The sequence below is a fragment of the Cheilinus undulatus genome, linkage group 6 (assembly GCF_018320785.1).
Source record: "Cheilinus undulatus linkage group 6, ASM1832078v1, whole genome shotgun sequence".
NCBI lineage: Eukaryota > Metazoa > Chordata > Actinopteri > Labriformes > Labridae > Cheilinus > Cheilinus undulatus.
In genome coordinates this window covers 40,377,068-40,665,425 of record NC_054870.1, presented here as the reverse complement: position 1 = coordinate 40,665,425, position 288,358 = coordinate 40,377,068, and the positions used below count along the sequence as shown (strand labels likewise).

The following is a 288,358-nucleotide window of genomic DNA, read 5'->3' as shown; positions in this document are numbered from 1 at the left end:
GCAAAAACCCTCCGGTATGACATCCAAAGCTAAGCTAACTCAATGCTAAACACATTACGTCTGTCAAGCTCTTTTATTCTGTGCTCCTATGCTTAGACATAAATTGAGTATGCCATCAAAGGCTTGTTTTAAGGGAAGAATGGGTTTAATAGCACTTGAATTTGGATTGAAAAGCATCATCTCTTTTAATTCTGTAATATCGTGATATAATACCATTACCGTCAAAGGCAAGAAAAATAATGTGATATGATTTTTAGGCTATATGCCCAGGCCTGGTCATCTGTTATAATGTTATAATGTTGTCTGTGTCTGTGTGCTTGTGCACTCATTGCAATACAAAGCCAATGTAGTCCAGTATTTTCAGCACCCTTGGTGTCAGCTGTTGCCTCGCTCACAGCGCTCTCTGGTAAAAACAGTTGAACTTTAAAATCAAGAAGGCACGGAATTTCTGATGATGGCAGAAAGGAAACCAATCTGACTCTTTTTAAAGTTGAAGTTTCCTAGTCTGCAGCTGCTGCCTATGTCAGGACAGGATTCCTTTAGATTATTTTCTTGATTTTTAGTGAAATTTTCTCTGAAAAAAAAGGAAAAATGAAGGACTCTGAGCTATTTAAAACAACATAACATATACTAACAAGAAAAGTCAACTTTAAGAACCTAACAATTATACAATAAATGCCAGTGAGGAGCGTTCTGAGGTTGTGGGTGCTGCCAGTGCTAACAGCTGGCTGTGGACACAGTTCCTTATTGATTTAACTTTTTGCACAAGTGGAGAACATTTGTAATATTCTTGTCAGAGAGGAGCATGAGTGACAAGTACAAATAACCTGGTGGTTTTTATACAATGTTATTAACTGGTCAACATAAAAAACCTGATGTCAGGGCTACTTCTTTTCTCAGTCAAACAATAAAAAAAGTCAGTCAGTCTCCTTAATACAGAGCAAAATTATTAAAGAACACAGTGATAAGAGGGACCATACAGGAAAAAAAGGCATTTCGTGATAAGTGGATGAAAGCGTGTTGGCTGTCAGAGTGACATGTTTCACCCTGGCATTAGAAAGATGTGCTGCCTGCATGCTGCTCTCCTGTCACTTCCTCCTCACCTTTAGCCACTCCTCTGTGACCCTGTTTGACCACACAGAAGCCCTCCATCAGCGGGGTCAGAGCTTCTCTTTAACCCTCTCTGCTGCTTCGTTGTTTAAACGACATGTGGCGGTGCGTCAATGTCCTTCACAGGCTCCATGTGACCCTGACATCATGGGTCATCCTTTCTTGGCCTACAGAGTTCACAGAGAGGATCAATGATTAAAACAGGTGATCTGAATATTGGATTCTCTAATTCAAAAGCACAGGAGAGGGAAGACATGTAAAAAGAAAAATGGTACATGGAAATGGAGTAAAAGATCAATTTTAGTGATTGGTGGGAGGTCAACAGTGAGGTCAGGGGGATTTTATAGAGCAGAGTGTGATATGTAAAGTGGTAATTTTGAGGTTTTGGTGAATATGAAGTGTGAGATCCCTAGAGTCTCATTGTAGCGGGGGTCATTAGTCTAAATGGCAGCAGGGCAATGAGTCAAGCATGAAATATCCGTTTATACTTAACGATACACAGCAGCAAACGCTGGAGCTGAACGTCCTTAATGTAAACAGCTGGATAAATATGAAGGAGCATGATCGTATTAATGTTTAAACACAAGTGCAATGATGATAATTGTTTCATTTTAACACTTGGAATATAAAGTTTGTTTGTGAAAGCTGCCAGGGTCAGACGTCCTAACCTGGAGTAAGAATAACAAAAAAAAAAAAAAAAAACATGAAATGAGTCTGTGGTGCTAAACTCCTAACCTCTTAATCTTCAGAGCAGAAATGTCAGCGCCTGATTAGAGCAGCTCTGCTTTTCATCCACAAAAACGATCATGATTTCCCCCAAAGGGCTGCTGCAGTTGCATATTTCGTCATCCCTATAATCCACCTGTACTGAATGAGGAATTCTCACTGTTCCCGAAACCCCACCCCAAAGGCAGTTTTCCGAGGTGCATGAACACCTGATGACTTTATGGTTTGCCCTCTTTTTAACCTGCTCCATCCAGAGTCAGGGTCAGAGGTTTGTACGTGATTTAGCAGAGCCGTTAACCTCGTGCATCTGCTCCAAAACACGTCAACCTGACTCAGAGCTAAAGGAGCTATAAACATTCCTAAAGGCTAACAGGTATAAAATGCCTGAAATTCTACTTAAAGCTAATGTTACAGCTGTGTTAAAGCTCCTGTGAGGAGTTTTCACCTGGTTATGAAACACGCTCAAATTATTACTGATGCCTCAAAATGACCTACAAAAGTAACAAGACCTTCAGTGACAAAACGGATCATTTCTATGAAGTTAGTTTCAGTGTCTTTAATCTCTGCAGAGGGGTAGGTGTCAGTCAAAGGGAGTAACAACACACAGCAGAAACAGCCTCTGCTGACCTTTTCCACTATGATTCACAAGATATGTTTGACTGCTAAAAGACACCAGGATGAGATCTTTCGTCATAAAAGATACCTTACAAAGGACAAGAACAGCAGAAACAAAAGCAGCACTTTGTCCACGAGGGATGCCAAAATAAACATAAAGTGAAAATTCCTCACCTGCAGGAGCTTGAAGAAGCACAAGAGAAAGTCAGAGATTGTTATTTGTCTCCATTCATAGCTTTCACACGCTCACTGTGAACTACACCCTGATGGGCAACAATGGCTTTACTGGTAAAACAGGACCTGTTTGTAGTGTTGTGCTGTTCTGTAGTCCATGGTGTTGTTGCGGATGGCTGCTTTGTGTTCTGATATGAGTGCTATGTGGGGACGTTTTGTCTGAACAATATAAACCATACTGCAGGGACATTTGATCATGTAGATAACATGTGTGGCACTGCAGTTTATGATGATGATGATGTTGAGAGTTTACAACCTTATCATCAGCGTATTAAATGTAGAGCATTGCTATTATCAAATATCTTACTTGTAAAAACCAGCTTGACCATCAAAGAAATGCATAGAACTACATGAAAATATGATTTACATGCATCAGGCTGACAACAGTTTGACAAAAGGAAACCCCTCTTCTGTTGTTTCCTTCAGTAAACTGCATCAACATCATCAAATCAAATCCTGGGTGGGTAACATGACTCAATCTCAGTACTCAGTCATGACAGAACTGATTCCTCAGGAGAGTACTTCTCTGACGTCTGAAAGGTCAGTTCGCTCTATTCAATCTCCACATACCACACTCAGAGAAATATTTGTGAATTAGCTGACCGCTGCTGCCTGACACTGCACCTTGTCCAGATTTCACGGTCACTTTATCTGATGGAGGTCGCTCTGTGATATATCCTCACAGCTCTGACCTTTAGCACGGCGGCCTCTGGAGACCGCACACAATCTGAGAGTGAATGATCCAAACATGATGTTGGTACAGCACAAGTCATGACTCAACGCTGTCAGTCTTCTGAGTACTGTACCACTGCAAAAGATCTGATTTTCATAATGCAATAGAGAACATGCCTGATACACAAGAAATCATGATACAAACATGACAAATGGAGCATAACAATACCGACCTTACAGCCAATAAAACAAGTAAGGGGGGGCTAAACAACTCCCACTTTCACTAATGACAATTATGCTCCATATACTCTCTCTCTAACTCTATCCACTGTCCTATCTTTACAATAAAGGCATAAAAAATGGCAAAAATAGGCCTAGTTATTTAGAAATCTCTGGGATTATGGCACAGTTAATTACAGGATTATTGTAGGGTTGCCTGTTATTAGCTGACCAAACAATAAAACACTGCATAAGAATGCTAATCTGTAACCTAAAATCTGAACTAAAATAAAACCTAAATCTTAGTATTTTCATCAGGCCCATTATCTTTGTAAAACACTCTGTCTAAACTGTAATGCATCCCCCCGCCACTAGCAGCCACTGTAGCTCCAGTTAATGGCTACTGCTATGGTGCTCTTTAACTCATATGAAAATAACAATGAACTGATAGCATTTTGTAGGAACAGTGCTGTTTAACTCAATTTTGATCCAGGACATGGGGAGCATTTGTATGCTAGCTATGTCAGGTCATACTCTTAAATAACCGAAGCACTGAGTGATGACATTCAACACAAAATTGTTCCCTAAGGACTGTAACTAGATTAAAGCACTCCAGTAATTCATAACATAAAGAACTTATGCACAGTGATGTAAAAAAAACTGTTTGGACCTTCCTGATTTCTGTCTTCTTTTTTGCATATTTGTCCCACTTAAATTGCTCAAATCATTGAAAAAATGTTAATTTCAGAAAAAGATAACCTGTGTAAATAAAAAATGCACTTTTTAAATGATGACTTCATCCATTAAAGTAAAAAAAAAAAAACATCCAAACCTATCTGGCCCAAAGTGAAAAAGTAACCTCACACCCTTAAATCATGAATTAACTGTGAGAACCATCATTTATGGAAAGTTGAATTTCATTAGCCACACCTAGGCCAGGTTACTGCCAGTACTGCTGAATCAAGAATCACTTAAACAGAACCTGTCTGACAAAGTGAAGTAGGCTAAAAGATCTCAAAAAGCAACACCTCATTCTGTGATATAAAAAATCAAGAAGAGATTAAAAACAAAGTCACTGACATGTATCGGTCAGGAAAGGGTTACAGAGCCATTTCTAAGGTGTTTGGACTCCAGCAAACCCCAGCGAGAGCCATTATCCACAAATGTAGAAAACTTGGAACAGTAATAAACCTTTCCAGGAGTGGCTGGCCTAACAAATTCAATCACCAACCAATGACTCACCCAGAAAGTGACAATATCCAAAGACCCGCAGGCCTCACTTTTTCCAGTTAAGGTCAGTGTTCATGACTCAACAATAAAAAAAGGAAATGTTCAAACATGGCATCCATGGGAGAGTTCCAAGGCGGAAACCACTGCTGAGCAAAAAGAATACAAAGGCTCATCTCACATTTGCCATAAAATATCTTGATGTTCCCCAAGACTTTGGGAACATTTTTTGTGGACTGATGGGACAAAAGATTGTGGAAAAGTAACACAGCATTTAATAAAATAACATCATACCAACAGTCAAACATGATGGTGGTAGTAGACTGATTGTCTCAGGCTGTTTTTCCTGCTTCAGGACCTGGACATTTTACTGTAATTGATGGAACCATGAATTCTGCTCTCTGTGCCAGAAAGTCCTGAAGGAGAATGTCTAACCATCAGTTTGTGACCTCAAGCTTAAGCACACTTGGGTTATGCAGCAGGACAATGATCTGAAACAGCAATTCCACCTCTGAATGGCTTAAAAAAAATGAAGGTTTTGGAGTGGCCTAGTAAAAGTCTGGACTTAAATCTGATTGATTAAGTGTGACAAATACACACACACACACACACACACACACACACACACAAAAAAAAAAGGAAATCAGGAGGGACTTAATACTTTTCATAGCACCGTAAACTTAAGAATGGCATTTATAATTTAATAATTCATACACTCTGAAGTATTCTAACATCCACTATGCTACTGTGTGTTTTATTAACCCCAGGAAGACTTTGTTCAGGTATTTTTTATGATCTAAATAGGAAGAACTGCAGTTTTTGTATCTTTGTTTCTAAATACAGCTGCAGGGTTGTGAATAAACCTTTCCTTTGGACCTTTTGGCTGGTTCAAGAAAGCAAACACACATCCTGACATACACAGAGCCCTCCCCTTTATTCTTTACACACGTCAACATGTGCCAGACCTGTGCTAACTGATGCAGAGGTCATGGTTTCCCTTGTAAAAACACACATGCTAACTGGCTCATGCATCATAGTGTTTGTCACACGTAGCGAAAAAAAACAAAGCGATGATTGTTATCAGTTTTAATCAAGTTTTTAAGTGTCTGACCTTTACTTGTACAAAAAACTACAGTATATCTAGATCATAACAGAAACAACTGATAAAAACCTGATTAAAATAATTTACTCCTCCCTGTATTACGTCATTGTCATGAACAGAGGTCTGCTTTGTTGAAGACTGAACTGTTTTTTTTTTTTTTTTTAAGCAGAATTAAAGTATATTTTGTCTTGAATGTACGTCACTATATAATTGCAGCTGGCATTTACCTGGTCTTGCACTGATAAGTGAAAAACAACACTGGATGGAAACCATAAAGCCTTTTAAATGTCTAAGCTGCTCCTGGTTTGTTCTCTATGCCCTGAGCTAATATTTTCACCCCTGTTGTCTGTATAAATCTGCACGCCTGATGTAGGCTGTCGCCCACGCTTGACAGAGACCAAACACAAAGAAAGAGGCAAACAGTTCTCTTTTATGTGAAAAAGGGCAGAATTGCTTCACAAATTGACTCTGTGTTTGACATGTTTCCCTCAGGAGCCTCAAAAATGAGCCTGACCACAGTCTAAACACAAGCCAGACAGATAAACCTGCAGAGAACATCTCTCACTCTCACAAAGACACAGAAATGCTGAATCTCACACAGTGGTTTCACACATACACAAAACCCCTGAAAACTTTACAGAGGTTTGTGGATGAGCTGCATATGTGGATGAAAATGGACGCTTTTCAGCCGGACTCATCAGTGACTAGTGGGAACAACATGCATGTGGTTAAGCAGATTTAAACGCTCTTGTACTAGTTACTATGTTCTTTATCAGGCATTTTTGTGTCTACGAGTTCTTCAAACAACACGTAACATTGGTAAGGGCAAACAAAGGCAAACTGTCATCAAAGCATCACATGGAATGAGACCTCATAGAACGGATGAAAAAATACATATATTCTACAAAATAAAGGCATAACTACAAGTTAGTAGCACAAGGAATCCATGGAAATGTGTTGCTTTAAAAAGTACCATGACTTGCAGAGTTAATTCAAGACAGTGATTCCTCTTTTTGTTGGAAATAGACTCTCAATTGTAGCTTTGTGTTCATAAAATTGATTTGTGCTGACAGTGATGTGTTTTCAATCTAAAAGGCATTTCTGTCTTAACAGCAAATCAGTGGATGCAAATAAATAATATTCAGAATTAAATTGCAAAAAGAGACAGTTTTAAACCTTATCATCTGTTTTATATTTGGTCTTTCTATGACTGTAATCGTGTGTGCCCTTTCTTGGCTGACCGCTGAGGTCAGCCCTACACATGGCAATGGCCGTTTTCGAATTGGCCTACTGCATACTCCTGCCAAACGCAGTATGCAGTATGAAATGCGCACTGCGTACTGCATTCGACAGTAGTATGCAGTATGACTGCCAGTCGGACATTATTGTGTAGTATGCTTGGCCCGGTTTAGCTGGTTTCCAGTATACAGAAGTACGTCATACCCTGGTCAGTTGCAAATGATGCTACAGTGTTTTCCATCCATTTACGTACAGAAAAAAGTGCTCTTCATTTTGGTGCCATGTTGCCTTTTTTGTGTCTTTAAAACAACAAAAAGTGAAAAAAAGAAATCCATTACTAAGAATGGCTCCTGTCATTCATAAAACACTGTCTCACACTGGTTTGCTGCATGTGACTGCAGAGTATGTTTGCTCCAGCTCCCACCATCACAGCTTTCATATGATGCATGTTGGGTGTGTCTCACTGCTGTCACAGCCCTGTCTTTCTTAACAAGTTTGACCCCAAAAAGCCACCCTACAAGCTGGGAAAAATCAGAACAAAAGCATTAAGAACCATCAGAAGAAGAACCATACTAGCTTTATCTTCTAACATATTCTAACAATGTGGAAACAGAAAGCTCCAGCAACCATAAAAATACACTGCAAACATATTCCACTTATGTGGAATTGCATATTATCTACTAAAACAAACTTATTCCAAGAGTGCACCCATGACTGATGCTGTGTTCCATTTACTTTAGAAATTGGATGTTGGAGCTGGTGTGACGTCACACTGAGATGAATATGTTGCACTTGCTATGTGCTCATAACTCAGGATAGTGAAGTTGCTCCGAGTTCCCAGAAGGAATTCCAAGTTCAGGGCACAAGTTGGTGACCCATAATTGGACCTCCTGAGATCCAAGGTAAAATCGGATGCATTGTAATCCAGGAGGTCACAAAAGACATCTCCAAGATTTTGAATTTAAAAAAAAAACATCAGGAAGTGGCAAATACTTTTTCACAGCACTGTACATCAAAGCAGTGGTTCTCAACCTTGGGGTCAGGACCCCCTTGGGGGTCACGAGACACTGAGAGGGGGTCCCCAGATTCCCATAAAAAAAAAAAAAAACAGAATATTTTAAAAATTACAATATTACCACTTTACACCAATCCTAACCCATTTTCATCAATTTTCCCATCAATTTTAACAATTTTTTTTCCATTTAACACCTACTTTTGCTAATTTTAAACCCCTCCATCAATTTTTTGACTGTTTTTGACTGTTTTTGCTACTTCTGGACCAGTTCTTGCCATTTCAGCCTAATGTGGCCTTTTTAACCACTTTTTACACCCAGTTTTTCCCATTTTACCCACATTTCACTTTTTGCTATGCCCATTTGCTAGTTTAACCAATTTCTGCCAATATCTACCTATTTTCTCTTTCTCAGATGACACTTTTCTGCTATCAATTCTTCATCCTATTTCACCAAATTTCTACGCATTTTTGCCAATTTAAAGCCATTTTAGCCACTTTTTAACTCCCTTTTACCACTTTTTTTCCACTTCAACCCATTTTTGCCATTGATATTTCATGCCACTTTTATGTAATTTTTGGCACTTTCTAACCCATTTCTGCTACTCTTAAAATCCAATTTCACCACTTTTTCCACCTTTTTTGCCATTATTAATCCATTGAGCAATTTTTAACCCATTTTAATTCTTTTTTTATCAACAGAAGGGAAATTTACATTTTCAAGAAGGCTATTTACTACACAAATTATTAAAAATATTTTCTTCTTTGATAAGAGTGGCTATTTTATCAGGTTAAATATATAATATGGTTATCACAGCTGAACTTTATAATGAAACATGTTTTTGTTGACCCCCATGGACCCCGAGTTTGGCTTGGCGCCAGAAAGCTCTCCCTTTTAACCCCCCTTATGGATGGCCTTGTCTGCACATGACTATTCTTGTGCATGGTCGTGTTCAACCACCTTCAGGTACAGTGGGGGTTCCGGGTTTCTGGCAACTTTATTTTGGGGGTCACAGACTGAAAAGGTTGAGAACCCCTGCATTAAAGAACGTAGAATTATTTAAAAAGCCTTTGGGAAAACAGCCTGTTTTTCTAAGTAGGGACTTAAAAAATAATCACAGTGACGTGTGTGTTTGCTGTAAACTAACACTGTCGCTTCATGTAGTCACTCCGATGTTTCTTTCTCTTTCCATAAATCATGCAGGAGGAGCGAGCAGCAGCCCTGGGCCGTGGTTGCGGGCCCCAAGTGTGATCCCAGAGGCCCTGAACTGCTGCACGTGTGTGAAAGCGGCGTTTTACAGCATCACTCCGACAAGGACATGTTGGATTATGTCGGCATAAAAAGGCCTGAGGCTGAGTTTACAAGTCATAACTGTGTGAGTGGGGCGTTTAGTGTGTTTGTAAAGGGGGGGGTGGAGGGTGCAGGAAACCAGCCTAATCCATCAGGATCAGTCCATTAAGCTCCAGACAGATTCAATTAAAGGAAAAAATAATTGCATGTGCCACAATAACAAAAACAACACTGCTTAGGCACATAACCACCCACAGCCAGCAAATATCTAACACCAGGCAAAGCTGAAGCTTCGTCACTGTTTTTTCTCCTCACATTTCTTCCTGCGGTGGGGTCCGGCGTGGTGATTGGGATTTCACGCATGAAAATGTAAAGCCGGTCTCCTCAACAGAAAACAAATGCTGCTCTCTGCGCCTGTTAAGTGTTGAAAATATCTTCCTCAACCCGAAATGAAGCAGAATGTTAATAGGTTTCAAATTAACATTGTTTAGCTGTCTAAATACTTGGCAAGTCTTTGGACGCTGCCCTGACCAGCTGAGCAAATATGAGCGATTGACCCACAGGGAGTATAGATTTCATTTCATACAATAAGAGCCCTGGGTGGACAAAGACAGACAAGTAATGCAGAAATAAAATATGTGAAGGGGATACCTCATACATCAACACAGACACTGCCAAGTAGAGTCCTAACCACAGATATGGAACCAGTAGAAGCTCTCTAATCTCTTCCAGAGCCATCATGAAATCATTTCTGTTTATTTTGGAGCGAGATAAGAGAGATGTAGATATGGTAATGAAGCTTTAATGTCAGTAGATCTTGGATATACTGATAACAGCATCTTTTTAATGGAGATCAGGAGCGCCGGATGATGACTGCTCAATGATGCTTCACTGAAAATCCTTTAAGTAATAATTCAATAGTTTGCAAAATAAGCTTGTAGCCAGGAGTCTGATGAAAAGATTGAAACCATCCTAAGTCTGCACACAGTTAGCTTAGCTGCATAAAGAGAGGAAACTTACAGTACATTCTCTTTACATTAGGCATATAAAACGGCACATTTTCACATTTCTTAAATAAACAAACAAGATAATGTGCTTACTTATGATTTAGAGGAGCTGATGGAGAAAACTGTAACCTTAAAGCCAATCCAGGCTAATAGATTCTGTCGTTTCTGTTTTTTCTAAACAAGATTTACATGAATATTTCAAGGACGCTTTGCAGAATTGGGAATAAGTAAATGTTAAAATGCCGCCATCATTTTTTTACTCTCAGTCACAAGACAAATCTGATTCAGTTTCACAATCATCATTGAATTCTGAAAGCAGAAGATGCATTGTGATTTGTTCAGTGTGACATATCACAAGATCAATTTAGCAATGCCATAAGCTGAATGCAGGTATTTTTTAAAGGCATAATTGTTGGGGCTTTTTATGCCTTTGTTCATAGAGGAGGACAATGGATAGAGTTGGAAACCAGGATAGAGAGTGGGGAAGAGACATGCAGGAAAGTAGCCACAGGCCAGACTCGATCCTGGGTCGCCCGTGTACTTGGGGCAGCTTTAAACATAGTCCACTATTGACAAACGGTTCAATACACTCAGTTCACTCACACATTGTTACTACATTTTTCTAGTTTCCAAATATGTTTTAAAGCAAAGCTATGCCATCCTGGAAATGATAAGAGAAGGCACGATAACATCTAATATTTGAATCATAAATCTGTTCACATTCACCAATCAGAGCGCCAAGCTTTGTTAATCTTGGCTGGATTATACAAACCAGATTGGTTCTAAATTAAAAAAAGGCCTTCTGGAGGAATTCCTAAAACTAACTTAATTTCCCTGCATTTTGCTTAAAAATCCTCAGAGGTTTAGTCAACAAACAATGCAGCCAGTTTCCTCTCATTCAGTCACGCAGAGAGTCATAGACTCAGCCCTGCTCAACACTGCATTATCACTCTTTATCTCCCTTCACCAATTACTGCTGCTGAAAGTGTTAAAATGTGACTTAAATAAAGGAAAGCTCTTTCTCTGCCCTTTCCCTCATCTTATCAGCTTTATACGACTGCTCAAGACAGAACCTCAAAGCTCAGACATTTCCCAGAAGCCCCCTGTGGGTCCTGAGGTCCGGACAGGAAAGGCTGACAGCAGGTGGCCAATCAGAGGTTACCTGGCTCTGCTTCAGGCCGGCCTGAGAACGAGACACGTCTTATCAAAATCACAGCACGACAAGGAGCTGCTAACCCAGCTCGGCTGATAACAGAGATTCAGAACGAGACAAGGAAGAGAAGGAGGAAGGAAAACGGGTGAAGGAACTGTAAAATATGGAGAGGAAGAGACACATCAAAGAGGAAGATGAGCAAAGAGGAATTTTATATCTGGGTGTTAAATTCATCATTTAATTATTAGCTGCTAACAATGAAAGAACAGTGCTTTCAAGTGAATCTGGTTTCATCAAAGATGTCTAGTCAGCAGCCATTGTTTCCTGGTAAATCTAACATTTAGAGCCCTGCTGAGATTGTTGAGGATGTCTGGAATGTAGACAGTTTAAATGGTTTACTGCAAGACTCCTGTAGTAAATCCTCAACATCATCCCTGACTCATGCTATTACAGCGTAATGAAGATTTATACTAAGGCTGCTTGTCCTCGTAGCTCTATGGCTGACTCTTTCACCAGTGTGTAAATCTCAAAAACATCACACATTTCAGGCTTATATCATTGTCAGGTAATAAAAGAAGAATCAGCTTCTGCCATTTGACTGTTCTTGAGTGTGATGATCTGTAAAATAAGTCACACAAGAAGGTAAGACACAGTTTTAGTGATACATAATACTAGAATTTGAAAATTTATTACAAGACGGGTAAACATAAGCATATTCATCACTATTTGATACCCTGGCAATTAAAATGTAAGTATATGGTTCTCAGTATTTGATCATTCCTTGTTTTAATGAGCAAACACTGCAAGCAAACGTCTTTGTAAAAATTAGACCATGCCCTCTCTTTTAGTTGTGGTGGTAATGGGTTAAAGTTTAAATGTGCCTTTTTTTAAGATTATTTTTGGGGCTTTTTTTTGCCTTTATTTGGATAAGACAGCCAAGGAGAGACAGGAACTACAGGGAAAAGACATGCGCCTCTGTGTATGGGTGCCTGATTTACCCAATAAGTTAAACTGGAAAACTTGAAGATGTGTCTTTTTTTAACGCCCCAGTACCTTTCAACAGTAAATATTATTAAAATTACAGAGATTTTATAGTCTAAAAAAATGACATAAAAAAATCTCATTTCATTTGATTTTAATTTATCAAGTTCAAAACATTCCTAAATTACTATCTTGTTATTGTCTAGGCTTTCTGACTTGGTTGGGTGCTGAATATTAAAATAGACAGTGTGTCTTGGTCTCCTTCTGTCGAACAGAAGTGAAGCCAAAATACTCTTGTCACAAGTAGGCATACTGCATTAATGACCTTATTTAGAGCAGAGGCATGCAGAAAGGAGCTGGTTAGTCTAACCCCAGTACTGTTACCACACAGAGCTTAGACTGGACCCAAAAAATACCAGAACAAGTGGATGTTCTGTCTGAGCCCAGCCTGGCCTGCCCCATTACCAGTATGGGCCTAAACCCAATTTAAACCTGACATTTTGTGATAAGTTGGCTGTCATACTGAGTTTAGAAACTAGAGTGATTTTCATAGCAAAAATCTGTTCAGATGAGTTTGGGATGAACATAGCACTGAAGCATATGTTACAGAGGTGGTCTATTTGTTTATGATTTAAAAAGAGAGCAGGGACAGTGAGGATGGGACATTAATGTGAACTGGATGTGCAAAGCTTTATGGAGAACATCAGTCTGTTAGACTAGGCTACAGTCCTCACTGCTCTTAATAATAATAATAATGATAATAATAACTTTATTTGTATAGCACCTTTTAAAACAGAGGTTTACAAAGTGCTTTAACATGAAACAGAATTACAATTAAGACAAAGCATTAAAACACAAGGAAAGAACAAAACAGGAAGGACAGTGCCTGATTTGAGCCTAACCCAGCCTGGGAATACCCGTACAGTATATTGGTGGCATCAAGCACAGCCAACTCCTTTTATAAAAAGGTATCCAAGACTTTGTAACATTTGTAACTAAGCTAAGTCAACGTTCTCTTTACTTTATTCCTCAGTAGCCAGATGTTAACAAGGTACCAATCATTACCTAAATTTTTACAGCCACAAGAATAAGATAATAAGGAAGTTATTCCATGCTTTAAATTTACACAAAAGTGTTAATCCAGAAAATATGGTGATCTCCAGTTCTGCATAATCATCACATCATAAAAGCAGGAATGGTTGATGTCAGCTGGGCTGTTATTAAGTGTTCTTGCCAAGAAAGCTTGCTAAAAAAGGGAAAATGGGGCTAAAGAGCAGAGATTAGCTGCACTGATTGGCCTCATTCTGCTTGTTCTCTTTAATGGGATTCAAGTGAAAGCGTCAGTAGCTGAATAGAGTCCACACAACCACAGACGGACAAACATACAGTCCCAGTCAAAGCCAAGGCTCACATTTCAACAGCCCGGCCGACATCTGAACGGCAGATTATTACAGCTTCTTGACCATTATACTCCACCTGAATAGTCTTGATTCCTCGTTAATGGCGTCTGTGCATTTGTAAAGCAAGGAAGTGAAAAAAATGCTGGATAGAAGAAAAGAGAGAACCTTATTCCAAATTCACCTCCTGAAACCTTTTCAGAGCCCAGACACAAAGATGCTTTTGTGCAGAGAGTTCAGGGTTAACAGAGGCCTGTAGGGTTCAGTGGACTGCCAAACTGGGACTCTCCATGGATTCACACACGAAAGGACACAAAAAGCTTACAATAATATCAAATGTATAAATCTTTGTTTAAAAAGATGATTTCTGGAGTGATTTCTGCATAGAGAAGTGCTATTATAATGCCAAAGTAGTGGAGAATTAAAAACAATCTGAGTTCCTTTGGAGTTTTATCAGAACTTGGCAACATTTTTTTGTTAAAAGAAGAACAAAGAACGGCAGTGAGTTATTTTCTTTTCAAAAACGACAAAAGTCGTGGACTGACATGTCTACAGTCACCATGGTTCACGTTATTCCTCGGTAGCTCCATTTGGCTTCCTCGGTCACGTGTTTTGTTGATCTGTTGGCCCTTAAGGATGTGACAGACAGAACGTTCATCCAACCACACTCCGAGTTTTTTCAAATCCTCTGCCCTTTCCCAAATGCTTAGTATTGAAGGTTTTCCAGATGGATGTGTGAAACAAATCCATGTGGCATGTCAGGTTAATTGATCTCCTCTACTCTGTTTAAATCTGTTTACCCATGGGGAAAAATCCCTTTTTCATAAAGTACAGTAATCCTACTCAAAAATATGTGTAGAATTTCTGATGTACAGGTCCTAAACAGCTTTAACGTACTAACCCTCCTTATTTTTTATTCCTAACCAGCATTCTATGCTTCTCCCATCTGACGTTCATGCATCAGCCGCATCACATGACTGCAAACAACCAATAGGACAGGAATAAAAAAAGATGAAGGGTGGCACATAGACCTCATCAAAAAATCATTCAATGACCAATTACATTAAGTGGCACAACAAATCATGAGTCTTTCTTAAGCTCTAGCGTTGCTGCCAACGCAAATTCTGGGACTGCTTCCAGCACAAACTGGAAGTGCCTTTTTTTAAAGCATTTCTCCCTCATGATGAGAAATTCATGAATGAACATTTTCTGTCTAGTCTGTACTCATCATACTGTGCTATTGTTTTGGTTGAGAGCCCCCTGGTGGTGAATTTTGCATATTTTTTAGACTGAAGCTTGTGTCATATTTTTCCCTATCTTAAACATAACAATGTTATATTCAAGATGGGCTGCACAGTGTTTTTTTTTTTGTTTGTTTTCTAAAGAATTAGATAACTGGAAATCAAAGGGTAAAAGGTGATAGAAAACATTCTGAGGGTTATGCTAAAAAGAAATAAAGAGAAAAGTAAATCCTCTTTGATTACTTTAGCACCCTAAAGGCAAACTATAACTGATCAACATCTGTTTCTAAACTGTTAATATTATATCTGTATTTTTGTAGATGTAAAACCTCTGATATTGTAGAATCGTCTTTTACTCAGCCATGCAATCTGCCTTCTCATGTTTGTGGCCAACTGGCTCTTCAACCAACCAGTAGCTGCAGCCTTTAATCATGAGGAGAAGTTGTTTATTTCATTCCTCTAACTTCATGTCTTTGGTCAAAAGTGCATTAAAAGATTTTGCTCCCTCATTTTGGTCTGAGCTCTAAATTCTCTCTAAACTAGATTAATAAAAACAGGATTAAGGAATATCTGAACCATGAATGTTCATGTTTTAATGTTGAACTCGGCTTATTTACTATTTGATCAAATTTCTGTTTGTTACAGTCTCTTTCATTTTTAATGCAAGACTTATCATGTCCTGGCCTGGACTCCATTGTGAAAGGGTTTTTTTTTTTTTTGCTTCTCAACGGGAAAATACAAATAAAGCCTAAATTTAAAATAATAAATACAATGGGCTTTTAATGTGTTTTGTTTCTACACTTGCCTTTAAATATTGTTTTCCAAATAATTTCCATCCCCACACACTCAAAAACATGTTTAAGTTTTTATTTTTTTTATTCTTTTAGTTCATTTTGTGGTAGGAAAAATCTGGGATGGGGAATTATAACTAACAAATGGAAAGAACCATGACTAAATGGATTGGACGTGCGACAAATAAAAAACGATTTTTAAACTTTGGACCTAGATGACGGCTCTGATCTCTCTCCCTCTCCCTTTCTGCCTGCACGACTCTAAAATATGTGTTGATTTTAGGCTAACAATGACTGAGGCAGTGCCAAGTTGAGACTATTGATCAAATAATATGTGCAGTTGTTGAACAACAGAAGCAGAGAAAATCTGACAATAAATAATGCAGTCTCTACAGAAGGACACTGAAGCAGGAGAAAGTTGGCCTACAGTGAGGCTAAAGACAGAAACAGAGGGGAAAGGAGGCTAGATTAAAATGTGCATACTCTCAAACAATTTCCAATTTAGCCTGAACCAAAATCAACATCATGATTCTTAATTAGATTAGGATAAAAAATGATATTCCTGACTTCATTTTCATGCTCACATTGGCTTCATCAGTACAGAAAAAACAACAGACATGAGCACGCGAAGTTCAAAGTACTGAACCGTACAGTGTCTACTGTGGACACCTTCCAGGTTCTAGGATCCACAATCTCCTAGGACCTGAGATGGACCTCTCACATAGACTGTCTGAAAAAAGGCCCAGCGCAGGTTGTATGACCTCTGGATCTTCAGGAACCCTGAAATCCATGAACTGCTTTCTGTAAAGGAAAACATTAGCATTACTTACTGAAATTTCTACAACTATCCCTCAGTTCTTTCAAGTCAGAGGAAAAACACGGAAGTGTGGAGTTGTCGAAAGACAAAAGTGTAGAGAAGATGGATGAGATGGGAGAGGAGGTAAACTGGTGAATGAGCTGGGAAATGCTTTCACCACTATTCTGGTCGTGCTTCTTTCCTGTGAGAAAAACATCCCATCACTGCTTTTGGCAAAATGGAGAGCAGAATATGAAACATATAAAACTCCAATATGAAGCACACTGCTGTGGGTTTGGAGAGCCACATTAAAAAAATTGACAATTTTTCATGACATTTTAATCCTCTGATGTATGAGACTAATAGATCTCAGTTCCGACCACCAGACAGAAAAAACTGTTTATCTCTCTGTTTTTATTTTTAAGATGTTTGAACTTCATTTTGTGCTACAGTTGAAACAAACAGACCACAAATGAGAGTTTATGGTTTCTGTTCAGGATGCATAATATTGAGTTTTGGTAGATATCCAATATGCCAATATTTCCAAACTCATTTCAGCAGATACTAAAATCAATACTAATAAATAAACAATTTCTGGAAATCATACAGAACATCAAGACTCTCCTATTCCAGGATTGAGCTGTTTTTTCCTATTGTGACAGTCTGTTTGTTTTAGAAACAAACATAAAACAAGAAAAACAACATTTGATAGTATAACAGATTTCAAATATAAGAATTCAATGATGAAAAAGTAAAAAAAGATCATTTGGATTGTATTTACATTTAATCAGACATGCCAGATAGACTGTTATATACATCCATTGCATGGGATATATTTTAAAGTGTTTGGGATGTGCAGGACTTTCAAGCATTCAAGCATTTTTGAGCATTCCATCAGTCACATTCTGGGCCAACCAGAGCAACAAGACAAAGTGAAGTAGTAGGCGTGGGCATCTCCAGTAATATGAGCTTAATTGGCTGGCGCTTCCATAGTTTATGGAAGTGGAGCTCGTTGGTGGATAAAACTCATGCTGAGGTCAGTTGGGAGAATTGCAAAAGCAACTTCCTTGCCAAGAGAAGCATGGAGTGTGACTAGTTGCTCTTGTTTACCTAAAGACATGTGGCCCATTTCTATTAAACTGCCACTATACTATTCCTACATCACAGCTAACCACTACACCAGCAGCCATTGTGTCTACCAACATACACCTGGAACTACTGCAAACTCATACCAAACCAGGTCAGGAGAAATGTCAAAACATATTTTCGGTCATGAAAAGCTTTTAGTGATGTTCTTATCTTTTTATTTAATAAAGAATTGTGTCCCAGTTCTGATAAAACTGCCATTATACCAGAGCTACATCTGACCTCCAATTTCCACAAACAGCAACCGCAGCGCGATCTGCTGGCGAATCGTACTGCGGAGCTCATCACTCCCTCTCTAGTCTATCAGAGCAGTTCCACAACCGCTGCTCCAGTCTGGCAACAGCGCGTCCCTGGAGTGCCACTTCACTCTGCTTTGCTTGAGATACGCTGTAGGCCTATTTTCAGCGCCGGCCGCTGCCAAACTGTGTCAATTCCTGTCGATCAGAAAGCTCCAAACACACGCGGAGAATATCCAGTTCTCTCAAAGTACAACACAATGCACGGACTCTTGCTCCTGTTTGCAAATCATCACTATATAACATTATGTCTAATCCTGTAGCAAGAGCAAAGGGTCACCGAGAGGTCAGTTGGTCACAGAGCTACAATGGCACCATTGACAAGGAAAAGTTAACTTTTGAGGACATTTAGCCAAAGAATGTTACATAAAACCACAAATCCTTTGAGCAAACATTAACCTTTTAACTTTTAATGTATTCACCCAATGGCGAAGCAATAATATCATGGACTTATACCAGAAAGGATGATAAATTAACCCCATGAGGTAAAATCATCCGCTGTTCACATACTATTCCTGCCTGAACTGGCAGTTCTCTGTGATCTTTGCCCGCTGATCAGAGCTCCAGACATACTTTCAGTGGGCAAGGTTGCTCGCCTTGGATCGGAGTAAAACCCCTGGCGCTTCAGTGCGCAGCATAGCCATCCTATGTGGAAATTGCTGGTGAGCTTAACGCTACACCAACAACAGCCATTGCTGTTAGCTTCCAGTACAACAAAACCCTGCTGACACTGCTTGGCCAGGCCCATTTCCAGACCTGGCATTTTTTTTTTTCACACTGGAGCTTTGCAAGATGGATCTGCTTGATGATTTAGGCCTACATGGACTCTGGCCAATCCATCTGCTTTGCAAGGTTCATTATGTATAAAATGTATTTTAACAGTAAAGTCAAAACCAAGCTTTATCTGCATTATTGAGAGCTAAAAACAGCCCAATTATAATTCTTCATTGGATAAAATGAGGCCCTTTTTGAGCCAGCTTACACTGAACTATTTCAATGTATTCTCCTAATTAAATAACAGGTTTATAGGACATAAACATAATCATAACAAAGTGCTTGAAATAACAAAAAAAAAAATCCTCTCAAGTGTAAAAATCAAACTAGCTGTTGCCCAGAGTTATACTTCAGTCTTTAGAAACTATTGTAAAGTTTAAGAAATAAGGATAAAAAAAATACAAAACTTCAGTTAAAGCATGTGTGCTGGTTCAGAAAAAAGCTCTACAAATTTATTTGTGCATTCTGATCATATTTCTAGCCAATATACTGACTATATATAAAGGCAGAAAGTTTTATACATGCTGATGGCCATGGCTTTCATGGCAGTAATGTTGTGCATCCCTAGTTTCTGTGACAGTTCATTACAGTGTAATGTTAGATCTGCAAATACAAGCGGATCTCTGACTCTGGTGTGTCAGCAAGGACAGACATGCTGGGAATAAATGTGTGTGTGTGTGTGTCATGTTAAAGGTTTACAACCTTTAAGGCAGTAAAGTGCTGGTCATTGCTGCTCAAGTGTTCAGGCCTCATGTGGAGAAAGTTGAAAGAGCACTTGTGATTGACTTCTTAAAAGACCACCCATAATGAGATGTCTTATATTTACCGTAATGGCTCCAATATAAGATAGGCCTGATTTTAAAAAGACCTTTTTGTCACATAGTTTTGGATGTTTAGATAAAGAAGGAGATAAATGTAGGCCTACTGTCATTAAATTACACCATAAATGTGCTCCTTGCTTTTGTGAAGGAAAGATATTTTTGAATAGTTTCTGCTTGGCAGGATTTTATTTCCTCCATGGCATAATTAAATAGTTATATGAGCTGCTGGAAACTCTTTAATGTCAGACTGAACTGATTAAAAAATATTAAAGCTAATCTTCTCAAGACACACCATGAAGATCCTCAGTGGCCAAGCAGCATTAAGATTACAAACATCCCATAATGCAACACAATCTGTTGGACCGCCTAGATCTCTCTCCATTCAGAAAAGATCTGATGTTGGGGAATTTTCCTTTGTTTTTTCACTTTTTCCAGAACATGTGACTTACATTCTTATATTTGAGGCATCATGGGTAATTTATCTAAGTCCGTGTCTGTGTGGACCAAATCCGTTCCTCTGTTGAGTATTAACTTTCTGTAAACTACCCAGAAAATGTAAGCAGCTTATCTGTAGCAGCTTTAGGCCTTTTCAAACAAAATTATATTATGTCTATTGATGATAATAGAATTATGTTATTTAGATAAACAAATCCAGTATGGTTACAGTGCTGCTGATAACACTAAGAGACATAATGTAAACTACGATAGTGAGGATAAAGGCCTTAGTAAACAATGAAGTGCTCAAACTAAATGCTAAGTATGCTAGTGTAATAAGATTTACTTATTGGTAAATAGAGGATAATAAGAGTGTCTGTGGGTTTTTCATATATATGGTCATGAATCAAATGGTCAAATAAACATTTTGGTTTCATTTCTGCCCACAGACCACCCTGACGATCACAGAGTTATGTTAATCATTCTTCAATCCAACATGAATGTCTTAAAAATGATCATGGTCAGCAATAATGGAGTTGAAAAATGTCTTACTACAAATTCTTCTTTTGAAATAACGTTCAAAAGTAGTTCCAAGGTAGACTATTTGACAAAGTTCATTCAATTTTATGTTTAGACTTCAAAAGAAATTCTTAGTCTGTCACAAGATTGATCACTTATTTAGTCAAGGCTACTTTTAAAACAGTATCTCATTTTTATAAGATGAAAACTATTGTAGAAGTGGGCAGTAGGGTTGTATGCTCAATACTTCGATGTTTTTATTATCCCATATTTGAAAACAATACCGTCTCCACTACCTTATTGATAAATAGTATCAAAAAGTACCAAAGTAAAAACAAAAACTTTTAGAAGTAAGGTGCACTGGAAGTTTCAAAAAAGAAAGTCAAATTTTGATTAATCTGACCACAGAACAGTTCTCCATTTCCCCTCAGTCCATTTTAGACGAGCTTTGGCCCAGAGGAGATGGCAGCATTTCTGGATCATGTTCACACATTACTTCTTCTTTGCATGATGCGAACTGACAGTCTGTTGAAAGACAATGAATTCCGGAAGTGTTCCTGAGCCCATGCAGTGATTTCCAGTACAGAATCATGCCTGTTTATAATGCCGTGCCATCTGAGGGCCGGAAGATCATGAACATTTAATATTGACCTTTGGCATTGTCCCTTGCGCACACTTGAGATTTCTCCAGGTTCTCTGATGCCTTGTCCACACAGAGACAAAAAGATATATTTCCGTTTCATTTTGAAAACCTTTTCGGTAAACATGGAATCGTTTCAGGAAATGTCCGCATACAGAACCACTAAAAATGACTGAAAACACTGTAGTATATATGCTAAGCCTGTAAGTGGTGCTGTAGCACTGCCATGGAAATGCACCAAAAAGGGAGAAGAAGATTACGGAGCATGTGAATAACCCTTTTGCGCTGTACACAGATACAAGAAGAAGAAGATGGTTTATGCTCATGACCATTTGTTGTTCTCGGTGGTGGTAAAGGAGAATCGGATTTTGCTGTAAAAGCCATAATAAGCTCTGTAGCTTCTGCAGCACGAACACAACCCTGTAATCCGCCATTGTTGTTCCGTTTCGAGAAAGATGAGGTTGGCTGTCCACATGGCGACGAGATGGTAGGCCTCCCAAAACACTGTTTCCATGTGGATGAAACGCCGATATGACACGTGTATACTCCTGAATTCATCTCCGTGCGGAAGGGGCCTGAATCTTGTCAAGAAATTATTAACTGTAGATGGTTGGAGGTCTTTGCATTTTTACATTGAGGACCACTTTCTGAAATTGTCGCACAATTTTTTGACAGTTTTTCACAGACTGGAGAACCTCTGCCAATCTTTACTTCTGAGAGCTTCTGCCTCTCTAAAAGGCTCCTTTTATACCCAGTCATGTTACTGACCTGACGCTAATTAACTTAATTAGTTACAAAATGCTCCTCGAGCTGTTTTTTTATTAGTACCACTTACGTTGCTGGCCTTTTGTTGGCCTATCCCAACTTTTTCTGAGATGTGTTGCTGCCATTGAATTCAGAATGAGCATAGATTTTTCAAGAAGTTGTAAAAGTGTCAGTGTAAACATCTGATAATTTGTTTTATGTTCTATTGTGAATTAAATAAAGGAATTAAGAATTGTAAACCAGTGCACTCTGTGTTTTTACATTTTAAACAGCACCCCAACTTTTTTGGAAGTGGTGTTGTAAAAATGGGGACAGTATTGTTCTAAGTCACATGGTATGACAAAATCTTAATTTCAAAAGTTTACAAGCGTACTTGGTTCCATAAATGTCAACCTCCTGGTGGCACCACAGCGGGTGGGGGAAATCTCAAAGTCATAATTTCAGTTTTGCACCAATGTGGTTCACCAACCTACAGACCAATGCTGCCGTCCAGTGCAGCGTTCATGATATAAACAAATACTGAAAAAAAGGCTCACAGTTGAGCACTGAGAGGAAAAATTAAGACTTCTTCATTCAGACAGTTTTGCCTCACTGATGAAGATACCAACATGCTTTACAGCAGGTGAGGCCTGCAGCTCCCCTGCATAGATCACTTCATTCTCACACACATATTTTACACCAGTGAATGGCGTGAATCCCACAGTGGAGACACCAATCAGATCAGAAGCTGATGTTGAATTATGGCAACCTCAGTTTGAAGGAGGAATGTGCTGAGGATGAATTTAGAGCAGGACAGGTCTCAGCTTGGTCTAAGCTCTCAGAAGGACTCCTCTCTCTCTTTCTCTGCTTCACCTCCACGCTGAGCTCTCTTAATGAAGACCAGAGGCTGGTTACAGTCACTAATCAAAGCCAGCTCTAGAAACAGACCTTTAGCTGGCTGCTCATTTCTCTCCCTCACCTCTCCTTTCTTTGTCTTTCCTCTAAATCATCTGTCCTCTCTCCTCACCTGTCACTGACTCTGCTTCCTGTTTTTGTCCCCTCCTCTGACAATCTTCTCTTTCACTTCCCATGTTCATTTTTCACCCTCTCTGCTCCTTGTTGGAACATCGATGACGTACGTATGTTGTTAATGTCGAGCTTGGAATAGGCCTCAAGGATCACATGGCCCATTAGAGGAGAGGAGGTAAAGGCAAATAACTGCAGGCCAACAAACCACCATGTCAACACACGTCGTACACCCTCATATAAACATGATCTCACTTCACATTTCTGTTTCCATTCTACAAATACAGATATTTTTGCTCCAAGAATCCATTTAATATCATACATCTATTTTCATTTTATGTATTGTGTCAATATTAATGAGTTCAAAGAGTCAATACCAAACACAGAATTATACTCTATCTGTAGACAAGTTTAATTCTGTAATGGGGTTTAAAGGCCTTATTTTGTCTTGTTAGTCTACAGAATATTTTCTTCAAGTCTTAGGGATCATCAGAAGGTTTTTATTTTGTCTAATGTGAGTCCAGCCTTTGTTTTCTTTATGGTCAGCAGTGATTTTGGCCTTGAAACTCTCCCATGGATGCCATGTTTGCCCAGTCTCTTTCTTATTGTTGAACATTGAACATAAACACTTAACTGAGTCCAGTGAGACCTGCAGGTCTCTGGATGTTGTTCTGGGATCTTTTGTCACCTCAGTGGATGAGTCATCAGTACACTCTTTAAGTATTTTTTTATTGGGCTGGCCACTCCTGGAAAGGTTCATCACTTTTCCAAGTTTTCTCCATTTGTGGATAATGGCTCTCACTGTAGTTTGCTGGAGTCCCAAAGCCTTAGAAATGGCTTTGTAACCTTTCCAGACTGATGGATGTCAATGACTTTTTTTCTCATCTCTTCTGGAATATCTTGAGATCGTATGGTGTGTTTTTCAAGATCTTTTAACCTACTTCACTTTGATAGACTGGTTCTATTTAAGGGATTTCTTGATTCAACAGGTCTGGCAGTAATCAGGCCTAGGTGTGGATAATGAAACTGAACTCATTCTTCCAAAAAACATGGCTAGTCACAGTGTAATTCATGATTTAACAAGGGGGAGATTACTTATTCACAAAGGGCCAAGTTTTCTCTGTTTGTGTATAATGGCTCTCACTTGATCAAGTGAGGCCTGAATGTCTTTGGATGTTGTTCTGAGTTCTTTTGTCATCTCCTGGATGAGTCATCGATGTGCCTTGAGTAATTATGGTAGGCCAGCCACTCCTGAGAGGGTTCATTGATGTTCTGAGTTTTCTCCATTTGTGGATAATGGCTCTCACTGTAGTTTGATGGAGTCCCAAAACCTTAGAAATGGCTTCGTAGCCCTTTCCAGACTGATAGAAGTTGATGACTTTGTTTCTCAGCTGTTTTTTAATTCCTTCAGATTGCAGCATGATGTGTTGCTTTTTGAGATCTTCTGGCCTACTTCACTTTGTCAGACAGCCTCTGTTTAAGGTTTTTTTTTTTTTAATTCATCAAGTCTGGCAGTAATCGGGCCTGGGTGTGGATAATGACACTGAAAATTGGCTAAAAAGTGTGGTTAATCACAATTCATGATGTAACAAGGGAGGCATTTCTTCTTCACATAGGGCCAAGTAGGTTTTGTTGGCTATTTCTCTTAATAAATGACGTCATCATTTTAAAACTGCATTTTGTATTTACTCAGATTATCCTTGTCTACTGTGTCTACTTTCTCTCTAAGTGTGCTTTCTTTTGTAAACTGCTATGAGTTTGCAAGTGAACTGGGAACGTCTTTTTTAGGGCAGCAGCTTCCAACCTTTCTCCTATGAGCCTCAGGTAAATCATGTATATTATGCTGAATCATGAGTGTTTTCGTCTTGTTAGTTTTTGGTCCATGTGCTTTTTTTTTTAAGTGTTCATGTAAATGACTTCAACTAAAAATGTCACGAAGAAACATTTTCCATCACTGCTGTGATTATTTCTTCTCATTTTTCAGGGGCGTTGCAAAAACATAAATTTGTTTCTGTGTATTTGTGTGTTTGCAAGTGTATCTGTGATATGTCTGTCTGTGAGTCAGTTTATGTGCATGCTGATCCGTACCCATAATCCCTTTCATGTCCATTTATTCTGTCATGAAAAATAACCTTCTATGTCCCAGCAGGGCAATCACTTCAAAGGCTCACTGCAGGATGAATAGCATGTAACCATATCTCGTATTTGTCCATGTGAAAGGGGACAAGATACTCTGTCTTCGCTCCTCTCCTGGTGCTGTTTCCTCGCTCTGATTAATAGACTTTTGATTGCAGCTGCAGGCTTGTGCACACACACATGGAGCTGCATGCTTGCCTGCTATAAAAACCTGCTAAGTTACAAAGAGAGCACGTAAAAGTGACAGTCACATTAAGCTGCTCTATCATTCTGACTGACAGCTGTAGCTTTAACTCTCTCTTTAAACTCTCTTTAGGTGTTTTATGTAATGACCGGGGCACGTTAAAGCAGTAAAGAGACAGCAGCTGCGGTGTTACGGCTCAGTGAGGACTGAGAATAGAAAGACATGGGGGGTGGTCCTAAGAGAGGGGGGTGGTAAAGGGAAAGGGCAAAAGATGTGGATTAAATGGGGGAGAGGGTGTTCTTTACAATTACATCATGAGACCAGGTTAACAAATCAATCTGGTAATGTTTTTACTTAGAAATTTTACAAAAAATGTGTGTGCACAAACAGACCTCTTTCAGCAAAAATGTACTCTGACTTTGTTTCTGCCAATGCCCCCTGTCAAATTTCTACATCATGCCGCCATCGAAGGAAATTAAAGAAAAGACCAGAACAAAGTCATTGACATCAATTGGTCTGGAAAGGGTTACAAAGCCATTTCTAGGGCTTTGGAACTCCAGCCAACCATGTGGAAAGCCATTATCCACAAATGGAGAAAACTTGAAACAGTGATGAACCTTTCCAGGAGCGGCTGTCCTACTAAAATGACTCCAAGAGTGCATCAACAATTCATCCAAGAGGACACAATAGGACCCAGAGCAACATCCAGAGACCTGCAGGCCTCACTTGACCAACGTGACAGCCATATCCACAAATGGAGAAAACTTGGAACAGTGATGAACCTTCCCAGGAGTGGCCAACCCACCAAAATTACTCAAAGAGTGCATCAACAACTGATCCAGGAGGTGACATAAAAACCTAGAAAAACATCTAAAGACCTTCAGGCCTCACTTGACCACAGTAAGCCCCATTATCCACAAAAAGAAAAGTTGGAACAGTGGCAAGCCTACCAAGGAGTGCCCAGCCCATCAAAATTACTCTAGGAGCGCATTACATCAGAAAAGTGTGATTCTTGACTCCGCAGAACACTGCTCCACAGTCCAGTGTCAGTGTGCTTTACACCACTCCATCTGACGCTTGGCATTGGACTTGGGGATGTGAGGCTTGAATGTAGCTGCTTGACCATGAACACCTTCAATAAAGTTCCCGCTGCACAGTTTTTGTACTTAAATTAATGCAAGTAGATGTTTGGAACTCTTCAGCTATGGCATTGGCAGAGCGTTAGTGGCTTTTATGCATCATGCTCCTCAGCAGTTGTTGACCCCACTCTGTGATTTTAAATGGTCCCCCGCTTTGTCACTTTGTTGCTGTTGTTCCTAAATGCTTCCACTTTCTAATAATATCACATACAGTTGAAGGGGTGAAATTTCACGAACCGTCTTACTACAAAGGTGGCATCCATCACAGTAACATTCTTGAAGTCTCTGAGCTCTTCAGTACAACCTATTTTGTATCACAAATGTTTGCACTTGGAGACTGCATAGCTAGGTTCTTGATTTTATACACCTGTGGAAACGGGTCTGAAAGAAACACCTGAATTCAATAATTAACAGATGTGGCCAAATAATGTCTTCCATATAGTGTATTTTGGGGCTAGTTTGTTCATTTTTTTTTTTCAATAGTTTATTTGTGAAAAAGCCTTAGGAGTCAATTTGGCGAATTCATGAAGCAAGGACTAAAATCTGTAATAGCTTTGGTTTTAAGTCCATCCATGATTGACGGTCTGCCGGTTTGGCTGGATTTTCAGCACATAAAAGGGGAAATACATTTCTTTTTTAGGAAAATATCATGTCTCTTGACATTCTCGTTAGCATTTATGAGTTTTTGATGTCATGTCCAAAATGCAAATGTATCTCTTGAGAATACTGAACCTCAAAAAAGGCCTTCTTCTACAGGCACAGTGAAACAAGAATACAGCTTAATTTGAATGACTGAGTGCTTTGTATCCAGGAACAGTGCATGTATGATTTTTCTTGCATTTCTAAATATTTACTTTTGATCATCTTTCCAAATAGAAGGAGCCAAGATACCATTTTATTTTTGGGAAACACTGAGGGAACAAAGCTGTGGTTAGGGAACAAAAGAGTATGGGTTCAGCTGCACGTGCGGAACTATTTGTACGCTTGAAATAATATTATCAGGAATAATTGTAGACCAGTCTGTCTGATGCTGCTATTACTAATAATGACTTGCATTGAAAGACATGTTCTTATATCTCCAGAAGTCATCAAACTATGTTGAATGAAGTTTCTATTAAATGCTATTTCTTTCAAGCAGCGGGGTCGGCTTTCACTTTAAACTCTGATTTATGTGTGAGTGGCTCTCAGCTGTGTCTGGCACTCATTCACCTGTTGCAGCGTCTCTCTAAAGCAAAATGTGTCCACATACTAGCTCGATGACAGACGCCATCACTGCAGCGAATAACACTTGTGTTGTTTGACACACATGAGTGAATGAATAATGAAATATTAACAAGCTCCATGTGTCTTTAATGGCTTTTTTATCGCGCAAATGGATCAGGTTTTAAAGACAGGCCAAAAACATCAACTGTGTGAGGACGCTTTGACTAATGTTGGAGCCAAAGGGGCTAAAAAAGAAATCGGAAAATGAAAAGAGGGATAAATGGAGAAGAGGGGTATTGTGTGTCGCTGCTTTTGTCATAGATTAAACATGCGGTCGGGCCTGAAGCCTAAGGCATACTGTTTGTGTTGTGGTTTTCAGTTTCAGTGACAAAATAAACTGCAGGAGCTCTTGCTTGTGAGAAAAAGTGTGTTTGCATCTGTGTATCTGTCCTGGTGTTTAGTGTGTGTTTATGTATGGTTGCAAAGTAAGAGAGCACACTCGTGGAGAGACGCGGGTATAAACACAGGTCCACGGTTCACTGAATATACTGCTTTTAAGGATTGAGAAAGCATAATAAAAGTAACAGAGCCATCATAAAGGAGCAGAACCAAACCAATATGCTGCAGTGAAGACTAAATTTAAGACATTTGGGTTCAAATTTAATGACTTTTATTTCTAAACGTTGTCTGGGTGACTCATGTTCCTTAGTGACCCACTGAAAGAGCTTCTCCTGAGGAATCCTGCACTAAAAATTCAAGATGATATACCAAGATAGAATTCCTCTGATTCATAAAAAAAAAAAAACACAACTACATGACAACACTACATCATGACTCCTGACTTCAAAAAGCAGATTTAGCCAAACCTTCATGTGTCTCTGAGCTACTCCTCACCTCCTCCTGGGCAACATCACAGAAAAGCAGCTGAAGCATTTTTGTTCCCGTGCTCAGACAGCGCCAGGTGTGAAACTCTTGAGGATCCACCGACAACCTCAGCAGCTCCTGAAGTCCAACACCAGCTGTGTGTTTCATGTGGCCTCATCGTGGCATAAAAACACAGCTGAAACCATAAAAAAATAGCACAACTGACATTAAAATCTGACTTTATGGTGAAGTATATAGTGGATATTGTTCAAAAGAACCTGGGAAGGCTTTGTTTTATTGACTGTATCTCCAGGATGTTCAGACTGTAAAAACTCCCTATGCTGGTTTTTATTATTGAAACTCCAGCTCAAGCCTTTTGCCTGCAGTTAAAACTTGTGTTTCTGTACCACACAAGAATAAAAACATGATTATGAGTCATGTGTGATTTTTAAAGATGATTAAACTTTATGTGATGACAAGAAAAAGTTTTAGGCGGCTAAGAAACCCATTTGAGGGACAAAACAGTAAATCAAAACATGACATGGATTATTTCTTTTTTAAATCAGAAAAAAAGAGAAGAAAACAAGGCGGGGAGCGAGGACACTTAGTAGGCAGAGGCTGAACATGCAATGGGTTGTTTTGTACTTGATTGTAATAAGGTTGTAAGCAAGGTTTTGACACGTATGGGTTATATATAGTGCTTTGCTTTCAGTTATTTTCAGCATATGTGTAAAAATTTCTTTATTTTACTTATTTATTTAAATTCTAGTTTCCAAATGTGCATGTGCACACCACAGTGCAGCTCTTCTGCTCTTCCTCTGAAAGTTGCCTGATCTTATTCCAGTAATATTTAGCCGTACATTTCATGCATAACACAACTTACAATTTGACCACCAGGAGGAGGGTTGTTGTTGATGCATAACAATCAAAAATGAATAGAGTGTAGAATAATTTTCACAGCATCAACTGCATAAAAGCTGTTAAAAGTAATAGGAGAAGTTCATGTGAGGTTAACAGCATGTATAAGACATGAAAAAAACATCACATGCAGAACATGATGTTCAGGACATTGCATCTTTTTTGTAGGAATTTTGGAAATAAAAACTAATTGTGCATTTTCATTGCTGCAGCCATACAGCACCCTTATATTTTCCTTCAGAAATGTCTGCAAATTTGAACACCTTAGACTAGACTTTGCTTATCCTGCATAAATGCACCACACCAAACACTGACGTCAGGGGGTAATTCACAAATTACCAGATGTCCCTAGGTAATACTTATCCCTTTGGGAATAGGGCACAAGAAACGTTTCATAAATAAAAGAAGGAAAAAAGGTCAGAGGTTTAATGTGGGATTCAATTATGTATGGACCTTTTAAATAAGTGTATAACCCAGGATTAAATTATGTGGATGCCTGTTTTAGAATCATTTTGCAAACAGTGGTTCCTTTAGGTTTGTTAGCTTTAGCTAAAGCTAACATAACTATATTAGCTTAGTTGTAAACACTATGTAAGACAATGTAGCTCATAAGCTTTAGCTTTAGCAAATGAGTTTCAGCAAGTGTAGAAAGTGATAACAGAGCTATGTAGCTATGTAGGTAACATAGCTACATAGCTCAGTTAGCAATGTTAGTGTATGAAAATGTAGCATAAGCTAATGTAGCCAAGATAGCATCTTTAGCTTAGCTTTTTTTATTACAACAAAAATATAGGTTTATGACAGTTTCAAAACTGTAAGAGGTGTGTAGTCTTCAGCTACATTACCTATGTAGCTAAGGTAGCTAACATGACGAATGTAGCTCAACTAGCTTTAGCCTTAGAATATTTCATGGAGGACAACCTTTTTCTGTAAGCAGACTTTTAACTAACGTTGAACCTTGAAGCAGATGAGCGACAGCAGCAGAAGACCATGCTGGATGCCACTCTTGTCATCTAAGATCAGGAAAACAGGAGTTTCCCCTTGTGGGACTAATAAAGGAATATCTTATCTTGAAAAAGGCTCCCCAGGGCGCAGGTGGCTTAGTGGTTTAAGGCGCGCCCCATGTACATGGTCGGCCTGGGTTCAAATCCGGCCTGTGACACTTTCCAGCATGTCTCTCCCCAGCTCTCTCATCTCTGTGTCCAGTTCCATCCACTGTCCTCTGCTGTCAACAAAAGCAGGAGAAGCCCCCCCCCCCAAAAAAAAACTTTTAAAAAAAGAAAAAGAAAATGGATCTCCAAAATGTGACAATACAAGCTGAGAAAAAGGGTTGAATGGCAGGGACAGAATTTGGAACCAACATGAAAGCCTAACATTCAACCACCCTGTCCATGTCTACAGTGGCTCCTGCGATGTGATTGGCTGATTTGCCATTTGTGTTACCGAGCAGCTGAACAGTTATACCTTGTGAAACGTTCTTGCTAAAGAAAAGAAAGCTAATCTTCACACACATTTTTCATCCAACTGTTCAGCTTTAAAACTTTCCATGCTGCAAAAATACCACTACACCCAGTCTTAAGGTTGTCATTTTTTGATTCTTTGATACAATCTGTTTCAAGTCAACACATTCTCCATTATATCATTACATCAAAAAGAACCAAAGCTTGTAAAAAACCTTCAGATCTTCAGTCATATTTCTAACGCAAAGCAGGCACATGAGAAAGAGAGAGAGCAGAGGTGGTCATTTCAGACTAACAGGTCAGTTCAGTTATGAGCAATATCATCATTATCTGAATTGTATAAATACTTTTCTGTTTTTAAGAACAAAAATGCTGCCAGTATATCCATGCAATTCACTTTTGATGGTCTATTTACTTTTGACAGTGTGCAAGCGTTACCTTGGGCGATGTTATATCAATAGATCATATCTGAGCAAAATTTAGATTTTGAAAAATGAAAATGTAGATTTTTCCTTTAATGCTTCATAATCATACCAGCTGACAAGAATCCTCCTTATTTATCAGTCTAATAAAGCTGCAAAATTTCCAGTCTCCTTGATTTTTCATCTAAAGTAGATCTGTAAAAAGTGAGCCTGATGCTGATGCCTTTGCTGGCAAGAAAGGTACCAGCAATGCCAAAAATGTTAAGCTTCTATGAAAAATGTCTGAACAGTTGGAAACGAAACTCGACTGACTGAATGAATGGACAATGTCCATGTTTTCCTCATGTTTTGCAGTAACGTCTGGCAGACATCCTCTGCATTCTGCTCTGTTTGGAGCGTTAAAATACACTGCACACTATTAACAAGGCAGCTCTCCTGAAACTACACAGTGCACTTTATCCCAAAACGGCAATTCCAGTTAATTTCCTCCAAACATTATTGTAAAAATTAAAACTTTTTTTTTTAGTTATTTCTTCTTCAGCCATCATTTTTGTAAAGCAGGAAAGAAATTACAATTGTAAATTAGGCTTGTACTGAAAAAAAAAATTAGCTAATCTTTAGGTGATATCCCCCCAGCTCTAATTATGCTTACAATTTTTACCAGGTAAAAGCAGGAATTTTGCCAATACAGGGTGTTTTTCTTTGTTGCTGGGTAAAAACAGGGATCAACATAATTTGTTTTATAAGTATCATATAAAAGTTTAAATTTGGGTTTTCTGACAACCCTCACTAGTCTTTGCTCTGTGAGATTACATGATGAGAAATGAGATCATGCCAGCTTTTATGTTGGTCCTACCTAGATAATCATTTAAATAACATCTCTTTTAGAGATGATGATTTGAAATGTTGGAGAATATATGACCCATGTCTGCTTCTGTGCATGATATAACCACATTTTCAAATAGGATTTAGGTCAGAACTCCTGTAGTCTGAGCTTTTAGGAAACAATAACTGAATACGGTGTCTCTGCCTTGTAAAAAAATAAAAAAGAAGTGCCATGTTATTTGGCCTGTATAAGAAGAGACAATATGAGGAACAAAATGCCCCTTTTTTTCTTCCAGGTTTAAAGAATCTTGAAACCTGCATGCGTTTCTAAAGCCATTGTCCAGCACATTGTTCCTCCTCTGATTCACCATCTCTGGCTCAAGACTTTGTTGGCAGGTCATTGAGGTGGTCCATATGTCAGTGTGAAGGCTCAGAGCTCGTGACTCTCTGGAGGATGTAGAGGAAAGAAGACAAAAGGCCGAGCCAGCAGGCCCTCAGCCTCTCAGAGCCTCAATGCAGCGGCAGCAGATCTCCCACTGGGACCAGTTCCCTGTACGTTTTTAAACCAGTCTGATCTATGGAAACTGGTCTCTTCCACATAATACGTTCAGTCATCCATACTGCAGCCTCCTGGGTCACATGGTCTCTTTTTAAAGGTGAATAGTAGTTAAGGAATGTTTGACCGTCTATTAGCATGTGACAGATTCAGCTCATCAGTGACTGCATGTAGAGTCATGCAGTGTCAGCTTCAAAATGTCTCTATAGAGGGCTTCATAAAAATTGTTTAATTAAAGTGTTATTAGGATTTGGCTGTTAGGATTTCTCTGAAAGCAGCAGACTTTAACCATACATCTTTATGTGTGAAGCCTGATTTATACATCTGCATTGAATCAAACCACAGTCATGCTGTACAGTGGCAGTTTCCAGTTCCACCACATTCTCCGTTTGTTTGTGTACAGGAAACCATGGCAGCTGAAACCGAGTGCATTATGTTGGAGCCATTGAGAAAAACTGAGCTGCAGTTGACGATGCATTACTGGAGAGAAGAATAGAGAAGAGATATCAGAGGAGATGGAAGTTATGGCACTGGATAACTTGAGGCCGAGGACGGGGGGATTTTTCCAGAGGTACTGGAAATGTGAAGGGAGGATATGTGATGCTACCCAACGGACCAATCACAACACTTGTGGTCTTTGTTGTTTCAACATTTCTGAGGAAGGAAGCTGCTGGCTTTGTGTGTAGGCTCCTGTTTAGGTACAGGGCCATACAAGCCTACAGCATAACTACAGCAGAGATTCAATGCAGAGGTACAGATCAAACTTTAGAGGATAATATATGATTGAGAGAGCAGAAAATAACCCACAAAATATTGTAGGAAAAATATGTCAAAACAGGGTCTGACATGATTTTTCAATGTAAATCTTGAAGAATAAAATGTTTTTCTCCTTGTCCAGTTTTCTCTTTTATTGCCATTTTTTCTTCCTATTTTAACCTATAGCATATACAAATTTAAGAGACATTTTTCTTTTTTAAAATATATATCCATTTGGGCTTTTAATGGCTTTATTTTAGGGAGGAGGGCAGTGGATAGAGTCAGAAATAAGGGTGAGAGTGTACAGGCGAGGTATGTGGGAAAGAGGCCACAGGCCGGACCTGAACCCGTTCTCAAGCTTCTCCTGCTACACAAAGTCTACCAATCATACACAGAAGCCCTCAAATGAAATGCATAAAAATATTTTCTTTAATAATTCTGTTTTTCTGTGATAACATGAACATTTTGATAGTTTTCTTGCAATCTTTTCTTGATGCAGAATGTTTTTTTTCCATTTGAAAGAGGTCAGTTCTGTCAGTTTCTTGAGATCTCAAGAAATCAGCTTGTTACCTGTTGTTATTTTGAGATAATGAAATAAATGAGTCAAGATCTCAAGCAAGCATTAAAAGTTAACAATAAAATGTGAAAGTCAGTTGGTTGATAAGTTGGTCAATCAACATCTCAACACAAGGATCCAGGATTTGGTTTGTACTGAATTGAAACTGTGTGTGCACTGCTCCTCCCTCTCTCACAGCCTGTACCACCGCTCCCTGTTTTTTCATAGGTCAGTTAATACTTTTAATTAAGTCCCTTTATCACTAAAACACACATATAAATGTTAATATGTTAATGTCTGTCACAGACAGTTTAGTAGAGGAGAGAGACATGTCTCTAGGGCCCCTCACGTCTTATTCTCAGTTCACAGCAGGAAATATATGCTGCATGCTGTCTGGGCAATATTTATGTTTGTAAATGTATTTATTTATTTATCTACTTTAATTTAAAAAACAATTTACCTTGTTTCTTCATATTTTCCTCTTCATACTAGCTTTAATATTTCTTTTAGACATAATTTTTGACTTAAACTCTTTGTGTGGGCTAAAACAAGTGGACCCTGTTAAATGTTATCATAATAAGATAAGAAAAACAGTTTTCTGAAGTTATTATGTATAATTCTAAATGGTTATTGGGATCACAGAAATCAAATGAATATAGGGAGGTGCATGCTGGTTGTATTTGAGTCAATCATTATTACAGTATTCATAACTAAGACTGTGCAGTTACTTAACATTCAGATTAAATCACAATTTTGAAATCACAGAAGGTACAATTTTTCTTTACCCCAAAAATTTGTGTAAAAATGCAGTTCAACCCTACTTCAAGTACTTTAAATTCTACTTCTTTTTTGTTTATGGTTTTTATCATAGAAATTGAGATGACAAAGAAACAACTTTTTCAAAGTTATTCAGCCCTATTCATGATACTAAAGATACTTTTTTAACTGTCAGAGATCAGGGACCCCCACCTTCCTGTGAGGAGGAAAAAGCGCACAATATTGCACAAAGTATCATGTAACTTGCATTTTAGGTAGTTTTAATAACTTTTACTTGCATATAATCACAGATATCACTTAATAACAACATTTGTATTTAAATTTGAACTCATTTTAACAACATTTTTTAAAATAATAGATAAAATCTATGATTTTTAATTGGTGAAATTTCTCTTTGTTTGTGGAAAGCATCCAGCGACCCCGATTCACTGTCTCGTGACCCCCCCTTTGGGAACCTCTGATCTAGACTAGGAGGCTGCAATCAGGGCGCTGTCACTGATTAGGCTGATCAAGGGGTAACATGCAGTTTTTTCCTCCTCAGCGACCAGTGGGTAGGTCAGTGCATGGGTGTAATTTCAGTCAAGCACCTTTTTCATGGGTTACAGGTCTAGTATGCAAGTTTACTTTGGCTAATTGACAAAGTTAAAGAAAACAGAGACAAACTGAACAAAAAAACAGAGCTGGACATAGTTTGAGAACAAATGTTCTTGAGATTTTTTATGTTCTTAAAGGAAAAAACTCTCAAGGACACCTGCTCTGCCTTCAGAGCTTCAGAGAACAACCTGAGCTGTGATTTATGCGCTGCCATCAAAAAAGCACTTACCATGTTCTTTGAGTGTACAGTATGAAATGAGTGTGCAGAGAAAAGCAGAAGGACCCCTGGAGAGAGACAGACCTCCCAAATCAGAGAGACGGACAGATGGTATGCAGAACACGGCACCACAACTCAGACAAATGCACCGGCCCTGCACAGGTAGCACCTCTCAACCGGATCACTTTAAATCAACTTCAAAACTCAGGAAATGCACATTTATTCAATGCAAGCAGTTTAAAGCCAGTGGAAAGCCATATTTACTTTAAGATACAGCACCTTTTCATACAGATCTACTGTAACAGCACCATGACGAAGCTCGGCCACATGACTGCCTTTTAACTATTACACAAAACCATACAGCAGCGTTATATCGCTGCTCTGCTGATTTTTTTAAGGGTTACAGGCTTGGGAAAGCAACAGAGAAATGATGGGCAAACAACAGCCTGCAATACACACCTGCACACACTCAGACAGAGCAGTAACCTCTGGTGTTTAAAATGTTTTATCTCACCATTAAGAAACAAATCAGAATGAATTTTTTCCAGACATAAAGGATTCACCCCTCTCGTTTAAACTCAGATGACTCCCGCATTATGACAGGGAATGCTTGTCAAAAGCACACTAGCGCAGATGTCAGACATGTCTGGCCACACCTCAACAGCACAGAGAAATGACCCACACAGCAAAATAAGACGTTTTTCTGGCTGACCACTGGGGCCAACCCTACACATGGGTCTGTATGTGACTGCCTGACTGACTGAGAGACTGCACTTTCAGAGCCCTACAGAGTTGTGTCAGCGAAGGAGAAGCAAGTATCTAATGGTGGTTCATGGAGCATGGTGGACCTCCACTGACGCCATTCTGTTGCTATGGGCGGGGTTTAGTTGTACGAGCCAATTGCAATGGCTGACTCCAGTGCTGTGGTTAGCTTGGATGTAGCTTCAACATAGCAGCAGTTTTATCAGAACTGAACCACATTTCTGTATGAAATAAAAATTAGGTTTTCATTCTGCTTCGGCGTTGGTTTGCGATCATAACGGTTGGGGTCTGCTGGTGTATCCAATGGCTGCTGCCGCGGTAGCGTTTAGCTTGGATGTAGCTGTAAGAAAGCAGCAGTTTAATTAGAACTGGACCACATTTTCCTTTGAAACAAGAATTAAGAGTCACATCGAAGGCTTGTCTTGGCAGAGAAGATGTTTTTGCACGTCTCCTAACTAGTCTTGGCATAAATTTATTTACAGAAGAACTCCATAATTCACAACTACAGCAGCAGTAGCCTGTCTGCTCAGCAGAAGCACATGTGTAGAACCTTACCTTGTCTTTTCCCTCTGATTGGCTGTCATGAATGTGACGGAACGATCCTCCAACCATGTTTCGAGATTTTTTTTTTTAAATTCCTGCATCCCAAATGCTTTCCCAAATGAATGTGCAAAAAATCCACGCAGTAGTTATATGGAACAGTCAGTCAGGCATTTCAACAGACATCCCTGACAGCTGTGATCACACATATACTAGGTTTAAAGCTAGTCTTGTTATCTTTAAGATGAAGGTAATTGTCTGTTCATGTCTGTTTGGCATGGTGGATGGTGAAGTAGTGACTCTTGGATGTTGGAGACACCTGTTTAGCCCTCTTCAGGTATAATAGGACTAACTGAATGAAACATCAGTGAACAGGGGTTCCCATTTGACAACCCTGACAAAGTGTTGGCATTTTGCTGCCCATCAATCTTCATGGTTGATTTTTTAGGGGCCAAGATTAAGGGCATAAGTGGGTTTGGGGATTTCTTCACTGAGCTCTTATCTTTTCTGTAGGGCACAAGTATATTGGATTTACTTCAAATTCTCTTTCAAGGTTCTTTTTTTATCTCTCAGATCTTTTTGAGAATCTGAAGTGTAACATCATATTTGTATTTGTACAACTACAAGCCAAATTTGATGATGTATCAGTGTCACAATCTGAGCTGTAAACATTCTTAGGACTTTTTCTTTCAATGGTAAGACAAAAGTGTTTTATTAGAGCTGATGCAGATGGCCAAACAAAGAGAGAATAAAACAACTGAGCAAGAACATCAGCAGCCAGATCTGCTTATTCAACATATACTGCTACATACTATTCCCCTCTTTATGAGAGAGTAAATCTCCCTGATTGTGACAGAAATGTTGAAACACATGAATGTGCTCTCCAATGACATGACACAGACTGCTCTGTTTACAGCTGTCGTGTGTTTAAGCATGGCTTTGGGACAAATTACTTTCAGTCGTACTGCATGGTGCTTGTGCACTGTGTACATTTCTTGTTTAAGCAGACTCACACAGGTCAGGGAGGAGATAGAGTGTAAAGTGTTAATGTGTGAGCAGGATGGTGAGCTGTTGTGATCAGAGCACTTTGATGTGAAAGCCTCTGAAGTCACATTTCACCTCAGTCTGAGAGAAACAAGCACAAATACTTCAGCTTTCACTCTGTGCTCTCTCCTCCCTGCCTGCTCTGCCTTTCTCTTTCTTGGTTTCACACAGAAACACACACATACACAGACACACACTTGCCTGGTGTAAGCCTTTGTAGCCTGTGAGAGAAGTCAATATGTGTCCTTTCAGCTGTCAGCTGATTCTGCACCAAGTGTCCTCTCCTGTCTGTCTGTCTCCATGGAGTCATCTCCAGCCATGTCCACACATGCTCTCCTGAAAATTTCAACAACATTTTTAGGACAGGCTGCCGCTGAAGTCTTACTGAAATGCTTCTTCACACATGTTCCTCAAAGCAGGAGATTTACCCTGCTGACAGGGATGGGAGGGGTATATGACTTAAACACATTGTGTGGACAAAACTATTCAGTCGCCTGACCATTACACCAGCAGGGACTGTAATGACATTGTTTTCAAATACATGTACTTTAATATGAAGTTGGCCCCTTTTTAGCTGCTTTGACAGCCTCCACTATTCTCGGAAGGCTTTCCACAAGATTTTGGAGTGTTTCTGTGGGAATTTGTGCCCATTAATTCTGTAGAGCATTTATGCGGTCAGGCACTGATGATGGAAGAGAAGGCCTGGCTCATAATCTCCACCCCATTTCCTCTCAAAGGTGCTGGATGGGGTTAAGGTCAGTTTAAGTGAAATAAGGCCAAATATCAAAGCATGATATTAATCTGCGAAGAGGAACGAAGACTGGCGGCACTAGCTTTAAATGTTAGCCACGCTGTAGAGAGCGCAGGCCCACATCATACCCGCTGACACAAGAACCCTGTGAGGAATTTAAAGATTTTTCTCCTCGTTAAACTAGCCAGTTAAACACAATTTAAATGAGCATTTAGCTGAATGGGGAAATAGATGTCTGAGAACATCCATAGACAATGGGTCTGTTTCAAACACCTGAATTTAATACAAACAGATGTTGCCAAAGAATTTTTTCATATAGTTTAGCATTTGTAACAAAAGCACTGAATGGACTAATGCTAACACTAGCAAATGCTGGTGTTAAGGTTTAAAATGTAACTATTCATTGGTGACTTTTAACTGAATGTAATGTTGAGGACAGAAAGAATACTTGCAAACACCACTGTGTAGTCTAATAAGAATATTTTGACTTTTTTTATGAAGAATCCTAGCAAAGATGTATTTGTGTGGACGGCTACAAGACATTGAGGCTTTTGCACGCTAAGATCACTGCCTGTGTATTCAGGGGACATCTCTTTCTGTTTGCTTTTCATGAGTTTCTCAGTTTGTGAGTGAGGCAGTTTAAATCATTGGACAGAGTCACTGGCATTTGTGTTAAGTAGGCTTCTTTTATTTTGTTACTTTCTCTTATTACTTTATCTCCCTAATACACCTAGAACGTAATTATCCACTAAAATGCATGGTTGCCTAACCAAGGAGGACAGAAATTGCATTGGTTTAGTATTGTACAGTCTATGGTCACATGCCAGTCCTACCTAATTATTGTGTATTTCCTAAATATTTCCTGCTGTAGTGTCACATCAGCTCACCCCTACCTCACTAAAGATTTACTATGAGGCTGGTGGGAAAAAGTTTGCATAAATTGAAGTGGAAAAATACAGCTGTTCACAATCTCTGATACATCTCACCATGAAGCATACAGGAAGCTTTTCAGTGATATTGTGCATGTGTGAATATTGCTTAGAGCACCATTAAAAAAAAAAAAAACTATTTGCAGTGTACATAGCAAAAATTTCTCTGATGGAAAATTTAAGAAACAAACCGATTATCAAATTTCTAAGTATATTGGGCTAAAGAAAAAAAACAGAATTCATCCATCACTTACCATTCAGGCTTGATGCAGCAAATTAAAAGCATCAAAACTCTGTTCCCTTTTTGATCAACCTTTTTCTCCTCCCTCATTTCATGATAAAGCTGGCTGTCAGCAGGTGGTTTGCTTTCCCACAGCTCTGCAATGAAAGGATATGTCTCCAATAAATGCACAAACAAGAACAGAAAATACAAAACCAACCACTTCTGCACATTATTCATGTTGCCCTGTGATGCTGGAGAACACATCCTCAGTCCATGTAAACACAAGCTTTTGTTTTCTGCAGAGTAAATGATTGCAGAATATATTTATACTGTGGGATTATATTTAGTCCAGTTGTGTCCATCTGGCTTAAACAACTGTAAAAGTATCTGAGGTATGAAAACATCATAGTAACAAAGTTTGTGATCAGTGAAAACACAAGCCTCATTTATATGTGCAAACACTGAAAGTAGACATTTATATATACAATCAACTCAGAGAAATACGTTGCCGAGTTTTCTCTGGAAGGAGATGAAGGACAAACTGACTTCACATCTGCATCCTGTTAAATATGCTAATAATTCCACAACAGTGAGGCTGTGCACGTGCAGACACTCACATCCACTAACATTTGAATGCTTTAGCAGGCTGTAGAAAGATAACTGTTTAGAGATTCACTTAACCAGAGAGGAGTTTCACTCTCCTCCAAACTAAAGCTGGAACATGTGTATGTTTTCTCTGTATCCCTTGTGTCTATTTATTCAAACCATAACAGAATACTTAACACTCATGTGAACCCTCTCCAGTTACACCTTTAATGAATTTGGGCCAATGAAGTCTCAGAAAAGACAAACCATGACTAAAAACAAACACGTGCACACAAGCATCTCCTGTTTCTTTTCATAGCCCTGGCAATAACCAGAGCCGAGTCAGGCAGAGGATACGTAGGCCTGGAGGGCACCTCTGTGTGTCTTAATAGGCTGAGATAAATGTTTTTTTAAATAAATAAAAAGCAAATTAGACTCCTGTGAAATTTTCTAACCATGCCAAAATACCCCACATGACACAGGTCGACTTAAAAACAACACATTTTACGCTATTCTGTTCAGACGCATGAATTAGTGGAAATTGAGTGTGTGAAGTAAGGGTCTAGTAATTATATTTTCTGGGTGAGCTGCATGTGTGAATGCAATCAATTGAATTTTTCACCATTACTTTACTTGGATTTATTCTAGCCAGCTCTTAGAAATAACTGCAAATCATAATTATGCTTAATCAACTGGTCTGAAGTTAATAAAACACTCGAGAAACGCTCAGAGTTGAGCACTGTTTATTTTAGATGGGACCAGACTGGCAGTGGGTAAATGATATTGGTTCACAGACTTTATCTAACTTTAGCAATACTGGTACTGCTGGCCATTGATCCTGTTTGCCTGTTAATGTCCTCATCCCTCAAAGTTCTTCAGTTATATGTCAGAATAACCTGGCACAGCCTACATACAACTTTTTCCCATTTTCCACAAACCCAATTCAAAAAAGTTGGGACACTGTGTAAAATATAAAAAATAAAAACAGAATGTAATGATCTTTTAAATTTCATAAACCCAGAAAGAAAATTAACAACATATCAGATATTGAAACTGAGACCATTATCACTTCATGTAAAATATTAGCTCATTTTGAATATGATGGCAGCTACACATCTATAGGGACAGGGCCACATTTACCATTTTTTAGAGCTCCCTCTTCTTTTAACAACAGTCTGAAAACATCTGGAAAGTGAGGACACTGGCTGCTGGAGTTTTGGGATATATCATTTTTGTCTGATATAGGATTAGAATAATACAAATATTTTAATATGAAAGGCCTTCCCTGAAAGAGAAATTGTCTAGATGGAAGCATATGTTGCTCTTAAACCTCCATCTACTTTCCAGCGCTGATAGTGCCTTTCAGATGTGTGAGCTGCTCACATCATAGGCACTGATGCAACCCCATAACATCAGAGATGCAGGCATTTAGACTGTGCACTGGTAACAAGGTGGATGGTCTCTCTCCTCTTTAGTCCGTAGAACACAAGATTCGTGTTTCCAAAACAAATTTCAAAGGTTTTCGATCTGACCACAGAACAGTTCTCCATTTTGCTTCAGTCCATTTTAAATGATCTTTGGCCCAGAGAAGAAGGTGATGTCTGTATGATATTCACATATTGGCTTCTTCTTTGCATGACACAGCTTTAATTGCATTTGTGGATGCCACAGTGAACTGTGATGATGGACAACAATTTCTGGAAACGCTCCTGTAGCTGTTTTTCATGAGTACCACTCACTTCTCCAGCCTTTCGTAGCCCCATCACTCCTTTTCTTAGATGTGGTGATGCCATCAAATTCAAAATGAGCTAATATTTTTTCATGAAAGGTAAAAATGTCTCAGTTTCAATATCTTGTATGTTATGCTCTGTTGTGGAAAAAATGTGGGCTTATGTGATTTGCTAATTCTTGCATTCTGTTTTTATCTATATTTTACACAGCACCCCAACTTTTTGGAATTGGAGTTGTAGATCAAAATAGTAACAAACTGTATTGTTCGTACAAAATGCTATCGTTTACCTTTGGATTGAAGAGCATCATGGCAGTAATCACTAACATGAGCTACAGTGGCTTCTAGTGGTGGGTGCTTGTTACAGTTCAGACAGAGCATTTGACCAGGCCTGAATCATTAAAACATCAGGAATGAGGCAAACTGACTGGTTATTCTGATGATGTCTACCTAGGGACTGGGCGTTTCATTGTTTGGACTGCTATTAATGGGTGCATCCCTTGAATACAGCAGGAAATATTTGGGAAAACTCACTGTGAGCCAGGAGGAGGAGGTGGTGACACATATCCTGCAATCATCACTGGAGCAATCTTTGGGCACATACTGAAGCAGCTTCATCCCCTTTCCCACTTTCCTGCTTGCAAATCTGTTTTGTTTTTTTGGTTTGTTTTTGTTTTGTTTTGTTTTTGTTTTTGTTTTTGTTCATGCTTCAGTACATCTAATTGATAGCACTGATGCAATGAAAAAAATGGCATCACTGCATTGATGCACGCTGCTTGTCTGCTTTTTGGTCAGCCCTTTTCATTAGTGCCTCCAGAGACCTCAGCCCCATCTGATAGGGAAAATCTCCCACTGAGAGGGAAAGGTGTGAATAAGCAACTCAGGGGCAGCCTCTCGGAAACTTTCTGGAAATTTCAGGAGTGCTTGAATGAAAACAGCTTCAACAAGATAACTGGACATTTTCTTAAATTACATGTAAAGCTTCTTAGATTTTTGTGAAAATTTCTGATCATGCTGAAATATTGCTTATGACAGAGTAAGTAACTATATAGCATAGATAACTTAATTGTATCAATACACTACGAAAGAGAAGCCAGATTCATATACAAAGCACTCCTGAGGGTTTTGGGTAAGCTGCAAGTGTGAGGCCAAGCAGACAAAATCTTCACTCCAACTTTACCCAAAACTATTCCTGCCAGTCCAGGTAAAGTTTCCACCTGAAATGGGGATGACCCAATGTGAGAGGACAGAGCAAAATATTCTGTAAAATCCACGGTGAGCGAGTGGGTGGGTAAGGGTATAACCTTTACATCCTGTGAACATCGTAACCATCAGTCTCCATGCACGCCGAAAAACTGCTTAATCCTCATTTCTGTTCTTTTCCTCTCATTTCTTGATACTGTGAAAAGCTTGTATCACAGATTTAAAGGCAAAAATAGTCATTGCATCAAACTTTATCTGCAACGTACTTTTTACGTCATGTCCTGTTTTGCTCTGGTTTTTATTGACATTTATCAGGAGTGTTTTTGTGAAAAAAGACTCTAAACTTAAAACAGGCAGAAATCTGTGATATACAATCTTCCCTGTTTCTTTTTATGGCACAGTGGTGTGTCTTGAGGGCAGTTTAGGTGTGCTCTGGGAATTTTTACAACCATATGTTATTACAGCAAGTATACAATAACGTGAGCTATGGTAACATAAGTTAAGGAGGCTATTTTCTATAAATATGAACAAGGTGAGCCTTCAGATTTTGGCTTGATATGAGGTGTGCTTAGGGCAAATAAAGCATGAACACCACTGCTCTACGGAGACTAAAAGATACTCTGTAATTCCCCTGCATTACACCACTGCTTATGACAAAGAATTAACTTAAAACGCTGTGATAAAAAGAAACGATGATAAGAAGAAAGAAGCAGAAGAAATAAAGGAAATAAAGAAATGGAGGAAGATTTTAAAAATAAATAACTACCTGATTAGATTCTTGTGATCTTTTGCCCCTTTTGTAATATTTCATAAGACTCAAAACGACTGATAAACCACTCGAAGTGTTTTTTTAATAAACATTTTAAGAAGGTGTGTGTGGTCATCTCTGTTGGTCTCAGTTCGTGATTAGGTGATTCGAATCAATTCACCTGAGATAATCCCAATAAAACAGGAAATACACGGAAAATAAGAGCAAGAAAACCGACAGTGGTGAAAATTCATTGAAGATGCCTAAAATGGTCTTTTCTTCGTTTCGAGCGTAGTCTCCATTGTATTTTACCTATTTGTTCAAAGTTTTAGAGATGTCATCACAAGATAAGCTTGACAAACAACGCTACTCGCTCGTTATCGGTTTTACTGCGAGCCCTTACCGGAAGTCTCGTGCGTTGTTCTTGCTGGTTTGACGTCAGTGCGTAATTTAACACTCCAGCCCTGTCTGGTGTGTCACAGCTCCTGTGGACTTTACTCTGAGCAGCATCAAACCTCGGACAGTCAAACCTCAGGATGGATGTGAAGCTGCTGACGGTCGTGGCTGCGCTCACGGTGCTGCTCATTCACGCGCCTCCATCACAAGGTACAGATAGATATTCAATGTGTTTGGCGCATTTTGGCTGGTTTAGTTTCGTTGTTTTTTCCTGCATTAATTTAAAAAAAGTGTAATAGAGAGTCGCTTTATGATATTAGAATGAGATTAATCTTAATACTTTTTAAGGATAACAGAAAAAACATCTAAATTATTGGAGAATTGGATTTGTCTGGTTACGCGTAAAATGGTGAAGGTAGGATTTTCCAGTTTTGTTTCCTTTTTCACAACTTGAAGTGCTACATAAACACAGTGTTTGCAAACTCTAAAGATAACTGTTTCAAGTGTTTGATAACCAAACTGTCATGAATGAGTTTGTAAAATCTCAATGTTAGTTAAAAAATCAATATGCAAATTCATTCAAATGCAAAAAAAAATCTAGTTGAAAAGGCTACAAAAGATCATCTAAGTCTTAGGCTTTATTCATTTAGTATTTTCTTTAAACAAACGCTCGTTTATCTTTATGTATGAGCTCCATCGTGAGTGTGGAAAAAGATTTTCCTCCGTGCGTAAAGCAGCAGGCAGCACATATGGCTCCCTGCGATAAGAGTCGTCTCTCCTCTCCGTGTGTATTTGTTCTGCTCTTTGTTTTCATTTAATCATCCTCACATGAAGCTTTAAGACAAAACCACAGCTAGTCTACGCGGCGACTTCAGGCACCCAACATGAAGGTGTTGTTCTCTTTCTCATGTTAATATCATGTGTTAAAATAATTAGCATAGAGTTTAATCCATGGCGGTACTTCTCACCATCTGTTTCTTTATTTTGGTGACAATAAGCTAGCATACTGTCAAGAAATACAGATCACACTTTATTCTTTTAATTTAATCATAAACGCACGTGACGCTGATTCATTTTTTTGATTAAAGTTGATCGCTTAAACCCCGAATTTTGTCTTACAGGATTCAAGAAAAAAAAAGGCTCGTGCTGTTTTTTTTTTGTTTGTTTTTTTGTTTTTTTGTTTTTACAATAATCAAGCGTGAAAATCTGGGTGTTGGAAACCTTTTAAGCTGAGGTCGTAACGGAAAGTATTTCACATCCATCAAGACTTTGTAAGGACCACATAGTCCAGAGCTGTGGGACTAAAGGAGCCCTGTGATTGTGGGTTCAGAAGCTTTAAAATAAATAGGCTCTATACCACTACTATACTCTGTAGGATCATAAACTACTAACCCTGTCCATAAAAAGTCAAGAAATGTAATTTTATGTCCTCGTTGGCCCCTGTAACCCTGCAGAACATAAATGGGTACAGGCTGAGGTTGTCAAAATTTCTAATGCTTCTGTATTATTTGATGCAACATGTTTTTAAAGGAGACCCTTTCCATTATTTCAATGAAAATAATATTTAAAAAGGCAGCAGCTTAAAAGATTAATTAATTAATTAATTAATTAATTATCTTTCTACATTAATTTTATTAGTCCTTTAATAATGGAAGTAAATGCTCACATGCTGTCTAAATCAGTGGTTCTCAACTGGTGGGTCAGGACCCAAAAGTGGGCCATGGAGCTTTTTTCCAGTGGGTTGTGGAGGTGTGCCTCGAAAGAACTGTAGCATAAGTCAAAATACCTTTAAACATTTTGTTTTAGTGTTTTCTATGATAACAGTTACATTCTGGTTGTTTTCTCGGAGGAAAGCAGAACTGATATTATTTTAATATTTCAAATTCTTCAAATCTCTAGAAAACAACCAAAATTTACTCCTGAACACGGGACATGGATTAAATACAATTAATGTATGCATGTCAGTTTATGATTTCTATATCTTTTTGTTGAGTCTCGGTTTGTTCCAAATAAGATTTAGAGAAATTAAATATTCCACGTTAGATATATTTGATTTGTGAAAAAATGTCTGCAACTTGTGTCGTGAATGCTCATTTAGCTGGTGGTGGGTCCTCAGGCTAGACCAGTTGAGAGCCATTGGTCTAAATTACAAATCTGCTTCAAAACAGACACCTTGTCAGCATACTTGTGTTTCACTATTGTTGTTAATATGCTTAAACAGGTTTCTGTTTTGTTGGAGTATAAAAATCTGTTAAATAATTGACAACCCTATTTTAAGATAACAGGTGGATTAAAGAATGACTCCCCATAGTAACAATAAATATAAAAATTCATATATCCTGAATTTGGCTGATATGGATGTATAAATGTAGCCCAGACCTAAACTTCAGTCCCTAAAACACTTTACAGTTGAAAGAATGAAGATGAACAAAGAAAAAGACTTCAGCTGACGTTGGTCTGATGCTCCAGTCTAAAACTCTAAACTTATTTAGACATATGGCCAAAAGTCACAGCTAATATATCAGTAGATATATCAGTAGTAAATCAGCAGAAATGTTTAAATCTGCCGTTACAGATATTTAACATCTAAAGCCATATACCACTATATGCCTATACTATGATTCCTAAGCAAACAAGATGTAATTTGTGTACTAGCTGCATTTTTTCCTCACTTCTTAAATTTCTTCATGCTTAATTTTGGACTGGCAAAGTACCAGAGCTTTAAAGATTGGCATAATGCTAGTACAATAAAAAATATTGACTACCTGAAGTACTTTGGGTTTGCCGTGCTTAGTCCATCTGGTGACGGGCTGGTTGCTTGGGTAAAAAAGGAAGAGTAATGCAAAAATGTATGTTTAAAAAAAGCAAAGTCTCCAATCATCCTTTAAGAAAGCAACCCAAGGCACACTGTAGGTTTTGTATGTAATTAAAGCATCTTTATTTTACATGGCAAAAGAAGTGTTAAAAGTAGCTCACACATTGTGACCTATTCTGGTCTTTGATATTGAATGCCTGACTTTATACCACAACTACAGAAGTAGAAGACCTTGGCACCCTAAATAAGGTCATTTCTTGTTTTTAGCAGTGAAAAATTGCAGGCAAACTCTTGCATACTCTACTCTAAATTATACTAGGCACAATGCAAAATGCAAAAGTTTGCCAGTGAGTTTTGCTTGATTTATTCCTCTCATAAACCCCTGTTTAATAAAAAAGATGTCTTGATTTCAGTGTTTATGCACTTTTACACTCTTGGTCATTTGAATAACTGAAATAGTGTAGTTTTTAGTGTTGTGGTGTCTAAAAAGTATCAGTGTTGAAATCTGTTTGTCTGCAGACAGAATACATCAAGCACTGTCTCAGATTATCATCTTTCTTTTAATCTATCTTTGCTTTAATTCTTAAAACCTTTTTTTTGCAGTAAAAGCTGAAACTGATGATCACTGCTTTACATGATGTTTAAAAGGTTTATCTATAATGCTAGCCTGTCTAAAATGGAACTTTTAAAACACATATAAGTCGGACTAACACATCTACTGTGGATAAATGTGTAGATAATCTAATCTCTTCTCTCATAGCAAAGCCTATCAGTCTGGTGGAGAGATGCTACTGTCGCTCCACGGTCAACAGCCTCCCAAGATCCTACATCCGAGAGCTCCGGTTCATCCACACGCCAAACTGCCCCTTCCAAGTCATGTGAGTCTCGTCATTAAAGCTGTCGGCGCACACAGACACATAGAACTGCGTGTTTTCCTCTCAGCCCTTGTTTACTTAAAGAGGTTTCCTCCTGGTAGGACATTTCTCACCATCAATCTCAGAGAGGGGACAGGTCAGAGAAAAGAGCTGTGCACGCATGTTCACAGACACACGCCCCTCTGTCACTCATTTTACACAGACGTGAGGCTTGTAAAGAAGACGTTTCTACCACAGACGGACTGACACATCTACAGGAAGGGCTCAGATGGAGAAAACTGAATGGAAAAGAGAAATAGAAATGGGATAAAGCTTTGAATTTAGCCCGATGAATGCAGATGTAGTTGGTTTTCAAACTAAATGGTTCTAGTCTGCTTTTCATGTAGGGCTTACTGCTCATACTGATATCTTTTATCATTGCACCTCAGATTTATTTCAAAAGTTAGTTGGTAGCAGTAGATTGGAAAGGTTAGGAAACAGTTTAATGTTGAGTAAACAACAAGATCTGGCAGGTTTAAAATACATAAACAAATCAGTGGGAAAGAAGAAGTGGTTTAGTGGTGATTAGAGGAAGCACAAGGGCCAAACCAGGCCTGATACCCCACACTGAGACATATGATCCACTCTAGACCCGCTCTGTAAATACCCACACGGTTGTGTTGCATTTAACCTGCAATCTCATATTCCAGGATTCAACTCCAATTTTGTCTTTTTAAAAATTTATATTAAGTTGGAAGTTAAATTAAAGGCAAAACACTGGAATTAAAGCAGTGTGATATGTGAGATGAACAATTGCCATGATACCAGAATTTCAAACTTCAATACAGTAGAAATCAAACCATGTCGACACTCATTTGATACTATAGCAACAAAAATAAAAGTCTAGGCATACCTATGGGTTAAGTTACTGTTTGTACGTTTTGTTTTGGGGTTTTTTCCAGACTTTTTTGGCTTTATTTGGAGAGGACAGGGCAGTGGATAGTGTAGGAAATGAGGCACAGAGTGAGCAATGACATGGGCCAGGTTGGACATGAATCAGGGCCCCCTGCTTGGACGACTAGCTTCCCTATATGGCATGCAACTTAACCGCTGGGCTGAGCATGGTACCCAATATTTAGTTCCTTAATACCAAGAATTGGTGTCAAATGAATGCACATTGTCTAAACTTCCCAAACACATTAGCAAAGCCACCAAAATGGTGCTAATATATTTGTGCAGTTTAGTCAGTGTCTCCAGCTGTCCCCCAAAATAAAATATTTACTACAGTACTCACTACAGTGGACAGTGGAAGTGCCAGTGCTGACATTAGACTATGCATTTTAAATATTAATTATCAAGTCAAAATGAGTGCATTTAGCATGTTAAAAACAACCTCACGTGAATTATGCCTCAGTTGTATTTCAGAGCCATAAAAGTAAACAAAAGCAACAGCATTGAATCAGTCTTTTCTTACAAATGTCAGTGACTCTGTCCAACAAAGTGAGTCACCTTGAGGGTTCTGACAGAGAAACTTGTAAAGACCAGACTGATCTTGAAGCATAGAATGGCCTTGCTGTCTATGTAGCTGTACACATAAACGCCTCTTTCTTTAAAATGTCAAAACAGGAGGTATGGCTATTAAATAATGAGACAGTCCTTATGAGAATAAAACCATGTGGTTCACAGTTACACCGAGTGTCATTTATCAGAGGTTGGGTATTCATGCACGACTGTAAGTTTCCAATAAGTGACATCTTTAGTGAGATACTGACTGAAGTGCACGTGTTTTTGCCAAGGTGTCTGAAAATGATTCGCTTAAAAGTAAAGCAACACAGCTTGAAATTTTTGGTGTAATTGAACAAAACAGCAGCTTAATCTTTGCGTATAAATGGAGGTGTATGGGGAACACTGCATGTCGTGTCTTTGAATGGCACTAAAGCCTTAGTGAAGGCAGAGAGGATGTCCGAGACGATGAACGTCCCAGGCACCTATGCCGATAAAAAAAAAACTTCTGAAAACATTAAACAAATTGAACAAATCAATGGAAATGATCAAGGATTCAGTATAAGAATGATAGCAGAAATGGTCTCCACTGATAATGAGACAGTTTGGCAAATGTTGCATTAAAATTTTAGCATGACAAAAGTGTGTGCCAAAGTTGTCCCAAAACTTCTGACTCCTGATTGAAAGAAAAAACACAAACCCATTGGTGGAGACATTTGGAACAAAAAAAAAAACATACATTTTTAGAAACTCACTCAACTTTTGAGCCAATCATTTCACAACTTTGCAAAAACATGTGAACTTCAATCAGTAGCTAGCAGTGAACTTAAAAACGTCACTTATTGTAAACTCAGAGCAGTTGTGTGTGAATACCAAACCTTTACAGTGTTTGCTAGTGTTAGCATTAACCCATTCAGTGCTTTGGTTATAAACATACATTTCATAAAATAATTTACAGGCATATAATATTAACACTACAAGCTTTCTAAACTTTCCATGTACAAAATGTGCACTACACAGATTAATGTGGATTTTTGTAGAGAGGAATATTCATTTAGCACAAGCACCCAGTCAGCAACATGTCCCTTTTTGACCATCCAGGTTGGAACGGTTACAGGCATTTGGACTGATATGCCACATGCAAAAGGTTCTCAGATATTTTCAAGTATTTAATCTCAAACATTTCCCATAATCCATCTGATAAGACATGTGAATTTAAACAGACCAATGATGCTTCCTCCTCCTCTTACTCTGGCTCATGGCAGCTGTTGGTTAAAAGTACGATCAAAGCTCTTTTTTTTGGTGCATTTGATACTTTTGCCCATTAAAGTAAAACGTATTAGCTCATTTTAAAACTAATAAATTTGGGCTGCTGATTGCCTTGTGGTTAGATTGTACTCAGTGTATGGAAGCTAGGCTTCCAAGATGGTTCCAAGGTTCATGTCTGGCCTGTGGTCCCTTTCGCTCATGTCCCTGTCTCCCTGATTTTCCTGATTGACCAAAGTGTTGTAAAAGTGAAAGGTGGCTACTATTAAAATTTCCTGCTTAAGAGTCAAACCTACATGTCAGTGTTAATTCAGTCTTTTAAATAACAAAACTGATAAATTTACATAATCCATCCTTTTTTCTCGAGCGACTGATCTCTTATTTCACACCTCAGTGGGAAATTCCTGCTCCTTCATCTATTAATATTATGTTTTTTCTTGTTGTAATGTGTTCTATTATTTTTCTTACCTTAACCCTCTCTGAAGGTTTAATTTGTTGTCTGTGCCTTGCACCATCTTAATGTGATTGCTGAGAATCTTAAAATGTAATTTTTTTAAAGGATATTTGGTACTTACTAATCTCTTTTTCCTGCACAGTGCCAAACTGAAGACAAACAAAGAGGTGTGTGTGAACCCCGAGATCCGGTGGCTGCAGCAATATCTGAAGAACGCCATCAACAAGTACGTTAAAACAAACTTTTGTTATTCATGGCCTGCTTTCAACCTGAAACGGATAAGTGGTTGGGTGCACTGTTTAACACTTCCACTCTTTAGTCATGTAGAGGGAAGAATGTAAAAAAACAAATGAGCATTATGACATCTGTCAGTGGTCCATTGTCAAGGTGACAGCTCTTAACTGCCCAGTTTGTAATGGAACTAAATTTTCTGACGTGCTGGGACACGACCGAGTGGGAGGACAGACTGATTCCAGTTTCACCCACAAACTGTGGGTTTTATGTGCGACATAACAAAAAAAATTCATACCAGATCTAATCTAGTCTTTCTTGAGTGTGGTTAAAAGTTCATCCCTTGTCATCACTATAATTGCAACACCTACACCACACCTGAATAAATACTGAAAATTTGCAGTAACTTGATAAGAATTTCTTTCTCACTGGTAACTTAGAGCAGTGGTTCTCAGCTGATGGGTTGGGGCCCAAAAGTGGGCCGTGGGGCCGTTTTCAATTCATCTGTAGTTTTAGCCAGTTCTGTGTTATTATAGAGCTAAAGTCCCCCTGCCTGAATAAAAAAAAAACAATCACCAGAAGGAAATAGATAAAAGATGTGCCATACTAAAACGTGTCAGCTGTACATCACTGTAACTTTATCTAACACTAAAATGAAAGTCTGGCTGACTACAAAACTATCACAAAATGTGAAAGACATGGTGGCATGGTTGGTTTAAACAACTATAAAAGGAGATCCTGGGTCAAAACCAAGCAGTGGCTCTTGAATTTCTTTCAAGATTAATAAAATCATGTTGTGTCGTAACTAAAGTAGCAGTTGTGTAACTTTGACTGTGGTTTAAATCAAGTCGGAACCGTGGGTGATGAAATTTGATGCCACTGCAGAAGTGAAAAAACTCTGCTGTTCCTTGAGTGTCCACTAAAGAATGGCAGTAAAAGTCCCTGAAGTCCTATTTTAATCCATACTAAGACTGTTTTTGTCAGAGGGCTCTGGCTGCAGACTAAAGCTCTCAGATGCCAACCACTTCTGTTAGATGTTGCATCTGTCAGAACGCAAGTGACGTTATTTTCAAATCAACTTTATTCATGAACAAAGTCTGGCAGTTAGATTCATGAAATAACAAGACTAAGCAACATTTTATGAATAAAACAGAAAAAAGGTCTAATCAGGAATTCAGTTCCGAATAGACCAGTTTAAGAATACTTACAAAAACAGTGGCTAGCTTTACCTTTATTAGCTTAACCTTAAGCTAACCTAAGTTCACTTGCTACATAGTTAACTTTACTTATATCTATGAACATGACTATGTAAGGCAATGTAGCTATGTTAGCTTTAACTCTAGCAATGTTAGCTTTAGCCAGTGTAGCTAGTGCCAACATAGCTATGTAGGTAGCATAGCTAGGTAGCTAGCATAGCTTTTTTCGCTTAAGCAAACATAGCATAAGCTGAAGTAATGTGGTCAGCTTTAGCTATATTTGCTACAAAGACACTTTATGTGAATAAAGTATGGGTCTATGAGATTTGGCTACGTTACCTACTTAGCTTACATAGCTCACACAGAAATTGTAGAGTAGTTAGCTTTAGCTGTGTCCAAGTGTTTTCATGGAAGACAAGGTTTTAGATACTAGGTTTTGCAGGTCAGATTTTTGACTTTTTATTTTTGGTATCCTACCCCTACCTTAACCTTAACGCTAAAAGCTTTAGCGTGTACTTCCCACCTAACAGAGGCTGTGTCTCACAAGAGGGGGCATCAGAGAGCTGTGGTCGATATTGATACCAATGTCTAAACTTTTTAATGCTCATTTTAATCTCCATAAGACTTTATTAGACTGTAATAAGACTGATCTGAATTTTGCTTTGCAGCAGACATCTACAGTTATGTTAATGAAATGGAGATTGCTAAAGGTAGGGCTGTTCTGTGACACAGTTGATAAAACAAATGTTGAATACACCAATGCAGAGATACAAAGGTCAAGGAGATGAATCCCAATTGTACCAAAATATACTCACTTAAAGTCAGTACCAATATCAGTTGTCTCCTTCCTGCCCTGAAGACACTCTGAAAATGTCTCAATAAAGTTTATAGAAGTGATCAAGTGTCCACCCTGAATGCTGTAAAGATAATATTTCAAGAGGATGAAGCCCCCCTATAGAGGTCAGATGAAACAAGCATGCTGTGGTGGAGTCTGAAGAGGAGTTTAGAGATGCAAAAAGCAACTTCCTGAGGACACTGATATCTCCTCTTTTCTCCTGATACACAAACTTAAACCTCTCTCACTGAACCCCCTGCAGTCAGATTGTCTCTCTCTGTCTGGGTGAGCGTGGAGCTCATGACGTGTCGAGGTGTCAGCGGCCCTCTGCATAACAAAACAGCCCATGGAGAGGGTAGACTTTGTTCACTCACAGTACATCTGCCCTAAAGAGGTTCCAACTACACATACAGTGAGAATAAAAGTGGGGACAAACTTATCCAGAAAGTGAGTGAAGGGTCCCAGCACTTCTGCCTGGTAAACAAATCCTCATTCAACTTTCTACCAGTTTAATTTTGTCTGTACTTGCACATACTTGTAGTTCATACAGCTGTGCATGTCAAATGTTCAATAACCGCTTCAAATTAACCTTCTGCAAAATTAAATCTTTAGATCTACAGTTTCTGAAAGTAATTTCTTCCAGCAAAGTTTACAAAGAGCTTTCATTCTAATGAAGAACCGTCAGACAAAGCCAAGTCTCTAACAGGCTAAATTAAGGCCGAGTAGTCAGCAAAACTTGAAAGCAAGTTAAATATAACTTCAATCTGCCAAAATGTTAAAAGCCTGATTACAGGTCAACAAACTTTTGGTCCAATAATCTTGAAGCAGCTGCTTTTGTTTGGGAGTCCAAGATCTCTATAAAATCCAAAATTTGGCACCTACTATTTGTATTCCTGGCATTAGTTCATAGCAAAAAACAGTCATTATTTCCAGAACCGTGTCTGTTGGTTACATTTTCACAGCTCAGTGTTTTCCCACATAAACATGATATACTTACTGTTTTTGTTTCCTCAATACATGCAAAAGAAACACATTTAACACATGCACTCCTGAAAATTTCCAATCAGGCTGACCCTTAAATCTCCTCTATTGCTTATTCATTCATTCAGTTTACCATGTTGCACAAGAGGAGTGGGGTGTTCTCACAAGGGAAGGTGCTGCGGAAATCCAAGTTGGCAGACACTGCAACAAAATTCAACAATATATTTATGGTGCTTTCACATTTGCTCAAAATTTCTGAAAATGCCCTAAAACATTCAGGGTGTGTTGATTGTGTGAATGCAAGCAGGTGGATTTTTCACCCTGACTTCATATGGATTGCTGCTTGTAAAATGTCAGTGAGCTGATGTGAGCAGTAACAGCAAGACACTGCAGTTACAGGTAGAACTTACATAAAGCCAGAAATTGTCAACATATTATTTAGACCGGTGCAAAACAATAAAAAATAACTCGCAATATATCACCATAAATGCTGTGACAACAGTTTTAAAATACACAGGTATAACAGGTGGCAGCAGATGCTACACTGCATGATGCAGCACATGCCTCATTGCTCACACCAAAACACAGGTGGTACTCCCTCTGGTAACGTGGATCATAGTGTCTATCTACTGCCAGCAAGACTAAAAGCAAAAATACTGGATTATTCTAGGTTTCTTTTCCATAAAGGCAGGAGATGGACATGATTATACAAGCTGTGCAATAAACAAGGTAAAATACTGCAGTAACACCAATTTTCACTGTCCCATGGCTAACCAGGCTAATTAGCTGTTAGCAACAACAGCTAGTCTGTTGTCCCAATCCCAACCATCATTGAGTGACACTGTAAAGTCCATTTTTCCCTCAACTTCTAAACAAGATTGGGATATCATATGCTTTATCCGAACAGCAGTGCTGATATCAAAGGCTTCAGATAACTGACTAAGGAGTGTAAGTAATGCTCCTGCACTCACAGGAACACAGTGCCGACATTTTATACAGATGTAAAGCAAAAAATCATTCAGGTGGGCTTATATTAAATTGAAACCAGAATGTTATATAATGTATGTAAACAATAAACTCAGGAAGATCTCAGGGATTGCCTGTGTGAATAATCAAAGCCTCTGATATCGTCATTTTGTCCTCACACTTTTTTTGTCCTCAAAAACTCACATCAAATTTTCTCTTCTCTTCCAGGATGAAGAAATCCAAACAAGCCCACTAAAAGCCCCTGCAGACATCCTCCTGAGCCATCACACATATGTTACATGTAATATGAGATCATCTGGTTTGTTGTACAGCACTTACCCGGCCCTTTGCATGGAATAAACCCACGACTGCTCATCGCGAACACATCCACCAGCTCTGTCTGCGTCTCCTGCGTCACCCCTACCACTTATCAATGCTATTAGTGAGAAGTGCAATTATATATGTGTTTTCTAATAGTTATGTATATACTCTTTTTTTTGTCAATGGACTTCAACAGTAAAGAGCTATTTTTGGAGATTTCCTTGCCTCTTTAGCTTCTGTCGTTTAGGGAAAAAAATGGATGGATCCTAAAGGACATACACGTCACCTAGTCAAATTTTACAGATTCCTGCGGACCACTGAGCCAGGAGATTTTAATAACATATCCTAAACATGGCATCTGCTTATCCTCACTGTCTCTGATTGAAATTGTACAAAATGACTTAGAACAATGTATAGGTTCTCATTTAAAACAGAGGGATTGCTAAGGTTTGCCAAGTTGTATTAAACGTCTCACGTTAATTGGCAGCATGGAATTTCATGAGTGCCAGAAACCCCCAGACCGAATAATAAGATGTATAAAAGATCCCTGTAAAAATGGCAATTACAATGGTTTTGTGATGGAAGTTAGGATGCCAAAAGAGCAGAGCATTTCCTGAGTTGTTTTGTGGTTGTGATTACTCCACTCTGTTACACAAAAAGGTTTTTTTTATGTTGGGGTAAAGTTGAACATCTGGATAGAAAACTGGTCGAAGAAATGTCATAAAATAGAGCTGCGTCACTCTGGAGGGAAAATCATGACACCGTCTGATTGATTATGGATTCTGAATGAAATATCTTATTATTAAGAACGTCCATTTCAAAGAAGGGTGTACAGAAATGTAGGTAACAGTTACCACATCAGTAGTTAAATCACTATGTTGTAGTCTGGCCACATTTATATGACAATGATTTCAGATCAAAATGGCAACTTTTGATGCAATTTGGCTTTTTTTTTTTTTTGCCAGAAACCGTGATTTAGGTGCCTGACAATGAAGTTTTGAAAAAGTGCCAGCATTTTGCCATCATGTAAGCTGGTAGTAGAGAGTACCCTGTGAAAACAGAGATCTTTGGCTCATGTATTAAAGTTCCAGTGAATAGCCATGTCTTATATTTGTGCTGCTCACTCCAAGTAGACATTTTCTTCAACTTTACTCACTGTGTAGACTGTGTAAGTAGCTTTTGTGTGTTTACACCTTACCTCTCTGTACAAGGAAGACTATGAGAGCACGTCCATATTGTTTCATTACAAAACTGCATCACCAAACTATGCGTCCGACAGGTATATTGCAACATTTTCAGCAGTTTTTGCAGATTTGTGTGCATAGTCGTCTTTTTTTGAAATGAAAAGTACATTTTCAGTAGATCGTTGTCATGTAAAAGTGACCTTTTATGGCAAAAGAAAAAGAAGTACCGTATTTGTCAAGATACATGTAGATCAATGGGACTACCTACAACTGTCATGCAGATAGCAATGCACTTTATAACAGATGTATTCATGTTTTAACAACTAAATTTACTATAACTCACTAAGTCTGATCATTAAATTCTGTCTTTTATCTTTATTTTTATGTAACCATGCTGTTTTCATTCTGTTCCTCATTGATGATTGAATGTGTAGCTGCATTTACCTGTTAAAACTGGGGAGACATCTATTCATTTTATTACCCCTGTCATATGTTAAAGTAATATTATACAAATGTTTTATTTTTGTACTCCTATATGCATTTATATATTAAATCTTAACATTAAAATGAAGGACTTGTACTCACACTGGAGTCACCCTGCCAGCGTTTTATTCTCAAACAGATGAGGGGAGTCTATAAAATGTTACGGTTATCATTTCATGATTGTGTTGCAAGCCTTCCTACAATAACACACACACTTGCAGCTATACTTAAAGCTCAGATAGAGTACTCTTTAATTTTTTTACAGCCCCAATTCCAAAAAAGTTGGGGCACTGTTTCAAATGTAAATAAAAAGCAGAATTAAATGAAAATCTCACAAATTAATATTTTATTTACAATAGAACATAAATAATACATCAGATGTTTAAACTGAGACATTTTACCATTTCATGAATATATTAGCTCATTTTGAATTTGATGACAGCAATACAAAAAAGTAGGGACAGGGCAACAAAAGGCTGGAAAAGTACATGTGCTAATGAAAAATATCTGGAGGAACATTTTGCAACTACATCAGTTAATCGACAAAAGTTCAGTAACATGACTGGGTATAAAATAAGTATTATAGAGAGATGGAGGGTCTTAGAAGTAAAGATGGACAGACGCTCACAGATCTGTAAAAAACTACACCTAAACAGTGTGGAACAATTTCACAAAAATGTTCCTCAACATAAAATTGCTAAGACTTTGAATATCTCACAGTACATAATATTATCAAAAGATCCAGAGAATCTGGAGATATCTCTGAGCACGAGGGACAAAGCTAAAGGTCGTTACTGTATGCTCATGATCTTCAGGCCCTCATGTGTCACTGCATTAAAAACAGGCATGATTCTGTACTGGATATCACTGCATGAGTTCAGAAATACTCGAAGAAATCACTGTCAACACAGTGTGCCATTAATGCCAACGCCATCATACCAACAACTGCAAGTTGAAGCTGTATCATGCAAAGACCAAGTCATGTGTGAACACCATCCAGAAATGCCACATCTTACCTTGGCCAAAGCTCATTTAAGATAGACTCAGGGCAAACGGAAAACTGTTCTGTGGTCAGATGAATTAAAAATTTAAATCCTTTTAGGAAAACATGGATGATGTGCGCTTTGGACCAAAGGGAGAAGGACCATCCAGCTTGTTATCAGAGCACAGTTCAAAAAGCTGCATCTCTGATGGTATAGGGTTGCATTAGTGCTTATGACATGGTCAGCTTATACATGTGGAAAGGCACTATCAATACTGAAAAGTGAAAAGAGGTTATAGAGCAACACATATGCTTCCCAATGTCTCTTTCAGATAAGGCCTTTCATATTTCAGCAAGACAATGCTAAACCACATACCACATCCATCACAACAGCATGGCTTCACAGTAGAAGAGTCTAAACTGGCCTGCCTGCATTCCAGACTTTTCATCAACAGAAAACCTTTGAGGCATCATAAAACAAACAAAAAGAATCCAACCATGAAGATCCAGGGCTGACATCAGACAAGAATAGGACAACATTCCTCTCCCCAAACTTCAGCAACTGGTGTCCTCACTTCTCAGATGTTTACAATCTGTTGTTAAAGGGGCTATATGTAAGTTTTCTGCTTTCACACTTCCCATTTTTGACTATTGGTGCCCGCTTTATCCTGATATGAAGAACGAGGCTCTTTATTTTTTCCTTGGTTGCCTGTATAAGCCTGTTGAGTCATTTATCTGTAAAGAACTCGGGCCAAGTTTTCCGCGAAATCTCAGCGGGTGTGACGTCGAGCTCTACATAGTACACACACCCCCTGCTCTGTTTATACCTGGCTACAGTGTGTAGAATGGAAAGAAATGGCAATGGATAAGGCTGCTTGCGTGAGTAAACAACTGGCTAGCGCAAGCCAGACATCCACACAAACTCAGTGTAAACATAAAATACCAAGATAGTTTTATCTGCTGAAGCCCGTCAAGCTAAATGAGAGCTTGACTGACGCAGGGGGAAATCGAGGATAAATATCGGTGGAGCATTTGGGAAACGGAGGGAGCTTCACTCTGTGCTTGGGATAAATACCAATCAGAGATGGCTGTCTTTCTATAGGGGGCATGACTCTGAACAATGACATACAATGTAGGGTTTTATGTTTTATACAAAGATGCTCATTTAGTGTTTTATTGTGTTACTTCACTTACCTCCTCTGTATACATGGTGCCAGTAAATCACCTTGGTCTGCGTGTGCATCAACTGGTAAACTGGAAGCTCATTCATGCGCAAGGAGTGCGCCATCATGGACAAGTAACACAATACTGTTGTAGTTTGCTTAATGACCAACGGTGTCTCTACACTGATTTTTTTTTCTAAAAGTTACATAATAGCCCCTTAAAAAGAAGAGGGGATGTTACATAATGGTAAATATGACCCCGTCCCTTTTTATAAGATGTGTTACTGCCATCAAATTCAAAATGAGTTAATATTTCTGTGGGTTTATGAGATTTACAAATCATTGCTTTTTTTTGGAATAGTGGTTGTACTTGGTGCAACACAAGCTTTACCCTGGCCAACTCACAGCTGCTGTAATCTTCCTGTACTGAAATGTCAGAGGGTAACTCTCCTTTCAGACTTTGATGTGAGAACATGTGTTTAGCTTTACTCGACAACCATCCTGCCTCTTATTTAACTATTAACTCAACAAGCGGCCATTAGGAAAAGATTAGGGCTAAAAGGGATGAACTTTCAACTTCCCTTTAAGGCCATGAAGTGAGGCGGAGCACAGTAGAGTATGTGATGAGAGGGGCTTGCTGATTGAAACATCAGGGAGCCCCTACAAAAGGGGCCATTGTGCTACGTTGTCATTAACTTTGAAGTCATTTTTTAAAAGTGGAATAAAGCAGAGTCAGCAGCAATATTATCAGGGATTAAGACACTGATTTAGTCACACTTTAACCCTCTGAAAAACTGGGAATTAATCAAATACTGATAGTCTTAAGATGATATCAGTCCAGGAATCTGCCTGCAGCAACAAGTATTTCCTCCTTGCTATGTGAAGATTGTAAGATTAATTCGATCAGTCATACAGCAGACAGATTTTTGTTCCCCTGTGTTATTAGTACTCAGGGTAGGGCAATTAATCTTCATTTAATTGTTATCATGACATGAACATTAGCAACAAACACAAGTGGAGTGTGAATTTATCACATTTAGAAAGAAAATGTATTTTATGTACACAAACCATGCTTTCTCACCCAGTAGGCTAAATTTATCTTTTGGATTAAAGCCTGGGTATGATTGCAATGCTTTCATACCATTTTGATTAAGCTGGATGTAGCTCAAGTTAGCTACCAGCTAGAGTCACATTAACTGGTACAATTTCATAGGTTTTTCATGACATCACAGATTTACGGACACCTGGTGAGCAAGCAAACCTTCCATCAGCTGTTGCTACAGAGAGAATACTACTCTAAGATGCCACATTTTAACTAGTTCTATACGTCAAAAAATAACCTGTTTGATTGGATGCACTAAGCAACAGGTAGATAAACCCAGGTGTGAAAGACTAGACGAGGACTAGCCAAAAATAGATGTTTGAGGACTAAAACTGACTAAAAGCAAGTTAAATTTTTGTCAAGATGACTAAAACTCGACTAAAATCTAGTTTTGTTTTCATCAGACATCCAAAATCCATGATATTTCTCCACTGTGGGTAAATCTGTCAAAATATGTAATGACAGATTTAACATTTTTGCTCTTACAGTGGGTGGTGCACATTAAGATGATGAACAAAACACACCACACACTTACAGATTCTATTCACTCTCAACCAGTCTCCACTCTCGTAACTCCAAATCTCACCTGGTAAAATGCTACTTTAGTGTAAACAATCTAAATGTGGCTTGCTATTGGCTGCTTGCTGCATCCATTGCAGTAGCAATGTCCCTCCCTTGACAGTTTGATTGTGGTATTTTTTACAGGACCTGCTTTATAAACTAGTGGTGTTGAAAATAATAACTTCCACAATGCATCACAATGCAAATGTGGATAATTCTGCAGAAGCAGCTCATAATCATTGATGCAGACGGACACTGCTTGTGTATTTTGGACCTACTGTAATTATTAATATGACGACTGTTCCCTCAAAAGGGGTGTCTTACAATGCATTTCAATGGTAGTGTGTTTGAATGGTGCAGCTTATCTTTACAATAGGGGGGTGGAAAAGGATGGGTTGCTCCCTCTAGGTGGGGAAAGAGTCTTTACCCCAGGCAAAGGAGTTCAAGTATCTCAGGGTCTTGTTCATTAATGAGGGTAGGACTGTGGCATTGATGTGCGGATTGCTGCAGCATCAGCAGTCTTGCAGACATTGTACTGGACTGTTGTAGTGAAGAGGGAGCTAAGCTGGAAGGCAAAGCATTCAATCCACGGTCGATCTTTGTTCCAACCCTCACCCATTGACATGAACTTTGGGTAATGACCGAAAGAATAAAATCACATACAACACAAGCAGTCAAATTGAGATTCCTCAGGAGGGCAGCTGGGCTCAGCCTTGGAGATAGGATAAGGAGCTCCTTCATGCCAACGGGAGCCAGTTGAGGTGGTTCGGGCGTCTGATCAGGATGCCTCCTGGTTGCATTCCTGTGGAGGTCTTCCGGGTACCTACAACTGGGAGGAGACCTCAGGGCAGATCCAGAACTCACTGGAGGGATTACATATCCCATCTAGTCTGGGAGCGCCTGGGAATCCTTCAGGAGGAACGGAAAAAGTTGATGGGAAGAAGGATGTCTGGGTTGACTTACTCCACCTGCTGCCACTGCAACCAGACCTCAGATAAGCAGAAGAAGATGGATGGATGAATCTTACTTTATGGCTCATATTTACTATCGTCACCATGGCTGTTTGTTATGCTTCCTCCTTGGGTCAGCTTGCTTACTGATTGGCTCTTATTCTGTTCCAACTAACAATCCTGCTCATGTTTGCTCAGCTATACTTGGTGTTAACCCCACGAAACAGAATTTCTGATTTTAAATATTGAATAGGTTTATATGATCTCAGATCAGCGCAGAAAGGGAAAAACACTGCTAACACACCGAACACAGCAGGAAATCTGTTAAGATAAACTTTTGAACCATCCCATAATCAGGCCTTTGCTGACTTTACAAAGAGGGGGGAAATCTAACCGAATATTGGCATGATTATCATGTAGTATGGCTTTTGCTAATCAAGACTCTATGCTATGCCTTGGTGATGACAAATTTCTTGCCCTTGACCTCCCAAACTGCTACATTAATGATTAAACTGCATCCAAAACACAGTATGGTAGCTTAGTTTTCATGTGGTTGTCAGGCTATGTTACCATGCGGATTAAAGAGGAGGTCAATTAAAAAGCTCATGCTGAAGCTCCATGTTGTTTATAAGGGTGGCTGTTACTTTCCTAAATGCTTTTTGCCCTCCAGGACACATTTTATTATTTGGACTAAGGAGGGACCTGTTGCAAACACAAATATTGTGTTAAGTATAAAAAATGGCAAATACTGTAGACATAACTTAGTTACAGCTTTTACACACTTTTTATACATTGAATTTCATACTGTTAACACAATATCAAACAATATCATCACACATCACATGTTTTTTCTCAGACTGTGCTGGTATAACAGAGTAAACATAATTTTTTAACACATTTGTTCTCAAAAATATTTGAGTTAGGTGTAGTGGTTGCTATATGCCTACGTATATGGCTACAATATCTGTGGGGGTCTGGTATGATCTGACTAATATGTCATTTAATAGAAAACAGTTGTTTCTAATAGCCTATAATTCATTGTTTTCTTTGGATCTGTGCCAACAACCAGCAGTTAAGCCTTGTACGTGGAGAGGCTGGTGCCATGAAGACTGAGATGAAGTGATGTATAAGAGATGTAAATGTTTAACTGTATGTTTTATATGCACATTAGATTTACCACCAAATAGGGAAAGAATGGAATAAAAATGTGCAACATGTATGAAAACATCACACACTGCTTGTAAAACTAGGTAATTCTTATAAAATGTGTTACGTCGGAGAAACAAACAAGCTAATGCAAACATATAAAGAGGATTTTAAGCAAAGTCTCCATTAAACAAGAGGCCATGGAGAGTTAATGAGACGTGTTAAAGCACTGCTGCATCTACACATCAGGTTTACTGATGTGTAACTGAACAACATGATTAAATGATTTATTGGCAGATCTAGACGACTGATCTTCATCAGTGTTGTGTTGGTATTAGAGCTGAGCTGGGCACTGAGCCTAAACAAACACAGCCCAGAGCTGCTCACCATGACGTGTTTCACTTATTTATCACCAAAGCTGACAGACAGACAAACACACAGATGTAATCAGCTGTGACTCACCACTACTTAGGTGGTTAAGAAAATCCCTTCAAGAGAAACTATTCAGTAGGGGTGTTCAACGTGGCAAATTCCCTGTTGGTTCATCTGAGATGTAAACTCTAACCAGTCTACCAAAACAGTCAGGATTGAACAGAATCTAACATGGCAGAACACTGTGAAAACATATTTCTACAAAATACTGTCATTTAAATAAAGATATGTAATGTAAAATAAGCAAACCCAAAAATATTCACCCCCTTCAAGTCAGTATTTAGCAGATGCACCTTTGGCTGCAATCACAGCACTGCTTCTGTGTGGAAAGGTCTCACATCTGGACTGCAATTTTACTCCATTCTACTTTGCAAATCTGCTCAGTCTCTGTCAGGTTGCACAAGGATCAGGCATGAACAAGTCCAGCCACAAATTCTCTATCAGATTGAGGTCTGGGCTTTGACTCGGCCACTCCAGAATATTCACACCTTGTTGTCTTTAAACCATTTCTGTCCAGCTTTCACTGTATGCTTCAGGTTATTGTGTTGCTGGAAAATAAACCTTCTCCCAAGCCGTAGTTCTCTTGCAGACTAAATAATCCTCCAGGATTTTCCAATACATTTTCTTTTCACCTTTTACCTATACAAGTCTTTCAGGGCCTGCTGCTGAGAAGCATCCCCAAAGCATGATGCTGCCACCACCGTTTCACAGTGGGGATGGTGTGTTTGTGGTGATGTGCAATGTTTGGAGTCTTCTAAATATAGTGTCTTGTCTGATGGCCAAAAAACACTATTTTGGTCTCATTAGACCAAAGAACTTTCTCCAACTTGAACGTGGGGTCTCCGACACGCCTTTTAGCAAACTATTGCGGAGATTTTATTTGAGTTTTCTTAAACAGTGGCTTTCTCTTTGCCATTCTCCCATAAAGCTTTGACTGGTGAAGAACCCAGGCAACAGTTGTTGTATTCAGAGTCTCTCACATCTCAGCTGCTGAAGCTTGTACCTTCTTCAGAGTGGTCTGATGGCCTCTCTCACTAGTCTCCTTCTTGCACAGTCACCCAGGTTGTGTGGACGGCCTGATCTAAGCTGACTTACATGTGCCATATTCCTTCCATTTTGTGATGATGGAGTTAACTGGATACCAGGGGATGTTCAGTGCCTTGGATTTTTTTTTACTTATATTTTTCTATAACCTTTCCTCTGAGTTGCTTGGAGTGTTCTTTTGTCTTCATGTTGCAATGGTAGCCAGGAACTCTGATTAACCAGTGACTGGACCTTCCAGACACAGATCTGGTTTATAAATCAGTAAAAGGGTAAAACACCCAAGGGGATAAATACTTTTTATGAACACTGTGTGAACAACTGACTGAAGTTTTTATAACCTATTGAATTTCTTTTTGCTCATAATATTGATAAAATTACAGTTTTCCTGTTGGAACCACATGTTTTGTATTATTTAAAACCTGGCCTACAGGGGTATGACAAGATATAAAGATGAAAACCGTTTTCTAGTAAACAAGGTAAATGGTGAAATATTCCTAAGAACAAAGGACAAAGAGGTGACTCAGTACCTTAGTATGAGTGGTCCGGTCAGCATTGTGCTGATTTACACAAAGGAGAAGGAATGTACAAGACAGGAGACGACATATGAAATCCATATCCAGCATTGCCTCCAGAATCCTGTTGGGGTTTTTAGTTCAACCACAATGTCAGAGAAAAACCGACACCTTGACAGATGAGTGAAGATCTGTCACGTGAAAAGCAAAGAATGACACAGAAATAAGGGACGCAAGGAGTGCATGTGTTGATTTGACTTACAGGACATGTTCCCTCCATCTACAGCTATAAGGGCTCCCAGATGTGCAGCCTATGAAACTGCTCTTAGTGGTTATTCATCATGAAGAGCTGAGCGTGGAAATATAACATTTTAGCTTGTGTGTATGTGTTTGAGTGTGATAGGGTAACAGGGGTCAGAGAAAGCCACTTCAAGAAGGTCCTAGTTAAGACTGTTCGCCCTGGTCAGACGGGTTTGAAATAAAAAACTACAAGCTGGTAAAGTCAACTTAGGGTCAGACTTAATGTTTGTGTGTATTACGTGTGTGTTTTCAGTAAATGTATAAATCCATGTGTGATGTCACTTCCTAACTCGACTCGGAGACCATTAACTTTACTTCAGCTCTTTACCTCCAGCTATGTTGGCAGCTGAACACAGCGAGCTAAAGGCCCCTTGAGTTTGTCACCGCTGAAATGTCAGGGGATCGGGAAAATTACCCCGTGGAGCGTATTAGGCGGTCAAATAGGCAGACACTTCTTTTTCATTGTGGTTCAGCCGTGGATGAATGAAGTGCTGGGACACAATAATAATCTCTCAGGCGGAAATGAAAACTCAGATACTCAGCAGCTGTGGTTTTAAAAATGTGAATGGTTTTATCCATCTGGCTTAAGATGTGAGTGCACCAAAATCTGATGTTCTCCAGTTCCTTGTTAACTAAGGGTCTCATTAGAGACTCACTGAAAGGGACTAAACACATCTCATGGTAGATATTAGGAGTGGGACTAAGAATCAATGCAGCAATATATCTTCTTACATACAATACATCAATATTATGTTTTTTTTTTAAGTGATAGCACTTAAAACCGATTTCTCTTCCAGTTTGACTTACCCTGTTGCACTTAATGGTTTCTCACAGTGCTGTTTAAAACATAAAATAAGGATAATCTGGATGTTTATTTTCCAAAGAAGAATTTAACAGGGAGATAAATGAATAAGAAGACAACAGCAGGGTGTGTCTCATGTGTTGTATAATACTGTAACATATCCCATCCAGTCCTGTCTGATCTCCTATCACGTTGCATTGTATCGTAACACATTGTTATCACATCAAATCATGTCTAACTGTACTGTATCTTATATGTATGAATGTACCCATATCATATCATATCATCTTGTACCATCAACTACATTTGTACAAGGGCCAGCCTATGTCTATGCAGACACTGTGAGGGCCGGTGCGTTAACTGAACTAAATAAAATACATTATTTATAGAAAAATTATTTAGGTAACATTTTTGTCTAAAAAAATTGTACTTTCTTTGACGTACCTTATTATTAGCTTTTAGCAGTGAACTCAGTCCCATTTTACACAGTTAAATCCCTATACTGCAGCAACCAAAAAAACCTGTTAAATTTACACAGAAATCTGCTGCTTTAATCAAGAATGGATTTATGAGTAAGTTCATGCATCTTATTTGCTAATAATGGTTAATCATAGCTGATTTTTTGTAAAACTGATCAAATATTAAGCCAATCTTTAAAAAATGTTTAAATCTCACTCATTTATGGAGTTACTTAAATATCTGTAGGGATTAAAAAAGGAAAAAAGAAAAGAAAATATTCCCTAAATATAGCAAAACATTTTTTCCTCAGCACATTTTCTAAATCGATAATAAATTGAGCTTCTGGGAGCTTGATGGGAAGCTGTGGGGGACCTGATGTGGCCCCTGGGCCTCCAGTTGATGATCAGTGTCATATGATGTTGTATCATAGCGCATCATATCACATCATATTGTATCACATCATATCACATCGTATCATTTTGTATCATATTGCATCATATTGCATCACATCTTGTCCTATTGTATAGTCATACAGTAATGTATAGTACCATATCATATTGTGTCTTATTGTTTTGTATTGTTTCATATCATCAATGCATTGTATTGCATTGTTTAGTATTGTATCATATTGTCTTGTATCGTATCATATCACATCCTATTGTCTCGTGTTGTATCATATTTTATCTTTTCCTACTGAATTGTATCATATCTTATTAAATCCTATTCTATTGTATCTTTTCATATTGTATTGTAACATTTTGTATTGCTCCACATCATACCATATCGAATTCTATAGTATTGTATCATATTGTATTTTATAGCATTATATCAATTGTATTGTTTCTTTTCCCATTTTATCAAATCATATCATTCCCTGAGTTACCCTATGACTCCTACCACTAGTAGATAAATATGTGAGGTATTTCTAACATTTTGAAGATTACCTTTTGGGCTTGTAATACCTTCACACACCGAGTTGAGGTCACAGTCAAACCTGGGCTGCCCACTCTGTGAACCACAGTCTCTATAAGGAGTGTGCAACCAAACCACCAGGCAAACTGTTACCCTGATGTAGACTTTGTTAACCTACAAATGACAGAACTTGTGAGCTGAATGCTAGCTTTGAAATGTTTGGCATTGTTAAAGTCAGATAGGGAACCATATCTGGAAAGGAGTGAGGGTTGTGTTAAAGCTATGATATCAAAGATGTCCGATCTATTCTTAATTCTAAAGTAGAAATAAAAATAAGATTCTCTATGTGGTAAGAAATGCATCAATATCAATAGCAACCTCACCAAAATGTAAGATACTTGAGTGGATGAACAACTGACACCTTGATGATGAAACCCTCCTCTGCTAGGCCTTTCAGGATAACTCCTCTATTTTGTATTTTTAACTTCACATAAAAGGAAGTTTTGTGATCACATTTAACCTTCCCAGAAAACCCCTTAGCATTCTTTGTTTCACCTCCTTTAACTATTAGCTGAGAGCACAGGGTCAGCTCCTGCAGGGCAGACACTTGTCTGTCATATGGGAATGATCTTTGGTTTTTCTGAGTGAGGTTAAAGGCTTGAATTCCTTTGCATCCACATGAAGACTCTGAACAGAACAGGAACAGACCAGAAAACAAAAAAGAAAGCTGCATAATGTGAGATTAATGATCAGAAACTCAAATACTTCAGGCTTCAAGGGGCAAAATTGGAAATATACACAACCCAAATTACAAAAAAGCTGGGGCACTGTGTAACACTTAAATATAGACAGAATGCAATGATTTGCAAACATACATACAAGATAAAACGTATCAGATGTTGAGACATTTCCCATTTCAAAAAAATATAAGCAAATTTTGAATGTTAGCTCAAACTGACGTCTGGATGGGAGCATATGTTGCTCTAAAACCTCTATATACTTTTCAGTATTGATAGTGCCTTTCCAGATGTGTAAACTGCCCTCACTATAGGCACCAATGCAACCCCATACCATCAGAGATTCAGGTTTTTGAACTGTGCTCTGATAACAAGCTGGATGTTCCCTCTCTCTTAAGTCTCTGTGATTTCCAAAAAGAATTTCCAAATTTGATTCATCTGACCACAGAACAGTTTTCCATTTTGCTTCAGTCTATTTCAAAGGAGTTTTGGCCCAGGTAAGATGGTGCCATTTGTGGATGTGTTCACACCAGACTTGGTCTTTGCATGATACAGCTTCAACTTGTAATTGTTGATGGCACGGCAAACTGTGTTGACAGTGATTTCTGGAAGTGCTCCTGGGCTGATGCATTGATTTCTAGTACAGAGTCATGCCTGTTTTTAATGCAGTGCCACCTGAGGGCCTGAAGATCACGAGCATCCAATATTGACCCTTGCACACAGAGATTTCTCCAGAGTCCCTGGGTCTTTCGATAATATTATATGTACCATAGACGGTGGGATACTGGAAGTCTTTTGTAATCTTATATTAAGCAACATTTTTCTTAAAATTGCTCCAGATTTTTAGTTGCATTTTTTCAAAGATTGGTAAACCTCTGCCCATCTTTATTTCTGAGACAATGAGACAATATTTTTCATTAAATGGTAAAATGTCTAAGAGTTGACATCTGACATGTTGTTTATGTGCTATTGTTGATAAAATGTGGGTTTAAGAGATTTGCAAATCATTGTGTTCAGTTTTTATTTACACTTCACACAGTGCCCCAACTTTTTTGGAATTGGGATCGTATATTCTGGATAGTCTACTTTGTGTATAAGTAAAAAAAAGCAATGTGCCTCTATCTAAATTTACACACTACTGTCCAAAAACTGCCAATCATCACACTCCTAGATCTGTAAAGAGGATGAAATGTTTCCCTGAACTCTTGGACATTCTTCAGACATGATCTCAGCTAAGCTAACATGCATGCCTGATGTAATATATTCGACATTATTTATCCGTTTATCTCCAATAAAAAGCTGTCAGTCATATTTTTCTTCTGTCAGATAGGATACCCATGAGTATTGGTTCATATTTCTCATCAGAGTGGACATCCAGATGTTTCCTAGCCTTATGCACGCAGAGAATAAACTAACTTCACTCATAATATGTTATACCTGCACAATGTTTCTGTGTGTGTTTAACCAAGCCCTCTTCTGTTCTTATTTACCCCCCTTGTCCTGGACCAGGCCATTGGCCACGGGTATCGTGTGCCCCGAAATCACACCCCCATGTGAAACATTAGTGGAGTCATAGCTGTTGTGGTATCAGATGACCTGTTGCACATTTCCACATGAGCACACTGTGTCTCTAAAAAAATTTCATGTAATGTTCTGTAAATGACTTGTTGATTGTGTGAGGGGGAGGAGGGGGTATAGATTGTGTTGTTGATTGCCTTAACACTGCCAGTGACCCACCAGAACATTAATCATAATTATGACAAAATTACTCAGCTGAATGTCTATGAAGGGTTGCGCCGGATGTTGAAAGTGACCAACATAGCAGTGTGTAATAACAGCGGCATGTTTGTGTCTGTTTGAGATAAATGGGGGCCTAATAGAGGGGCCCATATGAGCAGTTATAATAGCCCTCCTGCAGCTTTTCCACTTTTCATGTGCTAATATTGCCGAGGTTATGAGTCCCAACACCATCTATCTTCACACAGATGCTTAGGGGACCTTCCAACATGCAATAATACCAGCTATGGTGCACATTCCTTTGGTGTGATTCTGTTTTTAAATTCGAGAATAACTGTGGTGGACTCATGTGTATGAGGCACAAAGGAGTCAAACACTCAGGGGACGGTTTGAGGGGCCCAGAGACGCTGAAACACTCCCTTCATCTCCATTCCTTTCAGGACTATCACCCGCGCCCTAATTGGTTCATATATCCATGAATCCTCCATGAATGACGACTTTAATGTCCTCCCATATGCAGCTCTGAATGCTATGTGACACTCAAAGAGAAGAGCGTTAAAGATGTGTCAAACCATGAGAAGAAAGAAACAATTACGCCATTGGAGATGAAACCAACACACTGTACTTGCCTCATCTCCATTACCACAGACTGCTTTTTTTAAAACCATAATGTGATCGCTATAGAGAGCCTTCTGTTGGGCTGCAGGGTGATTCAGCGCATCAGCACGCTGACCAGATGACACAGACATGGAGGTTTGAGGCCTAATGCCATCCACCAACATTGTTCATCCTCAAACAATTTTAATTTTCCAAAAACAAAGAAGAATTCTCCCACAGTACATCTAAAAAGCTTTGCGATGAAACAGATAGTCCAAAAATACCTTTGGTCATCTTTATTTCATTAACGTCTCAGCCGTGTCGCTTTGACCAGATATTCAATCTGACTAATGTTCTTAGAACTTTTTCATGGGAACATCACAATGAAAGTTCAATATTTTCTGCAAAGTATATGACTCAGCAGGGGGTCGGAAAATGCACTTTATGGACAAAAGTATTCAGCCGCCTGACCATCACACCAGCAGGGACTGTAATGACATGTTCAAATACATACACTTTAATTTGGGGTGGGTCACTTTTACAGCGATAAAGGCCTTAGCTTTTCTTGGAAGGCTTGGAGTGTTTCTGTGGGAATTTGTGCCCATTCATTCTGTAGAGCATTTATGAGGTCAGGCACTGATGTTGGATGAGAAGGCCTGTCTCACAATCTCCATTCCAGTTTAGTTTATTTATTTATCAAGGGACAGTGTGCAATGACATTGATCATTCATACAAAGTAAATGAAACCATGGTTGCACCAGATGTAGCGAGTCGTTAATTTCCACCTGTTGTCCCACATAGAACTGGCACAAACATACATAAAAGTCCAAAAAACAAGGGTAGACACCTGACAAGACCACAGCTGACAAGACAAAGTACAAAAATTACATTGTTGATCATTATAGAGGACGATAAATAAGTCCTACTGCGATCAAATTATATAAAGGTAAGAAAGTAGTCTAAAATTTTCACATATGTATTTTAAAGGCTAAGGCCTAACACACTAGATAAATAAAACCATACATAGACCCTATTCTATGAGATATATCAAGTGCAGAGCATTTTCATAAAATGACCAAGATACAGCAGCAGCAATATAGAAAGTTCATGCCAAAGATGCTAGATGGAGCTGAGGTCAGGGCTCTCAGCAGGCTCAGTCAAGTTCTTCAACACCGAGCTCATCAAACCATGTCTTCACAGTCCTTGCTTTGGGGGCACAGTCATGTTGAAATAGAAAAAAGGCTTTATTCAAACTATTGCCACAAAGTTTGAAGCATAGCATTGTCCGAAATAGGGGTGGGTGATGTGGAAAAAATCATATCACAATTTTTTTTTATTGCTGGATCACAATCTCGATGTTATCATGTTTCTTTTTCATTCTGATTTTTACGGCCATTTTCTAAGTTACTGAGCACACTCTGTGATATATGATCATACATTGAAGACTGCTGTGCAGACTGCACCGTCTCTGTCACTCACCTGTTTGACTCTGAGGATCCTGTCTCTTGAGATCATCAAAACAGTTTGCAAACTTTGTCCAAAAACTGTTCCTTTTACCCTTACAGTTTAGATAAACCCAAACAGTTTTACATAAGCCAATTAGAGTTGTTTTAAAGGGCGTAAAGTTACGTTTCATTTTCATTTTCAGCCTTGAATCCCTGCTCTCTCGGGAAGCAAAAAGGGGAGAGAACGTAGACACTATCAAGTAAATTAAAATATGATCTCTAGATTCCTGTCACCTCTACTTCAGCAGATCACTGACAAATTGTATTTCTTTACCATCAACAACAGGGGTGACAATGTCAGTCAAAGCAGGGGCTGGATTCTGAATCAAGGTCTAACCTCAGAGCCTTTAACCCCAGACTTTCAACCTCATTTTCACCAGTGATGAATTATGGGAAAACAAAAACTTAGCACTAATGGTAAATGATTTTGAGATTTTAAAAAATGTAGCAAAATTTTTAAAGGATCAAAATTTGATATAAAATGTCAAACTTATTATAGTTCAAAAGGTCAAAAGACAAAATTAAAAGTAAAAAAAAGTTTTTTTAAATGCAAACATATGAGAAAGAAAGTCAAAGCATGAGTTTTGAATGTAAAAATATGAGATGTATTTGAAATAATGAGCTTAAAAGGTCAGAATATCAGATCAGATTTTTAGTCAAGAATTAACGAGGGCAAAACATGAGATGAAATTAAAAATCGTGAGTTTAAAAGGTCAAAATGTACTTAAAATTTAAAACTGAATCTAAATGGTAAAAATATTATTCTTTGGACCTAGAGTCTGTAATAAAGTTTTGAATTGAATTGAACTGAATTACATAAAGATCAAAATATGGCATAAAAGGAAAATATAGGGAAGATATTTGAGACCATCTAGGTTACGTTTATTTTTATACTGGAGGAAATCTGCAGACCTCATACTGGTGGACCAGTTATAATAGAAATATGATATGATCTTGTGGGATTGGTATAACTGCACATGGACCGGATTTGGCCCGCAGGCCTTGAATTTGACACCCCTGATCTAAGATCTTCCTATCACACACCCCTAGTCCAAAATGTCTTAGTATGCTGAAGCCCCTATAGTCCAGCCATCAAGTGAGGGTAGTGGTGTCTGTGGAAACGCATACTGGGGAGTAGCCTACCGAACCATACCAAACCGTACTCAGTCAAACTGGACCACCTGATGGAAACACAGCTCTAGATGTCATTTAGGATTATTTTACAGGGCCTGGCAGTGGACAGGACACAAAGAATGAATTTTTTTAAGTCTGTTTTGGTCGTTGAGGTCATTATAGACAGTCTGTTAGTACTGACAATAAACTAAAATAAAAGCAACATCAGTTCCAAAGATTTAAAAACATTTCCACTTCCAATCAATCAGCAATTCCTAATTTTTTAAATCCTTATGCCAATAGAAAAAAATCACCGCCCACTCTGACTACAGCATCAGCTTCCAAACTAAACATGATTTCATATAAGGTCTCTGTGGTGTTTCAGTCCCTGGGCTTAAGTTCTCCACACTCTCAGGAAATCCAACCACACACAAAGTGAGCTAAAGTTGTGAACTGAAGTCATTAGAAGTGTGGAATATTAAATCCCATTCACCTTGCAGCCTAGTGCACTGGTCTCCATCCATCTGGCTAATAAATCCTTCCTGGAATCACATCTATTGTTTTAGCAGAGTGTAACCCTGACAGACAAACCAGTTGTCTGCTGCAGTTTATATAAAAACACATCAAAGAAACCAGAACAAAGGCTCTCTAATACCCAGACTGAAAGGAATTCTCCATCAATCTGGTCTGAATTGTGCGATACATAAAGGAGATCTTGTAAGTTGGCTGTTTAAAGCGGTGCAGAGGAGGTTTGGCTACTACCTGCTTAGGGAAGGATCTAATCTGAAGAATAAAATGATTTTTACTAAAAATGTCACAAATTGAAATGAAACAAATCACAAAAAAATAAAAAATCAATGCAGTGGGTGTTCTTAAAGTGAGTCCAGCTTGTATAAATCCTGAAATCCAGTCCAAGTTGAGTTAAGAGTCTGTGGGATGAACTTCAGTATTACAACACTGCAGTGGGAGCTAAACATAGCAGAGACCGATCTGACATGAATCTTGTCTGTTTTTCTTCCTTTTGGCCTCTTTATGAGAGCTCACAAATCAGGAGGCAGCTTTTTTTCTCCATAACTGGACTGATTTTAAATGTACAGTGTAACTCTGCCTCCGCAAAAATAAATACCACCATCCATTTTTCCACGTCTTAATGCTGTGTATGCTGGCACAGAGGCCAAAAATAATAAGGCACTGATTTAAGAAAGGAAAGATGAAACATGTTTCAAAACCCATAAGAGCAAAAAAGGTGACATCCAACAGCTGCAGCTAACAAGACACAGACACTTGAAACAGTTAGAGCAAGAAAAAATAACAGACTAATCATCAGTAAAGAGGCCTTTATAGAGCAGTTTTAATGTAATGAGTAGGACTATAAACAGTGCATTCAGACAGTATTCAGACCTTCACTTTTTCAGTTTTGTTATATTGGTGCCTCATGCTACTGCAAAAAAAAAATCACGTTCATTCTCATTAATCTACACGTAGTATCCCATCCTGACAATGTGAAAATAGAATTTAAGAAATTTTGGCAACTTTATTGAAAATAAAAAATAAGTATTCAAACCCTTTGCAAAAACACCTGAAATTTAGCTCAGGTTCCTCCGATTTCTCTGGATCTTTGCTGAGATGTTTCTACACCTTGATTTAGTCCACATGTGGTAAACTAAATAGACTGGACATGATTTGGAAAGACACACACCTCTCTACAGAAGGCCTCACAGCTAACAATGCGTATCAGAGCAAAAACCAAACCATGAGGTCAAAGGAACTGCCTGCTGAGCTCAGAGACCGGACTGATGCAAGGCACAGATCTGGGGAAGGCACAAAATTTGTGGCCTCCATAATTCTTAAATGGAAGATGTTTAGCACAACCAGGACTCTTCCAAGAGCTGGTCGCCCCACCAAACTGAGCCATCAGGGAGAAGGGTCTTAGTAGTAGAGGTGACCAAGAACCCAATGGTCACTCTGGCTGAGCTCTAGAAATCCTGTGTGGAGTCGGTACAAAGTTCCAAAAGGAAAAACATCACTGCAGCCCTTGACTAATCTGAGCTTTATGGCAGAGTGGCTAGACAGAAGCCTCGCCAAATAAAGGACATAATATATTTTTAGATGCACAAAGATGTCACGTTTTAATCCATTGATTCAACCATTCAAAACACTGATGGACTCACCAGTGATTTGAATGTTTGTTCCACTTTCAAACATTTTGTGCCCTAATGTTTGAAAAAACTCTGCAATAGCCCTTTTAGATGCCTTTATGTTAGATAAGCAGGAGGCGATACTCTCTTGAGTACTTCTGTAAGTAGAAAACATTAGACATTAAAAAAACATTAAGGTGTCTTCTAGGGTGTCTTCTAAATGGTCAAAATTTGAAAAAGTGCCATTTTTGGCAAATTCCTAACATCCAAGAAAATGCAATAAAGTATGATAAGGTCATTCAGTATATTTCCACTGACAGTCCCCTTGAATATCTTTGTGAAAAAAGTTATTTGCTAAGTCCTCGTCTGTTTTGGTGGCAGTGTAGTAGTAATCACATAACAAAAAAATGTTTATAACCAGAGTTTCTTTAAATTTCACTGTAAATGTTTTACAACTTTTATGGGCTGATGCCCCACCAAAATACAGAAGAAGCCAGTTATATCATCTTCACCCCTGCCCCACAACACCCTGAGTCCACTACTAATTCAGATATTTGGGAAAAACATGGCCAGTCCCCAGTTCCTACAGACTAATTGTCTTAAACTGAGATAGGTGCAAAAAAAAAGTCAAAATTTGGCATAATTTATTAAACTGATAAATCAAGCACTCCATATTGATAAATATTAGTATGGTTAGTATAAGAGGTGCTGGAAATGATTGTTTCAGAATCGCAAATATTAATGTCTACGATTCTGTCACAATTTAAAATGTCCAGAATCAATATTTTTAGACACACTTTTTATCATCTTAAGTCATTTTCAACAGAAAACAATTTGAGCTCAGCAGACCCACTGCTGGTATTTTTCTCTGTAGAGTCTCCACCTTCCCAGGTGCTCAGATGCATGAGGTGTGTGTGTCTCATTAGCTGTGCTGTTAGAATTAGCAGTGTTAGCTCTCACTGTGTTTATGTGGCAGTGTCTGATATAGTAATGTACTGCAGACACTGTTTTCGGAGCCATGAAACACTCAGCCAGTCCTGCTTTTCCTAAAGATAAGTGTGGAGACTCACCTTGGATTCTACAATCCCCATGTAAGAGGAAGCCCGTCCTGACGTGTATAATAAGCTAGAGCCGTATAGCTAGTCTAATCTAGGAAAGGAAAGGAAAAACATCACTGCAGCCCTTGACTAATCTGAGCTTTATGGCAGAGTGGCTAGACAGAAGCCTCGCCAAATATAGGACATAATATATTTTTAGATGCACAAAGATGTCACGTTTTAATCCATTGATTCAACCATTCAAAACACTGATGGACTCACCAGTGATTTGAATGTTTGTTCCACTTTCAAACATTTTGTGCCCTAATGTTTGAAAAAACCATCCAGAATTAAAATAAGCCGGACAATAGCTGACCACTTACAGACACAGACAACACAATCTAATGTCTGTTTGCATGTCAGCCAGCGGTGTTACAGTTTAACGAGTGACCATGTAAATTGGTGACCTTGCATAAATATGTCTGTGGTTTTAATAACAGATTTTGAAAACTTAAAGAGCCCTTCAGCTTAGTTTCTTATTCAATTCATATCTGCTGGGTATATTTTACACAAGCTGTTCCAAAACTCACTGCATGCTGCAGCACAATTTGAGACCAAAAGATCCTCTGGGGCCCACCAAAACCCTTGCACAACCATAAGATGAGACTCAAATATTAACTTTTATGTTTTCATTTCATAAACCAAGAAGTTAAATTTGAATGCTTGTCTTTCAGAGACATTAACATTACCTGGAAAGTGTTTGTGGGAAAGTTAAATAACATTTTACAGCTCTTAAGTGCAAAGTAGGATTAATTTGTTGATGACTGTAATCTTTGTTAACTACAACTGTAACTCTCCTTTACCGAAAGTTTTACTTTTAAAATGGACCAAGCTTAATGGGACCATTCCTCTCTGGAACAACTGATAAAATGTTCTGTATATCTCTATTTGATATGACACAGATTCAACAGCTTAAGGATATAAAAGCTTTTTTGAGTAGAGTACCATCATCAAAAAGCAGAAGGAGATTTTAGTTATTTATCATGGCCGCTGACCTCCTTATACACCCACACAGGGATTCCTCACTTTCCCAAACTGGAAATTTGAATAAAGCTGGAAGCAGCCAACATGAATCCCCACTCTGAGCGTAACTGAAGACGCCCCTCCACCTGCAACATGAGGTTAAACTGTCATGCTGTTTCTTCTCAAACTCAGACTGTTACAGGCATTTAAATGAGCTGCAGTTTCTTCTCTGGTTCACTCCCTCTCACAAACCGCAGTTAAAGAAGCTACAGTGTAGAGAAAATCAACTGATCAGAGCCTGTATGCTGGCCTCATTTGAAGGCCTGGGATCCCAAGAATATGGCTGTTAAGTAAAAGCAGAATAGTTGCAGGGAGAAGAGGTGAAGACAGTTAAATCATTCTTGATAAACTCACTGACCGCTCACAAGCACTTTGTTCTTTCATAACAGTCATTAAAGGAGCAGTCATTCATGACTTGTCAAATTCTATGTAGTTCATGACACAGCAGGGCTATTTCCATGAATCTGGATTGTGGTTTTGTTTCCCCATAAAACTTTAATACACTTACTTTGTCAGTAAATTTAAAGCATTTTTGTACTTAATGTTTATTTGGTTAAATGACCCCTTTGGTCAGCTTAATGCCCAGGTCATACTGCTTGATCTTTCGGTTGGGGGCTCAGATTGTTTTGGTCAGTGGGAATGCACTGACTTTGGCCCATTTGAGGAGGTGGTCTTGGGCGCAATTCAAAAGGACTCTGGCACGGTCAGATGAGATGTGACCACGGCCCGTCTACAACCTGATAAGCTGCTTCTGATTGGTCCAATGGATTTCTGGCACGTTTGATATTTTGGTCATACGATTTCAAACACCTCACAGTGAGAGCAGAAATGAAAGCAGAATAAACAACTTTGGGGGATTGTTTTCCTTTGTAAAATGTCAGACAATGTCCTAAATTACCATGGCAACAGCTCGAATGACTTTGTCATGCATGATAAAAGAAATACACAAGCAGGAAATATTCCTACCCGCAGACCTGCAGCTGACACAGATGGTGATTGCTGTTTGTGTGTGTGAGGTAGAGAAAGATAGCAGGAGAGAGGGAGAGGATATGACTGGAAACACTTCATCCTCAGTGTGCGAGACGTTTTGAAAAGAAAACTCAATTTCTGTCACAGTGCGGGTCAGGCACAACCATCGGACTGTATAGTGTGAGCACAGTGCTGCTAGGGATGCAATGCTGTGATGTTTGTGCGTCGTAAACGATTCAGACGCACAGTATGAGTTGACATTCTGCCGTGACTGTCGTATGGTCAACTTGAAATTGTACAGTACATGCTCAGCTTAAGATACAAATAGAGGGGGGCTTTTATGCAAAAAGCTCAGAACCACTGTATTAGGTGTATTTATTCTTCTCTTTTTCCACTGAATTTTTGCCAAGCTAAGCTAACTGACTAGGCTACACACCTGCCATCTGGACATAACAGCATGTCCTGATAGCCCTAAAATAACGTAGAGAAAAAAGCCAACAAGCTCTGTTGAGTAGGAAAAGTGAAAGAAACTCTTCCTCAATAGTTAATCAACTTCCATGTCTACATGAGGGACATCAAGAAAAAATAGAAACTGGCCTCAAAGAAAAAAATGCAAGCTATCACCTTCAAATTCCACATACTCTGTCTGTGCAGCAATCCACACCCTGGAGCAAATTGCCCCCTTTCTAGTCAGTCTCTGCAATTTCACAGCATGTGCTCTGCTACATCCCCAGCACATGCCACCAGCCCTACGCCACTCTGCTCCAATCAAGATATGTGCTGAGGCTACTAACAGCAGAACTCAAGCGTCAATCCACATCCACAGGAGATGGACCCAAACAGGAACACAAACACACAAAGCATGCAGTCAGTTTCAAAATAAAATGTAAGGTATAGACTCCTAAATGTAAATCTCATCACCATATTCATCAACAATACTTCCCAACCAGTGGCAGAAGCAAAAGGTAAGCAGTACCTCAGTGGTTCACAGAGGTAACAACACAGTCAGCAACATAAGTTCATTTTTGAGGTGGAAAAACCACCAAATTTTATGACACCAAACATCCTTCAAGGAAAACATAAACGTTTCAATACCTAGTAAGCACCACAGTAGAAGCAAAAAAAATATCACAGATTATGAAAATAAGGAGCGAATCAACCTCAGAAAGGCAAGATATTTGGACATCCTATTTGGACATGCGGATTCACTATTGTAACAAACACAGGTACATTTGAATTATCTTTGTGTTGAATTATCTTTTAATGACAAAATGAGACACTTTTGATTTACTAAATCCACAACTCTCACATCTCTTGGCCGTCTGAGTGAAGCAACGTTTCCTCTGAATGTTCCGTTTCTCTGTCAAACTACCACCAAGCCGTATCTGTCTTTCACAAACTCTGCCAGCTTTTCAAGGCCACTTAGAGAAACAATCGTGTCAACAGTAACAACTTTCTTTCCTGACAGACTCACAAACACACACATGCTAACAAGGCTCCCTTTCACCTTCAGAGGCTCTGTGAATTTCACAGTTGTGGACAAATCTCTCTAGTCTCTCTTTACCATCCCTTTCATTGGGCTGTGTGAATAGATCTGCTGTGACATTTGTTTCTGCATTCTCTTTTGATGGTTGGTTCTGTACACAGTTGTTTATTTGAGCCACCAGCCCCATGTGGAGGTTTTATAACTTGCATCCAACCATCAAGAGTTAATAAGAAAATCACTGCTGTCAACATACTGTGAATGAAATTTCAAACACAATAAACTTCTGACACAAAAGTGAAAACAGTGGTTAATATTTGTCAAAACACAACTTGAATCAAAGGAAATAAAACTGAATAAAAGCCTTTTTATGTGTTTAAAAAAGAGTAACTGGTGGGTTTTATGGCATATTTCTGTTATTGTATGCTGTGTGATGTTAAAAGGCAGAGAGCAGGATGAGGTTGCTTACAAAATAAAATAGCACAGTTTTTAAGAGGATTTACAAGCTTGTTCTTTTAAAGACATTACAACATTTTCAATGAAAATTAGGGATGCACGATATTATCGGCAGTATATCGGTATTGGCCGATAATAGCTTAAAAAATTAATTAGCGTATCGTATCGGCTGATAATAAAATTTACGCCGATCCGTACGGCCAATAATGTGAACTCAAAATTAAGCGCACACGATGATGCTGGACGTGCACGCACAACAAACTCAACATGTCAGCTGTGTGTGAAGTTTTAGGTGCTGGAACAAGACAGCAAAGTAGCTGCTTGTGTCATTTGTAAAGTACATGTGATGCGAGGAGGACTCAACAACACCACCATTTTAATTTTGCATCTAAAAAACTGTCACCCTGATGACTACAAGGACTTTCTTGAGATAAAGAATGACAAAGCTTCATGCCAGGGAAAATTCGTCAACCACCTCTACTTCAGTCATTTGACAATGCTAAAAAAATACAGCAGTGACCACCCAAAGGTAACGAGCTGAACAGGCAAAACAGAAAAATAAGTCTGCACAACAGAAGCTGCTCCAGAGGCTTATTTAATGAAGACTCTCACCACATGACGTTTCGGGCCCTAGCCCTTCATCAGACATAAGCAGACACAGGGGGGTACACCTCCATATATGTATAGTCATGTGACATTATTATGTCAGTGTAAAGATACGACATACCAGTCGTACATGCAGTACATACAGTTGTACAGGAAAATATACATTATTAAATACACAATCTTTGAACAAAATTCCAAATGAGTCAGATACATCAATAAAAGGGCAAAACCATCATCGTGACATGCAATGACCAGCAAAAAACATGAGAGAAGATGCAACAATATATACAGTGCTTAACAAATTCATTAAATCACCACCCAAAGTAAGGTTTATGCCACAGCTGCATCATGAAGTGCTTTAATGTGGACTCTTTCATTTTCAGTGAGCTCTCCACGTTTTACCATTTTGAACAGGAATGAGGAATTTCAAACTGAATTCACCCTTTTATACCCCAATTTGAGCTGGTTCACTGGGCTTCTCTGAGAAGTCAGAAATGAATCAAGCACAACATTCAACCACTAAAAATCTCTTTTCTGTTCAGGAATGCAAGTAAATAACTATAATTTGACATATTAATCAAGAAATATTAATGTGCTTTGCTATTTTTTCATTTTTTTTTTGTAAATCAGTAAATTTGAAAATTCATGGATAACAATAATAATTATATTTTAGCATTAAAATGTCATTTGGGTTAAAGAGCTTCCACATATTGGTGTATTAACCACTGCAGAAACATAAACAATGATTTTGGTAATTACCAATGCTGTTAATTTAGAGCAGCTGTGGCATAAACCTTACTTTGGGTGGTCTAATAAATTTGTTAAGCACTGTAGATACAAAGAAGTTACCCCTGTCAGAAGAAGTAGTAGTAGGCCCAGGCCTACTGCCAGGCAGTAGTTTTAGTTGACGAATTCTGTGTAACTGCAAATGTGTGAGGGATGCATGGCTGCATTGTGTGTAATTTCCTGCAGGGTGAGAGAGCATCTAACACCTTCTCAGGCCTGTTAATATAACCCCAGAGAACTGAGCCTTTATTGCAGTTCCATTCATTGCACTGTGCTCAAGACACATTCATAAAGTTACATCCATGTTATCCTGCATCCTGTCTCCTGGGATCAACATGAAAACTGCTCTCAATGCTTCTTCTTATAAACGTATTACTCTGGCTCTCAGTGTGTCTACTGAAATGCTTATGAATGTGAAACTGAATCCAAGTGGTGTTGCACAAACAGTAAAAACTGTACACAGAAGAAATCCCTAACAGCTTATCTACGAATTCTGAAAGTTCATCTGAGACTGCTTTTGCCAAAAGATAGATTTGTTTGGATGCTTTAAGCTCATAAATCCTGCTCCTGAAAAGTGTTTTTTTCATTGTCACATGGAAGCCAATACAACCCTTAGTCCAACTTGGACTGTTGTAGAGTTTTCCCAGCACTCTGTGTCCAGTAAAGCATGTCACTTCCCACATAACTGCGAGACAGCCATCAGAGTTCTCAGGCTGGTGCATTTTTAAAATACTGATCAAGTGATAAAGATAAAAACAATTAACACATTGATATATAAACTAATGTGGTGGCATGAAAGGAAACTTTAGGGGGGGGCAACCAGAGTTTTTTCTGGGATTTCTCCTCTGGGCTCTGTGAACATGTCTAAACTCCTTTATTTGGCATTCCAGCCTATATATAAGTCTAAGGAAACTTGGCTTAAAAAGTTGAAAATGCATTTACATTATCAGAGTTGAGAGTCTCAGATCATGCCTATTTTAAGACTAAGTCACTGCTGATTACATATCGATTGGTTGACATCTGCCTGGCTCTGCACAAATAAGAACTGAATTTGTGACAATCAGAGCATAGAGGCTAAATCCTTCTATTAGAGTTTTCTAAAATCTAAAGAGTACAAGAAGCTCAATAACCTAAAAATATTAATTTTAACTGGTCATGGTTAGTTACATGATGCTGTTCAATCCAGATCATTGTTAGCAGTAAGAATACATGTGGTAAATGAGCTGAGATGCCTTGTTAATTCTAACTGTAGTGCATGAAAAACAGCTGTAGGTTGGTTAGTGCTATATTAACTCTTGTCCATTTGCTAACCTGTTACCCCTCCTGACAAAAACAGTTAACTAATTGTCCAAACTATACTTACAGTGGCTTACAAAAGTATTCATACCCCTTGAATTTTTCCACATTTCTTCAAGTTACAACCACAGACATATATACCCATCAGCCAGTGAAGGCAGTTTCAAATGTCTCCTGCACAGCATAAACTGAAGTGTTGAATTTTAACTGTCACAGTGTCCTTTTGACTCCATTAAGAGTAGAATGGCCATCAGTGTTGGAGTTATTTGATTCAGTAATAATCCAACTTCATAGAGAATCAATTGATGTGTGTGTGTGGGGGGGTTCCCATCATGCTCTTGGGTGTTCAGATGTTGTGTTTTGTACAGTGATCACTGCTAGGATTTATTTCCACATGTTTCTGCCGAATGATTGTTGTTTTTTGTGTTAAACACGCCTGTCTGGTCCACAATAAAAGCACAAGTACAGACTTTAAACTTAGGGCTTTTCTCTCGCTCTACATCTGTCACATTGCTCCATTGTTGCTATAAGACACCTGGAATTAAAAGTTTAAATGTTGATCTCTTGTCTCATGTTTATCTTTTTGAGTCAAACCCAGATGTTTTCAGTCTACAGCAAAAGTACAGGAATTGGCCACATCGTTCCAATACTTTTGGAGGGAAGTGTAGGAAGAGGGCCATTGATAAAATAATAAAACTTCCACAGTAACAGGATGGATTCCACTGTCTGAATAGAATATGTGTTTACTAACTAACTGTCACTAATGATGAGTAGTGGCCTTAGTAGCTTCTTATTGACCAACTGTAACAGACTGTGCACATACTTCGGTGTGCTCAGGATGGAACAATGTAACTGATGTGAAAGCAGACCAGCAGAGAAGAGGAGAGGGGAGGGGGAGTGACAGCTTGGGCACAGTATGAAACAATCATACCTAATGTGACGATTAGCCTCGTGATCTGCATTATCACCATTATTTGCCCACAGCCCTGTGGATCCCCTGAAGTCATTGGTTCCCAGTAGTAACAATGATGTGATCACAAAAGTTGAGTGACACATTTTAAAATAAAAGTCATACTGTTATCTGAGCCTCTTTAAATTACTGCTGAGGAATATTATCAAAAGAGAAGAAACACAAAATAAAGCTACTTAAAGAGGCAAAGTTATACAAGCTACCGGCTAGTGGCTGCCGTGTGACTTGTCATTAACAGTATCCAAGTTTTACAAATAAATTTAACCCAGTTAATATTACATTTGAATAGACAACATGGTCTTAAATATTATGTAAATAATTTCTTCTAAATTTAGATGCTCGACCCATTTTTACACTAACATTTCCTCCATAGAACCATGCTGTTAGTTTGGCTAAATAAAGCCATGTTATTTAATCACTATTATGTAAATGTTGAGACTCTATTAAACAAAATGAACTTGTTGAATAAGCAAAAGAAATCTGAACTGAATCAATTACTTAAGATACTAAACTCATACAATACCACAGTACAGTTTTAATAAATATTTACAGAAACACAAATGTCTGAACAGCCTTTTTTTGCTGATTTGACTGTGATTTTTCTCAGAATAAATTCCAGCCAATTACTGTTTGGTCCTCTCCTAAAAAACATTCGACTGCAAATCATTTTAGCCTGACCTCTGTTTTCAACAAAAAATACAACTTTAAGAACCAGTGAATATGAAAGTTGTGAACAAAAAAGAAAATGTTTTGGGAAAACTGAGAACAGTGTTTTGAGTTGCATTATGCCAGACTTTTCAGAATTTGTCCTTTATGTTTTTATGTTTTATTTTGTAGTGGAAACACCCAGCACCCATCCAGCCACACACAGCAGAGGGCCGGTAGCTTCAGAGACGACCACAGACCCCAAGAGCTGGAAACATTTCCCTGGTTGGTTTCATGCCGATACCTCACAATGGTGCACCAGTCACTACTAAACATGACACCAGTAACAGTGAGGATGTGCCACACAGGAGAAAAGGAAAGGGTTGGATTTTTTTTTTCAAAGAAGTAACTTGTAGTCCACATTAAAAAAAGTAGTAGTGGTCTAACTTGGCAGATAGTGGCAGTTTAAAATTGCACCACAAAGATCGGCCGCCTGTTGGGGTTCCTTATATTCTTGGAAAATGAAAATGTTTTACCTCCTCAAAGAAGGCTATTTTTTTCTTTCTGTCAAGAGCAATCAGCAGGATATTGTGTGTTTTTTTACTGATATAATCTTTTGTTAGGGGCTGCATGGCTGTGCAGGGGATAGCACAGCAAAAAGGTGCCTGGTTCACTTCCCGGTCTGGGCCTTTCTGTGCGGAGTTTACATGTTTTCTCTGGCATGTGTTTCTCTGGGTACTTCGGCTTCCTCCCATCACCAAAGACATGCTCGTAAGGTCAGTTGGTGATGCTAAACTGGCCGTAGGTGTGAACGTGAGAGCACCTGGTTGTTTGTCTCTATATGGCGACCAGTCTAGGTTGTACCCCACCTCTCGCCCAATGACTGCTGGGATAGACTCCAGCCCCCATCATCCCCCAACGGCACAAATGGTATAGAAAGCGGTTGGATAATCTTTGTTTGTCCTTTCATTCTTTTAAAAGTTGTATTCTAAAAAACACAACTGTAGTAATGTTTTGACTTTCTACGACTAACTGAAAAAGTCAATAAAATGATTTAAAATCTTGACAATAGAGGTAGTAATCTTTCCTTAAGCAATATCAGCTCACTTTTCCAAACAGAGGAAGTATTTGGAATCACTAGTAAATGTTTTAAGGCCAAAAGCTCAAAATAGGAATTTCTCTGGATTGTTTTTCCTGTGGCTATTAAAGCATTTCAAGCTCACAAACACTGAGACATTCCTCACGTTTCAATATGACACAAGAATTACTGAATTGTTGGCACATACAAAAACCTGAAGTTGATAAAAACTTAAAAACTGTAATTTTGTATGTAACTAAAAACTGTTTTTTCCCCAGAAAGATAAACTAAGAGATATTTGAATGAATAAACAGAAAAACTTAAAAGCCTTCACTCCCTGTAATATCCCAACAGGTCAACAATACATCTGATTTTATATTGTAAATATAAAATTCAGAATACAAAACATAAGGCATACTTTCATCCATAGTTTGTGCTAATATTACCTCAGTTTATTTTACGCAAAAGTAAAAGTATCATGGTCTGAATTTTAAGGCACAAACTATGAATGAATACAGGCCAGCAAACCTGTTACTAAACACTGTTATAATAGTTTAAAGATAATAATAAACAGTGTGGATGTGAAACCTCGTTTAGCTTAAGTTTGTATTTAGAGAATACAGGCCCTGGGTCCTTACTTTTCAAATCTGATGGACCTGTCAGATTCCATGTCTGTCATTTGGCAGATCCATCTTGAAAAATTTTTAGCTGATACTGTTCCTGGTCAGAAATTAACCAGATCAATTAGTGTCATTTGAGGAGAAAAAGGCGATAGCTAAAGATGTGGTTTAGTTGTACTGCTAGCCTGTAAGCAATGGCAGCTGGTGAAGAGATAAACATAGGGTAGATGCTGCTGGCAGTTGCATCAAAACTGGACTTTCTATCGATCTGATTGATTCATTAATTAACCAATTGATGTATCAATGGATCGTTACACCATAGTGAGTATGTGCTGCCTACTGGACACGTTTCCCTGCTGTCAGAGCCGTCTTTCTTCATAAGTATTATCTTAAAAAAAAACCTACAAGGGACTTGATTCAGTGTATAACATAACTGTGCCAGCGGGGATTCAAAATAAAAGCATTCTGTTCATTCTTCAAAGAAATGCTAAACCAGGCTTTTACTTTGAAAAGCACAAACTGGAAGTGCACATTGAGTTGTTCAAGAGGCTCATGGTAACTTGGACAAAATAAAAAATCAAGCCTGCATCTCAGACTGAAGCAGCCCTTATAGGTAACAGCGAGAACAGCCACCTGTTGAAATGCATTATGTTATTACTCCTCACTTTGGTGCGTTCCTGCGACATTGTATGTTTTGTTGCTGTAATTGGCCTGTAATCAATGCAACAAACAGAATATTTGTCCAATCACCTTCTGAGGATTTTTTATGTTTTGTCCTTCCCAAACACAGTCTGTGGGGTAATTACCCAGATGGATGTGAAATATATCCCATGCCATGGATATGTGAGACAGTCTGATGTGTCAGGTTACCTTTGTCTATTATTGCTTTTTGGTCTGGAAATGCCTATTTTCAATACGAAAATAATGCAGTTTAGTGCTGTCAGCACTTGTCTCAGTACAAGCTGTGTTTTGCTGCTGCATAGTTGACCCAGTGTTTATTCAGCCCCACAGTCTAAGATGCTGTATTTCAGTGTAATTTGATTCACAGTGCTGATGTGCTTAATACTTAGTGGCCGGTAATTCAATTATATTCAAAAACTTTAACAGACAGCTGTTTATGCACCAGTGGTTTGGTTTCAATGGCATGACTATAACTTCACATTACAGGACCCACAACACTTGATGGCTATGTAGATCAACTCCAATATTACTGATTTTCAGGTTTTGAAAATAAAGAACTGGGGCCTTATGGAACTGGGGTTCAATCTCCATCGATACTACTTGTAGAAGTAGAAGTGTCCTAAGCCAGCCTCTGTATCCTGTCAGCAGCATGCACACATAAGAGGCGCTGAAAAATTCACAGTTTGGTCGTTGCCAGCTCAGAAAACCCTGTTAATAGACACAGGCCCATCAGGCTGAATAAGTGTAAAATAAGCATAAATCTTAGGGTCATCAAATATTAAACAGTAAAATAAATGTTTGCATCTATCTTTTTTTTTTTACTTGTCTAAACCACCTTAGAAAGTGAGACCCATGCTAAATCAAAATCAGGAGTACAAATGCACACTGACTGATCTCTGAAACATATTGCTGCTCTGGAAGTGACCTGTAGAGCCTCAAAGTGTAACATGCTGTTGCCCATTATAGCCACATTACAACGCCACATGTGTTGCATTGTACTACCTCCTCATGCAGCCTGTGATACAGTATGTGCAGCAGCTGGAGAATGCAGGAACAGGTCTCACTGCCACTGCAGAGGGATGAGCTCTCTGGGGAGGGTCGGTATCTGTTAAAACACATCTAGAGTTTGTTATTTTAGCTCCAGGAGGGAGAGAGGATCTGTTTTCAGATGTAACCGCAGGGATGCTGCTGGGATGTTTATTTGTCTTTCTCAGTGACAGAGGCTGTTATCAGTCACTAAACTTGAAGGAATCACCAGCACCCTCCAGCCATTCATCAGAATCCAATCAGTCATCTCCGGCAGATGTCAGCACAGACTGATGCTTTTACAACTAATATGAGCTGTGATCGCATTAACAAACCAAGCAAACAACCTGGTGAGGTGATAAGTAGCAAGCATTGTGGGTCACAATAGCACACAGAGGACCAGGTTTAGATACAACACTGTCACAATAATCCCCTTAAGCCAACTGTTTATTTTCATCATTTCTTTTTCATAAGAACTTTAACAAAACAGAACTTTGTTCCCAGGTCCTTTTTAGGAAGACATTTTGCAGACCTGGTGTGATACCGAGCTGAAAAATACACTATGTAGAATATTAGCACTGAAAAATCTACATTTTATATAAATATCGATATTATCCTATATTTCTAATTGAGGTCCTATAGTATCTGCAAATATTTACTTGAGTTTTCAAAGACAGAGAAATTCTTAATTTTTTAAATTCAACTTTATTCATAAACAAATTCTGTCAGTTATATTCACAATGTAGCCACGTTGCAAAACTTTCAGACTTAACAGGACTTAAATGTGACTAAACTAAAACTATTTCTGTCTAAAGACTAAATCTAAAAATAGCTGCCAAAATCAACACTGCCTCAATTACAGCTAAACCCACCATTAGCTAGTGCCTCATTCTCCTCAAATGACGCTGATTGGTCCGAACAGTGTTCAGTTTGACCCAAACGTTGTGAATTTAAGCTTTTTAAGATGGACTTGCCTTACGGCAGCGATGGAGTCTGGCAAATCCATCTGCTTCGCAAGGTTATCTCAATACTACTTGTTGTTTTGAATTGAAGACTGATCTCTAAAAGGGAACCGTGTAAGATGTAAATACTAAACAGAAAACCAATGTTTTGTTTTCATTCATAAATTTCTCATAGTGAAGGAGAAAGGAACTGATAAAGGCTCTTCTGGATCTGCACTGAGAGCGGTCCCAGAATGAGCACGTGCTCTAGTGATGCTTCCAGTGCACATGCTGTCATGTTCACTTTGCAGTACACCTGGGCAGCCTGTCTGGGGTTTTCACACAAGCTGCCTGTTGCTTTTGTTTGTCTTGGTTTGTCTTGAGCCCAGCGCTGCTGTGATTCATCTTCTAGGGCCCTATGATTTCCGTGCTCAAAGAATCGTGGAATTGAGAAATGAAAACGGAATTTACAATACAACGCAGAAAATTGCAGAAATTGTATGAATTTGGCTGAAATGGCTGTGTGTTTTTAGAAAGAGGAACATATATCCAGGAATATGTTCCAGGGGGTCACTAAAGCGGGGCACAAGTTGTGCCTCACTTCACAAACACTCTACCTGCAAAAACACCGGCAAACATCACGTAGCTCAACGTGGGGCAGTACAGTGCGACTTAATGCTGCACTTTCAAGAAAACTCATCCATGCTGTGAGATATTTTACCTCACCACAGCAGAGAGTCATGGAGAGAGAGAGAGGTGTGTCTGTGCAAGAGGCTGACAGCTGAAGTCACAACTTGAGGACCTGCTCACCCCTCGGAGGCTTTAAACTCAAGTCAGACGGACTTGAGATTTCATAGAGTCACGTAGTCTAAATGATGCTGCATTCGAGTATCAATTAGCTTAATAATTCCTCCTGTAGATACTGTAGTTCCCTTTGGTTGCTTAAGGAGCTAATACGTGTCTGCATTAGCATACCGGTTCGATATGAGGCAAACGGACAGACAGCGAGGATGGAGGGAAATGAGGAGAGGGCCGTTACAGTCAGGAGTAGAACAACGCGGCATCAAACTGAGTGTACTGTTACATACTGAGAGAGTAAAGAAAAGTTTAGGTAACAGGTTTACTTTTAACCATTTAACTTTAATGTTACTTTCTTATTAACTCACTATCACTCTGTGTTTGAGAGTACAGAAGGATTTCTACATTTACATTATAAACATCAGTTAGGACACAGTGTGATTATACATGTGGATGTGTCTTAAAATGTTGGAAACATCTGACTGTTAGACTGGTTAAAATTATTTTATATCAGGGTTATCCAAACAACGGCTCCTGGGCCAACTGTGGCCCTTTTTCAATAAATTTAAGGTAATTTCTATTTCATTAGTGAATATTTTATTCGTTTACATAAACAGGATATTCTTGTTATGGTATAATTAGTGGAAGGCAAAAAAAACGGAATTCCAAAAAATTAAAACGGAAAAAACGGAATTTGGAAAAAAATAAAACAGATTTCATAGGGCCCTAATCTTCAACTGGCTTTAACAACTATTCAAAGGTTTGTTTTCACTCATTTTACTCTCATTATTATTAACTGCTTATCTTTCTTTTTAAACCTTTATCCTGATAAAAACAGTACTGTGCCAATGATGCAGTGTAGCTGAATAGCTTACAATGCAAACCTTTTTCTGTTTTGCTTGTCTCTTTTTTCTGTTTGTTGCAAATCTTGGTAAAAATACTGTCAAAAAAGGAAAAAGGAAAAAGGCATTTGAGGCAAAGTAAGTGATTGAAAGTAGATGTCAAATTTTGATTATAAGTGGCTGATGTTTGTGTATAACTTCCTGTAAAAAAAGAAGTAGAAGAGGAAAACAGGGGCGGTTAAACAGTCATTTCTTCCTGTAACACTAACCGGCTGTGATTAAGTGCTGAGAACTGTATTTAGTGTATGTGTACTGTAGTACAGTATACAAACAGAAGTATGTGATTTGGGACACACTACAAGATGTAGGCTGCAGATTTTTATGCAGCTCTTAGAAACATTCATCATCAGACACACCAACACACATGCATGTTCATACATGTTCTTTTGTGCTTCATTTCCTTATTGTACTAAATTTAGTGGATAGCAATGATCATTAAGACCTAACTCTCCCTGTTTCACTTACCTTATGAAGAAAATCTCTAACAGTTATGATATGAAGAACAAAAAATTTACACAGCTGAACTTCTTCATTGTGTTGACAACACATGTGAGCAGGGTGACCTACAAGAACGGAGGAAGAAAAAAAAAGTCACATAGAAAATAAAATTCATTGTAGAGTTTTCAGCTGGTTTTAAAACATTCAGCTGTGGTCTGGGACTCAGTCATACTGGCAGTGTCTTGCCACATGTGGTTTTCAGAAAAATAAAGTGCTAAATCAATATGTTTTGTGGCATATGGGAGGTTTAAAAATCCCATTGTGAAAATAAAAAGTGTTGCGTTCAGACTCTACATTGAGACCTTTAGAGCTCTACGCCTGAGGTGGTGTGTTAAAAGTGTACGCAAACATACAGACTGGACCTTGTAGCTGACACAAGCTGTTTGCATTAGAGAGGATGTTTGGATGTTTAGTCTCAGGACCCCCAAACCCTGCAGGGAAAATTGGCAACACAGGATCCTGAAAAACCTCTGACCTCTCACAGGGACTCTGAAAGCATGGAAACTAGTATTAGAGAATAATAAAGATTTTTGTGACGAAGATGCAGGGAGGCTGATGAGGAGATGATGAGCTTGAAGAAGAAGACAGGAAGGCAGAGTGTGGTCTTCAGTAAGTGTTAAGGACAATAAAGAAGAGCTTAAGAGGCTTTAAAAGCTGTCGGAGGATAACAGCAGGACAAATGAGAGGGTCTCTAACAGCAGCAACAGTCGACTGACACCAGCTGAGTCAACATCTCTGCGGGAACTCTGACTACCTGGACAGGGAGAGGAGTGAGAGGAGGATCATCCTTCACATGTGTGAAAATTCCTCCTCATTATAGATAAGGCTGATCCATGTGATGTTTATACCCCATTAAAAATGAATAACAGTGCTTAGGAGAGAGGTATTATCTGGGAGAAAGAGTTTCTCACATACTTGTACATCATCCTTATCTTTATTGAGAGAATAAATATTCAGTGATGAGTCAGTGAGGCTATATTTAAAATTAAGAGCTGGTGTGTTTTTTTAATCTGAGATTTCAGTCAATGAAGTTCTCCACAAAAAGTGCAAAAGACTCTTCAGTCACCCATCAAACAGTCAACACTTAGAAAACAGCGGGTCCAAGAAAGGTAAGAATGAAGCAGAAACGTATCTGATCATGCTCCTTCCTTAAAAATCACTTTAAAAGTCTCTTTAGAACCTTAATGTTTTAGCTTAAACATAGACAACAGCAAAAACTAGCTGCCATGTATGCACCATTTACATACAAAATTAGAAATTCTTAGAACTTACTTATCAGGTGCCTTTATTTTCTACATCAATGCTTGTTTGTTACAAGATCTTCATTTCATTTCACATTTTTAGTGTCACATCAAGACTGTTCCCAAGGAGGACTACCATTATCATGTGTACTAAATGTTAAATACATAAATAAATAAATCAACACAGGGAAAATTAATGGTTCATGTTAACTGATGTCTCGACAAAGCACATAGTGTGGCATGTAAGCTGAGTTTTATTAGATGAAAAGAAATAGTGCCAAAAAGAGGACTGTATGATGGCGAAATGACATCATGGATTATTCAAAACTGAATATACACCTTTAAATGCATAAATTTGTCTGAGGATTTTTTTTGTAACAAAAAGGTGTATTGTTGCCATAGCTTGAGCAGTAAAAATCTTTAAATATAATCACTTCTTTTACACTGTTTATTTGTCTGATTCACATTGAAAACCTAAAGAAAGGCAGTGATTTATTTTAGTAACATTGGAGCTGTGATACTGCTAACTGTGATGTCATGTAGGGCTGGGCAATTAATCGCAAATGAGATTAAATCACAATATGGCCTGCTGCAATTTTCAAATCGCAGAAGGTGCAATTTTTCTTTGATCTGAAATTTGAGGCAAAATACCAGTTTAAACGTTTTTTCTTGCAGCAGAGACATTATACATTACACATTATGCAATCATTTTAGTGGCATATTTTTAGAGAAGTGTAGAAAAAAATCCTATTTTCTTCATTTTTGTATGTTTTTCTTGTTAAACATGAGAATTATATCAAAATTATCACTCCCTTTAATAGAACAGTTCATATCCAATTTGCAAAATGAGTCAAAATCATCACATTAGATTTTTTTCAAAATTGTCCAGCCTAGTTTAATCTAATGTCGTGTTGATTATAGTATAGAATGAATTAGGCTAATGCTTGTTTTTGTTGGAAAATACATGAGATGAGGAACTTTAGAAATATTCGCATATTAAATCACAATATTGGGGAAAAAAAAGCAATTCGATTATTTTCCCAAATCATTCAGCACTAATGTAATGTCTTAATATTTTCTTAATATGTGTTAGTTTGTGGCTATGGGAATATTTTTAGACATATTGGTAACAGCTGAAACCCAGACAAGCTGTTTCCTTCCTGTTTCTAACTTGTTAAACTAACTGACCAAAAACCCCTCAGGGGCAATGCCACTGCAGGAGCCCAAAAACGAACCCCTGACCTTTAACTATCCCAGAGGGACCCGGAAAATGTGAACTTATCCTTCTGAACAAAAAGAAGTAAAGATGAGGCATAGCTAAGAAGGAGAGCCAGGAACAGAGGACGAGAGATGCCAGAAATGTCAGGTTATCAGGTTTAGAGTTTGGTGTAAGCATGAGGAGGTTGGACTTTACCATGACTGATAAATGAATCTGATTTAAGCCAGGCAAACTGTTTCCCTTCAGTTTCCAGTGAGCTGAGCTAACCAACTGTGATCTTGATCCAAGCAGGGAAATTCGTCCACTTTATCTGAACCACTCAGAGAAAGGAGCAATAGGGTGTAATTTCTTTGGGGGCCCTTAACTTAGAAGTTTTTGACAGGGGATTTGGGGCTTCAACGCATGCAGGAAAGCATGCGACTCCACAGAGAGGCCCAAGCTTTGATTCAAATCCTGGACCTTCTTACTGTGAGGAAACAATGCCAACCACTATGACCTCAGACTGGCCCAAAGTCTCCTAACATCACGACACCAAAAAGCAAGAATGTGATTTATTTTTACATTTATTTGCAAACTTCACATATCTTTTTAGGAGATTTATTTGTAGTCATGTTATCTCAGATTTTACTACAGCCACTCCTGAAATGGAACATTTCCAACTTATTTAACAAGTAACTGAAAGACCTTTAAAGCTTTCTTTTCTTATTAATGGGCTTTAAACAGTTGCAGGGTTTCTCATACTGAAGTGAGATAATAAAGACAGAAATGATCCTGTGTCAAAAAACATCCTGAGCACCAGACTTCACAGAAACCTTCAACAGTCCCTACACTGACACAAGAGAAGAGAGGGTGTATTATGTATTAGATCACACTGGACAAGACTACCAATAAAAAGAAACATCTGTGTTTCACTTCCCTGGAAGCCAAAAAGTAGTCAGCTTTGCTAAAAGTATTTTTGCATCCAAACAACAGATGTTGGTCGTGTTAAATCAGCTGCTTTGACTCAGTCAAACACATTTCCGTGTAGAACTTGTGTGAAAGCAGGTGAGACCCCACACAGTCATGTTGATTCGGTGAAAGAATAATAAAAGAGTTAAAAATGTCTGCAAGTGGGCCGTCAAAGCAGAAGACCTTCCAGAATATTTGATATTAATTCATCAAACGTAATGTGGCTGCTCGTGGCTGAAAAATCATGTGGCGGAATCATTTTTCATTTTCATGTTTGTTTGAAAGTTGTGACATACGTTGGCGTAGTTATACTCTTCACAGTACAACAATGCATAAAACAGGCATTTACAGAGTGCTTTTGCATTTTTGCCATCCATACTGAATATCTATAAAGCAAACTAAATTCTCTGATTGCAGAATTTGTTGGCTTTTAAAATACGACTGAAGGATGATGAAAAATAAATAAAGCCTATTTTTCCCCCCAGAGCACAACTGCTTTTCCTCTTATGATTCATTTTTGTTGGCAGGGCATCTTATTCTCACTGAGCTCAGACCTTAAAATCCTGGGATCTTTTGACAAAAGCTTAATTTATAAGAAATATAGATGAATGTGGTGGTGTATTTGTGGGTGCTGCTGCCAATGCAGCTACATATAAGACATAATTTACAGAAACAGCCTGATTTAGAGAAATCTGTATGAATATCTTAAACATATTTGAAATGAATTGCAATAACTCCTCTAACTCCACTTATAAGAACTGAGTAGTGTAGGGCGGTAGACTGGCTCAGTACTATCACTGGTATAATTTCTTCCATAAAATGAACTTTTTAACCCCGTCATCACCAGTTTAAACACATGCCTTATGTTGTAGTGCTGACGCTGTATCACATAGCTCAAATTGTCAGTCAAATGACTGGGGTTAACAAAAGTAGCACAACAGAGTGATAACTGACAGACAACAGCGCCAACAGAGTGCCATCATCAGCATGTTTTTTCCAATGCTAAAGAACAGCCATGTAAGAAAGTCAATGTCAACTGCTTGCTCCTCTTGAATTTTGATGCAACGTAAATGGAGCGCTCACTTTGCAGAGAGTCTCTGTCAGCCTGTCTCGAGCTTTAACACAATCTGTGAGCTGCAATAGACTAACTCAGTCTGACTGTAGCCCAGCTCTGCAGTGATTTGTATCATAATGGCTTAAACAACTGTTAATAGGTGTATTTAAACTCATGATTGTGAGGATACTCACTCCTGCAGCTCACTGAGGCAGGTGAGGCAATCATTCAACTCACCTGCAGAGTCAGGTGTGTGGCCGATTAGTCTTGATGATGACCAGGTGTGGGAAGCTTATATATGCTCCTGAGCTCCAGCTCTCTTTGCTGACTCATTATGTCACCTTCAGAGATACTGAGAGCATCTCCCTGGGTTTTCTAGTGTGTGTTTGCATGAAAGAGTCTTCACAAGCATTTATGAAACCTTCTAAGAGCAGTTTTAGTTTACCAGTCACTGAAAGATCTAGGTGTATCAGGGCTGAGGGTTTTTACTCAGCCATTTTTGGTTTCCTCTTTGTTAAGCTGGTCTAGTTGCCTTTGCATTTCATTTGAGTTTTCTCAGTCTCTCATATTGTTTCAGTTTGTTGTCAGCTGCTTGGCAGCAGTGGTTTAGTTTCTTGTTTATATTTAGAATGGGAGCTTTTAGGTTATTGTGTCCTAACTCCCCTTACCCTGACGATGATTTGCTTGTCTAAAGTCTAAGATGATTCAAGGAAGAGGGTCGTGGCATTAAACAAGATCAGAGAAGCAGCAATAAACACTGTAGCTCTGTACACTCGCTAGTACCTCTGCTGAAGACAGGCTAAATCAATGATCAACATGTCACTGCCACAAAAATTCTTCACATTAAAAGCCTGTAATTGTTATTTCGTTAGAACACTTGTATTGCTAACACCCACATCAGGAAATGTGGTGTTGTTAGAAGCTCATACCTCAGCAGGAGAGAAATAAAACCTAAAACTAAAGGCACGGTTAAAAAGAATTAAACACAGAGACTTATGATTTTTCTGTGAAAAACATGAAAGCCTACAATACCACCAACTACCATGGCACATTCAAAGTCACTTAAATCCCTTTCTTCCTCATTCTGATTCTCAAGATGAGCTTCAGCACATCATCTTGACCATGTCTACTAGGAATGGGCAGTAATATGGTTATATCGTAGACTGGGGTATTTAATAATAGCCACAGTATTGCTTAAATTACCATCATGAAGATGGTGCTGTGTGATTAGTGAATATTGATAATACATTTCTCTAGAGTGTGTGTCCTTTTCCACCAGCAGCACCACTGACTGTGTGTGAAGATGCTTTAAAAGTGATGACAGGACAAACGCGTGCATATATCCTCATGTGCCATGGCCTGGCACAGCTCTGGCAATGCACTATGGTTCTCTCTGAGGTCAAGCTGATAAACGTAGATTGCTGGTTGTTATGTGATTCATGGCAACGTGAATTGAAAAAAATTAAATTCTTCTTTCTGGGTGTAGATCAGTGATGAGAAATGATAAGATTTATTAGCCTAATATCCACAGGTGCTGCGTCCTTTTATAAGCTTCCTGTTTAAAATGAACTCGCAGATGGAGCTCACCATCAAAGCACAACGCGGAAATAATATTTAAGGCCAAACTTCATCTGTTTAACAGCACACTGAACATTACTTCACAGTCCCAGATCCTTTATGATAATAGTTGATCATTATTTCTCATATCCCCTCGAGAAGGAAGTGAAGGAGGAAACAAGAGCTCTTGGGGAAAAAGGGAGAAATTTTGTTTGATCCTCTGTGCTTATGTTCCTCATTATTGCTGAAGTTTAAAAATCAGTGCTTTAGCTATACATCACTTTCATCCTGCACATGATGCCTCATAAACATAGCTTTTTTTAAGACTCGTAGCATTTTGTTTAAATGTTTAAATGAAGCACCTGTAGAGGAGCATACTCGTGCACAGCTGCAAGCATATATATAATGTGGTTTTACAACACCTGCCGAAAAATACCGTATACCCCAGTCAAATCTGGGGAGGGGATGATGGTATTAAAAAGTGGCTGATTGGATATTTGTGTTTATAAGCAGTTGGACAGGTAAACCTAACCTATAGTGTACCTGGTCTGTTATGAAGTGATTACATGCAGCTCTTTCTTGATTCTGCTCACTAGCTAGTAGAACTGTAAACAAAACTATTCAATGACTCGTCTGGAAATTAGTATTTTTATTTTAATCTTCAAAAGTCAAAGCTTGTAACATCTGTTAGCAGCTAAGAACTCCCAGTGTTCTTCCTAATGTCCTTCACTGTTGTCAAAAATAAAGTTGAACAGAGAGGAGTCAGCCTGCTTTCATTCAAAAGTGCAGATGTTTCATGGATGTCACTGCAGTAATGGCATCTTGCCTTCTTACATTTCTATCCCAGATTAGTCTTTAGTGAGGAATGATCTGGGACTATATTTTCTGACACGATTCTTAGAATTCCAAAATAATCAATGAGTTGTTATAAGACAAATTAAAAGCTACAAACTTTATAATGCAACTTTAACACTACTGCCCCCTTGGGTGATGTGCAATGTCATGTTGATTTTGTGCAAGCAAAACTAGAGAAAAACCTGCATTATGATTAATAAGAATGGAATTATGATCCTCATCATCTCCCAGGTAAGACTAGAGGGATGATTATGAATCCAAATTTCCATTCATTGGAAACAGCCAGTCAAGGTTTCTGAATGAAGAATGATCTCTGGGGGCTTAAATAAGGTCACTGCCTATACTCAAAATTACCTTTTTGGCTGTATATTCATTTTTAGCATGATGGAGCTGATCCTCTGTTTTCTTTTTCTCGTTTTCAACCACCTGACAGTGCCAAGGAAACTTTTAGATGATGGCAGCCCATTTATTTGCAATAAAATATGCTGGTTTTGCTAAATAAAAAGGCCAAGAATATTTCCTCTTCTCAGTGGCACCCTCAGTGTTACATCTTTTCCAATCCATGTTAACACATTAACCACAGCAGCTGCAATTGACTCTTCATGTCCAACAACAGATCAGAACACAGGCCACCCATGTGGAAATATGGGAGAAAACAAGGTTAGGACGAAATCCTACCGTAAAGGTCCAAATTTTAGTTTGTAGAAAGCAAGACACGATATGCAAGATTTAAAGTTAGTGTCAGCAACTGCTTATTAAAGATCTGTTTTAGGCACAGAAGAAAAGTGGCCTCTTTCTTGTGTATGAATTTGTTTACCGGATGAAGAAATGTTGGTCAAAACTTTCCAATTGTTCCTGACATCTTCTCTGCCCTCAGTCAGGACTTCCCCTGCATGTCCGCTGTGGAGAGACCCCAGGTCATCACAGACATGTGGTGAAATAATACGACCTGCATCAACCAGGATCAGGACTCCTCTCAGGATATAACTGCTTGAGCAAACCCGTTCTGGACAATAAAAATGCCCTTAAACAGGAAGCACAATAACCTGCGCTGGAAAGTGACAATAAAAAAGGCATGACCCTATGTACTCGCTGCTAAACTTAGAAAGAGGGTCATGAGGCCTGACATGAGAGAGTTCAGTGATTGCAAAACTTAAATTTAAGATAATAACACAAAAAGACCATAAATCTCATCAGGAGCAAAAACAACAACAAAAGCAGGCCTAGGGATGCTCTGATCGTGATAGATAAAAACAGCTTTCATACAGTAAGGCTCATGATGGCAGTGAAATGTCACCACTTATAGAAATACTAAAGAAACCACACCTTACCCTATTAAATGTCTTTGCGTTTAGTAGCTGGAGATAGAGAATGGTTATTCTAGTAATGTGCCGACAGGACTGTTTTAAAACACATTTTTGCAAGCAAACATAAACCCACATTAAACTACAAATTGTCAATTCAAAGGATGTATGTACATTTGAAGAAGAGTTATTATCCAGAAGTCACCCGCAAACATTCAAAGAAATGTAGAAATTCTCTCACTGACCCAGATGTGTATCTAAGTTTGTAATATTGACTTCAGGAAACAAGCTATTTTACGTGACAATATTAGCCTCAGTGAAAGAAACTGTTTGAATAACTCAAAAATTGGTCGATTCTTATGTGAAGAGATGTAAAGTTACTTGTACCAGTTCTACAGCCTGTAACACCACAGCTGTTTCACCTGACACTAATGCTTTCTTCTTCTTTTGTTATTTAACGGAAATGGGCCACAACCGTCTGGCAGTAGGGCCTTAATGCAACCAGGCTCAAAAACAGGACAAAGACGGCAAAGACAAAGACGTTCCAATAAAATTAGACTTTTTCTAAATTAATGACTATTTGAATATTTGAAAATCATCCCTCAATGATTCCAGATTTCTATGTGTGTATTAATAAGGGATGTAGGCTTCAAAGGCACAAGAAAGGGCCTGTAGATGCCACTGAACTAAAGGGCAGGTTTTTTCTTTTCTTGTGGCTTGTAGGCGAAGTTTTAGGAATGCATGACATTGAATTTTTGCTGATATCTGATATGCCAATATTTCACACGCAGATTTATCAATATAGTGTCAATATAAACACGCCTTTTTTAGGTGACCCTTTTTTTGGAGTTGTTCAACATTTGGGCGTCATTCAAACTGTTCAGGGCTCACAGCGGGCCTCCTTGAAATTTTCATATCTGCCTATACCCATATTTAACTTTTCAATCCATTATCTGCTGATACCAATACCATGCAGATTCATGGTAGTGCATCCCTACTAAGATTATCTAATCCCCTCCTGGTTTCATCTCCAGAAACAAACTCATACTTTACCAACTGATCTGATAAACTGTTGGCAAATTTGTGAAATCTTAGATTCACACAGGAATTAAAAATTATTCAAGATAAATCCCAAACTCTCAAATGTTTAAGAATGCACGACCGTTGGTGAGCACTCTTGTCAAACTGAATCAAAACCTGTTGGTAAGGAGCCTCCTCTTCCTTGATTATCACTTTCTAATTAAATAGCTTATTAAAAGCCACAGTTACCAAAAGAAAAAAAGTTATTTACCATTGTGCTTTACAGCATGTATAATGGGCTGGATTGTGTGTCTGCAAGAGATGCAAAAGGATTTTGTCAGGGAATTTGAAAACCTTGAATGTGAACTGGACAGTCATGATAAGTGCTGATGTGTTAAATTTGAAACTGTCTCAATTTTTGACCCGTGTTTAAAATCTTACACTCTGATTTGTCTAAATACAGACAAAAAAAACTGTGTGGCTCACTGCTGTCAAATGCTAATCAATACAATGCACCAAACTTTGGTATCTCCACATTTAAATTAATGAAATATATGAAATTTACAAAGAATCAAGTATGTAAGGTACTGGCACTGGCACACTATAAGGACATTTTCATATGCTTAGCCAAAAGCTACTGAGAGTGAAAGACAAGTTTAGACACACAAGATTATTGGTGTGATATCAGTATCAGTAGATATTAGCTTAAAATGTACATTATCATATCAGCAGAAAGGTGCAGAGAACTATAGAATATCATCTGTTGATGTCCAGATCATCCATCTAGACTTTGCTGATGATGCTGTGATCCTTGTAGAGACTGTAGATGACCTGTAGACTGTAGATGTCTTCTGCGCCAAAACAAAGATCCAGGCATTTAGGGATGCCTTGGATGCTGCCATCCAATCTGTGTCTGTGAACAGTGAGAGCGTGAAAGTTGTAGAGCAGCGTAATCCACCGATCATGCTCCCAGTGTTTCAGCATGTGGACGAAAGTCAGAGTCTTTCCGTCCTTGGTCCTTCTAGTCTTATGGTACCTTTGTAGGGCCTGGTTGCTGACTGATTGCCACAGGCGCCAGCTGGACTCCTTTGTGATGACTTCTGTTTGGCGTGTCTTTGGGTACGTTGGCAAGATCATGTGTCTAATGCTGGCGTGCCAATAGGATAATGGGGATGGGAAGGGTCAGCTGCTGGATACAGGAGCAGCAGCTGCACTTCTATGGGCACCTGGCACGCTTTCCTTGGCCTGATACAGCTCTCAACATACTGGATTGGGGGGGTTAGCCCAGGACCCAGTGGGCTGGACCAGATGTCAGTGGCGGCTGCGTGCATTGTAGAGAGGTCCGCTGGGAGGATACCTGGAGAGATCGGGCATGGGTCTGGTGCAGGCCAGGATGATGGCCATCAGATGGCCTGACAGGACGAAGGTTGACACGGCACTGCTTCCATACCTGACCTGATCTGCAGATATTAAAATTTCTGCTGATATTTACAACTAAAATTGTGTGTATAAAAATCTTGCTTTTATCAGTTGTAAATATTGGCTGTAGGAACAAATAAGTTGGTGGAGTTTTAGGCTGGACAAACATGACCTACATTAGCAATCTGTTTTGTCATTCATTATCATCTGTTACACCTGTAAGGGTGATATAAGGGCTGAAATGTGTATAGTTGTTCATCCTCAAATTTAAAACATACGTTTTGAAGACTGATGTTTTGGGTGTGACCTACATTTAAATAGCAGTATCGATATTGTTATCAGCTAAAATTATTTTTTTATTGGCATATCAGGTATCGGCAAGAATGAAACCAGACAATGATTCTGAATCAGAAAAAAAAGGGTTGTAAGGTTCCACATCTACTGTAAGCAGTTTTTTTAAAGATGAATCGGCTGTCTCCTTCTTTAATCAGTGGTCCCTGATACAGGAAGCCAGTATGAAGCCAGCAGAGCTGAGAGAGGAGAATCAGGAAGGAAAGACAGTTGTGGGTAAGTATAGGAAGGGGACATGTTTGGCAGCAGCAGGGAGGTGTATTTTCCTCTGTTTGATCCCTTCTTTGTAATAAAGTGTGAACCTGCAGTACAGAGGATGTGGTGAAAGAAAGCGGGCGAACAAAGAAACAATAAGATGGAAGAAAGAAAAGCAGGCATTTCTATGTTTCTATATTTGCTCATTCTGAGCGTTCCCCGCTGACCTGTAATACACAAAAAGCATTTATTTTCTCTCTCTGACACGACTCCTCTGCTGATTCCTCTGCCCAGAGCTGATATCAGATTGGGTTGCACAGCGGCTAATAGACTTTTGGCTTGAAGGCATGGCACTTTATCTATCCCAGGGTTGGCCTTTCACTTTCCCAGAAATACTCCTCATTTATCTGGATATGTCTTCGGTGCATAAACATAAATCTGCTGAGAAAGAGTCCTCTGCAGTCGTGGCAAGAGGTCTGGAGTTGCCTCAGATGCTTCTGAGGGGTCGCATGATGGTCACAACCTCGGTTTCTCTCAATCTTGACACAGTAGACTTTGTGCTAATCCTAATAATTCAATCAGCATTAATGGGAAACAAGCCATTTGTAATGAGAACCTGGTGTGTAGTAGATTCCCCAAGTCTCTTTTGAAAGTCTAACCAGAACATGAAGCCAGTGAAACAGCTTTATGAGAATGTGACAAATAATACCCATCATCAGTGCAAGGAACTCCTGCCCAGCTGGGATGTGATGCTCTGTTAAAAGGATTTCAGGCAGCACTTCATATATTCTCCTCATGCACAGGGTTGTTTTACAAGGCTACTCATTGACTCCCACACTTGATATCTTTGTGCAGCTGGAAATACTTTTGATACGCAATTAAGACTGGGTCTCTGAAGACGTCGTGTGTTTGATTTGGTCCTAATAAGAGATCAGATAATAGTGTCCAAGCACTTTTTTCCCTGGTCGTTTTTTTGCAATCAGATCATCCATACAGCAGATTGATGACGGGTTAGCTATAATTACACGAGTGTCAGGGATTTAATTGAAAGATTCTGGATTGGATTTAAAACTCCAGATGAATTGGCATGCGTCTTCAACCACATTACATGACCACAAATCCAGGCTGCAAGTAGTTGGTTCTGTTTTTTCTGCTTTTAAGACCACAGGGGAAACCCAGGAAGCCAGTTAGTCCTTCCTGTTATCGTCATAAATGCAGTGACTACTTCATACCCCGCGGCTCTCTTTGCTGCATGGTGTGGTGCGTGCTTCTAATCACGGTGAGTGAGGACAGGGGCCAAGTCGATGGGGACAAAAAAGCTAAGTGTGGCAGGAGGGTGGGAGCGGAGGGCCGAGGGGCTAACAAAGCTGTAGGTTAATTTATGACTCCCAGAGCAGATGGAGGTCTGGTCTTGGCTTTTTGGCTATGAGGGGCACCCTGCCTGGGCTCAACACCCTGTGATCCTACCCTGGAATAAATCAACCACTCAAAAGCCTGACGAACTTGGGAGCGGTCCCACCAGTCGTGTTCTACACACCGCAGGCCTGGTGTAAATCATCGGGGTATCAGAAAGAGGGAAAGGCAGACAAAAGGGGTTGACGGACAAAGGGCCCTCTTGAGGCCAAGGTCACGAGACAAGAAGCTCTCTGCCTCTTATCAATGTGTGGTTTTGGTCGAGATCTCCAGGGCAGACACTGACAGACAGACTTACTGCACAGCCTTTTACAATCATAAAAAATGTCTTATTAGTCCAGAAACAGCATGACACCAGCCATTTTTGTGTCTAATAGTTGTTGGTCAGTATACCCTTTTTTCTTATATTCTGTTGGTCTATTTACAAGGGTGGGAATATCTTCTACGATATGATTGTGATGTGAAACATATCTCAAATTATAAAGCTGAAATTGAAATCATTCATTATTCTTTAACACAGAGGACCATTCGGTTGAATGTGATTCAGTTAGGTAGGTTCCGTTTGACTCAATTTGATGCAAATTGACTATGAAATCCTGAGTAGACTTTATCTGTATTTAGCAGCAGATAAGCAGAAAAGCTTTGTTAAACCAGAGGTTCTAGTATAAAAATCAGGTTATACTCCGTTTTCTGTTACTCTTCTCTGTCGACTGATGTACTCACATTATTAACATGTTACCAAGTCACATCTGATCATTTTCACAGCCCTACTGCATGCGTTACTTCTTTTGCCTATGTGTGACTGTAAAGAATTCTTCGTTTGCAATGAGCCATAGAAATAAATTCAACTCACTCTGAACTGGCTTTGACGTTGGTATCCCAGATAACTTTTGTGCTATAGTAACACACTAAAGGCTGGCTCAGACCACACTCATTTTACTTGCATTATTTGTCTTAAAGTGCATTTAATGGTGCAAAGACAAAGTTTTACAAAAACACATATGCCCCATTATATTAACTAATTTCTTTCAAAGAACCAAACATATGCCAGCACTCAAAGGCTATAAAAAAGTTTCTATTTCCATGTTTTCATGGCAGATTTTGTTATGTTTGCTTTTCTATTCTATCTTTCTATGGATGTTTAAATGTTGTTTGAATTTGAAATTGACTTAGGGGCAGTATTTTGTAAGGTAGAGGGCCACATGTGGCCCCTGTGCTGCAATTTGCCCACCCCTGGTTTAGATGGAGCGCTTGACCAGGATTTTTGGCCTGAACTGATTTTAAAGGCTGACATATTAGGCAAAACACAATTTTTCAGGCTTTTCTAACAAAAAAAATGTGCCCCTGGCCTGTCCACAATCCCCCCTTCTCTTTTTCCACCTTTCGGAAAATGTGTGCTGAAACAAGCCCTTCTCAGATTTTCCTCTCATGATGTCATGTGGGGAGTTAGCACCGCCCCCCAGGTTCGGTTGGCCCTCCCCGCTTGGAAGAAAGCTCCGCCCTCCTCTCCTGATCCTCCCCTCAGCTGCCAGCTAGAGGAGGATCAGGAGAGCCACACAGTGGTGCAGTCATGACGTTATTTTGTTGGCAAACCTGGAAGTTAGCGTCGCATGGGTTTCCTTGGCGTCATGTCAATGGGATTTTTTAATGGGTTTTTGGATTATTGCTGAAAATAAGCTCTGTGTCCAATAAAACTTGCACGTTTTGTTCATAAAGATAATCTTCACAAATTGATCATATAAGCATCATATCTGGTTTGTTTATCTAACCAATGAAAGTAAAAAAGGTAACGTCATGCTATATTGAACTATAACATGGTCAACTGAAATAAACATCATCATCCATGAATACATGTGAACGGCAGGCTCAGTTGCTGTGCTTCGGATGATGACACATAGTCTTCCCGACAAACGCCGTAGTCCTTGTTAGCTGTCTTTTAGCAACCGCCTTTATTAAGACGTGAAACGATACACAATTCAAAGGTGGGGCACGTTTCAGATGTATTTTATGTTGTAGGATAAAACGTTAAACTATTTCAGGCGTTTAACCGAAAATTCATTCAAAAATTCCATAGACTTTCAGACGAGGGAACCGGAAGTGCTAAAATGTTAACTCACTTCTGCGTTTTAGGACTCATTCCTGCACCACTCTATAAAGTCACATCCATTTCCTGAGAGAGGCGGAGTCAGACAGCTCATTAACATTTAAAGCCACAGACACAGAAACAGCTCGTTCTGAGCAGGGCTGAAACAGAAGGTTTTTTAGACATGCAAAAATCCAATAAGGGAGTGTTTTTTCAGCAACAAACTTCACAGGCATGTTTTGGGGACCTCTGAGACCAATATAAGCTCGTCTTAAAAGGGTAAAATATGTGACCTTTAAAACGGTTAGTAATTAGTTTAACGGACACATAATTCCAGTGCCAGTCACAAAGGGATGTTGCTGTAACTGCTATTCATGTACATCCTTTATTGTTTCTAGGTTTAAAACCCTGGTATCGTGACAACCCTAGTAGCATCAGCAACAAACTTTGTTTAACAGAAACCTTCACAGTGAAAGACCCTTAAAATATGTAAGCTGTGAAATAGAAAATTCCTGTAAAACTGCCAAAAATATTTGCTGTTGATGTTAGTAATTCATTATCTAAACTCTCACTTTCCTTGACACCCTCATGCAACACTCCAGTGATTAAGTCTACCGTACACAATCTAAATGCGGAGTTGGCAAGAACTTTTGAGTTGCATCCTGTTCCCAGAAGAGTCCAAGTATGTCTCAACATGCTGACAGGAAGAAGGACTACTGAGCTGAGCCTGACTTAACCTTTGTCACCCGCCGTAGTCCCACTCACTGATGCTCTTGGCCTTTGCCTCTTTGTCCTCACTTCTGAGTCAGTGTTGTTTAAAATATATAATTTAGCAAAATGTTTCACCACAAATGTTGTGAAGTTCTCTTCAACACCATATTCTATAACAAGAATATCCCCTGTATTATACTTCATTCCCTTTTTAACTTTACCAAGATTTCTTCACCAGTGTACTTCTTGGTTCAGCACTTCATCACCTCTGCTTCCCGTTGTTCTGTGCTCCATCACTTGGGTTTACTGCAAATCTGTTTTTATGCCCATGAAGCTAATTGCCCAGTGGGCGAGGTCCCTGGTGTGCAGAGGTCCCCCTGTAAAAGTTCTGTGTTCAGCACACATTTCCGATGATGGTACACATGGTTCTGGTTAGGCAGAGAGAACAAACACACAACAAACAATAGAGCTGTTCAAATGTTCTCTATAGATGTATCCCATGTGGTCTAAATAGCATCAAACCTATCTAGCACCACAGGGTAGCGGCGCAGAGAAATGTGAAGAATCTGACTCTGACTGCTGGCGTTGAAAGGCATGGAAAATCACCGCTCACAGCCAAATAAGTCCAAGAAACTGAGCACAATTACGTTTGACATTTGGAAACATTCAAGTTGTGAGAGAAAATAAGTGAATGTTATAGGTCCAAACTCGAGTGATGGGTTTTGTCAGTATTCATTTACCTTGAGTCTTGTTTTATATATGGTTTAAGAAGGGTCCATTTACACACGGCTGCTGTTTGAGAATAAGATATCAGGAAGTGCGACGACAGAAAGATGCCTGAGGTGAACAGGGATGGGAAATAAAGAGGGTGTTGATGATATTATTTTTGTGTTTGAAAATGGGTGTTAGATGGAAGCACATCATAGAAAAGATGGAGAGGTAAACAAAGGTTTGGCACTTAATTCTGGATCAGTCCTGCATTTCTTATACATAAATGTGGGGTGTTCATACTCTTGTATACTTTCCTTTTACCTCCAGCCCCACAGCCCTTGTTAAGCCTGCTAGGCCAAAAGTACAAACATTATTTACAGAAGTAAAAGTGCATTTACTATTTAAGTTAAAACAGAAGAACTGATTTATTGAAGATGGCGCACAGACGCTGCAGGCCAGAGCTCTCTGACAGTAGACAGCTGCTTTACTGAAAACAGGACTTACACTCGAACTGAACTGATAAATTTGGGAAAGGTCATGATTGAGTACTCCTGAAGGATTCAGCTCCTTCCCACGGGAGATAACTCTCTTTGCTGGGTGCAAAGTAAAAGAGCATAATTTTAAATGAAATTTATTTCTATTTATATATACTGAACTGGTTTAGAAGGCTGCTGTACAGCCATGCTGCTGTGGAGTGCATGGCTAAAACCCCCAATATTGAAAGGCACATTTATGATAATGCATGAGGAGGAGTATTATGTAAATTCATTTAGCAGCAATCTATTCTAACACTTAAGGCTAGAGAGGAGGAGGCTGGGGTGGAGGAGGTGAAGATTTGCCAGCTGCAGCGTGATGCATCAGCATTAATGCAAGCAGGGATTACTGAGAAGGATATTTAAATGGACGGCCGTGTTGAGAGAACGAGCTGTGATTGGCTGTGAAAGCTGGGAGATGACAGTTGAAATAAGCTGGCCATCAGCTGATTGTAGCCGTGTATGACTATTATGTCCTGCATGAACTAACGCTAAGCTTCATCTTCTGGGTTGTAGAAAGAAGAGGCGATTTCTGTTTCGTGTGAAAACACTGTAACTTAACTGACTGTAACTTTTTGATTAACAAAAGATGTGAACTTTGCTTTCTCTTTCCATCTCTTGTTTCTGCATCTCTATTTAATTTTTCAAGTCCAAAACAGCCTTAGCAGATGCTTGCTCAACATGAATCTGGTTTTTGTTTCTTTGTTTCAAGTTTCTTCCTGTTAAAGTCATTTTTTCCTTTCCCACTTATTCTTTGCTAATTGCTTTACTCATGGTGGATTAATGTATGATCTTTGTAAATGATATGAATCGTATAGTTTAGGCCTGCTTGTCTCATAAAGTGTCTTGTTATGAAGTGGTGCTATAGAAAAAAGGCAGACTGATTTACCCTCCTGTTTGTGTTGTAGGCAAGGGAGAGTCAAAGCTCGCTTTAAAGCAGAGGGAAATAAAAAAAAAATTACCTCAGTCATTTGCTTGTTGTAAAAAGTTTATATCTACCATCTACTTCCATCAACATGGAAACTACGACCCCCTTGGTTTCAAGACTTCACAGATGAACTTATATTATTAAAGTGGCTGAGCAAATGTGTCATCAAAATGACCACTGAGTATGTATGTATGCTTTAAGATGCAGTTTCGGGTACTAAAATCATGTATAGCCATCTCTACATCTGTTTTACTGTATTCCATCTTCTTGTGTCAGCTCATGTTTAAGGCCCAGCTCTGTGTTGGGGCACTGCTGCCACTGTGTATCACCAAAACTGTCCTGATCCCACTGTTGTGGTCCACGGCTATCACTGACTGGAGTCCTCCAAGCCACATTTAAGACAAGGCTGTATTTATATCACTGGAGACCAATGCCTACCCAGCTCTCTCTCACACTGACACTAAAATACTGACACACACACACACAGAACTGGATCCATACTGTGGTCGTGGTGGTTTCTTGTGACGTGTCATTGTGACACACAGGCCTCGTCCTGATTCGTTCTGGTGTGGTTTGTTCCAGCTGTGTTTGAGGTTGGCTAAATACACATTTCTGTGTGAACTCCAGGCTGATAGATCCTGACCCTGAAGAGGTGTAGGCTTGTGTGAAAATGTGTTCAGTCCTGGTCAGAAGCAGTCTGCATGCAGGTGTTTTCCAGCACGCATTAGGAATCATTTTATAAGGTGACAAAGATTAAACCAATCCCCCTTAGCTCTAAACTCTGGACTGTCCACCGCTGAAACTCATTTTCGACAGCGTTTTTATAAGGGTGCAGTAGTGTGCAGGCGCTGTGTTGTTTCGTGCCCACTAGTGGACGTAAACACTCACCTGCTGCTGGTGAAATCACAAGCAGATGCACACTGCAGCATGGCAGAGGTCTGAGAAAGCAGCCCACCCCTTAAATTACTGTCAGACACACAGACATGAAGTGGGACAGGAGAACACATGGGAGACATTAGCACTGACATTATGGCCACACACGTGTAGATTACAGTACGGTTTGAAGACACAGTAATACAGACAAAATGATGCTTTACTCATGTTGACTTTTTAACCAGTCAGTGGCTTAAAAACATGCCCCTCCCTCTCTGAGGTGGTCTTTCAACATATAATATGATGAAGGGGTTTCACTTTACTGCAGATTTACCTAAAGGTGTGCAGTGAGTTACAGTGAGTATTAGTGCTGGGTGTTTAACTGAGTTTCAATTTTTACTACAATTTAAGCTTCCCATCATCATAAAACAGATGATCGAGATTAAATGATTATTGTGCCACAAGCCGTGTTGGGTTCATTTAGTCATATGTGGCAACAAAGGCGTATTCTCTCTTCTTTACAGCACAGCATGTGCTCTGCAGTCTTCACTGTATATGGGTCAATTTCCTTCTAATATAATTAACTTCATCTTTTGGCATCTCAAACTCTAAAAGTGTCAGGTGGTGCAACCGTGAGTAAATTAACACATTACTGACACTTAAAAATTGCATTTTAATTGTGAGAAATTCCAATTTGAATATTTCGGATGATTTTATGGTTGAAATCCTTTAAATAACAACAATTGTTAGTCAAATGTATCTATATATATCTTAACGTTTGTAAGATCATCACATAACTTTGGTCCTGGAATTTATAAGTCCTCTAATGTCAGGATGACGCAATTGTAATCATACGACTTTTATTTTTAAATGAAGTTACAAATAAGGATTACTGCAAAATCTAACTTTAATTTGACTCCAGCTGACAGTCATAGCTAAGTGAACGATTTGCAGCAGTGTTAATTTCGTCGACTAAAACTATGACTAAAAATGTTCGTCGACAGCATTTTTTTCCATGACAAAAACTAGACCAAGACTAACAAAATAGATCTGTGATGACTAAAACGGACAAAAACTAAGTTTAGTTTTTGTCAAGATGACTAAAAATAGACTAAAATGTAACTTTGTTTTCGTTGGATATTCAAAATCGTTGATATTTCTCCACTGTGGGTAATTCTATCAATAACGGTGCATCTGTATCTCTTCTGCCTCTCAGCTGTAGAAAGCAGGGACCCCAGGTTTGACAGAGTGCAGAGAGCACACTACCATGACTTGATACCAGATTTAGGCAAAAATATAAATGCTTGGACTAAAAATAAAGACTAAAATGTGAGGACTTTTTATGGACTAAAACTAGACTAAAATGTTTTGAATTTTCATCGACTAAAACTAGACTAAAACTTAAAAGGGTAGAAATGACTAAAATGTGACTAAAACTAAAATGCATTTCATTTAAAGACTAAAACTAAAATTAAAAATAGCTGCCAAAATTAACACTGGTTTGCAGATCCTTTCTAAAGTAAAAACATTTCTCTGTAGTTACAGGTGAGCAGGTACACTTTCCATGTCAGGTAGTACAACCAATGTAAAACTGATAGAAAGATATTTTTCCACGAAACTCTTAACATCTTCTATACGTCCACTTTCTAACAAGAAACAAAGTACCAATATGTGTCTAAGTATTAAACCTGGTGTGATTTCAGGTTGTCCCAGACAAAAGATGACCAATCATGATGATATCTGGGGTCGTGGCTCTAAAACGGCGGTTCTACTTCGCACGGGGATTTTTTTGTAGATACTTATTTCAATATTTTTATTTTTTATAAAGTGATAAGATTCCATTTTAAATATCCAGTTTGCAAGAGCCCTGTGGAACTGTTGGTTGTTGACAGTTGTTGATGCTGTTTGTACTGTGGACTGCAGATTCAAATATTTAATCTGAAAAAAAATTACATTTGTTGCTACTACCTGTTTCTACGTCAAGTCGGCATGACCTTTAAACCATTGTATAATAATTGTATTTTTTTTGCATTTAAAAGTATTGTTTGGTCTTTGAATAGGAAATCCTGTTTCTAGCTATACAAGCTCTGTGTAACCTTACACACAATACCACCAAAAACAACAAAAACTTTAGTTTTGATTAGAAATAATATCAGATTTCATATCAGGTATTGGTATAAATGTATTGGGATCAGATCAGAACTGAAAAAAAGTGGATCAACCCATCTCTAACAGTGATACAATTTTTTGTTTTTTTTCAAATAAATGGAATGAGCATCTCTACGGTTGAATATGGCATTTGACATTAAAATTAGGGCCGTCAAATTATTTATTTTTTAATCCTGATTAATCTTAGGAATTCCGAAGTTAATGGCGATTGGCTGCATCCTTCTTATGGCATTTTGAAATTCCACTATTCTGCATTTAAAACTGTTTTTGTGTCATTTAGGATGTGTCTAAATGCAATAGACTCCCAGTTTGAATACAGACCTGCAGACCTAAGTAGACTTAAGATTTTTACATGAGCTTAACCATGAATAAGGAACTTGTAATGTACTGAATGAAAAATAAGAGAGGAGTAAAAATGTAAATACTTGATAACCTATGGTTCAATGAGCTGTCTGAGTTTTTTCAACTGGAGTGAGACATTAAAGAGCAGTGGTGGACTTATTTTAAATCACTGTGGCTGCAGGGAGGAGCTGGCCAAATGTACTAAAGTTTGTTGAAATTGACAATAAAGCAAGCAATTAATTGTGATTTTAAAGAAATAGTGCATTAATTGTGCATCATAGTTAATTGTGATTAATGTGATTCATCTTGACAGCTCTCATAAAAATCTACATTCATAATTTGAGTATTTTGGAATTTAAGTTTATTTTATCTGGTAGGGACGCAGCCCTACATGTAAGCAAAAGGCTGTAGGGTACTCTTTTCTAATATTGTGTTAATGATATGAAGTCCATAAAAGAATCTGTACTAGCTTCCACTATGGCTGTTGACAACATGTTTCTTGTGGATCTGAAATAACTAAATCAAGAATTTTTCAAAAACTTAATTCACATTAACTACTCAGACATTAGCTGATATCTAGCTTGAGTTTCATCTGATTGCATGAAAATGCTATGAAAGAATGTAAAATGTATGTTTGAGAAAGCATAGCTTGTTTGCATAAAATAACTGTTACTATCCGTTGTGAACAAATTAGACTTTTGCAATGTGTTAATTGTTAAAGCCCATGTTATGATAAACAGTTGTGTTTTATGTGCAGCCCTAAAATCCAGAACATATATTAGGAAAATAAACAACTTTCACATCTATATTTGTGCAAGTGTAAGTCAAGCAATATAACAACATTTATAGCCACATTCATATCTATTTTTCAACGGCACACTGCTAAAATTGCACATTTCAACAGAGAAAGTTTTCATTTGAATGTCAGAAATGTAAATGAGCGAGGCGTAGGATGAATGATATCTACAGTAGAGTAAACAAGGCTGAAAAACAGCCACTCCTTCTGGAAATCCTTTAGAAGATCCATAAGAAACAGTTTAAAATAATCAAAAGCAGTAGGAATACAGTTTTGAGCAAAGATCCTTGACCTACTGAGTAAATAGTTCATCTGAAGAAAAAAACATTCCCCGTAGTTCCAGGGGTGTGAAGTATAAGCCTAGATTCTTTGCTAATGATTTCACTCCTGAGGCATTAGTCAGACTCCTGGCAGCTGATGAAGGCCTTACAGACAAAAACATCCTTTATCAAAGCGTGGAGAAGATAACATGAAAAACTACTTCATTCTTCATCATCACATGAAGCAGATAGAGAAAATACAGCATACATCACCTGTGAGGGTGTTCTAGAGAGGAGTAGCCCACATTCCTTCTCTGGCACATAAATGACCAGCATGTTTAAGGCCATAACTAAAAAACTACACACACAATGTTCTCTCCTTAAATCCTGCTTCATTTAATGCTACTGTCAGGATGCAAAGCAGCACAGAGCAGCAGTGTTAACATCGCACCACCACACCCTCAGGGATTTGCACTCTACCCTCTTTCACCCTATAAATCTCCTGACCCCTTGCATGCAAAGAATCAGGATTTATCATCTCACACATTCATGCTCACACATGAATGCACTCACACATAAAGTTAAGATTGAGAGCTCTGCCACCTCTTAAATCCTGTGAGCTTTGTGGGTTCTATCAGCTCATTTTAAAAATTTTGACGTGCAGAAAACACGGCCATGTATGTGCATATTATCTCCTCGTCTTCCTCAGTGATAAAATTTGTCAAGTATCGCTTTAAAATAAACAAAAGATTGAGGGTGAAGACAGATGGGAGGTTTACATTCCTCTCTGCAGCTCAACCTTGTAGTCTCAACACGGTGTGAATCTATCAGTTCCAGTCCTGACGTGGGTGATTCATCAGCAGCTTGATCGTTTATTTGACTGATTCTTTCTTCGATCTGTGGGCCTTTACTTTAACTCCCCTGGACGAAAAGCAACAAAGAAAACCCTGTGTATATTGGCTACCTGACCACTGACTGTCTTCTACTTATTAACAGGCCTACTTCCTACTGTGACGAGCTCTTTTCTTCTCTGGTGTCTTTTGAGAGGTTCCACTAGGTGACCCAAATTTACCAGTTTAGCAAATAAAACAGACCACTGTCTCCATCTCACACTTTCTGAGTGTAGGGTGAGTGTGATATCCATCCCTGTATAGAAATATCTTTTCAAACAAATATCACTGTTTGGAATGATTGCTGGCCTTTGCTCTGGCACTGCATTGCAAAGCGGAGAGAATATTTTAATTAAGTCCTTCATTTATTGTTGCAAGACAGTGGAAATAAACTTCCTCTGGGATTTAGGTTCTTGGCACTGGTTGTGTTTGTGACAATGTAGAGCAAGCTTCCCACATCTATAAGAAATTTTGCTTAAAAAAAAGTTGATTTTTTTTTACAGTGGCTTCAGCATTTAGGGTGTTTAATTAACAATGTCATTATGCAAAGTCTAGCTGGACTGAACCATGACTACTGCAAAACTTTCTATGCCCTCTTTGGCTCACACATCTAACTGGTTCCCATGATGACTGTGCAAAATAAAAAACACAGTGGGTAAAATTGTCAAAATATGATCCACTACATCTTCATTGCTGTGAGGTAAGTTCACCGAGTTCCTCTGAGGTCAGTACTAAAACGCTATCTGGTTTCATGGCGCCATCTAGTGGAAACAGGCCACATTACCACGATCCAGCAGAGGGCGCTGCATACAACACTGACCAAGGCTCACAAGGATTTCTTTGCAAGGTTGCCAGATCCTCTTATTATAAGGGAGCATTGGTTTGAGATTATTAAAGGTGAGTTACAAAAATTAAATGATAAAAGTGGAGTTGATAAAATCATGTGGATTGACAAATTGAGTGATAAAATTCATTTTAATTAAAAATGGAGGATACATTAGAAATTAATTTGATTAAATTGATCTCATGAAAATTGTCCACTTTGATGACAATGGTGGCAAATTTTACCATTATGATTGTTTTTCACCCATCATTTATCATTAACAGCTCAAACATTATTTATCATTTGAGTAAAGAGGCCTCCATGGTGGAAGTAAGAAAAAGTAATGATAAAAATTAAGGTGAAAATGTATTTGATGTGATTTATAAGGTGTCAAAAAATCATGGGGAATACAATACACATGAATGACTCAAATATTTCTGAAATGCATGACACAAAAAGCACAACTAATTCACATTTAACAGGATGTATCATAATTGAACAAAACAAATGCTTTCTAAAAGTAAACAACAACAACTGTAAACAATCGTGATCCAAATATAGTCACCACAAAAAGCATCTGTGAATTTGCTAAATGCTACAGGTGTGTAAAGAGCAGATGTAGCCTTGGCGTAAAAACAGCCATACACAACTCCAGCTAGCTAGCAGCAGACTGACTGGCAGCGCTTGCTAACCTTAGCCCAGGGCTCATAAGAGAAGCGGCTTACTTCTAGCTCATGAGGCTAACTTACAGTGTGAAGCGTTCAGGTTGTCGTCTTCCTCAGAGTACTTCTCGTCGTCCTCTTATTTTGTCAAACACTTCATTAGCTTCAACATCAGCAGTCGGTGAATGTCACCTTTAGCGTCGTGTCCTCTCAGCTTCCAAACAGAACAAACGGAGGCCGTGTAATCAACTAATTAGGACGAACTTCCTGTTTTCGTCAAATTCGTTGGGTACTTAGGGTAACTTTTGGCCGACGAATAACAAGTGCATGTTTTCTTGGTCAGTTACTTCGAAGTCCCCGAATTAAAAAGCTGAACAAGTTGGAAAGTTCAACCGTCAGCGCCACTTTGGTCCGTTTAACTGATAGGGGATGGATGAATGCACTGCTAAGCCTTTGAGAACCTCTTAAATGACAGAAAAAGTACAAACATTAGTTTTTTGGTTGTAATTCATCTCAATTGATCATATTTGTTTTACTATGCTGTTAATACAGTTGATGTATTGTAAGTGAATATATTTTATCTTTTGGCCAGCTCTTAGAAAATGTATTTTTGTTTACAGGTAATGATGGGAATTCAAGCTCATTTTGGTGGTCTGAGTCATTTGGCTCTGCTCAACAAGAAGAGACGGCTCCTTCGACTCCCAAACGGCTCTCCATTCACGTTTGCTTCATTGGCTGCCAGATTTAGCATTGTCATAACATCTGATTGATATTTGTGCTGGTATTTTACACTATTTCTGCTTTTTTTAAAATAATGAAAATATGTACTTTTTTTGGATATATAATGTCTGCCCAAAACACTTTACAGATCAGATGAAATCTCCTCACTGGCTGGGCTGTATGACAAATCTGATTTAAAAAATGATACACCATCAAGCATGGATTCTTAATGTGTGGGGAGCCTGTGGTAAAGTGGTGTGGAGGAAACGATCATCCCTGCTAATCAATCACATACCAACACACACAAAATATCTAAAATAAAAACAGAGAAAATAACGATATAAAATGTTTCTCACACAGGATTCAAATCTTATTGGCATAATAAAAGATCCAACTCTTTGAACCAGCTCATTCATGGACTAAACATAGCTAAAAGAGAAACCGTAGTGGATCAGCAATAGTCAATAGTTGTTGTAGTGGTAATAAATGTAAAGTGTTTAGATGAATGGTGTACTTATTTTGCTTCATTAAGGAAGTATTTGATTTGTGAATTTTGGCATAACAATAAATTAAAGTGGAATACAGGGGTACCCTCTTCCTTTCACAGATGTCGTAAAGTTGTCTGGTAAGTATGAAGGGTGAAAGTAGATTATTAAAAACCCATGTGAATTGAAAAATGAAGTGAAAAATATGCATTTTATTTTTTTGTAAGTGAAAAATTATTAATTGTTTTGAATTGAGGTTACAATTTGATGAAAATAGAATAACATTTTTATCATTTTGATTTTTTGTATTCATCATTTTTCACTGACAACAGAAACTGAAGTCACAAAAATAACATGTCATGAATAATGAAAGTTGAAGTCACAAACATTTGTCTGAATATTGGTGTCTCAGGGTTAAACATTTCTGAGTTGATTTTAACTCTTAGAGTGCAATGTAAACTCCATTCTGAGTGAAACGGTGTTCATTGTTGGAGTAATTTGACAATGTTGATCCACCAGTGTTAATTTAACTATGTAAAGTGTAGATTCACCTAAGCTCTGCCCCCTGTCGTTTCATGTGTGGTGAGATGTCACCCCATCATGCCCTTGGGCTTAATGTTCAAATGTTTTTTGTGTGGTTATGTTTGGGTGTGGCACGTTGTACAGAGATCCCTGTTGGAGTTCTTTTGGTCATGTTTCCGAGGAAGTATTGCTGTTTTTACTTTTTAAAGCGGAACACTGGTAATACCTCTTCTCCATGTCATAATCCTACCACGTCCATGTCTGCGTGTGCATATATGTGAATCCGGGGTAATTTTTAATTAAGAAAAATCCTAACTATATAATTCAGGTGGACTTATTTGCTTGTTTCCCCCGACAGATCTGGCAACCCCCCGCGCCTCTATCACCGGAAACAAGGAAGTTGAACTGCTATGTGACATAAACCCGACCAGTGATGTTGTGTAACCGCACGTTTTGTAAGTGTTATCTGTCATTCTCGCTTCGACACTTGTTTGAAACGTTAAAAGTTTCACCTTAACCTAAGCTGTAGCCCAGTAACGTTAACCTAATTCTTCATTTGTCTGAATTTGTTGGTTATTGTAACATTAGCCGGATTGATGCTGGTACCCAAACAGCTGATGTTCGGCTAACGGTTAGCTTAGCAGCTAGCTCAGCCACGTAAACAATGGACGGTTGTGAGAGATTTAAATGGTGTTCTGTCAACTCCATGAACTAAATAACAGACCACTTCAATTCTATGTTATAACTGAAGACAAATCCATTCAAACAGTCTTCACGCGCAGCCGTTGAAAGATTAAGTAGCTTGAAGTCTGTCAACGTTTTATCACAAAGGAATCGTTAACTAATGTCAACTTCCCGTCGTTATCTTAGTATTAGCTCAGTAAAGTAATAATGTGTCCTTCTAAGCGTTTATTTGCCCACAGTAATTACACTCGGTTCTATGTGATTACCTCGCCTGCTTTATAAGGAATAACTGTCATAGTAACTGATTGACTGTGTTTGCAGCAGCATCATCATGCCTGTAGAGGGTTCTGAGAACCAGGTGCCCTCATCTCTCTCCAGCCCTGCCAGTGCTGCCCTCACCCCGGGGGGGACTGATGAGGATGGGGCCACTGGGTGCTCAGCAGTCCGCTCTTTACCTGAAAACAGCCAGGGCTCTGAAGCTGCTGCAGCTTTTCCTGCCAACACTGGACCAGATGAGGGAAACAGTGGTGAGCTACACTCTCTAAAAGTATAAAGCTGAACATCATGAATAGTTTTTACATGATATAAAGAGTTACTTCTGTCCGTCTAATGATTCTCTTGCATTGTAATCTAAGGTAAGAGGTCTGGAGCCTTGCTACACATCAACCGTCAGCGTATCCAAGCAGCATCGGCTACCTCTGGAGCTGATGAACTCCAGGGTCTTGGTGTGGCCGTGTATGACCAGGATGTCCTTGAGCAAGGTGTCCTGCAACAGGTGGACGAGGCGATCCATGAAGCCAGTCAGGCTGCTGCTAAAGCCGAGGCTGAGAAGGAATATCAGTCAGTGCTTGATGATGTCAGGTAATATATAGAAATTTAAACGAAAGAGCTAACATGGGGTCTGAGTTTTCAGCTTGATCTTGCCTCGTTAGTCTTTATAGTTTGTGCTGATATCAGAACTGTGAAAGTTAAACTATGAAAGCATTTTATGAAAATTATAGTTCAACTAACATTTGTTCCCATGACCTTTAAATGAAAGTGCACATAATTTTCTTGTTTATAAGTTCCATGACATATCTGGCACATTTATTTATGAACTGATTAGTTTGTAAAATACAGAAGGTTTATCTTTCTGCGTGTGAAAAAGTGCTTGGATAAGTAAAAAAAATGAAAATGCATTGATAACAGCTTCAGTGAGTCTCTGATTTCTTCATGTAAAACTTGTTATAGTTTCCAAAATAAAAACAGATATTAGTTTTACAAAGATTGCTGACTGTCTATGTGTGTTCCAGGTCTGTCACTTTGTCTCTGAAACAAATCAACAAGATCATCGAGCAGCTGTCTCCCTACGCTGCCTCTAGCAAAGATATCGGTCGGAAGATTGAATCAGTCAAACGACAGAAAGAAAATAAGGTATAATATTTAAACACAAAAAACCTCAGTTTTAAATGTTAATGTAAAACTGCCGCAAATATGATGGTTTATCAGTTTCTTATGGCGATGATGGTTAAAAAAACCTCCTTTATTCAGGAGAAACAGCTTAAGAAAGTCAGAGCCAAGCAGAAGAGACTTCAGGCCATCCTCGGTGGAGAAGACACCCAAAGAGTAGAAGCGGAGCTTCTGGCAGAGTATGATGAAGAGGAAGGTAAGGTGTCTTTGTTTTCTTTTCATATTGACTTAAAGCATTGATGGGAGGTCCATACAGAGTCAGAAAGGCATAAAAGACCTACTTTCAGACTTTCTTTGAAATTAGTGAAACCTCTGTCATGAGCAATGCATCCAAAAGTATGGTTAAACAAAGCAGAACTAGAAACAATGAAAAGCATTTTATACAATTTCTAGCTATGGTTGCCAAGAAGGATAATCTTCAGCAGTACTCCTTGAATTAACAAAGCTGACTTTAAGCAAAGGCTTGAATATTGGGTGGTAAAAGTAGCCTTTTCACTGCAGCATTAGCTTTTATCCTAAAACATCAAGAAGTTCATACAGGATTTGTAGAAATCTTTAATGGATTTCTTCCTGATACAACCAACAAAAAAAATGTCAAAGGCCGTCAAAAGATGTGTACTGCAAGCGCTGATTTAGCTTAAGGGGTAGAGCAGGCACCCATTAGCAGAGGCTATAGTTCTTGACAAACTGGTCACAAGATCGAATCTCAATCCCAGTGCATGGCTTCCTACATTCTCCCCCTGCATTTCCTGCCCCTCTTTAGCTGCCACAAGCGTGTGCAAAACATTTACTCATTGAACTCTCCTCTAAGTTCTTCCTCCTGACATTTGAATTTTTTGCTTTCTCCTGTTTATATGTTGGCACTCAGCACTATTTACTGGTTTTTAACAGCCCTTGCAATCTTTTTGCTCATATTTGATAGTTGTGTCCAAAGTAAAAAATAAATCTAGTATGTTTATCCAAAGGAATTGTAGTGTTTTGAAATTTTGCTGCAGGATTTCTATCTAGGATGTGACATATACAACATCTGTTTGACATTGACATTATGCAATGTTATTGTAGAAACAAATAGAATAAATAAAACCCCACCATCACTAAAATAGTGTTGATATTTTCTTGTCAAGGCCTCTCTCAAGCCTTTTCATTGCAGACCTAATCTTAATATCACATTCATGTTATTTACTATCAACTTGAACAAAAAAATGTTATAGATGCACAGAGAAATAAGGATCCAATAGGTTTTGCTTGTAAACAAAAAAATGTTGACTGTGTGATGGGGTTTTTAATACCTTACATGAGTGTACCGTGTTTCATTCACGTGCAGAATCAAAAAAGAGAGAAACTTGCTTGCAAAAATATATTTTCTTATTACATGCATGCAACAAATAATGGGGACTTGCTCATCAGAACATTGCTTCCTCAGTGCTACTAGTGGCCAAAACCAATGAACTGACACTTGACAGTATTGTGTTTGATGTCTGTTTGTGTTTTAACAGAGGCCGGGCCATCCACACTGGGCAGCATGCTTATGCCCGCTCAGGAGACTGAATGGGAGGAGCTCATCCGAAAAGGACACATGACTCCTTTTGGAACCCGTATCCCACAGAAGGAAGTTAAAAAAGAGCCCCGAAAGGTGATGCTTGCTGAGAACTCAGCCTTTGACCAGTACTTGATGGACCAGGCCAAGCTGGCCACTGAGAGGAAGAAAATCCCTCCTCCAAAGAAGAGGAAGACCTCAGGGCTCAGCCCTGATGAGCAACACAGGAGCAAAACAAAAAAAACTATGTTGTCTTCCAAGGATAAAAAAATGAGAAAGCGCATGAGGAAGCTCCAGATAACTGCTCTGAAGGCTCATCCCAAAGCTCGGCCTAAAGTGGAGCCACAACTCCCAAAACCAAGGAGAAAACATCGCATGGAGGGGGAGGAGACCGACAGTGAGGGGTCAGAGTACCTGCCCAGTGATGAATACATAGATCCTGATCAGGAGGAGAGAGAGGCCATGGAGGAGGGCTTTGGGGAGGACGATGATGAAGAGTATGAGTTGAAACCATACGAGAGAAAAACTGAAAAGAGACAGAGAAAGAAAGTAATGAAAAAAGAGGAGAGTGAGGACGAATACTACCCTGAGAGTTCAGATGAAGAGGAGGATGGGAAGGGGAAGCACAAAAAATGTAAAGATGATGGAGATGTGGAGTACTACAGACAGCGAATGAGGTATGGCGATGTGTTTATTGCTATGCACTTAGATACATTGTTATTTACTAGGGCTGTAAAAAGACTCAAAGGTTTAATCATGATTAATCTCATCATTTCTGTAGCTAAATCAGGATTAATCACATCCTTTGTATGATATTTTAAAATTCCTCTGTTTTGCAGGGCTGAAGGATTTGGGAAAAGAATCTAATTGCTGTTTTATATCTGAAGGTCCTCATCTTATATTTAATTTATTTTTTGGCAATGTAGGCCTTTATTCAGAGTGGATGATAGTGGATAGAGTCAGGCCTTACTTTAACCCAAGGCCGCCCACTTACATGGACCTAACCTCTGATGTTCGATTAATTGCCCAGTCCTGCAATTTTACATTTAAAACTGTTGGTGTCAGTCTGGATTTTTCTACTGTCTTGAACTCTGGGTAATTGGCATGCTGTGTGGACACAATCCTGCTTTTATAGGTAGATCAAATATTTTGAAATGAACTTAACCACAGAAAGAGGAACTTCCAAAGGAAATAAGGCAATGGTAAAAAGGTACATTTCTGATAACAAAAGGTGTAGATGACTTTTGACTTGTTAACTGAGAGTTTTAAACTGAAATGAGACATTAAGAAGCAGTAATGAACTTATTTTTCATAACTGTGGCTTCAGGAAGACACTGCAGTGGCTTAACTAACGTGTGTTGAAAGGGACAATAAATCATGCAATTAATCACAATTTTGGAAAAATGTGTGCACAATTGTTGACCTTAATTAATCCTGATTAATGTGATTAATCTTGACAGCCCCATTCCTAATGTTTTTTCTAGCAAAATTGTAACATAATTTAAGTTTGAAAGTTAGTTTAGTTCTTAAAGAAACTAATGAATGTAGATATAGGATCGCCATGATATAAACTTTTCATTTAACTCAAACTATAGATGCCTATTTTGATACTACAGCAATAAAAGCAGAAGTAATACTCACCAAATATTTGGTAATTTTTCATTTTTAATCACCAAAACTTGTAGGCAAACTCCTGCACATTGTCTAAATGTCGCTGGTGCTATTGCTTCTTTGCTTGTGGAAGCTTTTGGTTGAAATATCCAAAGTTTTTCTAAAGTTTTGTTACTTTTCAATGAAAAAGATCATTAAAAATAACAGATTATATTGTTTCAAAACAGGGTATGGAAAAGTATCTAAGTATTTAAAAATTTGACACCCTTATGTAAATGTGCAAAAAGTTTTCACAATAAAGTCTTCTAAAGGGAATGTATACATCCGGGCCTGTAAATGACAATCTCAACAAACACCACATTGAGTCTTTAACTTTGCATCACATTTGCAATGGCAGCGGTGCAAATGTGCTATTGTTATTCCCTTTAGTTAAGGAGGAAAGCAGTTTGTTTCTGCTGGCTCCGTAGTGCAGAAGGAGAGTTAATCCCAGATGAGATTGGCAGCTGTTTCTTGACTAAGCAAATTCACTCCCTGCTCTTCTTCTCTCTCTCTGCTCTCACACTGGCCTAATTATCCTCCTGCACATGGTTTTATACACTCACTCACTCTAATGCTCAAATTAATGGAAGAGCAGCCCTAATGAGATTTCATATTTATAGCTGCCAAATAAATTGTGTTGGCATGTGTCCTTTTTCTACACTGCAGTGATTGAATGTCAATTCAACAGCAGAGACACGGCATGGATGGTGAGGCTAGCTTATATGAGGAATGATATTATTAGAGCAGGCTGTATTTGTAGTTAGGTGGTGGGGGGTGGGGCTGGGGCAGAAAAGTGTAATTAACTGAACCAATGCTTAGTCTTGACTTAATTAGAGAGTGTGGTCTCCCAGGCCCAGCTAAAGGACCAGTTTCGTGGCAGGGTGACAGGACCAGGCCCAAATGAAGATGGATTCTTATCCCCTCCACCTCACACCTTTCTGGGGAACTCGCACTACTAATTGTCTGTATCAATCTTCATTTGCTGCGCGACGACTGTGCCTCTAACTGCCCTCTCTCCTGCACCATTAAAACTCTTCTCTTTACATTTCCGTTTTTGCTGTAGATGTTCCAGCGCTCGAGGGAAATACCCACAACTTCAAACATTTGCTTTTTGTACACCTGTGTAGATGAGTCTTAAAATAAGTCACAGATAAGAGGAGCAAATACAGAATCTAGCTATTCTTCATACTTGCTCACTCTTTTTACTTTTAATTTAGCTCAGCTTGTCCCAAAATGTGTCTGGTACACTCTGAGCAGGTCACAACTTTACCAGCTATCAGTTCCTTATTGTTGCTTGAGAATATTTGCATCTACAATCAGTGAAGTGTGCCACTGTATTAGCCTTGCTTGAGAATATTTGCATCCAGGAGGAGCAATGAAGTGTGCCACTGTCTTGAACTTGTATGATAAGATCCTTAGTGAAACAGGGAACTTACTTTTTACCACCAGATGTGCCAGAACTTCATTTGTTTGTATTTTTCTCTCATAGAAAGTGGAAGAGACAACGTCTCAGAGAAAGAGAGTCGAGGAGAGAAAGAGGCGACGAACTCTCAGATGACAGTGATGAAGAATTTGATGAAGGATTTAAAATACCTGGTTTCCTCTGGAAAAAGCTTTTCAAGTAAGTTTGATGTGAAAAATGAGTGTTTTCAAATATTAAAAATGAGGAAAATATATTTTAAATGATAAATAAGGTTGTGATGGGATTCAAGGGGCTCTGTTATCATTCCAGAGCATGAAGGTACATGTAGAGGGATGCAATTAGATACTTTGGTCCAAGTTCTAGAGGAAAACAATAATATGAAATAAAATAGTTGTTATAAAAGGTCTAAAAACAAAGTATAAAACTAAACCCTCTGAGACTGCCTTTGTTGTATATGACAAGAGATACAGGTTACAAAATGTCAAATAACTTTTTAACTATAAATCGTAGCCAATTAAACTTTATCCTCTTGCAGCAGGCCATTGTGCCATTCTAATGACCCTGCCCTTGCCTCTGTAGCCCTTACAGAGGCTTTTCTAGGGAGCCTGACACTTGGGCAAAACTTTCTGAGGTATTTAAAGATAAAATCCTCACCAGTAACTCCAACACTGAACGTCTTTTTATCCATTTTTTAAATCCGTTTTTTGATCGTTTCTGCTGTTTGCAGCTAATTCGATCCACAGTTTTGTATCCCATAATGCTTTGGGATTGGCTGTGACAACCAATGGCAGGCTGTTGCTTCGTCACATTATGCTGTAACAAACTGTGCATGTCTTTATACTTACACCGTGGTGGAGATGGCCTGAATAGCTCATAATGGAGAGAGACAGGGAGCCTGTGATGTGGCACCCTGTGTCACTGTAGACAGGAACTGCTTTGAATAATGAATAACAAATAGAGCCAATACAAAGAAGCGCATGGACACTTTTGTTAATATCTTAATATTTTGAGAAACTTTTTAAACAGAATGATTTTTTTCTTTTTTTGGTCCCCAAGAGATGAGAGAACAAGTCGGTACAGTGAAGTGAAAACCTTTGAGTTTTAGAGTTTTCTTTTGTCTTTATAATCCCGTGACTTTTCTTAATTCAAGTGACATTGCTGTGGCACAAATATTCTTTAAACCCAGGTTGTCCTGAAAAAAGGATGTTTAGAGCTTGACTGTGCACCACAGGGTTGATGTTTTACAAGCTTTTTTAAGACAATAAGTCCTGAGAGGAAATGTTTAAAAAATAGTTTAGTGCTCAGAGGGTTATTAAAAGGAAGAAAACTATTTACTACTACTACTACTACAAGATGCAGAAGACCAGACTTTTGCAGTTATTCACAAATTTATTTTAGCTTATACTGATAGTAGTGATGTTAATGCAATTCAGACTTCAGGCCTTAAAGCACACAGTAAAGTTTAAGGGGGAACAAAAAAAAATAAGTTTAATGAAAAGGGATGAAGAAAGAAAAGGACTTCAGCTGATGTAGGTCTGCTGGTCCTGCCTAAAACTCTACAAACTTATTTGAAGATATGGTTGATAGGTACATCCACAGAAATGTTCATATCTGCTAATACTAATATTGTGCATCCCTACTATGTATGCAGAAATATATATGGATGAAAGGGGCAAGGACTCCTCTGCTAAGACCTCAGTTGCACATTCAGGACTGAACAGCATAGCACTGACTTACAGCCGTGTATGAATACTGTGTTCTAACTGGCATCTCGGCATGAAACGCACCCACTTTTAATGACAACCTTTGTCATTAAACTCTAATGCTTAACTAAAGATACGGTTATCAGCACCATAAACGTGATTATGTAATAAGGCCTATAGGTCCCTTCTATTCTTTGGTGAGTAATTTTATCATCCTGTTGTTTTATAACACTTTTTTGTCCTAACCTTAGCATCAAATTTGATTTAAATTAAGCTTAGTTGATAAATTAAGGTTTGCATAGTCAACATCTAATTGCAGTTGTCTGATTAAAACTTTTGTTATACTCTTTAGTTGGCATTGTTTTTCTTTAAGGCCACATTTTGTGTAATTAACCACTACTTATTAGCATTTTGCATCATTTTTAATAATTACAAATCCCTTGTCCTAGTGAAGATATACTTTTGGCTTCTAAGTCTGATATAATTCTTCAAGCTGGTAGGGATTTGCTAATTACTCTTAAATTAGCTGGCAACTATTACTGAATCAGATTCAGTGTAAAAATATGATTTCATTATCAGACCGGCCTCTTATGCTCATTCATTATGTCTATAGTTGCAATCATGCACAGGTGTTTGTCTAACATGTCTGTGCATCCCATTTTTAGGTACCAGCAGACAGGTGTGCGGTGGATGTGGGAACTCCACTGTCAGCAGGCGGGTGGCATCCTGGGAGACGAGATGGGGCTGGGAAAAACCATCCAGGTCATCAGCTTTCTGGCCGGCCTGAGCTACAGCAAACTAAGGACGAGAGGATCCAACTACAGGTACACACGCACAGACACACAAACAAACTGTGGCCAGAGACTGTGTGTCTGTATGGTATGAATATTTGATCAGGGGGATTTCTGCTTGAGAGTGTTCGTCTGAATTATTAAACATGTTTCAATTATCTGACTCTTTACTTTCTTACTGCAGACATCAGAGAAAACACTGACACTCTGTTTGTGTGGTGTGTGTGTTTGCGTGCGACTGAGTGTCTGTTACAGCAGAGTTGCCTCATGAACATTTCAAATGATTTCTGGACTTATGAAGTGGGGGTGGAGCAGGTGCAAGACAACAAATCAACCTCAGAAAACATGCCACGGCGGTAGTGATAATCTGGTTTTACTGCACAAACGACACTCATACACAGAGAAGGCGGAGCTTCCTTGCTGGTCAATACTTTGTCTGCTATAGACGCCCACAAATTGATTGCTTTTAAACTCAATTATGGCCGAGTATCAATAGCTTCCACTGGGCAGAGGTTCATACCAGCCCATTAGTGTATCTTTGTGCTCGTCTGTGAGTGTGTTAGTTTGATACAGCTCTTGTAAATCTTCACATAGAGGCTGAGAAAGCGTCATATACTTTGATACATTTATACATGGCAGAGTAGTCCTGTGTTTGTTGTAACATCATTGTTCTGCATTAATGCACCTGAAACTTGCGTCCTATGTGTCCCTTATGCCTGAATGCATCAAAAATTCTGCATGCAAGCTAAGCACATTTCCTTTTTCATGTTTTGGTAGAAATTAGTTCCTGCATCTTAGTATGGAATGATGACTGTAATTTGCTTATGAAATTTGCTGAGGTTATCTAAAGTATTATGAACCTTAGCTCCCTTGTTGCTCATCTCAATGGCTGGTTGGAAATTAAATATTCTATACTGTGTGCTCGGTTAAAGGTATGTCGGCCTGGGTCCGACGGTCATCGTGTGCCCTGCTACAGTCATGCACCAGTGGGTAAAAGAGTTTCACACCTGGTGGCCTCCTTTCAGAGTCGCTGTTCTGCATGAAACCGGCTCGTTCACCAGCAACAAGGTAATTGTTTCTTGTTATGTGTTCTATTTTCATGTTCATAATTCTGTTAAGAGTATTCTACTGGGCCTCTTTTTCCTCTAGGGGGCACTAGAGGTCTGTTTATGCAACATCATCTCTTAACCTTCTCCCCTCTCTCCTCAAACCACATTAAAGTTGATGCCCTACTTCCACTCTCAAGCTTGCAGAGATGGTTAGAAATTGCACTGATTTTTGTTTATTGTTTTTATCTTTATTGCAGGAAAAGCTCATACCAGAAATAGTAGCATGTCATGGCATCCTGATAACTTCATATTCAGCTGTGAGGACTATGCAAGACACCTTGCAGCGCTATGATTGGCATTACATTATTCTGGATGAAGGCCATAAGATCAGGAACCCGAATGCTGGAGTCACTACAGCCTGCAAACAGGTAATGTCTCAGATACAGGCATAAGCACATTTCATCTGATTTAAATATTAAATGAATTATACAGTAGTCATATAGTTTGATAATATTTTGCTTCTGACTATATTTAAACTCTGATAAGCTGAATAATTGATCCATGCCTTTGACTTTTTTCTGCTTGATTTCTCTCTGCATTCCTACATAATATCAGAGCTTACATTTGTTCTTTCGGGAGCGACTTACTTTCATTCTTTAACGCAGTGGTTCCCAAAGTGGGGGTCAGGAGACTGAGAGGGGGTCTCGAGATGCCTTCCAAAAAGACAGAGAACATTTTTGTATGATTTCCAATTGCATATTTTGCCCATTCTTTTAAAAATACATGCATAAAATTTGTAAAATTTAAAATCAAGCCATAGTCAACCAAGGAGATTTATGCTAAAATTGAAGTAAAGTTTAAAAAATCCTTCCAATGTCAGTCTGCACTTGCCTATTCTTGAATGTGCATGACTGTTCAACTAAGCTTTGACCACATTCTGGTACTGTTGGGGCCCCTACACCCTGGTACCATTATTTTGGGGAGTTACAGGCTGAAAAGTTTGGGAACCCCTGCATTAAAAGTGATTATCAGGAGGAATAACGTTCTTATTCTCCTCTCTCCCTCTAGTTTCGGACTCCACACCGGTTCATCCTGTCAGGCTCTCCTATGCAGAACAATTTAAAGGAGCTGTGGTCTCTCTTTGATTTTGTTTTCCCGGGTAAACTGGGGACTTTACCTGTCTTCATGGAGCAGTTTTCTGTGCCCATCACCATGGGAGGATACAGCAATGCCTCACCTGTACAGGTACTAAATCATACACACAGAAAAATGCACAGTTAGAGGCTGCTGCTGCTGCATGTTTCCCTCTTCCATGCCCAACTTTCCTGTCTCTCTTTACCTTTCCACTTGTCAAAATAAACAAAATTGCTAAAAGTTGTGCAAGAAAAGAAAACTATAAAAAGACATAAACAAAAAGAAAGCTGTCTAGTTACTAGTGAAGTTACAGGTAATGAGAATGTCACCCTGTTTGAGACTTAATAGATTAAAAAAGTAAGAAAAAAAGGTTTAAATACTCACCAGTGGGGTGTCATTGTCTTTTATCTTTTATATTAAGTTTTAGTGCTTAATTTGATTTTGGCTTTAATAAGAATGTTATTAGAGTCATGCAAGTAGTTAAAATATAATAGATAAAAGGCCATAAAACTCATATCAACTCAACTCAATTGTATTTATTATTTCAGCACTTTTCATAAAAACATAAACCCCAGGGTGCTGTACACATGGAGATTAAAGCAGCAAGAACAAAAAATAGAAATTTAATTGATTATTGCAGGAATAAAACAACATCAGACTCAAAATCAATCCAATTCTGTAAAATAAAAAATACAAAATGGATAGAACAGTAAACAAAAAAAATAATTTAGAGGTGCTGGTTACCTTTCAAAGCAGAGGGATTCACCAGATTTCATATCTCTCAGAAGGGGGATCTGTCTTATAAAGCCTCAAGCTGAGGAGTTTTTTTTTGCCACCGTCAGAGAATGACCGGAATAACCAGTATCATTTGAGGACAGGGAGGTGGTGTAGCTGAGGTGCAGCTATGAGCCGGTGGACAGCATTTCTGTATTAAAAGTAGAGCATTGAACTGCACTGAAAGTATTTCTTTATGAAAATGTTATTGCTCTTCTCCTGACCGGCTTCAGCAGGAGTTTGATTTACCAACTGGCTCCACTGATGGTGAAGAATTGTGCACTGACATGACGCCTGCCGACTGAGCTCATGTTATGCACTTAAATCTTTGACAGAGAAGACATCCAATGCCTCCTATAAATTCTCTAGAAAAGGTTATGCTCTTCCCTAACCCTGTCTATGGAGGGTTGCCTCGATGTGAACTTTATCCCATTGATATGTGAACAGTCTACCTGGTGTGTCAGGTTAGGGTGCAGGTGGTCCAGTGCTTTGGTTTCTACTGGTGGGTTGGGAAAAGTGTGTTTCCAAGCCATTTTTAGTGAGTCACAGATGTGTTCGTGGAAGAAAAAAGGATGAGGCAAAAAGACTATAACATGCTTTTGCACCAATTTCTTAAAAACATTTGGTAATGATTTAAAAAACTGAAACATGTGGGTTGTGATTTGGTGGGTCCTGTGGCTAAACCAGATGTGAACCACAAGTCCAGTGGCTAGTTCAAACACACTCTGAACAGAAGTGGTGGTCCCTGAAGCAAGCAGTCTGGGTTCATTTATGATCTGTGACTCTTATACCCCATTCTCTTTGATTTCAGACCCTATCCACTGTCTTGTCTCTCAAATAAAAGCCCAAAGGTAAATTAAAGAGTAGCCAATTTAATTTAAATCCTGATTTTAATAAGAAAAATCAGCAACCCTTTTTTCCAGCAACCCTAGAAGTAATCCAACAGTAGCAAAAAGGACAAAGTTGAAAATATCACACGAACTTGTTCGCAAAATTCTGTTGAACTACATGGAGATTTGTCAGACGAAGAGCGAGTGGAGCAACAGAGCCATTAAGTGCAGAGCAGGATAATGTAGAACCATGCAAAGGAACTTCACTCCATCCCCTGTGTAAGAGAGAGACAGACAGAGAGGGAGAGGCTAAAGTGGAGAGCCAGTGAGCTAAATTGTAGCCCTTTGTCATTAGTGTTCAGTCGTTAATAATCCACTGACTGTATGGATTTAATTATTTAAGCCGGCTATTGATGCTTCTTCCGCTGTCGATAATAAAAACCTTTACTAATTATTAATGTTATTAAATGGTCAGAGAGGGCTAAGCTCTGCTGCTTTATCCTCTTCTTGAAATTGTCAGAGCAGCAGAGCAGATTCTCGGCTGATATTCAAATGTAGGTGCAGTCAGATTTATGTAAAAATGTCTGCAGGTTGAGTGGGATTGGGTGAGCTTTTTGCTGTTGGATCCATTACTGACCCTCTTTTGAATCCACTCAGCAGCTTGTGCAAAGATCATTGGCTCATCTGCTGCCCTTGTCTTCTTCTTTTTCACTCTGACCTCCATCGAGCCCTAAATCCCAACACGTTATTGCCCCCTCCAGCATTGCAGAGTGTCTTTGATCCCTCTGCGGACCCCCAGCCAGTTAATGTTTAAAAGGCGAACAGGCCTTTAGCGCTCAGTCTGGATGAGCTGTAGCAGGACATTTGCAGCAGGGTGGGAGTGGGTGTTTCTCTGTCTTCTTCTGTGTTTCCAACGGCTGGCTTGAACTGATGAAAGAGAAGGCTTTGTCCCCTGAGACTAACAGCACTCTGATCAATGTTTAATGGCTCGTACTACTGAGAGGGACAGCAACAAGAGGGAGGTGATGAGAGAGGATGAAGGGGGGGCTTAAGGACAATTATGCCTCAGGAAACGTCCACACTGACAGGTGTGAGTCATTGACTGTAAAAAAAGACAGAAGATGCATTTCCATCTCCCCCTGTTGTACAAAAATGAAGCCAAAGTAAATCTGTGCAGTAGAGAATGACCCTGCCATTGCCCTGACATTTCACTTCAAGAAAAAACTGCAAACATCCCTCTGGTTGATACAGTCTACAAAGTAGCAGATTCTTGTCTGACACCATTTGAACACACTATAATGACAGAAACCATGCTTAAGAAAGAAATTATTTGAGGTTTATTTTAATCAGTGTTGGGGTAGTTACAAAGCACATTATTGTTTACTTCTTAAGAAGTAATGGAGTACTAAACTTACTATATTATTCTGAAAGATCGAATCCACAACCTTCTGATTCCAAGACAACCGACTCTACCTACTGAGCCACAGTCGCCCAATTAGTAACTTCATAGCTTTTCCAGTGATGCAGTGTCACTAAAGAACCAATTAAACATGGCAGCAGTTATTTACAATATTCTAAACAACTCTTATGAACATGAGAAACCACAGGATCACACAGAAGGGTTCAAATTACTGGAGCAAGCTCAAACTTTCTTGCCTGCAAAGCTTCACAAATTTAACAATTCGATTTTGGCCATTTGCCAGAAATGTTAAACAATAAATGCAGATCTTGTGTACATGTTGTGGCTGCGTCCAATGACTACAGAATTTCAGAGCTATATCATTGAAACATCCTCAGTCATTTTAGAAAAAAAAAACATCCTCAAGGACCCTAAATTGTGGATCTGTGGAGATTTCGGGTCATTCCACACAAATAACTCTGTAAAGTACTTCATTTTGCTTGCTAGCACTGCTGGTAAAAATACTGGTTCAAGAGTGGGGATTTGTGTGTGATCAACTTTTCTTCTTCATATGCTGCAGAATTGAGCTCTCTTTACTTTATGTGCACTCCTTTATTGACGCTTTTGTATTTTTATCAGAAAATGCAAAACTCTGCATAAATTATAAGGGTTTTTTTTGGAAGATAAAAATATTGTTAGAAGAAAATATAAGACCCAATTAAACATATGACATTAAATCTTATGGGTGTCAGGCTAAAACATCATATCTAAAAAATAACCACTTTTCAGGGAATGAAAAATGTATTTTTGTAGTAACTGAACACTGAGTCAGCATCTTTTTTAGACTTTTTATTAGTTCAAATTTGTAATAAATCCACTGACAGGTGTAAAGGATAACCACTAGTACTGATTTATGAAAAAAATATAAAATAATGAAAAAGAGAGATGAGATTTTGGCCAGCAATATGCTCATTTGAACAAAAATCCTTATTGTAATGAAGAGGGTGTTCATAAGTACTGTATTGCTCTTATCTGCTCTTTGATACAAAAATGGGACCATAGAGCCATGTCTAAGTTGTGCTACTAGAAGCCTACAAGTCTCTGCTTATGTGGACTGTTGTTAAATACCCAGCCTTGGTGTGCCCTCATTGTGAGCGTCACACTGTGTTTGGGGTCTCTAGCTGCCAGCTCAGTGTTTGCATGCTGTCTTTGCTCAAAAGATACCTGAATTTGAACAGCTCTGCTATTTTTGTTTTCCTCCTCACTTGACTCGAACCAGTGTCACAGAGCAAGGTCATACAAGTGTTTCAAAAGTGTGCATGAAGAGGGAAATTTGATTCGTTTTCAAGTCCTATTGTTATGGATATAGTGAAAGAATGTACACTAGTAATACTGCCAACAGGATAAATGTGAAACTTTTGACTGTATTACCCGTCACACTGATTTTAATGTGAAATGTTAACCCTTATCCTATCTGTTACCTTGGAGGAAGCAGAGCTTACGCACTATACTTCATCCACTTAGTGAGGGGGACTCAAAATGTGTATGAAGCTGTCATGTCATCTTGAATTTCCTTCCAGATCAATAAAACCTCCATCTATCCCTTGTTGTGTATCATATCGTTCATGCTTGCTTTGCTCCGTTCCATGCAGACTAAGCTTGAGCTCTTTTGACACCCTGAATTTAATGTTTTGTTTTACTTTTTCACTTTTAGGTCCAGACGGCGTTTAAGTGTGCGAGCATGCTGAGGGACACCATAAATCCTTACCTACTCAGAAGAATGAAAGCAGACGTCAAGGCCAACCTCTCCCTACCTGACAAAAATGAGCAGGTATTCATCACTCCCTGACATTTTGACCTTGTTGTGTCCAAATATTGATCAGCCTCTCAAACCCCAATCTCTTAACTGGGGAGGTGTTTATCTGATTGGATGTGACTGCATGTGCCACGTCTAAGGAGTATTTGATGAATGTGCATGGTGCTTGTCAGGTGGAGCCAGCTAATAAAGTCCCGGTAAAGTAAAAGGAGCAGGTATTCATTAAGGTGGCCGGTCCCTGGTCTGTCCTCGTGGCTGACGCTGGTTGACTCCTCAGTCCACTTCAGCTCATTAAAGTAAATCCCTGAGGACAGCAGTGGCTCCAAAAAACACGCTGCTTTCCCTCTAATTTCTCTCCTCACACTCTGCACTTCATCAAAGGGCTTTAAAGTGGATGTTCACTGCTCATTACACACCCTTACACCGCCCCTTCTCTGTGTCTGTGTTTAGGTTCTGTTTTGCAGATTAACAGAGGACCAGCGGCAGGTGTATCAGAGTTTCTTGGATTCCAAAGAGGTCTACCAGATCTTAAATGGGGACATGCAGGTAAGCCTTGCTCTCAAAGTTTAATATACTCACTGGTTTATTTTCTTCAATTTGTTCTCTTACTTTGCAACTTTCAAAGCAATTTTTTCAAACCAAAGCAAACGCTCACTTTTAAAAACCTTCCTCCTGTCTCTACATTTCCTCTGCTCCTCCTGTCCTGTTTCACCAGTGAGTGTTTGAGACAAAGAACGACTAAAAAGTATTTGCAGACTTATTTTCCATTGATGAGACAAAGACTAGCAAAAGATAGATCTTTGGTGATCAGAACTTTGACAAAAGTAAGTTTAGTTTTTATAAAGACTGAAACAAGAGTAAAATGTGCTTTTAACTGTTGGTTGTTCAAACTCCAAGATATTTCTACACAGTGCAAAAAATCAGTAAAAATTGTGTGAGAGCATTCAAGTCATCTTAGCATTTTCTGCAGTATATTTTAAAGAAATTAAACTTAGTTTGTTAATGAGCATTTTGCATTCATATTAATTTTACAATAGGGCTAATAGGTTCTTTGCAGATGACATCACCAGGTGGCAGAGAACTCTCTTTAGGAGGCCAAGAAGAATTTCTACATTGAGAAATGCTACCAAAAAGGCCGTGTTTTAAATAATTTACAACTATGCCAAGCAGTTAAAGTGAAAAAATGAAAACATTCTTAATTCTTAAGCTACTTTGTGTCCATGGTTTAGCTTATTTAAACTCTGATCTTGCGTGTGTTTCCTCAGCTGATGTCTGTCCACTCTTTTCAGTTGTGATGAGAATTTCTTTTAAGAGATCTAGTTGGTCTAGTTTACTCAACTGGCTCAGCTCAGTAGAGCTGGCTGTTTGGCTCCCAGCTAGCTCTTCATTTTTTAAATTTTGACTTTTTAAATGTAGATTAAATTAAGACAAAAGATGGAGGGAAAGGAAACTGGCACCCAAAGCGGAGTTTGCTACAGTAGCTCACATTAAAGAGCTGTTTTGTTGAACAGACTTGTTTGTGAACTGCACATCTTTACTCACTCGCTCAACCCACAAGATTTAATCAGTTTATAGTATATCAGCGTTGTTTAATTAAAGGCATGTTTGTGACAAAATGATTAGTTTTTTATATGTTAAAGAGAATCAGCTAGACTCTGAGCTCAGCACAAGCCTCCTCAAAACTCTCGTCTCCCTTCATCTGGCGAAGTGATGCTAGAAGGAATGCAGGACTCAGTAGTTTGTGATATTCATCACCTCAAAGCCAGATATATCTGTTAAACTGTGGAAAAAAATCACTGATTGTAAAGCATAGGTATCATACTCAATTTATGTTTACATTTTCTGATGATTATTGTAGCGTTGGTGTCCATGCAGAACAGTAAAGTGCTAACTCTGTCCCCCACTTTCCTATGTAAGGACTTGTATTGACTAAAACTAGACTTAAACTTATGAGAGTGAAAATGACTAAAATGTGTCTAAAACTAGAAGACATTTCATCTTAAGACAAAGACGAAATTCAAAGTAGCTGCTAAAATTAACACTGGACTAGTGCATAAAAAGATATAAAAACAAGAAACTGCAATCAATTTCATGTGATAATATGCATCTTAAAGTTGATTAGCTTTCCTTTGGCTGGCTGAGTCTGTTCATTCTCCTCCAGTTGTTCTCTCGTAATGACAGTTGGTCGTTATGCTTCTACATACGACACTCTTAGCGGGCAGGGCTGTCTCTCTAAAGGCTGGGAAAGGGTAAGGGTTCAAACATTTGTTAGACATATGTTTGAGCTCCTGAGTGATATATAAACAAGCTGAAGGAAGTATCATCCTGTCGGTGTGAACTAAGAGCTGAGAACAACAAATCCAGAGATTGTTTGGTTTTGGTCTCTTTTAAAGGAAGTCATGACTCTACGGCTTATCTACATGGGGCATATTTGATTTTGCCATGTTAATATTCAGAATACAGCATTCAGCCTTTAACAAGTGCTGTGATACAAAGACACGAAGGGCAAAACTGTCCATCAAAGATATTACTTCCAGGAACAAGACTTTCCTTATTTATTATTTAACCTCCTAACTGATGAATAGCAATCCACTTCTTTGCCAACAGGCATATGAGTATTTTAAGCTCCCTCACAAGCTTAAAGCACAACACCTTGTAGCAGCATTAGTAAAATGATTTTTTTTTTCTATGTAGATTTTTCAGACATCCTATAGCTTGACGGTAGTATTCTTTAAGGACACTGTGCAGTTGTTCTCACATTAGCCAGACCCCGGAGAGAGAGACTCGACCATTTATCACCACTGACCAAATGGACGTGGTTGGAGAGCCAGGGGTGACCACATGCACACACACACACTCTTATGGGCATTTCCAGTGGTCACTCTCAGTCCATTAACCACCATTACTAATGCAGTGGCCGTTGGGCCTTCATCAAGAAACACAGCCTTTATTGTCCGTAAATAAATTATGCAACTCATTCCTGTAAAGTAAATGTGTTTATTTGTTTAAATGCTGTAGAACACCTAAGCAAAATATACCAACTTCATCCAGAGTTTGTCACCTTTAAACGATTCTAGCCAATGAAATGGACTGTTGGTTAACTCAGTCCTACGGTGAAGAGGTTTTTGCTGGTTTAGAAAGAGAAAAATGATAAAGATTTCCTCATATGAGCAACAAAAACAACACTGTAAGCTGTCAGTCAACCGTGTCTTCAGTTATTTTGAAGGCTCATCTCTGCTGCCATCTGTTTGTACCCAGATTTCCAGGATAATGCTGAAACATCATTTACTTACAGTTGGCACATCTTCATGACAAGGTAGATCTGGAAGACAGAAATTTCTCTAAAAAAATATCTATTTGACTAAAATGTTTGTTTACAAAGAAATAAAATAAGAAAAAGTCTTTCACTTTAAATATACACTGCTGAGGGAACAAATGCTCTAACAGTTTTGGAGCTTGCCAGTTATTCATTCTTTGTGAATCAGACCCTTACTGTTATAATTACATCTTATTTGTATCATTTTTTATTTTAAAAAACAATTACAGCGCATATCTGAAAATTATTTTTTAGGCTGTGCTTTGTTTATGTATTTGATTTATGGAAAAGCTTGAAAATTCACCTTGAAATTGCTTGAAAAGTGTTTGAATTTGACTTTGGAAAAAGTGCCCAAACCCTGAACATAAAACCTGCAGAGAATGAAAAGATCAGTTAAGAATTCAAACGTGTCACTTTGTCCAAATAAAGGCCTTCTTCATACCCTGAAGCAATTCAAAGAGTTCTGCACAAAACAATGATTTTAAGTTAAAAAGAGCAATTTAACACAGATTTGCATCTAAAAAGATCAGGATTAAAATACTTAAAATGTTATTAAATCACATCTAACATTATTCAAATTTATATATTGAAATGGAGATTTAAAAAAAGGGGGTCAACCGGTTATTGGCCTGACCAATTATCGAGGCTGATATTTGGCATTTGGTTGATTAACTGTATTGCCACTTTATTTTACAAATAATAGAGATGAATAAAAGGTTCCACTGCAAGGTGTCTTTCCCTCTGGTTTTATTTTCACTCTCCACAGTCATACAACACAACCTGATTAGCTAGATGTCACATGAGTACTAGCCAATCAACACTTAAAGGTGCAGTGTGTAAAACATAATATCAACATCTAGAAGTGGGTTCTAGATTGCATTTCTCTGCTGGAAACTGGCAACCAGTTGAATTTAATGTGTATCTGTAATGTGAATACAATACAATAACTTTATTTATCCTTTTTTCCTTTATGTTACTATGGAAACATGTAAAAATCCAAGACGGCAGCATCCATGGAGGGGACCCTCCCTATGTATGAATTAAAGGTTTATTCTGAGTTGTTGTTGTTTTGGTTTTTTTTTCAAAATAGCTATTTTTGAATTTATATGACTAAACACTTATTTAGATAGACCGTCTTAGAAATGTTTTGCTTTACTTTAACAAGTTTGTTCAGCTAAATGCTACGAGGCAAAATATTACACACTGCACCTTTAAGCCTGGGTACCACTTACACGGTGAGTGTATTGCATTACTTCCTGTTTTCCTGCTACTACTGTCCTGATAGATCCCAGGCTAAATCGTTTATTTTCCATCATTCTTGATCATGCAATTTTAATTTCTATATGCCATATTAAATGCATATTGGTTATCAGTTTTATGAACTGCTAATAATCAACCCTGAAAACCCAATATTGATTGACCCCTATTTAAAAAATAATTTCATAGCTTTTTGAGGGTAGAGTTTAAAAGTATAATTTCTAGCTTTGGCTAAAGGAAGGAGATGTAGGAGTGTAGGGGGTAAAATTGGAGACACGATCAGGGAATATCATTGATCTACAATTGGGGATAGAACATAGACAGCCCCTTTTCCTTCTTCTTCTTCCTCCTTTTTTTCTTTACTTATATGCTGATCATTCCTGTATTTAACAGATTATTCCTTCCCTGCCTCCTTCTTTTCCTGTCTCCCTCTCTCTATTTAAATAATAGGGGATGAAAAAAATAATTAAAATTTAAAATAAAATCTGTGTTTTTGCTGTAAAACCAGCTTTGTTAAACACTGCAGGATATTAGTTCATGACATAAAATTACAGGTTTGTTTAGAAGCTGTGCCCTCATTGTTCTTTCCACTGTGGGGATAATCCGCTGAAATTAAATGTGGGAATTTGACATGAAACAAACTGGTAAAAGCCATGACTTGCCATGGTGATCCAGCCAGGTTAAAAAATGCCAGCTTTGTGAACCTGAAGTCTCTGACTCAAGGTTGGACCTGACATACCCTGTGATCTGGCTTTGTGGTAAACCTTCCAGGCCTGTGCTGCATCTTAAACCCCTCTTCTATGTGTTTTAAGCCGAAACCTACCAGGAGACATCAACATCAACTCAAAGTAAAAGTTTCTCAGTCTGCTTAAAGACTATTTTAAAACTTTTTTCCTTTACTTCTGTTTAGGTATTCTCAGGTTTAATAGCACTAAGAAAGATCTGTAACCACCCGGACCTTTTCTCTGGCGGGCCCCGCATACTGAGGGGAATCCCAGAGGACCAGCTCACTGAGGAGGAACAGTTTGGCTATTGGAAACGTTCAGGGAAGCTGATGGTGGTGGAGTCACTGCTGCGACTGTGGTTTAAACAAGGCCACCGAGTCCTCCTCTTCACTCAGTCCAGACAGGTGAGGAACGGATCGCTCTGTCTGATCAGTCATTATGATCAACCATAGAAGTCTGAATCTGTTGTTGTAAACCTACAATCCCTCTGCTCACTTTGAGTGAGTGAAAGAGCAACAAGAGAAATGAGTGTTAGTGTGTGTTTTTGTGTGTGAGAGGGAGGCCCCAGCTGTTGCAGTCAATACCAATGAGATTATACCACAGAGGGAACCTGAGACCCTCCCTGTCGGTATCTCTGTCCATGTAATATTAATCTGCTCTAATCCTTTTAGAGATAATCCAAACCTCAGCCTCTCCTTCCTCTGTTTCCCTCCTCGTCCTCCTCTTCTCATTCATTGTTTTCTTTTTCCTCCTCTCCAGATGTTGGACATCCTGGAGGTTTTTGTGAGGGAGAATAACTACTCGTACCTGAAAATGGATGGCACCACCACGATAGCCTCTAGACAGCCGCTCATCGCCCGCTACAACGAGGTAGGGATTATGTCTCCCTAATGGCTCTGAGTGTTTCCCTGGAAAAATCCTGTCCTGAGGGACAGAAATCTTCAGTGGAACCCTTTGCACCCTGAGGTGGAGACACTAAGTGATGGCAATCTGTTGTCTCTCTTTATTGAAATGTCATATGTGTATCATCACTGGGCATTTAAAAAGTTAATGTGATCAAAAGAACAGATTTAATTCAGTAAACTTTAAATAACAGAATCGTCATGTTTCATAGTTTAAAATACAGTTTTAGGCTAGATATTTGGATAAAGCTATACATTTTGAAAAAAAGCACCAATTTAAGATGTTTGGCCTTAGCAACCTATAAGTTTGGTACTAGACTGGCATATGTAGGTTTATTAGATTTTTTTTTTTTTTAAATCTGCACAAACTTTGAAACCTTTATTTGAAGAGCATTTCAGAGTTAAAAGAGCACAGGATGCAAAGAAACCTTCAATTATCTTTTTCGTACAAGTAGATGATCAGGAGACTCAGAAAATGATGAACATTGTAACTGGTGGAGGAGGCATTCATTTTTTTCCTTCAGTGAAGCTCTGGATTCATGTACGCTTCTAAATTGTCTTGAAACAAAGGATATAATCTGTAAGAGTTGTAAATTCTTGCCTTTCTTGATTTCATATTTAATTCATGATTTAAATGAAATGTATTTTCGTGATTAAAACATGAAAAGTAATGTTCAGAGAGAGAATAAAACTGTCATGATGCTTATTTATCACCAACTTTTCTGCCTTTCTTTCCTACAGGACAAATCTATCTTTATCTTCTTGTTGACCACCAGAGTTGGAGGTCTGGGAGTCAATCTGACCGGGGCCAACAGAGTTGTAATCTATGACCCAGACTGGAACCCAAGCACCGACACGCAGGTAAAACAAATGTGTGCTCAGTTTTCAAGTACAACATTTCACAAGTGTTCTTCTATTCATAGAGTCATACTATTCATTTTGAATATTTCCTCTCTGGCAGCTTTTGTTTTTGTTTCTTAAATATCCTTCTTAAAGATAATTGTGGTATTTTATCTAAATTCATATAAATGTATTGTATGTCTGCAGGCACGTGAGCGAGCATGGAGGATCGGTCAGAAGCAGAATGTGACGATTTACAGACTTCTGACCGCTGGGACCATCGAGGAGAAAATCTATCACAGGTCAGTGTGATTCTCCTCTATCTTATTAAAATTATCTTAATTCCACGTCGCAGTTACAAAGAGTTTTAAATCATCCTGCACTGCTTTTGTTCTTTCCCTCACCCGGTTTTGTGTTTCCGCTGTCTTTCCATCAACCTCACATCTTCATGAATATTGGTAATAACATGACTAATAGCTCACATCATTGCTGAATTACTACACGCACTATTCCAGTTCTCAGTAATTGAAAAGCTTTCCTGCTTTATTAAATGGCCAATCTAGGACTTCTAAACTGTTGCTCTGGCTGGTTTGGGTCTGTGATGTGCTTTCAAAAAGCGAGTTAAAAAAAACTGCAGGGGTTCTATTTTGGTACCTACTGAAGAACGGTTAACTAATTTTCTCATCCATCAGACAAACTACTCTGAGGTGACAGAGGATCGGTGCTGCTAGCCAAAGAGAAATAACAAATTATTTCACAAGGATCTAATTCTGTACTTTACCTTTTTTAATTCAGGCAAATCTTCAAACAGTTTCTGACCAATCGGGTGCTGAAGGATCCCAAACAAAGACGGTTTTTCAAGTCCAATGACATCTATGATCTGTTCACGCTTGCTGATCCAGATGGATCTCAGGGAACAGAGACCAGTGCCATATTTGCAGGTCAGCAGATGCATCACCTGCCTTCTTTATGCCTTCATTTTTGTTTGTTCACCTGGGCCTTTCTTTTTCTTCAAGCTTTACATAAGTGTCCATCATGAGTCAAGGATGAACTATTTTTTGGTTCTTCCCACAGGTACAGGCTCTGATGTCAAAGCACCCAAGAAACCTGAGAGGCCAAGGCCGTCACATGCTGTAAAACATGGCAGCCATGTACCTAAACACTCTACAGACCAGAATGAAACCAGTTCAGACAGAAGACACTCCTCATTAAACATTCCTACAGTAAAAGACGAAAAAACTTCTCCTTCCAGCAAAAACGCTCAGGTTGAACCAGATGTCTCGATGGGCAACCAAAGCAACAACCAAAATGGCGTGGTTGTTGAGCCAAATATTCCAGCAAATACAGATCTAACAGGACAGAATAACTGTGATGCAGCCAAAAACCCCAGCACGTCCAGCCCTCGCCAACACAGAGACAAAGACTCTGCTCTAACCAGCCCACAAAAACACAGAGAGAAGAGGAAGCACTGCGACTCTTCTGACTCACACAAACATAATAAGCGAAAACACTCCAAAGACGCTCGATTTGAAGGCCATCGCATCTCTCATTTGGTGAAGAAAAGGGCCTTTAAGAAAGAAGAGGGTGAAGAAAATGAGGCAGACAACCAGAAGAAGTCAGATGATTACGTTTTGTCAAAGCTCTTCAAGAAATCTGGTACGTTCTGTGTCCAAATCCCCCAGCCATAATTTTGTTGTTTAGCTGAGAGAGGTTGTATGAGGTACCTGTAAACAGTTGAGTATATTAGCCACAGGAGATATTAGCGTGTGTGGCCCATTTAAGGACAGACAGGTTTAAGTGCCTTCATGGAAGTTGTGCTATAGAGCTATGCAGACTGAGTTGTTTGCTCCATGTAATTTAGCTCATTTTAAGAAAAACAAAGCCAAAATCTTCAGGTTGCATGTCTGTTCTGATGAAGAAAATAAACATAGCCTCTCTGTTTTAGCATGAGGTAGGGACACCATGTGCGTGTTCCTCAACTGTAGTGCACTGATGAGCTGTGGGTCTATTTTAACATCTTTATTGCAGTCTGCATCTGATTAATCCAATTTTATTAATTAATTATATTGTGGAAATTCTAGATTTCCTCATGAACTTCATCTACTGCTCCTCCTCTGCCTTACCTGGTTGAGTACAGACAGACTTGTTGGAAATGTCAGAATGAGAAAATTTTGGATTATTTGTGGATTGCATTTCTGCTTTTCAACACATGCATAAATGAATACCTGCATTTTCCTCGCTGACTTTAACTTGGTATTGCGCTCGATATATCTGCCAACCATGGTAGCATCTTTATTTTCTATACAAGATCGCTTTCTATGATCAGTGAACTAGTCAACAGTATCCATTTTCTCTCTACTCCTTGCGTAAATGTTGCGATTTTACACAGGAAAGAAAATCAGTTAAAATCATGAATCGGCTCTGATGTGAAACACTTTTATTCTTCGGCAACATTTCCCAGCCCTAACTGATCCCAGTTTGAGATCATTTCATTTTAAAAATGTTTGAAGATTATTCAAGTGGCACAGCACAGTAATAGCGGTAAAGTTTGCTCTTTTTGCTCATTTTCCTCCTCAACAGCACAGATAGTGTTTTCTGATCAAGTCAACATAAATTGTGTAATAAAACAGAGCTAAAAAAAAAACTTTATTTGTAGACAAACTTGCATTCTGTTCTTCATGCTTTGCAAATAAAATTGTTACATTTTGAAAAATTACTGTAAAACATCAGCTCTCACTTCAACAGTCACTCCTGCAAACACATGAGCTGCTGATATCCTCTAATCCAGAAAGATACAGAGGTGCTGTTTTTACAAAGTCACATTCATAGCTTTTAAGGTTTGTGGATTCAAGCTCACAACCTGCACCACCAGGTAATTTAGGATCTCTCCTGTCTTACAGTTTCTAAAGAAGTTTCTTCCTAGTATACACACACCCTAACATTCTGTTTTGGCTTGTTTTTTTTCTTTAAACCTGCCTAATTATTTGCCTGTTTGCCTTAAAGAGGCCACGCTGGCATCTCCTATGGATTATAAACTCACCATTGACAAGTTCTTCATTCAACCCAGCCACAAAAATACCACTCTACTATCGCTTAAAATTTCACAAATAAATGAGCTCCTACTTTGTGTTTTGTTCACCTCAGGTATCCACAGTGTGATGCAGCATGACACCATCATGGAGTCCTCAAACCCTGACTATGTTCTCGTGGAGGCAGAAGCAATCAGGGTGGCCAAAGACGCCATGAAAGCACTTAAGGTTTCTCGTCAGCAGTGTAGGCTGCCCTTCAACAGACCCCCTCCTCCACCTGCAAGGTAAATACAAACAAGGGTGTTTAGAGCAGTGGATCTCAAATACTGAGTCAGAACTCGGAGCCATTTTGTTTCCTGGAAAAAATTTGATGTATTGAAACCCTACGCAGACATAAATCATCCGATTTTATTTTATTCCATTTTGCCATGATAAGTAAATTTAAGTTGTTTTCCTGTCTCTGTTCAGTCAAATGTTTTATTCCATTAAAGATCCAAACTGCTACATTTTTCTTTGAATACATTTGAGGGGTTGAAAGTTTTTGCAAATCTGGGGAGTGGTTTTTCATTATAGATGGTTGTGGGTCTTGAGGCTAGACCAGTTGAGAACCACTGATTTAAAGTGTTCATAATCTTATTTGAGCAGCATATCTTAGTTTTGCTTTGTTTTCTCTCACAGGAAACGGTTTGGACAAAAGAAGAATTCTCTGCTGGTTGATAATTCTGTTAAATCAGCCCCTACTTTGAGTAAATGCAAGGTAATAAAAGTATGATGAGATCACATGCAGTTCAGTGTAGTTGTTTGTGTTTCTTACATATTGTGTCATTTCACATGTTTCTCTCTTTAGGATGCTGCTTTTATAAAGAAATCTGTGTCAAAGAAACCGGGATCAGCAGCTCATTTCAGTGGGGAGGCAGCCGACAGTGACTCAAACTCCGCCCCGCTCTCTTCCTCCTCCCTGCTGGCCAAGATGAGAATGCGTAACCACATCAGCTTGCCCTCAGGCCACAGAGATGAAGAAGAACAGGAGGAGGAAGACTCCGGAGCAGCAGGCCGGAGCTCTCCAGCTCCACCCACAGAGCACGATGAGCTGCTGGTAGATCTGCGGAACTTTGTAGCCTTCCAGGCGAGTGTGGACGGACAGGCCTCCACACAGGAAGTGCTGGAGTATTTCAAACCGAGGCTGACAAAGGAACAGGCGCCGGTCTTCAGGGAGCTGCTGCGGAGTATCTGTGACTTTCACAGGCCTGCTGGTCAGGAGGGCATCTGGAGGCTGAAAGGGGAGTTCCGTTGAGAGGGGCAGAGAATAAGCTGAACTGTGGTGCATATTTGTGTACTTGTATGTGATGAGTCTGTGTCGACATAAGGTGCAACGTTTGACTTTTTGTTGTTTGACAAAAATACATCAGCCACTTTCCATCAAATGAACATTTTCACTAAAAGCCGTTAATAATAGGTTAATGTACCTCTTAAAGCTCCTCTGAGGACTTTTTGGTTGTGTGATATTAATATTGATGTTTCTGTACAAACTACAGAAGCAAACAACACAATCGCTGATCTATTTTGATGCCTGAAGCTACTGCTGGGGGGTAGGTGCCAGACAAGGAGTCAATCTTTTTGCATAAACTGTTTTTACTAACCAAACAACCTAAAAGTTCCTTACAGAATCTTTAACGTAGCAGATGAAGCTGTGGTAAAACCACATCACGGTGCCATGCAGACTCAAACAAATGCCGGTTGATTATCAGGTAACTGTCCAGTTAAAAAATGTCTTTTGTGCTGAAATTTGTTCATTGTTGCGTTTTATGTTTCTCAGCTTGTTATTTATATCCTGTCATACTTGAATTCACCCGTTTTGTATTTGCTTGAAAGTTGAAACTGTTCTACTTTGAGAAGGATTTACAGTGACAGGAGTTGTTGCTTTGAAATATGTGTACTATTATAACCTCACAGGTGACAAACTTTGTAAATAATAAATGTGATGGGATGTAGTGAGTCACTATGTAAGCATGACTGCTTGACCACAGGTTTTGGAGGGTTTTATAATAAATGACATATTTTGAACTGTATGTAAACATAGCGGGGGTTTAGGGATGTTTACATTTTTTAAAATACCTACCTCCAGTTATTTGTTGAAACTGACTAAAGCTGAGTTATTCAGCTGCCATGTTTATGACGAATTTAAAAAGCTCTTGATGCTGTCATACATAAACTGTATGCAATAAAGTCTTTGTATAGGATTGTTCTCTTGTAATGTCATTTCTAGTAAAGACTGTACCACAATAAAGAAGATCATTAGAACCCCCTCTAATCTATTGAAAAATGCCTGATTCTTGTTTATATAGTTAAACGTTATGCCTTGTTTAACTAGGGCGCATAATATCGGCAGATACGAAAATTTCTGATGATATAACAGATTTATCAGCTGTAAATATCAGCTGTATGTGTAAAAAAGGTTTAAGGCAGGAGCAGCCTACAGTGCATTCAGACCCCCTTCATTTTTTAACTTTATGTTGCAGCCTGATGCTAAACTAAAAACGTATTGCTATTTAAGGACTATGAATGTGAAAAATATCTTAAATATAATTTGTCAAAAAGCCATACATCCCTGTTTGCACAGTTAAGATGAAGCATGTTATCACTTAACACTGAAACTGGCAGATATAGAAGAGTATGAGAGGATGAAATAATCTGTGAATACTGTAAACTAAATGAAGTGGAAAATGAAATTAAATTTATTATATACTGTCCAATGTATCGTAGCCTATGGGAAACACTGTTTAGAAATGTTCAGGTCCTGGTCCTGATTTAATTCATATGGACAACAGTACTAGAATGAAACATCTCTTTGATAATGTCATTTTTTTGTCTGACTCTCTCTTTAAGGCATGGAAAAGGAGTCATAAAAGATAATTGTATCAGACTGTTTTTTATGAGGTTTACTTATTTTATCAAACTTAATTTTGTCTTGTTTGTTATTATGTCATGTGTTTTAGGGGCTGTGTTGGTTTATGATTATTTGTCCGTTTGTTTTACTCTTCCTCCTGAAGTGTTTCAAATATGGAGGGGGTTGACGCTTATTTATTGATATTGTACTGTGCTGTTTGGTGCTGGGCTGATTTGGAATATTTACTGTTTTGTTTTTTTTTTGTTCCTTGTGGGATGGGTCATCTAAATGACCAGACTAGTAATAAAATATTAATTCGCTCATTCATTCAAATAGTTGAAAAAAAAAAAAAAAAAATTTATTCCTATTAATCTACAGTCAGTACTCCATCATGACTGAGTTAAAAGAGAATATAAGAAATATCTGCAAATTTATGAAAAATAACTGAAATATCACACTGACATAAGTATTCAGACCCTTTGAAAAGACACTTTGAATTTATCTAAGGTTCCTCCCATTTCTCAATCTTTGCTCAGCGCAAAAACCAAGCCATGAGGTCAAAGGAACTGCCTGCAGAGCCCAGAGACAGGATTGTTGCAAGGCACAGATCTGGGGAAGGCTGCAAAAAAATGTCTGCTGCACCGAAGGTTCTCAAGAGCACAGTGGACTCCATGATTCTCAAACGGAAGAAGTTTAGCACAACCAGGACTCTTCCAAGAGGTGGTCGCCCAGCCATACTGAGCAATCAGGGGAGAAGGGCCAAGAACCCGATGGTCACCCTGAATGAGCTCCAGAGATCCAGTGTGAAGATGAGACAAAGTTACAGAAGGAAGGAAGCCTCTTCTCAGTGCAGAACACATGAAAGCCTGCCCAGGGGTTGCAAAAAACATGTTATAGCCAAGTGAGCTTTCGTTGGATTTGCACTTATGTCTAGTGATATTTTTTTTTTTTTTGGGGGGGGGGTGTCATAAATTTGGAAAAATGTAAAACATTCTGTTTTCCCTTTTTCCCTTTTTCATGATGGGATACTGAGTGTAGATTACTGGGAATAAAAATGTGTTTTTGACTGTAACATCAGGCTATCAGGCTACAGTGAAACAAAATGGAAAATGTGTGTGTGATGGTGGGGGGGGTCTGAATACTTTCCTAATGCACTGTACCTGAATCAGCTGATGTGATTTTTATTTTATCCTCATTTCATACACTTAAAGTGTGTTTTAGGAGCAGAAGTTTTAGGTATGAACTAAATTTTATATTGGTATCAGTATTGGCTATAACAAATTTCTAAATAGTGGCATACTTGAAATCTGCAAAAATCCAAATTGTGCATCCCTACTTTTACCATGTGAGTGTTGAGAACAGCTGTCCAATAATAAAAGCTAATAAAGGGATGAATGTCAATTCTGCAGTGTTTTAAGTATCAAAGTGATCAGATATAACATCCCTGTCCTGTTAGGCTTTTCTTTGAGTGTGCTGGTGTTGCTGACCAAGGTCCTGAAATGTAAATAACTCCAGTAATCTGCTAATTATAGGAATATGAGAAAACTCGTTAAAGTTTGTTGTTAAACTGTTTCTAACCGACACAGATGAGAGTGTAATTTCACTTACACACAGTTATTTAAGCAATTATCAGAGGGTGGGGAGGGAGGCGCTGACAGGAAGCACACACACACGCACACACACACACAGAGTCCAGGCCTGCTCTCTTGTCAGAGTTGTCTAGACCAAATATTGGGATAAAGTTATCAACCGTTATTTGATTTCAATTTTCTCCACGCACCTCGCCGAGGTCATAATAACAACTTTATTTTCAGTGGTGCATAAATTAATTACGCGCATTTAATAACTAAAATATCATTATATTCCCCCTTTAATAACATAAACGCTGCACGCCAGGGAAACCCTTAATAGCGCGGGGCCCTGTAACTGGCCATTATCCGCCTGTAATGATATTACAGAACCAATTACGCGCCATTAGAAGGGATTTTCTGCACTTTATGTGGTTTAGTCCAATCCCGCACTCCTCTTCTAAATTTCAGCTGCTTCTCGAAGCCTCATTTTGCCTCCACCTCAGAGACGCATGGCGTCTGCGCTCTGTCGTCCCAGATGCGCTTTAAAACTAATTGAAAGGGTCCCGCAGCACATCATTTATCTGAGGAAGCGAAATAAATCGCAGGACCCCTTGCTGTGAACAAAATCAAAAATTTGGCCTTGTGAGTGTTCTACATGCGCAACCCCTTGTAAAGTGGACCCGCTAACGCACCCTGACGAGCAATTAACCCAGCCGACAGTCAATCTAAAACCCAAAAGCAGTCATCCTCCTTTTTTTAATATATGAAAGAACCAAATAAAAAGTGCAGCGGGTATGTGTGCATGTTTATGGTTAGGGAATATGCCTGACTCTGGAATAACAATCACTTGTGATGAATTTTTTTGGCACCAGAGCAGAGCTGCCGTTTGCCACCCTGGGTATATCTCCTCTCTCTCTCTTTCTCTCTCTCTCACTCCTCTTTCTTTCTTTCTTTCTCTCTGTTTCTCTCTCTGACACACACACATAAACACACACTAGCACCAGGGGTTGGGGGTGAGAGAGACAAAGCCGTGATAATCCGATTAGGACCAATTAGGCGTGAGATTCTGCGACACTATAGCTGAAAGCCTTAACACTCTGCAGACAGTTATACAGTTATAGAGACATCTGGACACTCCCAGAGAGACACACACAGACATGTGAGAGTGTGTGAGAGTGTATGAGAGAGAGAGAGAGAGAGAGAGAGAGCGATGTGGACACTCCCAGACACAGAGTCAGAGGAAGTGCAGCAGTCACCTCCTCCTCCTCCCTCAGAGCGGAAAGTCTCTCTCCTCAGCATCCTCTCTGCAGGTACCACCATCCTCTCTCTCTCTCTCTCTCTCTCTGAGCCTTTTCTTACTGCTGCACTAATGTTTGATTTTCAGCCGTAGATCTGTATTTCTCCGCAGCAGCAGCTGTAGCGTGTCTGGTTCAAACTTTTGTCTCTGTTCCAGGTTCACTTTGGCAGCTCACAGTCGCGTCAGGATGTTCTACTTTCACTGTCCGCCTCAGCTGGACGGAGAGTGCTGCCGATCCAACACATGTAAGTTTTTAGATTGTGCCTCTTTCACACCGCCAGGTTACTTTGAATTTAGAACAGCAGGGTACGACTTTAATCTCTCTTTAAAGTTTGGGCATGATCGCGCTGCGTAATTACGCGCAAAGGCGTGTTTGTTGGTCAAGGCCTGAGCGGATCTTTCTTTTATTTGTTTTTATATAAACTTTACAATATTTCTTTATTTTAAAAGAAACAGAAAATGAATGATCCTATAAAAAGCAACACTTACATTTTATGATGTGATGAATGAAAAGAGCATCAGATTTTTTCCGTCTATAAATATGAAAACTTGAACAGATCGGATGTTTGATCCATCACTATAAACATGCTTATTAGTTTGAATGGAGGGCTCTTTAGCCTTCCCACGGTGCTAAATGTGGATGTAAAGGGTTAAGACAGATTTTTGCTCTGCTGTGTCAGTCTGCTGGCTCTGGTGAGGACCGCTGCTGGTGCTTTGGCCCCGGGGCAGAGGGGGTGTTTTGTCCCGGGCACAGATGTTGGGTGTCATGGCTCTTAGTCCGTCATGGCTCCCCTCAGACTCCACACATCAATGTTTCATGCAACTAATGGAAACACGAAATGTGCCAGCGAGCCAATTCCCTCATCTCTCTGCTTTGGCCAACATTCGTACTTTTATTTATTTATAGTCGTTTTGTGTACATGCTATCCGAGCCGTCAGACTTGCCTAATTATTTTAAACAAAAATAAGAAATACTAAACCTGACTGTACATAGTGAATAAATCATCTTTCATAAACTTTTTTTTTCCAGTGAATTCGAGCGGATTTGGCAACCACGCTCCGACTGATTTCGATGATGGATTTCTACGCAGGAAACAGCGCAGGAACAGAACTACCTTCACTCTGCAACAGGTAAATATGAACCAGCAGAGGACAAACAAGAAACCTGACGAAGCAGCCAGAGGCCTTCATATTAACTTAACAGAAATTTTAAAAAGGAACAAGCAAATAGGAAATGATAAACATTTAAAAAAGACTTGTGAAAAAAAAGTGGAAAAACCCCATAAAAGCCTCAAACTGACAGGATATCTATCTAAAAGAAAATATCCTGATTGCTTTGATGCAGGGAGATACAGTTTAAAAGTAGAGCACTGATCTATTTAACTGTAGTTTTAAGCTTAAACGTAGAAAAACAATTTAGTTGAAATGAATTCAGGCTTTAGCAACAGTTAGGCTAAAAAAATTAGAAACCGTCAAAAGCTAAAAAGTCAAAGCTCAACAAGAGCTTAAGTTTAATAAAAAAGTGGCCTTCAGCCGTAAAATGCCTGTAAATTCTACTATTATCTCCTAGAATGGGGGAATATGTGTTTATTCTATTTAATTATAACTCATTTATTTCATTTAAGCCTCTTTAACTTATTTTCAATCAATATTTTACATGAAACGCTGCTCCTATCGATATTTATGGTTTTATAAAGTAAAAATTTCTACACCTGGGGAGGGTGACGATAACTTACGTGACGTAGTTCAATTTCTATTCAATTCAAACTTTATTGCGATTTAAGGTCTAAATAAAAGACAAAACGACACGTAGAACAAAATTTAAAAGAAGGGAGTGAAAGAGGAATTCTGTTAGAAACAGAAAAGTCCAGCAGAAACAACAAATGTTTCATAAACTTCTTTCCTTCGTGTTCCTGCAGCTGGAGGCTTTGGAGGCTGTGTTTGCGCAGACGCACTACCCGGACGTGTTCACGCGCGAGGAGCTGGCCATGAAGATCAACCTCACGGAGGCCAGGGTGCAGGTAGGTAAGGTGGGCTTTGGCCGCGTTTGACCACTGGAGAAAGGCTAAATGAAGCCACTCTGTCATCCCGGCGATGCACTTTAATAACATCAACATAATGGTGAATATTAGATTAGCTTGATTAATCGGTCATTCATAATTAAGCAGCGATAATGTTCTCGCTAATTTGTCCGCATCTCAAAGGTAGGAATACATCATCCGTGCAGATCCCGTTCAAACACTGAAATGTGGTTTTAAAAAGGGCAAAGCCTGCAGACTCACAAACTCTCAGTTTTTCTCTCTTTTCTGGCAAACACACACACTTTCAAACACACAAAAAGCACACACGCGCACCTTAAATTTGCCAATTTATATTCTGCTCGTGCCCTGCACATATGCGCCGTTATAAACTTGGCCAGATGTAATTAAGTTATGTGTCCTGTATGTAATTTCCTGCATTCCAGATTTGCTTTTGGGTTTTGTTGTGCGCGCAGATCTAATTGTGGGAAATATAATAGTTTGCCTTTTGTTCCCCAGGGTCATCTTACTATCGCTTAAACCCAATGGCAGGGTTGATAATGGAATCCAGCGCTGTAAATTAGGGATTGTAAACAAATTATTCCCCTCCTAATCCGATTACCACATTCCTATTATTAAATCTGAACATGAATCCAGCGCAGTATGCAGGGATATTAAACTTACATTATTATTAGAAAATAAATTTCCTTTCTGTTGTAGTGTTGTTGCCCCCCTTTTTGTAAAGTGTCAATGGGCCTCCCCCGCATTAAGAGCACGCGGCAAATTGAGATTAATGGAGCAATTATAGCCTATTCAGAGAGGGGGGTGTGTATGGGGGGGCGCGCGACTTCTAGCTGGAAGGTGCAGGGGTGAGATAAGTCCATCGGTTGTATTGTTGTCCTGCCACCAAAATGTTGTCTTTTCTTTATGCCCAATGAATGCACGTGTTTTGTTTGGCTGTTGACATCATTTATACCTCCAGTACAATAGCAAGAGATGCAGAGCACACACACTCACACACAGACCGGCTCTAACCTCCATTCACACATCATGATTAATGCCTGCTAGAACCGAGTCCTAATCGAATCTGATGTTGTCAAACAATCACTAAATAGGGAAATAAACGACTTCATCATAGCTGCCCCTCTCTCAGGCTGCACAACTGTCAGTGGGAAGTCATTAAAATATGATAATGAAAAATTGCTCAATTAAATGTTGTTATAGGCAGTGACCTTCATTCGATTAAGACACCACAACTTGGCTATATGTTCTCAGCTGTGTGGATGGCAAAGTTTTTGGGGAGTGTGGGACCTTAAAGTGCTGGTGTGAGACATTCAAACACCTCTTGATATGTGGGACAAAAAGAAAAAGAATATTTAAACTTTGCTTTTCCTCCTAAAAGGCTGGAAAATATCAAATACTGTCTTTTATTTGTTTCGTTCTGAATTAAGAGAAAATTCTATGGAAAATATGAGCTAAGCATAAAGAAATGTAATTCACAGACTAGCATAAAAGAATGAAAAAAACTGCAGCTGTGAACGTGGTGATATTTTAATTAGAAAAAATAATGTTAATAGTAATAATAATAATAATAATAATAATAATAATAGTTGTTCTTACCTTTCCTTATTTTGCTTCTAATGCAGGTTTGGTTTCAGAACCGCAGAGCAAAGTGGAGGAAGACAGAGCGAGGAAGCTCAGACGCAGAAGGAGGTAAAGAGCAGATGAGCGAGGGCACTCCTCCGTCTCGCAGCATCAACTCTCAGTCTCCGGTGGACCACAGCAGGAAGCAGAAAGAACCGCTGGAGATGCAGCAGAGGTGAGAATGGACAAGAGGGTGAGGGTTGGAGCTTAACTGCTGTGAAACATTAAAGGCAGGAGAAGTCTGAGGCAGGATTTTTATGCAAACTAAACAGGAGTACATTTTATTCTGCCAATTACGTCCGCTTTAAAACTATGGCAGAAATCCTGATTGTTTCCATAGATCAGTTTGTGAATTAAATAAACTTTTTAATTCAGTTGACTCAGACAGCAAAGATAGAAACAGCTTAAAAAAAAAAAAAAAAAAAAAAAGGGAAGCAAGTGATTCAAAGATTATAGTCTTTCTACTTGATGACTAGATAAAGTTTGTCTGTGTTCTTCAGCATCAACAGGACGGTGGGTCCAAGTGGTCCGTTCTTCCCGTCATGTATCCCAGGAACGCTCCTAAACTCTGCTACCTACGCCCAGGCCCTCTCACAGGTCGCCACACTGAAAGGTAAACACAACTCAAAATAATTCAGCATGCAAATATTGATTTCTTTGTTTTCCTGTCTGTCTGTTTTACTCTTTTGTCTCTCCACCTCTCTCTCTTTTATCTCACCCTTTCATCACATATAGTTGCACCAGATGGCTGTCAACAAATAAGTCTGATTCTTCCCAACGTATCTGCCGGTTAAAAACAGAGATTTTGTTGTACAGTGTCTGCTAATTAACAGAGGAATGTTGGATCTCTGTAAACAATGAAAAGTACAGTCTAGACCTGCTCTCTATAGTTTTTACGGTCTCTGTTCTCTTTGTGTTTGTCGTTGACTGTTTTAATTATTTTAATTTGTGCCGCCTTTTTTAACCTTATGCCTTGCATCCTAAATTGCATAAATTTGCACATGTAAATCAAAAACAAAAAACTAGAAAACAAGTCTTTCCTTCCTCTTTTCCTTCTTTGTAAAAGGACGTTGAATAACTTGTGATTTGGCGCTCTATTAACATGAATTAATTGAAACTGAAAATGACATGAAGATGAAATTCGATAGTTTACTTCTCTCATTGGACCCCACTTTTTGTTCTTCCAGGTAATGGTTTGTGTTCCTGCTGTGTTTCCGACCCCATGGGCTTGTCCTTCCTGCCACCCTACGGTTGCCAAGGCAACCGCACAGCCAGCGTGGCCGCCCTTCGCATGAAGGCCCGTGAGCATTCGGAGGCTGTGCTTCAGTCTGCGAACCTGCTCGGCGCTGCAGCGGGCGGACCGGGCGCCGGCGTGGGAGTCCTGTCTGGAGTCGCCGTAAGCTCGGCCGGGGTGGCGAGACCCTCCATAGGTCCCGCCATCGAGGTTCCCGGCTCCGTGGGGAGAGGAGGGGAAAGCTCCAGTCCCAGTCTGGCCAACAAGGTGCCGGTGCTGGGCAGCAGTCCTGACAAACACCCTCACTGCTCCAAGGAACAACTGGAGAAAAAGTAAAAAGATGGATGTAAACATGGACGTACTGATGCTCTAAATCTGTGTGATCGTGCCCATTATCACTACTCTACTCTGAAGCACAACTACAGACTGAGTCCAGAAACTTCCTGGGAAAGACTTATGTGTGGATGCTGACATTAAAATATTTATTTGACTGTAAAATATTGTTTTTTGAGAAATGCTGAATATTTGGGGCTTTGTTTTCCCCATAAAAAGCACAAGTTTGGTGTGGATCTCTGTCTTCCTGCACTCTTGGACTCTATGTAAAGGACTGACATAGATACAACATGTGTGCAGCAAAGACCTATTTGATAATGTGAATTTAACTCATTCAGATGCTTACATTGTGAATGTTAATGCATGTAAACTCTAAGTGTAGAACTGATGGAGGTACTTTAAGGATTTTTGCAATATAATGTTTCTGCCATCAGGTTGGTAACGGGCTCAAACAATCCCTCATTCTGTTGATTTATAAAGTGAAAGTGCACTTTAATATTAATCAGCCATTTTCTCTGTAAATGTGTACATGTGCCAGATTACAGTATGTCTCAGTGACAAAGGGGGCAGCGGTTGTGTCGTCCGCTCTGTTAGCACGTCTGTGGCGTCAGCAGACAGCGAACACATCGGTCCTGTTGTGACATGTTCTTTAAAACAATTAAAGATGTAGTCGCTCATGTTTCTCTCCTGTTGCCTCTCGCTCCAGCCATCTGTTATGATACATTATTTATCAGTTCCCCTTAAAGCTGGCAGAGGAGAGCAATCGTGACTCTTATTATTTATTTACTTTTAGGATGGATCCCCCCTTCCTCATCCTCTTTCTGTCCTTTACCATTTTTTAATAAACCAAAATAAACATGAAATTTGCATTTTATCAATGTGGATTTTATACATAACAAAACAGAACCTGTCATCACTTAAGGCAAAGTATCTCCTCACTGAATCGACTCTTGATTAAAGGATCAGCTGATCAGATCGAGAATACTTAACCGCCGAGCACACGGCTGGTAGGTCGCCTGATTCAATTTGCGTCCTTGAGGATTTTCAGGAAATTACTTTTGATAGTCAATAACACAATTAAGTAAACTACACACACATTATCATGAATAATTGATAACAAATTATGTATTACCATGAAGTACTGGTTCAATAATTGATGAGGCGACACCCCGGTGACACAGAGGAGGGCGATAATGTCAGAAGTCGTGCCAGGTTGTACACAGAGCACTTACATCCTCTTTTTTTTCCCCCCACATCATTATGTTTGCATGTTGTAAATACCCGGAAATGTTACAATAAAATGATGCTTTCAATGTCTATGAGTCAACCTCTGGTGACATTTGCAATTTTAAAGATTTGATGGAATTTTTATTGCATTTTGAACATCATATTTCCCTACAAAATGCATACACCAACCATTTAAAAATGTCACTTTTGACAGAGGAAAGTGGAGATGCAGTGGAAATAAAGTTATAAAATCAGAACCTATTGTGTCCTACTTTTATGTTTTGTGTCGTAGGCCTGTTCTAGAGCAGGTGCTATGTCTATTCATGAACAAAATGTTATTAAAAAACATCATGTTCAATATACTGATTTTGTTTTAAGTGCATAAGAGCTCCCAGAGCTAAGATACTAAGCCCCCCTGACATGGCAGCTAATGATAACACAATATCCTCACACAAATCAGCTCCTTTTCCCAAAATGTACCAATATGGTCGACGGAATCCAGCCAACTCATACAAAAGACGTGAAAAACACATTCAATCCCTCCAAAATTGAATACAGTAGTTGTGGAATTTAATCATTATCCAAAACAAAGGACGCTGAAGTTATAATGACTCCGATCATCATTAAGTTCTGCACAGCGCTCCATAATTCACTGCTTTAATATTTGATAAACAAGTCAAGTTGATGTTGACATTCAGCTGTGCATGTGGCATCATTGATAATTTTCTGTCACCTAAAAAAAGTCCTGAGGCGGTTTTGTGGAGCATTGTTATATCAAATTAGCTGGAGAGCGGCCAGAAAAGCAGACAAACATGGTGAATGTGGGGGACAGCAGTTGAACTCTGTTCTTACAGTGCAGTTAATGGGCTTCTTTTGTTGCAGTAATGAAATATTTTGCAGGGATGTGGGGAAATATGTCCTGAAACAGGGAGTTGTGTGCACATGCACCCCTCCACAGACAATATAATGCACACAGAAAGAGACAGTATGCCCAAGAAAGACTGGCATATACATACTATTCTTTGGCTTGACACTGGGTGCAACACCTAAATTTTTTACTATTCAAGCCCAAAGTCAGGCACAAAGTGCATTCAGGACTAGTCCTGCTGAGGGGCCAAAAAAAGAAAGAAAAAAAACTGTTTAAAATCATCCCTGCAACACAGCTGATCAATAACTCAATCAATTAGAATCAATTAAGCTAATCTCTGAATGGAGATAATACAAACAAAGCATATCTTAATGCAGCAAGTAATGCGCCTGTCTGCTGTCTGCCACATAACCACAGCTCTGCTCTCCTTACTCAGCAGAGCAGAGAGCACCTTCAGCGTTTAGGATCAATGCTTACAGTCAAAGAAGCTCCACTACAAAGCTACGCTGGAGCAAAGTCATAATGTGCAAAAACTCAAGATCTGTGTATCAAAAAGAGTGAGAAATTTTGGTCAGGACCAACGAAATAGGAAATATCTTCTCAATATGTCCACTTGAGGGAACTAGTGAGTAAGAAACCTGTTCAGGTTCCTCACAGCAGGCTTCATCTCAAACTTCAGCTGGGAAATTGAGCACACGCTGAGTAATTCTTGCTAAGGGAAGTTTGTGTAAATTAAATTTTATTAATCAAGACATTTTTAACAAGTGCTGAGCATTGAAGGCCCTGAAGAAAGCAACAAAACAGGATGATAGAGCACTTTGGAGCAGAATCTGGATGAGGATGTTTAGCACTACTTATAATGGAAGCTGAACACAGTGAAAAGTGCTGGTTTAGAAGTACATGTCTACAGAGGGGGAAGAGATTAGTTAAAAAAGGGATTACCTAAGCCTTTCCTGTATGCATAACCATCTGAGTGTGCGTCACTGAGGGCATATGTGGAGGAGTGTGTCTCCATTAAGGCCCATGTGTGTGTGTCCATCATCCCACCAGGCCAGCCCTGCACCCGCCAAGAATCCCAGGAAACTATCTGCTGCAGCAATCTCCTATTATAGCAGCGTGCTGTAGGAGGGGAGTGAGAGAAAGTGGGGGTGAGAGTGGGAGGTACAGTTCCTCCCCTTCCTCTGCCTTATGGCCTTTTCTGCAGGGGGGTGACTGAGGCTGTAGCTAGGGAGATTAGACTTCCATAGTTTAAGTGCTTGAGTGTAAAATTCTTGGGAGAGGACAATCTCTGGTATTTTGTTTAAAAGGGAAACATCAGTGAGAGGACAAGAATGAGAAAATCTGTTAAAATGTTCCTGTAACTCAAAAGAAAGCTTCCTTCAAGTGTTTGGGAATGACAGCAGATGGGTGGTGACCAAGAGCCACTTGTTGACACTCCATACAGTGCATGTCAGTTTTCTTTCAGTGGAGTGGGTGGCACTCCAGTGTGAGGCAATTTAGTTATTTATGTCTCCCAAAGGAGCACACAAGCCTGTGCCCTTCTGAAACAGACACCACCTCAAGAAAATGAAGTTTTTCTCAAGGTGTAGACCCCACTGCCTCTCAGCCAGATGTAAAACTTTCACAGTTTATGACAGCTAGCTCTGGCTGCTAATGGCCAACAGTTAGCGGTCCAGATTTATAAATAGTTGAGAGGCTGTTTGTTTCATCCGTCTGACACTCGACACCAAAGGATCTCACAGAACCGCATGCTAGCTCAAGCCCTCATTCTGTCCCCCATGGTGGGCACTCTCTCTGGGACAACTCCTCTATTTCTGTCTGCTCTCCAGATCGGAGTCCTGCTGCCTGCTTCTGGTCAGATGCTCAAAGAGCCCAATGTGGACAATATAGAGGGATTTTTCTTGGGATTACTGTCAATAAAAAGCAACAGCGCAGGTGGAGAGGGCCTGTGAGAGGTGAGGGGATCAGATAAGTGTGGCCTTCAAAAGGAGACAGAGCCTTTTGGGAAGATACAACAAGGCCTACATTATGGATTATAAAACCATAAGGTAAGATGAAAGCTTTTAATGAAAGTCAAAAATGCCACACACATACAGTTGAGACTGTCTTTGACTCTAGATGAAAGCATGCATTTTTATTTGCAATATTTTTCATGCAGAATGATCATAAAAAGAGAAATCTCTACATTCACCTCCTTAAGAAAATACACATTAATTTCCTCATTGTGTAGTGTAAATAGATTTCTCTTTTTTTTTCATTGACAGTGTGTGACATTTACAAACATTCAGTCAGATCTTTCTGTATCTGATTTGCTACAGTTCAGTCTGCATTTGGACCACAGTGCCTCTGAAAACGAGGCCTCTCTGGTGTCAGGTTTTAGAGCTGGAGGCCCGTCACTGGACAAAAATAAACCTGTCACATGCAAGAATGAACAGAAATCAATCTGACAGTTCGTCAGGGGATTATTGTGGCAAAAAAAAAAAAACAGGTACCATGGCATTGTATGATTATCATACGCTTCTTTCAGCAAAGTTTATATCATTTTTATATACTAAAAAAGACCTGATGCATAGAGACAAAGCTACATTTAAACTATTTTGTGGCTTGTTTAGACTTGAAATAAATACTTATATCGAGTGAAAGCTATGCTCTTGCCTTAAATTGATGTTTGTTTTAAAACTTGCTGTCCCTCTACGATGCTGTAAATTGCTAAAAGACACTGCTGGTTGTGGCATTGTGGCAAATAGCTGCTTTTGTAGATGTGTGTAAGATGGATGGCCTCCAGGTTAGAAGTTATTAATGAACTTCTGGTTATTCTAAGCAAGGTGACGACTCCCTGGCTGCTGCTGTAAATTTAACCAGAATGTACCCATGACGTTGCCTCTTTGCCTCTCATCATTTTTCATTTAAATGCAGTGTATAAAAGAGGACATGTGCAATGTGAAAGCTTTAAGAGGGTTCTGCTCCAAAAGAAAAAGGTTATATTGTTGATGGCATATTGTTTGAACCATGTGTTTTATCATATAATATATTACACTTAATATAATAGTTTTGAAAGCTCCTTGCAAGCATTCCTCAGCAGGCAGCTAGCTGGTGAAGACAGGAAGAGCTAATATGTCAACAAAAACATGTTAATGCACCAGCCTTGGTGGTTTCTGTTTTTTTATATCAGTAAATGATTTTTTGGGGCAGAGGTGTGGCTTTGTGCTAACCATAGAAAACTCTTTCCCTGTCAAACTTTTTGCTTTTCATCATTTAAATTTGGATATTTTGTTTAATGTCTTAAAACTGGTCAAATTTCTTTACAGCTTCCCTACTACAGCTAAAACATTTTACACTTTAATTCATGTGCCTACCCAGGAAAAAAACAAATCTTATTTGGCTTCTAAAATCTCAGTTTAGCAGCACATCTACCAATGGATATTTTTACGTTGCTTTCCACCTGTTCCTTCTCGATTAGTTTACAATGTAATGCTACCTTTACTAACTGGTCTTAACACTGACCTTTGAACTCTTTCAGAGATAAACTGCTTAAAGTTGTTAATCATCACTGAAATCAACAATATCAATAATATGTCCATTATCCCGAAACAGAATTAGTATCAAGTTTTTAACCTAAAGATCTAAATAACCATCACTGAGTGTGCGTGTGTCTGTGTGGGTGTCAAAGTGTTTCCTGCTTTCCCAAAATACCTCACGTGAGGCCGTCTTCACAGCGCCTAGCAACAGAGTAGTTTTATTCACAACATGTTTCTGAAGGTCACAGTGATTGAGTAGACAGATTAACAGAGCTGTTTTCAGAACCACATACAGAACATTGCTGCTTAATGCAAAAGAAAAAAGGCTTCTTATCAAGGACGTCAGTGGTGCTCGGTTTGTGAGTTACACTTCTCACATGAAAGAAAAACGTGGGAGACTGGGAGTATTTTTGGCTTACGGTTAAAATACTTCACACACATACTGCACATTTATAATACAATTTATTTTAAGATGAATGACTATATGGGTGCTCACTCAGGTCCAGGCTAACTCTCTTCTCTTTTATCTTGTAGAAAAACAACAAATTCCAGGATTTTATTGGATGGAGGCCAACTAAAAGGCACCATGCCTTAGGAGCTACTGGTTTGACAAAATCCTGAGTGGAGGCCCCCACACTCCAGGTGCTGCAGCTCCTGCAGCAGGCAGAGTGTATTAAGAGGTCTGTGTTTGCATGAATGACTGCACAGCTGAGGACAGAGCTTTATGTTAACGAGCCTGCATCATGACCTCAGTTGAGAAACGCCGCTCTGGCCGAAAGAGCGGTGGGCATCGAAAGCACAGCGATGGAGGCTACAGCGACACCTCGAGTGCTGGCTCCTTTCTGGATGAGACTGACCGGGAGGTCAGCAATCTGACAGATCGAGCATTCAGGAGTCTCTGCATCGGAGATGAAGCTGTGTATAATGACTCAGATCTGGGTGCGTCTTCACCCTGCACCCAAAGAGACAGACAGCTGGCCTTCAGCCAGAGTGCTCAGGACAGAGACAGAGAGAGGGAGGAACTTAAGAGAGCTGCACATGAGAGCTTCAGCCTCAGGATGCAGCAGTATGGACAGGAGTGGATTCACGGAGGAATGTATGGGGCTGAGATCCAAAGGGATCCACAGTGGGAGGTTTATGGGGAAAGGACACAGGGGAGAGTTTCTGCTACATTCCAGCACTCCTTTGTGGAAACCTCTCAACAGGAGGAAGCTCTAAGAGGAGAACAGCTGTCCTTCCTCAGCAACGGAGCCACAGAGGTGAGTTCACAGCAACGCAGAAGCCGCTCCAGAGTCTCCTCCCTCATCAGAGCTTTTAACTCTGAGGGACAGAGAGACGGAGCAGTGATGGATGGAAAACTCAGAGAGTGGAATGATGACACTAGCTGGGATAAATCTGCTCTGATGAGTATACAAAGGGAACTTTCTGAATTGTCTACATCATACCAGGACAACTTTAACAGTGGTCATTTCCCTTCAGCTGGTCAGTTCTCTTCCCAAAACTCTGATTTCTACTCCACTGAAGTTGCAGCAATGAGTCACACGAACTCTGGATCCTCTTTTATACGATCTTCCCACAGTAAACACAGCATGTCGGCAGAGATGAACTGTAACTCTAACTTCTTTATACACAGCGAGTTCAGTCCGTTCAAGGTGTGGAGGGATCATAACAGGTTCCCTTTCCAACAAGGAGAAGTCTCAGGCTTTATGCACTATCCAGACTTCCCCAAATGGTATGAAACACCAATGTACAAGGAGCTTTCAGTGGAGGCCCAACCACAGGTCCCATACAGGTTTGATGAAAGAGGAATGAGACACCTAAGGAATAACTTGGCACCTGTAGTTGCTCCAAATACTCCACGGGCCACCTCCACATCCACAATGTTGCAGAGAGCTGTCGAGAAACGGTGTGACTCAGAGCTGCCAGGTCAATATCCCTACAGAAAGAGAGCACAGAGCCTGGGAGCAAACAGGCTCCCATCCCAGCGCCCATCAACTGCATCGCCAACGGTCGAGATGTCTCGACGTGTCCAGGACACCATCAGCTCTGTCAGAGCTCTCCAGCAAAAAATCAAAATGATGACAGAGGAAAACATGTCAGCAGGGATGCCAATGACTCAACATGGAGTACCCTATAGCAACGATAATCTTATTCCCTATGGAACCTATTCAAAAACAGAAGCACCAAATGTTGTCAGCAGTAACACAAGCACTACTCCCTTTAACATCAGCCAGCTGCTCACACCTGCGGTCCGTGCACATCAGGAAGTAGAGACATTAGACATCCAACAGCACGCAGTTTCCCCTCAGCTCGTGGAACATGCTCCAGTGCGAGCTGAAAGCAGGGGAGCCACTCCAGATATTAGGATGTCCAGCTACAAATCCAGAGCAACAAGCCTCCTCTTCAACCTCAAAGACAACAGAAAAAGAGTAAAAAGCACCTACAGTCCGCCCAGATTCAAAGGCTTAGAGCCGCAGGAGAAAAACAAACAGTCTTTAATCCAGGAGTCAAGTCACACTGTGATAGATATGCCAGATTTCCCAGATGCAGACGTTCAATATCCCCAAGTAGAGGGCTCTAACTGGACTAATGCTGCCTCACACCATTATGTAAACCAATACCATAGCTCTGGATCAACAAACTATGAGCCTGCAACAACACACACAGGCCCATATTCAGAATACACTTCAGGTATTTACCAGACAGCTCAGATGCAAGGTGAGATGGTTCATCACTCTGGGTTCACTGGTTTCATACCTGAAAATTACACCAGCAATCAGCTGGCTAATGGCCAGAATCTCTATGAGGACTTATCGTCGTTTACTCCCTATAAGCAAGGCATGATGGATAATGTAGTTAGTCAGAGGGGAGTTGGATACGGACATAAACCTTCCTACACAGCCACAGACATACCAAGGCTTAATGTTGGCAGCAATCAAAGCAGAGAATATCTGATCAATATGGCAAACACGGAACAAAACTTTGCTGGCACAATGGGAAGGGCTGATGGATATCAGCAGCTCACAGACAACAGCTATGATTATAGTCATGTGTCCTCACAGGATATATGGAGACAGACAAACAACCAAGACCTGAAAAGTCACAGTCTAAATGAAGCTATTCCACCATGGGCACAAGAAATAAAAGCTTCAATGGAAAAAGGCAAACATCGACAGGGCTACCAAAGAGCAGCCATGACAAACGAGGAGCTCTACACAACAAGACACAGAGGAGAAAATCTACAAAATACTCATCAAGTGCCTGAGAATAATGATTTGGTCCAAGTTTTTGGTGATGGAGCTTCTTATGCAGTGGATGGCTGTGTCAATTCAAATGTTTCAAACCGACTTCCCCAATATGGTGGATTAAGGAATAACACAGAGGGAAATCAAGCACATTATGGATATCAGCAACCTGGAGCCTTTAAAGACAAGTACACTCTTCAAAATGAAAATAGACATAACAAAGAAAAGGAAACTGAAGTTGGACATATGCCAAAGACTTTTAATAGATACCCTGAAGAACACCAACACGCCCTATATTTGGATGCAGACAAAACAGGCCAGACAAAACAATATACGCCAATTCCAAATGGTTATGAAATGCAAAATCCACAACCAGCAGAATCGAAACCACAGTTTAAACAAAACATGCAGAACAATGCAAACCCAGACGATCTGACTGACCCCACAACGGATAACCAAGCAAAAGATAGAAAGTTTGATGAGGTCAAGGCTGAACAGACCATGGCAGGGCATGTGAAAGCACAACACGCCCAAGCAAAACTGGCAGTGGCTCAGGACTGGGCTAAAGAGCAGCAGCCCAAAGAGGAGTTGGCTGGGTTAAATTTAGCAGAGCAGACTGGTCCAGAGACAGTCAAAGAAGAACAGAAAGAGGGAGTAAACCAGGCCAGCACAGAACATGTCGAGGAGAAGAGTTGGGACAACGTGATAGAGCAGTTGACAGAAAAACAACCAGAAGAGACTAGAGATGTAAAGACAAAGGCAGAACTACCAACAGAACAGAAGGTAACAGAGCCAAGTTATATCACAGAGGAAGCAGGAGCAGAGCACATGAAAAAGGAGCAGGATGAGCAGGTCAAAGTAAAACAAGCTGAAGCAGAGAGGGTTAAAGAGGATCATACAAAAACAGAACTGGCAGAGACAGAACAGGCAAGAATAGAGCAGACTAAAGCTGAAGATGCCAAAAGAGAAAGGATCAAAGCAGAGCAACTGGAGACAGAAAAGTTAAGAGCCGAACAAGCTGAGAGAGAGCGAACTGAGGCAGAACAAATAAGAGAAAAAGTTAAAGCAGAACAAGCTGAAGCAGAGCGACAAAAATTAGAGCAAGAGGAACTACAAAAGACAGAAAAGCAAGCTGAAGCAGAGAAAGAGAAGGGTCAAGTTGATGATACAGTTTTGATTAAAGAAGTAGTTGAAGAAAGAGAGATAGAGCTGGAAACTCCCAAACAAACTAAAGCTAACATTACTGAAACAGAGCAAAATAAAGCAGAGATGGTGCATGAAGAGTCAGCTAAGCCAGCACCAAAACTAACATTGTCCCAGCCAGTCAAAAGGGAGCCAGATAAAGTTGAGCAAGCCAAGACAGAGTTAGCTAAAGCGAAAGCAGAACTGGCTAAAATCAAGGAAAAGATGAAAGTCAAAAACACAGTTCCCTCTAAAGATGATGAAGTAAAAAGACAAGTTCCTGCTACCATAGAGAAAGAGAAAAACAATGACAACAAAGATCAGGACCAGCTTACCAAAATCGAGGATCAACAGAGCAAAGATTTGTTTGTAACTAGCAGGCAAAGTTCAGATCTGGTTTATCAAGGACTTGATGAGTATAACCGTCTTAGAGAGAAATATGGTTTTACTGATACACCAATAATGGGAACCAAAACCTCAGCTGCAGAATATATTTCTTCAAAAGATGCCAATGAAACACCAGTTTTAACTCGTAATAAATCTGAGACAAAAAATAAAGAAAAATCAAAAGATGAAGTTAGCTCTGAAAGCAAATTTATAAAAGCTAACTCAGAAATCAAGGATGAAGTAAGAAGCTTTCAAGCTATGGATGGTACAGAAAGTCAGTATATTTACAGCGAGTCATCCAAAGAATTCAAATTATCCAGCAGCAATAATATACCCACCAATCCAGATAGTATAACAAAAATGGACTCTCTTACTTATACAGTAAAGGAAGACAGAGTTGAAAAATTGGAAACACAGGACTCACTGATGCAACCTGACGTTTCACCGCAAAAAGATTCAAATTCAGCAATTCAGCTCCCCCTTGAAAGAAAACCCAAGTCAACTGAGCACAGTCTGGCCCCCAGTAAAGACACACATTCAAACCCTCCCCGAGCGCTGTCCCATAAAGAGAGAGCTCAGACAAAGCAGGAGATTCTGACGTCAAAGATAAAAGCTCATGCTGAAAAAGAGATTTCTGCAATTAAAGAAAAGGGGTACGCTAAACGAGAAGGACTTATGTCTAAAACATCTAACAAGCAACTGGGAGGAAGTCAGATTATAAGTGCTCGACAGAAACCTCCATCTCAAGAAGCTCCTAAAAAGCATGACAACACAATGTCCAGTAATATAACTCCAAAACACCAAATGGAGCCAGAAGGAATACAGATGGCCCCAGTTGAGTCTGCTTCATCTTCCACCTCTGCTACAATACCAGTGAAGTCTGCTATGACCAATCAGACAGAGAGCCATTCACAGAAAGTTCACAAAGAGCCAATGAATGAAAATGTGCCAAAGCCAACCAAAGAAGGAAAACAGACAGGAATTCACCACATGGAAATAGACTATGGCTTGGTAGAATCTCAAAATAAAGAGACTCAGGCTTCAACACAAAGTAAAGAGCAAGCAACCAATAACCAGCAAGGACAACATGATAAAGCTAATGGGGAAAACTCCAGAAACAAGACTGATGGACTTAAAAATGATCTTACTGATGACACAGTCAATGTCATCAAAGAGAAAGAAGCTAAAACTACGGTTGAAGCCAAAAAGTCCCAACCTACAACAAATAAAAAGGCTGAGAGCAACCAAGCAGCAGTTCTTGAGGATTCAGCACCAACACTTTGTCTTGTCTTAGGTCAGAATACTACCCCTACAGCCGATGACAACCTGCAGATCAGAGGAATAATGGTAACTATTCGAGAGAGAAAGCCATCTTTAAGCAATGATGAGATGAACACTTCAGACCAGAGCAGTAATTCAGAGCTACATGAATGTCGAGTAAGCTCTCATCTAGAAGCAAGCAAAGGGGATACACCCTTAAAGGAATCAACCAAAGTAGAGACTAAGGACAAAGTTGTACAAAGTGCTCTTTCTACAATGACAGATGATAAGACTAAAGTAGGAATGAAAATTTATGAAGAAACCTTAGCCAAAAGGGAAACACAACTCCAAGAACCACTGGCTGAAAAAGGTTCACCTTCCACTGTACCTGCTAAAAATAAAACCTTGGCTGAAACTCTACCCCTTCTCCACAACCAAGACATAATACCAGGAGAAACGAAAGAACTCACATATAAGACACCGCCAAGGAGCATGAAAACTGATGAAGTAAAGACAAATACTCAAGATAAAAATGTAGACAAGAAGCAAACAGCACATGTCAATGAGAAACTTACGTCCAACGTGATAAACGACCACACTGATATTTCAAACAAAGCTGATACTGAATCAAACATAGAGACCTCAATGAAAGATGATGTGAAAGCTGTCCTAAGTCCAACCAGTAGCAAGAAAACAGAAGACAGTAATGCATCTTTACTGGAGGAAAAGAAACATCACTCAACACCAGTCAACAACAATATTCCATCCAATACTTTAACTGACAAGGAGGTCAGACAGGAAGAAAACATTCACCTAAACAATGATGTGCACATAGACAGCATTGCCATCAGAGTTGTGCCAGCAGCAGTCGAGGACTACACAAGAAAAGCAGAGAACCAGCATCCCACAGCTGACCCTTCAGTTGGAGTTGCAGCAAATGAATATAAACAAGTTGCATCATCTATTGCTGAAGCAAAACTCAAAAATGAAGATGGAACAAAAGACTTCATTGCAGCAAGCAGCCAGAAGCAGCCGGAAACTAATTTGGAAAACAATTTGTCAGTACATCATGTGTTGTCCAGTGTGAGAAAGCTGCCTGATCCTTTGAAAAACAATAGTCAACAGGAAATCAATGCAACCAGTAAGAATACTGAAGCTAACACTGGAAAATATGATAGTGGTGATACAGTGGATGAATCAAAGATACCACCAACAGAGGAAGACTACTTTCAAGTGCAAGGGATTGCTAAAGTAGATCACAAACTGGACAGAAAAGGAAGTGACGGAAATACATCACATGCTCTTTCAGAGAGAAAGGAACTTCCAAGATCGCTGTCAAACATGGGAGTTTCTAACAAAGACTCAAATAATGAAGGACAAAAAGAAGTCTACGTGTTGGATCAAAGTCTTAGAAAAATAGCCGAATCAAAGTCTGCAAGCATTCAAGAAGAGGACATGAAAAAGAACAACAGAGAAACAGAGGATAGCCTGGCCTCAAAACACAGCGATGGTCTCAGAGAGAAACACAGTACAACAAATGAGAAGTCAGAGGCAGGCCAAGCCATCAATATCAGAAAACATCACTCAGAGAACAGGTCCAATTCAAGAGAAAGACACAGCCAAAGAAATTCTAATCCAACAAGGGAAAACACAGAAACAGAAAAACCTGAAGTGAAACCAACACCAAAACCCAGGGTTTCCACTATACCTGAGATATCAGCTCTGGCAGACTATGCCAGGTTAAAAGTCATTGTTTCAGAAGACAGAGAAAACACGATCCAGGAGTTTCCACCCAATAAAAAGGAAGGATTCTTTCCACTTATTCAGAGTCGTCATAGCAGACGCCCAGTGTTCACTACTGACCCACAGGACTTCACTGTGAAAGAGAAAACACTGCCAAATAAAACAGAGGTCAGTTCCAAAGTGAACAAAGAGCCCAAGCCCTTGGTGTTTCCTATTACAGAGAAAGAACATCAAAGGACAGGGATGTTCAAACTAGGAGACAAAGAAAGACAAGACAAATTGCCTATTGATGCCAAAGCCAACGCACAACACATACAAAGAATCAAGTCCCCTACAACTCAACTAAAAAAGGAGATAATTGAGGAAGAAGTATCTTCAGCTGACACTAAAAGAGTTCATCAAGCACATGAAAGTATTCATCAGTCAAACAATCAAGCACCAAACTCATCTTCTGCAATGAACAGGCCAAGAAACTCATCTGTGTCTCAACAAATAAACCCTGGTGACAACTCCAGTTCAAATGAGAAGCATCAACAATTTTCCCCAACAGCCGACAGAATACCCTATTTGGATAAAAGCTCCCATCAACAACCAACTTTAGTGCAAGGTAACAACACAGAAGAGAGCACAGAAATTTCAAGAAGAGATCAGAAGACTGTAAATGTTCAAGCAGAGAAAGATGGCTCAGAAAAGCTGAGACAAGACAGAGCTGCATCTAAGCATGAAGACACCATGGCAAAACAGCAGAACAGAGCAAAAATGTTGGAGGAAGAACACACCGCTACAGAAGAGAAGAAAAAGACAGAGAACATGAAAATAAAACACATAGTTGCAGAAAGTAGAGCTTCACTGGCTGAAGAACAGAGGAAAGCTGCTAAGAGAGAAGAGGAGAGGAGAGCAAGAGAGCGAGAGGCCATAGCTAATCAGATAAAGGAGAGGTGGGATAAACAGAAAGATTCAGAGAGAAAAACTGATGAAGACAGAAAAATAAAAAAGACAGGACAAGAGGCACACAAAGAGGAGGAGATGAGAGCAAAACTGAGACAAGAAGAAGAAAAACGGGTGAAGGAAATCAGGGAGAAGTGGCAACAGAAAGCTGACAAAGAGATAAAGAGACAGCTAGAACAGCAGAGGCAAACTGCTCAAGAGGCAGATGATAAAAGAGTAGCTCAAGAGGAGCAGCAGAGGAGAGCTGCTCAAGAAGAGCAACAAAGGAGAGGAGCTGCTGAAGAGGAGAGACAGAGGAGAGCTGCTCAAAAAGAACTTCAGAAAAAAGCATCAACAGAGGAGCAACAAAGTAGAAGAGCTATGGAAGAATTGCAACAGAGAAAAGCTGCACAAGATGAACAGCAGAGGAGAAAAGCTGCTGAAGAGGAGCGACAAGAAAGGGCTGCACAAGAGGAACAGCAAAGAAGAGAAGCTACTGAAGAAGAGAGGCGGAGAAGAGCTGCTGAACAGGAGCAGCAAAGGAGAGCTCAAGAAGATCAACAAAGGAGAAGAGCTGCTGAAGAAGTACAACAGAAAAAAGCTGCACAAGAGGAACACTTGAGGAGAAAAGCTGCTGAAGAGGAGAGGCAGAGAAGAGCTGCTGAAGAAAGGCAGAGAAGAGCTGCTGAAGAAGAACAAATGAGGAGAAAGGCAGTTGCAGAGGAGAGGAAGAGAGGAGCTGCTGAAGAGGAAAACCAGAGGAGAAAAAATGCTGAAGAGGAAGGAAAGAGAAAAGCTGCTGAAGAAGACCACCTGAGGAAAAAAGTCGCTGAAGAGGAGAGACAGAGAAGAGCCACTGAAGAAAGGCAGAGAAGAGCTGCCGAAGAAGACCACCTGAGGAGAAAAGCAGCTGAAGAGGAGAGACAGAGAAAAGCCGCTGAAGAAAGGCAGAGAAGAGCTGCCGAAGAAGACCACCTGAGGAGAAAAGCAGCTGAAGAGGAGAGACAGAGAAAAACCGCTGAAGAAGAACACCTGAGGAAAAAAGTTGCTGAAGAGGAGAGACAGAGAAGAGCTGCTGAAGAAAGGCAGAGAAGATCTGCTGAAGAAGAAAATCTGAGGAGAAAAGCTGCTGAAGAGGAGAGGCAGAGAAGAGCTGCTGAAGAGGAACATCAGAGAAGAAAAGCTGCTGAAGAGGAGAGGCAGAGAAGAGCTGCTGAAGAGGAGCATAAGAGGAGAAAAGCTGCTCAACAGGAGAGGCAGAGAAGAGCTGCTGAAGAGGAACATCAGAGGAGAAAAGCTGTTGAAGAGGAGAGGCAGAGAAGAGGTGCTGAAGAGGAAAATCAGAGAAGAACTGCTGAAGAAGAGCAGCAAAGGAGAAGAGCAGCACAAAAAGAGAAGGAGAGGAGAGCTGCTCAAGATGAACAACTGAGAAGGAAAATTCTAGAAGAAGAGCAAGGAAAGGCTGCAAAAAGGGAGCAGGAAAGGAGAGCTGCCCAAGAGGAGCAGCAGAGGAGAGCTTCACATGAGGAACAGCAGAAGAGAGCTCCACTAGCAGAGCAACAGAGAAGAGCTGCAAAAGAGGAGCAGAAGAAGAGAGCTGCTGAAGAGGAGAAACAAAGGAGAGCTGAACAAGAGGAGAAGCAAAGAAGAGCTACTTTAGAGCAGCAGCACAGGAGAGCTGAAGAAGATGAACAGGAGAAAAGAGCTGCTCTGGAAAAGCAGCAAAGAAGAGCTGTTGAAGAGGAACAACAGCGCAGAGCTGCACATGAGGATCAGCAGTGGAGAGCTGCTCTGATTGAGGAGCAAAGGCAGGCTAAACAGATTGAGGAAAAGATACTCAATGATATAGAGAAGAGAAAGAAACAAAAACATAGAGAGCTTGAAAAAGCTGCACAAAATTCAGAACAGGAAAGGATCAAACAGATGTTGGAGCAAAATGAAGTCGAGCAGCACACAGACAAGCAGAGAGAGCGAAGACAGAAAAAAGATGAGAAAGCTAGAGTCCTTGAGGAGAACCAAGCAGTGCTGAAAGAGGACAACAAAGTGGCACAAGAACACAAGCTGGTTCAAGAAGATGAAAGAGAAAGGAGAATGGATGCTCTCCAGTACTATGCTTTAACCTCAACAGATTCTGAGAGGAAAGAGAAAGATAGAGAGCTTTTCTCCCCTTCACCTCCACAACAAAGACACAATCCTGTGGGCCTAGAATCATCTGAAAACTCAGAATCCCTTACTAAGTCTTATAGGCCACAGGCCTCTGCATCTCCAGCACCATCTCTGTCCCGCTCCAACGCCTCCTCTCCTGCACTGGGAGTCAAGCCCTTGATGTTCAGGGTAAAGGACAACACCTTCAGAAGTTCCTCTTTCACCAAGTCAGTCAAACCACGCTTCCACAAAAACTTTGGAGAGGATTACCGGGTCGGATCACCTATGGAAAGGGGGTCAGAGAGAGGAGAGGAGGAGCAAGAGATAGTTAGACACAGTGCTGGAACTCCTATTCATGCTGACATGGGGTTAAACAGACTTGCTGCAATCAGAGAATCACCAGCTTTTCAATCAGCATATTCTTCTCAGGACTATTCAGCACATCTCCCACAAAGGCCTTACTCCAGAAGGAGCATTGCTCTGGATGAGGATGACTCCCGCTCTGTCATCAGCAACATGTCAGAAGGTATGGAGAGTTTTGCCACCAGTGCAGCAGATCTATCAGAACTACGAGGCTTGTACTATGATGAGAGGCCCGAGTCAGCCTGTAGCTTCAGCAGTGATGTGTCCCGATCTCTGGGCAAGCCTCCAGCTGTTCCCCCAAAGAGTGAAAAGGCACTGCGCAGGGCAAAAAGGTTGACTTCTCGTAGAATCAACAAGGAGATGTCCAAAGTGGGAACAGACAGCCCTGCTGGAGTTGAGAAATCTCATCAAGAGGTCTCCGGTAATCCTCCTTCCTCCTCCACTGAGGTACGCTCCTCAAACCGCCATGTTGTGGCTTCCCCTCATTTTACTCCACCTGTTTCCCTCACTCATGCGCCAACAGTGGAGTCAAGCTTGCCTTCTTCTCACTCTGAACACCAATCTTCTCATAGCTCTTTCCATGCTTCCCCCCATGCCACTGGTCCTATCTCCCTCCCAGTCGCCACACCTCACGCTACTGCCCCCGTTTCCCTTCCTGTTGTCTCAACTCATGCTACTGCCCCTGCTTCCCACACTGCTGCCCCAAGGACAGTTGCTCATACTCCCTCTTCTCCCACTCTCCATCATGCCAACCATCCAGCTCCAGTGACACAATACCAGGTCGAGTCAAGCTATCCCCAGTCCTACCCAATGACACAGCGTAAAGTGCTACAAGACCTTGGCTCTGGTCAGTACTTTGTAGTGGATGTGCCTGTCCAAGTGAAAACAAAGACTTTCATTGACCCAGAGACAGGGAAGTATGTTCAGCTGAATGTGCGTGAGACTGCTCAGAGTACACCCCGACCCCAGCGAAAGCTGCAGCCTCAGCAAGCATACCACCAGCCTCAGCTTCAACCCAAAATGCAGGCCAAGCCACAACAACAGTCCCTCTCTCAGGCCTCTCCAGCTGGCAAGCCTGTTGCGCTTTATGAAGGCTATCATGGTTATTCCCAAGGATACCAACCTGCAGCTAACAAATCCATTCCCCACCACAGGTCAGCGGCTCCTGCGACACCCCATCAGGAGCAACAGTCTGTGAGGGACGGCCCCATCTACGGATATCCAGCCCCTGAAATTAGGCAGAACCCTGAAGGGCCTCGCTACAGCCCAGAGAAGACTCCTTACATGGACACAGTTAATGATTCAGGCAAAACATATAACACAGTTTACAACACACACGGCCCATATGAGTCGTTCCCAGAGTGCGACACAAACAGCCAGCTTGCAGGAAGCCCAGTTTGTGAAAATGATAACTCAGCCCACCCACGATATCAGCCTAGAGAAATAATCACCATAAGTGAACTGGAGGACTTTATGGAGGTGTCCGACTGGTGAGAACACAGACTGGTACAGAGAATATGCCACAAACTGGGCTGGCAATGTAAAGATGGCAAGTGGTGGCAGAGTATTTGACAAAATGAAACACCAAAAAGCTAAGTTTGAATGGATCATTATATGAAGTGTTTTAAGTGTTTGTAAATGACCTTTTCAAGTGGAAAGAGTTTTGGAATGATTTTGGTTTTTAGCTTTAAAAAGTATTTGCTGTTTAATTGCTGCTGTTTTTGTGGGATTGACTGTTTAGCTATTTATTGTGTTACAGAGATGTCACCATTCCATTTGACTTTTGAATGTGCGAAGCTACTTTTTGATGTGTATACAGTATGATAAGTCTCCCACTGCCTACTAAAGCTAGACTCTTGCTATCATAAATATATAGAAGCTGTATTCTAATGCAGAACAAAAACTGTTGCTATCAACACTGACAGGTCTGCTGAAGTTTTCATTATTTTACTCTTTCGTGACGCATATAGTTAAGCCCATACTGCCAATCAAAGATCTTTGTACGGTGGAAAGCATAGTTTTGTGTACTCAACCACTGTGTCAATATTAAAACATGGTGATAAGATTATTGATGTTTTAAATTTTTAATTTCAAACAGTAGTTCATTTTTAAGGAAGTTTGTTTCTGTGTTGCTGTGAAGCAGAGTAGTGTGACATCGACTTTCTCAGGCAGTAAAATCACACTTCATTAAACCTAATAATAACTTGGCATAATGAAAGTCTTTCAAAATCACCTTGTAAAAATAATAAATAAAAAGGAAATGTGAAACAATGCTGCTTTGGGTTGATTTCATTTCAGATCTTAAATGAGTGTAATAACAACATGCTGTCACAGACATCCTGTTCTGACTCTCAGGATGTACCCTGGGTCTGTGTGACTATAAATGAAGTCTTTTAATGAGTGCATAAGACAATTACAAAGTGTTACTGTGAGAGTACAATATTCATTAACACAATATTGAGAAATTAAGATTTTGTTTATGAAATCTGTCTTTATGTCTCTTTTATTTCTGTATGAGTCAATCTGAAATGGTTATACATTTCCTTACTGTACCTAAGGGATGCAGTGATGGTAAAAATACAATGTGAAATGGATCTTTTCTCCAATTTTCCTTGATTCGCCTACTCAGATTAAAAGTACAAGGCTTGGGTGAAAATGTCTGTGTATACACTCCAGTTTAATGAATTTTGAAGCATTCATTAAGTAGTGTTGATCCCCTGAGAAGCAGTAACCTGCTTTGACCACTGTAGGGCAGAGGAGAGCGGGTCATCACTAAAGCTGACTTAACCTTAAGACTTATATAAAGGAAAACCTATATGAAATTCTTTTTAAAAAAAAACAGACTTAATATTATTTTATATCTCCATAAGTTAATTTTATCAGAAGTATAATCATTGAACTTTTACACATGACTACTACTAAATAAAAGCTTGTACTACAGAATAACAAACAATAATCCAATAGCTCCCTTTCAACACAAAAGATTTTCTTCCAGCTCACAGAGCCACCAGTACACTTTCCTCTAAATCTTTTCAAGATAATCTGTCATACAACCTGAAGGGTTAAACCTGTTGTGTAATTCCATTTCACTTTGGCAGAGCTCGAAGCACCAGAAGAAGCCCTGCCTCAGCAGTTTAGCCTGCCCAATAAAGCAGCAGGATTCATACCACTGGGACAGTCTGACAACCACAGGCAGAGACAGGCCCATGCCACTCCGTCCAGCAGGCAGACAGGGAGAGGTCCCTGCACTCACATACACGCACACCCACAAAAATACCTGATCATATGCATGCAGAGACAGAAACACAAATCTTATATACATAAAAACATACAGGTCCTCTCTGTAAACTGGAGTTGGAGATGCTGAAATATTCAGAGAAATTCTGTTGATGGAAATGCATGATCAGCTTTCATGCTTCTAAAAATGACATACAGTGCGACAGGCGCGTACACACACTAACCACGAGACTTGACCATCGTTTTAGAGTTCTGGGGTTTTGGGCTACAGTCCAAGACTCCTCACAGGAACACAGGAAATGACATTTCCTACGTTTTGCAGGACACACAGAGCAAGAGAGAGAGAATGGGAGAGACAGAGAGGGAGAGAGAGAGTGCTGGGAGAGTGAGTGGGAGTTTCTAAGTGGGAACAGAGCATTTACTGTTTCATATTACACAGAAAAGAGGAGAAAGAGGAGAGGAGTTAATGGTGGGTAAGGGCTCTGCTGAGTTTAGGAGTTAGGCACTCTTTTCAATGTAGCTGCTTGTTTAAGTGTTGTGAAGTTGTCTGGGTTTATGGATTCGCTGACTGTGGAAAATGCACTTCTCTATAGTGGTCCTTGTCCTGACTAAGGCTCTGGTCACAGGTAAGTTCACCTTGTTTACAAAAATATAAACCAGTAAGAAGACAAGCAAGTAATAAATTCAGGAAGAGAATGCATCTGAAGAAGTTACATGAGCTTTCATCTTGTAAAAAACTACTTCAGAAGTGTAAAACTTGAGTTCAAATGGAAATCTGGCATGAAAAAAAAAAAAAAAAAAATCTTAACAAGAATCTAAAGTTGCAAGTGCATGAGTCGGATTTGCATTTTTGGCAATACTGACAAATTGTTTAAAGTAAAACAGGTACGTAGTTGAGAAGTTTGTTCTTTGTGATCAGAGAAAACCTCAGTTTAATGTGTATTCTATAAACTTTCATAAACTTATGTGTCCTGCCCTGTAATCTTATGGTTGTAAGTTTTGTGTTTGGTTTGAGTCTCTGTTAGTGCTTTTGCTGTCACATTAAATTGAGTAAGACAGAGCCTGAGGGAGATTCCCCAACAAACACAACAACAAAAGGAAAAAAAAAAAAAAAAAAAAAAAAAGGCAGCCCAGATGGTCCCTGTTATCTTGTCGTGTTTCTCTTTGCCTGCCTGTTTTGGGTCACACCGTACTGAAGATGAATGTTTCCCACCTGTAGGTTCTCTTTGTCTAACTGATCACACATATTGTGTCCAGACTTCATGTCTCTTCCGGACAAACCTGACCCAGCTGGCAGCAGAATAAAACAGCCTAGTAAAAACAAAAAAAGAAAACAGGGCAAGCAGAGTGTGTTTTCTCGTTCCTTGTCCTCTCTGTGTCTAGCTAAAACAGTCTGAATTCCCATGCAGTGATGGAATGACATGTCTAAGCAGAAACAGTGATAGTGTGAGCATGAATGCCATAAATCCAAGCAGCCACTGCGGGTGTGCATATAAACTTACTTTGTCTAAATGCAGCAATTATGCTTAATTGGCAGGAAATCAAACATCTTGAAAAAGTGAACTCAGACTTTTCCCATGTGAAACACATTACCAATTCTGCTTAATTACTAATTTACAAAGCAAGGGAGGGGTCACACAGGCTACAAGACCATAGTGCTGTGAGAGTGTCCTTGTGTCTGGTAATGACTAACTTTGTGGTTGTGTTTGATTTAATTCAGCCATAAAGCAGAAAATGCATAACATACTTGCAAGCAATTCAACATTCTCACATGGTGCTTTATTCCTCTGTCATCATGCTCAGGAGAGATCTATCTTTGTAATATCTACAATGTCCCACTGCTGTTTTGCAGGTTGGTATGATGATCATACACTTTTGAGTGTCTGACAATGTTTTTTTTTTAATTTATCACTTCACAATTCATAGCCAAGTGTAATGACATACAAAAACGACATCTGTAACTGTAGAAACCTGACAGAAAGCGAGCTCTGCAGTGCACTAAATAAAAACATACCCCTTTTTAAGGGGCCTATACTTTTAGATTAAAATCAATTCTCCTAATTAAACAACAGGTTGGAAGTATGTCCACAAATACAACCCTGGCAAAGTGCTTGAAATGTATAGTTGATAAACTGACTGCACAAATCAACATAAATTCCCATATCAGCCAATACCAAAAGTAAAATCTTTAAGCTATCATCTGCCGGTGTATCAAGTTTATGACGATAATGTTGTGCATCCCTTAACCAAATGTTGGTGTTTGCTGCAGTCTGGCTAGCTAAACGGGTTAGAAGACATGATTTTTTTAGCTTAGGATGTGGCCAGATTTCATGTCTATTGACATTTTCCAGCTGCTGAACAATTCAGAACGCAGAAATGACAATCACTTGTCAGACACTCATTTTATGGACTTAAAACAAGGCTGTCAAAATGAAAGATTTTTTTCCTTCTTTGATACAGTACAAGAAAAATAAAAAAAATACCAATACCTGTTTCTATACCACGGGGACAAAAGCAGGAGTCCTAGGTGTCCAATATTTGGTAATTTCTTGTTTGTAGCAACTGAAAAAATTCAGGTAAACTGCTGCACAATGTTAAGATTGCACAATATTAGCAATGTTTTTGTTCCAAAGTGTTTTCAACAGTTTGTGCTCCTTCTCATTTGCTTGCCAGAGCTTTTGGTTAAATATTACTGAAAATCTGTACCTCTGGTACTGTTTGATACCATCAATCATTTACATTAGAGATATTGAAATTTCAACAATACATGGCATTAAAGACTACTGAAAAGTATAGAAATACCAATACTGTTGACACATCAGGGGGAAATTTTAACAGCATTTGAGTATCCCACACTGAGCATGATGTCACAGGAAAATGGCTGCTTTATAAATACAGTCAATGTGTAAGGTCAATACAAGAGGGCAAGACAGCTGTATAAGGTGGGAACACATAATAAATTTGAAAGATGGGACATGCGTATGCAAGACCAGCTATATATGCTTTAGATTAAATCACAGCTGAACTTACCCCTTCACTGTTTCTGTCCTTTGCCATCAGAAGTATGTCATGCCCTGAATGTGACTGTGACTCCTGGGCCTGTTGTCATGGCAACAGAGAAAGACAACTTGACGCTCTCCTGCCTGGTATCACAGAGGAAGAGGAGCACCAGTGTCCTCATCCTTCGCTGGTTCTTTTCTCCTCTTGCTGCTCCCACTCTTGTGCCACCACCTCCTCCTCCGTCCCCCTCCCCTCCTTCACCTGGACCGTCTCAGGTACTGATAGTGAAGTTGGGCATAAAGAAAATGAAGCTGTATGGGAACTACACTCGCCAATTCAATCAGCCAAAGTTCCGTCTGTATGAGGAAGTGGAGGGAGAGGTGTACAGGTTGCGGATCCTGAATCTGACTGGGCCGGATCAGGGTTTTTACACCTGCAGAGTCCAAGAGATTCACAAACACAGAAACACGTGGAGAGCATCGTCCAATGGTACCAGCACTACACAGCTTACAGGTAACAAATATGCAACACAAACACACTCATTTGTCTGTAGAGAGACCTCGGGCCTCATTATGGCAGATAAAAGGGTGAATTTACAATATTATTATATTTTTTACAGGAACGCTTTTTTAAAAAGTGTTTCACAAAGGCAGTAATAGAAACCAGACAGGTGATGAAAATATCTAGTTTTTAAAATAACAAATACATAGGATAAAACTTGGGCAAAAGGCCACCCCAGTTCAAGAAAGTTTTGTACACAGTTTAATATTCTTCTGGTCTTTAAATGGTCAAATATTTGTCTGGTCTATTTTAGTTAAACCTACAGTTTTATTGGCTGTCCCATTCTTGCTGAGTACATATTTTGTTTGAAAATACTTGAAAGTCTGGGGAGCAGATGGCCTAGTGTGCGGGCAGCGCGGGTTCTAGTCCACCTTGTGGCTCTTTCACCGCATGTCAATCTCTAATAAAGGCAAAAAAATGCCCCCAAAACAAATCTTTTAAAAATAATAAGAATAAAAATAACTATAAAAGGTCCATCTGGTATAGATGCCTGTCCCAAATACAGGCAGGGCTTAAAGTCTTGAGCTGTTAATTGAAGTTTTAGAGTAAATCTATTAACAGAGAGTGGGAAATGATAAATATCTCTACAACCCCTTTTGAATTTGTCAGAACATTACCAACAGTCAAAAGCTTTTTTCCCCAAAGGACCTACATGTAGGCACCTAACCAGTACACACAGTAAGAGGTTAGAATTACAGAAAGGAGAAGAGCCAAGGCCTCAAAATTAATCATGAAAATCGTTTAATCCATCCTAAAACATGATAGGAGCCAGTATAAAGATGCTAATACTAAAGAAATGTGTTTAACCTTTTTGTCTGGTTCAGAGTCTGGAAATCAAGTCTACAGAGTCTAGAGACAATGAAAGTTCAGAGATAGTTCACAGATGTTTGTCTTCCCAGTTCAACTACCTTTTCATAAAGTCAGATTAAGACTAGGACTTCCAAAGGTGCTGATTTATTTTTTGAAATTCGTTATTTTTCAGTTCTGAAAGGCAGACATCAGTACACATCATATAAATGGAAAATTAACTGAGTTTCCTCTGCAATTCAGTCTTTTCTCTTTCTTATTTAAGTAACTGTTGCTGATTTAATAGTGACAAATGCTTTTCTGATTTGTTTGGGACATGTTGCAAACACAAACAGGAGTGCAAACAGGAAATGTAAAACAGAAGTAACCTGCTGAGTTAAAAATGTGCATGAACATGCATAGCTGGGATAACATACATATTTTTTCATTGCACTCTATAACATTATCACAATAATGAATGATGCTATTGCACATCATTGGCTTTTCTGATGTTATGCCAGCTAGTTTAGACCCATCAGCATTCACACCAAGCCAAAAATCAACTTGGTATACAAAAGAAGAAAAACCTAAAAGACTACGAACAAAATGGGAATCATATCAAACCAACCCTAACCCTCCTTGACTTTGTTTAAAAATCAAAGCAAGAAAATTGACTGGGTCACTCACATACAGTGTATGAAACAAAAGACGATCACATACAGTATGAAACAACAGTGTGACTCTTCATCAGTTAGAAGATCATGGCCTTGAAAAGCAAGGAAGGCTCCTTTTTTATGTATTTTAAAAACTTTTGGCTCAACCCTGGTCACTGACAGAAAAGAAAGAAACACGAAGGGAACTTCTGGTGTTATTACTCTGAAATGTTTTCCATGGAATATTCTTTCCAAGGAATTCCCTCACAGCCGCACATTTAGTGAGACATGCTGTCCATGTTATCAGGCCATGGAAATAACCAAATAAATTAACTGCAACCATCATTATTAAGTAACAAAGGGCACATAAAACGTGCAGTATGTATTTTCTGACTCTAGCAGCACTTTTTGCTGTAAGTTGTGCCTATATGTGCTTAAGTTTGACCCCAGTCCTCTGGCATTTCCATGTCAAAACAATGAGCTCACACAGCCAAACCACACTCAACAATATCACCCTGTGTGTGTGAGGAATGAAAGGTAGAGTGCTGCTGAGCTGACTACGTTCAAAAACTCTGAAACACATGACGCCTGAACTCTGGGTTTATTTTCATGCAAGCCTCAGGAGAAAATTTACTGCTCAACTCAGATGCATTGGGAACATGTTTAGTGCCCTTATGTACATAAAGTGAACATGCTTGGTTTAGAAGTAATTCAATTCGCATGTATTAATAAGTATATTTTCACATAGTTCATCTGTATTTAATGGTTAGGTCTTCATCCATCCATGGATTTATGGATAAAGGGTTCCTTTATAAATTGCTGTTTTTCCAGTAGCTACTCCTGATACATTTGCACAGTTTGCCCTTTTTATTTAAGAAAAGCGAAGAGTTTGAGTCACATAGAGCCATCTGACAACGCCCTGACCTATATTCAGGGCAATGTCCCGCTAAGGAAGCCACACAACCTCAGGCATCTCTGACATGCATTGACCACAGAACCCGAAATTGACATTATGATGGTAAACAAAGAGAAAACTCAGCTGTAACTGTAATCCAGGGAACTCCTCAGTCTGCAGATTTGGTTGTGCAGATCTAAGAGCAGAGGCTACACCCCACTGAGATAACTGCTCTACTTTTATTTGAAAGACTCTGCACAGAAGGGAGATCATTTGGTCAAACACATCCTTTCTTCAGACCCTCGGGTTGAGGGATTTTTGCTCCCCTTTACACTTAAAATATGTGCTGCAGACCATCTGTGCCTTTTTTATTAGACACCTCCTAATAGCTCCAGATTTCTAACTTGGCCTGTTTTAGCTAAGAGTTCATCTTTCTGCGTCATGTCATCACAGCTGGGCTGCAGATGAGTCTAAATCTTTACCTGATAGTTTTTTTAATTCCAGGAAAATCTGTGCAGTACATTTTTAGCTCTTCTGAACTGCAAAGCCTTGTGTGTGTTGTTACAGCCAACTTGTTATCCTGGGCCTGCGTGCACTGATCAGACAGGAGGTTTAGTGTGTGGTTAACCACAGTGTAAACATCAGATATGTGGTTAAGTTGCACTAACTGTTAGCTGTTTACATTGTCAAGAGTTGCATGTTAAATTGAGCCTCTCACCTCATCAGATGAGTAAGACTACTTTAAAATCTCTACTTAAAAAGGAGTGTCTCATTGCTACATGGAGTTCAGTGGTAAACAGCAAATAAACAGGAAAAATGGGAATGTTTATTAGTTTTATGAAGTCGTATTTCTGCCCTTAAAAATTGGTGTAGTATTGCATTAGCACCTTTATGAAAATCTCAGCAAAATTTTAGATTTAAGACTTTTAAATACTCATTAACCCAAGGCTCTACTGCTTCGTTTCCCTGTCACGAAGTCATAATCAAAATGTTTTCTGAAGTCTTGTTGGTTGGACTGAATTCATACTTTGGAGGAAAAAATGTGTGGAAAATTTCTAATTGAAAACAGGCCACAGTGTCCCTTAAAACACATGGCTTGTGTTACGTTGTATAATGTGTCTTTCCCTGTTTTACTGTCACCAGTTTATCTGACATGTTTTCTGATGCTGTTTTCATGTCTGGTCACAACTCAGTGTTTGTCCCTGACATTAATTATCATGTTATACTGACTAAACTGCTTGGACCATGTTTGACAATTTACATGCAGCTCAGTGGTCAGGAAACAGGCTAGAAGTCAATTAGAGCCAGCATCTTATCATTTCTTATTAATATGTTTATCAACCTGTGTTTAAAAGACATATTAAAAACTCATTAAGTGGAGCAGAGACTAAGTAATTTATGTACATAGCCTCTGTTCACTCTCCTCAACCTCTTGTTAAATACCCCTGACCTCGACACAACCCATCATTCATTGCCACACACTGACAACAACTTCCTTATTCGCTGTATTTTCACACTAAGAAGTGCACAAAAGGAAATCACAGCGTTAAACAATTGTAAAGCGGCCAACTGAAGGAAGTAATGGGGAAGCCCCAAACACTGTCCAAGAACAGCAACACAGCCAGGCCTGTGTGTGTTTGTGTGTGGTGGGCTGATGCAGTAGAAGTAACTCCCTGCTAGACAGCACTTTTGATATTTCTGGAAACCACTGAGGCTGTCGAATTTGGCCAGTGCCCTCAGACAACAGCTATTTACAAAGATACTAAGTCTGGGTACAGACTTAAACACTACATGGACTCGTTTTGCTGACTTTTTAAACTATTTTTTTCTACAGTTCATCTCAGTCTTGAGGATCCTACAAGTGAAGGACTCTGGCGTTTATTTGCAGGTATCTGTTGTATTGGTTAACCGTTGCCCTACCTCTGTTTCACATACAAGTCCTACTTTTCAATGCTCTCACATTTTTTTATTCTTGTATTTCTCTCTGATTTGTAGATGTGTATTTGTGCGCTGTGCTGATTTGCTCGCTGGGCCTCCTCTCCATTTTCCTGTTCACTCTGGTTCTTATATGCCAGTATTTTTACAGGCAGCACAGACTCAAAGGTAAAAATACAGCTTTTGTTTTCCACATTTGTTACACTACAGCTTAAACGGTTTCCTTATCGAATGATGACTGTAAGGTTTTGCTGTCCAGTCAACTTTTTTTTTCTGATTCTTTCTCCACAGCAAGTTACCTACTCGTCAAGTGTCCAGAGAGCAGGTACAGACATTTATTAAAACTACAGCTGAGAAGACTAACTTTTTTACAGGGTTTTTTATTATAATTATTGTTATTTAAATTAGTGGTTTTCTACTGGTGGGTCAGGACCCAAAAATCTCCAATAAACAAAGGCCTAAGTAAACATAGATCAATATCTTTGATTTTACCACATTTTGAAGAAACAACAAGTACATTTTGGTTATTTCCCTAACATCTCAACTTAGTTATTACATAATCTTAGGATGACAATGCTGGTTTTCCCATAATGAGTTAATTTTTCAAGATCCCAAAATAAAACCAGCCAATCATGTTGGGCTTCTGTAATGATGCCCTTTTACATGTTATTTTTATCTTGTCTTTTGTGTAGCTATACATTTTGTTCCATTTTAGATACATATTTTTTTATCAATTCATTTTAGCGGCTGAAAAATTTCAGAGGTTTGGGTCACAGTTTCTCATCAAGGAGGTGGTTGTGTGTCCTGAGGTTCAGCCAGCTGAGAACCAGTGGTTTAAGTCATTGCCACTGCCAGGTTTTACAAGGCAAATTTTGTCAACATTGTTGGCTTCTCTTTTAATCACTGTTGGTTTAATATTAGTGCTCTTTGACCACAGTTGTAAAAAACAAGCTATTTAATACTGTTACCACAGGCTCTGAGTTGTTTGGCTGTAATGTTATCACTCTCGCTTTCAAACATTTTTGCATTAAACAATAAAATCCCATGTAAATGGAATATTGCACTGATGAATATGTAACTATTAAAAACATTCATTATTCTTCTTTGTCCATGCAGTTCAGGAGAGACTGTAACAAGCTCCAGCAGCTCTTCCAGTTCATCCCCTCGAGCCCAAAGGAAAGATACAAGACAGAAACCTGTCAGAGTCATTACAGTAACGCCACCTAAACCACCAGAGGAGCCACCACCTCACATACCAGCCAAAGGTAGACAGCATATAACATCTTAGAAGGGGAAAACTCTCTCAAATGTATAGACTGATTTATATCCTTTTGAAGTCTACCTGAGACTCCTCAACACCGGTCATAGCCAGAAAGGAGGGGCTGAGTTGCTTTTGGCAAGTGCTGATTTCTGACTTAACCGATGCTATAATCAAGAAATATATTTAGTAATCTACAGTGAATGACTGAATTGCACTTAGCTAAAAGAAAACCCATCTCTCAATCATGTGCATTAATTTCCTTCCAGAACAGAACAAATGTTGCATGCACAAGATACCACAAGTGGTAGCAGCAAAGTAGCAAATACTTCATTACTGATTTTTGTTTTTTTTTTACCTATTACCTCAACTAATTGTCATATTTATTAAAAAAACAGGCTTGTTACTTGTATCAACTTAAATGGATGATGACATGACATAAAACATGTATCTGCAGAGAAGAAAATAGAAGTTTCCATGTTGATCATAATGTTTCAAGTTCTATTACTGAAATTGAAAACCGATTTGTCTATTGGAGAGAAGTAATGTTGTCAAAACTTTTATATCTATCTATTTTTTTATATAACATGTTTGAAATTATACAACCTCTGTTGAAGGGGATATATACGTATAGCACTGAGGGCTGTCAAAAATGATCCAGCTACTCATGCAGGACCTCTGGTCAGTTCAGTTTTGCAAGGCAGCAAAACTATACTGTGTACAGGGACTTTTTCTTCTCTGTAACCAGCATTGTGTAGGTTGTTGACAAATGGGGGAAACTGTCCTATTTTGTGTGCCGTGAACTTTTTTCTTTTGCAGAATCATCAAAAGAGCTATTACGTATCACTTATACTAAAATTCATTTTTACTTTTGTACTGAACTACATTTCAGAGCCTGTACTTTCTTACTTTAACTTAAGTACAGAGGTTGAATCAGTACTTCTACTTTTACCACACTCTTTTTTGGTGCTGTAACCATGACAACCTCAGACGCAGTCGACTCGGAGTCACCAGTTAACACGGTCACTGGTTAAACCGAAACAGTGAGACATAAACTAGCTTACCTTTAACGCAGGCGCTTTCTTACAAAACTACGCAGTTGAGTCTGGCTGTCCTCTCCTCGAGTCTTCTCATCATTGCCCTTTATAAGTAGCAGTCTTCTACTTGTTGTTAGCCTCCTCAGTGTTGGAATTAGCTGTCTGTGACGACGACAGACGGTGGCGTAATCAATTCTTTTCTTTCTTATCGAAAACATAAAAGTTAATGCGGAATATTATTAGCTGAATTAGCTTTAACTTGTTTAAACACACAAATTTATTAAATTGTACTGAATTTGTCTGTCATTCGTAGGTAGGACCGTCACCTTACTTGCAGAAAAATTCATGTTAGCTTTTTGTTGTTTATGCTGTCTCACCTGCTATCAATCTGCCAATCAAATCACACAACCAACGGTCAACGGTTGTAGAGTCCGTCATTTTCTCACGTGTCAATGAAACGTCATGACGCACATACCGACATATACATTTTAAGTTTTTTTGTAAAGTTTTTTCCTCTAGGCTAAATATACTTTTACTCTGCATTCTGTATGTTTTGAGCCTTGTATATTTGTTTGTGTACTTAATATCGACTTATAAAAAAATTGCGTAAATACTGACTTCCTCTCTCACACTCAAATAAAGTGGAAATAGGCAAACCGTTTTTTTATGTGTATAGTGCCAATATATAAAAATGGTTATCACAAGACATATTACAAAGATGGGGCTAGGTCCTGGCTATATCTGGAGAACATGATTTCAAGGACTTGAAAAGCCTTGAGAAAAAAAAGTGTCAAATATCTTTCAAAATTTAACACAACAAACTGTTTGAATTTATAGCTTTTCTTTGAGGGAGTGTAAGAAATGCCCCCTTTAAACTGAAAACACACCCAGGGCATTAGAGCCATAGGGGGATCCAGCTCCAAGAAAGGAGTAACTTTGCACAGAAAACTTCAAGACATCCTGGAAGTACAAAAGCAGAAAATAATATGGCTGGCATGAATAAACTTCCATCACAAAAACAGATCTTCCAGAGTCCTTGCAAGATATGCACAATATCCACCCAGTTTTTTTGTGAGGAAAATCAGCACTAATTCTGAAAATGAAAAAAGGAAGTTGATATTTTTGTTGAATACAACACACCGAGTTTGTTTAATTAGAATGTTCTCAAAGGATTATATCTTTGTCCAATCAAATAGTCATACTTTTGAGTTGATTCTTTCCTGTCTGTTTTCTTGTGCTACTTATGTATCTGTCTTTTAGTGCCTGTTCCTGCAAAGAGACCTCAGAAGCCCAGACGGTTAAAGAAGAGTTCTGTAAGTGTCCTTGTTCTCCCCCTCATATGAACATGTTAGTTCCCCACTGCCTACTGCAGATGCTCTTTTTATTAGTTTGCCCCTTCCCCTCAAACATCCTGAGTTGCCTCTGAGAGCTTACCTACTTCTACAGTTCTCTGGCTTTGTTACCTGAAATGAGATCCCTCACAATATTCACAATCATCTTGCTACGATTGCCTTTAGCTAAATGAAGAAAGGCCTCATGCTGGTCTTTGCTTTAGGCCTCCAAATGACTGAAACTGCCCCCCCTGTACACATACTGTATGACCACTTGTTCCATGAAACCCTAGATTAAACATATTCACTTATTAGACGTGTAAAAATGCATCTATTAAAAGGAGAGGAGTTTTATTCGAGTTCAGAGATGTTATTGAGATTCATACGAGAGGGAATTAGCTTCACGACTGCGTGATTGTCTACAGGAGTTTATTGCCGTCTCTTCATTCAGTTATGAGCTTGATAATTCTATTTAGCTTTATTGCTTCTCAAACACAATTATTTATTTAGAGGGCTTCATTGGTTTTATTTCTACAATAAAAATGTCAAACAAGTACGTCGGGAGAAAACTAGTCAAACTAAGGATCATCAGTATCTCTACTAATGCAGCTCTTGTGAGTTTGGAGTGACTGCAGCTCCTAGGATGTGGGCTTTCTTTTATTTGTACAAACATACTGATTGGATTAGTGAAAGTAGGAGGATCTGAGCACTCTGGGTAGGACTGCTATTGTACAAAATGTTTTTTGAGTAAACTAAATGTTCCAAGAGGTTCTAAAAACTCTGTAAACACATACTTTCTGCAGCTCAAAAGCACTAAGAGGATGTTTACCATAGAGGGTGGAAGACTACTACTCTTTGGAAAAAAGTTAGAATGCAGTCAAGATGTGTACACTCCCTCTATGCCTCCTTTTCTGTGAAAAATCTCTACAAAACACATAAGGCATATATTTGCACCGTTGCCTTATCTGTTGGACACATTCCTCTAATTTTCTCACTCTTTCCTTTCCTCCTCCAGCCTCGAGTCATACAGGACGACAGTCTGACATATGCAGAACTGGAGCTGGTCAGAGCGCGTCCACAGCCCCCAGCCTCCTCCACTCCTAACCCCACACCCTCCAGCCCTGACACTGTGTACGCTCAGATCCTCTTCCTGGAGAAACAGCTGTAAACACAGCAGCCGTGGACATATGTCAAGGTTTCTTCTCCAGAGTAAACTTGGTGGCATTCAGAGGAATATATTTATGAACTTTCAGTATGGTATTTAGCATTTGTTTTTTGGCTGTAAGTATAACACAACTGTTGGTGAATGAAGGTTTTTGTGTTTCCTCGGCGCGGTTCCATCCCAGCACAGCAGTTTTTTGGGTCTTATAATTCTGTTGTTTTGTTTGTTGGCATCGCTGGCCTGTGAGCCAGATGTTATAAGAATGCTCTTAATGTTAACTATTCTGTATAAACTCAGGAGACTGTGTGGAAAGAAACAGGCGTACCAGGCTCTCTTACTGCGGTTTCAAAAGGCATTGTAACTCATTTCAACTGCATTTATAATTACAGTACTAATACAACAAATTAATAAACATATGCCTGGACCTAACATTCAGGAGTTCTCTTTGATAAGCACAAATATTGTTTGAAATGATCTCATTCTAGAGGACTTAAGAGCATATTGTGTAGAAAATAAACATATTGTCTTGAAGGCCTGCTTCAACTTTGGGCTCCAGGGTGAATCAGCACCAGTGCTCAATTAAAACCTAAGACAGATGGAAAAAATCAGACATGAATCAGTTCTAAAAAATGTTAAAACAAACTTTTATATCTGAATTTGTGGTCTGACATGTCAGATAGTCTGTTTCACATATCTATGGCATGCAACATGTTTCAATAGACGGGGAAAACCTTGAAAGAAAAAACTCAGAGGGTGATGGGACAAATGTGCTGTCAGTCACATTCACTACAGGCCCATCAGAGCAGCGTAGCACGCGTGGGCATGCACCAGTGCTGAGGAATACACTGCATAATGTGAGCCTGACAGGATGTCACTATAATGCCAAATGTGACTATCATTATCATTTGGTAAACAAAACTCTTGCCAAAGCTCGTTGGAAGAAGAGCAAAACTATCTTTTCCACCAAGAAAACTTTCAGTGTAGCTCTTTTCTCTTCTTTAATAAAAAATGTCCAGTTATGACAAAATTACTATAGCTGCCTGTATCCATGCAAATCTCTTCACTACTGTGTTTACAAGCTTGAAGTACAAGTACTCCATGCCCATAGATACTGCTTCTTTCTAGTCAAATGAGATTGGTGCGACCCTGCTGTGACTGAAAATAAATCTCAGTTCGGCACTTTGAAAGATGGGTCCCCCTGATGACAGACATGACTATGTACAATCCATCAGCTTTGCAAGGATAGTGGGTTTTTCCAGCTCACCGGTTCCCATCCTGCAGTCCAGGCACCCCTTGGTGGGGTGCTCTGACGTTGTCAAAATTAGATGTACATATTTTCTTTAAAAATCATGATTAGAAACATAATTTATGAAGATGTTGTTGGGCCGTCCTTGTTCAGTCATGAAGTTGCAGAGGTGAAAAAAGTGTAAGACTACTGTACTCAAGTATAAGCACAGTGACTTGGTTAAAACTGACTTAAGTAGAAGTAAAATTAATGGTCTATAAATCTACTTCAGTAAAACTAAGAAATACTTCATTTAAAGTTGACTTAAAGTACTGAGTAGCCGCTGATAAGTCGTGCAGGAAAATATGGTCTTTCCTTACTGACAATAACATAAGAATATGAATCTACAACCAAGTTGTTCATGAAAAGTCACACCTTAATGATAAAGTGAAATTCAACAGCTGTTTGGGATGTGATGTGGAGTCAACCTCTCACAATGTAATTAGCATCTTGTATAGTCAGAGCCAAGCAACTGGCCAGTTTCATGTCAGAGATGATAAAGAAATATTTCAAAACACTAATTTTGGCCAAGGAGAAACTATGACGTCAGCACAGTGTGAGGTTGAAGCCAGATTTCTAACGAAGCTTCAAGGAGTTCAGCCTTCTCTGCCTTTAGTGCAACCTTAACCTTGATCCTAACTAAAATGTGAAAACACTGACTCCCCTGATTGACGTCGAGTGTTAAGATGTTCTGGAGTCAGACTGTCTCTATGAAAGGTTCCCAGACACAAAAAAAGTCTAAAAAAAACAACTTTGACTATAGGAACAAACAGCCTCGCATCTAACTCAAACTGGTGAGTTTAGACTTTCAGCCCAGGAAGAGAGGGCAGACTCCTAGAGAGAGCTTGACCTGAGGAGTCAGTGTAACGTAAACATTTTCAGAATATCTGTGAAGACGTAGAAACTTTAGAGATTTCTGCGACAGTTGACAGAAATCTTGAAAGTCCTTGGTTTGACTTTTATCATTTTTTAAATTTTTTTTTTACTCATTACTTACTCTTTTTGAAATGTGATGAAGTACAGAACTTCCCTGAATGTAAACTTAAGTAAGTAAAAAAAAAATATCTGTTTCAAAATGTACTCGAAAAGTACAACTACACAAAAAACCTACTTTATTAAAGTAATCTAAGTTAATGTAATCAGTTACTTTCCACCTCTGTGAAGCTGTATATGTACATGAAACCAAACTCAGAATGTTGAAGTTTAGAAAATCTTAAATTTGAGACAAAAATAAAAAACAATCACAGCTGATAAAGTGTTAAGTTACAACATTTTAAACTAAAAAGTTTTAATTTAAAAAGAAGTGAATTTACATCATTGTAAAGTAAAAAATTTACAAGAAACCAAACTGAAAACAGCAGTTGGATGATCCAACTTTACAGAAATGTACCTTAAAGTCAAGATAATAATGATAATGTGATGATTTTAGTCAAAAATCACAAGCATTTCTGTATTGATCAGTCCTAGTAAGAGGGTAAATTTGATTACGTTCTCAACTAAAGTAGTGATGGCAGTAAAACAGCAGCATCTGGTATCATTTACTTTCATGCAATCGGCCTTTTTTTCCTTCAGAATCTCAGAAATTCTAAGTTTTGGTTCTTGTAAATTTACAACTTTTTAACCAATATATCATTTTTTTTATCATAAATTTTCAACTTTTTAAACTTCAAGTTATTGTTATTATTTTGTCTTAACAGATCCTCTTTATATTATTGTTTTTGTGTGGCCCTTATTTGCCGTGGTACTAATGGATGGTTTAGGCTTCGGTATTTTGGCAAGAAAAAAGGTATGTAGGTCTATTATGTTGGAATTTTGTCAAACTAAATTGGAACCAACTGTTCTAGCTTATAATGCGATTTGACAATCTACAGTGGATTTACTTTAGATGTGTAAAAATGAGCCAACTAAAATGGTGTTTTCATAAACACTTAAAAAACTCTCGAATATTTCCCCTAATTTCACAAACTGATGATTTTTTTACCCAGGTTCTTTCACCCTTTTCTGACCCTGAATTTATTCCAGTTTACGTGTAAAGTCAGGATTGAGCCCATGTATCAACGCAGCAGGACATATTCAAGAAAACTGTCATGCAGCTGGGTCAGAGTGGTGCTATTGTCATACATGCCATGAAGCTTTTGGTTTTCCAGTATAAACAAAGGAAATGTAACGTCATAGGAAGTGTTCTTCTCTTGGAGTTTGGTAAACATGGTGCTGGCGTAAACAGCAGCAGTCATTATACTCAAGTACCCAAGAAAGGTGAGGGGTGTAGGCCATTTTGTGAAGGTCAGTGTGTGAAATATGTGATGAAGATGGAGATGCATGGAGTGAGGGAATGATGCACATCCTCACAGCCCTCTGTCTGTGAGTGGGAGAGACACAGAGAGACCATCATCCCCCACAGTTCACACTCACTGACTTGGATGAACCTGCTAATGACTACATTTATTTAAATTAGACTAATTGTAATCATGGTTAATAATTAGCTTTACAGTGCATTATAATTGGGTTAGGCTACAAGATGGTTCTGCCTAGGTGCAATAATTTATTTGATTTAATTATTCTGAGGAACCCAATGGTTTGACATTTCATATCATAAAACCAGCGGTGTAGAGAGAATGGAGATGGCCGTTGTCTTTAGAGAAGGTCATTGCTCGCTCTCTGGGAAAATTATGAGGACTATTTTCCACTCTATTAAGCTACTCCACTTAGCACAATTAGCCACACACACAAAGGTTAAAGAGAGAGACCTCTTTCTTTATGATAGAGAGGAGTGGTGCATGTGCGTGAGAGAGCAGGCGAGAAAGGCAGACACAGAACAAGCTCCGGAAATCTCAGCAGTATACCCTTATTTAAAATGCTTAATTATTTACAGGGATATTAGTACATTGAGGTTAAAGTGTAAAAATGATACCTTTTAACTTTGAGATTGAGATTAATGTTAATAAAGTGTTACATTTTAATATTTTCTTTCTTCTAATACAACTAATTAACCCTTGTTGAGACCCAGCAGTGTTTGCATATTGAATGATCTAATGTGGCTGAAAACAGTGGTTCTAAACTGGGGGGTCAGGACCTAAAAGTGGATTAAGGGAGATTTTCTAAGTGGGTCACAAATGCATGCCTGGAAACAAAATGTGGCCAAGAGTCTGATGCACAGACATGCATGCATATAGTGCCTGTAAAAAGTATTCACCCCCTTGGATGTTTTACTCCTTTACTGATCTTATAAATCAACCATGGCAGTCTACAATTTGGCTTTTTTGACAAAAAAAAAATAATAATAATAATACAAAAAAATACAAAAAAATACAAAAAAATACAAAAATACAAAAACACTTATGCCAAGGTAAAAACAGATTCGTACAAAGTATTGTCCATTAACCTGTGGTCCAGTCCCTTGTTAACAGTACTCCTGGCTACCATTACACCATAAAGACAAAAGAACACCTAAGAAAATCAGAAAAAAAAAGGTTTTTGAAAAGTATAAATCAGGGGATGGACATCACCCAGAGTTCAGTTAAATCAGTCATCAGGAAATGGAAGAAATATAGCATATGCATAAATCTGCCTGTAGCAGGCCGTCCTCACAAACTGAGTGACCAAACAAGGAGACTAGTGAGAGAAACTACCAAGACACCTATAGCTACTCTGAAGGAGTTACAAGCTTCAGCAGCTGAGATGGGAGAGACTCTGCATACCACAGCTGTTGCCTGGGTTCTTCACCAGCGAAAGCTTTATGGGAGAGTGGCATCGCTCTATTCTACGAAAACATCATGCAATATCTTTCATTTAATACATTTCATTGATTGAAAAGCATCTGAAAAGTTGGTCGCATTTTGTCCTTGAAGAGCGTGTAGAGGGTTCTGAGGCCAGACCAGTGGTGAAGCAGTGGTTCAAAGGACAAATATTCACGCTTTAAATAAACCCACACACAGCACTATGTCACACAGAAGGTCTAATCATCAAATATTAACACACATGCCTTCACCTCAGTAAACTTGAAGAGGATAATGCTTCAATACATAAATAGTTCAGATCGTCTACATACTCATAAATGCCTCATTACAACCCAGATTGAAAACACATTGTGAACAACAACAAAGCTCCATAAACTACTCACAATTAACTAAACATCCTAAATTGCTCAAACCACAAATATTTACCAGAGCAAAACACACCAAAACATTCAATGCAGAAACTACTGACTTGTGCATGTTGAGTCTTTTTTTTTTATATATGGGATGTTTCTTGAGCAGTGTGAGAATTAGAGCACTCGAGCTCTACAAAACAATTAGGAAGTGATGGGAATGTTTGCTGAGGATGCAAGCACTCATCATTCAAAGTCTTTCTCTTTCTTTGAGAGTCAAGCAGCTTGATTTAACCACAAACCTCTTCTGTGGCTGCTAGCAAGATCTGCAGGGGTAGTTTAGATTGTTTAAGGGTTTTTCCAGTGTTTCATAACATTCCTCACAAAATTAAGCAAAAGTACTGTAGAATCTCAGCCTGGGTTCACCTTCATAAATCTATTCATCGATAATCTTCACTGCTTGTTCTATTTGGGTTTGCTAGGGGCTGGAGACATCCCAGCTATGAGGATTGGTTTCCAGTCAATCACAAGGCTAACATACAGAGACAGACAACCAGTCTGTCAATTTAGAGTAAGGCAGTTTAGAGTCACCAATCAACCAGCATGTCTGTGGTCAGTGGGAGGATGTAAAACAGAGAAGTCAGAGAGTGCCTATGCATGCACTGGGAAATGTAAAAACTCGACACAGAGAGGTCCTCTACATAGGGCATTCAAACCAGGAACCTTGTTGCTCTGAGGTTGCAGTAGCACCTACTGCATCATCACACAGCACCTCATCCAAGATGATGTAAAACAAATAAATAGACTGCAACAACAAAAATAGGGTAGATTGACTTAAAATCCTGGAGGGGAGAGCACTAGTTTAGGCTACCGTCCTCATCACACTGGTTGCATGTTTGACCCCCCAGCCAGACGTTATTTGGTTCATGTACAATTTGACTTTCCCTCCCCACATTTCCTGTCATTCTATCTGTTGTGTTAAATAAATGCACAAAAATCCCCCCAGATGATGTTTAAATAATGATTTAAAAACTTGGCTAACAAAGATCTCAGTCACACTCTATGCTGATGACATATTGTTGTTGATTACTAATCCCTAGAGCTCTAAACTTGTCCTCATATGAATTATAAATCAGTTTGGCCAGATTTCAGTATACAAATTAATTATGAAAAGTCAGAGGCTCTGCCTCTATGTGACATCCTTGTCAATTTCCCATTTAGGTGGTCAATTCCAGGTTTTTCCTATCTAGGTATAAGAGTATTGGCAGACATAAAAGAATTGTGTAAATTGTAATTAAAACCAACTTTGACATCAGTAAAAAAATATTCTTAACAGGTGGTTTGATCTTCCCAAGGGGTAAATGAATTTATTGTTTGGACAACTGTTGTCTTGTTTTATAAATTATTAATTGCTGATGCTGCCAAGTTGGTGATTTCTGCCAAACTATATATTTTCTTTTGTGTAGAAATATGCAAAAAATACCTACCTACCTATCTTCCTCTGTCCTGGATGGGTTAAATAGTTTAAGATTAATGTTCTCCCCAGAATATTACAACCAATGCCAATGTTTCTCAGTAAGATCATTAGAGGAGTTATTTTGGATATTGAAATTTTTATTTGGCAAGGCCAGTGCTGGCTTGTTCAGTGTTTGTTTTATTTAGAAACCCCCCCACATGAATATGTAAAAAAAAACAAAAAACAAATAAAAACAAAACAAACAAAAAAAAAAAAGATCTTGGTCCCACAAAAAAATGACAGACAACCGTAGCAGAGGATTTAGGAAAAAGGCTGTCAGTTGTTTTATTCATGTTTTCATTCATTATTTACAAAGAAAAATACAGAATTAAATATTTCTGTCAGAGGTAAAATATTCTCTACCATCTGAGAATTGACTGTACCGACTTATTGTAACACACTTCTGTCGGACTGGCTGCACACAGACCTGAAGTGACACACACAGCAGGTCTCAGTGCTCAGCTGGGATCAGACCTGAGGCACTGATGGATTTCCTGTCAGTCTCTGTGGGAGGATTAAGCCAGTGAATAGACAGAGATCGGGGGCATAGGTGTGCTCAATGTCTGCCACCTCTCACTCACAGGTCCAGTTGAAAACCCGGCCCCAGGCATCGCCCGCCAACAGTGTGGCATGGCTCCTACACAGAGAAAAGTGAGTCTTGATTATTCAAAAATCATTGAGGTGTTAAACAGATGTGTTAAAAATGTTATAAGATTATTAATGTTTTAATTATGCTTTTCAAGCAACATCTACCAGGGACAACAGGGAAATTAGCAAGTAGGTATAATCTGGCATTTTTATTCTGTCTAGCCCGCTACTAGTAATGTTCATTAATAAATGCTGTTCTTTATAAATACATTTGATTGTTTTTTTCATTATTATTATTATTATTGTTACATTGTAAAAAAATACACAAATGTAAGTTAGCTAGGGGAAAAGAAAGATGAGAGAAAAAAACAAAAGACTTGTTAAAATTTTTATGGATTTATGATATTATCGATATATTGGTATCGACAGATATTACATAAAAAAATGAATTATCTGTATCTGCAGATATGTAAATATCTGCAGATATTTACAACAGATATTTGAAAATCTTCCCATATCAGCTGTAAATATTGGCCTTATAAAGAAATAAATTAGTGGAGTTTTAGGCTGGACCAACAGACCTACTTCAGCCAAAGTCGTTCTTTCTTTTGTTATCATTCCTTGAATTTTAGTGTGTTATAAAAATTTAAATTTGTTGATTTGTTCATCCTCAAACGTTTATGTTTTAAGGACTGAAGTTTTAGGTCTTAATTACAATTAAATATCAGTATCGGCTAACATTATTTTGTAATTATCAGCATTTGGATACCGCAAAAATCCATTTTAAATAATTTGATACATTTCAATTACATGTTTTAAAACAATAAATTCATTTATTATCATTTAGAAAGTGTTAAGGGGTAAACCAAAGCTTTAAAATTAAAATCTACAAGACAAGTGCTAAGGAGGGGAAGGAAACACTATCCAAACCGCACAAAGTATTTGTGCGATAACAGTGTGTCGGATCTTGCTTGTAATTTTTGATGATTAAAGCAAGATGCCGCAAGCCTGGGATATCTATTTTTGTTGCAATAATATCAAAACAGGTATAAATATCATTTAATTTTTACAAATAAGTTCCCAAAGATTAAAATTAGATTACAATGACAACCCAACCCCATTTATAACAGGGTTCCCACTCACTTCTAACAATCAGATTTAAGACTTTTCAAGACCTTTTTAAGACCTGAACTGGGAAAATTGATACCATTTTATGTGCTGTAAACAGTCCTAAAAAGGCCATGTCAGATATCTCAGAGCTGAATCATCAGGTTTAATTCACTGTTAATGACATGTCGGTCATGAACACTGACATTTTATGATTTTTGGCACATTAAATGCCTCTTTCCTATAAATACACGGTACAGTGATATTTATCATAACATACCCAACAAGAATATACATAAAAAAGACTGAGTAAAATAGAATCAGTGTAGATAGAAAAAGATTTGATGAGGACATGTCTAAGTCTAAGTGGCTTCTAAAATTTAAGACCACTCACTGGTAAAAATAAGACTTTTAAAGGTTTTTGAATGGTCTTACATTTAAAAAGTTCAATTTAAGATATTTTCAAGGATCTGCAGGAACCCTGTACAACCTTTAATTTCTTATGGAAAAAAGGTTCTGTGCATTTGAAATTAATTAATGCAAACTAAATCTCTCCTCTCCCTTCTGTGAATTTACAAATTATATTTACTGTACCTTGACATTGCCAGGGCTGTGATGGCTGGATTATTCTTGTAACGCCGCTGTGCCCCAGCCTGACTTCTGTTCAGCTCTTGAAACAGCACCAGATGTCTCTCCCAGCCTTTAACGTGGCCCGAGCTGCTCACTGTAAATACATGAGGAGACATCAACACCCATTCATGACTGAATCACAGGGCAGGTTTCCACCCTGTCTGTAACCCCTCCAAAAATTAAAACCTGCATTAACACAGTGTTTATCTGTGGTCAGCAGGCTGTTAAAAGGAGAAAAATCCCTCGAATATAAACGCCTCGGTGTTACGTCAAGACTTGTCTCAATGCAATTTCCCCAGCATAATACTCCTATGAGGTGACGCGAGGCTGTAACCAACGTATGCCAAATTGGATCTGGGTATTATTGCTTTCTAAATTATACAAGCACACACACGTCAGCAGAATTACTCATCAGTGTTTACTGCCTCTATGTTTAATAACTTTATAACAACATAATTCCTGCTAGCCCTAATGCTAGTGAGGGATGGGGTAAGCATTACAAGCTCTCATCTGGAAACCATGCTGTCTAGCTCAGAGATGAGCGGTTAAAAATAATCATCTCACACTTAAGGATTTATCTAATTAGATAGCGAGGGGTTCTTTTGGAAACAAAACCCCAGAATCATTTTCTTTCTGCGGCTGTATCTAAGTCAGTTGAACTATTTCGCTGCTGTCATGCTCTCCTATCATCTGACTGTTTAAAAAAACAATAGCCATATGCATATGCTGTCCTTCTGCCTGTAACATTACCGTCTCTCTCTGCTTGCTCTTGCCCTGGGGACACAGGCACTTCTGGAGGGCCAGGTAATTGTGTTCTTGTGTACTCCGTCTTCCATATCTGTATGAGAGACACATAACGAGTAGCAAAATCAGACATAATTCAACATAATAACAAACTCTCTCACATACACACCAGCATGCTCATGCACAGCCCATGACTCAAGGTAATAATAAAGTAATAATAGTGTTTTTGTGTGTGGCGTGCATGTGGCAGAGATACCCAATCCCAAGTGAAGCCCAATTTAGAGTTTGCAGCTTTGATTGCAGAGAAGCAGCATATGCTTATATGAATTTAAACACCACACACACAACCCATATGCTGTTATTAATACTGGGATGGACATCCAAGCTGCTACCTGCGAGGCTAATACCAAAGCAATGACTGCTACATCTGAATACAGTGTACTGTTTAAAATAAAGAACCCTCACTCTTTTTGTTCTCCAGAGAGCTGTCAGACTTTAAAGACAGACTTTCTCTTTCAAATTGAAACATACCCGTATGATGCCGTCTGCACAGCCGGCGACGATGACATTCCTGGCATCCCACTCTTGCCGCTGTGTGAAGCTGACACACAGGATGTCTGGTCGAGGCCCGCAGGAAGTGTCAGTACAGGCCAACAGTTGACCTTTCATGGTCCACAGGTAGAGCACAGGTCCTGCACATGACGCAATCTCACCCTGGACAGAGTAAAACGGCGGTGATGCTCCATGTGTGCAAATTTAACACAAAGAGGACATGCATGCTGTCAACAATGAGAATCCTCCCTTCCTCATGCTATGAGCTGAGTGAAAGGGCAATATAGAGAGACAGATATGACAAAATCAGACAAAAGATGGGAGAGAAAGAGACTACAGAGAAATCTGGGTATTTTTTAAGCTGGAATATTTAAGGTATTTGGCAATAGAAGTGGCATTAGCCTCCAGAGATTTCTTTAAGTAGATCATACTGTGGGCACCGGCCAGGAAGCTAGGCTATACAGCACTACAGATGGGTATAGTTTCTCCATTTAATTTAGTGAAAAGGTGTTTTGTGTTCTGGTGCCAATTGTACGTTATATCAACTATTTTTAAAGTGTTTTATTGTTCATCCAGAAAGCCTCTTGATCATCTCTTGATCAGCTGTTAGGATTGGCAGATTTGGCAGAAACAAAAACTAAAATGAGCCCTTTGACTTGAGCAGTGATGACTGGCTGTTTACTGTGGATACAGGGGATATTTTTATGAGCTGGAGTACACAGAATAACTTCTGCAGATGGAGACTTAGCAGGAAGAAAGAGAGAGGAGAGAAGCTTTGATGGAAACTAGTGAGAAGGAGAGATCTCAAGTTGCTTGGTGGTGTAGGTGTACAAACTGTGAACCCAAGAGCAAGGACAGCTACTGCTGCCACGAGTGGGACTTCACAACACTACTTCAGGACATTTCTGAGAATAGTGGCTGACAGATGCCTGTAGCCTGCATCACGCCCCACCCAGAGTTCCCTGTCTTACTTAATGGAACTTTCCGGAGGTAAACAGGAAAACAAACCACGACCAGAAGAGCTGAATGGAAATTTGTCATCCAAGTAAGTTTATAGCTTTTGCTTTAATCTTCTAATTGCTGATAATTCTACAACCTACAGTTGGCACGGTATGTTGACTTTATAAAAACAATACATTTGCAGATGAAGCGAAAAACAGAAAAACATTTTTTTAGTTGACTTTGTTGTTGCTGTCTCTGTCGAAGCCTGCAGACCCAAACAGCTGATCAAATAGCGTTAGGCTGAGGCGGAAGAACACATAGCGAAAGCTTGCATTGCAATTACATGGAGAAACTTTACCCTTCTGTAGTGCTGTATAGCTTCTTTGCCGGTGCCCCCAGCTCCATTTGCTTAAGGGGTCAACACACACTTTTTCTATGGAAAAATATAGCTTCTACAGCCTTTAATTTCTCAAGCTAGAATAGTGCTGCCAGTCCTGCTACATGCACAGCTGATTGAGAAGACAGGAGTGTTTATCAGGCTGAAGTTTCTGTGTGAAGTTTCTGAAGTTTGTCTTAAAATGATAGATGTAATCACTTCCAAAATTCAAAGCATAATTTCGTCTAATGGAGTATTCTGCTTCGAACAAATAATTTTTGGTGTTTATAGCCTATCAAAACTATATTTCCATTTCCCATTTATCTGCTTGTAACATCTAAAAAGCAACTGTTTGTGTAGGAAAAACTGAATTGCAGGCAGCATCATCAGACAGGTGGATTTAAGCTGTGTTGGTTCAGTACAGACCGCTGGAACTTTCCCCTATCTTTGGCCTGAGCTGTGCATTAGTCTGTGTGCCTTTTTTCTGTGTTCTCGTCTTTACTTGGCTGCAAAACAAAATTCTCCTCATGGGCCTTACAAAAAAGTTCAAAATTAAGTTGGATAAGAAAAAAGGATATCTAGGGGGTTCTCTTACAGTGAGTTCATTGATAGCCAGTGCAGAGACACTGCTTGTGTGTCCTGTTAGCTGGGTGACGTAGCTCAGTTCCTCCATATCCCACAGGATGCAGGTGAGGTCCTGTGAGCCGCTGACTAACAAACTGTGGACTTCAGACACAGCCAGGCACGTCACTGAATCCGTGTGACCGTATAACGGCTGTGGAGAAAGATAAAGTTACTGTCATTAAGTATTTATGAAAGATTCTGGATGTTTCTTTGAAATGCAAGCAAACTAACCTGTCGGAGCTTCATCTGAGTGAGTCTGTCCTTGTTGACTAAAACGTCCCACACACAGACCACACCGCTGGTTCCTGCAGTGACGATGGTCGATGGGTTGGGGCAAGCAGCGCACAGTGTTTCCCCCCAGTCACACAAACTCTCACACACAGCAAAGGTCTGCAGACAGATGTAGAAACTATGATCAAGAATGTGTTGATTATATGATAGAATAATAGAATGGGGTTTTCTTTACTTTTTATGCTTAAGCACTGTTAAGTATATGTTACATACTTAGACTAAGCACTGTCAAAGATTGTCAAAACTTTTAAAACAAAATTTATTTGTTGATGCTATTGAAAAAGACCAAAACTGTGAAAAACTACATCTGCTTCAAAAGTCAGACGTGTGGGAGAAAAACAAATCCATGCAAGAACACTCCTGCACAGTCCAAACTGCACAAACACTAGCAACATTAAGGTACTGAAAGTTTTTTTTTACTTTTACTAGTATAATAGTGAAGTTTAAAATGCTGGTATGGTGACAGCCTGAGCACCACTTAATAAATACCAATGAATTAATATTTGCCTTACAAAGAAGTTAAATTAATTTACAAATTTCTCACATATGGAAAGAAATCTTGCAACTAGATGGAGGTTGAACACTGCAGAATTAGAATAAAATTCTCCACAGGCGTAAATACTCACCTTTTCTGGTGAATAGTGTCCAAAGGCACAGCTGTTGTCAGGGAAGCCCCAGCTGAAGAAGCAGCCTGATTGGGATGACAGGACGAGGCGGTTTCTCTCCAGGACCACAACCTCTTTTTCCAGACACAGAATCTGACCTACAGGGCCTCTCTGCAGCTCTGCAGACAAATTTACAGTGCAACTGAGAGTCAACATCAATAAGAAGGTTTGGAGGAAAGGCAGATGGGTTTTTTTTATGTTTGTTTAAACCGTATGCACCCATATAAAAGTTTGGGAGTAAAGACAATCTGAAATGTGACCTCATTCTGCCATAAACTTGCCTGGTTAAATAACGGTAATGGTTGTTCAAAAATGTGACATTGGAGTATTGTATCTCAGTAAACTAGTGAAGAATTTCATTACACTGACCATAGAAAAAAGGGCAATTAAAACAGCTATTCCCAGGTTAGAAAGAGATGAGGCCTTGTCCAAGGGGGAAACCTGCATCCTGGACAACACTAGTAATCTGTGTGTAGATGTGTGTGTGGAGTCAAAGAGAGCTATAATTGTGCCTGTAATTGACCTATTCATGCAGGAACAGACAGAAATCATTACATCCTTTAGTCTGTTCTGCCTCTAAAATCCCCTGAAAGAAGTTGTGTCTGCATCGGTCGTTCTGCCTCCCTCCTATTCATCTCTATCTGCTTATTGATCAGATCAGACACTCTAAGATTTAATATGAAATGTAATTTGCAGGAATCTCTCCCTGAGCATTCGCAGATTCATCTCCTCTCCCTCAGTGGGCCTGTAGGGATATTCAGATTATTAAGTAGGGCTCAGCGGAAGAGTCATCTCCATATTGTAGCTCTAACGGATAGCGCCTTCCACCTTCCATAGTGTAAATTAATCTATGGACGCGCTCGCTCCGTCTCAACGATTCCCTTTAGACTGAGAAACATGGTATATATAATAATTGACATCAAAGATTGTGAAATACATCAAATGATGAGCGATGATGCAAAATAGTATGAGGTGCACAAAAACTGGTAGAAATGGGAAAAAACATATTGATTCAGATTTATTGAAATATATATTTTTTTAAAAGGCTATATTACTATTTGCTTTGATTTTGTACATTTATACGATTAGTTTTGCTTGAGGGTGCGGCTCATCTGTTCCTCTTTTCAGAAAATACAAACTCTTAGCAATTTTATAATGTCAACAAATATCAAACTCATGTGTTTACGTATATATGCTTACACTTGAATCAAGATCTGCCCAGCACTTTTCTGATTTATTTTAAATCTTCTGCAGACATTTAGAGAAAAGGCATAGAGGTGTAGTCTAACAATAAAGCTACCAACTACTTACTATTTAAGTAAAATAAAGCATGTCGAAATTCTGATCTTCATACATCTGGTTGTTGTACTCTTCTTTGTATATGTTGGCCGTATATTGCTATTTAATTATTGTTTGTATTTCTTATTTAAATTAATTTTATCTCTCTCTAGTGTAATATCAAAAACAACTGTCTAATTGAATTCCCACCAAAAGATCAATAAATTCTCTTATTCCTTGGAAAACTGACTTGGTTTCATCTAAACAGAAACAATATACCTGAGAGCGACCCCAAGGCTTTTAAATTTACTGTTTGGCATTTATTGACCATAAAAATAGCAATCAAGATATGAAAAAAAGTCAAAACCCCATTGAAATAGGTATATTTTGTAGCAAATTTACAATGAAAATCTGTAATAGCTTACATTTTAGTGATTTTGGTCTTATTATATAACTTAATGAGTGGTTTTATTGAATGGGAAGATAGTGGACTAGGTGAAAATGGCTTTCTTTAGTTTGGGAGTAAATTTTACACTAAACCCTACCCTGGATCTAACTAATCAGAATATTTTCACAGCAATGAAAATATATGTCCAAAATAATAAAGCATTATGATTAGGACATAACGAAGGTTATAAGAGTTTTAGATTTTTCAGTATTTTTATTTTATTTTTTTTTCACATTTTGTTTTTCAATTTCAGTTTAGTTTCAACTAGTTTTTCCTGCTGGTTTGTTTGTTTGATTTAGTTTTGATTTTTCTTCACTTTACTAACTAGATTTTATTAGTTTAAGTGTTAGTTTTAGTTTTCCCAGTCATATAGGATACTTGTCATAGGTTAGGTTAAGTTATTTCTAACCTCTACAATGAACTTGCTCATCCAAAATGTAAATCACAGTGCTTGAGACAAACCATAAAGGATGTGTCAGTCCATATGCTTATGTCAAAGACTAAAACTAAGGATATTTTGTCTGTAATTTAATTGTACTTAGTTTTGTAAGCACAGAATATTGGTTTTGGTTTGTTTACAATTTTTTGCACTGCTTCAGTTTGAATTTACTTTCCGTTCATTTAAATAATTTAAACATTTTAGTTTGAGCTATTTAGTTAGTTTTAGTTAACTTTGGAGATAACTTAAGCATACAAACTAACTCTGCAGATAGTGGTTTACTGATGCTTTAATTTGGGCAATGAACTGACCTCTGATCATGGAAAACAAACACAAGTTTTTCAATGATTAATTTCAAAGAGATGTAATCTGTCAAGGCGGATGCACTGCAGACACTGAACAGCTATTGAAACCCTCCTCTTCATCCTCCAAGTTGTCCTCCTTGAAAAACAATATGCCTAGTTGTAAGATAAGCTGTAACTCATGCCTACACTGGAACCATCTCAGCTGGTGCATCACTTTAATTAGTAGAAGTGAGTAAACTGACCTGGATTAGAAAACCTCATTCAAACTTATCTTAGTCTGACCTTCGCCTTCTGCAGTGGGTAAGAGGGTGACTGGTTGACTGGGACAGGCCTTGATCTCGTTAACTGATCATCCTGTTCATCAATAAAAGTTCAAATGTTTTTTGTATTTATTGTGAAGCACATCAGACAAGTAAAGGACCTGACTTTAGCCTCTTAGAGATTTCTTTGTTGCAGGAAGTCCCTACATTTCCTTTCAGGTCATTTCACCTTATAAATAATTTATTTAAGAGTACTGTACCTTTGTATGGCTGTGCCGTAGTCCTGATTTTGTCCAGTTTGAAGAAAAATGGAGTTGGATGTTGTGGTGATGACCCGTCTTTCTTAGAGCCACTGCGAGGTGGATGTGGCTTCATGAAGAGCTACGGGAAAATAGGTATTAATCGAGGATTATTTTAAAAGCATTGTGGAACACACACAGGAAGTAATGTAACTTTTTCAGATTTCTAGTTTTATGTTTTCACCTGTTTGGGAACCTGGCCAAAGTTGCTGACATATCCTAAGATAGTGCTCTTGATGACTGGATCTTTAACATCCTTCCTGCCACTCTGAGCGTAGAAATAAGGATGATACGTGTTCACACTCTCCACAGCAGCGGGACCTTGTTGCCGGTACCCGAAAATCAAGTCGATCCACAGGTGGAGATGGGAGCTCACGTAGTCACTCTCCAAAGCCTTGGGGAAAGAAAGCAGAAATTTTTAAGACCACAGAGTCAATATTACAAAACTACTATACCTGCACTGTGCAGTTTTAAAATACATCTGTGAGCATTATTACAGTGAGACCAAAACCATCAGTCAAACTGTTAATATCAGAGTTTAGAAACAAAAGAAACTTCTACGAGAATACACAACCAATCAAATTATTCAGGTAGAGGATGATTTCTTCTATAAGTCAATTTAGAAGTCTCGAACAGCAGGTTATGAGCTTGAATCTGTGTTTGAATTAAAGAATAATTTGGGAGGAATTAGCAGGAGATTGGTTTTGAAGAGTTAATAAGGAAAAGTGGGCATTATGGCCAGCGTGTATATCCCTGCATCCAATGATAATAAACCCATCCAGGAATATCAGAAAAGCAAAAACAGAGAAAAACATCATAACAAGGATATATTGTCCTGAGTTAATTTGTCCATGGAAGAAAAAACAATCTTCTAAAGTCACTAATTTTATGAGAATGGTGGGAGATATGAGTAGTTCAGTAGATTACAGAGTGATAACCGTCTTAGATGCCCCAGGAATGGAAAAAGGGAGGGTCACATGGAGGAAATAAGACCACCAGAATGTAACAGAGAATAGATATACAATAAACTCAGTTAGAAAGAAAGAAAGAAAGAAAGAAAGAAAGAAAGAAAGAAAGAAAGAAAGGAAAGATGGAAAGAAGACAGAAAAAGATAACGTGAAAGGTAGAAAGAAGTAGAGAAAAAGACAGCAAACAAACAAAAAAGACAAAGTAAGAAATAGTAAGAAATAGGAGAAAGAAAGAAATACTGATAGGAAGATAAAACTCAAGATAGAACAAAAAAAATAGACCAAAGAAAGGCAGACGGACAAACAGAAAGGAAAAAAGAAAGAAAAGAGTCAATATTCAGTAGCATATAAAGGCATTTTGAGAGTCATGGCCTCCTTTCAACAGTGTTAAATAGTCTTGCTGTCCCTCAGTGCCTTTCATCTAAACTTCACATAAAGGCCTTTTATGCATTTCTTCGATAAGAATAGAAACTGGCCACTATTTTGTAAGACTGTAAGAAAGAAGAAAATTCAATGGAACAAGACAGCCCTTTAGAGAACATGTGAAATAAGACTATAGCTGTTGTCAATAAGATCTATCTCTTATTCTGTGCTAGAAAGAAAAGAGACAAACTGCCCGACTGCAATCAACTCTATTACACTGTGGCTCTTACAGTGTTTAAAAACAGAGAATCTTCTGTGTACATACAACTAATATTGATAAACATTATTAGGTCTTAGGGGAAAAGACTATGTATCGGACAGATGGGCTGAGGCTGGTGTCACTGACCTCTCGATGGACTCTAATGAACTCCTGGGGGTCACCTTTAGCCCACGGAGGAAGCTCCACATCTCCCAGAGTGGTACCATCCTCCATGCAGCCTGGAGAGACGTAAATACACAACATAAAGCATGCTGGGTTGCATCACATTACAGTGTGACAGACCTTAAATGACTTTAGAGATGCACTGTGGAGGATTTTGGTCATCACAGATCTATAAAGCAACATTCAGCCTTTAAAATATCTAAATTTGATATAACTACAATAAAAAACAACTGAGGTGTCCTCATATTTTTTGCAAAGGTTATCTCAATCAGCTAATATACAAAGGTGAGGTTTGACTCTTAACTGAGATGTTGAAAGCACATTATCCTGACCCTTTTTATCACCCTTAGAGCAGGGAGCCAAAACAGCTATTATCATACCCACTACAAAAAGACTTCAACCATTAAGTACTAGCTGTGAAACCAGAGACTTATGCTTTTAATGATTATTTTCAGGAACCTCTTTTGATGAAAAAAAAACAAAACATTTTTTTGTAAAGACAAAAAACTTTGGATTTCACTTTACAGGGTCTTCAAATGTATTTTTTATACATATTTTTTTCCTGGGTACGTCTTAAACTGTGAATTATTATTACTATTATCTACTGTTTTTGTCTTTGGAAAGCCGAAACCCCTATATGCACATAACATTTACCTACTTGGGTGCTAATAAAGACGCTCTGAATGTCTATTGCAAAAGTTGTATCCTCCTTGACCTAGAATAAAAAAAAGCAATCTTTAACAACCTAAAATTAATAAGAAGTAAACCTTTCTGAGACAAATGTTCCAGGGGCTGTACGCCACTGACGGGATAGGAAAAACAGGAGATTCTGGAGGGATGAAACCTTGTTTTTTTCATCTTTTACAGGATTTGTGAACAGTGAGAAACCCCTGCAACAATGCTTTGATCCTTATCCTGAGCACATAACCCAAATAGGTGCTTTTACCAAGCAAACATCCCTTAGGAAATTCACACTTTCAGTCTTTACATACAGCTTAAGATAGTATGATTTTATGTCTGACCCAGCTGGATGTGGTTGGAGTTGAGCAGGAAATCCGGCAAGTAAAAGAACTCTGGGATCAGCTCTCGGACGTCGCTCATGTTGTCTCCGGAGGCTGACTCCCACTCCTTTTTCATACTGTAAAACATCCGCTCTGGGATATCAAACCCTCCCTGTGTGCAGACGAGACACAACAGATGCTCAGTACGGTGTTGAAGAAAACTTCACAACAGGGAGATTAATAAAGTCGTCTGCCTGATCCAGTGTAGTAAAGCATATTTTATATCCCTCATTGCATTATGTAAACGGGAAATATTTGCTGCTGTTTGAGGGAAGCTTTTCATCTTTCTTTAAAATTCCATAATCTATGATGGAAACCTCATGAGAGAGAATGTAATTTAGAGTAAAACAATTACCTCAATGAATGAAAATAGCATATATACTGGTAAACCCAGTTAGAGGTGTAAATCCAGTTATGGATATTACTGCATGGCTGTTATGTGCTTCAAAGATAAAAAAGGTGCTGTAATTCACCAGACTAACATCTTTATTGCTTTATTCTCAGTATCAAATATGCATGCCTTTTCATTATAATCAATTGGATGCTGTATTGTAATTTGGTCAATCTGTGGCTTTTTGCATTGGCTTCTTTTAGATGTTTTTTGTGATTATTTGCATATATATTAAAATCTTTCTGCTATCTGCTTTCATACCAAAACAAACACTGAAAATGATCTGGAGTGCTTGAAATAGCTCATTTTAGGTTGGTGTTGTTAGCAGTATTATATGTGAAAATGAATTATGACAGTCGTGACTGTCAGTTCAGGCCTCTGGGTTTGCAGAATGGTCTTAGGGTGAGTGGAAACTAAAACAGACTATAAATTCAAATTCAGTAAATTTATTTGAAAGAAATCAAGACAAATTCTGTAGCAATCAGAGCAATGATTACAGTCAGAATTTGAAATAATTTGTGGTTATGTAGAAGTATAATCAGGGCTTGTCTCCTTACTGAGAAATGGCAGCAGGCAGGAATGAAAAAAGCCTCCGTCTAAAGCCTGGCAAACAGTGTCCTTACGGTCCATCTCCACAAAGTGGAGTCAAAATCCCCCTCCCCATTTTAAGGAAATTTAAACAGCCAACCGTGTTTCCAATATCTATACTTAGTGCAATCTTGCAGTGTCTGATGTCCACAGCCTCACCTGCAGAGTCTGGAAGGTGTGTGAAAAAGGCTCCATCCTGACCAGGAAGGAGGCTACAATGATGGCTGATGAGTAGTGGGTACAGTAGTGACAGGGAGCTGACAAATCTACAGAGTAAAAGTTTGGAGCTTTTAATGAAAAGTCACCTGAATACAAAACAAAAAGGAGAAAAACAACAAAAAAAGACAAAAACTTACCTTCACTCTCAGTGTTCTCTACTTCTTCATATCTCTCAATGAACAGTTGTTTCCTTTTCTCCGTCTGAGCTCCCATTGGCTTAGCGAGGTCACGGAAAGTTGCAGGATTTGACAGATCAAGTGTCTACCAACGAGAGACAGAGAACACTTTCATTAACTCAGCTATCCATCTAAAATAAAAATGTTCAAGACAAATAGGTCAGAGCATGTGATGTTACCTCTGATTGGTAGTCCGCTAACACCCAGGGGAAGACTGGGTACTGCATCAGGTCGTTGTATGTCCTCCCAGCAATGGTGTTCAGATGCATCAAGTACTCAAAGTTACTTATTTCTCCTCTCTAAAGTACAGAAAAAGAGGAATATATAGCAGAAAAGAAAACTTTTGAAACACAGAAATGCCATTATAAACATACTCTAGAAGCACAGAGTTACTTTTTTTAATTAAGTTTTTATTTGTTGTATCTGAGAACAGGAAGCTGCTACAAGAAAGTCAAGTAGTTTAGAGCATTTGTTCCCAATCTAGGATCCAAAAGTCCCAGAGGTTGCAAAAAACCTCGATAAAATTATGATAAAATGCCTATTACATCACTGGTATCACTGGTTCTCAACAGCAAGATATTACAAAACAAAGAGACGGACCAAAACAAGCATGATTATAAGAGTTTCACAGACATTTTGGTGCACATGTTTTCCTAGGCACACATTCACAGCCCACTGAGGTCATTTAGACCTATTTTTTGAGGGCCTTTGTTAATAAACCAGTTAAAAAATGATGCAGATTTTTGAAGCAATGCATGGATCTGTGGGTGGGGGGGTCAGCTTTTCTTAGATAAAAGTTGGGGGGGGCTCCAAGGAAAAAGGTTTGCTTAGAGTACAACTTTATTTGATTGGCATTTTTCTGCTGGTTGTGATGAAGGCTAATGAATCTGCCAAACTACAAGTGCTGTTGGAGCTTTTGGCTTTCTTTTCAACCCTGTTGCACCTTGAAAGTTACTCAAGCTATTCCAGAAAACTCAACCTGAGAAGTTTAATTGAACAACTTTGCTAGAACTCCATTCTATACATCTATAAATAAAAGCCAGCAGAAAAATCATTAGATCAAATCCACAAAATACCATCAGAAGAATGGTTAAAATATTTGCACAACATAATATATCTGATTTCTAACATTGTAAAACAATGTCAGAGTAAAAGAGGAAAATTTCAAAGTCATATTTATTTTTCCTTCTACTTGATTTTTTCCTTTGTCCCTTTATCTTTATTGAATTTACTGAACTAGGACAGTGCACATATATTTTGTACGAGTTCATTTTTTCCTCATGTATAACAGGTTTTGTCAAAAAGTGTTGTTTTATGTATCTCATAGCTTGTGAACTAACATATTGTGTTATACAGTGCTGTGAAAAACTATTTGCTCTCTTCCTGATTTCCTTTTTTTTTTGCATATTTGCCACACTTCAGTCTCTACAAGCAAGCCTTTGCGAGAAGTGGCAACAAGTCTTTCAAATCGCTGTGGGGGAATTTTGTCCCATTCAACTTTGCAGAATTGTTTTAATTGAGCCCCACTGAAGGTTTACGAGCATGATAGCCATGAGTCAACTGAGGCCTGCAGGTCTTTAGATGCTGTTCTGGGTCCTTTTGTGACCTTCTGGATGTTGATGCGCTCTACTGAGAAATTTTGGTAGGCCACTCCTAAAAAGGTTCACCACAGTTCTAAGTTGTCTCCATTTGTGGATAATGGCTCTTAACATGGTTCGCTAGAGTTCCTTGGCTTTGTAACCCTTTCCAGACTGACATATGTCATTTGCTTTTTTTCTTATCTGTTCTTGAATTTCTTTAGATTGCCACATGATGTGTTGGTTTCTGAGATCTTTTTGCTTCTTCACTTTGTCAGACAAGTTCTCTTTGAGGGATTTCTTGATTCAACAGGTCTTGCTGTAATCAGGCCTGAGTGTGGCTAGTTAAACTGTTAATGATCCACAAAGACCCAGGTAAGCTTGAATGGCTTTTTCCCCCTAATAAATGAAAATTTGTTTGATAATTTGAAAAATTATATTGTGCAAATATGAAAAAAAATAAATAAAAATAAGGTAGAGGGCAAATACTTTTTCACAGCACTATATGTTCAGACAGTGATATCTGGATTGGGTTTAACAGATTAAATAAAAATTCACCCTTAGGTCATTATCTTTATCACACTTTACAGAAAACTGTATCTCTGCCTCTCTAATTAACAAAGATGCAGTTTATAATAATGTCTGAGCAGTTAGAAGTAAGAAAAGCAGTTAGAAAAACAGAAAGAATATACAGTAGGACATGTGTTCATTGCATTACCTGCCATTTAACCAGAGCTGTCTTTTCAACCACTGGAGTTTTCCTGAAGCACAAAAACAAAAACCTTGAATTAACATCAGAGGCTGATCACTGAGCAGCGCCTAGCAACACAGTTATTTTGCTTGCCCTGTTGCCTGGCAACCAGTGTTAAAATGTAGCACAACAGAGTCCTGGAGCAGGAAGAGTTTTGTGAGGGGAGACAGTAGTAACATTGTGTGTACAGCTGTCGGAGCAGTTACAGGACTGAGGTGAGTTACAGCAGGACGTATCTATTATGAGGAGAGGAACAGCACATGGTGCCATCTGTAGGTTGGAAGAAAATTTATGTAACACCGTGACTGATCTGTCTGTGACTGTCACTCTCTAACACAGGGAAATATTTAAGAAGAGGAAGAGAGGGTTTTGCTTACATAGTTTTTAAATGACCTTAATGATAGCTAATAATGATTAACTTAATGAAATTATAGGTAATATCAATAAAGTACATCTCTCTCTCTCTCTATTGATGAGGACAAAATTATTAGCCCCCCTAAGATATCTATGTTTCCAGATATTTCCAAAATGAAGCCTTCCAAACCGCCTAGCTTTTTGGATGCTTACATTATTTTACTTTAGACACAGAAACAAATTATTTAACAGAAACCAAAATCTACCGGGGTCAAAATTATTAGTCTCCCTGATGCTAAAAGTCAATTGTGTCTCCTTGTTGCTGAATAACAGCCTGCAGTTTTTTGTTGTAGTTTTCAGCGAGTCTCAGACATGTCTTCTGAGGAATCCCAGCCCATTCTTAAGTCAATCTCACAAGCTCCTCCAGATTAGAAGGCCTTCTGGCATAGACTTTGGTCTTCAGTTCACCCCACAGATTTCTAATGGAATTCAAGTCAGGGCTTTGTGCAGGCCAGTCACTGACATTCACTTTAGTCTTCTGGAGGTAGTTCTTTACCAGGAGGCAAGATTTCCAGTTCCAGACACACTGAAGCATCCCCACAGCATAATACTCCCACTGCTGTATTTCATTGTCGAGACAGTCCTACAGCGCTCTTTGGGTTATACACCTCTCCCTTCTTTCTCCAAACACTACCAATTTCTCTATGGCCAATGAGCTCTAGTTTGTTCTCATCTGACCAAAGGACATGCTTCCAGTATGCAGAATCTTTCTCCAGGTTTTGCTAAACATACTTTAGTGTGGGTTGAATGTGTCTCTTCTGCAGAAGTGGAGTTTTTCTTGGTCGGCAACCTCTCAGTCCATTCCTGTACAGGGCTCTAGTGATGGTCTTCTTTGAGACTACAATTCCTGACTTGTTCTGGGGTCTTTGGACACATCTCACACTAGTTTTCTTTCCAGAGTCTTTGGAATCTTTCTCGTCCACCCTCTGCCAAGCTTGTTCTGGACTGTGTGGCTCTCTTTGAATTTCTTGATATTTCTCACTCCAGTTCTCGACACTTGGAAACACTGTGATAACTTTGTATATCCTTTTCCTGCTCTGTGAACATCAACAATTATTTTCTCAAGTCTAAACTGATTTCTTTTGTTTTTGTCACAGTGCTTTCTCAGTGACAGCTCAAACTCTTACTTGTTTATACAGTGTAAATCAGCAGATAACCCTCAGTTTTAACTTGATTTTACAAGCTTTAAGCATTATAAAGTCAAGACACATCACTGGCAACAGTGGTTTGTGCTATGGCTCAACAAAAAGGTCCGTTCTAAAGAGGGGTAATGATTTTGACCCTTGAAGATTTGTTTGTTTTTGTGAAATAATTTTGTTTCTGTGTGCAAATTGAAATAAAGTAAGCATCCAAAATAAAACAAGAATGTTTGGGAAAGCTGTGTTAAAAATTCCTTGCTCTGTTTAACCGCACTTGGGAAATATTTGGGAATAAATTGGGAAATTTTCGTGGGGTTAATAATTTTGTGGTCATCTGCATCTATCTAGGAGTGTACAAATTTCTAATAATAATAATGATAATAACAGAAAAATTAGTATTACAATTGGTTTTTGTATCAAAATTTGGGGTTAACCTTAGAAATATGGTTAAAAAAATGTAGAAATTTTCTTCTATCTATCTATCTATCTATCTATCTATCTATCTATCTATCTATCTATCTATCATAGTAACAACATCAAATAAGAAAGTTAAATATATGACTGTGATATTAAAGCAGATCTTGGTTTTAACGCCAAAATAACTAATAATATTTAATTGATATAGCCCAAATCATATCAAAAATCGTCTCAGGAAGCTTCTCAGGTCAAGACTGTACTCTTTGTCATATTTTTTAACCAGCATGAGTCCACCATGAACAAGCCGTTGGTAGCAACTAGCACCAGATGTGAGGAAAACCGTGAGCATTTCCTGCTTCACAGCTGCTTTGTCATTTAGTCAGGTTTGAGTGCAGATACTTTTGCAAGGTGAGATCTCAATCCCTTAAACACAGACACACACTGTAAAGTTGCTCTTTAACAAACTACTGAGCACATACACTGCTCTATCAAAACAGTTTCCAAATTTTACAGGATGTGTCCAGAAAAATAAAACATTCCCTGCTTAAAAAAATAAAAAGACAAGTTTTATAGATATTTCAATCACATCTTAACCTCTCTATCCAAACTTGGTTAATGTTCCTTAGGAAAACATTAAACTGCTCCTGAAATCTCGTTCTCCTCTGTGGCCACTAACATGGCAATAAAGTCCTGGCGCCAAGCACCCTGGTTGCTAAGTAACACTATTAAACAAGAGGAACCTTGACTTTTGTTGTATGGAGAAAAAAGGAAATGTTCATGCACCCAAAGATCTTTCTCCTTTACTACATCGCTCCGTTTTAGTGAGACAGGATTTCCAGGTACTGTATTTTGTGCGCTCTTTCTGCGTTCTGAGTGTAGTTTTACAGTATTTTATGTTTTGTTGCTCTGCTTTACAGAGACTGCAGTGATGGTGTTTGTATTCACAAATAGGTGAGGGGCTTTGAGCTGACTGGACAGGAGCTAAGCAGCTACAATTTTACTACATTGAAGACAATTACTTGACTGGGAGAGAAAGAGAGATAAAATACAGTGAGTATAAGTCTTCATTTTTGTTTTAAATGTAGGTGTAATTTTAAATCAAAATACAGAGGAAGGAGAAACTACAAAGTAAAGACTTCCTACAGTTAGTACACTCAATCACAGGCCTCTAAATGGTTCTTGTAAAGGAAACGATCCAAGAACTAACTTCTAACGAACAAGACTTTACATATGCACACTTTTTTTCAGAGCTGTACATTTAGTGGGTAATAAATAAATGAATAGCAATGCATAACAATGCATCTTGTAAACAAAGAGGTGAAGTAGTTTGTTGTTTTCATGGTGCAAAAATTGAATTTAGTGTCCATTTTTAATTCACTATGATGATTTTATCTGTCAGCTGCTTGTGTATGGCAAAACCATAATCATGATTATTGTGAATTACATTGAGATCAGGATAACTAAACATAATACTCATATTTCTTAACTTAAAAAACTGAGACACTTTAACATCTGAGTAATAAAAAAACAATTATTAAACACTGATAAATAAGTGCAGGAGGTGTCTGTTTAAATATCCAAGGCTAGGCCCAAAGTTAGGAAGGTCCAGGGGGCTGCTTTGCCAGAATTTTTGTGCTTATCAGGAAGTTGTGTGCACTATTTTTACACAGCCTGTAACACAAATCTAAAATTAAAATGCCTACAAATCTGAGCATCTGAGCATTTGGGCAAAAATGACACAGTCAATCTAATTTTGCTGAAAGTCTCATTATCACTCTAAAATAATGAAGCACCCAAAAGCACCTAAACTTCAATCATTTTCAAGTCTGCCACCAAAGGGAATCTAATATTTCTTTTGAAATTTACTTTGCACAGGTAGGGTATGGATTTGGTGTTAAAGTTTACAACTGGAGCTATGCATTTTCAAACAAAGAATATAGAAGGCAATGTATAGGGTTACAGACGCTGATTTATTCACAAAAATGCTAAGAAATTGATTTTTCAGGGCTGTAGAAAAGTACGCAGTTCAGGCAGGAAATTAATAAAACTGTCTGTTAAATAGATGCTGATCCTTAATTTTGATACTTGCTGTATCTAACTCATTTATCACTGACAAATATAGATAAAACTTAATAGAATGCTGATATTTTGTCCAAAAAGGTGTATCCTCTTGAACTGGGTTACAGATAAAATTCTGTCTAAGATACAATGGCAGAGGGTAACCTTGACTATGTCTTTTTGGACTGTTTAACCTGTAGGTTACATGATAAAGACGATGTTTCTCATAGAACATGGGAATCCTTTCTGTCATTTACTGGTTTGACTATTTCCACTATTCTAACAAAAGGGTTTGCATCCTAGATCTGAAAGCTGTGCTTTATTATTATTGTTGTTTATTTTTTATGTACCCTTCGCCTAACAGATAATGTAAAGAATACATGCACATAATTACATGGATGAATTTGGATGTGGGCCAGTTGTTTATTGTTCGCTTTTTAAATATTCCTATGTCTTCTGAAATTTTTAAATTTAATACACATATGTTTAAAAAAATGGGGGGCTTAAGCCACATAAGCCACCCCCTTGCTCTGCCTATGCATATGTGGATAAAATACAAATATGCAATAACAGTTGGGGATGTCTGCATTAATGCATTCAAAGTGTGATTAAGGTCAGTAATTAGTGCATTCATCTTTTTTTAATTACATTAATTGCATGTTTTATGTCCCTTTTAGCATGCTTTGGTTAAGACACAGCAACATCTACCTGCAGCTACATCAATGTAAAATAAATACACCACTGCTCCTTTATTTCCTTCTAAACCAATAAGTTTATTTTCCTGTGGTTAACTGTGTGTAATAATCTTCAATCTACTCAAAGTTCTGTATTTTCTGTGAAAACTAAAACAGTTCTGTATCCAAAATTACCCTTAGTTAAAGAAAAATCCCAAGTGACACAAAAATAGCTTTAAATGCAAAACAGTAAAATTTCAAAATGCAACAAAAAAGAAGATTGATTAACTATAGAATTTAGGAGACTAAAAAATTAAATGTTTGACAGCTGTAATAACAACATTAATACATAAATTGATAAGTAAATAAATAAATAAGTATAAATCATCTGTGTTTTCAGTAATTGCTTAATCTTGATTAACTTGTCATCATTGTGGGAAGCCAAAATCATAATTAAAATGGAAAAACAGTAAATTGCCAGGCACCAGTAGCAATGCAGGGGTAAAAACCCCTGCTTATAAAAATATGATTCTGTAGTGATTTAAACTGATTGACCTGATATGAGCTCTGTATGGCTGCATTAACAGTGAGACAGGGAGCATTCGGTGACCTAAGAAATCATTCCTGTCCTTTTATTCTCACTTTTCAAAATGATTTTAAGACTGTTGTTTCCTCACAGTCTGCTTTTATATAGATGTTTCGAGAGCATGAGGTGACTTTAGGAGCACAGTTTTTAACACCAATAACTCCTCCTCTTGTCCAATAACTCCTGACCAAATTATTTTGTAAAACTACACTAAATCAATCATTGCATTTGGCCCAGGATGTGTTATCTAATTGCAGGCAATAATTTCATGCAATAGTTTTCTATAGGAGGTTATAATAGGAACAAGCACCGGTGGATAACCTCTCTCATCCTGAGGATGATGAATGAGGCGAGAGAGGGCCTTGGGGTGTAACACAGACACAAACAAACACACCTTGCTCTTTTAGACAGGGAGGGGAGAAGAGCGAAGCCCTCATCACACACTATACACCTCCTAACTATCATTTATCAAAGTCCTGATTTGACTCTTTGTGCTCACACATTGTAGTACAGTCTGTCAATAGGCAATCACGCACACATCGCTGTCCACGCCTGAAAAGAAGCAAACAGCTTGATCAGTTCACCAGTGAGGGAGCATCAGCACTCATTTGTTTCTGCTGTATTACCCAGTGTCGCCTCTCTCCTATTGTTCCCCTGCATTAGCCTTAATTAGAGAGTCGAGCTCTTAAATACACCCATGGGCAACACTGGGTGAGCACGCATAACACTGATACAAACACACACATGCATTCAGAGACACGCACACACCTCTCAGGCTCTGATACCTCAAAGAGCATGCTTTCACTCTGGCCCCGGGGCCATACATAAACCCTTGAATAAATCACATCAGCCTTACACACACATACTTAAACACAGACATAAACACAACACATTTATATGCCATAACACTGTGAGGTAGGGTGGTCATGATACAAGAATTTCAAACTTTAACATGGCAACGCTAAATTTCAAACATTATCGATAACTATTTCAATTTCACAATGGAAAAAAATAAGTCCTACACTCCCAATATTTGTTAATTTCTTGTTTTAATAACACCAAAAAATTACAGCACTCTTCAGCAAACTCTAAATTGCATAAATTCGTTGCTGCAGTTTTAGTTCCAAAACATTGTCAACCTAATTATTGCAATGTTTGTCACACATAGTCTATACTCTAGTGGGCCACCCAGGTATATATTTACCAGCACCTAGAATATATGTTTACTATTTTTCATTTTCTTTTTAGGAAATTGTATATAATCCTCATCTGTGTGCATGAGAGATATCTGATGTCTCTGGTAAATATACCCATTTAAGTGCAGTGACTCATGTTAAAAATTATGCTATTTTTCCAGCATTTTTCTGCAGCTTCTTGATGCCAATATTGTCCTGTACTCTTTAACTATAGGATAATAGTTGCAAGACACTACCTCATCAACAATAATTCTCCAAAGCTCACTTCCAATGATTACAAAATATATAGTGCTACATTTCACAAGGCAAGTGATGTCATTTGAGCATCTCAATTATAGACGCGCAGTATTATTAGTATATCAGTATCAGCAGATGTTAGCTTACAAAGTGAACCATCAGTTTTGGAAGATATGAAAATTTATGCTGTTATACAACCAGGACTTTGGCTGTAAAAATCTGTCTATATTAGCTGTAAATACTGGCAAAACAAACCAATAAGTTAGTTGAGTTTTAGGCTGGCCAACAGACCCACATCAGCTGAAGTGTTTCAAGGACTGAAGTTTAGGTCTGAACTTTTAAATATCAGTATCAGCGAGAGTCATTTTGTAAATATTGACATAACAGATATCGGCAAATAATCAGCTGATTAATACTGTCAAAAGAGCAGAAACAGAAAAAAAAATTAAACAAAAAATGAGGCAGGGCAGGAGGACCATCCCTACCACTCAAATGCAAAGTCATTCTGTGGGACACACTGAATAGAGATAAAAACTGCGCTTTTTCTTTTGATCCCTGTAGCTTTTGTTCAAAAAATACCATAAGAGATCTTTGCTTTTTAACTAGGAGTCAAAATATTAAATTTTCTAATCATGATTAATCTCAGGATTTTTAAAGTTAATTGCAATTAATCGCACCCTTTTTATTGCACTTCAAAATTCCACTATTTTGCATTTTGAACTGCTTTTGTGTCATATTTCTTTTTTCTACTGTCTTAAACTAAGGGTACTTGATTTGCTGTATGGATACAGACCTGCTTTTAGACTGAAGACTGTAACATGAAACAAGAAACAAAAAAGTTGTTTTATATTGAAAAGGAAATAATAGATACTCAAAAAGGTGCCGATGACTTTTGACTTGTCCGCTGAACTATTTTAGAGTTTTTTAAAGTGAAATGAGACATCAAGGAGCAATGGTGGACATATTTTACATTGCTGTTGCTGCAGAGAGCGCTGACACACCCTGATCAAAGTGTGTTGAAAGGGACAATTAAACATGCGATTGATCGCATAAAAAAATAGTGCACTAACTGTGGACATGAATTAATCACGATTAACTCAATTAATCTTGGCAGCTCTGTTTGGACTAAAGTGTCACGGTGCAACAAGACCATTTAAAAATTGTATTCATTTAACCATTATTTAACCAGGTTTGTCCCATTGAGATTAAAGATCTTTTTCAAGGGGGACCTAACCGAGAATGGCAGCAACACACAGTTTCAGAAATCACTGTTCACAATAAACATAAATAAGAAAGCATTACCAGCTGTTTGAATTGGCTAACCACAGCTCAAATTAAGCAAGCTGATGGTTTTTCCTGCAATTCTAACTGCCAACTTTACAAGCAGATAACCGTGAAATGGAAATCTGGTTTTAAAAAGGCTATAATTGCCAACAATAATGTGTTGAAAGTAGAATATTTCATTACATAAAACCATGCTGTGAATTGTAGAAATGGTAACATCTACAGTGTATTTTGTAAAATAAATTTTTCACACAAACTTTTGCCCAAGAAACACTGCCACTCCCTCTTTTAGTACGCAAGCAAGGTGTGCGGTGCTATACAAGCTAATACATGAGAAACTCAAGGCTGTAGTAGCTAAATTGTCCATGGAAAAAAATGTTCTTTTTGGTAGATATCCTTTTTAGTAAAAGACCAAGCTAGCAAAACATTTAGGGGTTTATTTGTGCTATGAAATCATGCTGCCAGACTACAATGGTAATGATAAAGGTGAATTAGTGATTAGTTACCCTCATACAGTCTGATGTTACACATTATCATGATATAAAAATACAGAAAAAACCTGTAAATGTGCAGTGATGTCCTTCTTGTAAAGAAGGATTTATTGTGCAGTAACTAATAAATAAATTGCTTTAAATTGAGTGACTGTAAGAATCACTGCTAAGGATGCATTGACTCCTCCAGTCGCAGCGGAGTGTCGCAGAGCAGCCCATCACAAATAGCTGCGAGTTTCAACCTACTTCATCATGAGTTTTTTAGTCTGAACTGGTTTAAAAATGTATTATCAAGAAGTAAGGAAGTACCGGACATTTTGGAAACGTTATTGTGAGGTGATGTAGATAAGTCAGCCTCTTGTTGCCAACTCATCTAAAAATTATATTTAACTCTGCATTTATTTTGTGTGTTTCAGTGCCATGCCCAAAGCAAAGGGAGCCAAAGGGACAAAGGTGACCCTTAAGATTGCCAAAAAGGCTATACGGATGACCCAAGATGGACGGCGTAGACTCACCCTCAGCAAAATGGGAATAATCACGTTCCCAAAGTGTCTCCTCAAACTAACCAACGTGGATGAGCTGGACCTCAGTCGCAACATGATACAAAAACTCCCAGATAACATTGGAAGCTTCTCTTCGCTCAGGTGGCTTGATCTACACAGCAACAAACTGGAGTCTGTGCCTGAGTCCATCGGTGACCTGGTGGGATTGACACATCTAAACCTCTCCAACAACTGCCTCACATCTGCAGGTTTACCCTCCACTTTGGGATCCCTCGCCAGCCTTAAAAGTCTCAATCTGGGACTGAACAAGCTGGACACCCTGCCTCCCTCTATGGCAGCTTTAGACAGTCTCCAGGAGTTAGGCCTGTTTGATAATCTCTTCACTGAGATACCAGAGTTAGTAAAAGATCTCCACAACCTCAATAAGGTGAACACTGGAAGAAATCCTACAATGTATGCAGATGGTGAAGGGATGGTAGGGGGAAAATCTGAACCCAAGGAAGAAGTGTTCCTGGTCCAAGAGAGTAGCCTTTGCACAAAATGCTTCAAAAGATGTAACGAGCAGAAGGAGAGGATGGAGAAACGAGGTGTAAGAGGAAGAGGAGGAGGAGGAGGAGAAGGAGGAAGTAGAGGAGGAGAAGATGGTGACATGCTTGAGGACAAAAGGATGCGGACTTATAAGGGACTCATGGTGCCGAACTCAGTGGCTGCAGTTAACCAGGATGTGTGGAGAATAAGAAAAGTGGAACACAAGTCAATCGCATAAAAAGGACCTGCTAATGTCGACTTCAAATGTTATACCTAGTCCAGACCAAAGATTTGTTGTCAGCAGCTTATCTTAGAGCAAAAGGCACATTACCTGTTTCTAGACCTGTTCTGCACAAAGCAAAGTCAACTACACAAGTCAAATGTTAACTGCAAGATGGCTGAAATGGCAGAGTTTGGGTCAAAAGAAAAAGAAGACTACATAATAAGTTTATTTTAAAAAAGGCTGGTGTTTGACATATACTGTATAGGTGCAATAAGTGGGATTTATTGGCTGCTATTTGTTAAACAAGTATACTACTACCTTTCTCCACCTTGGCTCAACAAGCAAGAGAAAAACAGCTGTGCTATTTGGTTTGAACTGGGCTTTATGCAGCACTAACTGCACAGTATTTACTCTATTTCACACTGTAATTTCCACTGTATTTAAATTTTTTGATTCATTAAAGTCATGTATTTATGCACAATGCTCTTTAATTCACTCTGTTTCTATGACTGCGATAAAATGTCTACTCTTACCTGGCATTTGCAATGACCTCAGCAACCCCTCTACCTTTCAGTGCAGGTACCACCATGCAAAATCTGGAGTTAGGAGGAATAAAAACACAAGTCAGATCTGTGAAAAACAACAGTTTTTTCTACACATCAAACCTATTTCAATGTTATACCTTTTATATGCAGAAACATGGTCTCGATTCACAAACACCAGGAAGGTTGAATGTCCATTTTTCATGAATACCTCAATAGCATTATCCTGAAAGTAACAGGAAGACAGTGATGTTTTTTAGTAACCCAAGACACAATCAGCTTCATTTAAATTGTTGTTTTTATTGATCGGGTAACATTTAAAACTTACTTTCCACGCGATTTATCGAAGTCCCACATACAACAGCCCATAGAATTGCTTGCTGACTAGTTTTTAAGAGGACTTCTAGTATCTTGTGTCTTACTCCAAGGATTGGGTATTTTTTGAGTATTAAATTCTGGCTGATACATTGAAGTAATTGTGGAGCAAATAAGATTTGATATTTTCCAACTAAATCCTGTGTAAACAATTGTAAGTATACATGCATTTTTTAAACAACGCTTCTGCACAAGAATTTGGATGTCTGACCTCTAAAAGGAAACGCATGAAGCGGGCCTCCTTGATGTTCTCATAGGGCAAGTGTCTGCACTGGACTGATGGCTTCTCTTTGTTCAGCATGCTGGAAATATAGGAATCCCTCACACTGAGGGAGACAGAGGGACAAGGAAAGTTACAAAAAAAGATTACAACAGCTGTGCATTGTCTGGAATTAAGTACAGACTTTGCTGTTATTACTAATTAGAGCTTGACTTAAGTGTTACTTTTCGGGAACATTTTAAAATTTTGCTTCAAGCCTCTAAACCATTCAACAAAAATATTATGTACTTTTAATTCCTGAAATTTAGAACGTTCTTGGCTTTAAAGCCTAAAACACTACAGCCCTGTGTTGCATTATATATGCCTTAAGTGCTGCCCCTTGCACACACTGGCAGCAGCCTGTCACTTGTCAAACCCCCAACCAGCCACTACTGAGCCACTTGATAACCAGAAGGGAGGACCTGCTCTGGGTTCACCTCCCTGCCTTACCAGTAAGTTGAAAAAGAAGATAAGAGCAGTGGTGTTACACTGGCAGCCAAACTCTCTTAATTATTCTATACCTCAACAACTAGAAAAAGGTGCTCTCAAACAGAGCTGCAACTACACAGCTGAGATGTACACAACAGCTGTTTTCTCAGGACAATCCTGAGCCAGCCACAGCTCGCCATACTGGAAGGTAGGGGTTTGTTTTTAGAAAATTATGGGGCAATCATTCTGATACGTGTTGGATGTGTCAGTCTTGTTATTTTCTGTTGAGTAGAAAGACTCGCTGCTCAGCTGTGCTCATCGCCGCTGTTTGTTTTTGTTTCAAATTGAGGACTCTGTTCATTAAGAATATTCCATACAGTGTTTTTACTTAGCTGTGAAATGTTTTGGTTTCATTGATAATTTTCACATAATGAGGGAGAAAACAGTGGCCTTTCTTGTTCACATTGTGAGCTACATGAAAAGCATTCTGGGATCGCTTGTAGTGCAAATCAGGAAGAACACTTTTAACCAGGGCTGGGCAATAATTTGCAAATTAGATTAAATTACAATATAGCATGCTGCAATTTTCAAATCACAGACAGTGCAATATTTCCTTAACCTAAAATGTGTCAAAATACCAGTTTAATATATTTTTCTTGCGGTAGAGATTTTATGCTCTTCGTATCATGTAAACATTCAAGTGTGTTAAATAGTTTGAAAAAAATTTTTCTTTTACAGTTCATGTATATGATTTTCTTAATCAAAATAAGAATAACATAAAAATGATCATCCCCTTCAGTATAGCAACTGATACCAAATTTGCTATATGGGCCAAAATCGCAATTTGTTATTTTTTTCCAGATCTTTCACCCCTAGTTTAGATCATCTAATACTGAGCTAGTTATAATTAGGCATGCACAATATTGGCAGCAGTATATCGGTATCAGCCGATAATAGCTTAAAAAGTTTATTATTGGTATCGGCCAATAATAAAATTTACGCCAATATGTACGGCTGATAATGTGATGTCATAATTAAGTGGAAAAAATGTAATTAAATATCAGTATCGGCCAAAATGGGTTTTAAAATATCGGCAAACATCCAATATCGTGCATCCCTAGTTATAATATTGAATGATGTATTGCTTGAGTTTGTTGAACAATGCATAAGATGAGGAACCTAAAAATATTTGCATATTAAATCGCAATCGCAATATTGAGAAAATCAAATCACAATTAGACTAATTTCACAAATTGTTCAGCCCTACTTTTAACTGCTTTTCTCCCTGAGTTATGAGTACCAATGAAACCAAATTATTGGTGTACTTTTTAGTAAATATACCATATCGAGTGCTGTTTTTATTGAACATAGTCCTCTGTTCAAACTAAAAGTGAGCCATGGAGGATGGTGCGCTGTGCAGTAGGATTGGTCTCTACTTAACCTGGAAACAAGACCGCAAAGTTACAAGGGAGGTTAGCATTACAGGAGTGAGCTTGGGCGATTTAACTCTCAATCAGTGAATTTTGGTCCATCATAGGGAAGCTGCACAAGACATGTTTGAGATACAGCAGCAGAAGGTAGCTCCCAATAACAGTCATACTGCATTTAATATCATTATTTAAAGTAATATACAGTGTTACCATGGGAGACAAGTCATGTCTGCCAGGACTCTGACATAAAAGCTACTGCAACAAGACATGAAGACATGTCTCATTACAGTTATAAAAATTCTGAATTTTTCTGAATATAAAAAAATTCTGGAATATCTGAGGTAATATTAAGTACTCAACTAAGAATATACATATGTAACACAGTAGTCATTTACTAAAACTGTTATGTCATTTGAGGGGGAAAAATCCACACTGTTTACATGAAATGTGAAGAGGATCCCTTGTCATGTCAAACTGTCAGTATCATTCATGAAAGACAAAAAAAATTGATGACAAATCAAAATAAAACCAAAAATAGTTTCCTGTCTACCTCTTCAACAAAAGGAAAGCAGCATTTTCCCCGTCTGAGTTAAATGTGCAGTGTGTAATATTTAGCCTGGTAGCATTTAGCAAAACAAGCTTGGTTAACATGAAACATAACATTTATAAGTAGATTGATCTAAATTAGTGTTGACATCTGATAACACATTTTTTAAATTTATGTTTTAAATTAACTCAGAATAAGCCTTTTATTCATACATAAGGAGGGTCCCCTCCAAGGACGCTGCCATCTTGGATTTTGCATTTTGCCTGTTTCTATGGCACCATAGAAGGAGCCAAATAACAGTTAAGCATGCATTGATTTTTAAACTTTACTGGTTCCCACAGTTATCACCAGAGAAATGAGCATCACACTCCAGAATTGACTGTTAGATGTTGATAGTCTCAATTTTACACACTGTGCACCTTTAAAGAAGTCTGATATTCTTTCTTAAATTCAAGGTAACCTTTAGTCAGCTTTGTGCAAAGCAGCAAGTAAAAATAACCATTTAGAAGGTGATGTCTAATTCTTTTTAAAGAGTGTATTTCAGAGCCTGCAATTTCACATCTTTACTGATGTAAAGTTGTGCAATAAGTACCTCTAATTTTACCTGTGTGATGTTTTTAGGCATCTGCATTTGTACTTAATAAAAGATTGTTTTCTTTTCCAACTCTGCCACTGAAAGCTATCATGTGCTCATGACAGAGCTTTTTTTTTCAGTAATGGTTGTACCTGCTGGGGTGGTGATCTCTACAACAAACATCTCCAGCAGAACTGAGAGTGAACCCCTCACACAGCAGCAGGCTCTCCTTCCCGAACAGCAGCACCCCCTCAGTCACTCTGAGACCGCTCACCATCACCACACACATCTTAGCCTTTACCTTTGGAGAGAAGGAGAGAGAGGGAGAGAGAGAGAAAGATACATTACACCCTATGTGAGAGGCACAACACACATCAGCACTTTTCTCTCCTGGGACATGACATGGCAGCGTCACAGGCACTTCAGGCTTTACTTGATTGATCATTTTAATCACATATTCTAATCATTATTAAAAAGACACAGTTGAACACTTCATTATCAAAGCTGATTGATGGGGAGGAGAGGACCCCGCCCACCTTTCAGCTGTGTGACAATGTGTTTCATCTGGAGCCACAGTAGACCGGCACGCTGCATTCAGTGCAGGTCGTAGCTAATGCTAACTGCATTGGGATAATGTGCGGCTAATTCTATTGTCTCCCCTCATTTCACAGCGAGTGTGTGCACCTGGCTGTCTCCCTGCGTTGGCCCCTCTGCAGCCCCCAGGGACACAGCACCCAAAAACCATATGGGGCCCCAACATACCCGGAGGCCCCTCACAATTTATACTAATCAAATCAGAGTCCCTACCCCCCCGACATAGAGTCACACTCTTGGCGTAGGAGGAGACGGCCGTGCCTGGTCATTATTAGGAGAATTAATCACTGCCACATACACAATAGGAAACCTGCTAAGTGATCAGAACCTCTTGACTGAATACGCACACAGAGTCACGCTATGATGGAGAATATCACTTGTCATTTGAGAGTGTTTAAGAGGAGTCAAGGCGGATGATTCTCATCTTATATTGAGCTATATCATGCTCAGATTTTATGGCAGCGTCCATCAGGGAATACAAACTCACATCAGACACAGTGTTCCCGACAATAACCGTAAAAAACTAGTTAAATTTATTGTTATCAAAGATTAAATACATAACAATAAACTTGTTTCCTTATCTTTTTACTGTGCTCTGGACAGATAAGCGTTATCAGTCTGTTGGTGATTTAGCTGATGATGGGGAGAAGGAGAGAAAAGGAGGACTTTTATTGACTGAGAGCCTAATGTCAGACCATTGATTTCTCCCCACACACATTACTGTCATAATCACACTATTGGCGCTGGCAAGCTAATTATGAGTGGGTCTCCCTTTGTGTGTGTGTAAGTCCGTGTGTGTGCATTTTTCAGAGCTAATGACTGTGTTCATTTGACAGGAAGCTCAGCAGGACTCTCACACTGAACCGCTGCAAGTCAACAGGACGCACTCGCACACATCACACACTTACTAAGCGGATGTAAGACAGCTTGCAACACCTCCTACTGTTTTTATTAATACTTCTGTCAGAAACATTAAAAGCCGCGGCTGGTTGCCGGAGCGATGAGAGTCCCTGTCAACATGTGCCTTGCTTTCTAACACACTGGAAGAATGAGAAGAGCTGAGCTGGGCCTCGACATTAAAACATTACACTAATGAGGAAAGATGAAATTCTGATAGCAGCGCTGGGCTATTGGAATCCCTTAGTCTACATCAGATAATTATGATTGTGAATATTAGCAGCCCGAGAAGGAGTTATGCTTGTGTTTAGGCATGTTGTTTTTAGCTGAAACATACCAACATGGCCTACTGCGCTACAGTACCTCCTCTCCGGGATCCAGCTCCTGCAGGATGGCGCGTATGCCGGGGCAGTCTGATGTTTGAGAGCACGACTCGGGTGTTGATGATTCAGGTTGACTCTCTGTGACAGCAGGAGTCTCACTCAGAACAGGGAAGAAGGTCAGACGGTCACAATCCAGTCCTCCCTCGTCTTCATCCTCTTTAGCCTCTGCTCCAACTTCACACAAGATTTTTGGCTCTGTTACAAAGCAAAGATGTCAACATTTCTTATACTCTGATGCTTTTTGATATGCTTCAAAATAACATCATCTCTCTTACTTTAATGTTTCATAGCATAAAAGGCACCAAAACTTTACAAAAACTACATACCATTAGTAATATTTTAAACCAAAACTGTTCCTAGCAAATGAAAGAGAGCAACTGTAGACAAGTCAAATTCACAGCTCAGTTCAAATTGATCAGTAGTGGTGACACTGGGAATATGTTTGTGCAGTTTAGACAGAACTCAGACGTTTGTGTGCAACTTGAAAAAATTATAAAAAAAAGAAATGAAGAAATATTGGGTGTCTAGTACACAGTTTTGTTACTTTGGTTTAGTAACAGGTTTTAATGTTTGTACAATATTCCCCTGCATCATATCAGAAATAAGATTTGAGTTTCAGGATACCGCTATTACAAAGGAAAGAAACTTTTCAACAAGCGAATCACAAGTACCATTTTGCAAAATGCTTCAAAAACATCACGCTTTGGTCTTTCAGGTCAGTTTAAAACTGTGATATCAAACTAATCTGCCCTTGCATGCAACTTTTAATTCTAAAGGCATAGTTGCCACTCTCTTTTCATTTTGTACGACTGTGTTCGTTCTTTTACCATACAAAAGACTAGACACAGGCATCAGTTTTGTTGTGTGAGTTTTTGCTTGCATCATATCAGAGATGAAAACAAACTTTGGTATCAGGATGCAAATATTACAAAGGACTGTCTACAGTCCTTTTTAAATAACGGCAAAAGATTCCTAAAAATATATTGTAAAAAAAAAAAAAAAAAAAGAAGAAAACCCAATATTCTGACTAATCTAGACAAACTCTTGTTTTATATTAATGAAAAATCTGATCTTTTTCTAAGGCATGCTATCGCTGCATGCTGAAAATACTGAAAGAACTGAAAAAGTTTGTTAAACCTGTAGTGATGTTTTTATTTTTTGTCTTTCATGTCTAGACATCTTGTTAATTTTTTTATGTATAACAGAATTACGTAAATATTTTTTCATGCATAACAGAATGGTATAAGTGAAATCTGATGACCTTAAAATGCTTTGCAAGATTATCTATCGTAGCACACAAAGACCTCTAGCATTATAAAAATAGACTTTGATACTGCTTTGTTATTTTCATATAAGCTGATTTAACACTTAAATTTAAATATGAGTTAAGACAACAGACACACCAGGCAAAAAGTGATGAAGCTTCATGGGTCAAAACTGTGTGAACATGTACAGTAGGTATTAGGGTTGGAAAAAATCACTGGCATGATATCTGCATTGGCAGATAGTAGCTTTAAAAGTAATGATCAGAATTGCAAAGTATGGATTTTTTTTTGCCAAAATTTACAACCAATGCATGGTCCGTAAACATCAGCTGCTAATATTGGCTATATGCACAAATAAATTGGTGGAGTTTTACTCTGGGCAGGGGGTTCTCAAACTTTTCAGCCCGTGACCCCCAAAATAAAGGTGCCATAGACTGGTGACCCCACTGTGCCTGAATGTGGTTGAAGCATAGTTGAACATAGAAATGCACATTCAAGAATAGTCATGTGCAGACTTACATTTTAGGGTTTTTTCTAAACATTATTTTGATTTCAGCATCTAAAGGCATCTGGCGACGTCCTCTCCGTGTCTCGCGACACCCAAGGGGGTCCTGACACCAAAGTTGAGAACCACTGTTCTAAGGGCTGAAGTTTGTACTACATTGTATAACAACTAAAATGAACTTGTAAATATTGTCATGTCAGACATCTGCAAAAATCCAATACTGTGCATCCCTAGAGGATATCAATTTTTTCTGTAATGCATGCCATGAAAGGCCCAAGTATTGGCTCTTTACACTGCCAAAACTGGCATGTATAGAAGAGTAAAATTAAGTTTTACAAAATTTTTTTTTTTTTTGCTTTATCGGTTGCCATTCAATATTAAACATTTTAGCTTGCCCAGTATGAGCCTATTTGTTTTGGTTGTCTCATTTTGTGCATGAATTTAACCGTTGAGCAATTAGAAATGTTTTTAAATTCCTTTTGTGCCTGTATTGTAAACAGAACAGAGGGTAGAGTTAGAAACTGTGGAGAGACAGAGTGGGGAATGCTACACAGGAAAGAAGCCACAGTTTGGATTTCGACACAGGATGCCTGCTTTGAGGAAAACAGGCTCTGTGCACTGGGCCAGCAGAAATAACCACTTGGCTCTTGGTTTTGAACTGGCGGGTTGCAGATTTGTGCCTGGAAAAAAATTGTGGAGAAAAGTCTATATTTCGTTGTGATTTTGAAGGGCATCACTTCCATCTCTGTTCTATCACATATCAAGTCCAAGCTGCCCTGTCTTTCTCCAAAAAAATAAAATGGTAATGATTGAAAAATTTAAGAATTTGTGTCACAGTGTGTCTTTAATGTGGTGGTGGATTTGCGAGACCAGTTGAGAAACACCACACTGGGCTGCTAAGGCTTTGCATTAATCTTTTTAGTTAAAAAACAAAACGAAAGTATATTTCCTTACCTGTATCAGCCTCTGTTATGCTGTTGTCCTCAGGCATGCCAGTCCTTAGGCTCAGACACAGCGATCCAAGCACCTGTCGTAACAACATACAGTATGTCACTGTTATAGATTGAAATAAGAATCATTTGCTTGACACAACCCACTCTAGAGAGGTTTACCCGTTTCGACCGCCTCAGAGCTTTTCTGCGGATGCGTGATCTAGTCCGGTTGGGTCCCTCTGCTGCATCTTGCACCCAGTCTCGGCTCAGCAGCACTCCTGGGCCTGGTCCGAATATAGCTCTCTCCCTCAGTAGTTCGGCTTCTACATGCAGCCACTTTGAGCTCACTCGCTCCCACTCACTTGCTTGTAACTTGCAAGCAGAAACACAAACACATTAAACATAAATAAATATACTTTCAAATCAGCTTCAAAACAAGTTCTACTTTAATGTCTTTAATGTAGCATCTCTGTCACACCTGTAAGTGGTTTGTTCGCATGCTCTCAAACATGCTGTGGCCTCTTTGTCGATGTGACTCCATGAGGGACAAAAACTCCTACAAAAAAGGAGAAGAAACTGATGGATGCAAATGAAAAGATAGAGAAGCACAATCACTCTTCCTCAAACTCTTATTGTACACACACAACAACACAACACGTTCATAAAGATTGCAGATTCATAATGGTATTGTTGTTTCCTCATGCAATTACAATGCACTCATACAATTACATCTGTTGTAAATTGCATTCACTGGGCAAAATAAGCTAGTGGCTACAGTCCTACAATAACCCTGTCTGCAAATGTAATCATTTGTTGGTGTGATCTAATTAACATAAACATTAATATCACTGAGCCACACCACAGTCAGGGGGCAAGGTAAGAGTGTGCACCCTTATTGTGTGTGAGCGGGTGTGTGAGTGTGTGAGCGATTAAAAGAGAGAAGAAATGAAAAAATGTAAAAAGCCAAAACAGAGGCATGTTGACACTGCAGGATGCTCATGTTGAGCAGACACACTGGGATCATATTCTGACTGTTAACTGCTTCATTAAACCCATCATCACAGCAGTGCTCGCTGAGAGACTAGTGAAACAACATGTGTCCATCTTCACAGCTGACCCAGGAAAGCCATTTAATTGACTGAATGAACATGCAGTAACTCTTACTATCGAGTCTTATTTACCGAGCTAATTTTGTGTTTTGTGCTGTAACCCCATGAACGTGGTAATTGATTTCAAGTACAATAATAAAACAGCTACTTCTGTAATACAAGAGATGCAGAAAATTCAACATAATTTCCGAATAAACCCATGCGTAAAAGTTGACAACAAACTTTGACAAGCCCTCTAGAGAATGAAAATTTGTTTCTCTAAATGACTGGCTGCCTATCCAAATGAGAAGTTGTTCCCAGAAAGAAATAAAGGAGTAATTTGAGGGGAGATTATAGAAATATTACAGACAAAAAAGAGAGTAATAATGAAGTTTGCGACTAGAGCCGTGTTGCGACAGATAAACAGCAAGTCAGCGTCATCATCTCCTAATTTCATTCCTTCATTTGGACAAACATAAGTAATATATAGCATTAATTACCCTATTTAGCAGATAGGAACCTCATTGGCTTTTTAAATGCTGCATTAAATACATAACTCATCTCTTCCCTCTGCAATTAACATCAGAACATCACACTCATTTCCATTTTAATGACTTCCCAACAATACGCCACCTTTGATGATAAGGCAACATAATGTCAACTTCATTCTGGGCTGGCAGTGAATGTGTAATGAACTTAACGTGATCATTAGTGCTGTTAATTATCTTTCTAATATGAGGACACAGATATGATTATGGAAACTGCATTCGCTGATGAAATAAATCTCCAGAAGAATTGCACTGAAGCTTGACTGAGGACACAGTCTGCCTATCAGTCTCTGTATTCTCATTCATTACCTACAGTCGGCTTTAAAACTCTTAGTTTTGTTCATAAAAGTAGATTTCTGAGAGGCAGAAACTATGAGCAGAGCTCTGTGGAAACACATTACGACGGATCCGGTGACTCCCCACGAGCTCATGACTCGCCAAGCAAAGGTCATAAGTTGATGATCCAGAAATTAATTAATGAGTCACTTGTTTCTTCATCAGGATGAAGGGAAAATGAGCAGACTGGCTGACCACCACTGATTGAATATCATCTTTTTGCATGCTGCTTCTACCAAAGAAAGTGTTGCAACACAGCAGAGAATGAGAAGTCCCTCCCTCTTCTTCTCTGCCTCTCACACGGAAAAACAATTCATCACCTTCTCTGATAGCCTGTCAAAGACTGATATGATAAAGAATAACATCAAATGAATAATGTTTTCATCAGATTGGTACTACTATAATTGCCAACCTGATTTCTGTCGCACAAATAAGAACACACACTCTCACACAGTTTGTGGGGGTGAGACAGACACACAGACGCGGTAATTTCATGCCTGTGTGCCTGAGTAATATGTCCCCGCTCCCTGCTCCAGATGGCTCGACGTCTTAAGCGTTGTGGGGGAACTAATGATGTGGGCCACGTGTTTCGGGGGGAAAAACAACAATAAACGCGTCTTTAACCTTCAGAAGCAAACAGTGTGTTGTAGCGAGTGTTCCCATGGATAGGCCTAACAGATATCAATTACTATGCCCACTCAGGGGCAATCAGCTGTGATAATCCAAATCCATTTAAAGAAATAATCAAACACCCCCACAGGGCTGGACGGCCCACAGCACAAACACAGCAGTGACTTTGGGAAGGTGTTTGGGGAAAGCGCTCTGGGGTGCAGGGACACTTGGGAAAGGGTGCTCACCCTAGAGGCCCACATAGACATCAGGAAACACACTATATGGACAAAAGTATTCGGCGTGACCATTACATCAGCAGGGACTGTAATGACACTGTATTCTACTACATGAACTTTAATATGGAGTTAGCCCTTTTTTGCAGCTAGAACAGCCTCCACTCTTCTTTGAAGGCTCTCCACAAGATTTTTGAGTGTTTTTGTGGTAATTTGTGCCCATTCATTCTTTAGAGCATTTATGCCGCCAGGCACTGATGTTGGACGAGATTGCCTGGCTTGCAATCTTCGTTCCAGTTCATCCCAATAATGCTAAATGGGGGGCTCTGTGTGGGTCAGTCAAGTTTCCGAACTCAACAAACCTTGTCTTTATAGTTCTGTCCATAAATTACAATCCAGTCACGTTGGAATAAAATCAGCCTTCTCCAAACTGCTGCCAAAGTTGGAAGCACAGCATTGTCCAAAATGTCTAAAGCATTAAGATTGCCCTTTACTAGTGATAAGGGGCCCAAACCCTGAAAAACAGCCCCATATTATTATCCGTCCTCCGCCAAACTTCACAGTTGCAACAATGCAGACAGGCAGGTAACAGTCTCCTGGCATCTGCCAAATTATCAGATGTGACCAAATATTTTTGCTCACACAGAGTAGTTTCATGCAAAAGTGAGAAGTTTAAAGCACTTTAAGTGTGTGTTTACCTCTGCTGTTACTGAGTCTTTGTTTTGTCTTCCCATAGCAAAGCGAACAGCACTACTGATCACATCAAACTTTGTCTGGGAACCGCTCGCCATCCTCTTCTTCTGAGACTCTGAAAGATACACAAGCACTAGTTAAATGACGCAACATACAGTGCATCTCATCTTTCTGCTGTAATTATTAGAGTGAGAGGTAACCTGTGTACAGCAGCCAGGCTTTGTGTGCCGTCTCCTCCCACAGAGGGCTGATGTCAGTCATGTTGACAGGACCTGTCTTCACTGTGTGGCTCACTGAGATCTCTATCTTGTAGGTTTCCTCCAGTGTGTGTTGCCTCTCTGTCATGATCTTTGACCAGCAGGCCTCTGCTAAGGATACTAGCTCTCTGTCATCTAAAACACGGACACATATTTTTTCAGGACTCTCTTGTGACCAAGTAAACCTCCATAGACTCTGAAACTCTACAAAAATGTCAGGCTAAAGTCATGAATGTAAATAAACTCTCACATACCAGCGCTCATACCTGTGGTAACGTCTGCTCCGTTGCTGAGGCGAGCAGAAAGTTTGGGTTTGATACCAAACAGGTGGGAGGAAGTTTTCCTGCTGTGGACCTTTTCTACCACCACTCCAAAACCCTCAGGGTAACTACAAAAACAGGGGACAGTGAGAATTACAAAAAAATCTGGTTTCTAAATATTGTTTTTTAACATTTTTTTTTACAAGTGCATAGCTTAAACTTTTCCTAATACTGCCATGTAAAAACCACAGATTATGACAGATTTTATTAGGATTTATGTGACGGGACGACACAGTAAGTCCCTTATTTTATGTGAGTGTCTATTAATGATAAAGCACAGTGTTTATTTAGATGACAAATGTGGATAACTTTAAGTGTTTTGATCTGAAACCTTTGACTTTACTGTGAGAAAAACAGTTCTGCATCCAAACATGTCACCTTTTAAGCTGCTACTATATTAAGGGTAAAAATCCTGGGTTAAATTTAGTACTTTTAAAGATCTTTATCAAGAATCTCTCATTTTATTTTTTAAGACCCCATGTATCTTCAATTTCTAGCCATGTACACTGTTGAAACAGTTATGTGCATGTTTTGTGAGATTTGTAAGACATAAATGTGACAACATAGTAAAAAAATGCAGCTAGTAGTTGTTATTGTAGCATGCAAATAAAGCTTTCTTTAAGATGCAAGTGGTGCCAACATTAGCAGACTCTGCGCTAGTATTACACTAGGCAAAAAGCATCACTACAAAGATGCTTTTTATTTGTAACGTCCTGTAAATTGTTAACAAGTATTGGCTACAGTCTCAGCTCCAACATCTCCACCTCCAGAGAACTTGTATTTATATGCACACATCCCTCAAACACACACTTTACTTGCTAGAGACACAGCGGAGTTTTAAGGATGCGCTGACAGCTCAACAGGCCAGAACAAGCAAGGAATCCAAATCCAAAGGCTAAAATTTTTTATCTCTAGTGAGTATTAGTTTTGCATATACCTGCCAGATCGTATCAGAATCAGACAATGAAGAAGGCATGTGATGAAGTTCACATTTGAATTGTAGGTTGCCATGACAACATCCCAGCGTTCCATGAAGGTCTGCAGCGCCCTGATGACCCCTTCCTTTTCTTCATGTGATTGTCGCGATTGTGACAAGAAATGAAGCAGGACTTTATTTGTGCACGAGTAGAGGGCTGACACTGTCTTCTCCTTCTGACTTTGGCCTTTCTCCAGAGCCTGAAAGTACACAGCAAAGCATATGTTATTAATTTGTGTATTTGTGTAGTGTTGAAATGAACATTTACACAATCAAGAGCTCCAAGTGCTTTAAAAGAACATCATCCACGTCGATATAAATTATCAATAATGATTTTGATTTAAAGATCTGCAAAAGTTAATTAGGATATGAATAAACACTTATGAGCTACAGTATTTATGCATTTTTTTGTGTCTTACCACCACAATCTGATCTGCCAGGAAGTTGAGCAAATTCTCTGGGTCAGCCACATAAATGCCGCTGTAAAGTTTCTGCAGCAGAGTCTTACTAAAGAGCACCATGTTCTCCATCAACATGCTCATCTGTCCCTCGGGCGTCTGACTGTTGAAGTCTGAGATAAAAAAAGAACATAAAGATTACAGATTTTTTTTATTTAATTGCTAATAACATGGTGATCCCACTTGGAGCTGTGAAGAGCATTGTAATTGTACCATGTGAGTTGAGGTGAGTGTTGTTTTCTCCCTCATTGCTGAGCATGAGAATGATGTCCATGATAAATTCCAGCAGCTCGGTCTGGAAACTCTGCCTCTGCTCCACCGATGCACCATCAGGTGAAAACTGTGAAAACAAAAAGGTTATTACTTGAATTAATGTCTGTTTAAAAAAGCACTGACAAATGATATTTGACTTTTGACCCTTCTTGATTTTATCTTGCTTGACAGAGAGGGGAACATTGTATATGATGTCTGAAGTGTAGGTGTGGTGTGTGAATTTCAAGTTTTTGGCCTATTAGTCTTCTCCCCCCTCCTAGTGGTGAATCATAGTAACTACAGCATTTTGGTGCTGCCTTTTTTAGTAATTGAGCAAAGAGTGGCACCTTCTGGAGAAATGAGAGTTTGACAGTAATGCAAAATACCAAAGAGCCTTTGTAAAAGACAATACACTATATATTGTCAGTGACACATTAGTGTTGAATATCGGTGGATATTTCATTAAAATTGATGGTTTAACCTGATAAACTAGTAATGGGCAGAAATGGGAAGCAACGAAATGCAGATACGTCATTTAAGTGTTAAATCAGATTCTTCTCTAAAGAGATTTTCAATGAAAAATCCCTGTTATGAAGACATCAAATGAGCAATAAAGACACAGACAATAAAGCACAATAAGACATTTTAAAGGTAAAATAAAATGTGGTAAATAATATAAGGTCTAAAATGTATTAGAATGACGCATTTAGGAGTCTACTTCTTCCACTTGTATTTTAGTAAAGAGATTGAAGTTATTCTAATTCTTAATCTTAAGCTACTTTGACAAAAGTATACATGCTTCTACTTGAGCAAAACTTTTGACAACTTTTTCCCAGCTCTTGTGTTTTTTTTGTATGTGGACGTGATTGTATTCACCTCCAGCAGCACAAGCAGAGGATGGGTGTTGCTGTTAGCAGACACATTGAGAAGACTGTCCATCAGCAGAATACGGATGAAGTCACACACCGGCTTTCTGTTTGAATGACTCCTGAATGAGTCCTCAACTTCACTTATTCCTTGATGATTAGCCTCACCCTTAAAAAAGTAAAACAATTAATGAGATGAGATCATTATAAGAAGACATTTTTAGTGTTTTACAAATTACAGGAAAACACACAAACCTTTGACACATCCGCAGGATATACAACTCCTGCGAGTGTATGGAGGAACTCTGGTGAAGCCCACAGCGGGTCCTTTGGACGAAGGCTGTGGAGCAGACAAAGGAACTGCATCACACTAGCTGGGAGCTTCAACTCCCATGATGCATCAGTGCCTGAAGTGTCATTTGTAGTAGGAACAGACTGTGAAAAAAAAACAGAAAAACCCATTAAACGTGATCAAACTATGATGATAAATACTACAAAAGGCATTCGATTTTTATATATTTACCTGTGTGACAATGACTTTGACTAATTCAAGCAGGATCATTGCAGCTTCAACACAGAGCTGCTGAGCTGGATTGTCTGCTTGGGCTTCGATCAGGGACTGCAGAGCATCATCCAAAGGCACCTGTACAAACATATAAGAAGGAAGGGCGAAGATAAAGAAGATGACTTAAAGGGGACATATTATGCAAAAATCACTTTTTCGGGTTTTTCTAACAAAAATAAGTGCCCATGGCCTGTCCACAATCCCCTAAAATACCAGGGAGAACACATTCCCTTCCACCTTCTCTTTCTCCACCTTTCAGAAAATGTGTGCTCAAACAAGCCAGTCTCAGATTTTCCCCTCATGACCTCATGTGGGGAGTAAGCACCCGCCCGCAGGTTTGGTCGGCCCTCCCCGCCTGGTCCCGGGAGATTGATGGTTTGAAACCCAGTCAGGTCCTTCACTTTGGATGAAAGTGAGTGTAATATTGTAACATCAGGAGTGCTACATCCATTACCTGAGAGGGGTGTGGTCAGGGGCGGAGTCCCTTAGTCAAGATATCTACAACCAGAGGCATCAACCTCTAACACCTTTAATTTACTTTTTAAACATTTAAAGAGACCAGTTACCCCTGACATAAAGTCTCCTGTAGCTGAATCCAGGCTGCAGGAGCAGCATACCTGAAACTCCTTTTACCCAATTCAAGACAGATTTTGGGAAAAGATAACAAAAGTAAATGTTGTGCATTGCAAAATGCAATGTGACTTTACAGATGAAACCAAATATCGTCCATTTCGGTATTAATCTGAATGTCTCAAGGCGTAATGACAGTGAAGCTTCATTTTGGTGCTGTCATGGAAATTCAATGTAAAAACACCTCTAAAAGGTTGACAGCTACTCACATTACTTTCTGCAGTGTGACTGACTTTCCTCTCAAGCAGCAGAGCAGCCAGAGCTTCATACACCTGAGGCAGGTGAGAGTGTTTGATCAGCAGCCCCTGAAGAACATCGAAACCAGGACACGAGGTAGTCGAGCACTCATGAGACCAGGAGTGGGCTTGCAGGTTGTCTGTTAATAAGACGAGACTCACTGATATTAGAATTTAAAGGAACTACTCAGAATATTCTTACAGACATAAATATTTAATGACCTTAAATCTAGAATGTCAAACATTTCCAAAATCAGTTTCACATATTGAGAATGCTCCTTGAACATTTTCTACATCTTTATTCCTGAACTGCAAATTAAAAAAACTTGTCAGGGTTGTATCTAGTGGACCAACACAAAAGGCAATACATTCAAAAATTATGTGAGGCAGGATGTAGTATTTTAACAACAAATTATTCACAAAAACATGACTGAAGAGCTTTTAAAGCTATGCGTTGAACCTCTGATTATCCTATGCAACCCATTGCCTTCAGATTAAACTGTGTTTTTGTTAATGTTGTTAAATTATCCAATAAATGTCTGTGTTGTTGTGTCTTCTTCTAAAGAGTAGATATGAATATTTGATTTCATGGTTGTGACATAGTTAAATTTAGAAAAGTTTAAAGGGGTAGGTACTAATACACAACACTTTATGCCCAAATATAACTTATTTCCTGGTAACAAGATAATTTGATTAAGTCAGTTTTGGGTTATTAAACACACAATCATGTGAAAAAAATCTAACTGTTGTACAGTGTGTTTAAGATTACCTAATTCTTTCTAATCATTATATGAAATTAAACATTTATCATCATTTCCACAAACTTTACTTGTATTGCCTTATTATATTTCTCTGTTTGTTCATAGGTCAGGTCAGGAATGGGAGCATTTGCCAGTTCACCCCAGTCACATCAACCATGATCCTCTACTGCGTTGGCCTCCTAATGGCCATTGTCCAGGCCTGTGCCAGGCCCATGCCCTATCTCTCCAGGTATCCTTCCAACTGACTCTTCCACAACCTGCACAACCGCCCCCATCTAGTCCAGCCTATCAGGTCCGGGCCCCCAGTTTGCAATGGGCTGGATCAGACACAGCAAAGCACACCAGGTACCTTTAGAAGCTCCCACTCCTGTTTCCAGCAGCTGATCGATGCTATCCCCACTCCACTGCAGTGTTAATGTTGTTGACTAAAACCAGTTGCCGACAGCCTTTTTTTCCGTGACAAAAACTTGACTAAGACTAGCCAAAGATAGATCTGTGATGACTAAAACTGACAAGAAGTAAGTTTAGTGTCCATCAAGATGACCAAAACAAGACTAAAATGTAATTTAGTTTTCATCTGACATTAAAAATCCATGATATTTCTCCATTGTGTGTAAATCTGTCAAAAAACAATGCATCTGTATCTCTTTTGCCTCTTAGTGGAAAACATGGATCCCAAGGTTTGGCAGGTTGCATAGAACACACTAACATGACTTGGTACCAGATTTCGGCAAGAGAATAAGTGCTTGGACTAAAAGTAAAGACTAAAATTTGAGGACTTTTTATGGACTAAAACTAGACTAGAGCTAAAAAGGGTAGGAATGGCTAAAATGTGACAAAAGTACATGTAATCAAAAGACAAAGACTAATATTAAAAATAGTGGTCAAAATTAACACTGCTCCACTAAGCACATAAGCATTAGACACAACTTGCCAATGATACCCAAAAATGCGCAGAAGAGGTGTTGTCACAAAGGACCCCAGCAGACGGCGCTGGCCATCAGTCCAGGCCTTACAAGAGTATAGTAAGACCAGGAGGGCCAAAGACTTAAAGACTCTGACTTTCATCCTCATGCTCAAATACCAGGCATGCCACGCCACCTTGCCCAATGAACCCATCGCCTTTTGCGTAAGTCAGATCTGTACATAGTCCAGACTTTACATAGAGGGTGTTAAAGCTAAAGTCAATTCCCTGGGTACAAAAATTTGGCCGTTGAAGCTGTTTCTAAAGATCTACTTAAAGTAATTCACTCTAAGTATAGTTAAGCAAGTAAGATCATAGCATATTTGGGCAAAAAAAAACAAAAAACGTGAATTTAAAGATTAAATTTAAAAAACATGATTACAAACATAACTGATCTGTAATGATTTTTAAGCCCTTGTTTTTATATGCTTTTACTATGGTCATCTTCATTCTCTTGTGAAGCGATTAAATCAGCTTTAAATGTACTCTTGCTGGCAATGGCTCCTTAAGATTCACTTAAATATTTCTGCCTTGCTGTGAGTAATCATTTAACGATTCATACCCATGACAGCAGAGGGCTCCTCCATGCCCTCTATGAGTGTCGCAGGGAGGATCCCCTCTCTGAAGCTGCTCTGCTGACTGGGATTCCACAGGAAGTTTGTGAGAAGGACGAAACCCAGTTTCAGAGTGGACGGGTGAAGGTGCGGCTGAAGGAAGAGCAGGAACCAATCACTTCCCAGAGTATTAAACAAGTCCTCCTTTTGACTAGTGGGTGATAAGAACATGGCAGACATTCAGGAAATGTTACTGCTGTGAGACTTTACATACTGGAAAAACAAGCTTGCACAGGAGAAATTATTTAGTTGAGAAGTAATACATGTTACTCACTCTTCAGTTAGGCTGTCAGAGCTGAGGATTTCACAAAGAGAGAGTAACATCTGGTTTCGGATCCAGACAAGGCCAGCAGGATTAGATGTGTGAGCTAAAGCACATGTAAGAAAATCTCGGTCAGTTATGATTTTATCATCCTAGAGACATCTGATCTGCTGTAAAAAAAACAAACCAAAAAAAAAAAGATATGGCTGTATTTTAAAAGTTTTACCTGTAGCATCCAGGGAAAGATCACTTTCAGATATTTCATCACCCTTTGAAATGTTACAAAGAGGCGGTAGTGTGTAGACAAGGAAAAGCCCAAGCCTGAACAAAAAGAATATATTCAAACATATTCATAAAGACTGGATTGATATGACATTTTTACATGCAAGCACTTTGTTAGTGCTGGTTAGTGCTGGACACTGGTTAGTGTCAGAACTGTACCTATTTATGTCCAATGGAGTGAAGTGAGCTTTCAACAGGGATGTAATGACACTTGAAATGATGTTAACCATCTGAACGGTCACAGTGGGATCAGAAAGCTTGAATAGAAGCTTTAACATGATACCACCACTGTGAAGGACTGCTGCATTTGTGCTGTCACTGCAAAACACAGAAAAAACATCAATGTCACTCATAATCTGCTCCCACATAAGGGACAATCTAATTAAGCAATACTACTGTTATCAGTCCGGCTGTTCATTTTTGTAAACTTTCTCAGAGCTATTTCTGTTGCACTTTTCTGTGACATTGATGACAGGCTGCTGCAGCGTTGACCGAAAAGCAAATAATGTCTGCTGTCAATCTTGAACAAGACCCTCTTTGTTGTGTTATGTAACTTGTTGTGAGCGGCCATGTGAGGTTATAATAAATTTGATTAAACTTAGGACTTGACCTGTGTGATGTGGTCACAGGCCATTAGCTGTGGAAATTACCTTGAGGATTTGAGGGTTTCAGCAAAGTGGTTCAGAACTGAAATGTCCAGACTATCTGAGGTCTTCTGCCACACCTAAAACATGACATAATGGAGGATCAACTTAAATGATTAGCTTTGAAATGCAGTCAAAACTTTCCAAACAATTACATGGTGGACCTAAATAAACTTAACACAAAAAGTAAGGAAATTTGTGTTTGGTAGATTATATCTTTGTTGCAACAATGCATCTTGGCCATAAATGTTATACTGTTTGAAAACCTGTTTATTTTTCCTTTAAACTGTGCCACATTTGTAAGGAACATGCCCATGTGGGATGAGCAGCAGAGCTGAGCATGTGGGATGCACCCATGGAAAAATTTGCCAAATCTTCTCTACCAATGCCAAACAGCTTATTTTGATAATACTACTGACTCTTGTTTTGTGCTGAAAATCAGGTGCCTGTTAAGCAATGTCAATGCATAAAGATAATGAGATGAGACTCAACTAGTGGCAACCCATATCTCCACAGTCTGGGGCTGAACTCTATCCTCCAAGATGACGTCACTCGACCACATAGAGCCGGGTTTATCAGAGACTACCACCAGATTTTGAAAGAGGAGAAGATGGAATGGCCTGCCAGCAGTCCTGACCTCAAACCCATTAAACACTTGTAGGATCATGCTGTTCATGCAACAGTAACCAACATAACCACATTGGCTGACCAGCATGAGGAGGAGGTGCCAAATTGTTCAATTACCAATTTGTCTTGTTTCCTCAGACTTCGATCAGCCAATCCACCAGACAACACCAAACAAGAGTTATTGTCAGAAAAGGCTGTTTGGCATTGGTAGAGAACATTTAGAACATTTTGCATGGGCGCAACCTATATACTCAGCTCTGCTGCTCATCCCACAAATGCATGTTCCTCACAAATAAGGCACCATTTAAAAGGGAAAGAAACAGGCTTTCTAATGGTATAAGATTTATTGCCAAGATGCATTGCTGCAACAAATACATAATCTACCAAACACAAATTTCCTTACTTTCTGTGTTAAGTTTAAATAAATTCCCAACATCAACTTTTTAGAATTTAGCTACTTACCTCCAGGTCACACAGCAGGGCCTGGAAAGCAGGTGTACTCTGCAGACATCCCGAACCAGAACTCAACTCCACTGAGCTCGACAGATACAAAACCAGCTGAAAGGTTCTGTGGCTGATCAGACTGCTCTTCATCTTCAGCAGGAAAGCTAGCAGCTTCAAAGAGGGCAAATTATAGGAAGCAGAACATTTTTTAAAGTCAAATTTATGATTTTTTAAGTCATTTTAAAGATCTAAAAAAGAAAAATTAATAAAATAAATGCTGCATCACTTATTGTGATTTTTCAGTTTCGTGTGGGACTACTTTAACTCCTATTACTCCACGTATAAAACCCTTTGTACATATCATGCACGTCACCTAATCATCGTTGTTTACTAACCATTGCACTGTACTTTTTTATCTTGAAGTCAAAACTACGTGAACTTGTATTTCTCATTCTTATCATTTACTCTTTCAATGGGTGGATTGTGAATTTTAACATATAACAAGAAAGAGACAGAGGTGATTTTTAAGGATGCACAGATACCAATTTTTTCCAAACCAAATGCGAGTACAAGTACCTACATTTGAGTACTCAAGGATACCAAGCACAAACATGAGTACTTAATTATACCATAAATGACTTGTCACTATTTTGAAAGTTTCTTTTATTTTCATCAGATTTTCTTTATCCCTCCTCTTTACTTTTGTAATCCTCATTTATGTAAAAATATCAACAAACTGCAGACACGGCTCCGACTTTTAATCTACATACTCACATAATGAGTGGCTAACTCATGCTTTACAGTGATACTGAGTACAGTATCTGCAATGTTTTATGAGTACCAGTACTTAGACATGGTATCAGCACTTAAGCCCGATACTGGCACTGGTATCTGTGCATCTGTATTTATTATTCAAGAACTGAGTCAATGACCTTAGATTTCAAAATTTAGTTTAAGACTTCCTGAGGGTCAGTGAGAACCCTACATACACAAGAACAGATCACAACAAGGATGTCAGATTCTAAAGCCTGTTTATGCATTATGTGTAGCCACTCAAGTTATTTGACAAGGCAGACCTTGTATCCACTAATGCGGTTCATTTCCTGTTGCATGGCAGGGTTGGTCTCCAGCACAGAAGTCAGAACTTTAACAGCTGCATACAGAGCACTGTCATTTGGCGCCATTGCAACCAGGCTAAGAATCACTGCAGGCCCACCAACATAGAGGAAACCATTGGATGCACTGCTTGGACTGAATGTACGCACGCCTGCATGAAAAGAACATGCAGTTACAAAATGCTCCTGCAAGCATCAGCTTGAATATTAACTTCTTCAAGAAATATGTCTTTTTTCTTTTTTTTACCAAAATGTCCAACCAAAGCTGCTCCGATTGTGCGGGCCGTACCACTGAGGTGCTGGCTGATGTTTCGGGCGAGAAATACAGGTGTTGATTGATCCCGAGACGTTATACCCATCTGGAGTTAAACACAACAATCAATACTCTGGATCAAAGCAGCAAGCACAGAGGTTCATCAAAGACTCACCTTACCTCTTTAGCAATGAGCCTGCAGTCCACTTCATTATAATCCTCCCTGATCTGTGCGACTGTTGTTAGTGTAGAAACTGCTGGGTTGATGCCAAATGAAATTCTCTCCTCAGGAACCAGCCTGAGAGGGAGAGACTCTGCATCAGGATCATGACCTGGATAAAAAACAACAAGGCAAAACAGGACAGGAAGTTAAAATACAAATGCTTAACATAAAACACTGAAATGTGTCACTTCCACCATCAATTTGAAAATTAGACAGTATTTCCATGCAACTTATTTTTTCACACATAAAACTTAAGTGGAAAAAAATTGTAAGCATCCAAGGGTTACAGCTGTTCTGCATCTTTACATGTTACCAATGTATATCACGTGCTCTTCAGAGAAAACCACAAATGCATGCAATAAGCACCATGACCACATAATTTACCATGTGCCATTACATGGTGGGAACACAAAAATGACACGAGAAAGCAACAAAGATGACCAATCTAAATATATTCCTGGTGATAAGGACCAAGCTGACAGGAGGGTGTAAATATTACAGAAATTCAGATATTTGCGCATATCAGGCTGCAGTAATGTTATGTTACATTGATCTAGACTTTGTTTAAAGCTGTGAAAGCTGTTTCAAACTTTCCAAAGCTTTTCCAAAGCTTTAAACTGTAATTTCATTCACAATCAGATTCTTGAAACTGCATTTGTTCTCAACAGCTTAAGCCTTACTGGGTCATAACCACCCACTGGCAGAAAACACTTTATTCTTTGGATCTTTTACAACAAAACACCACAGTGAGGAGCTTGTTGGAGTGAAAACATTCCTCTATTCAAGCTGATACATGTCATGACAGCTGGTTGTTTTCTCTCTAATATCTACAGTGAACTTTATCTTACTCCAGGATCACACATGACTCATAAAAAAATGATGAAATGACTTCCAGGAAGTTAATATGTAAAAAACACGAGAAATCTTGTGACTCACCTGTGTTGCGCAGACCCAGGAAGTTTCCCAGGTAGGTGGTGCCTTGTGAGAAAATGATACGGACAGAATTGGCACTGAGAGCCTCTTCAAACAAGTAAGAAGGGCCCATTCTCCACACCAAAGCTGCATGTTCCTTCCAGAGAGCTGGAGTTCCTATCAGTCCGTACACGTCGATCACTGCTGTGGGGTCCATGGAGACGTACTGACCAGGGAATGGCTGAATATACCTCATCTGTCAGAAAATACAGAGGACATGAAAACCAGTACACAAATGACACAATTTACCAAGAATCAAAACTAGTCATATGATACAATGAAATACAATCTGAAACAGTTTTATTCGGCCCGTGGAGAAATATGTCTTGGAATTAAAGATCCCCAAAAAAGAGTGCCTTTTGTTAATCACATCCACAAAATACTTACATTGCATGTATTCTATACACTAAATATGTCTCTTTCCTTTATTTCATACCTTTCTTGTTCCCACTGCCTTGCTGTTGAAGTAGGCTGTAACCAGACAGTTCTTCTTTACCTCCTTGGCCAAAACCACAGTCAGATGGTGCCACTGACCTGGGATCAGCATGCTGGAACAGCGAAACCTCAGAGACGTAGGAAGAGACGTTGGAGTGGAAACTTCTGGCTCCATCATATCTTTACAACAGAGATGAAGAAAGGCATTCAGACAGTTTATGTAACTACTGAGCAGTCCTACCCTAAACACCAGTGGCACCCCAGTAATCCTGTGGGCACTATGCATACAATTTGTTGCTGGTATAATTTTAGAGTTTGAATAAAACAATGGCAGATCATGTGTATTAATTCTTTTCCATTTCTCTCCTTTTTCTGTTTTTGAGTAGCTGTCTTCGGCTGTGTTAACTAACAAATGTCATGATGCAAATACAACTGTAGTCATATGAGTAGTGCAACGTAACTTCTAGTGGTAACAGGTCAGGTTTTTTTTTTTCATTGAAAGTTTTGGCTCTAAATATGGAGCTTTTATTGTTGCAAACTATTTGAAAATGCGGACACAGATCTCTACCCAAATCTGCAAATGAGTAGATAAAATTGCAAATGCATGTCCATATCCACAAATGTGTGTTCAGATCTGCATATGCCTGTACAGGTCTGCAAATGCGTGCAAAGATTTGCAAACTTGTACAAAGATCCAAAGATGCGTGCAGAAAATCTGCAAATGTGTAGACTCATTTCTAACTGTGGACTTCCTTTTATTTTGGTTCAGAAAATGTAATCGCTTTTTGCGTTAAGTTGTGAAAATACTCTCAAGCCATCAATTACAACTGAAGTCTGCCTCTCAAGTGGCTGTCATGCATACATGCCTTCTGCCGTACACGATCTGCAAATGTGCTCTATTCCACTCTGCAGTACATAAAGGAGGAAAATAAGGGTTTACACCCACTGTTGACACAGCCAATGTGACATCTGCCAGGTTTGACACTCTAAATCCACTCTAAATTCTGGGTGCTCCTTTGGCTGCTTATGTTGGTTAAAAACACATGAAAATAGTATGATGAAAGACTAATTGAGTGCACTGGCACTGATGAGAGTACAAAGATACTGAAACAGATAAGAAGGCTGCTGTATGAGAGTTTGACACAATGGGGAGACAATAAATTGCCTTATTTTTGGTTGGAATCCAGTTTAGTCTTATCATTTTATTTTCTGGTTTGTTATTGTTAGTAGTGGTGGACATGTTTTGTCAAGCTAATGCTATTTTCTTCTTACTCTCTCTTGCCTTCTTAAAATGATGCTGCCAAATGCTTGAATCAGTTGCCTGCTTAGTACCAACTTTACTTCACATTCCTCTGGAATAGCTTTATAACATGCCCGGTACATTGCTTACAATGTTTAACAACTGTCTGTTGTTTTTGGGATCAGCTGTTTAGCTGTGTGAGGTTTGTCTGAGTTCTGATGCAATGCATGCAGTGTGGGTCTCTCTCTCTCTCTGTCATGTGTAAGTGCACCTGGGAACATATATGTGTCATTCACGTGCTGGAATGGTTATTGTGCACATGTTGGATTGTCATACTGCTGTTAAACACCACTGATAAGGAATAGCTTACAGCTTCAAAGCTACAAAGAAATACCTAAACAATTCTTGTCCATAAGTAAATGTAAGATCAGTGAGCAAATATTGACCACATTTTCTTGCTCTTACCCAGGTATGTAAATGTCTCCTCCTCTGTGGAAATGACCAGACAGCCATCATAGGCTGAGAAGGAGATGGATAGACACACGTACTGCTGTTCTGTCCGGGACATGTGACGGACCACAGACAGGAGACGGATTGGGTGTGAGTCGCAGGCTGAACTGAACCTGTTGATCTGAAACCAGCAGGAAAACGAGAGACCGGCTGCAGGAGGGAAACCCCGACAGTCTGAAACAACATAGGGGAACTATTAGATATAAAATTCAGCTTCCGTCACAACTATACAAGTATTAAACCTTAAATGGATCAGTTACCTCCTCCAATTCCACCTGTTGAGATTGAATCTGCTGTGACTCCTTTCACTGTGGCCAGAGACGGCAAGAAGAGGCAGCTGCAAAAAAAAAATCACAATGCAAAGATTAGAGTTTAAGAATTAGGTATTTAATAAAAAAATTTCCTTCTGAAGTGCATTCATATCAGGAACATTGTATGATTATTATTGTATGCCATTATGCTGAATATTCCAGTATAATTAGCATATGGGTATTATCTTTGACAAACCCATATTGTGGCACATCCTGCATTAGACTTCACTCTCATGTATTCTCTCAATAAAACATGTTTAATATCATAGGGCTATATTCTTTCATTTTAATATATTTTTACTGTGAATTTTTCATTTTGTATTCTGTTCTTTTTCACTGCATGCTACAAAATGTAACAGAGAACCAGCACAACAAAAACTCACCCATAACCACTTTCACTCATGTCAAACTCTACAAAGGCAGGTGAGGAGGAGACTCTGTGAGGTCTAAAAGTGCGTGGAGATGTCATTGACACCAGGCTGATGATCTGGTGGGCAGGGACTGCAGAGGATTCACAGCGAGATGAAGATTGTAACAAGCTGAAGGTCCGCTTCAGTGTCTTTACTGGAGATTCTGAAGATGTATCCGCCTCTGTACTGGTGCCTGGTGTAGAAAACACAACCAAAATCAAATGCTGTCTCTCCATTTGTGTAAAAAAAACAGCTATCAAATCTATAGAGGACTGACGCTTACATGCATAAGTAAAAAGCAGGCACAAAATATAATAGATGCAGTTGCTATAACAAAGCAGGTATGTACCATTTGCATCAGGAGCTTTGACAGACTGTTGGCATTCTTGCTGCATTTGCATGACTGATTTGTCTGCTGAGCACATGAGGGGGTCCCCGAGACACAAGAACTTTCTGTGGGGCAGACAATGAACATGTTTCAGACACAGAATAATGTAGTAAATGAATTCAACAGAAGCTTTTTAATCTTTATTGTCAGTGTGACTGAACTTTCTTACCTAAAGTTTGAGTGTGAGATAGCCTGGGATGAGAGCTTCTCAAAAACACGTGTAACAGGCAGGTGTAGCGGGTGGTTTGGATTCAGTAACATGCTCGGACAGTGGGTCAGGAGTGTGGACACCAGACCTCCTTCGCACATTATCTGGCGGTTTTGCTCAGATTTGACCATTTCCTGGATGTGGTGCGCCAATGAGAATTGGACGTCCACAGAAAGCTGTGATGAGGAAGAGAAATAAATCTTATTTTGGAGTCCTGTAGGATGTTAAAATACAGTTATATCAGTATCAATGCCAATGCCAGAAATGCCGCTGAAGCAGGCTAAATCTACTCCATACCTTATTCAACCCCTGAGATACCAACTTCTTCTCATTTTTAATGATATAATAAAATATATATGTTGTTGCCACTAAGATTTACTGATTTAAAACAGTAAAGAACTGGTGTCAAGTCATTTCTAAATGAATGTATCATTAATCAGAGCTGAAAAAATGTTGGTAATCAATGTTTCCTAACAATAATATGTGTATTTTTGTTGTACTGGTATGGGAGATGGAATCGGAGTTGGCCAGCGCTGAAGTCTTTGGTAGAAATCAGTATTTTTTTAAAAGTTCCTTTAAGCTGTATGCTAGCTGAAAGTTTTAAATGTAGTTTACACTGTAGGGTTATACAGTAGTGTCAAAGTCAGGCTGTGATTTATTCAGTTCTTGTGCCATATGCTATATGCCCTGTTTTAATTGTTTTTTTTTAAATTTATAAATACATATCGTATTGGATCACATCATGTCTTGCTTCCTTCCATTGTCTACTTGCACATCACATTGCATCCTGTGGCCTTGTTGTTTTGTTTTTCAATGATTTTTAATGTTAGCATTGTTAAACTATTGATATATCATAATGTGCATAAGTTTAAGGCATGCAGGACGCTAAGGATTCATCACGGGGCCTGATGTGCTGCAACCTGAGACTGGACAGGAAGGGGAGGGTGGCCAGAGTCAAGCTTGACACATGTCTATACACGTGTGTTGCTCACCAGCAAAGGTCAAGCTGAACTGCATTACTTATGAACGGGCCTTTTCACACCTGCTTATATGCCTGGAGACTGCCGGTGGTTTTTGGGCCCTTGGGGCATCCACAACATGACCAGGGGCTTGTGGTAACCCTGACTACCTGTCCCGGTGCCCTAGGCTTACTCGCCACATGCACTCCCTTCTCTGCCCTAAAGGTGTAGATGTTATTTTTCCTACAGATTATTTTTGTCATGCCCCTGGTAACATGCAAGGACATCAAGAGAACCACCTGGGTTGTGTCAATCCTCTTTCCTGCCTAAAAAAAGTGTCTAAAACCTATGCACAGTACTCTATGTAGCTACGTAGCTACTATAGTAGGTTTGACTCAGGGAGTGCCACTGAAAATTTGTCCTATTGTTGTTTCACACATCAGTATTAAAAAAAGTATTACATCTCATATTCATTCCTGAACAGAAAAATGGCAAATAGTATCAAAAATTATGACTCAGTCAGCCATAGTTCCAAAAGTCATTTATCTTAAAGTGTAGTGGGAGCAAATCGGGATTAAGTGTCTTGCAGCAGGACACCTCACATGTAACTGTGGCAACTGGGGATCAAACCAACAACTTGCGGATTTCAAGATGACTAACTCTAGCTTCTGATCTACAGTCCCCTCTTGTATATCTTGTTGTTGCTCTGATTACCATTATTTTATGGACAGAATAGCTGAAGGTGGAGTAAAACCAAATTATCATATCCTGTATTATTGCCATATAAAAAAAAATTCAAAGCAAATTTTTAAAAGATGTAGGAATGGAAGGTCAAAAAAGATAAAAATGGAAAAACGTAGTCATGATCACATTTTTTGACAATTTGTATCAAATTATGAAAATTTTGATTTTGGGTTAATTCATGTCAAGGCTCCACGCAGGTCCAATAATTGGTGCTGGTTAGCCTGACCTGGCCATTCTGGGATCACTGAAGTAAGCACTGTTAAATGTGTAGTCTATAAATGTACCTGTGGGTCCTCAGGTGTAAACACTGATGGCAGGACAGTCATAATAACTCGGATTGCTCCTGGATGAAGTATAGTATGATTGCATGTTAACCTATGATAAGACAAGAAAAATATATGTTGATACTAATGCAACCATATGAAGCCCTCATTTATGAATAAATCACATATATTGATGTTGCAGGATTTCATCTTGTGCACGGCTTCTACTTCCTCCAAAAGCTTAAGCATATCTACCTGTACTGCATCTCTGTGCACACTGTGGAAATACTGGGTGCTGGGTTTCTGGATCTCCCCTGCATGTCCTCAAAATTCTGTGGACCTGATCTTGAGTGCAGAGAAGAGGATGCTGAATACACTGATTCATGTCCTGCTGATCCATTTAGTCTGTCTTTATCTCCATCATATTCGTCTTGAGTTTGTAGTCCCAAGTATAACTCTCGCGGAGAGTAGGTCCCTGTGGCAAACTGGTCGAGATATGACAGCAGCCTCACACATGTACGCAGAGTGAGAGGCAGACTGGGCTGAGATGTGGAGGGAGAGGAAGCAGCTTCAGGGGTCTCTGCTAACTCAACAAACTCATAGAAGCTCTTCACAGGAGACTGGTTTTCCTCTGTGGTCTTCTCCTCTTCCTCAAACTTTTCTTTCTCAGGATTTTCAATGTGAAAGCAGCCCAGCTGGAGCAGAGCCTCAGCCAGCCTTTCATAAAAGCCATCAGTCTCAAAATGGTGTGCATTTACTGTGTGAAGATGCACAGCCAAAGCCAGGATGTGGAGAGTGAGGAGGAGGAGATCTAGCAGTGGCTGATGTCCCAGGGACTTCCATACTTCTCCTTGAGGAGGGTCAGACAGAGCTCCCTCCATGTCAATCACCAGAGACAGAAGTCCAGTGAAACCTCCCGCTCTCCTGAAGGCATCCCAGCTGTTTGGGCTCTCCAGCACCTTCAACACGGACTGAAACACAGAAAAGAGGAGTACAGATCACATAATTAAGCATTGCCACTATGATGGTAAAATATCCTGCACAATAGAAAACAACTTCAGTACAACTGAGAAAATAATTTAGAAAAACAACCAGTCAAAACAAGAAAAGCAGTGATGTACAACTTACAGGTGTGAGAGTAAATCTGGTCACTATGTGCTGTGCAAAAAGCATATAAAAAAAGATTCAGTGTTTTTTTCTCCAGCACATATTGTGCTCGTGGACGTAGTCAATTCCATCCATTGTGGTGTATTGTCATATTTCTTATTTGTGTCACAGAAATGACCACTACATCCTGCATAGTGTACTCTGATGGACAGTCAAAAGCGTTGCCAAAATTTGCAAATTGACAAACTGGTTGCATAGCCTTTGTGGACACTAAAGCTCTGTAAATTAGACAAAAAGATAAAGACGGATGTTCAAAGCACATACAAAGATCAAATTCAACCCGAACTTTACTGCAGACCTAGAAGAATTTCTATGGATTGATGCCATATTTAAATGTTCCTCATATAACCCACACAAGCACCTGAGAGAGAGAGATTTCTGTTTTTAATGTCCCCAAACTTTGAAACTCACTGCCTCTGGATATTAAAGTGGTGTGCTCTCTACTGTATGTGTTTATAAAGTAAATGGACGATACATTTGTTCAATCCGGCTTTTGATTTTCAAAGTTGCTTTAAATAAGGTCTTATCCAGCTTTCTTTGATTTTAACTAATAGGTTCCTAAATATTTTTATTTCAGTCTTTTTTTTAATTCAATTTTTTTGTTAAGTGTTATTAATTTTATTTCTCAAATATTGGGTGGTTGGTTGTTTTTTTTTACTTGTATTTTACAATCATATATCTGAGTCACTGCAAATGGCATCAATTTTATAGAAAGGTTTTATTCTTGATAAATTTTGATACCCTATTTCATTCTTTAATGGGCCTATAGTTTACTCTGTACAAATTTTCCACCAAAATAAGCCACTGCGAAAAAAAAACAAAACTGAATTATAGAAAATATCTTTCTCAATTTTTTAGAATTAATCTATTTTCTTTATTTTTATTTACTTCAGTGCCCTTTTTGTGATTTTTCATAAAAAAACAACTTCATGTCAAAGAAAATCCCCAAAATATTTAAATTTCTGGGAGTTTTGGTCAGAACTGAAGTTGATGAAAATAATTTCAGAAATGGGGGGAAATATTTGCATACATTTTTTTAAAATCAGTGCTTCTCAAAATGGACAATTTTTTTCCTGAATGGCTTATGAAAAATTTACAGTTACAGGAAGGTTTATAGTGTTTACTCATTAAACAGTTATTAAGTGTTTCCAATGTCACAAATAACTGCCATCCAAAAACTGCTGCTGCAAGTGCTTTAATGACAAGATTTATTCCTTTGTAAGATCTAAGAAATATATTCTCAAATGCAGAGCTTTCACTTTGGTGACTGTTTTCTAAACTACTTGTTTGTGCACTGTGTATATTGTGTTTCTTTTTCTTGTTATATGTCTTTGCCACTGTAAACTCAAAAACTTCCCATCATTAATTCAATAAAGATTTATTTTGTCATATTTCATTTTTAAACCCAAAAGGAAGCCTTAAAAAATACCCCCAAAACTATTTTCTTTTAATTAGGAGCTACATAGCTTCAGAGCTGTGCTAGAAAAAAAAACGGTTGCTCCACTTCAGTAAGACATCCAAGAGCACACTGAATCCAGCTGCAAAATTTGAGAGGATTGCTTGTGCTGAAATATCATTATCTCAGTATATACTGTGTGAATCAGACCTTTGGATGGTGTGGAAAGCTGTAGCAAATGATGCACAATTTGTGTTGCTATCAGCAGGCTCAATTCAGCCTTTGTGAAGTCAGCCCTCAGCTTTTATAAGCATCTCTGCAGTCAATTAAAACAATGTCATGAAAAATAGATGAAACATATAGATATCTCATAAATCATTTCTGGTAACTAGTTTTTGGAGGTGAACAAAATCGCATTAGCTTTATTCAATTTGGAGAGCTAATCCATCAGGTAGGTAATGTGTGAGGGAAATGTGATTAACTGAAACTGGAGTAATCACAATGGCTCTTAACACTTGCCAACCCAGGTCGTACCCAATCTGATTGCCACCTGCTTTAACCACGTTAGCACTAAGAACACACGCACATGCACACCTACACACACACACACACACAAGCTCCTTCATGCATGCACAAACAAGCATAACCCACACTAACACCATGAATACACACAATAACTGCAAGTAAGAGCTCTTCTCGCTGCCATCTATAAAAACGGACACATACAGTGGGTGTGTAACTTAATTAGGCTTAATCACATCTCTGTCCCGTTCACTGATCTGATAGAGGCGGTAATCTTCAGCGTGCCACAGCACAAGGCTGCTGGCCTAATCGAATTGCCCCAGAGTTAACAGCTAAACCTGTTTAAGCAAATCAATCTGAATTTGTCTGTAATATAATCACAGTCTTGCATGCTTAGAAAATAAATTCACTGGTTTATATATTTGAAGTGCATTACAGTATGTTGTGATTTGACGCAGAGTGCAGAGCACATCTAGTGCTCAGCTGCATTGAAAATACCTGCAAAAGGTCCTGCTTCAACCCAAGTTCCTGTTGTGTGGATGAGCAGAGCGCTCCTATGGCTGTACTCATGAACTCCTCTGGGTTGATCTCAGCTAGCTGCTCCAAAATGCTCAGAGTGGGTCCTCGGAACTGATCCTCATCCAGGAAGATCTTAATGTAGGGGACCATACCAAGGTCTCGCACTGAGACTGGAAGGCACATGCAAAAATTAAGTATAAAACAGCACCTTCTACATAAAAACTCAAAATGTAAAAGTATAAAAGATTGTAGATGGCCAAGAATGAGGGAGAAAATGGCATGAATAGAGGTGAATGCATACCTGTGTTTTTGATTGAACGCAAAGTAAGCGTTGACACAACTTGAAGCATACAGGCTGTGAGCTGTTTATCAGTGTCCTCAATAGAGGGCAGTCGCTGGGGTTCTAAAGAGCACAAAAGAATTTAGACTTTAAAAATATATATATATTAAAAAAAGCCAGAAGTTTATCTGGGAAATTTTGCTTTTGTGTCAGAATTGCCAACTTGACACTGAAAGTTGATTATGGTGAATAATAAGGTGTTTTAAATCCAATTGCTCTGTATTTGCTCATAGTAGTAGCTGTTCAATCATCACATGACTATATGAAGGAATAAATATGGCGGTTCCTACTTATTTGTGGAGAAGAAACTCCTCCAGCCTTCCTGATGATTTTGGCTCTCCTTCGAAGTTCACTGAGCAGCAGCTCCAGGAGGCCCCGGTCGCTGAGCACCTCAGCTAGCATACCACTGTGCACCATCAACCTACAGAGCAGAAATAAAATGTCTCATTAGCTTTAGGGAAAAAAAATTCGCACAAAGATATTATTTTCCATTAGTCTCCAGCTGTGTTGTTGGTCACGAAGTGTTAGCTCTATCTTTTTAGGGTCTTTTGCAATCAGACTAGCCTGACTTTTGTACTGCAATTTGGGAGACAGCTATATTTCTGGATTGAAATAAAGCAAGGCCACTGAGGAGTTTGCCATGTTTTGGCCACAACAGACAGCACCATCGGACAAAAAAAAGGGTGCATGCACAGACAGAGGACTCACTCTCGCACAGAAACAGAAATTGAACGAAGATCCACATGAGGACACAAGAGACTCACTCTAAAACGAAAAAGAGTGTATGTGTCTACTCGACCTCAGCTAGGATTTCAAAGTGCTTTTAATCTTATGTTTACAGCTGGCATGGCTTCTCTTTTATCATAGATCTTGTTTCTAAGAATTAAAACTCACATTTTACGGCCTTTATAAAATTCATAATGCCTGATAAAAATATTTTCTTCAACATCTAAGTAAATCTACATACCACAGAGTAGCTGTTCAGTGGTAACCAGAAACAGATGGCTTTTGTTAACTTAGTTTCCCAGAAATTTCAGTTCAGCTTTCTTTGTTCTTGTTAGTAATATGAATCTTTGTATCAGGTTGTGTTCATTCTGTGTCAGTTTGTCTGCTTGCCTGTAAAATCAAACTAATTTTGGTCAGGAAGTAAATGTTCCTTCTCTCAAACATGACATCCTAATTTTATTAATCTATCTTTTATTTATTTGGTTTGGCAGTTATTTAGTAAGTTAGTTATAATCAGGGACAGTGCACATTAATGAACATGGACATATAAATGTGCCACATTGTAGCCATAGGCTAATTTCCATCTGAACCCCCCCAGCAGGTTGATGGTATACATATGAAAGTGTACTTCAAGTATGTACATAATGAAAATAAAAATATACATAAAACCAGACAACACACAGAGAACACACAAAATTAACAGTCCAATATTATATAAAGACCCAACACAACAATACAGAAGGTGGCTATATGACTTTGCTTAAGACTGACCAGTAATAAAGTGACCATTGCTGTAAAGTGTATTAGGTGTTAAAGTGTATAAGGCAGATGGTTTAATGCTCTAGAGCTAAAGTGCAAATACATTGTACCTGATAATGAATGTGCTTAAGGATATTGCACATTTCCCTTGGACTGTTTATTTACAGTGCTAACATGATTGCACATAGCCATATTGCACATAATTTGCATACACAGACGCGTTTATGCGTGTATTATTGCACACGGATAGCATACGTAAGTGTATCTATCTTTGCAATGTTGCACAGAAGATGCATGCAAACAGTGATTTTTAAGTACATACGCACAGAGATAATGAAATGGTTAAACATGGTCAAAATCCTGGTTTGTCCTGAGCCATGCTTTCAGATGACCTTTGAACTTCAAGCTGGAGCATTCCCTGACTGAGTGTGGTAAACTGTTCCATAATGCGCCCCCATGAATGACACATTTTGCCAAAAGACAGAACACCTAAGAGGTATCTCGCAGTCACCTCTAACAGCGCTTCTAGTCAGTCTTATTGAAGACTCACTGTTTGTTTTCTGTTTCTGTTTAGTGGAGGCGGTGCTAGCCCATATAGGGCTTTACAACAGAAAATTTCGAAAGCTTGTACTTTTTGAGGATGTTACAATGGTTGTACAAGAAGGGTTTCTTATGTACTATTTTCAATGCTCTTTTATACAGGGATTCAACATATTTCAGAGTTGATGCTCCTGTAAGTGACCAACAGGTTATACAGGACCATAAGGGCAGCACTTTCAGTTAGAGACGTCTTGTAGTGATGTTTCTCTTTTTACATCCTTTGATGTGTTTGCATGTTTGAAAATATAGACAATATATGTAAAGCTGCAACGATTAGTCGGCATAATCGATTATGTCGACGATAAAAATTGGCCGACACGGAAATTCAAGCGTCAACTAATCGGATTATTGTTTTTGAAATTGGTAAAATCAAATACCGGCCAGTAAAAATTCATCTGTACTTGCAGTTCACTACTCAAAGAAGAGAGCCAGCCTCACACCAGAACATGTTGACATGTTGTTCCTGCATTGCAATTTAAAGAAATTCTAATCTATTGTTCAGTCACTTGGGCTGGAATTTTAATTTGTTTACATTAAGCTTTATTTGTACTTTTGGACTATGGATAGGCAATTTGCTTTATTTATTTTTATAGACATACCAGTCACTTTAAAGAAAGCTATCCTTTAGTTTAGTTAGCAAGGCAGGTGAACTGCTACTATTTACGTAAAATGGGGATCAAAACAGTACGGCAAACAATCATGATTAGTCGACTAATCAAGAAATTTATTGATAGATTAGTCGACATAAAAAAAATCATTAGTTGCAGCCCTAAATATATGTAGAGTTTGTTTTTATGTACCTGATACAATCAGTCCTTTCATTTACTGAGGCTTTTATGATTTCTGAAGTCAGATTTCAGCCTAAGGGAGAACAAGGAGTCTGACAAGCATCTGAGAATATATAAGGGTCAACACAATTTAAGCAAGCTATCTTCAACAGCTCTCTTTAAAATATTTTAAACCTACAGCACAACTCACCGGTGAAAACATGTGAGAGCTGCAACTCCAAACTCTATCTCTAACAGCCCTCCAACCAGAGTCCCAGCCCAGCTCTGCTTCAGCACGACCAACAAAGCCCGCAAGGTCTCATGGGGGATGTAGTTCAACTTAAATACCACCTGTAGAAAACCCATCATTGATTCAAACATGTTGTATCAAAGGCAAGTACACATATGATCTTTGCTGCAAACATGCAGCTTATGCATACCATCTCCAGAAGGGAAAAAAACATTTTTTTGACAGGTGCTGGTTTACGCCACACACAGGAAGCCAGCTGAGCCATCGACTGAACCGTCCACTCCAGAAGGAAGAAATTAGAAGGGTCCCTCTCCCATATTGTCTGCACAGTTCGAAGAAGTTGGCAGCCAAGCAGTGAGTCCTCACAGCGCAGCAGGCAGGAGTGCAACAGGCGGAAAGCCTGCAGGTTTTTCACTGCTGAACCTGAAGAGAAAAGGTAGAGAGAGGAGAGAAGATGAAAAATCATAGTGTCAACTTGAAAAGGAAGGTCTGGGGCACAGGTGGCCGAGTGGTAAAGGCGCACCCCACGTACGTGGACAGCCCAGGTTTGAATCCAGCCTGAGGCCCTTTACCGCATGTCTCTCCCCAACTCTCATCCCTGTTCCCAACTCTATCCACTAGCCTCCTCTATCAAATAAAGGAACAAAAATGCCCAAAATAAACCTTTGAAAAAAAAAAAAAAAAAAGGAAAGGAAGGTCTCATTTCTTTAAAGAAGGGAATATAGGAGAAGATATTGCTTTATGTGTTTTTCTTACTTTTTAAACTGGGTGATAATGTTTCCTTCTGTTAAACTATGACTGGCAAAAACAACACTGGCCTGAGGTCAATTTTTCCAAAGGATGCTTTGAATTAAATGCTCAATTTGTCACATTTTGCCCTTATGAGGTCAGAGTCAGGAAAGGGGGAAAACAGATAAATAACAAACAGTTTTCAACGCAAAACACACACTGAATTTCATGAGGCAATTGAGTTATTCATGCATAGATAGATTGAAAACAAACAACATAACATACATGATGGCAATAATATTGTAGAATAATCTGCCTTAATAGAGTTTCTTCTCTTCTTTGTCAAAATATTTAGACAAGGTCTTAGATTTGGGAGCCAAAACACACAAGTGTTTGCTGTGAATAAACACATACCTGGTTAGTAATAGGATTCATTTTCACACTTAGTCTAAATTGCATCAAAACCAAATAAGATCAGCACAAAAAAGTCCCCAGTGCCTCTGCTGGAAAAGATCTACTCCTTGATGTGATGGATGGGTGCTGAATGTGTGTCTCTGTGAATGTTTGGAAGTGTACATTGGTGTTTATTCTGTGCGCTCCATTCATGAGCCCTGGTTGAAGGTGTGTGTGCACGTCCATGATAGATGGCTGGTTGCTGCAGGCCAGTGGTGAATGGATGTGGGGCATCCTAACAGTGTTAGACGGGAAGCCTCCACTTCATCATCCCAGACATAATCACCTCAGTTTCCTGTTAACCTGAGGGGTGGTGAGCACTGCAGCGGGGTAGCGGTGGGGGAATTGCAAGTCAGGGAAGTGTGAGAAATAAGAAATGGGAGCAGGGTGGTTTGGGTGGGTTATGCGAGGGCCAAAGTGCACAGTAGGGATGAACTGCATTTGGAGATCATTCACCTCCTTCTTTGTTAAGATGGTTTTGAGAAGACTTTTGTCCCTGTATATGCAGATTAATTTCACCATGTTACAATCTCTTACCTTAATATAAAAAACCCAGAACAAAAATTATCCTGTTTCAGTGGAAATATGTTTTGACTATGGCTGCTGGCAGTAGCTACTGTATTAAGGCAGGACAGAAGAGCTGATTTATGTTTGTTTATATCGTGACATTACCAACAAAACAATATGGCAAAGCTTACTTCTCTCTAAACTACTCTCTGATCATCAGACATACCTTTGGTGAGTGGCGGGTCAAACTTAAAGCCTGGAGGTTGAGGGTTGGTGACACAAAGAGCCACTCTCAGCTCACTTTTTCCAAAGAAAGTGAAGGAAGCAATGAGGGCTAGGAGCTCCTCCACAGGCTGGAACTGATCCACAGACACACCTTTCTCGCACCTTATGATGGTGGAACAGTCACAGACAAAAATGTAAAGGTACATGAAAAGACAGAGACAAAAAGATTCCTCAATATTGATTATAACATCCGTGTATTTCCTTTTACACTGAACTATTTGATTGAGTTTTATTTAATCAGAATCCCAACATTTAGCAGCCATTTTGCTCTTTTTCTCTTCATCTCACCGTTTCAGGATATTATCCAGGGCCGTGTAGCCGTTGTTAGTGTCAAACTCAATGAAGAGGGCTGGATTAAGGGTGTAGGTGTCTCTTATGAAGCTGAACACGGCTACAGCCACTTCAGCCAGCAGTGGCCCCGCGACTTCAGGACCAATGTGCAAGAGGTTTTGGATGCTGATACGAACACAGTTTTTCCCTGACAAAGAGAAGACAATGTTACTGGTGAGTGTAATTCAAAGTATTACAAGCTAAACCCCACATTATAACAAAAGGAGATGCACAATTGAAGATTGCACTTCAAGAAATGAGTCAGCACAGAAAGGAAATTTAAACACATTTCTCCCAAGACAGTATTTAGCAGGAAATTATATGATAGCTTTTTCTACACAGGTTTATCCATGGAATTTATGTAAAAGAGCTACAGAGTCATATGACCACAGAAAAAAAAAGCTGGGAAATGGATACTTAATCTCCCAGACAAATCTAAGTTATCTTGTCTGTACCAGAACATTTAGAGGAATTTTTAGTGCCCGTGGAGGCATCATGTGAAACATACTTGCACAAACCTCTGCTGGGATGTGTGGTCATGTGTCTCTGTATAATCAAATCATAACTGGGACAAAAATATCTGTCTGCACCAGAGGAAAAAATGTAGATCATATCAAATTACTCACCTTCTGCAATAAAAATAATTCACAATCACATTTTCCTTTAGTAGAATTGAGTCTATTATAACTAATGGAGGAGGCAGGGCAGTAAAAGTCAAACTAGCTTTGAGTAGCCTCACCTAACAAGTTTGGGACAGTGTTGCTTGTTGCTACAGCAGAGACCGCCTTGAGGACTCGGGAGGCCTGGTGCCTCCAGACTGCACTGGTTTGGTCCCATAGTGATGTGAGGCCGATGATGAGACATTGCAGCTCCTGAGTTTCCACCAGACTCTCCACGTTTACCGGCTGCCTGCAGAGCTGGAGCAGAACCTGTAAAAGAGGATTGATTGAGACCAAAGTCCACTGAAAAGAAATAAAGAAGCACTGAGGACATTTAAATCTTTCAGTATTTGACCTGTGTTAGTGGCTCCTGAAATGTCTCTTCTACAGCCAGGTTCCCCTTTACAGAGGGAAGACACACGAACAGGTACAGACATTTCACCAAAGCAGCAGGAAGCCCCGGGTTTATACATGACAATATTTCCTAAAAAAAACCAAAACAAAACAAAACAGAATGTTTTAACAGAATCGTTAATAATGTAATCTGGTTCTGGTGTATTGTTAAGATATTATAATATTGGTAGCTATTAACAAGATAAAAATTATGTTTAAACATGGACTATGTTAAGTGAGACAGTCAAGTACTGAACTACAGGGTTCCTACTCCTATATACTTTATACCTACTTCCTATATAATCTAATTTACCCCCTTATTTTCTCTATAATTGCCTCTTCCTGTCATTATTTTATGTCTTAGACACTAGTACTATGATTATGAGAATGTTTAATTTTTTTAAAGTTAAGCACAATATTTCCCTGGACATGCTGCTTAGTCTCTCATTTTCTATGCCTTTTTGTGGGACTTTTTATCATTTAAATGATAAAAAATAAATTATCAAATAAATTTATCATTTATTTCAATCCAGGTGACACTCATGGTTAAGTGAAATGGTTTTTAGATCCTTTTCAAGTAAAGAAAAAAACATTTCTTTCCAGTCACAGGTGAGCAGGTCAATTTTATATGTCAGGTGGTACAACAATGTAAAACTGCTAAAAATGTATTTCACAGTTAAACTCTTGATTTTATTTTGAAAATATATTTGTCCACTTTCTAACAAGAACAAAAGGAACAATATGTGCCCAATTATTTGCCTGTTTATTTGAAATTAGCTGCAAATGTCAGGTGGTGCAACCAGTGTTTAAGTAGTGAAATTGCAAAAAAAGTCAATATATGAAATAAATAATATTATTTGAAGCTTTAAAAATGTACTGTACTTCTAATTGGGTAAATGAGGTATCGTTTTTTTTTTAAGTGAATAATTACAATTCTGCTTTGGTGAGTGGATACACTTTCCATGTAAGGTTTTACAACTGATGTAAACCAGCAAAATTTTATTTTACCATAAAATTCTTGATTTTATGGGCCACCTAACACATTGTATCAGGCGGTGCAACTGCAAATGAATGAAGCCTTACTTGTCATTGAACCTTATACAATTAAGGTTAAAAAGCTGTACAAGAATTAAAAATAAGCAGTCATAAAAGAAACCTTACTTTGTCTATCAGCTTTTTTTTTCTTAAACTTTATCATTACTCACTGAACTGTCAGCTGTCAGCAAGAGTAGAGACTTTAACAGCAGCCATCCATGGTTGTCTTTCACTTCACTGTTTGCTTCCTGAGTCTGCTGCCTCTGGAAGAATTGCACTATCTCTCCACGAGCTCCCTCTGAAAACAAACAAAAAAAATGTTGTTGAAAAAGACCCTAAAGACTACAGGTCCAAAACACTGACCCCCAACCTGGGGTCCTAGGAGAGATGCCTCAGTTGTCAGACGATAGGGGTGGGAGCCTCCACCTTCACTGAGGTTGTAAAATTGTATTTCTAAGTAAAGAAATTATGACACATTTACAATACAAGATAATTTAAAGATCTTTTGATAAACCTGAGTTAAAAAAAAAACAAAAAACAAAAAACATAGATTATTCCTTTCACAAACTAATCAGGCTACATAATTTGCCACACTTGAAATTAAGTGTGTGTGTGTGTGTGTGGGGGGGGGGCTCAGCCTTTCTTAGATACATGTGGGACAGGTTTGATGGGAAAGGCTAGAGACCACTGGTCTAATAAAGCAAAACAAACAAGACAGCATAACTATCTATATACTGACATCACTTCTCTTCACCATCTACCCACAACAGAAATCTATAAAATCGAGTCAATGTTTCAGTCAAAAATTACAAAGTTAAAAAGAAATAAACATGCAAATCTGAATATAGTTTGAGGGAAAAAAGCGTCCTCAGAAAAGTTTCACTTCTGTTTTCACAAAGGGGATTTGCATTGTCTATTTAGGGAAGGGTACATTTTAGTGCTATGTAAGAGTTCCTAAAAGTATATTTGTATAATTGATTCTAAAAAAAACAGTAGGGTGGGTAATTGCACAAGAAAAATTACATCTTTTTGGTAACACTGCAAAGGTGTATAACAAAGCAACTTCATGCATTATGTAAGAATCTCATTAATAGTTGTTCTGCAGAAAAGCTGGATCTGAAAAGAGAAGTATTAAATTCTCTAAAAAGCATTTCCTTCAAATATCCTGAATACAAAAGGCACATAACAACATAACAAAAGGCACATGGGTATAGGGGAACAGAAAGAGCAAATGGCAAAGCAATAGCAGAAAGGTTTATTATCAATACTTTCAGTTAGTATAGTCCTTTAACTTGAGACTTTGAAGGGTTAAGCATTTTACACACCTCAACAACTGAATCTGCTTTAGAGCTCCGTAACACGTGTGACATTTACAGTAAAAGAAAAAAAACAACTCGAAAAGAACTGCAGCGAAGTGAAAAGCAGAAGAGTACCAAATGAAGCAGAAAGTCCCTTTACCTGACTGAAAAAACAATCAGTATGTGCATGAAAAAGAAGTCATATTTACCAGCAGGCCTTCCTGTCAGTCTGCTGTGTATGTTCTGGATGACGGTGTCTGCAGTGAGACCTGCAAGCCCCTTTATGTTCAGACCTTCAAGTCTTCCTCCCTCCTCACAGATCTTGGATAGGAGCAGAAAATATACAGTATATTAATGAACAGATATGGAGGGCAATATAGTTTCTAAGTCATTAATACACAGACAAAATTAAACAAGGAAATATGAAACAGCGTTACGAGAATGTCATTTCTGAGTGAAAACTTTGAAACACCTTCTAAAACACTGCATACAATGTAAATGAAAACAGAATGAAGTGATCTGAACAAAATCAAACCCCATTTTTTATGTATAAGCTTTTCCGCCTTTATAAGTGATACAAAACAAAGGAGATACAGTCAGAAACCAGGAAGAGAGAGAGTTGGTACTGACATGCTGGAAAGGAGCCACAGGCTGGATTTGAGCCCGGGCTACACGCTTCAGGGACAAAAACCTTGGGGCAAGCAGACAAAACCAGTGGGCTACCAGTTCCCCTTAAACACCATATTTATTGAATATAGCACCAAGACAAAGTGCCCATTTTTTTAGTTAATAGGTTTATAGTTAAATGAGATAAAAAAGCAAAGCATGTAATTATTAGCATACACTGACATGTTGCAATCCTTAACTTGATTCAGATCCCCGACAGTTTGTTCTTTATGAGATGCAGTAAAAATACATAACCATATAACCATACTTGAAATCCCGACTGCCCTTGTTAATGCACTACACAATAAATAATGAAAGCCCATGTATATGACTGTATACACTCACTGAAGTTCCTTAAGAGGATATCCTATTTTCCTGAGTCTGCTGTTCTTAAGTGAGGCCCTACATTCTGGTAAAATCTCCGGTCAGGAGGCTTATACAAGCACACACACATTTCAAGGCACAAACCAAAGAGTGATTGCGTCTACAGCCGTAAGCCTGATCAGAAGTGTTACATGCAAAAACACGTAAGTCAGTGATGGAATTTGAGTGAATTCAGGGAAAGAAAGAAGGGCAGTTTATTTATAAATGTAGCACAAAGACTAAGAAATTCCTCTTACTCCTGTTAATCAAAACAACGCCTGAAGCTACGGATCTGAAAGGTTTATGTATTTCATGTGACACCTCAGATTTAACAAGACCAGATACAGCATACTACATGCTCACAGGAAGGAAAGTGATAAGTTCAACTGAGGGTCAAACATCTGATTGATGCCTGAAGTTTTTTTAATTGTTCATTCAAGCAGAGGATAAAATTTTAGGAAACCAGATGATGCAGCCCTGAGGCATCCATTTAACCTTTCCACAGTTTTTGTGTCTATTAGAACTGTGGCTTCACTTCAAATCTTCTGATTATAGCCTTTTTTTTGCACATCCACTCTGGACAATTTCTTTCAGAATTTTCAGAACAGACTGCCCCTGAAGTCTGCCTTAGTAAAAGGGATGATGTGGGAAAGAGTCTAACACTATAATCACAGTTCATGCCTTTATATCAGAGCTGGAAAAATTCAAATTATCAACCAAGAGTGTTAAAAAACATACATGCAAACTGTAGAGTATGCAACAGTTTCTTTAAATGCAAGACAACGCTGTAAACACTTCCTTAATGCTCCTACAGCATTAAAAAACAGACTTATTGTCATAGTCTATCTCTGTTTGTCCATACCTGTATGTAAAGAGGGAGGACCTTGACTAGATGCTCCTCTCTCTGTTCCAAAGGGACATCGTCAGCTATGTGGTCAGGGCCTGAGCACGTGTGAATCCCCAGCTCCTGCAGCTGTTCTCTGAGCACTTGTGGGAGTTGATGGTTGAGGCAAGAGCCCTCCACTTTGTCCCCCTTCAACTCCACAGAGACAGATAACTCTCCTGAAGCACTAAGTTCGCCGGTTTCCTTATTGATCCTTTCCTTTTTTGTCGTCTGGAGCTGAAGTAGAGAAAAAAGGGACAAATTCAGATATTCTAAGGCTGGTCTCTTTAACTGGACCACCTAAACTACTCTTAAAATATATTTCAATCATGCCACGCTGGTCTGTCTCACTTCCTCTGAAAATGTGCCCAAAATCAAAACTTCTCTCACCCCAGCATATAGGCTACTATCTGTACGAAAAAACTCCAGACAGAAGGGCAAACCACAGACAGTCATGTGCCATTCTCATTAGTGTTATCCAACCACAGTCGGACATCTGCATGCTGTAATTGATAACCAATTTTCAGTCAGTGGAAGCATACAATTACCAAAAGGTCAAAAAGCAAAAGTTCAACCTATTCAAGCTTTAAATTAACAACTGCATCTACTAATTTCATGGCAGATGTTTGAAACACTCTTCTGCTTTACATCTGCTGCTGTGTAATGCTCCTTTTCATTTAAAAAAAGGGATTCATGACCCCAATTTTAGTTTTTATACACTTGTTAACTGAGCAAATAAGAATGTTTTTAAGTTATCACATTCAAGATAATGACATTTCCTGAGAACATTCATGAATTTTAAATTATTTTTTAACCTAAGTGAAGCCTAAGCAACTCTCAAGTTGTTCTTCTAAGGGATCCAAGGATCTCTTTTACTTAGTTCTATGCATTTTAAGTCTAATTAATCTCATTGATTCCTTATTTTGTGTCCTGTACTTCAGCTCATCTTATTCATGCAACAATATTCTTTAAAAATGCCGTATTTAAGAAGCTTTTGAACTTAATGCTGTTAGTAAAGGACTATTTAATCAAAAGGTTCCATTATTATTCCTTTTTTTAACATAAATAACATAAATTAAACAATATTGTTCTTTATTTATAATTTCACATTATTCTGAAGTTATTTAAGCTTTTGTGAGTCACTTTTCATTGTGTTATGAAAGGTGCATTATGACTAAAAAGTATCACTATCTCATCTTAGTTTCCCTGTTTTAAAAATTGAAATTTAAGAGTTTTGATTTATTGAAATCTTACCTTTTAAATATTTTTGGTGTTATGTTGGGCACCTTTATTTGCAATGATATCTCAAGGTGTCATACAAATAATCATGTCCCACCTTAACACTGAGTAACATTAAATAAGCTGTAATGTGCAGCAGTTTGTGATTTTTTTAAAAATATTTAGTTTAGGTCAAACCCACCCAAAGTATTCAAGTGGCTTGTTTAATTTCATTCAATTAGAAAAGAAAGAATACTCCCTAAGAGGAACCAAGAATAAATTTCACTCAATATGAGATCCAGTTTTAACATATTAAGGTAAACTTGCCTGACGGTGTTTAGCTTCTTCTATAAGGACATCTGCCCTCATTGACTCTAGTCTCTATCTTCATATCTCAAGTTTATCAACCTTTTTTTTTCTTACATTTCAGTGTCACTTCCTAAACATTCAATGTACTATGTTTGCATGAACCTGTATTGTTTTGTGTTGGTTTATTCTTAGATTACAGTATAGATTAGACTGGCTGACCTGTTCTTCCTCACATTTCTTTCCTCATGCTAAAATTGTTTTTGTATGAACGCCTTCTGTTACCTTTCCGTTTTCGATATCTATTTGTCAGACATGTTTTGCAGTTATATAAACTTCACATGTTCTTACACAAGTCAAAGCAAGGTACAATGGACCCTCACTTAAAAATGCTTTTTTTATTTTTATTCTAATTTTGTAAATAGAGGGATATGTCCTTTTCATTTTACGTTTTCTGAACTGAAAAATGGGACAGGGGATATGTAATGCAAGCATCTTGTTATTCTGTGCATGTATATTTCCAAATGCAAATCATAACAGAGAAAAAAAGATTCATTTTTGTTTTTTTCCTTATAAGAGAGAGATAGGACAGTGGATTGAGCCGGAAACAGGGACGAGGGAGTGGGGAGTGACACGTGCTGAAAGACCCAGAGGCCAGATTTGAACCTGGGCCGCCTCAGCACATGAGGTGTGACCAGGCCATCTATGCCCCAGTTTATGAATATTTTAAAGTTTCAGACAAATTAATTAACAACTGGAGGTGCACACAAGCAAAAGGGACACTCAAGACAGATTTTTCTGAGTATAAAAGACTAGGATGCTCCAAAATTATCAATTTTAATGATCCATGGTATTGAAAAATACCAAACTTTTTTTCAAACTACATCTTTGGCCACTGGTTAAGCTCAGTTGGTAGAGCAGGTGTCTGTATTCAGAAGCTTCAGTCCTTGATGCACTGATTGCAGGTTCGAATCCCAATCCTGGCCCTTGTTTGATCAGGATGGTGTCTTTCCTCACTACCCCTCACCAAAGTTTCTGCCTGTCTTCAGTTGGCTTATCAAATAAAGGCAAAAGCCCAAAAACAGTCTTATACAAAAACCTCTTTTTCAAAGTGCAGGTGTTTAGGAAAGAAACAACTCATTCAAAACTTTCAGGCAAACTCCTACATTCTGTTTTAATTACTCAAAAATATTTCGAAAGTTTTTAGGGTAGTTAAGACAGTGTAGTTTTGCGGCAATTCATAATAATTAAAACAAATGAATTATCAAACACTGGGTGCCTTGGACTTTAATTCTTTTGGCTGTGGTATCAAAGAAAATATCAACACCATTTGATTTTTTATAGAACAGTTAAGAAGTTTCAGATTCTGGTATTGTGACAACCTTAATATCATAAGAATTAAGTCCTTTACAGCTTGAATTCCTTCACACAGGAGGCAGATGAAATAAAAAGTAAAACTTCTCTGAAAAAAACAGCAGATGTACTAACATGAGTCTGAGGTGTTTTTTGAGTATTGTTTCCTCATTACAATCATTTTTACTATGGTATTTTCTGTTCATACACTCACGATAAAAACTTAGGGACACTGGCAGGGCTGATAAGCCAAAGCCAATCTAATCACTCATAATGTTGAGTAAAGGGAAAAGCAGCTCACATTCCTCAAAAATTCAATAATACTTTGAAGTTTCCTCATGTGAGACTGTTCTGTGTGCAATGAGTGTGTGGCAGACTGACAGCAGAAAAGCACAAAAGAACTCACCTTTTGTATAGAAACACAAAATAATATCACTAATTAATTTAACACTGACTTACCATTCAAACATGTCTAATGTGAACAATGCATCTGTAGTCATGGGTACAGTAATAATCCCGCCGCTGATAGAACGCTAAACCCAAAGGAGTCTTTGTTTTCTTACCTGTCCTTGTGTTAGAGCCATCTGGGAGTTTCCAGGCTCCAAGAGGACGCTTTCTACTGCACTGCTTTATCCCAACTGAGCGAGCGGTCTGTCCCATGTCAGGCTGAAAGACAAGCACAGGCCTGCTAAGACATGACTAGCACCTACAGTAGTGCAGACCCTTCTGTACAGCTGCCCGCCTCTCACTAATCTGCACCAAGTCGACTGAACTTTGAACAAGCAGAGCGACTCACATCAGCTGGCCCAGGTCATGTGCCTCCTTACTTCCTCAGAGAAGCAGAAGTGAAAAGCTCTTGTTTAGCCTGTTTGATGGGGCCCTCCCACTGCAGCTCAAGAAAGAGTCCCTCTGCTTTTTATAGACATGTCATGTAAGTTTGGCATGATGTGAATCACAGCAACAGGATGATCCCATGATTCATCCAAACAAGGCTTGTAATCACAGGTTTGTGTGGATAAATGCAGTTATTTGCTTTGCAGGTGACACAGAGTTAAACAAAGGGCATTTTGTAGGATACAAATCCAAAACATACTTATTTTACATTGTTTCAAAGGAAGATTAAAGCACGTAAACTTTCAACAATATCAGAAACACCAGTTCATTATCTATGTAGCCCCCCCAAAAAGGTATTTTAACATATGGTTAAGAAGTCTGCTGTGTTTGTTCAGTGCTTGTAAAGTGTGACTACACTGTGATTGGGAATGTGCTGTGTGTTTGTATTGGTGACAGTTGGAGACTTAAGGCAGTGTAACTCCAATTTAACTAAATGGCGCCATCCTGTGGGCATCAGGTAAACTAAAGTGACCAGAAAAACGATAACCAGCTTTTCCTGCAAATTCTTCTTTGTTTCACTTTTAAAGAAGAACAAAATGTTTTGACTCCCTTCACTTTTTTCAGTTTTGTTATGTTGCAGCCTGATGCTACAGTCGAGAAAAATTTTTTTATTAGTCCACACTTCGTACTCCATCATGACAAAGTGAAAACAGAATTGTAAAAATGTTTGCAAATTTATGAAAAATATATTATCCTTCAAGAAGGACAGCAATCACTGCAGCTCTCCACTGATCGGGCTCATGGTTGAGTGGCTAGATGGAAGCCTCTCCTCAACTCAGTTCAGAATGAATGAAAGCCAAGTGGGCTTTCATGTGTTTTCCATCGAGGAAAGGCTTCCATCACTGCAGCCCTCCACCAATCTGGACTTATGACAGAGTGGCTGGACAGAAGCCTCTCCTTGATGCAAAGCACATGAAAGCCTGCTTGGAGTTTTCAAAAACCTCCATGTGAATGGCAAGTGCAAGCTTTCATGTGTTTTGCAAGGAGAAGAGGCTTCCATCTAGCCACTCCGTCATAAGACAATATTGGTGGAGGGCTGTAGTGATGGTTGTCCTTCTGGAACTTTGTCCCATCTCCACCCAGGATCCCTGGAGCTCAAAGAAACCATTGGGTCCTTGGTCAACTCTCTTACTAAGGTGAGGTAAGGTTGTGCCAAACAACTTCCATTCAAGAATTATGGAACCCTCGGCGCAGCAGAATTTTTTTGGAGCTTCCCACAAATCTGTGCCTGGCAACAATCCTGTCTCTGAGATTTGCAAGCAGTTCCTTTGAACTCATGGCTATGTTTTCGCTCTGACATGCATCGTCAGCTGTGAGGCATTCTATAGACAGGTGTCCAATCAATTTAATTCACCACAGGTTGACTCCAGTCAAAGTGTTGAAACATCTCAGCAAAGATCCAGAGAAATGGGAAGCACTTGAGCTTAAATTCAAGAGTTGTGCAAAGGGCCTGAATACTTACTGGTATGTCATTATGATATTTCAGGGTATTTTTAAAATGTGCAAACGTTTCTAAAATTTTGTTTTCAGGTTGTCATGAATCATGATGAGGTACTGAGAGTAGATTAATGAGAACAAAAACGGGTTTTTTTTCGACTGTAGCATCAGGCTGCAACATAACAAAAATGTAGAAAAAAAGTGAAGGGGGTCTGAATACCTTCTGAATGCACTGTATCTAACAAGTAGTTTTTGACGCAATCGTTACTTCTCTTATTCACGTCTTCAGCGGCTACTCTGTCGGCCAAGGAGTCTTGGTTGAGTCACCAGTTTGCTAGGGTAGCTCGTTAAACCGAAACACCGGACACTCACCAGCTTCACTTCGCGGCGTGCTTTGGTTTTATTAACCCCTCTGCAGAGATGCAGCAGTCCGCCCCCAGCAGCCGAATCATGACTACCGGTATTCACTTCAGCACTTAAGCAGAGCTTTGGGTGAACCAATATTGTTCCGTTTTTACCACCACTCGTAAATTTAGTAAGCTAACTGCACGTGGAAGTGCACAGTCAAGTTAAACGTTGGCGAACAACCATTTCGGTAAAGAGTGCATAGCCAGATGTTGTTTCCTTTATATTACTTAATTCTGCATCTGATAGTTTAAGTAAAGAATACATTTGAGTCTAATAACTGTAAAAACTTCCACGACAAAACAAAACTGAGTTGACAATTCTGTCCAAATATATCCTAGCTGTAACTGACACATAGGGGGGGTGACTGCCGAAGTATTACCTTATTTACACAGGGACCATGCGCTTTGTTGACGCGTTGACGTCACATGTCATGTGGCCTGCAGCAGCCAATGATACGTCCAGGGCGTGACCTGCCTCAATCAGTTTAGCACAATGTAAGATCCCCGTTAGTTTTCAGCGAAATATGATCTCCCTTCTCACTTACGTTATGATGTTGTAGCGGTTCTTCCGAGGAGCTGATTTTGTTTCCGTTGCAGTTTCTGTCGGTTGAAATATTAGCAGGCTGGCTCTGTCTCTCTGCACCCGTCATAATGCATCCGATGCCTGTGTGCTCCGTTAGCTGTGGAGACATATTTGACTGTATACAGAGAGGAAATATTGAACAGTGTATTCACTTCGTTCAAAACGACCGATCAGTCCTCAAACAGAAAGGTAAGGTAGAAAAAATTCACATTTTTAAAAATTACATGTTGATCTGGTCAGTGTACTTTTTTATTTAACGCATATCCTTAAACCTACCTACTGGGTTGCTGTCAAAATAATAGTTTTCACCTGCCGGTGTTTTTTTTTTTTTTTTTTCCCTGATTTGGCTAGAAATAAACCGTTGACTTAAAATAAACATTAATGCCTCAAACATTAATGCATCAAGGGTGTAATGGATCTATCTGTATTACATTTCTGTACGTTTTGTTTTTAAACCACTTTTGGGCAGTTAGGTTAAGATTTAATTAGAAAAAAATAATAGCAAACTTCATGCTTCAGTGTCTCTTGATTTGATTTTGCAACATAGCCAAAAGAGAAACCTAACCCTGCAGCTCCTCTGTGAGGTGGCCTGGCACAGATCTGCGTGGACAGATCCTGTGACAACACATAACAAAGTCACATTGTGCCAAAAGGAACCCAAAACCCAACTCCAGAAGGTTTAAACAACCAGCAGACTGACAGGCTGCACTTTTACGCCAGGTGTAAACAGAGACTGTAGATCAATCTGAAGGTCTGCATCTTCAAACCTGACTGTGTGTGTTTGTCTTCATCCAGGCTGGGGTGGTTTTACCCCGCTCCACTACGCTGCCCTCCATGGTAACCGTGCCCTGGTTGACCTTTTCCTTAGTAATGGAGCTGACCCCAACCTGACATGTGATGCAGGGCAGACTGCCTTTCATTTTGCCTGCAGGTAGGCAGAAATTGCGCACAAAGTCTCAAGTTTCAAACAAATTTGTGTTGGTGTGCTTGTAAATGTAACAATAGCATAATAAAACATTTTATCTATGGGTGTCTTTCAGGACCATCAATTTCACCTTACAAATATAACAGCAATAATATTGACTCAAGAGCAGGGTCTAAGTTAACAGTAAGCAATAAAATTAAAAGGCAGATGTGATATGCTATTAAGGGAAAAGAGCATGGTTAGAATGAATAGGAACTTCCAAAAAGGTGGACTTTAATGCAGGATTTCAAAGTATGAAGAGAGTCATTATTACAGATTGCTTGCTAGAGAGAGTTGGACTGTCCAACTGAATGATGAAGACCCCAAAGAGGTTAAGCGAGCATGCAGGAAGAAGAGGGCACAGGTAGTTGTGTAGGTATGAAGGGGATTAGAGTGATACAGAGGTAACAGGTTATGGAGAGCCATTAATGTTAAAAGTAAAATGTTTTAGTAATGTGATATTTGACAGGCAGGCAGTGAAGTCGTTGGAGAACAGGGGTATAAAGCTGTTTGTGCTTTTGTAATCCCATTTTTTCAGGCAAGGGAACATCTACATCATACATCAGATGATGCAGTACGGAGCTGATTTGCGCCTCATAGACCTGCAAGGAAAAACATCACTGCATCATGCAGTTACTGGGGGAAGCATGTGAGTGAAGGAAACAGTTTAATACAGTATTTTTGTGTCACGTCACAGTTGCTTTATTACTAACTGTTACTATCATTTATTTATTTTATAGCGTTGCAGTGCATTATTTGTGGGAGACGGGGATGTTTCGGTTCACAGACACAGACATGTACCAGGTGACACCCCTTCACCTGGCTGCATCTACAGGCAACACAGAAGTGGTCCGATATTTGCTCAGAGAACAGGTATGGTATAGTCTCACCCACACGCTTAGAGTAGTGTTTCTTTAGTGGTCAGTCCTCAGACCCACTCCCACTTTTATGATGACAAGTAGTAAACCAGTTAAAAAAAACATACAGTTTGGAACTGAGATGGTAGAAAACATCTCCTTGTTTTTCTTAATAGCTTCAAAACTCACCATAATCCCATCTTTCCTAATTTGTGTCATGTTTATGCTACAATTTGCTAAACTGACTGCTTGAAATCAAATTTTACACATCTACATCTTTCATCTTTAGTGGGGAAAGCATCCAGCATTAGCTATGTTACCACCTCCCAATTACTCCCTAAAATAACTCTGCAACACTGACTTTTTGCCCCAAATTTTCTTATTCTCCAGGCTACCTCTTTAACCAACTGAAAAAGTTGCTGCGACACACTTTTGGGTCACAACCAATAAATTAAGAGCCACTCATCTAAAGGACCAACGGTAAAATAAAACATTTATTGCATAAAAGCTATTCAGATATTTTGGTTGTGACTTTCAGTGAAAGATAGCTATGGCTGTTACATCCCACAGCAATCAACTTCAAACTATAAATGGGTACATTATTGAAATTGTTGCAATTTTATTCTCTGGTTCTCCAGCCAGCACATTTACTGCATGGTTAAATGTGACTGTCATTAAACCCTCTTTTAAGACTCTTTGCAGACACTTTCAGACAAGTAGCTAAATTATACTGATATTTACACCCAACCCTGCATAGAATACCTATATATGTAGTTGGCTGATGAATTAAAAAAAAATATAAACCCCAGACATCTCCATGTTTTAGTAGCCCGAACCAGAGCAAATAAACACAGTATTGGTATTAGACTGATAAGTTGTCTCTGTCACAAAAGTCTTTGGTATACTATTGTTGCTGTGTGTCTAAAATGATAACAATTTTCTGACACATATAATCCACAGTGAGGAGGTTTTTAAAAAAAAAGTATAAAAAAAAGTTTCATACAATGATACATCTTTTACCTACAAAAGCAAGGCAGACCATCACTAAGAGAACTGGCTATTTCAAAACACCTGCCCTCTGATGGAGGACCTCTGATGTCTGCTACTATCACCACAGGGTTTGTTTGTTTCAGACAGAGCAATCTACAGCTTTTAGAGTGAAAGAGCTTTCCGTATTTTAATAACAGTTTTCAGTTTTAAAACACACAAACAGAGCATGTACACTACAGGATAATAACATTAATACTAATAACTTGATTTGTATAGCATGTTTAAAAACAGATGTTTACAGGGTGCTTTAACAGACATAATAAAGGCAGGACTTTGAGAATAATGAAATAAATGGCAACAATCAGGCCAATCACAGAAGTTCTCAAAAAATAAACATTAATGCAAGAATAAAATGTTACATTTTTAAATCAAGTTGTAAAGTAACAGGGAGCCAGTCGAGGGAAGCAAGGACAGGAGAGACGTGATGCCGTCTGTTGAAACCAGTTAAAGTGGTGAATGAGGGTCTCTAAGTAGATTAACAGGACACTGTACTAAGAAAGGCCCCTATACTCTTTTGAATTTGCTCTTTGTGTAATATTTGTGCCAGGGCTGTTATAGCTAATGCATTAATCACAAATAATCAAGGTCCACAATTACTGCAGTATTACACTTCTTTAAAGGCAAGTAATCACATGCTTTATTGTACCTTTCGGCACACTTTGGTTAAACTGCTGCAGCATCTCCCTGCAGCCATAGTGATGTAAAATAAATGCACTATCGCTTCTTAATTCCTCATTTCAGTCTTAAAAAACTCACAAACAGCTCATTGGACAAGTCAGAAGGCATGTGCACATTGTTAAATTAAACATTTGTCTTTTAGCTGATCCCCTGTTTCCTTTTCAATACACAAGTTCCTTTCCATGGTTAAAGTCATATAATCCTCATCCTACCCAAAGTTCCTTGTTTTCTTTCAAAATAAAAGTAGGTCCAAACAAAAGATCTTAGGTTAAGACTTCAGAAATGTAATTTTTGAAAGCCTGAAAAAGTGCAGATGCAATTTTTCCGTATGTGTAACAAAAAGCATGTCCTTAAGGTAGACTACAAAGGGAAGATACATTTTTCATCAACCAGTATTCCTAAATTCAGAACATTCTGCACATCCTACATCATCTTAAAAGTCTCTGCAGAGCATCCACAGCATTTTTTCACACTTTTTCTGCAAAATTTTGAGGAAGTTGTATGCTGACCAGTAAGAGGAAGAGAATACTACTTACACATACAAAAGACAGATCAGTTTGTACTGGTTTACCCACTGAGACTGCCAAAACTGATACAAAATGAAAGCTTCTTAAATCATTACAACTGGATACTTGTTAGATCTGGTGCTCTGTCTTCACACAAACTTTTCCTTTCTTCCTAATAGTGAATTCCTCATTGCATCAAATGCTACCAAAATGTTAATCTATAAACTTCACCGCTAGTCTCTCAGGTTTTAGTGCAGCTTTAGACTGTGATTTCAATTTTGAAACATTTTAAACAAAATAGTTATAGTTGTTAACATAAAGTTTTGATCCCAATCAGGTACCCTTTGAAACATGGCTGCAAAAAGTATTAAGTCATATAAAAGTCAGCAGGACTCAGAGTCCATAAGGCCCTGTTTAACAAAGATGTTTTTATCCCATGTGCTTAGGACAGTGAAAACACCAGCTACAGCTGCTTCAAAGATAACATTTGTGAAATGAAGCAGTTGCAGAAGGGACTATCTTCAAGCTGCAGTTGTACAGCTCAGCCCTCTTTTTGTGTTTCAGAGATGTGCTGTGGATGCAGTTGACCAGCAGGGAGCGACAGCGCTTCATGTTGCCGCAGAGCGGGGAGGAGTGGAGGTGTGCTGGACGCTGCTCCAGAGGACAGGCTGTGGGATGCTCTACCAGAAGAACCATAGCGGCCTAACACCACTGGAGCTCAGCAAACAGGGGAAAACATTCAGGTGATTGTGCTGTGTCCAGGAATCTTGTGAAAACACTGACGATCAGGCTGCTGCACTGGATAGAAACATCCCTGAGTACCTTCAAATACACAATGTTTGCTTTCCTAGATTACTTGGTTTCTCCTGGGATAATGATGCTGATTAATACCTCTGCTTTACTGTGTGTTTTTCTTTAGACATCAGCAGCTCACCAAGCTACTGAGTCAGTACATTAATAAGCCAATACACCACAAACCCAGAGAGTCTCATGGTAAACACTTCTTTTTTATAGTTACATTATCATTGAAGCATTATTTTTGCATTTATTGAAAGTTTCACAAATATTTTTATCAACAGTTTTGTATTACTGGACACTGTTCTTTCCAACCCTGAGCGGAGCTTCAATCCTGCTGATAGCAGCCATGTTAGGAGGTTATGGTGGCTTGATCTGTGGGTTGCTCTTCCCCTGGTTGGCTCGGAGTATTTTCACACAGTACCACCGAATGACCACATACCAAAGGTTTGACCATAAAAGGAAGTGCTATAGCTGAATTTTTATCTGTAAATTAAGTGTTAATTTTCTTAATTGAGTTAGCATTTTTCTTTTCTTCCAGGTTACCCAACCCAATCTACCTGGGGACCCTCATAGCTGGCTTGTTTCATTCCTTGCTGTGCTTCTATGGAAAAATAATGCCAAATATCCTTAAGTGTTACACAATTTTAGCCTCCTATGTATCTTTTGGAATATTTGACTTGCTCCTGGTATGACATAAGGATATCAATTTTGCTGATCAGAGAGAGATATTTCAATTTTACAATTTTAGACTGATAAATCTGGTTCTTGGAGTAAGATTTCCATACACTATGTTGCCATTGTCCACCCCTCAGAAGAGAAAAAATTCCCTTAGATTTGTGACTGTGCTACAAAAAAGTCAATTCTTAAAGTGATGGTGCAGTATTCAAGAATTACATGTTAATATTCATGGTCCCATTAGGATTTCATTGATTCAAACTTTATTTAACCAGGAAAAACAGGTCACTGAAATTAAAAATCTCTTTTTCAAGAGTGGCCAAGATAAGCAGCAGCACAATTAAAATTACAAAGTTACAGATAAACAATTTGCATCCATATAAATAAAATGTCCAAAACAAATAATACATTGAAGGACAAGAGAAACAGAAAGTATTTATTGAGATACACTACAATCAAAATTTATCATTCAAAACATCTGCAGCAAGATGTCCCTATTTAATCCAATGAGACCAGCTTACTAAGTTTTAGGTCTTTCTGTATGGATCATGTGTTTCCATCTCTTTGCTCCTCTTACTAAAGCTAAACCTTCCACTGGTACTCAACTAATACTGGTCTTTAATGATCACAACGAAGGTAACACTTGGAAGATTAATGCTCTGCACAAGTCCACTTAGATTGGACTGAATTTGGACTGTGTTCATCCTCTTTAATGGATTTCTATGTTAGATAACAAATCTAAAATGGAATCCAATAAAAAAGCGCCTTGTTCTGCCTGGTCTTATTATAGCTCAGTGATTCCCAGAGTAGGTCCATGGCCCTAGTAGCAACAAGGCTATACAACATCAGCACATAACATTTTTACTCCTGACAAAGCATGGCAGATTTTGTCAGAGGATTTCAAAATAAATGTAAAGTAATAATAGTCTTAAACCAGACATCAGGATTGCTAAAAAAAGAAAAAACATGATGAGTCATATGCTGCCTTGGCTTCACCTGTACAACAGTGAGTAATAAAGAGAGCCACACTCCTTCCTATTATCACATCCTACCCGTGTGATAAAGGGTTTCCCTTCAGTTGCCACAGTTAAGAATAAAAACAGATCAGAGCTGGACATTTAAAAGGAAGTACCAGAAGATTTTTTGCACAAGCCCAAACTAGTCACTGAGTAACTTCAGGACTGGAAGTAAAAATCTCAAAAGATCCCATCCTTCCAGAATTTATGCATCTGTTAAAAACAATGACTTTTGCTACATCTTGAAAATAAAAGTTTCATTTTGTTGTGCCACTTTTAAATTACCTCCTTTTAAAAGCTGCTTGGAAGTTTTTATAGTTTAATATTACACAATGAGAATATTTTCATCTTCCAAAGATGGCCTGGCTTAAAAAAGTTTGGGAACCACTGACATTTATTTCGTAGAGCCCTGTTTAAAGAAAATTTACTGATGTATGCTCATTGAGGTATGTTAGAATATGGCTTACGGTACTGTGCAGAACTTTTAGGCGTGTTTGAGCCAAAAGTCAAGGCTGAAGTAAGGCATAGCTGTGGCGAGTAAGCCACCTGAGGGCACCATAGGGTTGACACAACCCCAGTTGTGCCCTGGATGTCTTTGCATATCACCAGCAGCATGGGAAAATAATCCGTTGAAAAAAATAACTAAGTCCACGTCTTCAGGGCAGAGTAACAGATACCATCTAGGCAGGTAGTAGAGCTTCCACAAGCCCCCAGTCATCCTGTGGATGTCCCAAGGAGGCTGAAAACTGCCAGCGGTCCCCAGGCATATTACCAGGAGTAAAGGCCCAGATAAAAGAAATGCATTAGCTGGTGAGCGAGGGCCTGTGGCCCTGTGATAAACCCTTAGTGCCCTACATGCCAAACTTATGCACATGGCTGTATCTGTGTTACTTTTTTGACTTAGTAATTGTTTCTGTGATTGACTGCAATTAAAGCAAAAGAATATAATAGCATATAAAGACCAAACTACCACTGGAAAAGCATGACTAAATGTGACTTTAAGTACCTTTAAACTTTCCCATAGTTTAATATGATAAAAAAGAAAACTTACAGATAGTTGATACTGTGGAATAGATCAAAAAGTCATTAGAAAACATTGCTTTAAAAAAACCAAGTCCTATTTTTGCAACCTATTAAACTTTCTTTAAAACTCATACTTTCAACTTGTTGTCACTTCTCTCATAGCTGTCATTCTCCTTCAAATGTATTGACATGGATTTTGTATATGAAGATATTTTGTGTTTAACCTTAACAACCTGAACGTGTGTGGCCAACCAGCGCTCTTGTCCAGGTTTCTATGGTCCACTTCTCTTTAGTCCTGGGTTTGTTCTGTAAGATTCTGACTCAGGATCCAGGGACTCTGGACAGAGCAGACGCAGATCCTCGCTTCTCCTGCATCGCCGACCTGGTGGAGCAAAACCAGAGCCATCACAGGTTCTGTCCATACTGTGAGGTGAGACTTTTACTCTGGTTCTCAACCACAGACTCAAAATGGTTCACAAATCCTCCTAGGTTTCTAGTTTTAAGTTTTCTATCCTGATATTTAAAATCCACATAATCCTCCTCCCCCTGGTGTGAATAGCAATGTAACATGTTCTAAAATTTTTAAGGTGATTAAGACTCTGCAAGATGATTTTTCTTTTATACTAAATTATAAAAAAGGAACCAAAATCTATGAAGGCTTGAAGTCAATTAACTCACTATCTATTACTAATTAGAGCTACTGAACATGCAGCATAGATAATCTGCTCAATCCTTTTCAGAGAACTGCATTCAGACAGACTCTATTTTCTCAAAAGCAGGAGTCTGGCATCAGGACCCACCACCACTTACTTTACAACAAATTGTGACCCAAATGTCTTGGATTTTTTCATCAGAACCAAATGCTTTTAATGAAAAATGGGAGCGTTTCACCATTCTTAAACATAAAAGCACAGCATAGACTTTCTGCTAAATCTCTTTCCCAGGCATTTATCTGCAACCCACTGAAAATGGTTTCCCGGACCACTTTTGGGTCCCAACCCACCATTTGAGAACCAGTACTTTAGAACATCATATCAATGGACTTCAGTCATACAAACAATTAAGGAGGTCCCACCATATTATTCATCCGTTTAGTATCAAGAGATGTAGGAACAATCAGCTTTATTTATGCAACAGCTACGCCTTTTGTAGGGACGGACAATTTTATGAGACTTCAGGCATAACTAGCAGTTTTTGATAAAAGCTCTACCAGTCCAGTGTTTACTCCAGTGCTTTACTTGAGGAGCAAGACTGGAGCTATTGAAAGATGACAGCCAAAGGCTCATTGTTGAGTTGCTGAACATGCATGCAGATATGTGCTTAGAGGGATCAAGTGAAGCTAAGTCATCATCAGGTTTTTGCAGATATTGTCCTGTATTGCATCATCACCAGTGCATTTTGCTTGATTTCTATCTCTGCATGGACAGTTTTCTTTCATGCAACGTGTGCATACTGAACGGATCAAGAATGATCTTCTACTACAAACAGAAACCAGAGGAATTCCCACCTCAAAAATATTATCATCTGTCTCTGTGTTCCTATGAAGATTCTGCAAATTGAAATAGAATTTATTGTGTAAACCGGATAGGATGAGCTGAAGAGTAATACTCCTGATAGGTCAGAACACAAAACAACTCTATAGATGTTAAACATCAAGTAATGGCTCCCTGACAACCAGTGATGTCAACACTGATACTGTACATATCTGATTTGCTATTGATATGGTGTTTTTGTGTCAGTTTAGCTCAGTTAGTAGAGCATCAGCAAGCAACCCATTAACTGAGATAAAATCTGATGCATTAAACCCCTCACTCTCCACTTTGCACCTTTCCTGTGTTTCTTCAGCTGTCCTATCAAATAAGGCAAAAGCTAAAGCAACAAGCTTTGAAGCAGTACAAAACTAGAAAAGCACTCAGAGAGCGCAGACCTCCGCCATTAGCCCTATCTCCCAATAGTGAAGAATCCTTTAAAAACATTCCTGGATCCAGATGGTGATCTGGATCACTCCCAAAATCTAATCTTCCTTATGCCATTTCTGACATTTCCTGATAATTTCATCAAAATCCGTCCATGACTTTTTGAGTTATGTTGCTAACAAACGAACAAACAAACGAACAAACCCACCCGATCACATAACCTTCTTGGCAGAGGTAAAAAGACCTTCAGAACCAAATCAAATTAAACATTCTGCCATTGCAGTTTCCCTAAAATAAAAAATAGCAGCTATAAATAACAAACGAAAGGTAGACTAAAATAAGCAATATAAATAAGCATTAGTCCAAAAGATCAGTGTAGAAGGACATACACTATATTGCCAAAAGTATTTGCTCACCTGCCTTGACTTGCATATAAACTTAATCGACATCCCATTCTTAATCCATAGGGTTTAATATGACATCAGTCCACCCTTTGCAGCTATAACAGCTTCAACTCTCCTGGGAAGGCTTCCAAAAGGTTTAGGAGTGTGTTTATGGGAATTTTTGACCATTCTTATAGAAGCATATTTGTGAGGTCACACACTGATGTTGGATGAGAAGGCCTGGCTCTCAGTCTCTGCCCTAATTCATCCCAAAGGTGTTCTGTCGGGTTGAGGTCAGGACTCTGTGCAAGCCAGTCAAGTTCATCCACACCAAACTCTCTCATCCATGTCTTTATGGACCTTGCTTTGTGCACTGGTGCACAGTCATGTTGGAACAGGAAGGGGCCATCCCCAAACTGTTCCCACAAAGTTGGGAGCATGGAATTGTCCAAAATCTCTTGGTATGCTGAAGCATTCAGAGTTCCTTTCATTGGAACTAAGGGGCCAAGCCTAGCTCCTGAAAAACAAACCCACACCATAATTCCCCCTCCACCAAACTTTACACTCGGCACAATGCAGTCAGACAAGTCCCGTTCTCCTGGCAACCACCAAACCCAGAATCATCCATCTGACTGCCAGCTGGAGAAGCGCGATTCATCACTCCAGAGAATGCATCTCCACTGCTCTAGAGTCCAGTAGCGGTGTGCCCTGCACCACTGCATCCGACGCTTTGCATTGCACTTGGTGATGTACGGCTTGGATGCAGCTGCTCAGCCATGGAAACCCATTCCATGAAGCTCTCTACGCACTGTTCTTGAGTTAATCTTGAGGCCACAAGAAGTTTGGAGGTCTGTAGCAATTGACTGCAGAAAGTTGGCAACCTCTGTGCACTATGCGCCTGAGCATCTGCTGACCCCGCTCCGTCATTTTACATGGCCTGCCACTTCGTGGCTGAGTTGCTGTCGTTCCCAATCCTTCAGCTTTGTTATAATACCACTGACAGTTGACTGTGGAATATTTAGGAGCAAGGACATTTCATGACTGGACTTGTTGCACAGGTGGCATCCTATCACAGTACCATGCTGGAATTCACTGAGCTCCTGAGAGTGACCCATTCTTTCACAAATGTTTGTAGAACAGTCTGCATGCCTAGGTGCTTGATTTTATACACCTGTGGCCATGGAAGTGATTGGAACACCTGATTTCAATTATTTGGATGGGTGAGTAAATACTTTTGGAAAAATAGTGTATATGCAAAAGTGACACGTGTATAAGAAAAAAGATATTTACGAATCACAGGAATTTGAATAAATAGTACATATAAACAAATGCACAGTATAAAGTGTTAAGAAATTTCTCAAGGTACTGCACATTATGCCTGATAAAATAAAAGGTGTATGGTCTAGTGACACTACTGCAAGCAAGGTTCATTGAATAAATGACATGCCAGTTTAAAGATAACATAGCAGGGACTAAGGTAAAGTCTTGATGCTGGTTCAACAGTTGAAATTCAACTGCTTTTTTAGATCGGTAACTTATTGTCAAAGCTTGTTTGTTTTTCTTTCCTAGCAGTATATTTAAAACTTTCTACTGCAATATGCACTATATGGACAAAAGTGTTTTTATTACTGAATTCAAGTTTTTCAATTAGACCTGTTGCCACAGGTGTATAAAATCAAGCTTGTAGCTATGCAGTCGCCATTTGCAAACATTTATGAAACAAAATGGGTCGTTCTGAAGAGCTCATTGACTTCAAGCATGATACTGTGATAGGATACCACCTTTGTGAAATTTCATCCCTTTTGGATATTGTACTGTAAGTGATACTATTAGGAAGTGGAAGTGTTTAGGAACAACAGCAACTCACCCACGAAGAAGAAGACCACATAAAAACACAGAGCAGGGTTGACAACATCTAACACCATCACACTAAGGGAATGGCAATGAATATTGAGCTCTCCACCATTTCAAGAGATTTTACATCTGATTAAGGTTGATTTATATACAATGACCCCTTTTGAATTAAGAACCAAAACCATAAAAACAGCATCATGTCTTTGGAAGACAGTGACATTAAAGTTTGAGATGTATGTTTTTGAATTAATGGCCAACACCCTATAAGTAGTTTAAATTTTAATGTATCTCTCTGTTCCCCTTGTAGTTGTTTCCTCCCGACTTCACCAAACACTGTAAGCTGTGTGACGTGTGCATTAGAGACTACGACCACCACTGCCTTTTCCTCAACCGCTGCATCGGACGAGGAAATCATCGCCTCTTCCTCTTCTTCATCCTCTCCATGGTGATTGCCCACCTTCTTTTTGTTGCCACAGCAACCAATTACCTTTTTGACAAGCTTCCTGCAGGCAGTCACAGCCTGTCGAAGTGGCTCTCACTGCTCGGGGAGGAGTTTTGGGTTGTGGTCATGATGGTGATGAATGCTCTGACGCTCCTTTGGGAGGCGTGGCTACTGACGGAGCAGTTTGATGCTGTTGCCATGGGAACGACGACTTACTTCAGACAGTGTGAAAGCACAGCCAGGCAGAGGTCACTGGCTCAGCGCTGGGTCATAGTGCTGTCGTTTCTGCTCGAGGGCAGGAGACGGGTGGGCAGCGGGCACCCAAGAGAGGATAAATCTGCCATAGACATTTAAGACTGTCGGTTTGTTTTCTGTTCAGCTGAACTGAAATAACTTTATGATCTTACACCAACAAATATATACTGTGCATTCTTAGTTTACAGAGTCTGTGGTGTGCTCTCGACTGTGTAATGATATCCTCTTTAGATTGATTTACTCTCTAATGTCATAAGAAGCTGCGTTTCTGCCACAGGTACTTTCCAGAGAAACTAGAGACTTAAGGGGGTACCAGAGTACGGCGACAAAGGTCTGACAGAAGTCTGAAGAACTATATTTTATGTGCACAATGCTCCTGCTGGAGGAAAAGTGCTTAAAGTAGCAGTTGGCAACATGAAACATCATGAAAAAAATATCTGCCTCTCCCTTATCCCACTCTGCTATAAGTCTTCAACCAAATGAAGCACAAAACATGAATATTAACCATTGTCTTTGTAATTATATGTTCCACTTAGCTAGTACTGTTGGACTCTGCCAGCAAAAAACCCCACAGTTGATCAATTTGTATCACAACAAGGTTAAATTGCAGCAAGTGGTATGTGCCGCGTATCCTGTGGCCTGTAACCACTGCTGAGGCAAGTAGAGAGTGAGACAAAGCAGCAGAGCCTCTGATACAACTCATGTAGAAGCCATGGACTGTACTATACATGGACACAGTCTTAGTGACATCACACATTGATTGCTGAAGCACAGTTATGAAGCCCATCAATGGCAAACGCCATATTTGAAATGTCGCTCTCACTAGCTTTCAATCAAAAAGACAAAAAGCCAGAATTAAGACCGTTCTAGAGCCTCCAGGCAAACAGATACAATGTGCCCACCATGGCAGATCAGCCAGGCCCCTAATTATGAGTAACTATCAGCCTAACATGATAAAAGTTAAGAGTTTTTAAAAAATCAATACAAACATTTAAAGTATAATCCTCTTATCCATCTTATTCCTAGCCCCATGATACTTTGTGAGAAATGTGGGTGTGACCTCATAATCAGTATTTGCATAGCAATAGGGATGATCAAGTTTTGTTAAAGGAATTGGCGCATAACCTAAATACTAAACAGATGTAGAGCCCAGTTAGAGCATTGGCTATTTTCTGCTAAGTTTGTGGGTTTTCTGAAATTCTCATCTCACCAACTAGCCCTTCTGTAAATGTGTGAATTATAGTACTATCCATGAATCACCTGGTCATCACTTCAGTTCAGTAGCTGAGAACAGGGTTGGTTGTCACACTTTTTACTCTAGTGTGAATTGCTCATCATTAAAACATCTATCAATAGTCATTCCTACATTGAATTGAATCGTATGGTGTTTGCTTGAACTGTGCATCCATCTCATTTTAAAACTTAACCTTACAAATAGGTAATAAACGATCAAAGACTCTGACCCATTGTGACAACCAATGCCATCACATGGATGGTTGCCACACACTGTGGGGTTGTTTGTTATAATGTTGTTTTAATGGGAAAAATCTTTAAAAGAAGGCAGAACTAAATTTTAAAATTGAATTTCATTGACAAGTTGACAAAGACATAGCTTAGTTCATCACAATGTACAGTAGCTAAGCTCTGATCCTAATTCTGGACATTGCCATACCAAATTTTGGGAGACAGCCCCCTCTGGTGGCAAGATATAATGAGTGTGACAACCAACATGTGTGACAACTGACCCCATTCACCCCTGAATCTTAAATTCCATATGAAGAATTAATGATAAATTAATTTTACAACAATCACATCCCTTGTTTAAAACACAGTTGTTACAGGCATATATTTAACTTTTCCACCCACAGTAACCCCCCCCCCCCAAAAAAACAACTATTTTTTAACTGGGTGTGAACATGTTTATTCCTGTTGTAAAAACAGGTAGTTAAAATGGGCTAATGGGGCTTTGACAGCCAGCCTCAAGAGGACACTGGAGGGACTGCAGTTTTATGCATTTCTGTCTGGGATAATTTTTCAGTACTGATGTTGCTGCTTGATATAAACACTGTGATTAGCTGGTTATTTGTAAGTAGGCTGGACAGGATGACTTTAAATAAATAAATAAATAAACTCAGGTCAGGCACTCGCAGACAAAGACCAGGCACATTTTTTAAAGGAAGATTTAAAAATTAGATGGGACTGAAATATTCTCTTTGGTTAATTGGTGGCATCAATCAGAAGACTTTCATGCATCTCTACAGATTGTTTGGTGAAAATGCACTCAAAATGGACGAGAGGAGCCTTTAATTCCCTGAGAAGTAGCCCAGAATGGACCAAAATATCCAGGGTAATTTTAGTGGAAAGTACGGACTGTCTCAGAGATAGATGACTGATCTACTTCTCATCATTTTACAAAAATGAAGCTATAACCTCAGTGATGGGCACGAACATATATCTGTGGTGCTGTAAAGTTGAGCAGTAGATTCCACTATCACTTTGACCTCCTGCACTTCCCACTAACCAAAACACACATTTACCTTGCTGCTAAAACATCAATTATCCCTCGGGTTGGTACAAAACACAATGCATACGATGTTCCAGGAACCCATTCGTTAACAAGTTGTCTATCATGACATTAAATCCACTCATTTTGGCGTTAAAAAGCTAGTAATATAAACATTTCTCAGAAAGACATAAATCATGATAATGAGAATGATGCTTTATGGCAGAAACCATGTTTGGACAAAAAATAGTGAGTATTTTGATTTTCCAGTTTGACTTTTGTCTTGTCTGTTAATATGGAGGAGGTGGAACTAATGACCCATACTTTATCCAGTCAGTCGAGAAGGTCCAACGTTTTAGCTTTACTTCTGGGGAGCTGTTATGTCGTCCATCTTATTTTGCAGTCTGTGGTGGAAATGCAGCTTAACATGTTCTACTTAAATTTCATGTGGATGTATCTTAATGTTCTATTTTAATATAAAGTAGGCGACTTTTCTGCAGAACGGTCCACAGAGTGGCTAGCAGGATTATCACCACTGGAGTTTAAATGTTAGCTTAGTTTAAGAGACCTCACTGAAATCTTCTAAAATATAACAGTGTTATATTTAACTTGTCTGTTTACAATGTTCTAAATTATCAGACATTTCTAAAAACTGTGTTTTAGCAGGAAAGGCTACTGAATGCTCATATTTAAATGTGTTTTTATAAGATTCATCAGCATACTTTTTAATGTCTTGTTTCCAATAAAACTGTGTTAGTTAAGAGCATATATCAAAATTGTGAAAATGTGTGTACTGAATTAGCTGTTATTAGCTAATGGTTAATATCCCTCTTTGTTCCTAGTATAATGTCTTTACCCCTCTGACCTGCTCCTAGTCATGTTGGCCATGACACTTCCTCAGCTCACACTAATGAGACACGCTCTTTTCATGTCTTCAATTAAACACTCTCATTTCCTTTGTGTCCCTCAGGACCATATTTCTACATTACAGATGATGTTCCCCGCTCTCCTCTGAGGATGGTGGGTGTGGACGATGTGAGTGGATACATGTATGATGGTATTTAATATCTGCTGTATTATCTGTTAGGCATAAGGAGTGCTTTTACTCTATTTTTCTGTCAGTGGATCAGGGTTATACTTTAGTGTCTGGCATTTGTCTGGTTTCCTAGTTTTAAACATTGTACTAATGTGTTTTACCCATTCTGTTTTTAAGATGATACCTCATTGTGCCATAATGGTTTAATGCTCTAGGAAAAATCTGTCAAATAAATTGCTGTTGTCTGCCATTTTAAATAAAAAAAACCCTGCTTTTCTCCAGTATTAAACCGAAGGAAAATGAGCCTCTCAGATCTAAAGCTTGTGACCCCATGGGCCGAAAATTATATCTCAGTGTTTTTTAAGCTGATTGATACAAAAGACACTGATCTCACTGATATTAAGCTTGTTTTATACTGTAGTGACAAAAAATGAGAGTCTTGGAGCGCCGATAGTTGAGTGGTTAAGGTGCACGCCATATATGCAGGCGACCTGGGTTCGAATCCGGCCCGTGGCACTATTTCCTGCATGTCTCTCCCCGCTCTCTTCCCTGTTTCCGACTCTATCCGCTGTCCTATCCAACAAAGGCAAAAAGGCCAAAAAACAAAAAGATGAGTCCTCGACATCCAATATTGGTCAATTTGAATGCTAAATATTTTAGTACAATTATTTTCTTATTTTTAATAATATCAACACTGTCATTAGTAGCATATCTGTGTATTAAGATTTATATTTTTCTATCCACCTTATTAGGGGGTTTTACTGTAGCTATAAATGTGGTGGAATTTCCGGTACAGTAATAACTAGAAGAGCACTCGGAGAGCGCAGACCTCTGCCATTAGCCCTATCTCCCAATAGTGAAAAATCCTTTTAAAACATTCCTGGATCCAGACGGTGATCTGGATCACTCCCAAAATCTAATTCGCCGATTACTCCCTCCCCAATGGGGTGGAGACACGTTGAGGCAAAGCATTGGCTGCGCTACATGTTAAAGTCATGGCAGAGGGTGAATATTCCTCTATTCCTCCCAGCATTGTGAGTATTCTCGCTACAATTCCCTGTCTTTCTCTCTGTTCCGCTCCGACTCGTCTCCTCGACTGGGCGTGCATCTTTCAAACTCTACAAACTCCAAAACTTTCGATAAGTTACTCATGTCCACCATCTCCTGGTGTAAAGCGGTAGTAGAGCAGACCTCTGCCATTAGCCCTATCTCCCAATAGTACAGAATCCTTTAAAAAATTCCTGGATCCAGACGATGATCCTGTATCACTCCCAAAATCTGATCAGTTCTTCCTTATGCCATTTCTAATATTTCCTGAAAATTTCATCAAAATCCGTCCATGACTTTGGGTTATGTTGCTAACAAACAAACAAACTAACAAACAAATGAACAGACAAACCCACCCGATCACATAACCTCCT

General features: G+C 38.9%; 7 protein-coding genes and 1 long non-coding RNA gene across 12 annotated transcripts; 6 read left to right on the top strand and 2 right to left on the bottom strand.

The window, feature by feature from the left end:
• The first annotated feature begins 44,803 nt into the window (after positions 1-44,803).
• cxcl12a (chemokine (C-X-C motif) ligand 12a (stromal cell-derived factor 1)) lies at positions 44,804-57,923 on the top strand. The gene is made up of 4 exons (XM_041790261.1): positions 44,804-44,941; positions 48,307-48,424; positions 51,766-51,849; positions 56,061-57,923. The coding sequence occupies exons 1-4, from the start codon at positions 44,872-44,874 to the stop codon at positions 56,086-56,088; spliced, it is 300 nt and encodes a 99-aa protein (XP_041646195.1). The 5' UTR covers positions 44,804-44,871; the 3' UTR covers positions 56,089-57,923.
• Positions 57,924-118,343: 60,420 nt separating this feature from the next.
• Positions 118,344-146,579, top strand: ercc6 (excision repair cross-complementation group 6). Of its 2 annotated transcripts, none has more exons than XM_041789675.1 (22): positions 118,344-118,426; positions 118,977-119,182; positions 119,291-119,516; positions 119,948-120,068; positions 120,186-120,300; positions 121,601-122,318; positions 124,781-124,912; positions 127,083-127,241; positions 128,141-128,276; positions 128,515-128,685; positions 129,326-129,502; positions 134,109-134,225; positions 134,661-134,756; positions 139,694-139,912; positions 140,268-140,378; positions 141,152-141,271; positions 141,458-141,552; positions 142,046-142,191; positions 142,325-142,906; positions 144,395-144,563; positions 144,958-145,036; positions 145,127-146,579. In XM_041789675.1, the coding sequence occupies exons 2-22, from the start codon at positions 118,987-118,989 to the stop codon at positions 145,571-145,573; spliced, it is 4,332 nt and encodes a 1,443-aa protein (XP_041645609.1). In that variant the 5' UTR covers positions 118,344-118,426; positions 118,977-118,986; the 3' UTR covers positions 145,574-146,579. The 2 variants fall into 2 exon arrangements, with proteins under 2 accessions (XP_041645609.1, XP_041645610.1); XM_041789676.1 differs by having other exon boundaries at positions 118,402-118,426; positions 118,980-119,182.
• On the bottom strand, positions 144,470-154,935 carry LOC121511119. Its single transcript, XR_005992022.1, has 3 exons — positions 154,850-154,935; positions 153,673-153,854; positions 144,470-144,556 (listed from the first exon to the last, which is right to left on the bottom strand). It is a non-coding gene; the product is annotated as an uncharacterized LOC121511119 (long non-coding RNA).
• On the top strand, positions 150,222-155,266 carry drgx (dorsal root ganglia homeobox). The gene is made up of 6 exons (XM_041789679.1): positions 150,222-150,279; positions 151,065-151,165; positions 151,954-152,055; positions 153,699-153,871; positions 154,197-154,309; positions 154,884-155,266. Exons 1-6 carry the CDS (start codon positions 150,222-150,224, stop codon positions 155,264-155,266), a joined length of 930 nt encoding a protein of 309 aa, XP_041645613.1.
• Positions 155,267-159,115: 3,849 nt separating this feature from the next.
• On the top strand, positions 159,116-174,389 carry LOC121511115. Its single transcript, XM_041789674.1, has 2 exons — positions 159,116-159,406; positions 161,411-174,389. Exon 2 carries the CDS (start codon positions 161,620-161,622, stop codon positions 173,620-173,622), a length of 12,003 nt encoding a protein of 4,000 aa, XP_041645608.1. The 5' UTR covers positions 159,116-159,406; positions 161,411-161,619; the 3' UTR covers positions 173,623-174,389.
• A 1,405-nt stretch (positions 174,390-175,794) lies between these two features.
• Positions 175,795-188,412, top strand: vstm4a (V-set and transmembrane domain containing 4a). Its single transcript, XM_041789678.1, has 8 exons — positions 175,795-175,991; positions 178,426-178,878; positions 183,095-183,148; positions 183,256-183,363; positions 183,487-183,520; positions 184,312-184,460; positions 186,751-186,803; positions 187,837-188,412. The coding sequence occupies exons 1-8, from the start codon at positions 175,943-175,945 to the stop codon at positions 187,987-187,989; spliced, it is 1,053 nt and encodes a 350-aa protein (XP_041645612.1). The 5' UTR covers positions 175,795-175,942; the 3' UTR covers positions 187,990-188,412.
• Positions 188,413-195,131: 6,719 nt separating this feature from the next.
• Positions 195,132-270,742, bottom strand: wdfy4 (WDFY family member 4). 3 transcript variants are annotated; one of them, XM_041789122.1, is made up of 65 exons: positions 270,364-270,742; positions 268,224-268,326; positions 264,763-265,020; positions 263,081-263,192; positions 261,744-261,871; positions 260,501-260,629; positions 260,226-260,415; positions 259,445-259,634; positions 259,098-259,258; positions 257,373-257,605; positions 257,144-257,283; positions 254,371-254,501; positions 254,042-254,143; positions 253,720-253,910; positions 250,392-251,107; positions 250,158-250,248; positions 248,132-248,346; positions 247,924-248,027; positions 247,548-247,767; positions 247,114-247,190; positions 246,809-247,027; positions 245,105-245,283; positions 244,633-244,864; positions 243,654-243,805; positions 243,468-243,579; positions 243,182-243,372; positions 242,124-242,276; positions 241,041-241,114; positions 240,550-240,708; positions 240,335-240,429; positions 240,121-240,214; positions 239,795-239,997; positions 237,481-237,647; positions 236,600-236,719; positions 236,332-236,511; positions 236,087-236,245; positions 235,172-235,298; positions 234,920-235,071; positions 234,462-234,700; positions 233,459-233,592; positions 233,148-233,339; positions 232,953-233,062; positions 229,916-229,993; positions 229,618-229,809; positions 229,460-229,532; positions 226,716-226,930; positions 225,014-225,162; positions 221,834-221,948; positions 221,388-221,473; positions 221,239-221,301; positions 210,923-210,965; positions 208,807-208,926; positions 208,589-208,712; positions 208,392-208,498; positions 207,215-207,365; positions 206,157-206,248; positions 204,604-204,813; positions 204,381-204,501; positions 201,352-201,509; positions 200,666-200,824; positions 200,406-200,585; positions 198,472-198,654; positions 197,947-198,034; positions 197,161-197,290; positions 195,132-195,508 (listed from the first exon to the last, which is right to left on the bottom strand). In XM_041789122.1, the coding sequence occupies exons 2-65, from the start codon at positions 268,242-268,244 to the stop codon at positions 195,445-195,447; spliced, it is 9,753 nt and encodes a 3,250-aa protein (XP_041645056.1). In that variant the 5' UTR covers positions 268,245-268,326; positions 270,364-270,742; the 3' UTR covers positions 195,132-195,444. The 3 variants fall into 3 exon arrangements, with proteins under 3 accessions (XP_041645056.1, XP_041645058.1, XP_041645057.1); XM_041789124.1 differs by having other exon boundaries at positions 233,471-233,592; XM_041789123.1 differs by lacking the exon at positions 270,364-270,742 and having other exon boundaries at positions 268,224-268,399.
• si:ch211-223a10.1 (probable protein S-acyltransferase 23) lies at positions 269,921-287,198 on the top strand. Of its 2 annotated transcripts, none has more exons than XM_041789127.1 (10): positions 269,921-270,018; positions 271,777-271,912; positions 272,484-272,594; positions 272,686-272,818; positions 275,601-275,779; positions 275,956-276,029; positions 276,116-276,278; positions 276,373-276,455; positions 278,788-278,978; positions 283,009-287,198. In XM_041789127.1, the coding sequence occupies exons 3-10, from the start codon at positions 272,512-272,514 to the stop codon at positions 283,495-283,497; spliced, it is 1,395 nt and encodes a 464-aa protein (XP_041645061.1). In that variant the 5' UTR covers positions 269,921-270,018; positions 271,777-271,912; positions 272,484-272,511; the 3' UTR covers positions 283,498-287,198. The 2 variants fall into 2 exon arrangements, with proteins under 2 accessions (XP_041645061.1, XP_041645059.1); XM_041789125.1 differs by lacking the exon at positions 269,921-270,018 and adding an exon at positions 270,886-271,170.
• Positions 287,199-288,358: the final 1,160 nt, after the last annotated feature.

Coding starts and splice junctions, on each gene's coding strand:
- drgx (XM_041789679.1), top strand. CDS start 150,222: ATGTTCTACTTTCACTGTCCGCCTCAGCTGGACGGAGAGTGCTGCCGA. Junction 152,056..153,698: donor TCACGGAGGCCAGGGTGCAG/GTAGGTAAGGTG, acceptor CTTCTAATGCAG/GTTTGGTTTCAGAACCGCAG. Junction 154,310..154,883: donor ACAGGTCGCCACACTGAAAG/GTAAACACAACT, acceptor TTGTTCTTCCAG/GTAATGGTTTGTGTTCCTGC.
- vstm4a (XM_041789678.1), top strand. CDS start 175,943: ATGCACTTCTCTATAGTGGTCCTTGTCCTGACTAAGGCTCTGGTCACA. Junction 183,521..184,311: donor GTCAAGTGTCCAGAGAGCAG/GTACAGACATTT, acceptor TTGTCCATGCAG/TTCAGGAGAGACTGTAACAA. Junction 184,461..186,750: donor ACCTCACATACCAGCCAAAG/GTAGACAGCATA, acceptor TCTGTCTTTTAG/TGCCTGTTCCTGCAAAGAGA.
- si:ch211-223a10.1 (XM_041789125.1), top strand. CDS start 271,050: ATGCATCCGATGCCTGTGTGCTCCGTTAGCTGTGGAGACATATTTGAC. Junction 272,595..272,685: donor GCAGTTACTGGGGGAAGCAT/GTGAGTGAAGGA, acceptor TTTATTTTATAG/CGTTGCAGTGCATTATTTGT. Junction 275,780..275,955: donor AAACAGGGGAAAACATTCAG/GTGATTGTGCTG, acceptor GTTTTTCTTTAG/ACATCAGCAGCTCACCAAGC.
- cxcl12a (XM_041790261.1), top strand. CDS start 44,872: ATGGATGTGAAGCTGCTGACGGTCGTGGCTGCGCTCACGGTGCTGCTC. Junction 48,425..51,765: donor AACTGCCCCTTCCAAGTCAT/GTGAGTCTCGTC, acceptor TTTCCTGCACAG/TGCCAAACTGAAGACAAACA. Junction 51,850..56,060: donor CTGAAGAACGCCATCAACAA/GTACGTTAAAAC, acceptor CTTCTCTTCCAG/GATGAAGAAATCCAAACAAG.
- LOC121511115 (XM_041789674.1), top strand. CDS start 161,620: ATGACCTCAGTTGAGAAACGCCGCTCTGGCCGAAAGAGCGGTGGGCAT.
- wdfy4 (XM_041789122.1), bottom strand. CDS start 268,244: ATGGCTCTAACACAAGGACAG. Junction 261,872..263,080: donor ACTGACAGGAAGGCCTGCTG/GTAAATATGACT, acceptor GTTTGTTTTCAG/AGGGAGCTCGTGGAGAGATA. Junction 257,284..257,372: donor TTTTTTCCCTTCTGGAGATG/GTATGCATAAGC, acceptor GGTTTTCTACAG/GTGGTATTTAAGTTGAACTA.
- ercc6 (XM_041789675.1), top strand. CDS start 118,987: ATGCCTGTAGAGGGTTCTGAGAACCAGGTGCCCTCATCTCTCTCCAGC. Junction 119,183..119,290: donor ACCAGATGAGGGAAACAGTG/GTGAGCTACACT, acceptor TTGTAATCTAAG/GTAAGAGGTCTGGAGCCTTG. Junction 134,757..139,693: donor TCTTAAATGGGGACATGCAG/GTAAGCCTTGCT, acceptor ACTTCTGTTTAG/GTATTCTCAGGTTTAATAGC.